We start from the raw sequence: 277623 nt of genomic DNA, 5'->3' as shown, positions 1-277623 counted from the left end.
ACATTGCCAGAATATGTTAATGTAACCCTCACAAGTTTACAGCAGTGTAATCCTCTACTCTGCTAGAGGGTGGCATATACACCCCTAGGAATCTTGTAGGAGCACTCACTTTTCCTTTCTTCCAGTGGAGACATTGCCAGAGAGCAACAAGGACTGGTATGGAAATATTCTCTGAAGGATAGAAATTCATAAAACTTCATAACAAGTATTGAAATATTGTCTGGCGAGCCGCACAAATTTGCAAGCTCCTCAAGATAGCTCCGGTAAGGATGCTAATACTAACCCGAGTGTCATGCTAACTGTGCTCCATTATGCATGGATGTATAATATGAACTGGATAGAGCACCTCCCCCTTTGCCTTGAAGATAATTTTTACATGGTGGCCGCTGTGGGTACTGCAACAAAAAATCCCATAGGGCCCAAAAAGCAATTTTCCCATTGACCACAATAGTAAAAGAGACGCCTATAAAACTGTCCACAGGACACCTTGAGACATGGAGACGGGCTTTTATAGATCTTTATATTCTAGATTTTTTATTCATGGAGTTTCATATTTTACTTCAAGCGGTAACCCAAATTCTTGAACTAAAGTAAGCTAATTGTCTTTATTTATCGATTAATCAATTACTGAATTTATCATAAATAATTCTCATAATCAATTAGTCTTTTTTTTTTTTTTTTATATATATATAATTAAAACAAGCTCTGGGATTTTTAGTTTTTTAAGTGAATAGTTTTGGTTTGTGGACAAAACAAGGCATTATTTTCTCAATGTGATCAACATTTTCTCGACCAAACAATAATCGAGAAAATAAATAATTTGGTGAAATATAGTTTGAATCAATTAGGAAACGTAACTTGGAATGATTATCCCTGATAGGCCAAAAAACTTGGGGCAAACTCCTCTGTTGCCCACATTTTTATGGGATGGGCCGATATACTCCGTATCAGTATTGGTCCGACACTGGTCGAAATCAATGGATTGGATATGGGAAAGATAAAATTACAAAATCCGATGCAATTTACAGATCCTGATTTATAAATCCTGTCTTATATCAATGTATTATTATACACAGTAGTATGAAATTGGAAATAAGGATCTGCAACAGCTTTTGATAATGGTATCTGTAGATACTTTAGTTTGTGATATCAGTATCGGACACAAATTATATGGTGCCATCCATAGCATGTACAAATAAATTGCATACATGCATCTGTGTGCTATGTTCCTGTGGATCTTGTTTTTAAGGTCAAGGTAAATGTATTGATTCTTGTGGGAATTTCCTCCTCTCCTTTTCACCCACCCTCTACTCTGAGGACGAAACAATGAATACGCTAACTATAGAGTTAAATTTGTTCCATTGATATTTGAAAATGTACAAATTGTGATCCACACGTATTTCTTGATTTGTATGCATGTTTTGAGATCCATAAATAAAAGAATCAAATGTGTAACTTGTATATTGATTTTTACAAATAAAGATGTCATTTGTCAATAATGCAACATTTGTAAAACTGAAATTTGGATCTGTGAATAGTGATTTCACATTTGTGGATCGCCAGAACACACATTCCTCACTTTCCACAGTTACGGATTTTTGAGACATTCTTTGCATGAAAGTCGCACAGATGCACACGAATGTGCAGCTTGTGAACCACGCGTATTTCTTGATTTGTATGTGTGTTTTGACATCCACGAATAAAAAAATCTAATTTGTAACTTGTTTGTTGATTTTTACAAATAAAGTGTGCATTGTAAATAGCGTGACATTTGTAAAACTGAAATTTGCATTTGTGGATTGCCAGAACATGCATTTCTCGCTTTTGCGAATCCCAAAAACACACATTGGAATGCATGGTATATTTGTCTCAGTAATGTCTCCCTTCATCAGCAGGTGGCAGTGTTTTCCAAGTAGAATCTAGCTTCAACCCGTGAACAAGACGCTCATTAGTTTTTCAAAATAAAACCAGGAAAAAACAACTTGTTTTCTCCGGTTATCGTTTACAAAATCAAAATGAAAAAACAGTGCGTGTTCTGGCAATTCACGAATGCAAATTTCAGTTTTACAAGTGTTATTTACAAATGCACACTTTATTTGTAAAAATCGACATACAAGTTAAAAATTAGATTTTTTTATTTGTGGATCTTAAAAAACACATACAAATCAAGAAATACGCATGGATCACAAGCTGCTGCACATTTGTGTGGATCTGTGTGACTTTCATGCAAAGAATCTCAAAAATCCATAACTGTGGAAAGCGAGGAATGCGTGTTCTCGCGATCCACAAATGCGAAATCACAATTCACAGATGCAAATTTCTGTTTTACAAATGTCACATTATTTACAAATGACATCTTTATTTGTAAAAATCCATATACAAGTTACAAATTAGATTTTTTTATTTATGGATCTCAAAACATGCATACAAATCAAGAAATACGTGTGGATCACAATTTGTACATTTGTACATTATGCGCCTACAAAACAAAGAATAATGTAATTTTTGAATATTAGCTTTTGATAATTTTTTCTGCTGAATGAAAAAAGCCAGCCCATGAAAACCCATGAAACACTGCAGGTATACAGTGTTGGCTTTACTAGTTTTTCATGATGATTGTACAACGTGATATATTCAATCATCAATTAGCAAAAATGGCGAACACTGTTTACATTCTGGGAAGGAGGTCCCGTCCCCCTATGGGTGGTTCTAAGAAGGGGCATAATTAGCGATTCAAGCCTCGGAGGATTGGATTTGTAAATAATATACAGGGTTCCCACAGTTAATACATTCCTGAAATAGTTTTTAAATTAGAAAAATTGTATCCCAGGCCTGGAAATGGTTTGGGATTCAGTGAATGTTTTTGGAAAAATGTTTAATTAAGGATGGCTTGATCTGATGTCACATGTAGGATGTCTGGGAGACAGTAGCTCAGTGGTAGACCATGTTGTCTTTCAACTTTAAGGTTGTGGGTTCAATTCCCAGCAGTGTGTGAATGGGTATGAAAGATGAGTGATAGAATGCGCTTCACATAGATGTGCAGTGTGAATAGCAACTGTAGTGTAAAGCTTTGAGTGGTTATCAAGACTAGAAAAGTGCTATATAAATACAGGCCACTTGTATAAGACTCAGAGTTGTACGAATGTCCCTCACTTATGTGACATGAGACACGTGTCAGGTGATACATGTAGTGTGCATTATGTTCACTTCTGAGTGAAAGTAACGAGCTCTAACAGGAGTTTAATAATGTGTAGCTTTGGAAAGACAAATATAAGACATGGTGCAAAAAAATTAAAGAGCCCACTGCTACATTATTGCTACACAGCCTGCTATAGGGCTATCACATCGAAGTAAGAGCTAATTTTCAAGTAAGAGTGTATTATAGTAACTATAAGGGCCAACCTTTGTTGAACTACTTCAATAGAGACATGGAAGTTGGATAAAATATGTCTGGGAACCCTGAATATACAAATAATGGTCAAAATTACCACTGTGTTCAATCAAGTAGTTATAGAATTACAGTAGTTGAGTGCTAAGCTGCTCGAGTTGAAATAATTGCAATTTTTTGAAAGCATTCCTATGCTGTAATTCCTTGCCTTTCAGTGTTACGATTATTTCAGTGTCCGCACATTGTCCTCAAAAGGACTGGACAGTTTTGTATGTGCACTCAGACTAAGCTTTTCAGTGTTATTGTGCCAAAACTGAGCTTGTATAATGGATTACCTGGTAAGATCTGAAAATTAATGTTGCATTAACTTGAGGTGACAAGGTTCTGTTTTCTCACAGTACTTGCGCATACCAGGTGGGCTGGCACCAATGAAATAAACCCCAGCAGTTTATTTTTAACAAGATGGAGTGCAGTTCCGGCAGATAAATGGCGCTGTGAGGTTTTGGAGGTATGGTTCAGCAATAGGGACCCAGACAGGAGCTACTTGTGAAATCTAACTCCTCATCTTTCAGCCACCCTTGTGTCTCGCTGTAAGCCTCCAAGACATCCTCCAGGGCCACTGGGAGGACTGGCAGTATATGGCAGCTTACGTGTGAATCCCCCAGCAGTTCCCAAGCCTTTCAGGAAAACAAGTCTCAGTCTTAACAGTCAAGTTAGGGCATTTGGACATCACATAAATTATGTTTAACTCCCAACCAAGTTGCAGTAATCAAATACGGATATATGATGAGGATTTGACATGACATGATCACCTTTATACCAATGTTTTTCTAAGAGCGGTCTCAGCTCCAAAGCCCCAATATCCTTTTTCAGACATGAACAATTTTAGCAACATTTGTGGACGTCAGTGCAGCTCTGAAATCAGCTTATGAAAGGGTGGCTCTTTAATTTGTCTGTGGAGGTGGGTGTGACTGGAAGTGGTTAAGGCCTTAAAGTCCTCCACTTGGGGCACATGGTGCCCACGATCACCTGGTCACCTGCAGGAAGCCCATAAGGTGCCAACAGCACCTCGTTTTATATGCGACACAAACACACAAACTAGCAAAGCAGATTTTTTCAGTGTGTTGAATCATTAGAATCAGTTCATTAAATATAAATATTTGTTCACCAAATTGCTCAGTATTTCCTGCAGACCACAGTTCGCAGGCCACGGATGTTCGCACTGCAGTGTCTTATGCAAGACGCTTGACTGCAGATTCAAGGGAAAAAGTTATTCTGCTGCCCGCTTAAGATGCTAAAATGTTCAGTTTTCTTTTTTTGGCGGATGGACAGATGTGCGTGTGTGATTCTAAGACAGAAAGAGAGAGACGTTTACCCTACTATCTACTAAATGACACGTAAATTAAACTTGTACGCTTTACAAAGACATCAAAGAAGAATAAAATTCATCCATCCATCCATTCACAACTGATTATACAAGATTGGGTCACAGGGGTCCCAGTCGGACATGCCAGTAGCACCTTTCTAGGGAGGTGCCTTGGTGGCATCCTTACCAGATGCCCCAAACCACCTCAACTGGCTCCTTTCCAACAAAGAATTCTATCTATACTCCAAACTCCCTTTTCGTCACAACTGTCAACTGCCACCCTGGACAGTTCACCAGTCCATCACAGGGCCACATATAGAGACAAACAACCATTCACTCTCACTAGTAAATATTGTGATAATCATAAATGAATGTGTATGCAATTGCGTGTACAGTCTTCATAGTGTAAATGGTAAAATACAAATACGTTAATATGGCAGCCCTACATATTCTTCTCTACCACTCAGGTAGCTCCAGGTAGTCTGAAAAAGAACAGAATAAATTATGATGAGAAAACATTGAAGCTAAAACAAAGAATATATTCAATCAATCAATCTTTATTAGCCCACAGTTTAAGGGTAAGGAAGAACTACCAGGGAAAAAACCATTGTAACAGGGAAAAAGGGTAGAAACCTTAGGGAGAACCACAGGTGAGGGATCCACTCCCTGGACGGACAGACGTGCAATAGATGTTACCCAAAACATACAATTCACAATTCTATGTGATTCATTCAAAATCCTCCATCTCAAAATGAAGCTAAATCCTGTTTAATCTGTCCCAAAACATGACTTTTGTGCTCAAACTTATGTGGGATCAGATCATGGAGGCAGCATCCTTTAAGCAGGGATTTCCAGACATCCCTCTCAAAGGCTCACTCTACAGCTTCTACTGGAGGATCCCAAGGAATTCCCAACCCAGATGTGAAATATAATCCCTTTAACAGGAACCCAGGTTTGAGGCTCTTGTTCAGAAGACCTTCCAAAGTAGTCAGGAAGCATTCTGACCAGATGCCTGGACCACCTCAGCTCGACCTGGACAAAAACAGAGAAACAGAATCACAAACCTTTACTATGTGTTATAGTGTTCAGACTCTCTGAAATGTATTGATCTCTCACATTGATCTGCTTTGATGTGCAGTTCTCTGCCCTCCCCTAGAGAATTTATCCATACTGTCAGGCAACATCCCGCTCTCGTAAATGTTGTCATTCCTCACAGTGGCTGGGATACAGCAGCTAAGTAACCTGACATGACACTGTGACCTGTGCACCTCTAACACAGTGTCCTCTTTTGCTCTGACAGCTGTTCTCCAAACTCTAGAAGATCAATGTCACTGCTGCTGAGATGGGATGACTCAGCTTGCAGTGGGAGCTTGGGGTTCCCAGAGTGAAACACTGCTCGATCTGTCTTTATTTAGTTACGTATCTTTCTCATTTGGCACCAAACACAGACAACAGGAGGAGGCTGGCAGCCATTATATCTACATTCACTCATATAAGTGTGAATGCCTCAGACACAGTAATTGCCCATCACCACAGAGGGACACAGAATGAGGAAATATTTCAGGCAGAATGAAAATTTTCCATTTGATCCTAGCATGTCATTACTTGAGGGCAATGAAACATCCGGTTTAATCAAAAAATGCTGCGTTCCATTGATTTATTGATTGATGTGGCAGAGGTGGAGGGGTCGCAGCCATATTTGACTGTATACTTTCGCTTACCGCTCGACCCACGGGTAATTATGAATCATTTGAGCACCTAACTCTAAGTCTGTTAGACTCAAGTATTAAACAGAATAACAGACTCCAGTTTATTGTTGTATACCGACCACCGAACTCCTACTCTGACTTTTAAAGTGATTTTGCAGATTTTTTATCTGATTTAGTTCTCTGTTCAGATAAAATCATCATAGTAGGTGATTTTAATATTCATGTAGATGTAGCCAATAATAGTCTTGGCTCATCTTTTAAAGTTTTTCTTGAATCAATTGGCTTCAAGCAGCAGGTTTACAAACCAACACATCGTCATAGACACACACTTGACCTTATCTTGACATATGGTATTGACATACATAACTTGGTAGTATTTGATGAGAATCCTTTGATATCGGACCACTCTCTGATCTCATTTGAAGTTGTACTTACTAATGCTACTGATCCTAAACAGCAGCATTACTACAGTCGCTGTTTATCTGACAGTTCAGTTGAAAAATTCACTGAACAGCTCTCGTCTGCCCTCCAGCCATGTTTCATCACAGAGGCAGACTATAGAAACATCTCTCCCACGGAACTTAATGGAATAGTGGACAACACAAATTTAACCTTGCAAACAGTTCTAAACACTGTTGCTCCTCTTAAGAGAAAGGTTATCACCCGGGACAAGTCTGCCCCGTGGTACACAGCCCAAATCTGTAAAGCTCAGTACACGGAAGTTAGAAAGAACGTGGCGTTCCACACATAATGACAGTCACTATGTCTTGTGGAAGAACAGTTTTGATATCTATAAAAAAGCTCTGAGACGTGCAAGAACTTCTTATTACTCAGAGTAAATTGAGAAAAATAAGAGCAACCCCAGGTTCCTTTTCAGCACTGTAGCCAGGCTGACGGAGAGCCACGATGCAACAAATCCATCGATCCCTCGATCGCTGAGTAGTAATGACTTTATAAATTTTTTTAACGTTAAGATAGAAACGATCAGAGATAGAATTAACAACCAGTTTAGTACAGCGAGCCTAGACTTAATTGCGGCTCCAGCTTTACACGTATTGAATCATTTTATTCCTATAAGCCTCCCGGAGCTGACCTCACTGGTCTCCTCCTCTAGACTTACTACATGTCAGTTGGACCCTATACCAGCTAGACTCCTTAGAGAAGCTCTACCACAAGTTGGTAATATTTTACTAGATCAAATAAATATGTCTTTACTGAGCGGCTCAGTCCCAAAGGCCTTTAAGATGGCAGTAATTAAGCCATTACTTAACAAGCCTTCTCCCGACAGTAGCATGTTGAGTAACTATAGACCGATCTCGAACCTCCCTTTTATTTCAAAGATTTTAGAAAAAGCTTTAGCCACCCAGTTGTGTGATCACCTGTGTAGCAATAATGTATTTGAAAAGTTCCAGTATGGGTTTAGAACCCACAATAGCACAGAGACTGCACTACTTAGAGTAAAAGATGACATTCTTATGGCCCCTGAAATAGGACTGGCTTCTATACTGGTCCTGCTGGATCTCAGTGCAGCATTTGATACGATAGATCATGAGATCCTGCTACATAGACTAGAACAAGATGTTGGGATTAAAGGATTGGCACTTGTCTGGTTCAAGTCCTATTTATCGGACAGATTTCAGTTTGTTAGTGTAAACGAGGAATTTGTGCCCTCAGGGTTCTGTGCTTGGACCTATTCTTTTTACCCTGTACATGCTGCCATTAGGCAACATTATCAGGAAACACAACATAGATTTTCATTGTTATGCAGACGACACCCAGCTATATGTATCTGTACGACCGGACGACCCAAACCCATCTATTAAACTCCAGGATTGTCTCATAGACATACAGACGTGGATGACTCGGAACTTTCTGATGCTTAACACAGAAAAAACTGAGGTCATGGTCCTTGGGCCAAAAGATATAAGAGCAGCACTTTCAAGTGGAGCTCTAAACCTAGGCAGTAACACTTCAGTCCCTTGCACTACAGTAAGGAACCTAGGAGTCCTGTTTGACCAGGATTTATCACTGGATGAACACATTAAGCATGTAGAACAGCCTTCTTTCACCTTCGCAACATCAAGACAATTAGAAATATTATATCACGACAAGACTCTGAGAAACTTATCCATGCCTTGAAACCTCTAGGCTGGATTACTGTAACTCCTTACTGTCTGGATGTCCTAGTAAGTTCTTGAGAAGCCTTCAACTTGTCCAGAACGCAGCAGCACGGATACTGACTGGAACCAGACGACGTGATCATATAACTCCTGTCTTGGCTTCTCTTCACTGGCTCCCAGTGAAAAGTAGAATCGATTTTAAAATACTTCTACTTACATACAAGGCCCTGAATAATCAGGCACCTTCTTACATTTGTGACTTAATCACTTTATATCAACCGAATAGACCGCTGCGCTCCCTGAACTCAGGTCTTCTGGTTATTCCTAAAATAACTAGAAGTAGAATCGGTGGTAGAACATTTAGCTACCAGGCTCCTCTCCTGTGGAACCAACTTCCGCTTTCAGTCAGACAGTCTGACTCGGTCTCCGCCTTTAAGGTGAGACTGAAAACCTACCTTTTTAACATAGCCTATAGTCGAAGCTAGATCAGGTATGTCCTTATTAGAATAGTCTATCTTATGCTGCCATAGGCTTAGACTGCTGAGGGAATTTCCCATCATGCACTTAGAATGAGCACACAGACTTTGCACGAGCCGCACTTTCTCTACCCCGTCCTCGATTTTTCATCCCTCACCACTTACCCGATGTACCCTCATGAGATGTAGCACATAAATCCACATGTAGCACATCTCTAACTGATGTTTAATCTCTACAGTTCTGCTGACACCAGTGAACGACATGAGGTCAGTACAGGAAAGAGGACTCCGTCATCCCCAAGTCTCTGACCACAACAGTCTTCACTACAGGCTGTGACAAACCCAGTCATCCAGATGGACCCTGGGATTTAAAGACTTTTTCACTTTTTATTCTTTGTCATTGTGTATTGTATGTTCTTGGGTAACATCTACTGCACGTCTGTCCGTCCAGGGAGTGGATCCCTCACCTGTGGTTCTCCCTAAGGTTTCTACCCTTTTCCCTGTTATAAGGGTTTTTTCCCTGGTAGTTTTTCCTTACCCTGGTCGAATGTCTAAGGACAGAGGATGTTACCAACCCTGTGAAGTCCCATGAGACAAACTATGTTTTGTAAACTGTGGGCTATACAAATAAAGATTGATTGATTGATTGATTTAATTAATTAATTAAAATTTCACGTGTTAAAAAGAAAAACAACAGTAATGAGAGAATAAAAACAAAGAAATATATAACACCAGGAGTTATAGACAAGACACAACATGAAAAAATAAATAAAAAATATATGTACAGTTGCAATCAGATTTTAAGGATTTATCAATTAAATTTTTTTCAAACTACAGACTTTTTGGAAACTGTTCCGTGGATTGATGAAACCAAATTGGAACTGTTTGGACATGCGAAAGGCCAGGCTTATGACCAGAAGAATACCCTCCCCCTGGTCAAACAGGGAGGTGGGTCATTGATGATGTGAGGCTTTTTTTCTGTGGCAGGAACTGGCAATCTGGATCGTGTACCTGGCAGAAATATCAGGCCATTTTAAAGAGGAACATGATGCCTTCTGTTAACAAATTGAACCTAAGTGATCATTGGACTTTCCAACAAGATAATGATCACAAGGACACCTCCAAGTCAACCAAAGCTTGGTTGAGTAAAAGATCCTGGAACGTCCTGGAACGAAAAGACTCAGTCACCTGATTTAAGTAAATTGAAAATATTTGGTGAAGGCAGTTGCAGCAAGGAAGTTGTCAATAGGGTTCCCACTTGTCCCGTAAAATACGGAATTGTCCTTTATTTGGCAATTAAATGTTGCATTCCGTATTGAACCAATATGGGATTTGTTTTCCGTATTTTCTTAAGTATCCAATCCACATGTCTGTCACACACACACATCAGCACTAAAGATAAAGATGAAAATAAAACACAGGGAATACTAAGGCCAGCGAAATTGTCATGGCGGGATGGCTCCGGTCCTCTGTGCGTGTGCTGCTGTCACGGTTGCCTAGCGACAGACACCACACATCGGTGCTGCTCGCAGTTAACTAAAGACATCAGCTCATGTGATTAATCTGTTATTCCCTTAATTACAGCTAAACTAAAGCATCTACTACAAAAAGATTAAGACCATGGAGTGAAAAATGTGCTGTTAACACTAAGATCTACTCGGATCCCCTTCACTTCATCGCAACTGTAATTGATCCTCGTCATAAAGGTTATTATTGTATGTAAAGATAAAACTGTGTGTAGAGAAATGATCCAGTCTGTGCTGTCCACTCCCAGATGGAGAAGCGCGGAGCCCAGCAAATAAGGCCTGTCTGCACCAGGTGAGGGGGCAAACTCTATAATATAATATATTATATGTCACGATCTCACCTGCACCTTCCTCACATTTTTATTATTTTGTTTTATTATTGTCTTTGTGTACTGCTGCTGCGTGCCTTTCCTCCTTCTCTCTCTGCAGGGGGCGTGGTTGACCTACTTTCCCTCAAGACGCCGGTGATTGACTACACCTGCGCGGCTCCGCCTCACCTGCTCCTGATCTGCAATCAGGAGGACTCATAAGCGGAGCCATTCCTCGTCACCGGCGTCAGATCGTTGTTCACACTCAGTTGGTAAACGTCATGCAGTTCTTCTGTCGCTTTACTTACCTCCTGTTTGGATACTCACTCGTCTCTCCTCACTCCAGGTCGCCACGTCTCCTGCACCTCCGAGAAGTCACTGGTCGATGTTCTGGTTTTCCCTATTCTCCTGGGAATCTCCTCTGCTGACTCCTGAAACCAGTGAGTTTGTTCCGTGCTGGAACGTGGCCATTCCGCCACGCTGATCCTGCTGCAGCTGCACTCTCCTTTCTCTCTCTCTCTGTCATTCACATGTTTACTTCCCTTAGTTTTGGAAGTCGCTTTCTGTTTATCTTTATTTGTAAATAAATATTACTTTTGTTTTGAAACTTACCTACCGTCTCCGTCTGCTTCCGGGTCCACCTTAATACGAATCATAACACTATAATTGCAATGCCTTGACTTTCGTGAGGTAAGTACACATAGTCGCTGCCATAACAACAAAATTAGAAAAAAAACAAAAAACAATGGTACAGAATTGGCATAATAGGCGCAGTTATCGGCAGACACAACACATTGCCATTTGATGTAGCAGCGTCTGTTAGAGACCTGTCAGCTAACCTCGCTTCTCTGCTTCGTTCACCTCCATCCACTATTCCCTCAGCTAGCGTCACTCCCAAGGGTATTTGACCATTCGTCCCAGAACAATGATGTCGCTAGTCGTCTCCTCAATTTGAAACAAGCTAACTCTTCGGTTGCCGATTATTCTGTTGATTTCCGCATTCATGCCGCCGAAAGCGATTGGAATGACCCTGCATTATGAGCACTATTTTTTCGCAACTTGAATAACGACTTGAAGGACGAACTGGCAACTCGGGAGGAATCGGCGACTAGGGACGAATCGCCAAATCTCGACTCGCTCATAGAGCTAGCTATCTGAATAGATTATAGACTTCGGGAAAGGTGGCGCGAGAGAAAATGCCCCTCACCTCCGCTCCCGGTTTCCTCCCACCGTGTACAAGCTAGCAATCAACCCACACCCTCACTTCCCATTTCTTCCGTTGCTGATCCTGAACACCACACCTGGTCTGTTGGCATCAAAGCTGTGACAGAATAGAAGCACACAACAGGATATTTAAAACATGGCTCACTGTTCACATGGAACACTATCATGTCCATTCGTGATTTTTTTATTCATAAAATGCAGAATTTTGAATATAAATACCTAAAGTTCTGATAACTCTTGATCTGTGGGAGCTTTTGAAAGTAGGGACTCAGATGTGTCTGCCAGTCGATGGTCTTTACTATCACTGCCATCTGCCGTTCCAACAAGCTGCGGAATATTGAGGCGACTTTCAGGAGAGCTGTGTTCCACTACCTGTTGACAGCAAGAACCACAATGAAAATAATTATTTAACTTTTCCCCCAAAAAATTACATTTTACACATTACATATTGCAGTATATATAAGCATTTAGCTATTGTATAGAAATCAATTTATACACATACCAAGAGCCTTAGCCGACCTCATGTATTGACGCCACACTGAGGCCTTGGACACATGGGTTGGCAGCAACTTAACATGCCAATCCTTATGCCCAGGATTCTGAAAAAAAAATAAAAAAATACTTGTTTCAGATCATGGTTCATGTTAACAGGCACTTTATCACTGAATCAGTATAGATTGATCATTAGTATTGCTTGAATTATGTGTGAATGCCACACCTTTATGTGCATGAATTGCACGTGTAATTAACACGTTCATCACACATTGTGTTAATCATGTGTGATTCATGCATGCAAAGGTGTGGCATTCACACATCATTCAATGCAATGTTAGGTTTCGAACACGGGAGTTTTGTCTCAAAGCATTTGAATTATCAAACTGAACCTGCGGGTGTACAAAATCTCAAAGAGGGCCGTGAAATGCTCCTCTTACGACTTATAATACGCTCATCTGACCGAACAAAAGTTTCGATGTGCGCATCATTCTCATTGTAATAATACAGTACTGAGCTAGCGAGCTAATAACAATGTAGCCAAACAGCGTTATGAAACGCACAGTGGATTATTAAATACAGCGTCCCTATGTGCGTCTGTATGTGACTTTGAATGAACACTAACATAACATAGATTAACAACGTTAATGAAAACTCACCCAATAAGAAACTGAAAGGTATTCCGGCAGACTTCAGTGCCTCCGATCAGATAAGAGGTCCGGGCGTGCTTCCTTTTTGTCGCAGTTTTACATCTGTTCGCCTCCAAAAGTCCAATTAGATAGGAGATAGAGCGGTGCTGGCGTCATGTCATCATCTCAGACAACTACCGTGTGTGTCCTGCTCTCTTTCAGCCACGGAATAATCCATCTGTTTGTTGTTTTTGTGACGATGAAGTCTGCTAACACGTTAGCATAAAGGTCGCTAGCTTAAAATGCTAACAGTCCACTCGCTGTCATTGTGAAGAAGCTGCTCAGCCACAGCTGACTTATTGTCCTGTTCTGTTTGTCTTCCTTTGTCAAACAAAGCTTTGATGATGACTGCTTTGATGATAATCACGCTTTAATTTCGCACTGCACACATATACACTGCGCGCACACACACACACACACAGCACACATACGCTGGAAAGTTCCAGACACTCTCTCTCCCCTCCTCGCTCTCTCTGAGTGAGAGCTGTATTTTAATTAGCCATGTGTATTCTCCGTGATCGTCAGCTGATTGGCTGAAAAAGCAACAAAGGCTCTGGAATGTGAGATCGCCACACCCAAACTAGGAGCGATTCAAAGTGATAAAACAACCTTAATTCAAACACAAAGTTTATGGTTTTAAGACCCACAATACTGTGATTTGAAGCATGTAGTGGCTTCTTCAAAACTTCAACTTGTGTAATTTTGAAAAAAACGGAAATCCCTAATTTTGAAAAAAAAAAAAGTTTTCCTGTTTTTCTCGTTTTGCGCTCGGCCGACTTGTTCCCGCTTGGTCTGTGGCGGGTCACATATGTGCAACAGGACCACTCCATGTGAGCTTTAAATAATTATTGCACACTTTCTGTAAATCATATAAACTGCATTTCACTTCTCAAATATCACTGTGTTTGTCTCCTATATGATATATTTAACCGACATTTCTTATCCAAACAACCAATGATTTATTAAGGAAAATCCTGAACATTTACAGGGGTGCTGTCACAAGGAGGCAGATCTGTTAGTGTTTTTTTTGATTAGTCGGTGTTTTAGTTTATGTCTTAAGTCACGTTATAGTTCATGTCATGTTTTGGTGTTGGTTTAGTTTCACTTCTCCTTTTGTTTTGGTAAAAACTCACTCTTCCTGTCGCGCTGGCACTGCATCCACCTTGACACACCTCCCCTTAATTCCCTCATGCACTGCACCTGGTGATCCTCAGTAATCACACACACCTGCTCTTGATTTCCTCTCCCCTTTATAATGTCCCCACTTCCCTCAGTCAGTAGCCGTGTCCCATAAGCGAGACTGCGGCCGACGTCGGCCATGGCCGCTGTGGACCGCAGCCGCCGGAGGACCCAGAAGTGAAACGCTGCGAAATGAGACGGTCTAGCCTACCTCTTCTTCTTCTACTTCTTCTTTACGGCAGGCGGTAGACGACGCTTGCCGGTTAGCGTGCCGTCGCTAATCGGCAAGCCGTCACCAATTCTTCCCGATTCCCGAAGCTAGGGCTACTCTTTTTTTTTTTTAAACTTTATTTTTCAATCAACATAACAGAAACAAAGCACAAATACAGGGGGGGAAACACTACTATCTTGCATAAAGGTGCCACTTTGTCCATCTTGCAGTGTATGAATCTGTCTTAGTTCGTAGGCTATAGGTCATTTGTTCCATTGATCGTATTTCTTCCACAATGTCCAGCCAATGGCTCAGTCCAGGGGGCTCAGTTTTCAGCCAACTTCTTGTAATGGCTTTTTTAGCTGCAAGGGATAGGATCTTGAACAGGTAAACATCTTTTTTAACTATTACATCATCTAGAATCAGTCCCAGATACATATACCTGGGGTCATCAGGGATATTATATCCAAAAATGTCCCCCATGGTTCTACGAACCCCGTCCCAAAATTATCGTATTTTCATACATGACCAGAATATATGAGAGTGGTTGGCATTCGATTGCCCACATTGTCTCCAATAAAATTGTTGTTGGCCCAATTGTTTATTTTTAATTTGTGGTGTAATAAAAAAACATATTCAATTTTTCCAACCAAACTCCTTCCATCTTTTAGAGCTAGTGGATGTGTGTTGGGTCTTATTAATGGAATGCCAATTACTCTCAGACAACTCGATTCTTCTTTTTCCCATTTCACTTTTACATACAGTCTATTCCTCCCTTGTTGCTTCATTAAACCTCTGTACAATTTTGAGACAATTTTTGATGGAGTATGCTTGTATGCACCTGTCAACACCTCAATCACATCGTTCCCTTCCAATGAGATTTCCTTCTTAATTTCCGTCTCATAAAAGTGTCTTAATTGAAGAAATCTATAGAAATCACAATTTTCTAATCCAAACTCGTTTTTAAGTTTACTAAATTATTTAAAATGTTGCTTATCTATAAGTGTACATGTAGCTGTTATTCCTTTGGCCCTCCATTTTTCAAAGGTTTTGTCCAACACACATGGTCTGAACTTAGAAGTGTGAGAAGGCCAGACCAACAGCTTACAGTCTCCTGTTAATTTGTATTTTTTAACAACGTCATGCCATATTTCGAATGTTACTCTCATTATTGAGTTTTCACCCATAAGATCTGTGTACTCCTTTCCACCTAGCATTGCCTGTGGGGGGCCCCGACCCAGGCTCATCTCAATGTCCTTCCACCTGGCTTGATAACACGGAGAGCACCAGTAGACAATGTATCTTAACTGTGCAGCATAGTAATATTCTCTGAGACTCGACAATGCCAAACCCCCATTTTCTTTGTCTAGTTGGAGGGTCTTGAATCTTATCCTAGGCCTGGTTCCCGCCCAAATGAATCTGGATACCAGCTTATCCCATGCTGAGAATTGTGAATCTGGTACTTTAACTGGGAGCGATAAAAAAAGGTACAACAGTCTGGGCAAGAGATTCATCTTGATCACATCGATTCTTGAGCTGAAATCCAATATTAACATTGACCACTTTGCTACGTCTCTTTGAATTTTATCATTGATTAGTTTGTAATTTGTCTCGTAAATTCTGTCATTTTCCTGAGTTATCGTCACTCCTAGGTATTTGATTGACTTGGCATTCCAGTTTAAATGATATCTCTTCCTAATTTCTTTATTTGGCTTGTAATTAAAGGATAAAACCTGGGTTTTGGACATATTCAATTTGTAACCCGACATTGATCCATATTCTTCCATTGTCTTTACTAATTTGGTAAACGTTGTGTTGGGATCTTGAAGAAATGTAATTATATCATCAGCAAATAGTCCTATTTTGTGATCATCTCTTGCAATTGTGATTCCGGTCAACTCAACTTCTTGTCTAATCATTTGAGCAAGTGGCTCTATGAATATTGCGAACAGGGCGGGACTAGCACAACAACCTTGTCGTGTCCCTCTGTGCAGTTTAAAGGTAAGCTAGGGCTACTTTATTAGTATTAGTGTTCGTAAATAGTCTACTTAATCTGCCACTAACTATCTTAAAGAACGATTCCTTATTTCAAAATAATTCATTATTATATCATTACAATTATTATTTAGTTGTACGTTAGTAGTAGTAGTAGTAGTAGTAGTAGTAGTAGTAGTAGTAGTAGTATAGTTTTTAGTCATCAACACAAAAAAACTGGGCCTAACTTACCCTGTAGCGAGACGTCATTACTAGATTTACTATAGTCCAAATCCCCAAAAATCCCCATAAAGACCCCCCAGTCACAGCCCGCATTATGTGTGGCCCATTTGAATCAGTAGATGTTCCTCTCTCCAGCAACAGTAAAACCATTCTCCAAAGCCACTGCCCAGGGCAGATAATGCGCCTTGAAAATGACTAAAATTCATAGGGATGAAAATTCTGCTTTCATTGGTTCCGGTAACCCCCTAGCACACCCTCTTAACTTCAACGCTTCCTCTTCAACTTTTGGTCTGTAAAACAATGAAACCTATGCTATGTGGAAATATAAAACTTATATCCATATCTTTATCAGAATTCTAACAGTAGCCATCGAAACTTAAGTAATTTTCAGCCATAAATTACCTGATGTCGGAGGGTCTTGGAGGGGGTCCCAGATCTCCATAACGAAAAATAGCTGGAGGGTTTTAATGATATGGCTGTTCATAGTTCCACATACCTATATCACATACAAAGTATGAGCCGATTTGGCCGACCCCCATCTTCCCACCTCTGCCTGGTTTTTTCATGCAATGACTCTTAAGTACTTAAATCTAAGCCCAAACTAAAATATACAGCAGTAAATTAAACAGTAATCTTAATCCAAGCTAATCAGATATAATACAATGGACATGTCACTGTACCAGGAGTCATTTTCCCTTATAGAGCTTGTCATGTAGTTTGCCTACTTCACAACAGAAAGTAAACATAACCTTGTATATATATATCTATATATACAGATGTATATATAGACATATATATGTATGCGCATACACATGTGTATACACACATATGTTACCCGCCACGGACCAAGTGGGAGTCGGCAAAGCGCAAAACGAGAAAAAAAAACAGGAAAAAGGTATTTTTTTCAAAATTAGGGATTTCTGTTTTTTTCAAAATGACACAAGTTGAAGTTTTGAAGAAGCCACTACATGCTTCAAATCACAGTATTGTGGGTCTTAAAACCATCAACTTTGTGCTTGAATTAAGGTTGTTTTATCGCTGTGAATCGCTCCTAGTTTGGGTTTATTTTGCAAACTGAAAAATAATGCATTCTGATGGCAGATGTAGCATCCAACAACTAACCCAAATTAATAAGTCACCCAGGAGAAACATACCAAAAATAAAAATGCTGTTTTAATCCCTTCTATTCCTGTGTGTGTGTGTGTGTGTGTGTGTGTGTGTGTGTGTGTGTGTGTGTGTGTGTGTGTGTGTGTGTGTGTGTGTGTGTGTGTGTGTGTGTGTGTGTGTGTGTGTGTGTGTGTGTGTGTGTGTGTGTGTGTGTGTGTGTGCGCACGCCTGCGTGTCTGTCTGTGTGACTCTATTGAACGGAATCAATAATTAGACCACAACTGGCTAACGTAGCGTTTATCTTTGGTTTACTACGGCGACTGCTTGATAAACGAACATTTCAGGAGGGGTCGAAGCAAAATATTAATGTCGACAAATTTTTGAAGGCGACCCAAATCTAGACGCAACACCCCCAGTCGTCATTGACGAACCCATGCAGCTTGGCAGCACTAGGCTCTCCCTCCCCGAGCAACAACGTCGGTGTCAGTAGGGCAGATGTTTTTACTGCGGAGAGCCGGGACATCAAAGAGTTTCATATCCGGTACGCACACTTCGACTCACACACACTCCAGACTTTCTGTTAGGCTGCCATAAGCTATCAAACTGCCTACCCCTATACAACCCCATGCACACTCACACAGATAAGTCTGTCATGAGGGAAGATATGCCAAAGTTTGGGAGCTCTTATTGACTCTGGTGCCGATTAAAATTTAATAGACTCAGCACTCACCCAGGCCATGAATATTGAGACTTTTCCCCTACCTTCACCTGTAACCACTAAGGCCTCTCATTTAAAAAAAGTAACTATCTCTCCGACTCCATCCGAGTCAAGCGGCGTGGGCCCTCCTCCACCCAAATTAGACCTACATAATGTCCCCACGTTATCACCATCTGGAGGAGGTTTTTAGTAAAGAGAGAGAGAGCGACTTCACTACCATCCCACAGACCCCATGATTGCCCGATCAATCTCGTACCAGGTACCACGATCCCCAAGGGAAAGAACGCTTACCATCTCGTCAGAATCAGAGAAGGAGACGAATGGAAAACCGGCTTCAACACCCTCACCAGCCATTACAAGTAGCTCGTAATGCCATTCGGCCTAGCCAATGCCCCCGCCGTTTTCCAACGCATGGTAAATGATGTATTACGTGAGTTCTTGAACCAATTAGTTTTTGTCTATCTGGATGATATCCTGATTTTTTTCAACTTTATCAACTCTCACATTAAACGTTTTTTTTTTCTTTTTTTTTTTTACCTGTCCTGCCCAGTACCTGGGACATGTAGTATGGTTGACTACGTGCCCTGTGGTGTTAAGCAGATTTGCTGTGCGCAGGGCAAGTCTCCGATACTTGGCCTGCAGTGTTTTTATTCTTATTTATTTGTTTTATGATCGTGGTAACCGGACCGGACAGGGGGACGGGGAGTGGACAGACGGGGGAAGGGAAAAGGTGGGGGGGTGGGGGTGGAGGAAGAGAGAGAGAGAGAGAGAGATGCGCAGACAACATTAACAGTGACAGTGTAGTACAGTGCAGACAGAACATACTTCACAGAACATAAACAGCACTAAACAATTAAGGTTATACAACACAGACAGAACATACTTCACAAAACATAAGCAACATTAAACAATGAAGGTAATACAAAGCAGAACATACTTTACAGAACAAAGCATAAACAACACTAAACAATTAAGGTACTACAAAATAGACAGAACATGCTTCACAAGACAGAACATAAACAACAACAAATTAATACTGAACATACTTCACAGAACATAACATTTGATTGACATTCATTTGTATAACAGGTATGGTTTCTAGTAATCGTTAACGACCATATCAAGAGAGGTTATCCAGGTTTGCAACAGCTATATCAGTTCAGTTTCATCTTATAGTGTAGTGGGGTGCGTGTGTGTGTGTGAGAAAGCATAAGCGCGTACGTGTGTAAATGCGAAGGTGTTGTCATTAGATCTGGAGTGGGGGGACCGAGTCATTGTCCGACCAACCCCCAGCAGCGAGCCAGTAAGGACCCCGATGCCCGGGACCCCCAGTGGACGTGCAGGGCAGGAGGAGCCCGTGGCCACCGTCCCCCAGGATAGCCGCGCATCAGCTCTACGTCAAGGCAGAGAAGTGCGAATTCCCCTCAACATCAGTAACCTTCCTCGGCTTTGTGGTTTTGCCAGGAAAAATTGAAATGGACTGGCCAACTCCAACAACCCGAAAGCCCAAGAGTGCAGCAGTTCCTTGGCTTTGCAAACTTTTAAAGAAAGTTTATCCAGAACTTTAGCTCCGTCGCAGCCCCTCTTCACGCCTTGACCTCCGGCAAGACCTTGTTCAACTGGACTCCACAGGCGGAGGCGGCCTTTCCCTCCGCTCCCATCCTCACCATTCCTGACCCACAGAGACATTTTGTGGTGGAGCTGGATGCCTCTAATGGGGGGATCGGAGGTATCTTTTCTCAGCGCTCGGCCCAGGACAACAGACTTCATCCCTGTGCTTTCATGTCCCGAAAGCTAAACCCGGCTGAGCACAACTACGATGTGGGAGACAAAGAGTTGCTGGCTGTGAAGGAAGGTCTGACCGAGTGGAGGCAGTGGTTAGAGGGGGCTCCTGTTTCGTTTCTGGTGTGGACGGACTACAAAAACCCTGAGTATATCCGCAGAGAGAGTCGGGCTCGGTGGTAATTTTTAACCGCTTTGACTTTGTCTTGTCCTACAGGCCCGGGTCCAAGAATGGGAAGCCAGGGCTCTATCCCGCCTCCACGACCCCGAGCCTTTGGCCACAGATCCAGCACCAATCCTACCACCTGACCATGTGGTAGGAGGCGTTTCCTGGCCTATAGAAGAATTGGTCAAGTGCGAAAGTGGGGAGTGCCTAGCGATTGTCCACCAAGATGGCTCTTTGTCCCAGAGACCTTGCAGTCTTGGGTCATTGACTGGGCACACACCTCGCTGCTGACTTGTCATCCTGGGGCCAAGCGAACCAGCTACTTTGCCCGCCAGGTTCTGGTGGCCGTTACTGGACCGCGATGTGAAGGAATATGTGGCGGCCTGCCCGGTCTGTGCCCGCAAGAAGACGTTAATGAGGCACCAGCAGGGACTCCTTCAACCTCTTCCTGTGCCCAGCCGACTATGGAGTGACATCTCGTTGGACTTCGTCACTGGTCTGCCCTCCTCCAGGGGCAACACCACGGTTCTCACGCTCGTTGATCGATTCTCGAAAATGGTCCACTTTGTTCCCTTGGTGGGTCTGCAGTCTGCCAAGGAGACAGCTAGGTTGGTGCTGGAGCACGTTGTCCGGCTGCATGGGATTCCTAGGGATGTGGTTTCTGATTGGGAGCCTCAATTCACATCCAAGTTCTGGAAGGAGTTCTGCGACCTGCTGGGGGCTACCGTCAGCCTTATGTCTGGATACCATGCCCAGTCCAACGGGCAGACAGAAAGGATGAATCAGGACCTCAAGACCACACTACGGTGCCTGGTGTTACAGAACCCTACGACCTGGAGTGAGCCCCAACCTCTGCTTCTGGTCTGTCTCCTTTTCAGTGCGCTTACGGTTACCAACCACGATGTTCCCCGAGTCTAAGAAGGAGGTTACGGTGCCGTCCGCCCACAGCGTGGTGAGACTCTGCCGCCGGGTCTGTAACGAGGAGGCAGATTTGTTAGTTTTTTGTTGATTAGTCAGTGTTTTAGTTCATGTCATGTTTTGACACTCAGTCTTCCTGTCGCGCTGGCACTGCATCCACCTTGACACACCAGGTGTGCCCAAAAAGGTGCCCAAACTTTTGCATACCACTATATTTGTAGTTGTCGTGTTAAGTACTTTCTGTGAGTGGGTTAAAATTGTATTTATTTGCATTGGATAGCACTAAACTTTATATTTATATTTAATGTGTGTGGTTTTATGTTAGCTGTTTAATGTGATCTGATAGTGCACTATTGTTTCATTAAAGTTTGTGCTGTGATTATATCTGTGCTTTTAAAGCTCCCATAGAGTGGTCCTATCGCACATATATGCGAGTTATGGAGGTCTACTTACATACATTAACTTGTTTTTATGGTCAAAAACCTCCTAGTTGCTGTAAATGAGCCGATACAAATCTCTCCTCACTGAAGCTCTCGTCAGTCGTTTCAGACTGAAATCTCACCCCCAGAAGACTGTGTTGTGATTGGCAAGCCAGCGTAGAGCCTTCCCAACTGCCTTGTGATTCTGCCTTGTGATTGGCCAATACCTGGAAGTGACGTAATTAGCACACCAGCTCTCACAAGTGCAGCTCCCTCTGGAACGGTGGATGCACTGCTACTCAAAAAAACACCCTAATGACAGGGTGTGTGGTTGACGACCAGAGGAAGGGCAGCAGTGTATTTTAGTCGACACCACAAGGTCACGTGTGTGTGTGTGTGTGTGTGTGTGTGTGTGTGTGTGTGTGTGTGTGTATGTATGTGGTGGTTGCCAATCAAAACAACTCCACTCCCTGTCAGTTCATTTCCCGTTTACAGTACCGAGGACACAATATTTTAAACATAACAGCACCAGTGTTATAGAGACTTGCTCTAGTTCAGGTGAAGCAGAACAGTATGGTTGTGGTCAGTTGTGCCGAAACCAGTACGTTGCTGGGATACGTCAACATCACTGCCATAAATCAGTCATCAATCACTTCATATATGTGTCCAGCCATGGCAAAAGCGTTCACAAGTCTACTTCGGGACTTTTGGAGTTATTTACAGATTCTGAAAGTGTGATTTCTAAGCTTTTTAACAATGTCAAACACATGTAAATCTGATAATTTTTGAAGAAGATGTGGCCATTGGAATGTAGGCACTCCTCAAACTGCTTTAGGCAGAAATTCAGCCTGAAAGATTTCGACCTTCTTGAGGAGCCAGGCCAATAGCTGCTCATTTGCATCACATTAACATGGTCACAACCCCCCACCCAGTCTAGCTGTCAGTGACATCTGATGTCTGTTAGCCCACAGGACAGAAACAGTGTAGCAGTTTGAAAACAAAGGAATGAATGTAGTTCATGTCAATGTGGTGTTATTTGCCTTAAGTACTTCAGTGGACTGATAAGAATCAGAATTTACTTTATTGATCCCCAGAGGGAAATTCTTCTGTTACAAAAAGCACTTGAATAAAAATGAGAAACAGGAAAGGTGAAAGATATATACATACTTCAAATATCAAATAAATCTAAGTGTGTGAAGGAGAGAATATTTTCCAGACCATGGACTATATTATCATCTTCAGTACCAGTTCCTCCCCCACAATGTGGCTGTACCCACTCTGTTAATCCCAGTTGATATGTGGGCTAAATGTACGGGACGGGAAGACTGTCAACAGGGGGCAGAACTCCTGGGTTGCGCAGTAGCTGAAACTTGATAGGCTCTGCATCACTGTGAGTTTGAGCAAGCACCACACCTGGGGCCTCATGTATAAACCGTGCGTAAGCACAATAAGACGGCGTACGCTTGCTCTCACGCACACGATGGCATTTATAAAAATGTACTTGGCGTGGATCCTTGTGGACTGCATCGCAAACTCTCGAGCTGCCTTAAGAATTTGCGGAGCGCTCCGCAAACTCTTGTCAGGTGGAGACGCTGCAATATTAAGCTCTGAAACTTATCACAGTGTTTCAAAATAATATTATTAATGTGTACATTGACAAACATTAATTATTTTGTGACAAACAACAATAATACACCACGTACGTTTAAACATGTGTGGATAAGATCAGAGGACACTGAAGACGAAACTGATCCCGCGCGCAAACACACATACTTCAAACGTGTGTGCGCGCGCGCTCGTGTGTGTCACACTTTTCTCTAATAATAATAATAATAATAATAATAATAATATTAGTCTTACGTTGAGCAAATAACTGAAATTGATTTAACACAAATTAATATTTTCTTTATGTAAATAGACACAGCTGCTGACGTGAACGCATGGACACACGCCAGTGTAACCAGTCTAACATGTTTTAAACGCTCCAAAATAAAGTTACAATCTCATTTGTTGTAAGAAAATGGGACTTGAGAAACATAAAAAACATTGTTCAAACAGGTAAGACCTCGGTATAATCTCATGGGATTACCTCATTTTGATCATGTTTTACATAAAGTAAATATGAAGTGGCTGTTTGACTGTACAGTTGTTTTATCCCCAACATAATGATGTTTTCACACACATAAATGACTTCTCATTCTTTATATCACGTTCAAGTGCTCTGCATATGTAACAGGGTCAGTTACTACAGCATATTTGTAACATACTGCAATTCATTACACCTGATATTTATTTTATATTTCCTTTTCATGTTATAATTACACAAAACGTGTGTATAGTTTTATTTTGTATATATTATCCTGACACGGTAGGTTAAGTTCGCATGTGGAACCTTTGTCACTTTTCTGTTCCCCACGTTCACTTTTTCCAGTGCCCATCAGGTATTTATGTGCGTGTCTAGCCCTTACCTCTCCCCTTTTGCCGCTGCACACTGTGGGAGAGGTACGTAATGTGCGTTTATGTGACTTCCATATTGTTTAGCATTGTCATTATGCACGTATGGAGATTGTCATGCTAAACTTGACATGCTGTATCTGTTTATTTTATAGAGGGCACATTTTCGCTGTGGTTCACATGCTGATGGAAGTTTCTTTTATTTACCCTGTGTCAGGTATGTCGCTATGTGTTTTCTTTTAGTAACACCCCTTTTGCCGCTGCACACTGTGGGAGAGAGGGCACATTTTCGCTGTGGTTCACATGCTGATGGAAGTTTCTTTTATTTACCCTGTGTCAGAAATAAACGGAGACTGCTCCAAACGATATCCATCGAGTGACAAATTCTTCACAACGCAGACAAAACTACACCGGTTACACTTGGTGCCGTTCGACCCGTCGTTCCGTGGATCAGACTGCTGCGGACGCTGCTCCGCCATCACTCTGCCCCCGCTGCTGTGAGCTGCTGCCGCTGCTGCCGCTGCTGCCGCTGCTGCCGCTGCGTGCACCCAAGACTTCGCCCTGCACGCTGACTGACAGGTGTTACGCCGCTGATAAACGTTTATGATGGGGTTTAATGCAATCACTCTGCTAGTGTAATTTGATGACTACGTGCACTGTTATGTAGTATTCTAATTTTTTTTTTTTTTTTGGAACAATTTGATTTATTGGAATATTTACCGTCATTGGGTTGTGGTTTTGCTGGGATTAATTGAGCTTTAATGGTCAAGTTTTGAATGTTTTGATTTTTTTTGGTGTTCTGGAATATAGCTGCAGACAAGTTTTCCTTTTATTGTTTGTTTTGGAACATTGCTTTGTGGAACATGTCTGGTTTAAACGGTGCAGCAGCTAATGTCAATTTTGGTGTGGGGAGAGGTAATATGATTGCTTCACTGTGTGCTGGGAGGGGCAGGCCAGTGGCCCCATTTGGTGATAGCACAGATGATCATTCAGTTATTCACCAGCCGTTTGTCCCTGCAGCTAGTTCCACACCTGTACAGGCACAACATCAGCCTGCACAAGTCATTTCTACTGAAGCATTAAGTGGTATCATTACTGATTTAGCGAAGCAGATAGGTGAGAGTATTTCAACCAATCTAGCTACCATGCTTCAGCCCCAGCAGCATCCCTTAGAGGACCAGCATACCACCCGCCTTGATCCGACCCAGGTTAAAGTAGTGGTTCAGTCAGATGCCAAAGCTCCACCTTACTTCAGAGGTGACCACACAGATGCATTCCCTATTCGTGAATGGGAGGACATGATGAGATGTTATATGTCAAGAATTAATTGTGACTCCCCTGAAGCCAAGTTCGACTTGGTCTTGTCTAGACTGACAGGGAAGGCAAGAGATGTGGTGAAGGTGTCGCTTCGCTGCCGTCATGGGCTCAGTGGCGAAGAGAAAGTCATAGCAGCGTTTGACATATTGAAACGCAACTTCAGTGAATTAACGTATTCCAGCCTACCAATGAAGGAGTTTTACAGCACTGTACCACGGGCTGGTGAGGATGCTATGGCATTCTGGATCAGGCTGAATAAATCCATCGATGCTGTTGATGAGTGCCTTCGGAGGAGGGGGAAGATGGTGGAAGACCCCAGTGCAGAGGTTGTGATGATGTTCATTAACCATTGTCCTGATCCCAGTCTTGCCATGATGTTTCAGCTCAAAGCTCCAGAAGAGTGGACCGCTGCCGAAGTCCAGGACCGTCTAGATAGCCGAGTGAGGAGGACTAAGCTGGATATGCATTCACAGCAGGCAGTATGTAGCCCCACTTTTGAAAGAAGTGCTGCTGATGTCATAACCGCAACACAAGTGGCGACAACGCATGAGTCATCACCACAACCTGGTCACCTGTGCCCCATTGCCAGTCAGTCACCTGTTGGCTGCATGGCTCCACAACCTGCATTGTTCCACTTGCCTCAGGTGCAACCTCCACTCCAAGCATGTGGTCAGCCTGTGCCGGTGTCAGATACTAGTGGTCAACAGGTTGTGTCAATGTTCGAGAAAGTGTTGTCCTTATGCACAGCTTCTCTCGTTAAAGGGCAGGGACAACAAAACCAGCGGAACCACTTTCGTGGCGGTCAAGGCCCCCAGCAATCTTCCTGCCGAGTTTGTGGCTCAAGAGATCACACAACACATTCACACTGCTGGCTGTACAGGTTATGCCTCAACTGTTTTAACCCTGGCCACATGAAGCGTGAGTGTTCACAGCCCCGAAGTGATGCTAATGTGCAAGTACCACTCTCCTCCCCCGATGCTAATTTAAACTAGCCAGCCCATGCAAGGAGAGGGATCGCATGGGCAGCGTTGAAGAAGCCCTCAGCTGTACACCAGATCTTCAGAATGTTTATGTGAACTGCTGTAACAACATCCCTGATAAGAAAGTGATATTTGTTGGGTCACAGACAGTTGAAGGAGCAAGTGAATTGTTTTATGCTCCAGTGTCTGTCAGTGGCTGTTCTTCCCTGAAGGGGATGCTTGATTCTGGGAGCATGTCATGCACGTTGAGCGAGGAAGCAGAAGCTAAGCTGAAGATGGCAGGTGTCAGTATGGTTCCTCAACCTGTGCCCAGTGGGGTGGTGCTTGTCGGCTGTGGAGGTCTTCTTACACAGCCTAAATGTATCTATGTTTTGGACATTGAGATCTATGGTTCGAGGTACGAAGTTCCGACATTTGTAATATCTGGTCAGAGGGACGAGCTCATTATTGGAAGCAATGTGATTCGGCCCATATTACAGAGGATGAAGTCTGACAGGGGGTACTGGGAGTTGGTTTCCAGCAATAACTCTGATCCAGATTGTGAGCAGTTCCTCCAGTTGCTCAGCTGCATTTCCCGTTGGTCAGGCCCAGAAGTTCCAGACAAGATTGGGACGGTGAAATTGCGGCAAGCTGTCACTTTGTTGCCTCAGCAGGAATATGTGGTTTGGGGAAAGCTACCACCATCTGCACCTATGTCTCCAGGGAGCACTGTCATTGTTGAGCCCTCAACTGCCCGGTCTGCGCCTAGGAACATCATGGTTGGACGAGTCGTGACTCCAATGTGGGGTGATCGCTGGGTCCCGATGAAAGTGCTGAACCCCACCCAGGACCCCATAACACTGTGTCGCAACGTCAAACTTGCTGATGTTTTCCCCTGTGTAGCTGCTGAAGATTTACCCATCACCCAGGGGATGTGCGAGATCCAGGCCAGTCAGCCCGGCAACGTTAGCGTGACAGAAGGTGCTGTGGGGGATCCAATGCAACTCCTCCGTGCCTGTGGGTTAGATGAGGTAGGCATTGCGGATTGTGAGGTATCAGATGAATGGAAAAGGAAGTTGGCAGAACTTGTGCTGGCCTATCAAGATGTATTTTCAAGGGACAAGCTGGATTGTGGTGAAGCTACAGGTTTTGTCCATCGTATACACCTGACTGATGAACGTCCATTCAGACTTCCTTTCCGACGTGTCCCTCCTGCTGATTACCAGAAGTTGAGAGAAGTTCTGTCGGATATGGAGATGAAAGGGGTAATTCGCAAGTCCATCAGCGACTATGCATCGCCTTTAGTGATGGTATGGAAGAAGTCTGGTGATTTGAGGATCTGCACCGACTTTCGCTTACTTAATGCCAAGACTGTCAAGGATGCTCACCCGTTACCTCATCAGGCAGACTGTCTTGCAGCCCTCGGTGGTAATGCCCTCTTCAGCACCATGGATCTTACATCAGGGTTTTACAACATTCCCCTCCATGAGTCTGACAGGCGCTACACGGCCTTTACAACACCACTGGGCTTGTATGAATACAACAGACTTCCACAGGGCCTCTGCAACAGTCCTGCATCCTTTATGAGAATGATGCTCAGCATCTTCGGCGACATGAACTTCACCAGCCTTCTTTGTTATCTGGACGATCTGCTGGTGTTTGCACCATCGGAAGGGGAAGCATTAGAACGACTTGAAATGGTGTTCTCCAGGCTGAGGGCCAACAATCTTAAGGTTGCACAGAAAAAGTGCCATTTTCTCAAAAGGTCGGTGAAGTTTCTGGGACACGTGGTGGACGCTGGTGGAGTGTCAGTGGATGAGGAGAAGGTGAAGGTGATCACTGGGTTCCAAAAGGAAGATCTGATGGACAGTGATGGCTGCACCCCATGTCAACGTAAAGTGAAATCATTCCTTGGGATGGTTCTGTTCTACCAACACTTTATACCAGGATGTTCCCGCAATGCCAAACCACTGTACTCACTGACTGCTGGTCAGAAGAGGAGACCTGGTGGCTGCAGATTGAAGGGGAGGCCTGGGACCTTCTGGAGACTGACTCCGAGTGACTGGACTCCAGCTTGTGAAACGGCATTTGATCAACTTAAAAGCGCACTACTTAACAGTGTGATGCTGGCACACCCAGACTTCGAGAGACCATTCATTTTATCCACTGATGCTTCATTGGATGGTCTGGGTGCGGTCTTGTCTCAGGTACCAGAAGGCGAGGAAAGAGCAAGGCCTATAGCTTTTTCCAGCAAGTCTCTCACTCGCAGCCAAGTGAATTACCCAGCACACAGACTTGAATTTCTGGCTCTAAAGTGGGCTGTATGTGATAAATTTAGCCATTGGCTGAAGGGTCATAAATTTGTAGTCTGGACTGACAATAACCCCCTTACATATATCTTGACCAAGCCGAAGCTGGACGCCTGCGAGCAACAATGGGTCTCCAAGCTGGCCCCATACTCCTTTGAGATCAAGTATGTTCCAGGCAGACTTAATGTGGTGGCGGACGCTCTGAGCAGGGACCCATTTGTGAAGCCTGTGGCTCAGCGCCTCCTGTCGGAGCCATACACCAGGTTGCTGGAGCAGGTCTCTGATGTGGATGAGGTTGGGGTTCAAGGTGCTTTCCGCTTGACATGCCAGCCGCAAGTGCTGGACAACACATCACTCTCCAATGTTGCTAATGTCTCCATGTCAGACGATGATGTGTCTTCCATCCTTTCATCGTGTACTGACTGGGATCTTGCTCCTAGACAGCGTGCAGTTTCCCTAGCTGACCACTTGGGTGTTCTGACTGCACCGGGATGTGGTACTCTGCCGTCGCTGTCCAGAGCCGACCTGTTGTCTCACCAGAGGGAGGACGAATGTATATCAAGGGTTGTGCATTATGTGGAACGGAGGCGTAGACCTTCCAGGCGTGAGCGTTTTCGTGAGAGTCATCAAGCATTAAGGGTCCTAAAGCAATGGGAGAGGCTGACATTTCTTGACGGCATTCTTTACAGGGTAACGAAAGACCCGCTGACCAAACACAAAAGGTTTCAGTTTGTCGTTCCAGAATCCCTTAAGTCTGCAGTCTTGGCTGGAGTCCATGACAGTGCTGGTCATCAGGGCCAACCTCGTACACTCTCCCTTGCACGACAACGCTTCTTTTGGTATGACATGGAGAAGGATGTGCGCAACCATGTGCGCTCCTGCCAGAGATGTATTCTCAGTAAGACACCTGAACCCGCTTCTAGAGCTCCCTTGGAGAACATAAGGACCAGCGCTCCTCTGGAGCTTGTGTGCACAGATTTCTGGTCAGCTGAGGACTGTAACAACAAGTCCGTGGATGTCCTTGTAGTAACCGACCATTTCACGAAGTTGGCGCACGCATTTCCATGTCAAGACCAGACAGCGAGGAGAGTAGCTAAGAAGTTGTGGGATGGTTTTTTCTGTGTGTACGGCTTTCCTCAGCGCCTTCATTCGGACCAAGGGGCGAACTTTGAGAGCGAGCTGATTGCTGAACTGATGAAGCTGTCAGGGGTTGAAAAGTCACACACCTCGCCATATCATCCTATGGGGAATGGTGGTACGGAGAGGTTCAATCGCACTCTGGGCAATATGTTGAGATCTCTGCCCCCTCGCTCCAAACTGAAATGGCCTCAGATGATCCAGACCATGACCTTTGTATATAACTGCACAGTACACGAGACCACCGGGTTCGCGCCCTTTTATTTGATGTTTGGCAGGGTGCCGAGGCTTCCAGTTGACCTCCTCTTTAAAAATGTTCTCCATGATGCCACTGTGTGTGACTACAATGATTATGTGAGGTCGTTGTTGGAAGACTTGCACTGTGCCATGACACTGGCCCAAAAGAACTGTACGGCTGAGCAGAAACATCAGTGCGATCAGTATAATAAACGGGTCAAAGGTCAACCTCTTTCTATTGGGGATCAGGTCTTGGTGGCAAACAAAGGTGCTCGAGGGAAATGCAAACTTTCTGACAAGTGGGAGCCCACTGTCTACACTGTGGTGTCCTCAAAGCCTGCTTTACATATCTACCGCATCAGGAGTCAAGGTGGACGTGACCGTGTTGTTCATCGGACCCTTCTGCTCCAAGTCAACTTCTTTCCCCTTGCTGTGGCCTTGGATGATGGTATGGCCCATGCATCCATGCCCATCCCAGGTGCAGCCAGTGGCCCTCCTCCATCTGACTGGCATGGAACAGAGCCGTCAGTGGTGGGATCTGATGTTGGTGTGGCTGGACCGTCCCTTGCTGGTTCCCTCTCTGGTGTTGGTGACTTGGAGGATGACCGTACTGCCTCATGGGTCCATGAGCAGGCTTCTGTGGATGTGGATCCTGGGTCAGATGGCCCCTCGCCTTCCCCTGTTGCCTTGCCCGCTGCTGCGGGAAGTTTTGTTCTCGGCCCTCCAGCTGCCTCCCCTGTTCCCCTGCCACGTCTTTCGCCTGTTTCTTCCGATCTGTCTCAGGCATCGGGTATGGAGGGTCAACTTACCTCACGTTTTGGCAGGGTCATTAGACCAGTGTGTCGTTTGATCGAGTCTATGACTCAACTTGAGTCCCTCCTAGGGGGCGGGCCTCGTTCTGCATTTGTTGCTCGTGTGTGAGGTGTGTACCTGATTTTTATTTTATTTTTTTGTTGTTTGTTTTGTTTTTTTCTTTTGTGTGAGTGCGGTGTACTCCTGGATTGCTTTTCCTGTTGTTTTCATAATATGCTATTGTATGGGGTGTTCCTTTTTGGTCCACATTGTCAGCCATGGTGTGTGGTGTAAATGGCACCACGCTTTATCTATGGAGTGTTATGAGTTCTCGCTGGGCGCCGAGCGGGTCTCTAATTTTCTTATCCTTTCAGTAGGAAGCGGATGTTGCTGAATGATATGAACATGTGTTTGTGTTTCTGTCGTGGCTGGTTTTGCGTATGTGGTTTGTAATGGGACCCAGGATTTTGTGTAATTCTAGGGGGGAGAGTGTAACAGGGTCAGTTACTACAGCATATTTGTAACATACTGCAATTCATTACACCTGATATTTATTTTATATTTCCTTTTCATGTTATAATTACACAAAACGTGTGTATAGTTTTATTTTGTATATATTATCCTGACACGGTAGGTTAAGTTCGCATGTGGAACCTTTGTCACTTTTCTGTTCCCCACGTTCACTTTTTCCAGTGCCCATCAGGTATTTATGTGCAAAATGTGTAAATTTGTAAGTAAAACATTTTTTTTTTTTAAACCGCAGCGCAACACACAATGTCTGCTGGGATGTGAGAGCATGACTCCGGTTGTTAATGTTGAAATGTAAGGACGGATTAGGTTGTGTATGTAAATGATGAACTGTGACGTTAAACAGTACCGCTCAAAAAGAAAAGTGTCTGGAAATGTAAGAATATCTATGCGCGGTATGATAATAATCTCCTGATGAATATTTAATTATCTGCGCAGTAATGCTGCGCCTTCATCCACAGGATCACTGTCAAAAGCACATGGTTGTGAAAATGGTCGCCACCTATATAACTTCTAATTTAGACGCATAACTATACTACGCCAAAACTCGCCTGCTGACTGAATGAATGAGGAAATCAAATACCGTGTGTGACTGAAAGAGGGCAGAGACAGAGAGAAACTCAAGGTTTGTGGAGAAAAACCTGGTCCTGACCAGGTTATTTTCAAAAAGCATGTTACCATGATAACTGACCGAGAGCTTAAGTTACCTCTCTCTGTGAAACAGGCTAGAGTTACTCCTCTTTCTCTGGTTTGATTTACCTCCCTTTGTGAAACGGAAAACTCAGTTTCCCTCATTTCAGGGTTAACAGACTCAGAGTTTTCACTAAACCTGCTGTGTGAAACGAACCCCTGATGTGTGTAACTTGTGTGTGTGTGAGGAGCTGTGTATGTGTGTGTGCTGTAGGAGGTACAAGACGTTTGCGTGTGACGTCAGAGAGGTATGTAGGTGAAGCAGGAAGTAATATGTTCCATGTGTTTATATTAGTGAGCCACAGGTGAATATCTCCGTTACTCTGCATATTTTGAGTTCTTCCTCTCACTGTGAGAGTCGCACAATAATAAGACAGGCTGTGTATCAGCCCACAGTTCTGTGAATAAAGAGCCGCTCTTTAACGGTCGTTTAATGTGTTGTTGCCGTAACGATCTAATCTGAAGGTGCTGAAGGAGCTAACAGAGAAGCGCACAGTGCTCGCCAACCGCTCAAAATGGAACGTTCACTCTTACTTATGCAAGCCGACTAATCTTTGGCCGGGTGAAAATGGGTTCACGTTTACACGCTAATTAACGCGTTTAACTGACAGCACTAGTTTGTATAAATTAGTTGTATTGCCACTGTATGTTACAGGCGTTTTTACAAACTACACACTCTATTGTTTCATTTGTGACTTCAAAATAAAGCCACACAGCCCTCCTCTGTCTCGTGTCCACCATTCCTCCGCTCCGTCTCTAATCATCTGTGTGAGTAGTTGCCACTGGCCAGAAGCACTTCCTTGTTTACCTGGGTCACATGACAATATATCACAAGAGGATGGAGGAGGAGCAGAGTGTGCGTGCCTGGCTGTGCCCCGCGCTGTGACAGCAGCAGCGGCACTCAAAGTATCGACACTTACACAGAAACAGACAGACAGGTCGCCTCCGCAGCAGCGCGGACAGGACAGGAACTGAAACTGAAGAGGATCGGCTCGTTTACAGCAACTAATTCATTGGTTTGTGTGTGTCATTTGAAAACAAATTACCATTTTGAGAAGAAATAACATTGTTTTGAATGTAAGGTTTCATTTTGCAGGAGAATTGAGGGTTTTTGCCTATTGTGTGTGTGTTTGTGGATTTGTGTGTAGAGTTCTGAGAGCATGAGGCATGCTTTCAGAAAATGTGTGTAAACAATCGCGAAAAGAAAAAGAAGGAAAGTGCATGATCAACACATAAATTTATGATGTATAAATTAGAAGAACATTTTTTTTATTTTGTTTGTTTTTGGAATTAGAGATAAACACGAACTAAATGTCATGGTGACCGCAGCTGCTCTCATATCAATCTTGATGCTTAAAAAACATTGATAGTTGATCCTGTGTGTGTTGTTTGTCTGATGTAACATATTTGTTGAGACATGACTAATCCATGTGACCTAAATATAGAAAAGTCGGCAAAGTGAAGAATGACTGCATAAACATTTGTCGAAGATACACACATTATAGTCTAAAAAAAAAAAAGATAGAAAAAGTTCATATTTTGCGACCACCATACTCACACAGTTCCTCTCTTTGTCCACAGATCACTGCACTGAAACTGACCTGACCTCCACTCCTGCCCGCCATCGAGACACCAACCACCAGGACTCAAAGACCCTCCCAACGTTCAGACAGCTCCACCCAGAAGGGAGATTGAAGTGTCAGATTCCTCCTCCCCTGACTCCACCCTCATAGCCCCAATGTCTACATCATCACGAGAAATGGGCGTCACAGGGGATGGGCAACGACTACACACATGCTGAAGAAGAAATGGTGTGTAAGGCCAGACAGGAGGAGAGGGTGAGACTGTGATAACACTTCAAAGCCTCTACAACAAATCCACTGTGTCATATGATGATGATGATGATGATGATGGTGATGATGATGATAATAATTAAGGTGACCATGATGCAGAACACACCTTGCCTATGGTCAAAGTGGCCATTCTTGAGCACTCAACACTGGTGTTTTAGGCCCCGACTGCTGCTGACATCACTGCAGCTACTCAAACATCCTTCAAACTTTTGAGTGTGACCTCAAGTTTGGTGAGCAAATGATGATTTTCTGCTCTGATACTCTGCAAGAACTATGCAGACATGCTAATCACACCCAAGATCAACTTCAATGGAAGAAGAAAGACTGAGATGAAAAGATGCAAAAGAACTTGCTACTAGGTCAACTCCTGTCGGGTATAATGTACATGAACGAAACTTGGTACACACGTTCATTAGGTTGTGCCATGAGTAAAAGTCAATCACAAGTTTTTTGTGAATCCTACAGGAAGGCCGCCATTTTGGATTGAAGGCGAAAACGGAGGCGTTTTTGGCGAATTTATACCAGCGCTTGTCGTATATTCCAAATCCTACAGTTTTTGAGCAATCACCTTCAAACTTGGCGAGGTCTCTGTGGACCAGTTGAGGTACGGAATAATCTGGAAGGTTTTTGAAATATTGCATGGCGCACGAGATAGGGGGCGACAAAGTTGGTGAAAATTCAGAATTTTCCCAACACGCAACGAAACGCTTATAACTTTGCGATGGAAGGTCAAGTCAGAGCCAAACTTGCCATGATTGATGATGGGTAGTTGCTGAAGACACCTATGCAAAAATGATCACGTTTGAAACCATCGCCTCCTGGTGGTGGAAGAAAATATACAAAAAAAAGTTTATTCACGATTTCGGTAATAACTTTTACAGAGATTGTTGTATCCAACTCAAAATGACACTGAAACATTGAAAACACATGGTAGATGATGCTTGTTGAATGCGCATTGTTAAACGGTGTTGCCACGCGCGCGGTGCAAAGTCGGATTTTTGCGACAAAAAAACAAACTGTTATAACTTTGCGAGACCTGGTCCAATCTGAACCAAAATTCCTTGGATTGATGTTCCTCGACGTTTATATGAAAATATAAAATTTCGAAAACAGCGCCCCCTGGTGACAATAGAAAGAATTTTATTTTACATTTGAACAAACTTTTCCTAGAGCTTTTGTGCTATCACCTTCAAACTTGGCGAGGTCAATGTGGACGAGTTGAGGATCAAAAGTTATTGAAAGTTTTTTAAAATGTCCAATGGCGTATGAGATAGGGGGCGCCAAAGTTGGCGATCATTCTGATGTTGAACAAATCTATAATATCTTTGCGATGGAAGGTCAGATCCGAACCAAACTTGCCGTGGTTCATGATCGATATTTCCTAAAGACGACTATGAAAAAAGCGATCATGTTCGAAAACAGCGCCTCCTGGTGGTGAGAGAATTTTAAACAAAACAGTACATTTATGATGATAACTTTGTGAATCCTGTTCCGATTTGAACCAAACTTTCTTGGATTGATGACAGTCCGACCCTGAAAAAGTCTATATGTTAATATTCACTTTAGAAAACAGCGCCCCCTGGTGAAAGCAGATATAACTACATTTTACATTTGAACAAACTTGTCCTAGAGCTTTTGTGCTGTCACCTTCAAACTTGGTGAGGTCAATATGGACAAGTTGAGGATCAAAAGTTATTGAAGGTTTTTTTAAATGTCGTATGGCGTACGAGATAGGGGGCCCCAAAGTTGGCAAACATTCTGATTTGTAAAAACAGACAACAAAACCCTTATAAATTTGGGATGGAGGATCCAATGTCCTTCCCTGGATTGATGCTCTGGAGAAGTCTTAATGACAATATTCAATGTCTAAAACAGCGCCCCCTGGTGATGGCAGATTATGCCATTCACTATGCAACAAAACAAACTGTTATATCTTTGCAAATCCTGTTCCAATCTGAACCAAACTTCCTTGGACTGATCACAGTCCGACCCTGAAGAAGTCTATATGAAAATATTCAATTTAAACAGCAGCCCCCCCGGTTGCTGGAGATAACATTACATTTCACACTTCTTTATGCTACAGGGATTGTTGTATCCTCCTCATACGTGATATGTGGGACCACAAAACCGCTCTGACCATGTCAGCAAAAGATGACATCCTGACAGGAAGTAGAACCACCGAAACAGGAAGTAGAATATAATTGTAACGTACATTGACCGATCTGCACGGAACTTGATGTGTTAGTCAAGGGAACTTCCCTGAACATGTTAATGGACACGCCTTTGACCCAACAGGAAGTCAGCCATTTTAAACAGGAAGTGCCCTCTAACTTTACCGTACATTGATTGATCTGCACGGAACTTGACATGTGAGACCAGGAACCTATCCTTGACATGCAAACGATGTCCTCCCTACAGAAAGTGTAATGCACTTAACAGGAAGTAAAATATGACTTTTTCTCCACAGCCCAACATCCGCATGGACGCCGCTGATAATAACTACAACAGCAAACAGTGAATGAACGAGAGACAAGCTCAGGTCGCAAGTGTCGAGGTGGGCGCACATGGACTCGCACGCTTCAAGCTCGAACCAGTTAATACCGCTTGCGGTCCTAGTGATTTTAAATTACATTACAAAGTTTTATAAATTTTACGTTGACGGATGCTTCATCTGTATGGTGTTTCTCTGAGTTAAAGGGGGACTGATTAGATGGATAGTGTGGGAAATAAATTGTTTTCCTGTTTTGTGTTGACCTGAGCTGACCTGAGCTCAGTCTGCAGAGCTTGTGTGAAGAGGAAATGTTGATTGTTATAGTGGATGCATTGGTAAACAGTATGTGTCTTAGTGCTCATTCTGGTTGGCAGATATTCCATGAAGAATATTTGGAAAAAAGAGAGGGAATGTCTCTATAAAAAAAAAAAAAAAAAAGATAGACTATGTCTAGAGCAGTGGTTTATTCAATGTTTGATCTGCTGCAGGCAGATATGTTCAAAAAAAAAGGGCAGAGAGGAGAAGTGTGAAGTTGTGTGAAGTTATAGGAGAAAAGGAGATGTTAGTTTGTTTTGGATTGAGGATGGTAATCAAGTGCTTTGGGGGTTTTTGGATGTTGAAAAGACTGGTATAAAATGATAGAAGTTGATGGTGTTGGAGTAAAATGGTGAATGAAGCCTGTAAGGACAAACGCGAGAGAACAAATCAAGCGTTGATTTACTTGTAGCGGAAGTCCCGCCTCCACTCTCTCCGCTTCGTCTGCTATGGCCGCGGTAGCTCGCCCTCTCCCTCGCCTCACGAACCTCATCTGCTGACACGGAGAAAGACAACGAGGACGACATTTGACCAGCTGCGGATACCGTAGTGCTCATGGAAGGGAGGGGGTGAGCAGAGCAGCAGTTTTTTGTTGTAAATTTCAGCCTCTCCTCTAGATGGCACTATGAACTACTTACTTCACCTTTAAGACTAGAAAAGCGCTATATAAATACAAACCGTTTACAGTTTACTCAGGGACAAATATGTAAATTCTGGTTTATCTCAACAAAGAGATGCAGATTTTCCACAAATGCTGCTTTTACTGTGGCATTTAAGTGGTTTACTAAGAGGGTGCAAGAAAACAAATGACACACTCTCTGTCTCTCACCCTCTGTGTCCAGTGCAAGAGACGAGTCAGGTGTTTTGTTTTTCTCTCTCCTGTATAATGCCTCTTGCTTAAAATTGCAAACATTAGCCACATTACAGTATATGATTGATAATCTGATTCTGTCATATGGACAGTGAAATACTGATACAGCTTATTGTCATGTTCCAGATGGGTAAAAGCGAGTCAGCCCATTATACTTGCACCGAGTGTGGATTGTTCATGCTGTCGCAGCTATTTTTGGCCCCAAATGATTGACGAGAGGAAATAAAATCACCCACAAACTTCTGATCTTGTCAGACATAGAAGGACAAAGGTACTGGCTAAAATATACCACCCTATTGAAATTAAAGTGCTGTAATGCACTAATCATCTAATGGCATCAGAGGTGACTTGTGAAGGGAAAAAACTCTTTAACAACACTTAAAATGTTCATGAGCCAAGAGAAAACAAAACATAAAGTTATTTTTTCAGTTTAATGAACATAGCAAATTAAATAACCGATTGTAATTGCTGCTTGCAGCAATGCTTCAGTACAAACAAAACTAAGCATGTAGACAAAAAGGATCATCTTAATTTAAAGAAATAAATGTTTGGTCATCAGAACAGTTGCAGTCCTGGATATGGTGGCTTGGGAGCAGCTGGGCAGGGTAAGAGTAGTTTTAGATCCAGCACATTTAACACTTTTATGACCATACTGACTTCTTTCAACTCAGCAGTGGACTCACAGTGGGTGCCACCCAATCTTGCATGTACCTTTCTAACCACATCCTGTAGCTCAAAGCGTCAAGGATCTTTACACGCAATAAATCATAAGCACTTCCATACTTTACAGTTGCAGCAGGCGTCCTCTGTGTGCAACACAAGAGGTTCTTGCCATCATCACAATGACAGAGACGTAGGACAGAAGTCGTTCGGTTGGAACTGATGGTTGAAAAACATGCCATCATAACATACAGTAAGTTGTGGAGGTCTCAAGAAATAAGTTAATAGCCATCCATTATGAGGCCTCCTTGAGGTGGTGCTGAGCCAGTTTCTCTCTGATGAATGAATCTAATGAGGGAAAGGAAGACGGGTGCTGGCCAAGCAGCAAGGGACATGAACTGTCTTTTACAATTTGACGGAGTGACTCTATTGATCAGGAAAGGGGGAGACAAGCTTAGCTCCCACGATGCATTGGGGTCAGGGCACGTGCAAGGCCGCTGTTCACTTTGCAGAATCTGAAGCAGCCTAATTTGTCAGCAGTTTATTTAAATATGTCAGGAACTTCATCTGAAGAGCCCCTCTTCAAGTGTGTCCTATGAGGATGAGTTCCCCTTTTAAAACCTCTTGAAGACCTGCTTCACCCACTCACTTAAGTCTCTGCATGCGTCCAACATTCTAACTCCGATCAGTGCTCTCTTTATTACCCAGAGTTGACTGGACTTATGCCCAGACTAGCACTGTTATTTTTCTTCTTTCAGTATTTGTTTTATTGTTCATTTCAGACACCACACCTGCAAGGTACGATAAAAATTTTGAAATCTGGTTTTCTCCCCAAATAAATTCTGCCCATCACTCACTTTGTTGCCTGTCTTTGAACAAGACAACCAATCTCAGAGTACCAGCTCTGTCCTCTGTTAGTCCAGCCGCAGGTAGCTGGGTGTGGAGTAGTTGAACATGAGGAAGTCCAACTTGTAAAGCTGATAGAGTTGGATCTGCTGTTGAGAGCTGATATTGCTGAAGAACTGGGCAGTCATGGCATCTGTGGTACGAGTGGACTTGGCATAGCTTGGGAAGTGCAGGGAGTCATCAACTCCCACCAAGCGCAAAACATAGTTTGCATCTTCCTCCAGTGTCTCGTACTTGCCCACCAGGTCATAGTGAATGTGACATGGGTGGCAAAGCTGGTAAACAGTCTGCCAGTGTTCGTTGAGAGGGCCATCTCGCTGAGTGGCTGGGTCCACCAAGTACTCCGCAAATTCTTTAAATTTAACATCATCACCATTGATCAAGGCATCGTGTGTGGCATTCTTTCGGTAACGTCGGACTATACGGGTGCCAAAGCGCTTGTGGAAGGACGAGTTGTACTTGAGCGTGAACTTGTTGCGATATGCAGACACCAGCCTCTCAAAGGGCTCGCGGACAAAAAGGAACTTGAGGTAGTGCTTGAGGCGGTGGTTGATCTCTGCAATGCTGTACTGGTTCAGTGTCTTCAGGTTAGATGGAACATGGGCTTCATTTGAGGGGATTTCCATGGGGTCACTGTAAGAAAAAGCACATGATTCTGTGAGGAACAAAATAAAAAAAATAAAATACAGGTCTATCATCTCTATTTCCTATATTGTCCATGAAGCATCCTTAGTGGAATGGTCTCTATCATAACAGATCTCTATATCGCTTAGTGGTTTTTAAAAAGAGGGAAAAATGTTGTCATTGGTTCCCTGTATTTTATCAGCACATACAGTTGATTAAAATACATTGAACCATGAACACTCCCTTTTTGGATTGATATTTTAACCACCAGCAGAACCAAGTCATGCCCTAAGACCCAATTTTTGCTTGACCCAGAAAATAGCTATAGCCAACCTACAACTGATCATCTAACTAATCCTCTATGGTGTGACATAAATCATACCAGATAGCAGACTTCTGGACCTAGATCAATCAATTAAATTCAAAAAACTTTATTCACATGTGGAGAAACAGCAGTGAAAGCGAATGACAGGCCCTGCCTTTTAATAATCCCCAAAGCTAGAACACAAACTTAAGGTCAGGCATATTTTCAGTACTATGGCTCCCGTCTGTGGAATAGCCTGCCAGAAGACCTGAGGGCCGCCGAGAATGTTAAGATTTTTAAAAGCAGGCTCAAGGCGCACTTATTTAATTTGGCTTTTAACTAATATCTTATCTTCTTAGTCACTTTTTTATATTTTAGCCCCCTGTATATCTCTTTAAATTTATATATTCTTAATTTACTTTTATGAGAGTTAATTTGATCTATTTTTATTAATGGTATTTTATCTTTATCAATTTTATTAGTAGCCTGGGGGCTGTGATTGCCGCTGGCTGGGATGTTTCAGAGTCATGTTTCATGGTAGCCAATTAGAGCCAGTGTTTTTACACACATGCTAGCACACATGCCACACATGCCACACACACACACACACACACACACACACACACACACACACACTAAACAGCTAAACGGAGATTTGATGAAGGAGCAATCCCATGTAAAGTTCGCATTTTCAAGGTGGAGATATCAGCGCTACTTCAAATTCATTGTGGTCAAAGGCAAGAACGTGCATGTAATGTGTACATTATGTCCAGGAGCGAAGACTGTCGACATCCGTTGTAAGTAACTCTTATTTAATGAAGCCTCTCACAAAGACCCACGCATCTACAAGCTTGTGGCTAAAAACAGCGATACCTGATGATTCATTCCGAGCCATTATTGCTAAAATACCTAAGAAAGCAGGGGCCTGTACTCCATGCTCAAAGACTTTTGCTAAATACCTTAATGCTGAGTACGCCAAAATGAACACAGAGCTTAAAAAGAAGAATTTTGAAGAATTTGGCTTTTTATCTACAACTGCAGATATTTGGAGCTGTGTACAGAAGTGCCATCTCCAAATACACAGCTCTGTGGAACAAGGCCAGCCGTTCCACAGTGGCTGCAGAGATTGTGGATGTCCTTGAAGTCCTTGAAAAGAAGCTCCTTGCCCCATGTACGACCCAAATACTGCACAGTGAAGAAGCCACTAACAGTGGCCTTTGACATTCTTCAGGGCGAAGACAACTGTTTCTATGGCAACCTGCTACCCATCCTGGAGACATTGATCTCCAAGACCCTGGACTTGAAGACTGGCCTCCAAATCCTCAAGGTCCATCCATCCATCCATTATCTACCGCTTCATCCTCCACCAGAGGATCGCGGGGGGTGCTGTGCCTATCTCAGCAGACATTGGGCGATAGGCGGGGTACACCCTGGACAGTTCGCCAGTCCATCGCAGGGCCACATATAGAGACAAACAACCATTAACTCACACCTACAGTCAATTTAGAGTGACTAATTCACCTAATCCCTATATCGCATGTTTTTGGACTGTGGGAGGAAGCCGGAGAACCCGGAGAAAACCCACGCACACACGGGGAGAACATGCAAACTCCTTGCAGAAAGGACCTTGTTCCGAAGTTGTTCCAAACGAGGCTTGAACCCAGGAACCCGGGTCTTCTTGCTGCAAAGGCAAGATTGCTAACCACTACACCAACCGTGGGCTGTTGTCAAGGTTAGAGCTAGTATTTCTTCAAATACATTGACTACATATGAGGCGCCGATTGTAAAGTTGCGCATGCTAAAATAAACAGCAACTTTTTGCCACATTTAGCAAAAAAACATGTATAAAAAACGTTTTTAATGTTAGTTTTGACCAGATTTACAGCAATATTTGTGATTTTTTTGATATTTACTTCTCTTGTAAAAATATAATTTCAATGTTTAATCTGAATAAAAAATCTAAATCTAAATGTTAAATGTGAAATATTTAATATAAATGTTAAATATAAATATAAATATAAATATAAATGCTGAATCTAAATTTTAAATCTGTCTGATCACCTCTGTCAACTTCGCTGCCAAACTATAAATGCGTCTTATCTTAATACACAAAACACGTGTTTGGATTCCAAATAACTAATTTCTCGCGTCAAATGATTTTAAAACTGCATACTAAATGTATGCAAAATGGGCAGAGCGAAAACACTTCTGAACATGTTTAATTGTTATTTTAGGTAGTTATTATCACAGTATGTTCAAGTTGATGGTGGTTTTCATTCGTTATTTGATTGTATAAACACAGCCTGACCTCCTCGAGCTTTTATTTTGGTACATCCGGTAACCGGCAGTGTGAATTTGCATATTAGCTAAATATTTAGTTTCAAACGAAACATTTAGATTTAACATTTAGATTTAGCATTTAGATATAACATTTATATTTTGCATTTAGATTGAACATTTTTATTTAATATTTAACATTTAGATTTTTTAATTCAGATTAAACATTGAAATTATATTTTCACAAGAAAATAAATATAACAAAATTCACAAATATTGCTATAAATCTGGTCAAAACCATCATTAAAAAAATGCACATTTTTTATACTTTTTTTTTGCTATATGTGGCAAAAAGTTGCTGTTTATTTTTGGCTGCGGACACAGGAAAGGAAGGACAACTCCTTTCAACAGGTTCAACTCATTTCAACTGAACTCATTATTTTATTTATTTTTTTAACAGTAACGCAAATAGTTATTTCCCTGGTAACACTGGCCATGAGTGACCCCCCAGTGCAGACGGCTTCCTGTGATGGTGTTTCCTGACCTGGCTCCTCTGTATCCAGCAACACGTTCATAGATCTTGTTTGTGTGTGTGTGCATGTGTGTTCATGTGTATGCATTTGTGTGTGCATAATGTGCTGAGGTGGGTGTCTGGGTGGGATGGGCTGTTTTTAAATATGTAAAGCACTCTGTGACATGATCCCACTCATACGCCACACCTTCCAGCATTATTTATTATTATTATTATTATTATTATTATTATTATTATTATTATTAGTTTCACTGCTGCTCCGTGTTCTCTCTCCCTCTCTCTCTGCAGGAGGCGTGGCTGACCTACTTTCTGTGAAGACGCTGGTGATCAGCTCCACCTGTGTGGCTCCGCCTCAGCTGCTCCTGATGAGCAATCAGCAGCCTTCTTAAGCTAGAGCCGTCTGCTCACCAGTGTCAGATCGTTGTTCTACACTCGTTGGTAAAGCCACAAGTCTTGACTCTCCTGAAAGAAGAAACCTTTGCTACTTGTATATACTGAAATTCCCATCCCTAGTTACGCCATATGAACGCACTTCAAAACGGGTTGTGTGTGTATATTTCTTTATTTATTATTATTATTATTATTATTGACTGTCTAACAGTCCACAGATGTCGAAAAACTAAGTATATGTGTATATGTGTGTATGTGTGTATATGTGTGTATATGTGTGTATATGTGTGTGTGTATATATGTATGTGTATATATATGTGTGTGTGTGTGTATATATGTATGTGTATATATATGTGTATGTGTGTATATATGTGTATGTATATGTGTATGTATATGTATATATGTATATATATGTATATAAATGTATATATGTATATATGTGTATATATGTGTATATGTATATGTATATATGTATATATGTGTATATATGTATATGTATATGTATATATGTATATATGTGTATGTATGTATGTATATGTGTGTATGTATGTATGTATATATGTGTGTATATGTGTATGTATATATGTGTGTATATGTGTATATATGTATGTATATATGTGTATATATGTATGTATATATGTGTGTATATGTGTATATATGTATGTATATATGTGTGTATATATGTGTGTATATGTGTATATATGTATGTATATATATGTGTATGTATATATATGTGTATGTATATATGTGTATATATGTATATGTGTATGTATATATATGTGTATGTGTATATATGTGTATATATGTGTATGTGTATATATGTGTGTATATATGTGTATATATATGTATGTATATATATGTATATATATGTATGTGTATATATGTATGTGTATATGTGTATATGTTTGTATATATATGTGTATGTATATATATGTATATATGTGTATATATGTATATATGTGTATATGTGTATATATGTATATGTGTGTATATGTGTGTATATATGTGTATATATGTATGTGTATATATGTATATATATGTGTATATATGTGTATATATGTGTGTATATATATGTATATATGTGTATATATGTGTGTATATATATGTATATGTATATATGTGTGTATATATATGTATATGTATATATGTGTATATGTGTATGTATATGTATATATGTGTATATATGTATATATGTATGTATATTTACACCAGGGTTCCTTGTCAGCACTTTATGTTCAGATGTTTGTAAGTTCCAAATATACTATTGTGATTGAAGTAGTTAAATAAAAATATCAATCATCAATTCATGCATCACCTCATGTCATCATAACAGAGGTCTGTCTTCCAGGAAAGAACAGTTTATTTTTAATGTAATATAGTATTGGCCATACTTATGATGTATTGCTTGTCTTTGTTTAATAATACAGAAGATAAAGACCTTAAAAAATAATCGCATCGCAATCGCAATATTGGCACGAAAAATCGCAATTAGATTATTTTCCATAATCGTTCAGCCCTAATAATGGGTCAAGTTTATTCAACAAAGTTCAAACCAGGAAGTCAGTCCGCGTGGAAAACAAATCAGGCAAGGAGACGACAGGCAGCTGACTCTCTTTGACAGGTTTTATCTAGGAGACATGGAACATGGAGCTGGGGTGTATCCTCATGGATCGAGAGAGGCGGAGACGGACTGCAGCAGGGTTGATAATCTTGTTGATGGGGAATGGCCCCACAGATTTAGGAGCCAGCTTTTTTGACTCCACCTGGAGGGGAAGATCCCGCGTGGACAACCACACCTTTTGTCCAGGTGTGTAATGGGGTGCAGGAGTCTGGCGTTGGTTGTCATTTCTTTGGTATTGGTTGGATGCTCGTAGGAGAGCAGAGTGGGCCTGTTTACAGGTTACACCTGGTGTCGCCGCCAGTGTCTCTCCAGTCGTGGACTGAACACTGGCTTCTTTCTCCTGCTCTGGAAACAGTGGGGGTTGGTATCCTAGCTAGCATTGGAAGGGTGAGGGACCCGTAGTGCAGCTTAAGAGGGTGTTGTGGGAATATTCAACCCATAGAAGATGTTTGGACTGGGAGGACGGGTTATGTGAGGTATTGCAGTGTAGTGCAGTCTCCATCTCTTGATTCATCCTTTCAGTTTGGCCATTAGATTGGGGATGATATCCAGAGGACAGGCTGACTTTGGCCCCCAACAACTAGCAAAACTCTGTCCAAAAATGAGATGTGAATTACGGCCCCCTGTCTGAGACTATGTTGCAGGGGAGGCTGTGCAGGCGGAAAACATGATACAACATCAGTTCTGCAGTCTCTTTCACTGAAGGTAATTTTCATATTAAGACAAAATGTGCTGTTTTGGAAAATCTGTCCACAATGGTGACTATGATTGTGTTACCTTCAGAAGGAGGCAGACCAGTGACAAAGTCCAGAGAGACGTGGGACCAGGGACGATGAGGGATGGGCAAAGGATGCAGCAAACCAGATGGAGCATGGCAAAAAGACTTGTTCAAGGAGCTGACAGGACAGGCGGCAACAAACTCCTTCTAGAGCCTCTTCCATTGAGGACCACCAGAAACGTTGCTTAAGCAATGCTAACATGCATTGCACACCAGGGTGACAGGCGAGTTGAAGAGTGCTACGGAGGTTAGCAGGGACATACAGGCGCTTATCAGGACATGCACTGGGAGATGGTTGTTTTACCTGGGATTGTTTGACTTTCTCTACGATGTCCCAGGTAAAGGCGCCGATGACCATGTTGGAGGGAATGATCTCCTCGGGTGAAGGGGAACTGCTGTTGGACTGGAACTGGCGGGAGAGGGTGTCCGGCTTGATATTTCTGGAAACGGGGCGATACGACGGCGTAAACTCAAAGCGGTTGAAGAACAGTGCCCATCTGGCTTGTCTGGAGCTCAGTCGTTTTGCAGATCAGATGTATTCCAGGTTTTTGTGTTCAGTCCATACCACAAATGGTTGTTTAGCCCCTTCCAGCCAGTGCTTCCACTCCTTGAGTGCCAGTTTCACAGCCAGTAGCTCCCAATTCCTAACGTCGTAATTCCTCTCCGCAGGTGATAGTTTTCGGTAGAAGAAACCGCAGGGGTGAACCTTTTGGTCTTGTGGCGAACGCTGTGACAAGACTGCTCCCACCCCAGAGTCTGATGCATCGACCTCCCCGAAATGGTACTCGGGTTCTGGAATTGTAAGTATGGGAGCGGCAGAAAATCGTGACTTTATTTCATGAAATACCTTTTCTGCCGCAGGTGACCACGGGAAGACAGTCTTCTGTGAGGTGAGGACTGTCAATGGAGCTGCCACAGGGCTATAGTTCCGTATGAACCGCCGGTAGAAGTTAGCATATCCCAGAAATCGATGTAGCTTCTTGCAAGTGGTGGGGACTGGCCACTCCTCCCAAGCTTTCACCTTGGCTGGGTCCAGATGCATTCTCTGCTGTTGGTTATCTAATAGTCTCTGGAGGACGCTACGTACGTGTAGCACATGTTCTTGTTTGGAGCGTGAAAAAATCAGAATATCGTCAAGATAAACAAACACAAATACATTCAGGAAGTCTCTAAGAACGTCGTTCACCAAAGCCTGGAACACTGCAGGAGGATTATTGAGTCCGAAAGGCATGACTAGGTACTCGTAGTGACCCCTAGGGGTGTTAAACGCCGTCTTCCACTTGTCCCCTTCCCTTATGCGAACAAGATGGTAAACGTTTCTGAGATCTAATTTGGTGTACATAGAAGCTTCTTGCAGTAACTCAAACGCCGAAGAAGGGGAAGGGGGTACCTGTTCTTGATGGTAATGTCATTCAGTCTGCGGTAGTCAATGCATGGGCAGAGGGAACCGTCCTTCTTGCGCACAAAGAAGAAACCTGCTCCAGCAGGAGACGAAGAAGGGCGTATTATTCCTGCTGCCAGTGAATATTTTATATAATCCTCCATAACCTTCGTCTCTGGTGCAGACAGGGAGAACAATCTCCCTCTAGGAGGTGATGAGCCAGGAAGCGCAGTCATAAGGACGGTGTGGTGGAAGCGAAGTGGCCCGAACCTTATTAAACACTTGTTTCAAGTCGCAGTAGTCATGTGGAATGCCAGATAAATCCGGGAACTGGTCGGGAACAGACATGTTACAGGTAGGAAGTACAGCTGATTTCAGACACACAGCTTGACAATGTTCACTCCACTACAGAATAGCCCCGTTTCCCACTCTATGTGCGGGTTATGTCTCTTTAGCCATGGGAAATCAAGTACAATGGGTTGCTGAGGGGCATCAATCAGGTGAAAATGAATGTGTTCTGTATGATTACCTATGATTACCTATGCCCAGATGAAGTGAGTAATTATTCATTAAGTGTAAAGGAGAGTGCAGAATTGGATCTTTAGATATGTTGCTAAATGCATCTTACACTACTCTCTTACACGAAACAGTCAGATTGTCTGATTTGCGTGAAGTTTAACCTGCAGTTAAACCCTGAGCCGTACAAACATCAACAATGTTAGCAAACAAGCTAACGAACGTAGCTTCAAATGACTGCTGTCCACTGCTACAAGCCATAAACAGCTAACACGTATGAAAGCGTGAACTCCGTGGCACTGGTAAAACTGCTGAGAGCCCTGCGAGCGGAGAGGCGGACAACTTATCGAGAGACGTGATGTGTAGAGAAGAGAAGATATCCCCTCCTCTCTTTGCTCAATTTACATATGAAGCAAGCTCGTTAGTGCATGCACATAAATCGTCATTAGAAATGCATTGGAGGGTATGTTTTTCGAAAAAACCTTTTTTAACATGAGAGTCAAGGGGAGAATTTTCGGGCGTTTCTCCACGTCAATCAAATCTCCCCAGAAGAGGCGGAACCATAAAACTTGACTTGTATCTGACGATTCTGATTGGACAATGACAGATAATATGTGTAGAACACTGATAATAACTACCTTTGCTGGTAGAGACGGCTGAAAGGACTAAAGATCTTTGGAATTGCTCAGGCAGCTGGCAAAATACAAAACCTCGGCAGTCATCATGAAGCGGAATTATGCATCAGGAAGCCAGAAAAGAAAGAAGAGAAAGGAAGAGGAGGATAAGCGTAAAAAGAAAAGACAGTCTCTATATGAAGGTACAGAGCAAACTCAGTCGACTCCAGACAAGACTTTCAGAAGAATAAGTAAATAAACTAATGGTCGAGACCGCAGACCTCTCTCCCTCGCCCGCCCCAGCTGCTCTTTGCACACTGGTTTAAATAAACAACAAACAAATGCTGAGTGCTGATCAAGAGTTTTGTGCAAACTATTGAACGTCCCAACTCTTGTCCCAAATATGACAGGCTTCATTCGGTGATTGAAACAAATATATTAACATTAATAAAATGTTTACCTGCAGTGCGCGTACTCGCAAAGCAGCGCCGCGGGTGCGCAGATGTGTTTTTCCACATTCAAATATTAATTTTCACCTCCGAATATCTGTTTTTAAAACCTATTCGAATATATATTCGAATATAGAAAATTCGTTGACAGTCCTACTACACAACCTGCACTCTTATATAGGTTGTTTGTGAACAATGCATCATTTTTCTGCATAAGATGGCAGTGTTTTATTTTCTCACTTTGTGATAACTGAAAAATGTTAATGTGTGTGTGTGTGTGTGTGTGTGTGTTCAAGTATGTTGGATTTAGTACTGTATGGATATGCAGTGGTTCCTGTAGGCTTTGCTTGTGTGTGTGTGTGTGTGTGTGTGGGGGGGGGTGTCCATTTTGCTTGGGGCCCCCAAATTCCTTCAAACGTCCCTCATTGGCCAGTGTCACAGGTAGCAGACTCACCTGTATTTGCCTTGACCTGTGAGCACCATCATGACACGTTTCCAGTTGGTACATGCCACCTTGGGCACATAACAGTAAATGAGCTCATGGTCCTCGTCCACCACAAGATGTTTGAGGTCTCCAGGCGTCAGGACTCGACGCTTGTGCCTGGACGCACTGTACATGCTGCAGGAATCCACTACCTGATCCCTCCTGGCCTGGTGAAGTACTGCCCCTCCTGACAACTCCATCTGGTCAGGAAGGAGCAAAGATGGAGGGAGATGGAGAGAGGAAGAGACAGTGCTGTGAAATTCACATTAAATCTTTTGGAGGGCATTCACCCTCATCTGCAGCTTGTCTGTTTGTATCGTGATGTACGATTAACTAGAACTGCTACTTTTGTCTTTTAATATATTGTGTGCATTAGTGAGCTGTAAAAAAAGACAAATCATACTGTATAAAGCTGAAGCAGAACACACTTTATTGGCAACACATCAGAGGTGGTGGCAGGCAGGTGTGGATTCAGTGTCCTGAATCCACACCTGCCTATTATAGGTGAAATTCCACTGCTTCCCTTTTGAGTAAAAATTCCCAAAAAAGCACAAAATACCAATCTATGGGCCTGATTTACTATGATTCCAAATAGCGAGCGCTAAATTGCTTGCGCGAGCAGAAAGACTGCGCCTGTTACTGGTTTATGTTTTGCGGGTGAACTACTAAGATTGCGGCCGCAATTGACTACAGGCGCAGAAGTGGTTAAGACCGCCCTATTTAAATGAGGATTTTGCGCGAGTCAAGAGTTGTCCACATGGAGAAAGAGCAGACTCAACGGAAGCGCAGAATTAAATTTGAAGCCACTGAACAGAAAGTGACGTTCAGCTATGAGCTGATAACTGAGATCGAGGGATATGACGTCCTTGTTCCCCATAGGACCTTTTTATATTATTATTATTTTAATCCTGCGTCGGTATTTTGGACAGCTCCATCATTACCTGACGTATCAAACAAAGAAAACTATGGACAATGGATGTTGCTGTAAAAAAAAGAAAAAGAAGAAGGTGCTGCGCTCTCCTCCTGACTCACCTGCAGCTCACTGACAGCTGCCAGGGAGCGAGTTCTGCTGTTTCTATCAAGATTACACATAGGTCTAATTTCAATGGATGAATATAGTGGATCATCAAAACGGCTTTTTAGTCCCAGTCCGTCCCTGGTTTCATCTGTGTTCATTCTGTCAGGCTGAGTTTCCATTACGCGTGCCAACAGCCTTTGATCTGACGTCAGAGGTGACGGAACAATCGATATAGATGATATATCTATAGCTGATTCAGATAGATACATTAAATAGTGATTGTTGTGATTATTTATTGCATTTAAATGTGTCTGGAACTGGAAGGGTTAGAGTTAGGGTAACCTGCCTGTGAGGTTTTGGTGACGTGTGCGCACTGTGCCACCTGCGCTTCGCCGTGCACCGAGAGTAGACCAGGTTAGAGCTGGACCCGTTATGGTAAAGCGGGGTTCCCCGTTCCTCCGGTCTTAACCGGGGAACATAGGTACGACCCCTCCTTGAACCTCAAACTGCAGACCAGGGTAAGCCCATACCAGTACAAACACGCATTTATCCTGCTATGGATATCTATATTTAATTTATTCAGATATACCAAATAAGAAATAAATGTGCGTCATCTGTGAACGCGTAGTTGAACATGCTCTGGAAAAGCGTAATTTCCTGATTTACAAATATAACTATAAATAACCGCAGCCATGTGCGCGCATTGCTGTGCCAGTTAAGACCTGCCTTTCAAACGTGCTAAATATAGACGCAAAAATAAACACCGCAATCAGTTTCAGGTTTGATAAATCACTTTGCGCATGCTAAAATAACATATTTACATTTTCTCCTCCCATCACACGCAAAATAGCATGTAAACGCCCCATATTGCATATGCATTAAGGCAAGAACGCTAAATGGGTTGCGAGTGCTATTTTGCCCGTCTGAGGGACGCACTCCTCGTTGCGCCCTGTTAGTAGATCAGCATCAACGCTAATCTGCGTGTGCAATCCAGTTTGCACACGTTTTTGCACGCGCAAAGCTTTAGTAAATCAGGCCCTGAGTCTGCTAAAGGTAATAGGCAAAGTGTGAAAAAAGATGACTCAGTCATGTTTTTGTGGTCTGTTGTTGTCTCGCGGTTGTCTTCCGTCATCAGAAAAATGCTGGAGAGGTGCATTATAGCCATAGTTAGTTTTAATGTAACATAGTCACGTTTATTATCTTGTAAGAAATGATTATTGTATCAGGGTAGGACATTAGTAAGGGCTCAAGGCAAAATGCCCTTGAAATATCTGAAATTGAAGCTGGAAAACACTTGATGGAGGCATTTATTGCCCAATAAAATAGATAGTTAACTTTTGCAAAGCCTGTGTTGAAAATGGCCAACTAGGCATCTGTGGAACACACAAACTACCAGCCCTGCACTCCTACAAAAGTATTATGAGGTATGAGTATTAAGTATAGATTATTTTAATATTATTAACCTTTGTGTGGTGTTTGGATTTGGTGCAAGACCAATTTTTAGTGTTTGCTAAAAGCAAAAGGCAGTACCTTCAAAGAAGAAACAAGGTATACCCCAACACTTGGTAAATTTGCCCTCATCTAAAATGCCCTCATTCAGTCATTCATTCATTGTCTGATGCTTCATCCTCCACATGAGGGTCACCGGGTTGCTGGAGCTATTCCCAGCTGACACAGGGTGAAAGGCAGGGTCATACCCTAGACAGGTCGTCAGTCCATCATACAGAGATGAACAATCATTCACTGTCACATTCACACCGCTGGTCAATTAAGAGTGTCAAGTTAACTTCTGTATGTTTTTAGACTGTGGGAAGAAACTGACAACCTGGAGAAAACATGCAAAAACCACACAGAAAGGCCAAAACCAGGATGCAAAATGGCAACCTTCTCTCTGCAAGGTAACAATGCTAGCAATGCATTCCACTATAAATTCCCTATCCTGATGTATATGCCTATTCTGTATCCCAATAATTCATATTGCACATATTTATTGATATTAACCCTGTAAAGCCCAAACCATTAAATAATTGACTGGAAAATCAAATTCTTTGAAACTGGAGCCTTTATTGGTCCTTCTGAACAAACAACAACAAAATTCAAATATCAATTTCCATATAGGAGTTTTAATTTGTATCATATTTGATACAGCGGGTCAAAGATTTTTTTTTCTTGAACAAAAAATACACAAACAAATCCAACAAAAACAATGCAGCATTGGAACTGGCGGAGTCAGTTCTTTTTACTCATTTTGCGGTTCACAACCTTTTTATTTTGAGTGATTGTAGGCTTGAAAACAGTTATTTGACAAAGATGCACTCTGCATTTCTCACAGTACACATGGGTAAAGTGGCCTACGCAGTGCTTACATCTCTGTCGGGTTTCCCATCATTTTATACATCGGGTTTTTCAGGGAGAAAATGTCACACTGCTCATGTGCAGGGCTCAAAAACTCATGTATCACATATGATACGTTTGGCGTTATAGGGTTAAAATTATTTGTACACTATAAATTGAAACACCATGATCTCTGCTCAAGGAGAAGGCCCGATCTCAAACCCACCCACTGTGTGGTCTCTTCATCTCCCTATTCATGCAAAAACCATCAAGCCTGTTATGGTGTATCAGCGGCAAGAAAATAGCAGCTCTTTGTTGATAAAACTCTTTTTTTATCTGCTAACCAGAGACAAATCTGACAAAAAGTCATAAAAGCATGTGTATTTGGCAGCTTCACATTAAAAGGGTCAGTTTGGTTTGACCTTTTCTTTTTTTTGTAAACCTGTCCTGTTTAGTACCTACCTAGCACGCACGCACGCACGCACACACACACACACACGCACGCACGCACGCACGCACGCACGCACACACACACACAGAGAGCAGTCTGTCTCTGCACCTCACTGCCTACAGACTGGCATTCATAGAGCAGGCAGGCATAAAGCTGCCACTGTACCAAACTCTCTCTCTCTTTCCCATACACATAAACACACACATGTGGACCCACAAACAGACACATCATTGCCTCACCTGTGTCTCTGTAAAAAGCAACAAGGCCCTCTAATAAAACATGCTTGACAGTTGATTCATCCTTTACAGTGAGGCTGTGGCATGTTAACTTTACATAATGCTATTAATTGGACCTGAGGTCAGTAGTGGGAGAGCAAAGGTGCCCAAAGGTTACACAAAAAACATTTCTTTATCTGTACTGATCATTGCAGCTGCACACAGTCAGACCTGCGTCAAACCACAGGAATGTATTTCCCGTGAAGAAGGAGCTGGAGGGTAAAAGTTTCAGTCATGATGCTTTCACTAACTTATCATTCATTCAAATTAAGATAAATTGTGCAGCGCTTTATGAAGCCTGTTATATAAGGCAGTGAACGAACACTGTGTGTATATGCCAGAAGTGAAAGCTGCTACCCCTCCCTGCTGGAGCCAGAGGCCTAGAAAATGTGATGGAATTCCATCCTTCCTTTTCCTTGTAAACACAAACCTAGTGCTAACATTAACATCATCTATTTATTTTTTTTGCTGATTCTAAAACTGGAGTAAATAAATACACCAAATGTCCATTACACCCCTTCAGGCAGGTCTCGAACCGGTTGATTTGTTGCACACCAAAGGACCAAGATTACATTCACATCTACGCAAACAAACCGAACCACATTGTAGGTGTGAAAGAACACTTCTACTGCCCTGCATAAAATATGCAGTGCTGTGGTGGCTCTGCATCCCGTCAAAGAGAGGAGCTACTGAGCTGCCCCCCGACCATCTGAAGGTGAACTCAGTTTCCCCACAAACACACCAATTTAACTTAAAGGTGAAGTAAGTAGTTTATAGTGCCATCTAGAGGAGAGGCTGAAATTTACAACAAAGAACTGCTCCTCTGCTCACCCCCTCCCTTCCCTGAGCGCTCCCAGCCGGTCCTTTCTCCGTGTCAGCAGATGAGGTTCGTGAGGCGAGGGAGAGGGCGAGCTACCGCTGCCGTAGCAGATGAAGTGGAGAGAGTGGAGGCGAGACTTCCGCTACAAGTAAAGCGACGCTTGATTTGTTCTCTCGCGTTTGTCTATACAGGCTCCCGTAGAAACATGGCATCGTGGCAATGCAGTAGCGGCCCGCAACCATGTTATTTTACTTTTTGAAACACTACGAAAATTAAACAAAGAATATTATACAGCGACTAGACAATGCAGGAGCACATAATATGTATAAAAAGTGGATTTTGGGTCATATAAACCCATAAATACTACACAGTGTCCCTTTAAAGTTACATTTATATGAATGTGTATGTATTATGAATGTAATTTAAGGTTATTCAGCGTCTGCGATAATAGCGCGGCCGTTAATTAAATGTGTAATCACTCGCTCATGATTTGTAAGAGCGTTTTGCTCTTTGATTAGTTTTGATTTTGATAATAGCTTCATACAATATATTAAAACCTGTCATGTTTTAATCCATACCAGTGGCCGCTCCTGAAAAAATTTACATGAATCTAATGTATGATGTAAAATAGCTTAACAGGACACAAGATGTGTCCAGCAACCACATAAAGACAGGGGCAGCATATTAAGTCAAGTATTTATTAACTGACCAAGGATCAAGAGCTTTCACAACCTTTACCAGATACATACAACAAACATATGACAAGATAGTGCAGTCAAATTATCAATTAAGTGTAAAGGAAAGTGCAGAATTTGATCTTTAGTTGTGTTGCTAAAGGCATCTTAGAATAATACTTTCTTACACAAAACAGTCCGATTGTCTGATTTGCGTGAAGTTTAACCTGCAGTTAAACCCTGAGCCATACAAACATCAACAATGTGAGCAAACACGCTAACGAACGTAGCTTCAGATGACTGCTGTCCGCTGCTACGAGCCATAAACAGCTAATGCGCATGAAAGCGCGAACTCCATGGCACTGGTAAAACTATGTGTACTTATCAGTTCGTGCTGGGACCGATTAAATGAGCACAATCCTCCGTGTATTTTTAAAACGGTGAGCTTCGCTATCGAGAGACGTGAAGTGAAGAGAAGTTATCCCCTATTAGAAATATGTATCTATCTTTGATCCTACTCTATATATATAAATATACTATAAGTATATATAGTATATTTTGTTATTATGAAACAACAAAAACAGATGATTGAAATACAGTGGTATGCAAAAGACTGGAATGGCCATGTCAGTCCCCAGACCTGAATATTATTGAAAATTTGTGGTGTGATTTAAAGCGGGCTGTCCATGCTCGGAAACCATTAATTCTGACAGAACTGGAGATGTTTTGTAAAGATGAATGGTCCAAAATACCTTCCGCTAGAATCCAGACTCTAATTGGAAGCTATAGGAAGTGTTTAGAGGCTGTTATTTCTGCAAAAGGAGGATACACAAGCCTTGGCTAGTGCAAATACTGACATAAAGTCTTCTAGATCCAAAGACCTTGGCACAGTGCGCTTGATTGAAATCAGAGCCAGTCCTAAAAGTCTTTCCTGAGACATGGTGAACCTGAGATTTATACATCCCATCAAACGTGAAACTGAGCGGAGGTGAATGAGTAACACACCACGCCCTCGTTCCACCCACAAATGAATATACAAATGACTCTAAAACACACTCTCTGACGCCTCCTTCCTGAAGAACAATGACAAATGCGGCAGCGAAGGAGGAAAATAAAATAAAAGATGGAAAGTGTGCGATCGATGCATGCATCGATTTATGATGTATACATTTGAATAAGGCGAAAGCTGTGTCTAGTCTGTCAACTCCAAAAAGAAGAACACATTTACGTCAAGATTATTTATTTATTATTTTATTTCAGTCAAGTTATTAGGTTGTCAGTTAGTTATAAGATGATACTCATACAAATACCACAACCACGGACATATTCAGCTGACAGTTACCGCACACCACGGCTTATTGAAGGGTAAACGATAGCAAACGATCGTGTGTGCACACCGCAGTGGCGTAGGCAGAAATAATATTTTGGGTGGGCCAGTGCAAAAGTGGGTGGGCCATCTTTGCCCAAAAAAGGAATTAGAACTTAAAAATGACCATAGACAAACTGGAAAAACAATGACTATTTTACTTTGTAATATTATGCATTACAAAGGCAATGGCGGAAAAATACTGCCTATAACACAAGCTCTACCATCAGAGCTATATAAAGGCTTGTATACAATACAACAGTGTAGACAAAAAAAATAATTTGGTATCGGCGCTATTGCACGACACAATTAATCATTATATTTCACAAAGTGCCAGTAAACCCAAACAGCAGAAAAGTTGTTAACATACAGTTTGAGATAGGCCTACATCAGACAGAATTCAGTTTGGCACCATTAGCATTATGGCACACACACACACACACACATTCTTAGTAATGTGAATGAGTTTGGAACAACCAACCAATGGTTACCAACAGACTTTGAAGCTGCTCATCATTGTCCGTTGTTAAGTCCAATGGGTAAATGCTGCAAAATTATAAATAGACATTAATATTTCTCAGGCATTGTAGGTGCAATTTTATTTGAAAAAAGAAAAAGAATGATTTATAACATTGTAAAACATTCATATAACATGAATGTGCTGCCTGTTGCTGTTGTTACTCCAAATTGGAATGTACCATTTCTTTAAGAGATCGGTAATTGCGCTCCTGGAAGTTATTGGTCCGTGTAAGTTTTGATCGTTTGTTTTTTCATTGAAACCAATGAACGAGAAACGGATATACCGCGGTTGTTTAGTTTTTTCGTTTTGAACCAAAAACAAAAAAACATGTTTTTATCTACGTTTTCTCGTTTTTTGGTTCAAAATGAAAAAACGAAAAACGAAAAAATCAAATTCAAATAAACGGCCCGATTTTGTTTTTTGCAAATTCCTTTTTTCGTTTTTCGTTTCTTAATTATCAATATCACGGCGCTGATACCGGAAGCAGAAGTGAGGCGTAAAAACCTCAAAATAAAAGCGCGCTAACTTATTTTCATACATTTTATACCGTTCTCGTTATACACCGGTATGTAGTACATTTCTTTTTGGTTAGTGAAGCTATAACAGCTGGTTGTTTGGAAGAAGGAGACGTAGGCTATAATTATTTATTTATTTATTTATTATTTATAAAAATCACATTTATTTAACAAATTAAACATTAAACTAATGAAAATTCACTCATAAGACACAAAAATACTGTAATTGAAATAAATACAAATAAATTATATAAAAATGTAAAGAAATAACTTCAAATAACCAAAAAAAAAGTATAAATACATAACTTAAATTAACCAAAAAATATACACTACACCAAAAATAAACCACCCAAAACATATACACTTTGCCAAGAAAACCCCCCCCAAAAAATATACACTAACAAACAACCCCCAAGTACAAGCCCCCCATTTACAACAGAACACAAAACGAAAGTTACGAATGTAACTACGGTTCTATGAATCCTGGATGACCGCCAGAGGCGGTGCTTAAAGCACTGGATATCTCCACCTCGCGCATGCGCATTTCGAGTACCTAATATCAACATAGTCACTTGTGACCCTCCCCGTGACACCGGGAAGGCTATAACTTCCGGTGTCATCGGAGGCTCAGTTCCCAGAATCTTCTCGCGAGAACACAAGGATTCTGAGTGACTGGACGCTCTGGCGGTCATCCAGGATTCATAGAACCGTAGTTACATTCGTAACTTTCGTTCTATTTCATCCTTACTGACCGCCAGAGGCGGTGCTTAAAGCACTGGATGACTCATACCAACAAGGTCACAAAGAATCCGACACCCACCTCACTCATCAGAGACAGTAGAGCTCAGACGCAGGATCACATCCATCGGATGGGGAGCAGCGACGTTGACACGATAAAACCGTGCAAATGTGCCAGGCGACGTCCATGATGCCGCAGCACAGATTGACTCCAAGGGCACCCCTCTCAGCGCCGCCCATGATGTAGAGACACTTCTGGTGGAGTGGCACCTCACCCCGGATGGCGGGGGGCAGCCACTGGCCTTATAGGCTTGCATGATGGCATCGACAACCCAGTGGGACAGCCTCTGTTTGGAAAGTGCACAACCTCTGTTAGGGCCACTATGACACACAAACAGCTGCTCCGACCGCCGTATACCGGCCGTAGCAGCAACATAAGCTTCTAGTGCCCGGACCGGGCATAGCAGCTCCGACCTACCCTCCTCAGACAGGGAGCCAAAGCGTGCGAGCTGAATAGGCTGGTTGAGATGCGTACGTGAAAGCACCTTGGGCAGGAACGCCACATTCGGCCACAGGACCACACCTGAACCATCAGGGTTCCATCGCAGGCAGGTATCAGCCACTGACAGGGCATGTAACTCCCCGACCCTCTTCGCGGAGGTAATGGCGAGCAGAAAAGCAGCCTTCATAGAAAGCCATTTCAGCTCCACTTGGGTCAGAGGCTCAAAGGGAGGTGACCGCATGGCCTCCAGCACCAGGGGCAAGTCCCATGCTGGAGCCCTCAGGGTCCTTGGAGGACGCAGCCTCAGTGTCCCTTTAAGGAAGAGGGACACCAGTCTGTGGCACCCTACTGTAGAACCCTCGACCATTTCATGTCTGGAAGAAATAGCAGCTGTATAGACTCTCAAAGTGGAATGAGAACGACCACGATCCAGCAGAGACTGCAGAAACTCAAGAACAGTCGCCACAGAGCAACGCACTGGGTCTTCTGTCTTATCCCTGCACCAGTCAGAGAACAGCTTCCACCTGTTCTCATACTGAACCCGGGTAGATGGGGCCCTGGCGTTCAGAATAGTACCCCTGACTCCCACAGTACATTCCCTCAGTAGAGGGTCGGGCCCTGAAGCGGCCAAACCCAGAGCTGGAGGCGACCGGGATCCGGATGCCAAATCTGACCCCGCCGCTGCGAAAGGAGGTCCTTCCTGCAGGGGAGGCGCCATGGGGAGCTGCAGCAGAGGCTGCGCAGCAGTGGAAACCAGAGTCTCCCTGGCCAAAAGGGGGCCACCAGAAGGAGTCTGTGGCCCTGCAAAAGCACCCGCTGGAGCGTAGGAAGAATCAGGGGCAGTGGCGGGAAAGCATACAGTGGTCTCTGCGGCCAATCGTGAGCCAAAGCGTCCTGGCCGAGGGGGCTGGTCACCTCCATCCAGGAGAACCAGAGGGGGCAATGTGCCGACTCCGCCGAGGCAAGGGGTCCACTTCCGCCCTGCCAAAAAGACCCCATGGGGACAGAGATAGGAGGCACCGCCGAGACACCCTGACCTTCCGGTAACCGTGCCACTTGGGGTCCAAGTGGAGGTTGTTCAGCCACATTTGAAGAGGGCGCAGAGACAGCAAGCCCAAGGGAACGACAGACGAAGCAGCGGTCAGCTTTCCCAAGAGCCGGAGGAACTGAATAAACGGCACCATCCTGCCAACCCTGAAGAGGGGAAGGTGGAGGAGGATATCGTCCACACGCCGAGGTGCCAGAGAGGCCATCATGGCTACCGAGTCCAGAACCATCCCCAAGTATATGACCCGTTGGGATGGGTCCAGGCCGCTTTTTTGAAAATTCACGTTCAGGCCCAGCCGGCCCACGTGCATAATTAGCCGGGCTGTATCCTGAGCCACCTGGGGTCGGGACGGTGCGCATACCAGCCAGTCGTCCAAATACGGCAGGACCTTCATGCCCTGCTTCTGCAGGGGTGCCAGAGCTGCTGCTACAACCCTGGTGAAAACTCTCGGGGAAAGGGAGAGACCAAAGGGAAGTACCCTGAACTGAAAATGCTGTCCGCGGAAGGCAAACCTGAGGAAGTGCCGGTGGTGCAATGCAATTGGGACATGGAAGTATGCGTCCCTCAGGTCGACAGTGGTGAACCACTCTCCCCTGGCAACCACACGAAGCGTGTCTGACACAGTCAGCATATGAAAAGGCAGAACCTTCAGGAACCTGTTGAGTCCCCTCAGGTCGAGAATGGGACGGAATCCGCCATCTTTCTTCGCCACAAGAAAGTACCTTGAGTAGAGCCCCCCGGGACGTAGCAGAGGGTCCACTGGTTTGATTGCGCCCTTGGCCAGGAGGGCAGACAACTCCTGACTTAGAGCTAAGGCCTTCGCCGGGTCGCTGACGACAGTCATATTGGATGGGCCATCAAGAAGGCAGCCGAAGCAGCGTTGCTGGGAATGGGAGCGAACACACTGCCTAGCAACAACTCTGAACAGATATAAGGAAGCCTGCGTTGTTTTTTTAAACAACGGCAAGAGGCAATCGGAGGAGACACGCAAACGCTGTCGCCAACAGAATATAACCAGGTTATAGCGTTACCGGGAGCGGGAACGAAAACACTACCGTCACCGGTATGGTCAAATAAATAAATAACGCGGTAGCCTAGCACGGCTAACGCAAATCAATATCTGCAACGAGTACTGGGAGCGGGAGCGAACACACTGCCTTCACCAGCAATCGGAGGTGACAAGTACAGTAAACAGGCGGAGCGCACACGCTGCCGCAAACAGAAATGACAGATTATAGCGTTACCGGGAGCGGGAGCGAAAACACTACTATCACCGGTAAGGTACAGAACAAATAAATAATCAAAGCGGTAGTCTTAAACCGCTAATCTTCTGCAAAATCAATAACGCCACAAGCGCTGGGAGCGGGAGCGAACACACTGCCCTCACCAGCAATCGGAGGTGACAAAGTATAGAAACAGGCGGAGCGCAAACGCTGCCGCCAGCAGAAATAACAAATTATAGCGTTACCGGGAGCGGGAGCGAAAACACTACTATCACCGGTAAGGTAAAGACCAATTAAATAATTGAAGCGGTAGTATTAAACCGCTAACGCAAAATCATAATGCTATGAGCGCTGGGAGTGGGCGAGCGAATACACCGCCGTCACCAATAACTACGGCGATAAAGCATATCAATCAGGCCGAGCGTGAGCGCTGCTGCCAATAGAAACAATAAATGATAGCGTTACTGGAGGCGGGAGCGAGAACACTACCGTCCCAGTAAGATACACAGAGCGGTGTTTTAGAACCGAGCAAGCTAACGGCTAACACACCAACTCGATAACCCAAACATTGAGAGCAATGAGGACAGCGAACGCTGGGAGAGGGCGCGAACACGCTACCTTCACCAACAAACACCGACACAGACCTGCTACTCTCTTCTGTCGTCAGGTTTCAGATGATCAGCTGGCCACAGCCTCTGGAGGACGGGTTCCCCGCGGCTCCGACTGTCGTCGCGAAGCTGCACGCGGCCAGCTGTAAACGAAGTTTTTCCTTTTTTTTTTTCTCTCAGCACAAAGTGCAAGACTAAAGAAGATTAAAGGAACTGAGCCTCCGATGACACCGGAAGTTATAGCCTTCCCGGTGTCACGGGGAGGGTCACAAGTGACTATGTTGATATTAGGTACTCGAAATGCGCATGCGCGAGGTGGAGATATCCAGTGCTTTAAGCACTGCCTCTGGCGGTCAGTAAGGATGAAATAGAACCTCATTCACACACCACCACATATCTCTGAACTTGTCCACATCATTCATTGCCTTGTAGAAATTAAAATATTCAGTCTTGCTTTAATCATTATTTTCATTATGTTTTCTGCAATTAAATCTGAAGATGCTTCTATTTTGTTTTTTCTACTGATGTACACTGCCATTTTTGTCTGACCCAGAAGGAAGTTTAAAATACGCCATTTCTTTTTTTGATTTTTCCTGTGTTTAAAACCAGTGATATACGCTTGTTTGTTAAAAACCAGTCCAAAGGAGATAAAAACTCTCTCTAAAAACCGGAACAGATTTTTGATCGGGTCTGACACACAGTCTTTAAAAGCAGGAGACAATCTCCTAGGGGAAGGGGCCGGTGACATCTGATTTTAAAAGACCTGTACAATAAAAACAAATGTGAGTCCATTCCTGAGGGGTGAGTACACTGTAAAAAAAAATGTAATTTTACAGGAAATATTCTGTAATTTTTAACAGATTTTTACTGTTTTCCAATAAAACAATGAAATGTTAGTAGATTTACAGATATGTTCATTTTAGGTTTTATGTTTAAAATTACAGTTAATTTACCATAATGTAAGAATACGTTAATATCATGTTTTTTAATGACAATTTATTGTATTTGTATATATTTAACTGTAATTTTACATACAATTGTCTGTATTTTTTACAGGTTTATTACCATTTTCCATGAGAAAATGTAATAACTGTAAATTAACGGATACAAGCAGTATTTTAAAGATTTACCTTTAGAATTGCAAGTAATTAACCATAATACGATATTACATTATTATTATGTTTTTTAAAGGTAAATTAACATATTTATTTCACATTCAAATGAAAATTTACATAAAATGTGATGTAATTTTACAGGAAGAATTCAGTATTCTTACAGATATTTTCCTTTTTTTAAACATAAAATGCATGTAGATTTGGAGATTTATTTTTTCATTTATACGGTATCGTATAAGTATACATTCCACTGTAATTTTGTATAAAATGTTTAGGGTTTTTTGTATATATGTGGGTGTACATTTATATATATATATATACATATATATATATATATATAATACAATTATTGAAAAAAAGACAGTTTCACACAAATTTTATGTTTGAATTTTAAATGCTGTCTCTTTGGCTGCTATGCGGCGACCTTTGACCCCAGGGCCCCCAGATTCGGAACGGAGGATCCTCCGGAGCCACTAAACAATAATCCAGGGAAAAAAAGCCCAAAGTCCTGTAGAATTTTTGTTGTCCTGTTACAAAAACTGAGAATCAGGTCCTGGCAGACTCTATACTGTTCCAGACCCTTTGGTCAGAGTGGAGGTTATGGAGGAAATCTATTTCTAAAAGTCGCAGGAGTCAGAATTTCTTATATGTTGTTTGGGGTCCCGAGACAAGCGGAGAGACGTCAGTCCTGTGCCTCTAGGACGTGTACTTGTCCATGGGCGGGGCTATGAAAAGTCACCTTTTCCTGCTTTTGATTGCCACAAAAATCAACTGAACTGCATGAAACTTGGCCTACGGACCTTACCTAAGACCCTTATCAATATTCCAGAGTCCCAACTCTGTAGACCCTCAGCAAAGCTAACTAGCTCTGTGTTATATTCTGTCATATTGCAAAGATACCAAACAATCCTAGCAGAAGCCTAGTAGTAGTCAAAAATCAAACCCCTGTCTCAATGCCTTTATGAATTATTACAAAAAACGGAAGGTTAAGGCCGAATATCACAGATCGCCCCCAAACCGCTGACCTTTGACCTTCTGAAATTCAGCACTGTGGTCACCTGTACTGTCTAAATGCACATACTGAAATTTTAGCCCCCTATCTAAATGCCTTTTGGAATTATTAGAAACTAAACATCTGTGGCCTTCTGGACCTCAGCTCAACCCCCCCCCCCCCTCTCAGAGCACAGACTGTGTCTTTCTAATTTTTAATTTGAAATTCTGGTATGAGGTCTCCTGCTCCTATTTCTATTTAGAGTACAGATGTCAGGGTTGTCTTAAAAGCTCCTGTGCATAATCTTAAAGCCCGATATTGTAGTGTCAAGTTTTCTGAGATGTGTGCTTGCTGCAGATCCACATACCATACAACCATAATCTAACACTGATCTCAGTAATACATTATATATAGCCCATTTCCTACCAACTAAATTAATTTGTAAATATCATCTTCTTTGTCTTATTAACTGAAAATGTTACTTCATTTACTTCGTCCAATCAGACGAGGCAGATTCACATTTCAAAATTGGCGCCTATTTCCAGTCAGTTTGCTTCGTCCCGCCCATAACGACAAACAAGCTGAGGTTGGGCCAATTAGGTTCGTCATGAGCATGTCACGACTCATGAACGTGAAAGACGTGCCCTCATGGAAGCGCGATCTTCAAGGATGCACTGAAGCTGCCCTCGTCTTGGTTATAGTCATAGCGGACATGTCAGCCAAACACCGTTTGAGGTAAGTGTCCCAGATAACGCATGTTAATTATATTTTCAACATGTCATCCTCGACAGCCTTGAAGCTAACGTTAGCACCCCTCTTGCTGCAACCGCATTAGCTATTGTTAGCAGATAGCTATCGTTTTGTATGTTTTTGTGACTAAGTGACCGACGGCAGTCTGGTCATTTTATTTATTAATTGTTGACACGCGCTTTCGGTCAAAGCGTTTTCTAGCATGGCCAGAGGTTAGTGTAATTGTGTTGCTCTCTGCTGATACATGTTCATAAATGTTGTTATTCGTGATTTGAATGTGGTCAAACTGCTGTATGCTGCTCTGTGTCATGTCCTACTCTTCCTGTGTGAGTCCCGCAGTGACTTGAGATCTTCATTTAAGTTTTTAATTAATTTCGTTCTAGCATTAGCATGCTAAGTTAGCCTGCTCACTGCTGTCTTCCCTCGCTCAAGTCTGGTCCTTTTTTCCACCAGGAGAGCTAAGTCAGTCACAGCTCATGGTGTCTGTGATTATTAACCTTTAACTGACCAGAGTGTCTGTGTTTTTTTCTTTTCTTCGTCGTTATAAAACACGCGCACACACACGCTGTTTCAGCTGCACATCGCCACAGCCACTGTGCTCTGGCGAGTCTGATCGGTGCTCAGATGGAGGTTTTATATAGCTTTTATAAAGCCTGAGCATCCTTGTTGTTTGTAATGTACAAGTTGTTGCTGCTAAATGATAGATATATGTTAATTAGTCCATTTGGTTTGAAATGTTAACCTGTACTCCATTTACAAAAAAGAAAAAAAGCAGAATTAGAGTTTGTTTTTGTGTTTCCCGTTGAACTTTAAATACTGAACCTTTGAAATCACAAACTAACCTGTTTAAAGGGCCAATGTGTGTTATTTTTTTGTAATTTAATTTTACTGTGCAATTTTTTTATTTTATTTTAATATTTCACAAGTTAAAAAGCCTTCTAGCTCACACACAGCTCACTTCTGTGTGTTTCTGTCCGTCGCCACAGTTGCCAAGTAAAGATCCAGAGATCCAGTCCTGACTCCTGCATCTGCTTTTCAACTTGGGACACAACAAAGACATGAAATGGAGATGGGTAACATATTTAATATATGATAGAGGATGACTCCAGTGATAATTACTATGTCATTGCCACCAGATATGGAGCAAGACTATGATGACTGTATAGATAAATTACATTTTGGGAGTAAAGAATATTTGGTACATATTAATTTGTGAGCTTATATTAGCTTTGGACAGAGCCAGGCTGACTGTTTTTCTCCTGTTTCCCCATATATGTGCTGCTTGTCATGCCTGTAAAAAAGGAGACTTCGAACTGGATAAGGTAAGACCGATATTGATTTTTATGTAAAACACAGTATATAACTGCATGAATCTATTTTGGAAAGAGAAGCGTTATCAGGATCTGTGATTGACATGTTGTTAATGTTTTCACTTGAGCAAATCTTTCTTTTAAGAACATATGTTGACAGGATTGGAGTAATGTGACTGTAATCTCTAAAAGGAAAAATTATGACTCTTTATTTCTACTCTTCTGTCTCTCTTAGTTTGTAAGAAAAGTGGCACATTGTTGGCTTTGCTAGCAATGCTCAGTGGCTTGTGGATCAGAAGGCAGATGTGTACTGCTGTAATTGTACCAACCTGAAGTGAGTGATGATTAATGTGAAATATACTTTCAAATCAAAAAAATCCTGATGAACCCTGTACTGAAAATAATGACATGGTTCTCTCTTCATTAGCACTGATGGTACCTGCTGTAGAACAAGTCATCTGGCTAAGAAAACGGACACCCCTCTACGCTTCACCTTGCACAGTCAAAGTGAAAAAACAAATCATAGTCGTTTTCCACTTACATCAGGTAAGGGGTAATAATACACTATGATATGGTTTGGTTGTGCTGTAAATGAGGTTGGTGCGTGGTATTGGTGTAATATTTATCCATGTGCCCCTTTTTAACACGTTGACGCGATGTGTCTGCACGGCCCTGGTTAGCTTGTAAAATAAATGCAATGGGTTCAGAAAATATTCAGACCCCTTCAATTTTTTCACATTGTTGCAGCCTTTTTCTAAAATCATTCGCAATTCATTTTTAATTTCATCAATCTACACTCCATACCCCAAAATGACAAAGTTAAAAGAGAATTTTAGAAAAATTAGAAAATTTATTACAATTTACAAATTAAAAACTTAAATATAACATTGTACTAAGTTTTCAGACCCCTTATTATGACACTTGACATATAGCTCAGGTTAGGGCTGGGCGATATGGCCTCAAATCATTATCACGATATATTGAGCAGCTCGCCTCGATAACGATAAATGAACGATAAGTTCGTGATTTATTTTGTGTGAGACTGAGTGAAGAAACATTTACACCGCTCTGACTCACTGCCTGAGCCCTTGAGCAAGCATTTGTGTTTTTTCTCCCTCGCCGTGTTCGCGTGGTATGTTATAGCACGTCGTATTGTGTGAAATTGTAAAAACCTGCAGCCGTGAACGCATCATTAAAAAAACAGGAAGCGTATCGTCATTAGCAACGTGCGGATCTCAGCGGCTCTGTTATTGTTGTAAATCAGACTGTGGCACCAGGTACTGCAAGCTCCCGCTGTGGGGTGGACGTACGTGTACATTTACTGCTCACGTAATAAAAAATTGTCGGGTTTAAATCGAGCTGGGCTCAGACAGCACCTGCTGCTTGTTGAGAGGGATACTTGCTTTCACTTGAGTGTTTCCAAACACCACAAAAGTCTCCAATAACACCAAAAGGAGGAGTCAGAAAGTCACCAGATTTAGCGACGAAGTCGGCAAGTAGGTAAAACTGATACCGCACACACCGCAGTTGCCGCTCCGTCTTTCCTCACTGTCTCTTTTGCTTGTTACAGAGGGCGTGGAGTCACGTGACTTAACACGCTGTACACAGACGAGTGTCTTAAAGGGACATGAACACACTGTAGCCTGCCTACATACACACACAGCCAAAAACCACTTTTCTTTTCTTTTTTTTATTATTAGCCCTAGCTCAGGTTGCTTCCATTTATGTTGGTTATCTTTGAGATGTTTCTGCTCATTGATTAGGTAAATTCAGTGGATTTGACATGATTTGGAAAGGCATAACACCTGTCTATATAAGGTCTCACAGCTGACAATGCATATTAGAGCTTACAGAGCTCAGAAGCAGTTTTGTATCTAGTCACAAAATATTATGCTATGATAAGAAAAAAGCAACTCAAAGTAGAAATGATAATTTCATTTTCTCATGAAAGTTTTTCTGTAAAACGCCAGAAGATTTACATGGATTGTCTAAACAAATGCCTGTTTTCTCCATAGATGGACAACCGGAGGTATTTAGGAGGCCCTAGCAGCCAAGCAAGTGAACTGACAGTTTGAAATCATCTGACAACAGTTTCTCACGCACAGTATGTATTGCCCACATGGAATGTATACTAACATAATTTTTACATTTGTTTCATTTGCTAGAAGTAGTTACAAAGTATAATGGCCATGATGGTGTGTGTCTTAAGCTGATTTAAGTCCAAATATTGTTGATTGTCTTCATAAGCTGCTCATGTGCTTCACAATTGTGGAACAGAGTCCAGCTCCCAATACACATTCATTGCATTGAGTAAAAGGCCTCAAAATTACTCTTATTGCACATAACAGGCAATAAGTAACTACTATTATTGATCATGACTGAAAACATGTTATTCGAGACCAGGGTTAAAAATATTGTAATATTTCTGTCTTTTTTTTCTTTTCATATAAAAAATAGTCAGCCATAGCTGTTTTGATGTGTAATGACTTACTAACTATAAGGTTCACACATTTTCTTTAAAAATATATCTGTACATGTATTTTGACATGTTACATTATTATTGTCCTATTATCTACAATAACTTATACTGTAAATGTGCAGAAATTCCTATTTGATTAAAGGTACATATTTTCTTTATACATTGTGTCATTACTTTTTTATTTGGGGAAACTACAATAATACGGCAAATCAGTGTAGATGGACAAGACAGTTTCATGAAATGACTACTAAATAACCTTTATTTACAGGGATTGGCCTTAAATGTAGCTGTTTTTGATGTGTTTTTAATGTACTCTACATTTTTAAATCTTCTAATTCTTTAAAATTGCAGATTAATACTGTAAATGGGCTGACATTTATCAGTGGTTTATTGCATTTATAGAATTTTTGTACATTGTACATGAAAGAACACTATTTAAACAGGAAATTACTGTAGATGGATGAGGCCATTCAATGAAAAAAACTACTACATATCTTTAATTTACAGAGATTGGCCTTAAATGTAGCTATTTTTGATGTATTTGTAGAGTATTTAGCTTGTTTTTCCACTGTCCAAAAGCTGTTTTTTTAATGTACTAATTCTCTAAAATGAAAGATTAATACCGTCAATTTGCAGACATTTAGATTATTGTACATGGGGAAAAATTGTATTTTAACATGAAATTACTGTAGATAGAGTTGGCTGTTTCCTAAAATAAATAATTTATACTGTGAAATTACAGAGATTAACCTGAAAGGTATCTGATCTTAATGTGTTTTGACATAATATACATGTTATTTTACAGTATAATTGACATTCATTAACTATAATATACTGTATTTTAATTAATTTTTACTGTAAAATCTAGTCCTGTATTTTTACAGTTATTGTATGTAGTTCTGCGATACGATTATTTACTGTAATTTTACGGTATCCGTTTGGAAACTTTGCTGCCAGTGCTTTTACCGTTTTTTTTTACCGTTTTTTTTTTTACAGTGTAGATTCCCCCAGCGTTTCAGCAGAGACTCACAGTCTCACTGACGTTACTCCTACGGCTGAGGACAGTGCAGCAGCATTGTCCAGGTTCGGACCGCAAATGTTGATGATGTGTCCCAGTGTGGAGATTTTTGCTTCCATGAACTTGTTTTCCACAAAGGGTCCAGCAGCATCGCTCACATTAAAACGTGTTCCTTTAATAACAGGTTCTTTTAAAATCCCGTAAAATCCAGGTGAGTTAAAATCCTTTGGTCTTTCCTTTGTTAAAAAACCCCAGATCTTAAAAACACTCTGGTAAAAACGTGGAAGGTCGGTCAGTCTGTCACTCCTTAGATCCATTAAAAACAAAGACTGGTCCAATCCCAATCCCCAGCACTGGGACAGAACAGCCTTGGTCATGGGCCTCCAAACCAGGTCTGCAGGGCCAGTCAGGAACCTCTGGATGAACTGCAGCCTGAATGCAGCTCCTCTGCTGGCCAGGTGTATAAGCCCCTGTCCTCCTTCTTCTTTCGGCAGAAAGAGGACACTCTGAGGAACCCAGTGACGACAGTTCCAGAAGAAATTCACCAGTACTGCCTGGATCTTTGGCAGTAAGGTTGGGGGTGGGTCCACACAGGACAATCGGTGCCACAACATTGACTCAACCAGATTGTTGATGATTAAAACACGACCTCTAAAAGACAACTTGGTTAAAATCCACTTCCATTTCTTCAGCGGTCCTTCCACTTTTTCTAAAATATTATACCAGTTTTTGTCCATTGTGTTCTGGTCTCCCAGATACACCCCAAGATATTTAAAACCATGCTCTTTCCATGTAAGGTTGCCTGGGAGTCGGATCCCTTCCAACCCTCCTCCCACCATAATGGCTTCACTTTTATTCCAATTTACTTTGGCGGAGGAGATCTCGCCAAAGCATTGCACAGTTTTGGTTAAAAAGTCCACGTCTTTTGAGTTTTTTTTCAGCAACAATTACATCATCAGCATATGCAGACAATTTAAAACCCTATTCGGAACTGGGAACAATAAAACCAGAGAGACCTGCTCTGAGCTGTTTTAAAAGCGGCTCTATGGCCAGAGAGTAGAGCATGCCCGAAAGGGGGCAGCCCTGCCTCACACCTCTCTGGACTTTAAAAGGAGCACTTAAACCACCATTAACTTTGAGTACACTCTCAATGTCTCCATACAAGGTCTGAATCTTGGCAATAAAACCTGAGCTGAACCCAAACCTTTTTAAAGTGCACCACAAGTAAGAGTGTTCCACCCGGTCAAAAGCCTTTTCTTGGTCCATAGAAATAAAACCAAGTTCTGTATCTAATGAACTAGAGAGTTCGAAAACATTCAGAATTAAATTAACATTATCTGTGATTAGCCTGCCCGGTACACAGTAAGTCTGGTCCACATGTATAACCTGCTCCATCACTTTCCTTAATCTATTGGCCAATACCTTGGAGAGGAGTTTGTAATCCGTGCAGATGTATGTCATTATGTCCAGCAAGTCTCCCTTCTTGGGCAGGAGCGTGAGGACCGCCCGCCTACAACTCAGGGGCATCCGACCTTTAGTCAGACTGTCCCTGAGCACTGCCAGCAGGTCCTCACCCATCACTGCCCAGAATTCCTTGTAGAATTTGGCTGGAATACTGTCTTTTCCGAGAGACTTGCCAGGCTTCAAGTTCTGCAGAGCTTCAGAGAGCTCCTGCAGGGTAACATCAGCTTCTAGCTGTTTGTTGCCAGTTTCTGGCAGACCGGAGAGAAAAGATCGTAAGACATCAGGTTTCTCAGCATATTCACATTAAAACAATTCCTCATAGAAACCTGCTGCGTATCCACGGATTGCAGTGCTGTCTTGCAACACCGTACCCTCCGTTGACCGCAGAGAGTGTATCAACCTCCTCTGCCCATTTTTCCTCTCTAGACCAAAAAAAAAGTGAGAGGGGGCATCCATCAGAGTAACATTATTGAACTTACTGCGTACCATAGCGCCCCTAGCGGGTATGCCCAGCAACTCGGCTAAATCACTTTTTTGGCTTTGAGGGCTGTATTGTGCCCTCTTATTCCTGTGGACTCAGCTAAACTTTGTAACTCTGTCATGTCCTTCTCTAGATCTCTGATAGATCTGATCAAGTCACCGGAGACATTGCGAGTGTACTGTAGGCACAGATTTTTTAAAAGTATTCCAGAAAGCGATAAAAGCGGTTTTAAAACATTCGTCAGATAAAAGTGCAGTATTAAAATGCACAAAAAGCACTCCATGATTTTATTTTATTAATAAAAACACAACACTGAACCAAAGCATGATCTTTAAAACCAACAGGTAAAATGGAACATCTTTTAAAAACATTTAAATGGTGGGTAAAACAATAAAATCTGTCGAGTCTAGCCATTGATAAAAAATTCTCTCTGCATCTGAAGTATACTGTCGCTGTGTGCCATTAAAATTCCTCCAAACATCGGTCAATTAGTTTGATTCTATTAGTTCCTTTACTTTTGATTTTGATGCAGCATGAGGTTCTTGGTGGTTTCTATCTAAAATTGGATTTCTGTACAGTTAAAATCCCCCCCAACAAACAGATATTCATTTCTGCTGCATCTCAGGATCTCTTCATTTAAAATATTTAAAAAGCCATTCTCTCTGTGCCTACAGTTGGAGCATAAAAATTTGTAAAAACCATCTTTTTATTTTCAAAATCTGCTCTTATTTTTAAAATATACCCTTGTATGATCTCTTCTATAAAAACAGAGCATGGTTTAAAAGCAGATGAAAATAATATCCCCACTCCACTACTGGTGCTGCTTTTATGACTAAAATACATGTCTCCGTTCCATTCTCTTTTCCAATCAATTTCATTGTCTTTGGTACTGTGTGTTTCCTGGACAAATAAAACATCTAATTTCTCTACATTCATCAAACTAAAAACAGAGGCTCTTTTTTCTGCATTCCTAGCTCCATTTATGTTCAGTGTGCCAAGCTGGATGTTACACATGAAAAAAATGGAGTTAAAAACAAACAAGATTTTAAAACACAGGTTTAAAAAAATGGGCGTGGATAAAAACGTGTACATTTTAGAGCTGTTTTTTAACCTTCTCCATAAGCTTTTTCAGTCTAAAAACCTCTTTTTCAGTAAAAAGAGGTTAGGGAAGAAGTTCCCCACATCCACTCTCTATCCTTTGGTATCATTTAAAAAATTCTTATTTTTGTAAACTCATATTTTGCATCTTCTGTATCGTTTTGTTTGTTTTTATTTTCGCTGTCACTTTCACTGTCAGAGCTGCTGGTGTAGATTTTCTTTTCATTTGCAACTTTTTTAGCTTTTTTATTTTTAGGTTCTGTGTTCTTCCGTTTTGCAGCCATTTTCATTAATTCTTCATCTATTTCTCTATATTCCTCCTCCTCCTCCTCCTCCTCCTCCTCCTCCTCCTCCAGCACAGACTCTGCCACCCTGGCAACAGTCTCTCTGGTCCCCTCTATCTCCATAGATTCACCCTGTGTGCGGAATCATTTTTATCTGAGTCAGCAGCTGTCCGTGACGAGACAGCTCATTTTCCAAAACTTTGTTGCTAATAAACGGTGGTACGTTCGAAATGATCACCTTTTTAGCCGGGTTTACCAGGGTGAGAACGGGGGTGAAGGTGTTCTGAATCACCACACTGCTCTCCACCACCTGGTTCACCTTTTCAATGCTGTCCAGGAAGATCACCACCGCGTTGTTCATTCGGGAGGCTGACTTTACGCTGCCATATCCGATCTTCTCTCCCACCGCTAAACCACACTCCTCCACTGAGCAGCTAACCGTCGGTGCCAACTTGATGGCATGCCGGCGTGTTAGCTGCTCAAGCCCCGAGCCAACAGACATGTGGCTCCGCTGAGCGGCCCTATACCCCCCTAAAACCCACTTACTAATAAGTGTATCTGTGATTAAACTGTTTTAACTTGATAAGTGAAAAAACATGCAAAAGAAAACAAGAAAAAAGGTGAAAAAAAGCACAATTGCTCTGTTCCCTCTCACGTCACTCTCTCACACTCTCTCCCAGCATGCACCACGAGAAAGATAGATAGATAGATAGATAGATAGATAGATAGATAGATAGATAGATAGATAGATAGATAGATAGATAGATAGATAGATAGATAGATAGATAGATAGATAGATGGTTTATTTGCAACTTTTTATGGTTTTTTTACACCATGTGTTTTATCTGAATATTTTTATTATTTCTGAACCACCCATACCTCAATGAAGGGAAGAGGATGTGTTGATGTGTAGCAATAAATAAGGACTATTGAAAAAGTAAAGAGGCATTTGGTCTTCTTAACAAACACCCTTCAGTAGACCTGGCTTCACTTACCACACATTCACTGTACCACCAGTGCTCGTTTTTGAACATCACTGTATCATCATCATCATCATCATTTGATCTCAGCTCAGACTTAAACCTGCATGTTCTTCTGGCCTAACTCTGCTGTCATCTTCTAAGCATCTTTTACAGCTCAGATCAGATAGGTTTATCTAATGTAACATCAGCTATTGAGTCAACACTGTTTCACAAGATATTTCTCCATCTTCCCCCTCACTCCAGTGTATTATAAGACCAAAGAAAGCATGATGTTATACAATGTGTATAGTTTCAGAGGTAAAATAAAAATGGGGAATATACTCAGCTCGTTTATAAGCACATTTTGACTAAAACTACAAGTCTTGAACCCCGGCCCATAAGTTACGAGACTATTGCCCACTCACCCACCATGACTCCTTGTAAGTACTCACACCCAGGTGTAAATAGACACGTCTTTAGTTTTGAAGATTAAAGAAAGTATTCATTGTCAGTCAGTGATTCAACTAGGATTTCATATCAAGTCTATCTATATCAGTCTGTAATAATACATAAGCTGAATACACACCAGTATGTTTTTAAGTTTGAGTCAATAAAATATGTTCAACACCTCATGACAACCTGAAATGTAAATATGATTCACTGTAGTCACTATACAGTGTGGCTGCTCACTGTATTGTCTCAGCTCACAATATATTTGGAGACTTAGATTTCACTTCCATTGTTTTTAATTTGCAGTGCTCAGATGTAAGAATGCTGTTGCACCGTGACAGAACATATTACATGTGAGCTCGAAGGCCTGATTGACATTGTTAGATATTTTCATTATTTGAAGCCTGTTTACTTTATTTTAGGCCTTCAAAATCAGTGTTCTGCAGCCATAGCTTCATTTATGTTTATGTTGATTTCATTTGTGTGAGGCTATGATTATGTTAACATTACAAAACGGATTCATGCCACTGAAAGTATACACATTGTATAACATCTCATGTTTTGTTTTGTGTTATAATACATTGGCGTGTAAAGAATAGAGAAATATCTTGTGAGTAGCTGAGCGCTCCACGTTTCAGGCTGATAAAATGCCATAGTTCTCTCCTAAAACAGTGTTGACTCAGTTTATAGCACAGTGTGATTTGTTTGACTGAATAGTTTAGGTTACATTAGATATACCTATCTGAGCTGTCAAAGACACTTAGAAGACGACAGCAGAGTTAGGCCAGAAGAACTCTGTCTAAAAATCTATCTATCTATCTTTCTTTCTTTTAAGCCGTGTCAGTCTTGACTGTGGGTGATGGGGACCTCTGCTGGTGCTCTTTATTTAGGCAGGTTAAAAGTTTTCAACAATATGCATTCACATACTTAGTTAAAATAATTATAGCCTACTTCTCCTTCTTCCAAACAACCAGCTGTTATAGCTTCACTAACCAAAAATAAATGTACTACATATCGGTGTATAACGAGAACGGTATAAAATGTATGAAAATAAGTTAGCGCGATTTTATTTTGAAGTTTTTACGTCTCACTTCTGCTTCCGGTATCAGCGCCGTGATATTGATAATTAAGAAACGAAAAACGAAAAAGGAATTTGCAAAAAACAAAATCGGGCCGTTTATTTGAATTTGGTTTTTCGTTTTTTTGTTTTGAACCAAAAAATAAAAAAACGGCGAGAAAAACGTGTTTTTTGGTTTTTGGTTCAAAACGAAAAAAATGAAACAACCGCGGTATATCCGTTTCTCGTTCATTGGTTTCAATGAAAAAAGAAACGATCAAAACGTACACGGACTGTGATTGTCGCTGATGTTGATAATTTTATCTGCGGTAAGTTATATTTTGTCTTACTTTCAACTCACTATCTTTGTTAATGTCTACAGCTTAAGAGTTATAAAGCATACCGACTGTATGTGATAATATCTAAGTCCTTTTATTTACATATTATTATATATTGTTATATTATCAATATCTGAGCTACCTAGCCTTATCTGTTAATAAGCAAGCTAATTACCTAATGCTATAACAGCTATATCACTAGTTAGGTAGCTTAAAGGAACACGCCACCTTATTTTGAGAAATTGCTTGTTTGTAGTCTACCCCTAGTTAGACAGGAAAATACATAGCATTCTCCTCTATGTGTTTGCAATGCCTAGTTTGACAGAGTAGGCTAATGTCATATTAATGAAAGTCTATGGTACCAAATAAAACATCATCAAATTTACTTATAAAGCACTTAATAATGTACCTACAATTGACCAAAATGTTAAATTGGTATTTAATTCCCTCAGAGGAGAATAGTGGAGAGAAGTGGAGTGGAGTGGATTGGAGAGGAGACAGTATAGAGTACAGGATGGAGCCTGCGTTCTCAACCAAGCAGCTGAAGAGAAAGCTGCTCAGTACCAACTATACGGCTTGCATAATATGTCAGAAAACAGACAGTTACGCTGGTTCTCTTCAGAAACTGACAAATGAAGGCTACCCTTCCCTCCTATATGCTGTAACCAACAGATATGATGATGTCTCATACAGACTAAACAATGAGCTGCAACCACAATATGACTATCTGGGGAAGAATCCTTTGTGGCACACACGATGTTGTGCGAAGTACACAAATCGTAAAACTGTTGACCAGAAGAGGAAAAAAGTTGAAAAGTCAGAAGGCACTTCATTTGACGCAGGACTTAATCCTGAGCCAGACAACAGCAGGCCTACTAAAAGAACGAGGATGTCAGTGTCACAGCCCATCAAACACAAGGTAGAGTGCTTCATTTGTGGAAGAGCACGCACAACCAGGGGGAATAGATCCCTCATTTTAATTGCAACTTATGACAGACAAAATGCAGTATGGGCAAAGGCAACTGAACTTGACGATGAAGAGATGCTACTAAAGATTTGTGGTTCTGATGGAAACAAGTGTACTGATATGATTGCTGAGGATTTCAGGTACCACAAGGAATGCATGACCAACTACCTGACAAAGCGTTTCATTCACAGGGAAAGTGAATCTCGGATAGATGAGCCCCTTTTCAAAGACAATGCCATGTTCTTCGTTACAGCTTTGAGGGATGAATTTCATAAATACTTGGAAAGCCATGGAGTTCACAATGTTACCTCATACAGATCACAGTCTTTGATTGCCCGCCTTAGAAGGCACTATGAAGTAGGTGGTAATTGTAAAATAATGGTTGTGCCACAGAAAGGATGTTCTAGCCTGATTTGCTCAGCAGAAATGAATGTTGGCTGCATGCTCTCGGAGTTGAAGGAACTTAAGGAGAAAACTGAAGAGGCAGAGTATGAAGAAGAAAGTGATGATGAGTTGACACCAGGTGACACCATAGTCTCTTCCTACAACACTGCAAAGAGAATACGGAAGGAGCTCCAGGACCAACTTAAGCAGGCCTTGAAGGATGCAAGAGAAGCCAGAACAGCTCAAGTCAGTGGAAGTCACCAGATGCCTGGAACTATGACTGAAGACCAGTCACTTCAGCTAGATATATCATACCTGGAAGCATCCCGAAGAGTGAGCTCTAACCTGTATAACCACCTTGCATGGATGATAACAGATGCATCTCCAGAGTTAGGTGAGGATGGCTGGGTAAAAGTCAGTCCTAAGAAGCAAGAACAAGTTCTCAACCTTGCCCAGGATGTCTGCCAAGCAGTTGCCAAGATCCCAACACCGAAACACATTGGGACAGCTTTGCACATCCTTAAGGAAACCAGAAGCAAGTCGACTGTGTCACTCCTAAATAGATTTGGGAACATCATCAGCTACAAAGAAGCACAGAGATATATTACATCAATGGAAATGGCAGTTGAAGAGCAGACAACTAGGGATGGTGCCTTCATACCAACGAACCTGAAGGTTGGACGATTCACACACTTTGCATTCAATAACCTTGACTTCCAAGAGTACACAAAGGATGGACGAACACTGCATGGCACAACACATGTCATATTCCAGTACAATAATCCAAATGAAGACCCGACACCAACGGTTAGTTTACCTCTTCTGAAAACCCGCAAAACAGCCCTGGAATCTTCTCAGCCTTTTCAAACCAAGGAAAGCCACCTCAGTCTAAAAGATCGTCAAAGGAGTTGCTCGCTGGTTGGAGTTGAAACAGAACCTAAGCTTCCGGTGTGTCTAGCAGAACCTCTTGACCACCTAAGCATCCTCTGGCATTTGGTGCATAGCTGCCCTACTGTACTATTGGAGGACTTGAAACCAAGTTGCCCTGCTCCAACATGGAATTCATTCCAAGCATTTCTCATCTCAGATACCACCCCTGCAACTGTGATCAGCTATGGTCCCTTCTTCCCCAAGTCACCAACAAACCCAGATGTGGTTGAACAGTCTGTTCAGTACTGCATGGATGTGTCAAGAAAACATGTTCAAGAGTATACCATCATCACATGTGACCAAGCAATCTATGAGGTGGTTCTGAGTCTGCAAAAGAAGAACAAAGAGAAGTATGCCAAACTTATCTTACGCATGGGTGGCTTCCATATTGCTCAGAATTTCCTTGGAGCCATTGGGCATTTGATGCAGTTCACTGGAATCAAAGACATCATGGTTGAAGCAGATGTCTGTCTCCATGGAACAGCAAACAAAATCATCGGTGGGAAAGACTACTATGCAATGCTGCACACGGTTAGTTAAGGTTTGTCCCCGAGCTGTATCTGCAGTGTGCCACTGCAATAAAATAATGAAAGCCATTTTGCTGTATTATATGCCTTGTGTCACATATTTCTATTGGGAGAACAGGGTTATGTTGAAATTAAAAACACGCCTAGGCCATGATGTTTAATAATATGGACATTAACAACCATATTAAATATCCAGCATGTCTTTCGGAATTTTAAGAATGGCCTAAAATTCTGAGGTTCTGGGCCTGTTGATCGCCAACTAATAGTGAAATCACCACAGATCCATTGATTTAGGTTGGATTTTTATAATTTTTTCTGTGGAATGAGTATACTGTGTGGTGAAAAGAATGGCATATTGACTCATGTCATAACTTGGGAGAATAGTTACCTACCAATGAAGTAAAGATGAAAATATTGAAAAAAGTGAGAAAAACGCCTAATTTTTTGGCATTATATTGAGCCAAAATCATATAGAAATGTGTTTTAAGAGTTATTTTTTCAGTGGATGTTGTCAGAACATGTGGTCTCTGTATCTGGAATGCATGTATAGACAGCCTACCCAACCCACTGAGGATTTGAGGAAAAAAGAAGAGCAGACCCTCCAATTATTGCTTCTTAGGGTCAAAGTTAACAGAAAAAACACAAATAAATGTATGGCAGACCATGTCAGGTCCAACCCATTTTTGAGAATTTGGCTCCCCGACTACTTGTATTTCTCTTTCAATCTACCTGATTTTGCTTCCATTAGTTTCTTTGTAACCCTTCTGTGTGTTTCAATGGCTTGCCATGTTTCATTAGTTATCCACTCCTTCCTATCCTTCCGTTTAGTCCTTATCCTTTCCAAACACTGGTTTCCACATAAGCAGTTTTTGCCTCTTCCCATTTGTTCTTTTCTCGCCATTCTACTTCCAGCTTTCTTTAGTTTCACTTTCAGTGTTGCCACAACAAGATGGTGGTCACTAGAAACATCTGCACCTCCCATAACCTTGACATCAAACAATGAGGGTCTCCAGGTCCCATTGATCATCAGGTGATATATCTGGTTCATATCGCTACCATTCGGTGAATACCAGGTCAATTCATGTATATCCATATGTGGAAATAGGGTACCACCTATAACAAGGTCATGGCTAGCACAGAAATCCACAAGTCTTTCTCCGTTTTCATTCATAACTCCACAACCTTGCTTTGCTTTGGCCCTATCATATCCGAAATGATCATTTCCAACTTTTGCATTCATATCTCCCATCACTATCTTCATGTCGTGACCTGGTGTACTCTAAAGCTCAGCTTTTAACTGTTCATAAAATGCATCTTTACTTTCTTCGTCACTATCATTTGTCGGCGCATAACATTGTATAATATTAGTGTTGATCTGTTTCCCTTTCAGCCTGATCTTAATGAGCCTGCTGTTGACTGGTTTCCATTCTATCAGACTTTTCTCTACTCCCTTCTGTAGAATAACGGCTACTCTTCGTAGTGGCGGCCATCGTCTCTGCCTGAGTACAGAACTGTTTCACCTGTGCTTGTTCTGAGTCGACCTGATCCTGTCCATCTGCTTTCACTGACTCCTAAAATATGCAAATGCTGTAGAGGGGAATGCTGTAGAGGGGGGTAATGCTGTAGTATCGCGAGATTCCGTGAGATCAGTGCGAAAATCCAACATGGATCCTCTGCACATCGCCAACTAATCCGAGGCCAAATAGCAATAACAGTCTAAATAAAAAACAGTGAGACAAAACAGAAGACTGGATAACCTAGAGGAATACATCGACGAGTGTTTTCACCGACTGGAAATGGATAAAACACCGAAAACACCCTCGTCTAAAAGAAGCCGCCAGAAGGACTCACCCGAAGCAGCTTCTTCTCCCGGAACAACTCCCGCGTCGGACCATGACTTTTTGGGGATCCTAAACTCAATTAACGGGAAGCTGTCGAGTTTTGATGCTCGACTCTCGTTGATGGAGTTACTCCACAAAGAGTTCCAGGCGCTACGGGAGTCACTGGCGTTCAGCCAGCAACAGGTGGCCGAACTTGCGGCGGAGAATGTTTATTTAAAAAGCTCAGTGGCGTCGCTCACGGAACAAACCAGTCGTCTCTCAAATGAAAATAAAAACATAAAAGAAACGATCATTGATCTCCAAGCGAGGAGTATGAGAGACAACCTGGTTTTCTCTGGGATTCCGGAAAAAACTGAAGAGGACCCAGAAGTGACGGTGAGAGACTTTTTACAAAAACAACTCAAGGTCCCGGCTGACACCGTCAGGAACATCACCTTCCACCGGGCACACCGCATAGGAGGGAGGCGGCAGGACGGCCAGCGCCCGCGTCCCATCGTCGTAAAATTCGAACACTTCAAACAGAAGGAGCTGGTGAAGAGCCGGGGAAGAGCGCTCAGAGGAACGGACTTAAGCGTCAATGATCAGTTTCCCAAGGAAATCCTGGAGCGACGCAAGAGGCTGTTTCCACTGAGAAAGAAGCTCATGGCAGAAGGATCCCGGGCAGTTGTTGCAGTGGATAAACTGTACGTCAACGGGCAGCTATACCGGGATAAAGAGGTAACCCCCTGGCTCTTCTAAACAGGTCTGTATGTATGGGTATAATATGCATAATATAAATTCGAATTATTACCCTCATTTATCCAGAGATTAATAATAATCGGCCAATCTTATAGTCGCACACCTCAGCATCCCCCCCCACCACCACCGTTGTTAAAATGCCTTACTTTCTGTATTACTTATTTCTGTTCGTTTGTGTATTTTGTTTGTTGTGTCTCCCCGTCCCTGAATGTATATTTGTATTTTATTCATATTGTATTGTTACACACTTGTTTACTATTGAGACGCATAACTTAGCTATCACTGCTATTCATGATATGTTGATTGTACTTAGCAACCACATCACGATTAGGACCTTGCATATACCGGCACAAATACATGCACACACACGAACGCGCACACATACACACACACACATACGTGCACACATACGCGCGCACACATACGCACACACACATACGCGCACGCACATACGCGCACACACACACTCAGATAGTCAGCTGCTACACATACACTCACAGACACTCACGCACACACTCCTATACCTACAACCACTCATAAGTACACACATACACCCCTATACATACACCCGCATGAACCCACGCACATACAGATACATACACACACACACCACTACGTATGCATTCACATTTACTCATACATACATGCACACCCAGATTTACACCTACACCCATATACAGGATTATAATATTGATTACACAGATACACACACACATACACACACACACACACACACACACACACACCAACAGACAATACACACAACTACATTACACAATTAGATAAGCCAGGATGACCACACTGAAGCTTGTCACTTGGAATGTACGAGGAATCGGCTCTAAAAATAAAAGACTTAAAGTCCTTAATCATCTTAATAAGTTGGAAGCAGACATTGTCTTATTACAAGAGACTCACATGCCTAAGTCAGACTGCCAGTTAACTTCACTACAATTCCCTCACATGTACCTAGCAAACTATAACTCTAGACAGAGAGGAGTAGCTATTCTGATCAATAAGAAGTTACATTTCACACATAAAAACACTATTACAGATCCAGAAGGCAGGTTTATAATAATTACCCTACTAATCAATAGTACAGACTTCTGCATTGCCAACATATATGGACCAAATGTTGATGACCCTTCCTTCTTTCACTCCTTCTTCTCCTCACTATCCACTCACCTGGACACAACAGTCATATTGGGAGGGGACTTCAACATGACACTCAACCCAGAATTAGACAGGCTTAGTATGACAGAAACAACACAAAACTGGCAGTCGACGGGGATTCTTAAAAAAATATATGGAGGATTGTGGTCTCTGTGATGCTTGGCGCTCCCGGAACCCAGCTACGAAAGAATACACCTTCTTCTCACCGGTACACAACTCATACTCACGACTTGACTTCTTCCTGACCAGCAGCTCAATTTTAGCAAATATTGCAGACACTTATATCCACCCTATAACTATCAGTGACCATGCACCGGTCTCACTAAACATAACTATAAAGGCAGTTACCCCACCAAACAGAAACTGGAGACTTAATACATCCTTGCTAAATGACCCAAACTTCATCAAATACATCGAGGATGAGTGGGCAACCTTTCTGGAGTTCAATAACCTACCAGGAACTTCGCAATGTGTTCTCTGGGAAACGGCTAAAGCAGTAATGAGGGGTAGAATAATCTCCTTCTCCTCATTTAAAAAGAAGAAAGACAATTTACTAGAAATAGAATTAGAACAGAAAATTAAAACACTGGAGACTGCTTACACCGCCTCACAAGACGAACACCTTTTGAACAATATACGACAATTAAAACTTGAATTAAATAAAATAATTTAAAGGAAAACACAGTTCCAACTGGAAAGGCTACGCTTAGAAAGCTTCGAACATAGTAACAAATCCAGCAGTTTTTTAGCTAACCAACTTAAAATAAAAAAGGAAAAAACAACTATCCATTCCATAAAAGGTCCTGACGGGAACTTAACCCACACACCGGAGGTAAAAAAATAACGTCTTTAGAGACTTCTACAAAAACGTATATTCTTCCAATAATACCTCATCTAGTACAGAGAAAAACACATTTTTAAACTCTATAAATCTGCCAACACTTAACAACGAACAGATCAGCACCATAGAATCTCCCATCTCAATGGTAGAACTCTATGATGCCCTTCACCACATGCCAAACAGAAAAGCCCCAGGACCAGACGGATTCCCAGCGAAATTCTACAAGACGTTTTGGCCCATACTGGCACCCATATTTCATAAAATGGTAATGGAAATTAACGAAAGTGGCACTCTCCCCCCACACATAAACACAGCACATATCTGTCTCCACCTTAAACCAGATAAAGACCCCTCACTCCCATCCAGCTACAGGCCAATCTCACTCATAAATGCAGATCTTAAAATCATCTGCAAAGCCTTAGCGAGGAGACTGGAAAAAATCACCCCCTTCATAATTCACCCAGACCAGACAGGATTTATTAAGGGCAGACACTCAACAAATAATACGCGCAGGCTAATTAATATAGTAGACTATTGCACAATCAATAAACTTGAATCAGCAATTATGTCACTAGATGTTGAAAAAGCATTTGATAGAGTAAACTGGAAATTCCTCCTTGCGACAATGGATAAATTTGGATTCAAACAAAACTTTGTCTCCTGGATCAAAATTCTTTATAATTCACCCAGTGCTTCGGTCAGGACAAACGCTCAAACATCTCCAAGCTTCAAGCTCCAGAGGGGCACCAGACAAGGTTGTCCACTCACCCCTTCACTGTTTGCCATATTTATAGAACCGCTTGCAGCCGCAATTCGAGAAAATGGAAATATCAAAGGTATTCAAACAGAAAATCTGCACCACAAGATAAGCCTATATGCAGATGATGTATTACTCTTCCTTCAAAACTCACAAAACACTCTCTCTGGTACTATCTCACTCATCAATAAATTCTCAGCAGTTTCAGATTACTCAATTAATTGGACAAAATCAACTATTCTACCAATCAACTCTGACTTCAAAACATCTTAACCGACTCCCTTGAAATCAGGCAATATTAAATACCTGGGAATTAGTTTATCCTCTATGATCTCAGACCTGACTCAACTAAATTATACACCTCTACTTAAAACAATTGAAAATGACCTCCAACGATGGACCTCTCTACCCATATCACTTATGGGTAGAGTCGCCACTATAAAAATGATGATCTTACCAAAAATTAATTACCTCTTCTCTATGATCCACACCAAATCCTCACCAACCTGGTTTAAATCATTAGATTCAGCTACCACAAAATTCCTGTGGAAAAATAAACCTAAAAACCCTTCAAAAAGTAAAAACCTGTGGAGGATTAGAACTTCCAAACTTTCATAATTACTTCCTGCCTAATAAACTACAGTATGTCCAAAAATGGATAAAACCTGACCCACTGGACAATCAATGGTTAGACATAGAAAAAACATTCTGCAAAGATATCAGAATCTGTGATCTACCTTTCATCAGTACAACCATTAAACAGCACCAATGTTTTAAAAGCATAACTATAAGTACCTACCTCTCAGCCTGGTGGGAATTTATTAAAATCACTAGGTCCTCACATATACCCTGTAAACTTACCCCAATCTGGAACAATCCTGACATCCTGCAAAATAAAGTAGGCTGCGGTGGGTAGTTGGGTAGGCTGTCGGTCTGTCGGGGGTAGCCCCGGGGGACCTGGCTGTGGCTTGCCATGACTCCTGCGAAGGGTTATGGTGGGCGGCGAGCTGGTCGCTCGGCGGGGCTGACTTTGGGCGCCCTGCCCTGGGTGGACGGTGGGTCCCTATGCCGGGTGGGCGTGGGGTCCGCCGTGGCAGATCTTTCGGCCTCTGACCCATACCTGTGCGGGGGGGCTTGCCCGGGGCGGATCCGGGACCCTGCTGTCTCCTGTTCCTTGGGGACCCCCGGCTGGGATCCCTACGTGAGCCTCTGCCTGCTCCCCTCTGGGGGGGAAGTCGTGTGGTTGGTTCCGGGGTAGGCGTCGGGGATAGCTGTGGCGGGCTCCAACCTGCCTCCTGGGGTGCGGTCTGGAGGAGGCTCTGCTGTCGATGGTGGTGGGCTGGGCTGCCCTGGGGGCCTGGGTGTGCCCCGGGTGTGGGGCCCTGGGGCCTCAGTGCCTGCCTCGGCGTGTGGTGGGCTAGTCTGTGCCCGTGGTGCTGTCGCCTCCTGCCCCCTCAGGGCGGGCTCTGGGCGGGGGGGGCTCTGGCTCTGTGGCTCCCTGCCCTGGTCTTGTGTGGGGTGGACTTGCAGCTGGCCCTGGGTCGGGCAGCTGCGGGTCTCTCCTGGCCCAGGGGGCCGGTGGACACTCCATGTGCCTGGGTAACTGCCGATCTTCTTCCGGGGGGCAGCGACGCGGTTTTCACCACGGATTCCCGACCACACCAAGTGACAACCTCCGCACATACATATACATGGATGCGCGAATGCACAGACATACAGATACACACACAGACAAACTCTGGTTCATGATAGAACCAATATAAACTGATACAGCCGTTATAAACAAGATCACCTTTTCTATATGTGTCCAGCCATGGCAAAAGGGTTCACAAGTCTACTTTGGGACATTTGGAGTTATTTACAGATTCCGAAAGTGTGATTTCTATGCTTTCCAACAATGTCAAACACATGTCCATCTGATCATTTTTGAAGAAGATGTGGCCATTTGAATGTAGGCACTCCTCAAACTGCTTTAGGGAGAAATTCAGCCTGAAAGATATCGACCTTCTTGAGGAGCCAGGTCTGCTCATTTGCATCACATTAACATGGTCACAACCCCCCACCCAGTCTAGCTGTCAGTGACATCTGATGTCTGTTAGCCCACAGGACAGAAACAGTGTAGCAGTTTGAAAACAAAGGAATGAATGTAGTTCATGTCAATGTAGTGTTATTTGCTGTAAGTACTTCAGTGGACTGATAAGAATCAGAATTTACTTTATTGATCCCCAGAGGGAAATTCTTCTGTTACAAAAAGCACTTGAATAAAAATGAGAAACAAGAAAGGTGAAAGATAGATACATACTTCAAATATCAAATAAAATATATCTAAGTGTGTGAAGGAGAGTTCAATATTTTCCAGACCATGGACTATATTATCATCTTCAATACCAGTTCCTCCCCCACAATGTGGCTGTACCCACTCTGTCCATCACAGTTGATATGCGGCTAAATGGTGACATCACAAGCGCACCCTCTTCTGCTTCCTCTTCTGTGCTGTTACCTTTGGTCCTGGGCATGTGAAGTCTTTTGCCTCATCAGAACAGAAAGGCCTGATTTTTTCAAAAAGATACGTCTGCCTGTCCATGGTCAGTCCAGGTGGGGCCAGGACGGGAAGACTGTCAACAGGGGGCAGAATTCCTGGATTGCGCAGTAGCTGAAACTCGATAGGCTCTGCATCACTGTGAGTTTGAGCAAGCACCACACCTGGTTTGTTGGCATCAAAGCTGTGACAGAATAGAAGCACACAACAGGATATTTAAAACATGGCTCACTGTTCACATGGAACACTATCATGTCCATTCGTGATTTTTTTTATTCATAAAATGCAGAATTTTGAATATAAATACCTAAAGTTCTGATAACTCTTGATCTGTGGGAGCTTATGAAAGTAGGGACTCAGATGTGTCTGCCAGTCGATGGTCTTTACTATCACTCTGCCATCTGCCGTTCCAACAAGCTGCGGAATGTTGAGGCGACTTTCAGGAGAGCTGTGTTCCACTACCTGTTGACAGCAAGAACCACAATGAAAATAATTATTTAACTTTTCCCCCCAAAAAAAGACATTTTACACATTACATATTGCAGTCTATATAAGCATTTGGCTATTGTATAGAAATCAATTTATACACATACCAAGAGCCTTAGCCGACCTCATGTATTGACGCCACACTGAGGCCTTGGACACATGAGTTGGCAGCAACTTCACATGCCAATCCTTATGCCCAGGATTCTGAAAAAAAATAAAAAATACTTGTTTCAGATCATGGTTCATGTTAACAGGCATTTTAATCACTGAATCAGTATAGATTGATCATTAGTATTGCTTGAATGATGTGTGAATGCCACACCTTTATGTGCATGAATCGCACGTGTAATTAACACGTTCATCACACATTGTGTTAATCACATGTGTGATTCATGCATGCAAAGATGTGGCATTCACACATCATTCAATGCAATGTTAGGTTTCGAACACGGGAGTTTCGTCTCAAAGCATTTGAATTATCAAACTGAACCTGCGGGTGTACAAAATCTCAAAGAGGGCCATGAAATGCTCCTCTTACGACTTATAATACGCTCATCTGACCGAACAAAAGTTTCGATGTGCGCATCATTCTCATTGTAATAATACAGTACTGAGCTAGCGAGCTAATAACAATGTAGCCAAACGGCGTTATGAAACGCACAGTTAAAAATAAAGACAGCGTCCCTATGTGCGTCTGTATGTGACTTTGAATGAACACTAACATAACATAGATTAACAACGTTAATGAAAACTCACCCAATAAGAAACTGAAAGGTATTCCGGCAGACTTCAGTGCCTCCGATCAGATAAGAGGTCCGGGCGTGCTTCCTTTTTGTCGCAGTTTTACGTCTGTTCGCCTCCAAAAGTCCAATTAGATAGGAGATAGAGCGGTGCTGGCATCATGTCATCATCTCAGACAACTACCGTGTGTGTCCTGCTCTCTTTCAGCCGTGGAATAATCCATCTGTTTGTTGTTTTTGTGACGATGAAGTCTGCTAACACGTTAGCATAAAGATCGCTAGCTTAAAATGCTCCACACAGTCCACACACAGCCGTCTCTGTGCTTTCGCTGTCCTTGTGAAGAAGCTGCTCAGCCACAGCTGACTCATTGTCCTGTTCTCTTTGCCTTCCTTTGTCAAACAAAGCTTTGATGATGACTGCTTTGATGATAATCATGCTTTAATTTCGCACTGCACACATACACACTGCACACACACACACACACACACACTGCACACATACGCTGGAAAGTTCCAGACACTATCTCTCCCCTCCTTGCTCTCTCTGAGTGAGAGCTGTATATTAATTAGCCATGTGTATTCTCCGTGATCGTCAGCTGATTGGCTGAAAAAGCAACAAAGGCTCTGGAATGTGAGATCGCCACACCCAAACTAGGAGCGATTCACAGTGATAAAACAACCTTAATTCAAACACAAAGTTTATGGTTTTAAGACCCACAATACTGTGATTTGAAGCATGTAGTGGCTTCTTCAAAACTTCAACTTGTGTAATTTTGAAAAAAACGGAAATCTCTAATTTTGGAAAAAAAAAAAAGTTTTCTTGTTTTTCTCGTTTTGCGCTCGGCCGACTTGTTCCCGCTTGGTCCGTGGCGGGTCACATGTGGTTGTTAACAATGGTACTGTACTTATACAAATGCATATCAGTGTTATTAATGTTGTAATGTTATCATTATTTCCTTAGTGTGTTATGCTACTAGTTTCTATCTAGTGTCTCTCTCTCCCTCTCTCCCTCTCTCCCTCCCTCTCTCTTTCTCTCCCCCTTTCTCCCCATCTCTCTCACACCTCCCTTGTCTGTCTACCCACCCTCACCCCCACCCCCCTGTCCGGCCCGGTCCTCTCACACAATCTAATAAATATATAAATCAATAAAAAAAATACATCAATAGCAGGACGGGCATTACAGCTCCGTAATTACTCGCCCTGCAAACAGCAAAATCTGTTCAACACCAACAGACATGCAGTCAACAATAGTGCATGCCCAAGGTACTGGACAGGACAGGTTAAAAAAAAAAATATGCTACTTGTATCTTTTCATTTCAGCTGTTACTTGTGCAAGCTTTCTTGTTTCATACATGGAACGCACATTCCATAAAACATTTTGCCCACAGTCGAATAATTTCTTTTTGAGTCCATGTAAATGATGGAATTTTAAATTCCAATCAGAACTAATCTTTTGCACATGGAAACATAGCTACTGATTATGTGTTGTGTCTCCTACAACCATAATTTAGGAAAACCCCTGAACTATCGCATTAACCTGCCTCAGACCACAAAAGCAGGAACAAACAGTCCGACTCTGATCCAGATTTGGAAACAGTACACGACGAAATGGCCTCACTGATGCAGCTGCACCCTGCATATGTTTCTGCTGGAACGTGTGCATGGACTATACTTGTTAGTGTGTGAGTGTGTGTGTGTGTGTGTGTGTGTGTGTGTGTGTGTGTGTACGTGCGTGCGTGCGTGTGTGCGTGTGTGTGCGTGCGTGCGTGTGTGTGCGTCAGTATATCTCAGAGACAGTGGGAGTATAATTACAGCAGCACAGACAAGATAATAACAGACTGCTGTGACTTTCCCTCAGAACCTTTTGTGACTTTTCCTGCTCCTCTCAGGAAAACTTTAGACTTTTTCTCTGTGGTCCTCCCTCAGCAAGCGTGAGCCAGGGAGGACGATCTTTACAGGAGAGAGGAAAAGGAATGTATCACTTTGTTTCTTTCAATTTGAGATCCTGAATCTAGGACGTTCACAGATTGCTGCCCTCAAACTGCGAGACAACAGAAAAAATAAATATCTACATGTTGCACTTGTGTTTTGGGGTGGAGCACTGATGACAGGGCAGATGAGTAAAAATGTATGGAGAAAGACAGATTTGTTTATAGTCCTAGAGAGAAAGTATATCATAATTTGTGTTTTAAATTCAGCTTCTTCTTCTAATTATTTTGGCATGCTATACATTGAGAGCTGTAATGCTCCACATTTCGAAGTTCTTCACCACACTTCTTCTCCTTTTATGATAATTAAAGATGTTTATCCTTGTTGTGTAAGGGGCAATCCAGGTGAAAATGAGTCTCTGTGAATATTTTTTTTCATTGTGGCGGCATTTTATCCCCAAATTATTGGCATTTCGGGAGAACTAAAACCGCCACCCCGAATATGCTACTAAAGAAAAAGGTTGTTTATGTTTCATTTGGTGTCCACATGGATAGCGCCATACAACGATACACTCTTGTCTCTCAACACACTTTATCTCATTATCCCACTGCACTGGTCTGATGGTTTACAGCAATCACACACGCACGCAGCCGGGTGGAGGGATGTCCTGCGAGCACATGACGTCACTCGGGATTCCGGTGTTTGTCCAGTCTCGTTTCATTGTTGAATGAAACCAGGATTACATGAGAACCACGTTAGATATGAAAAAAGAGAAGGGAAAAAAAAAACACATTTTACGAGCACAGCTACTTCCACAGACGCTGCCCACAGGAGCGGACAGGGCGTAACCAGGTGTGTTGCTGGTCGACGTAGTGCTGTCCATGGGGCTGAATGATCATTTGAGGAGACTCTCCCGTCTCGTCCGTAAAATATTTCCTGAACTTGTCCTATTTTCCTGTATTGCAGAGGTAGTAGATCATAAGTGAATACCACGTCATCAATCTTGAAAGGGCTAGTCAAGGTGGTTGAATTTGAAGCATAAGCAGATCTTAAAGACAATACTCATCTCTCCAAATCTTAATTCTGACACCATTCTTTTTTTTCAGGACAGTGTGCACGTACAATAATCATTTAAATAAAATGAAAAGTTGGGTGTCTACATTGAGACGAGCGTGCTCATAGGCGTCCGCTGCATTCGCACGTGGCATGACACTTATCACCCGTCACCCTTCATTATTTGATGCAGCTGTAACACACAGGCATAGGCATTTTAGTATAGTGTGCTGGCATAAAATGCCCCTCATGACACACAGCACACAGAAATATATCAATGGGACTTCACAGGGGAGAGGGAGAACGCGTGGCAAATTAAACTGCATTGAATTATTGCAGCCCTGGTCTAATCTTAGCTGCACAGAAATAGTAAAAAGAAAAAACCTCAAAGCACCATGGAGACTTTTAAAAGGTGCACGGTGATAAATGGCCAATAAAGGAAAAGGTACAGACTGAGGAAGAGGGAGAGAGAGAGAAAATGTGAGGAAGAGAGGAGGAAAGCTTGACACAGTAAAGTGTGGAAGACGCACAACATGAGGAAATAAAGCACAGTTGGAAGAACCCATTCTCCATTGTTAATTTCTGCAAACCACAGATAGACGTGAGCTCACGATTTTGCAGAAAAATGATAATTGCTGTGTTTTAGATAATTGTGGTTTTAATTTGGCTCAGTCTTATGTCTACAAGTTGACTACTGAGTTTTTAATGAAGCAGTGCTGTCTGTGACCATGGGGGCAGGAAGTGGGGTGCTGAGGGTGCCGCAACATCCTACTGACCAGGGTGTAACACACAGCGTGTAAAAAAAGAAATATATTTTTATTTATTTATTTGTAATCTGTGAACAGCTTCTCCGATAATATATTGAAACATGTTTAAAGTATGGTGAATTATTACTTATTATTACTTACTATCGATGGGACAACAGTAGTCGTCTTTCAACTCGAAGGTTGTGGGTTCGATACACAGCTCCGCTAGTCTACATTCCGATGTGTCCTTGGGTAAGACACTTAACCCCATGTTGCTCCTGATGGCTGTCATGCTGGAAAGATGACTGATATATGTGCTGCACATAGGTGCACTGTATGAAAGTGTGAGTGAATGGGTGTGAATGGATGAATGGCAAAACTGTGGTGTAAAGCAGCTTTGAGCGGTCATCAAGACTATAAAAGCTATATAAATACAGACTATTACCATTACTATCTGATGACATCAGCACATTCAAGTCAAAGTGTAAAAGTCAGCGCCCCTAAAAACATAGGGAAAACAGTCACAGAAAAGAATTCCTAAATTCCCATAAACAACCAAAGCACAGAGTGAGGATGCAGTCAATGCGTTATAGTACGTATCAAATAATGTTATAAGTGTGTCGAGTTCCACTGGAGACGTTCAGGAGCCTGAGCATCATCCCTCATTAGCCCAAGAGGAAACGTTGCAGGATGTGAGTAAAATTGTTTAGGAAAAATGACAGAAATAACGTGACCTTTTAAAAAAAATGCTGTCAATGTTATTGCCTGTATTGTTACTGCTGAGTGCTGGCACTACATTAAATATGTTCAATATATAACCTTCAAATTGATTTAATTGAGTTTAACATTAAAATGTGTTGCTGGTTACTCTAACATCGTTCATATCATAATTTAAAGGATGTCTCTCATGGCAATTGAAAATGGTCTTATAGCTCTTGATGTGCATTGAAGGAAGGACAGGGTGTTGGAGCATGCACGTACATGCGTATACTATACAGCAAAATGATGTGTCTGTGTGCATGACTGTGCCTCTGTGTTCCTTCTCCCTCGTCTTTTCTCTGATGAACAGGTGTTGTATTCCTGTTTGTACATATTACAGGTGGATTGTCAAATACAGTCATATCAAATTTTCAGCATGATGAAAATGAGATGTAGCATGAAGGAGCTTCCATGTGGTCACATCTTTGATAATTTCACACTTAGTAGCTGCTGATTAAAGAATATTGGCTGCAAGTTGCAAATGTTTTTAACTATAACTCTAACTATATTATTGGGCTGAAAATCTATGTAGCGTAGGCTACACAACAGAAAAGCAGATGATCGTAACCATTTCCTGGTAATGAATATGTTGAGGTTTAAAAAAAATGCACTGACTTTTATACATGACACATACAAACTACTGATTGTAATGCAGTTGTTTTAGGTGTACTGAATCATTAGAATCAGTTCATTAAAAATATTTGTTCACAGAATCGTTCAGTACTTCCTGCATGACCAGAGCACAGTCACTGAACTGAACTGAACTTTTATTTGATATTATTAAGATATTTTTTGATTCAAATATGATAGAAAAAGATGTGAGGCCACCAGACCAGACAGGGAGAGAGGGCATGGGAGCAAACACACAAAAGTGACAGATGATAGAGAGACAAAAGTGGACAACATTATTTTAAAAGACTGTAAAGAAACAACAAAATCCAACGTCCAAAAACCTCTAATACTTGAGAAATATGTCAATATATGTCAATATGTCAAGCGTTGATATGACACATGACATTGCCAAATTGTCACATTCAAACATTGTTTGTAAGAAAGTACAAATATACATATATATAACATTTTCCATATTGTAGAAAAGTGATACGTGGATAGTGAGGATTGGGGTGAACTGGTGTTTTTCCTAACAGACATTGTCATTGTGCTTGAATTTACAATATAAGTTATTAGTGTGATAGACAGGGTGCCCACAAAGTTTTCAAGGACTTTCCAGGATTTCCAGGACGGATAAACAACAACAACTCTTAGCCTGGTGGAAGTAAACCCTGGCGGCCCACCAGGCTTATAATGCACTGGGGGAAACCCTGTAATAATAATAATAACTGTTGTAAAACTTTCCAGCAGGTGAAACTATATAATAATAATAATAATAATAATAATGCATTATATTTAATGCGCCTTTCAAGACACTCAAGGTCGCCGTACAACAACAAAAATAAAAATAACAAAAGGTAAGAGCAACGGGTAGAGAGTTAGAGAGTTAGAGGGAGTAGGCCTGTTTAAAAAGGTGGGTTTTCAGATGGGATTTGAAGATGGCGAATGAGACAATGTTCCTGATGCAGGGGGGGAGGGAGTTCCAGAGGCGGGGGGCAGATCGGCTGAAGGCTCTGGCCCCCATGGTGGTCAGACGGGCAGGAGGCGCAATGAGGCTGATAGATGAGCCAGATCTTAGTGTCCGGGAAGGGGTGTTGGTGTGAAGGAGGTCAGAGAGGTATGGGGGAGAGAGGTTATGGATGGCCTTGAAGGTGAGAAGCAGAATTTTGAAATCGATGCGGATGAAGCCAGTGAAGCTGTTGCAGAACAGGTGTGATGTGATTGATAAAGGGATCCTGGTGATGATCCGGGCAGCAGAGTTCTGAACCAATTGGAGTTTATAAATGGACTTGTGGGGAAGACCAATAAGAAGGGAGTTACAATAGTCCAGGCGGGATGTGACCAGGGAGTGGACCAGGGAGTGGACCAGGATAGCAGTGGAGTTGGGAGTAAGGGATGGGCGGAGACGGTTGATGCTGCGTAGGTGGTAATAGGCTGACTGAGTGGTGTTATTGATGTAGGTTTGGAATGAGAGAGTGCCGTCAAGGACGACACCCAGACTCTTAACCTGTAGGGAGGGGGAAACAGAGGAGTTATCGATGGGGATGATGAAACTTGGAGTGTTGGCGAGAGTGGATTTGGAACCTATGAGGAGAACCTCGGTTTTGTCACTGTTGAGTTTCAGGAAATTGGAAGAGAACCAGGTTTTGATTTCTTGTAGACAATTACAGAGGGAGGAGGGCGGGAAGGTGGAGGTGGGTTTGGAAGAAAGGTAGAGCTGGGTGTCCTCCGCATAACAGTGGAAGTGGATATTGAATTTGCGGAAGATCTGACCAAGGGGGAGGAGATAGATAATGAACAGGATGGGGCCAAGTACAGAGCCTTGGGGAACACCAGAGGAGAAGGGAGATGGTTGGGATGTGAAGGTTTTCAACTGGATGAACTGGGTGTGGCCAGAGAGATAAGATTTAAACCACTCCAGGGGCGTGTCGGAGATGCCGATAGATGCTAGTCTGTCGAGGAGGGTGGTATGGTAGATTGTGTCAAAGGCTGCTCTCAGATCAAGGAGGATAAGGATGGATAATAGGCCGGAGTCAGCTGCCAAAAGTAGGTCATCAGTAATTTTAAGGAGGGCTGTTTCTGTGTTGTGACGTGGTCGGAATCCAGACTGGAACTGTTCATAAAGGTTATTGCTATGGAGATGTGCATGTATCTGTGAAGCAGCTGCTTTCTCCAGAATCTTGGAGAGAAATGGTAGGTTGGAGATCGGTCGCAGGTTATTAAAGTCACTGGGGTCTAAACCGGGTTTCTTAAGTATAGGTGTAACAGCAGCAGATTTAAGAGTGGACGGTACAGAACCAGAGGTGAGGGATGGAGTGAATAATGGCAGTTATCAGAGGTAGCAAGAAGGGTAGACAGGAAGTGACTAAGGAGGTAGGGAGGGGGACAAGTTGACAGGTAGATGTTTTAGATTTCATGATGAGATCCGAAATGTCAGCAGCAGAGGGCAGTTGGAAGCTAGAGAATGCTTGGGATTCTCTAGCTTCCGGAGGAGAAGGAATGCAGGGGATTTGAGGGGTGTATTTTTTCATTGAAAAATTACATTAGGGAGTTGCAGTGATCTGAGGAGTAGAACTGTGGAGGTAGTGAGGTCGGAGGGCGTAGTGTGTTGTTGAGGACTGAGAACAGGGTTCGAGTATTCCCATTACCAGCACTGATTAAACCTGCATAGTATTGAGATTTGACTGAGGAGATGGTGTCTTTGTAGAGAAGGATGTGGGTGTGATACATTTCTTTGTGAACGGAGAGTCCGGTTTTCTTAAAGAGCCTCTCTAGTTGACGTCCCTTGGCTTTGAGTTGTCGTAGATGCGGTGTGAACCAGGGAGCGGAGTTGGTAAATGACACAGTCCTAGTTTTAACAGGAGCAAGTGAATTCAGCAGGGAATGGAGGCCATAATTATAGTGGGTAACCAGTTGATCAGGAGTGGATGAAGAACTGAGGCTGGGGAGGCTGTTAATGCCTGTGGTGAGATCAGCTAAATTAATATTTTTGATGTTTCGAAAAGAAATAAGCCGAGACTGCTTAACTTTCGTTCGTGTTAAGGTAGCGTTAAAAGATATTAACAAGTGATCAGAAATGGTAAGGTCATCCGCAGAACAGTTAAAGGGAGTGATGCCAGAGCAGCAGACGAGATCTAGGATATGGCCTTTAGAGTGGGTGGGGAAATCAACATACTGTTTAAAATCAAAACTACCCAGGCAGGATGTAAAATCCTTAGAGAGGGTTTCGTTGGGTTTATCCATATGGATGTTAAAATCACAAAGCAGAATTATATTGGGACAGAGTGAGGTAAGGTGGGTGAAAAGAGCAGAAAAGTCATCAATAAAATCCTTATTTGGCTTAGGTGGACAATAGACTGACTAAAATAGTGGGAGTTGGACCATTCAGTTGAAGAGCCATGGCTTCAAAAGATGAGTATGTCGTCAGTTTGACAGACGAGATCTTCCAGGTCTCGCGACCTCCTCCTCTTCCGGTGAGACGGGGCTGACTGGAGTAAACAAACCCAGGTGGTGTAGCTTAATTGAGCTGAGAGAAATCATTAAGTTGTTGCCACGTCTCAGTTAGACATAAAAAGTCATACTTGCGGACGAGGAGCAGGTCATGCAGCAGACGTCCTTTGCTTGTGAGGGACCGGATGTTAATTAAACCTACTTTGATGTCGCAACGGTCGTTGGATAAGCTCGTTAGCCGCCGCTCTGGGTATGCGAGCTAACACACTGTGGTCCACTTTGCGGGCAGAGATTCTCGGTCAAAAGGGTTTCGTAGACCAAAACACTGTGGTCCACTTTGCGGGCAGAGATTCTCGGTCAAAAGGGTTTCGTAGACCAAATTGAGTTTATGGCAGTGAAGTCATCAATGTGGAAGTTTCGTCTGGAACCACGGTGAATGTATTTCCGATATGGCAGGTGAGCGATGTCCGGATAGGAGCGCAGCATCGGCGGGGAAACCGTTGGATGAAACCGAAGCTGGAGGAGCTCAGCAGCTGTGTATTGGAGTAGGGCTGAAGATGGATTTAATAAGATGGACATAATAGTCCAGAGGAGAACAAGCCTCACAGGCAGGTAAATCAGCATGATGAGCGAGTGAGAGGCACCAGGAGATAACGGTCGGGAGGAGTAAGAGCGCCACGATCAGGTAAAAGACGTCCATAAAGATAAACACAAATGCTGCTAACAGCAGATCGTTTGCAGAAGAACCAGTGTAGACTATAAAACCAACATTTTTGTCTGAGTCAGGACGAGAAAAATTCAGATAACAGTTAAGATCAGAAAGGGGGGCCGGAGAGCAGCGGCAGCCAACCGCGCCAGCGTACGCTCAACCGGAAGTCTGATGTGCTAGATGTTATGACTAAGTAATCAAAGCACAGTTGTCAGCTGGATCATTGTTAATACTTAACCTGTGTCATGCTAATTTTGATAGTGATAGTGGCATCTAAAATGTACAAATTATCATGCAAAATGATTTAAAGTGTGTAATATCTTTCCATTCAAAACTAATAAACATTCTAGAAGTGTCATGGATAACCTTAGAGCTTTGAATAGCATTATATAGTGACATTCCTTGCAGTTGTGCCACCTGATCAACAGTTGTGCCACCTGACAATTGCAACTAAGCTCAAATTAAACAGCTTCTGTTTGGATGCAAGCATTATTTTCTACCCTTGTCATGATGTTCACACAGAACACTTTTTTTAACAAACAAAGTTTTATGATAAAATCATTTTTTTCTAGTTTTACATTGGTTGTACCACACTGAATGGAAAGTATTTGACAGAGATCTACAAACCGTTTTGCTTAGTCCCAAGGTTCTCTGCTGATGCAACATTCAATTTACAGCTATTGTCTCTTGACTTTAAAATAAAGTCCAATGTTTATGGTTGCACCACCCTGTAAATTTCTGGACAAAAGTTTTGCAGTTATTTTAGCAGCTTTAAAACTATTGATAGTAGGGAAAAAACTTATTCAAAAGACTTCAAACATAAAATTATGCCCGAGTATTTTATTTTGAGTTTATCATTATTAAAATAACATTTTTAATAGTTTTCTTAGTCTGCTCACTTGCTCGGACAGCTGCATCACCTGATAGCTTAGGGGTTTGAGAAGTCAAAACATAAAAATAATATAATTTTTTTAATTTACGGAAAAATGTATGAAAATTAATAGGTTTTATAGAATAAAGTGATAGATGTCATGTAAAGATTACATTTTTTTTTTTTAGATAGTGGACTTGGACACAAAAATATGCACGTCATGTCATTGACCCTTATGCACACTGACCACACTTTGGAACTGCAGAATAATAACGTGGATTTTAACAATGTTCTTCACCTAAAACAGGATATGGCTCACATTTCACACATATATAGCCAAACTACCGTTATATGGAGGGGGTTGTCATCAGAGAACTGCCTATCAGAATTCCATTTGACTTATGCTGCTTTGCCACTCCTTGATATTGCTCCTCCTGCACACTTACTGATTGGGACTCATGGTGTGTATCACTGGCGAGACTAGGCCTACTAGTGGAAACACAAGTTATTATCTATGAATGATGTTGTTAATTGTACTACAAACTAAGCAGGACTTAGATTTAGATATTGTATCCTCATCCTCAATGAACATTAAAATAAAAGCTTTTATACTAATAGCTTAGCTTATAATAATTAATAATATTCTTCCAAAGTTTCTGACAACATCTGTTTTCCTTGTCTATGTTTCCTTCTCTCTCTAACATATGAATCTATTGATAGGAATAGTGCAAAATATTATTATTATTATTTTAAGGGCCATTTTTATTGAGTTGCATAATATAGGCTATCCTACATTTCTGTGTCAGAATAATACTTACCATTTTGTGACACATTAATGTAGGTGTTATTGGAAATATGTATTATGAAGGAATGTTAAAGTTACATGGGGCATGACATTTATTAAATAGGCTAGACTACCTGGTGCTGCTGTGCACAACCCATGTTTAATTATTTGGTACTGTAGGTCTTTTCACTACTGTTGGTTGAGTAAAGACAGAGATTTAGTAGACAATTCTATAATTTGGTTAACTATCTGAAGCATTATTTTGCTGTTTGAAAGCTATACTTACCTTTCTTGCATTTTTACACTTTTCTTTTGTAATCTTAAATTGCTCCTAATAAGCGTATGGCACTCTAAAACGTAAGATAAACCCACCAGGTTTTGAAACTCATCATTATTTAATTTTCATATATTATGATAAAAGTATTACCAATTAAAAAATTCGGACCGAATAAAATTATTCGCCGAGCTAACTGTCTGTCTTCTGTTGTGCGCCAAGTCTCTGTCATCTGTCGCGTGCTTCGCGACCGCTGTCATGGCTTGCGAGACGCATGCATCTCTGACAGAGAAGTGTTGCCAATATGGCGACTTTGTCGATAAATCTGCCGACTTTTTGTGGTGTTTGGAGACTCTCACGTCAAAGCACATATCACTCAGTGTTCTAAACAAGCAGCGTGTGTTGCTGGGATCACTTCCCAAAGCACAGTAATCTCTGCAGTCCCAGCCTACACTCAGAGTAGAGCGGAGAATCCTCAGCACTACGGCTCCAGGCTGCTAATGAATCACGCATGCTCATAGCTGCTGCCGTTCCGCCCTGGAGGGTGGGACTTTGAGGGAGGCAGAGGTGTTCATGTTCAAATTTTTTCTAAGTGCTGTGAAACATACAAGAAAGGTAAGTATAACTTGAGGTGATGATAACTCCCATCCACCGGCTCCCCAGGTTGTGGATAGGGGAACGGCCTCCAGATATTGAGGTTAACTGTGAATAACCAATGCAGTGCTGGACAAAATCCCGGGTTGCCCTTTGGCAAGGCATGCTACCCGGTAGCCACCCTTTCCCGGGTTACGGTAGAAAGTATCGGCAGCAGGGTGCTGGTTTTAGTCAATTGCACAATCAGATAGACATGATTGCTGGAATTGTTCTACTTGGGTGTTTGCATATGATCTTACAGACAATAGAGAATGCCCTACATTCCGAGTTTAGTCGGAAACTGCGACTGCAGGAGAAGTTGCGACCCCTGTCTGTTAATAGCAATTGAAAAACCAATCATGAAAGCACTCTACAGCACTAGGGTTAGAGCCCCTACTACTCAGAGGAAACTGAATTCCCCACCGGAATGTATGGCGCTTCACCCTCAAAGTCTCCGCTGCAAGAACGGCAAGAACAGCGAGAAAGAGGTGAAGTTGATGGTAGCAACCAAAAAGACAGACTGCTTGACTGCAAGGACACCTTAAATGTGGCAGCTATGAATTTGAGGTCGATTAGAGCTGATAGTAAGCGACATGAACTGGTAAACCTATGCAACACTTTTGCTATCTGCATACTCGGGCTGGTCGATCATAAAATAGTACACAAGGATGATGAAGAACAAGTATTATTCGAAACTTATGAAAATTTCACATTGATCACCACCTCAGCATGGAGGAATATGAACAATGCAGCCGTTGGAGGTGTGGGTTTATTACTAGACAGGGAAGCAGAAAACACTCTCTCTGAGGTCCAGCCATGGAACGGAAGAACTGTTGTGGCTAATTTCCTCTGCAAAAACTACCTAACACTTACTATTATAGTCCACTACTCGCCTGCCTAGGGTAGTGTAGGAGCTGAAGATCACTACAACAATCTAAGAGATGCAATAGAAGAAATCCCCAAACATAATGTGTTACTGGTAATTGGGGAAAGAATTGGCGCCATTTTCATACCACCTGAGCACAAACAGTAATGGGAAATTAGTTGGTATTCTAGTGAATGAAGTTGGTCTTATTGTTGCCAACACCAAGTTCCAAAAGAAACCTGGTAAACTGTGGACCTACATCTCTGATATGAGTGGAGCCAAAACTCAAGTTGACTTCATCATGGTGAACAAAAAGTGGACAAACTCTGTGAAGAACTGTGAAGCGTATAGCACATTCAGTAGCATAGGCTCAGATCACAGAGTTGTTACTGCCAGGTTAAAACTGAACTTGCGAACAACAACAACAACTCCCCCAAGGGTAATATATGACTGGAATGTCCTGAGAGATGAACATATCCAGCTGCAGTATACATTGGAAGTAAAAAACAGATTTGCTGTGCTGCAAACAGCTAGTGACACAACAACTGAGTCATACGAGCACTTCATACAGGCAACCAATGAAGCTGCAAGGTCCTCTATACATCGAAAAAAGAGGTCGAAGAAGAAACGCTCTTCTGAAGACGCCGGGGTGATGAGAGCCAGGAAAAATGTCCAGTGCATGTTCGACAAATACCAGAGACTTCCAAACAATAGAAACTCTGAAAATCTACAAAAAGCCAAAGTCAACCTCGAAAAAGCATATAAAGACGTCGATGAGGAGGAACTAACAGAAATGATACAACAAGTCGAGGAAGCTGAATCAACATGCAGACACAGTGTAATCTGGAACTGATAAATAACATCACAGGAAGGAAAAGTGTCAAAAAGAGTGTTCTTAAGGGAACTGGTAAAGAAGACAGGCTAAAGAAATGGCAACAACACTTTAGTCAACTTCTTGGTTTTGAACCAGATGTTGATGGCTTGCCCGATGAAGCGATCCCTAAAATATTTCAAAACCTTAATATTCGAGACGATCCATTCACATTGGATGAATACATTGCTGCTAAGAGCAGGCTAAAACTTGGGAAGTCTGGAGGACCCGTCGGCATTTCCCCAGAAGCCATAAAGTTATGTGACCTTGATGACATTATCCTGTCCTTCTCCAACAAACTGTTTGAAGGCGATAGACCTGAACAGTGGGCAACTGGAAACCTTGTCCCTGTTCCAAAATCTGGAGACTTAAGTTAATACACAAACTACAGGGGCATTATGCTTACCTCAGTTGCGGCAAAGATGACCAACAAAATACTGAACAGAATACAGCTGGAAATTGATAAGCTTCTCAGGCCCAACCAAAATGGCTTGCAGTGTGATCCACCCTGAGCGCAGGGACATGAGCGAAGCTCAATTTGACAGGCTGAAGCGTACCGAAATACCATTGTTATCGTTGTTGTTGCGTATTGAACCAAACAGGGTGTACTGAACGGTTCAGTAAAATACAGAATATCTTTGCATCCTTAGTACATACTAACATTACATGTTAATGCCTGACACTTCTTCTTGTCAGTCTGTACAAGTAAAGTTCTATGGCTTTTTATTTGCAGCTAATTGATGCATTTAAACAATAACAAAAAAAGAAAATAACAAACAGGTATAAAGGTAAGTAATTAGACACTAGTGATGGGATCGGCAGTTCATTTGAGTGTACTGAAACCCTAGAAACCATTAAAATGGTTCGTTCAAATGATTTGTTCACCGAATCGTTAAGTGCTTAGCTGAGCTGTAATGAACTAAGAAACGAACAAATCACTTCATGAAGCGATCCCAGTCAGTTCATTCACTCAAAAGATCACTTTTTTCGAACGAATCGTTCATGACCGACACAACATTATTAGACACATAAGTATCTTGGCCGAGGTAGTATCTTCAGGTAAAACAAAGACTTGTTTGTTGCTGCTGTTGGTGAGTTCCCAATCCTGTAGTTTATTCAAATGTGTTAAATATATCCATATACAAAGTTGAGGATTGGGTTCAGTACATTTTCAAAAACCAGTGTTGGTGCTGCTACTCTCAAAATCTGTAAGAGATATTTATCATTGAATTGAGAGAATAGTTTCCGAATGCTCCAAGGGAAGTGTGCATCGAAAAAATCACATGCTTTACTCAAACTGGATCTGTATTGGACGAGACTTAAACATTCAGACAACCTCCTGCTGCACTCTTTATGTGTGAGTGGTAAACTGTGGTTATCTTTGCTTACTTAATACAAAAAAACAACAACAACAAACAGATGGATTATTCAGCGGCCGAAAGAGAACAGGACAGACACAGTAGTTGTCTGAGATGATGATGTGATGCCAGAACCGCTCTATCTCCTTATGGGTGAGTTTTCATTAACGTTGTTAATCTACGAAACATTAGTGTTCAGTCACATACAGGGACATTTTTTCTCATGATAATCCACAGTGCGTTTCAGAATGTTATGTGGCTGCATAGTTATTAACCAGCTGCATTGTTATTAACCAGCTCCACATGTGCTGATGTGCTTGAATCATGAGTAAATGACACAGCTTTGTGTATGAAGTACTGACTTTGATGCTAAGGATTTAGCAACAAGCTGAGAATCAGCACATCATCAACTCATCCAGGAACAGACTGATCCATCCACACTACACCAGACAGCCACTTCAATGTATTTCATTAGTGCCTGGAGTGGCAAGGCAGTTTGATTTCTTCTCTCTTAAGTATATATAGTATATTTTGTTTTCATGAAACAACAAAAACAGATGATGGAAATACAGTGGTATGCAAAAGTTTGGCCACCCCTGTAAATTTTCATGATTTTCCTTTATAAATCTTTGGTTGTTTGGATAAGAAATTTCAGTTAAATGTATCATATAGGAGACAAACCGTGTATTTGAGAAGTGAAATAAAGTTTGATTTACAGAAAGTCTACAATATCAGCAGATTCTGGAGAACAATGTCTAGGAATCACTGACAAAACTGAAGTTGTGCCGGGGCTGGATCTTTCAACAAGACAACGACGAACACAGCTCAAAATTTACTAAGGCATTCGTGCACAGAAACAAATACAACGTTCTGGAATGGCCATCTCAGTCCCCAGACCTGAATATTATTGAACATTTGTGGTGTGATTTACAGCAGGCTGTCCATGCTCAAAAACCATCAAACCTGACAGAATTGAAGATGTTTTGTAAAGAAGAATGATCCAAAATACCTTCTGCCAGAATCCAGACTCTAATTGGAAGCTATAGGAAGCGTTTAGAGGCTGTTATTTCTGCAAAAGAAAGATGCACAACATTTTTCTTTTGTGGTGCCTAAACTTATGCACATGCCTAATTGTGTTTAAATAATCCTTCCACACTTTCTGTAAATCATATAAACTTTATTTCATTTCTCAAATATCACTGTGTTTGTCTCCTATATGATATATTTAACTGAAATTTCTTATCCAAACAACCAATGATTTATAAAGGAAAATCATGAACATTTACAGGGGTGCCCAAACTTTTCTATACCACTGTATGACTAAACAAGTATAAGGACAATAAATTATAGCAGAATAAGCCACCCCCCCTTCCTATATTTTTAAGTTATTTAATTTCAAATCTTAAGAGGCTATTATGTCCAGTTTTGTATGTATTGTATATGTATTGTTCTGTGTAGCAGTGTAGTTCACAACACTAGTATCTCTGCTTAGAGAGGCGTGGTTTCACTGACAGCTTAGACCAGGAGGGGGTTGTGCTATGTAAATGTGATGATTCTGTGTCTTGTCTCCCAGAAGGTGTAAATCTTTGAGGCTAAAAATCCCCCTTAAAGCAGTTTGAGGAGTGCCTACATTCAAATGGCGACATCTTCTTCAAATATTATCTGATTAACATGTGCTGGACATTGTTGGAAAGCTTAGAAATCACACTTCCAGAATCTGCAATTAACTCAAAATGTCCCTCGGTAGACTTGTGACCGGTTTTGCCATGGCTGGCCACATATCACTTCCTTAGAAAATGTTTATTTTGAAATCCACATCCCATCTCATTTCAGGTGTGTTTTCTTTGATTACCTACACCTGAACTATGTGTCACACTTTTGTGAGTTTTGTAAACCTCTGATAATGATTTTATACCTCTGCCTGATATTTTGTCGATATTTTGATTACCTACCTGGTTTTTCATTGATTTTCCCTTGTACCTCTGTGTCAAAACCTGAACCTTTAGTTCAAAATAATATGATGCCAAAAATGCAGGAAAGGCTAAGACCAGCTGGGGGGTGAGTGAGTTTGGTGAGGTTGAGGATCAAGAGTGAGGCAAACATAAAGCTATGTCCCAATCCATGGGCTGAATCTTCTGCCGATTGCATCCTTCGGAGGAGATGGAAGTGAGGCGCTCTGAATTAAGAGGGTCTAGCCCATAGAGTGCTTCCTGTTTACATCACCAATTCTTCTGCTGGCATGCAATCCATTTGAAGGTGTGGTCGGCTGTATTTCAAATCCAATTGAAATGGGACAGTCTACGTTGCTGCACTGTGATGCATTTTGACACTGAATGCACACTCCGGAGGATCCAGCCCATGAATTAGGACACAACTACAGAGAAAAAGAGCAGAGAGTAAAACGAGTATGTCAGCCTTCTACCTGTGAGGGGTTGTAGAGCTCCTGCAGGGCACTGCGGGACCCTTTCCTACAGCAGCTGTCCACCATGAAGGGGTTCCTCCGCATGACTGCAAATCAGATGAGACATCAGTCAGAACAAAATACTTTTTGCTGTGTTTCCATGATGGTATGGTTTGGTTTGCTACAGTACGATACACTTCAGAATGGTAAACAGATCAGGAATATCATACATGGAACAGACTGAACCGGATCCTCATTTTACACATCTGACACAACTCTCTAAAGAAACAGAACACAAAAATGATGGAGAAGATTTTTTAACCACAAATGTATATTTATTATCTGTATCCAAAGGCAGAGACAGAGTAAGTCCTCGCATCATTCCCTCACTCATGTCAGTTCTTGTGACTGATAGCAGAGTGAAATCTGGCTTCTCTCTATTTAGCTGTGGACTGGACACCTTGTCAAGGACGCCACTTTGGGAACCATCACTTTAAATAAATTTGAACTGCTGCAAGAAGGAGGCTGAAAGCTAAAGGGATGAATAATGTGACTATATGCCAAGGGCGCAGTCAGTGTTCAGTGTCTGTTTGCCTGGATCTCAGCTCTTTACACAGCTCAATACAGAGCAGTAGCTGCTGGCAGTGTCTCAGTGCAAGCAGTCAGCCCAACACTCTGCCCCTGTCGGCACACTCCGTCTCTCCAATGACTCTGCATGGAAAATTGCTGAAGGACGGCAGTGCATCGACAGGACGGAGAGTCTTACTTCATCTGCATCACACCTGTTTATCAACATGCAGTAAGGAGTTTGAAGGCAATAAAGCAAATGTGCCGAGTGTACTAATCAAAGGGAAATTGTAATGACATAGGATTAACTTTCTGTGAGAAACATACTGTCAAGACTGATTTGACTCATCTTTCTTGAACATTGTTGTTCTTGTTCTGTCAAGCCACAGTAATCCATATAAAAGTCACAAAGAGACACAAAACCACCACAAACAAACCCTCCATATTTATTCTACATGTTTGCTTATACACTTTGCACTACAAAAACAGGATGCAAAGATGAAATAAGGTGTTTAAATTTAGAATCTAGTCTTGTCTTTCACTTAAAGCCAAAAAGAACATTGTTGCTGACACTTTCACATCTTTGCTGGATTATGACACAAATGAATCCGTCACAGTACCAAATGTGGGCAGGGCGCCATTATTATGATGGCAACCCCCAATAGGAATGGATAGTTTTCTGTGTCAGTCTCAGCTGCTCCAACAGTAGTGATGACAAAATACACAAGTATTCCCTTCATGAGTGAAGGTGTCTGTGTAGAGATTGTGTAGAGATTCAGAAAAACCAACATATCTGCCTTTCTTTAATTCATTTATCAGCTCTGTATTATCAATTTACCCTCTTCATATGTATGTTATCAAGTTAGTAAATTACAGTCACTCTCTCTATGTTGCTATGAAACGCTAAACAGTTCACCGTAAAAATAGGCCAGAGCTGTAATCCCAAGAAAACCAGCGTGGTTTGCTCTGTGTGGCTGCTGTAATCATGGGTCCAGATCCAAAATCAAACAAAGATTTTCAGCAATGCAGATTCACTTGTATTCAAAGACACTTCAAATCTGATTAGCTGAGTGTTAATATGCACGTGGTAATCTACACTACATGTAATTAGTCTGCATTTCCTAGACCTCCAGTGCTGTAAGGGCTGGAAAAGCTATGCCAGTTGTAATACTAATGTTCTGTAAAACAGTACTCAAAGGCTTATGGCAAGAGGTCTTGGTCAAGATAGAATGACGTGTGTGTCTGGTTTCAGACCTTGGGTTGACCAGGCACTTTCAAACTTTGCATTTGAAATTTTTATAAAGTTTTTCAAATGCAACCAAAGTGTTCCCAACTAAAATGCAGTATGTGTATCAGTATGTTGTCTGCTATCAGGAGATGGAAAGTCTTTCTGGATTTACAGAATTGCAAAATATTTTTGTGGCAATTTACAATTATTCTGTAAAGTTTGCTAGTTCAGTGCACTGCTATCATTTCAGTACATATGCAGTTCATCTTGGTCATGACGGGGTTTGGACCTTGGACGTGACTTGGACATGGTCTTCGTACACTATAGTCTTGGTCAGTAGGATCAATCTAATGATTGATCGTCACATCCACACTCTGTCACTTCAATATATACAACTAAAACATTAAGGCCAAAATCAATCACACATAAGGAGTTGAAGAAACATTATCTCATAAGTTTGCAAATGACCAAAGGTAGACTGAAAGATGAATAAAACATTAATGACTTCTATGAAATAGATAGTAATTCTTTAAAGGTCTTGATCTTTTCTTGATCTTGGTCTTGGTCTTGGTCATGACTTGGTCTCAGTTATTGTGGTTATGATTACAACACTGTGTCGTGTCTGCAGTCTTAAACCAGATCCACTGACACTGCCAGACCCTCAGGGAGCGAGCTGAGTGCTTGTAATGTAATGAGTCCCAACAGACAGCCATGACATTCAAATGCCATGGGGATCAAACTTTGATTGATAACTTTGTTGCTATAGCTGCGCTTTATTCATGCAGTTCACCACTGTATTCTTCTGCGGAAGATGTATTCAGACATTTACTGGTGTCTCGGACGAAAACTCTCAGTGCAATGTTACACCCTGTGGAATATTTGCCTTTACAGCTGGCTCATGCCAAACACACATGCAGACTCTTGCAGGCTGAATCAGCAGAGCTGTGGTGATTAGAGAAGACAGGCTACGGTAATGAGGACACCGTGCTGGTGTTTGGGACTGCACCACATGGCACACAGCTGTGATGTGTCGGTATCTGCAAGCAGCACAAGAGAGTTTTCCACTAATGATGACAGACACCAAAATAATCCCTAAATCACCACACTTCACTCTCAATCTCAAACTGCTGTGGTAACACAACAAATCCACTCATCCCACAAGTTCACCCTGAAAATGTGACTGTTTATGACTCATAATGTGATATTTCACGAATGTATGGAGGGAATCATTTTAAACTTAGCATGAACATAGACTTGGACTTGATGGACTGATTTGATTTCAAATCCTTAGGTGATGTCACAAAAAAATCTGGAGGGAATCCTTTCAGATTTGCAACAAATGTTCAGTGAAGGATTAACATCTTACATTCAAGTCAATCAAGGCCATGGTGGCCTCTTCATCTTTAAATGCAGTGAACACCTGCATCTTGCATGAGTTTGGGAAAAAGTTGCATGAATTGAAAATGAAACTGTTGGTCAGTTTAGCAGTAATTATTTTCACTTTTTAACTTGTCTTAGATAAGGGATTTTATTTACCTTCTACCACATTTGCTTCTTCCCAGATTTTCTAATGCCACTGGCAGAAAGTCACAAACACAACATATGTATCCTATAAATTATGAACGTGTTTATGATAGTGCTCAGTGGTCACCCTCATGGGGCTAAAATGGGCAAAACAAAAATCCTGCAGAAAAAAGACATTACTTACAGCAGGCTAAACATGGAAAAGGCTTAGCTTTAAAAAAGTAGAAAACTAGTAAAACCAGTACTGCTCTCAGCAGACCACATGCACCACATCTCATTTTAATAATATAACTGAAATACACCATGCAATATCAGTGCAATATCTGCAATATGTGACTTTGCAATGTCTACTGTAACATGTACTTGACTGACTCTAACCTTAAACTAGAAGTAAACCATATATGTCCCTCATAAGTTAAGGGTGTGAACAGGTTAATAGGCAAATCATGACACATCACCAACAACACCACTGCTGCAGCACATCGGGCCTAAAGTGTGCTTTTTGTGCACCCTGCCACACGTTTTCCCAGCAGTTTTATTAAGTCAAAATATTATCAATATATCACTGCCTCATTTGGTCCAGGCAGCCAATCAAATCAAGCACGTGCGGGGCTTTACAATCCAAAACCTTCATTTTTTATGGACGTTTTCTCTTCTGCATCAGAAATAGAGCTCAGTGTATTCTCAGTGTATCTACAGACGCACAGGCTGCACCATTTGTTTCCCAGCTCGCTCTTCAAGGTGTTTTTGAAGCAGCTCTGTGACTGTTGTGATGCATCTCTGTCTGTAAAAAAAGTGGGCTGCACATTTCTTTGTTATTGGAGCAGAGTACTTGCTATATGAAGCATTATATTTTTGAAATTATTTGACGTTAAATGGTAAATTGGAACTGACTGCATTTTAGACACACTTTTTAAACACCAGTGAAGAAAACACAAACTTCACTCAAGAGCAGTGGGCAGCCCGGGGAGCAATGTGGGGATGGGTACCTTGCTCAGGGGCACCCAATCTCTTGACCTGTCCCAGGATTTAAACCATGACCCTACGGTTTCAAGCCCAATTTCCTTCCACTAAAGGGCTGAACCTATTCTTCAGAAAGACAGTGTGATGTTTCAAAGATATGAACAAGTAACAAGAAAAAGAAATACAAAAAAGTGGTATTAAAAAAGCTTTTGCTTCTGGCTGTTGCTAAGAGCGTATCCATGTCGGACCAACAGTAATCCAGTCATTTTTAATACAGAAGGAAAGATCTACTCTTTGAGCTGCACAAACATCAAAACACAGTACAGAGAACAGTAAACGGTGTTCTCTGTCTTCAACTTTTTCTTAGCAAGTATACTATTTATTCCTCCTGCACACTACCATCATCCATGCAGCAGAAAATGCACCCAAAACACTGCCATCACTAGTTTACTAGTCCTTTTAAGAGCAAGTGGGGACAAAGCTGGCACACTTCCAGCTTAATACAACATGCAGGCCCCTCTGTCTTCCACAGAGATCCATGGGGAACGCCATGGAGGGAGACTCACCTACTCACGAGAGACTCTGCTGGACCTGCGGCCTGCTTCCGTGGTTCTACAAACTACACCTTCTTCCTTGAATGGGATTCCTCAGCAGCATCCACAGAGGAATCATTACATCAAGCGCATTCGCATAGAATGTGGAAAAGAAATAGGAGGCTGCCACTACCTGCAATAACTCTCTCCAATGTGCGCTCATTACGCAACAAAATAACTGAACTTTCCGCACTCATCAAACTTGACTTGGACTACCGTCAAACCAGCCTATTTTTCTTCACTGAGACATGGTTGTCAGAAGAAACATCCAATATCAGCCTAGATGGATTTAAGATCATCCGTTTTGACAGAGACTCTAGAATGACGCAGAAGTCGATTGGGGGCGGGCTCTGCATGGCTGTCAACACAAAGTGGGCTGTCAACTTCACTGTCAGAGAGACTGAATCCAGCAAACACCATGAAATCATAACAGTGTAGTTCAGGCCTCACTACCTTCCCCGTGAATTTACACAGATCACAGTTGTGCTAGCGTATGTCGCTGGACCTGATAACGCATTTGCATCAGAGCGCATTGCTGACTGTTACAACAGAGCTGTCAATCAGAGCAGCGACCAGCCTGTCTTCTTGCTCTGGGATTTTAATAGATGCGATGTCACCACACTGCTTCCAAATTTGGAGCAGTATTTTACTACACCTACCAGACTTGACAGAACGCTGTATCTGTATTTCAGTAACATACCAGGAGCCTATGTCTCAAACCCCGCCCACCACTCGGTCGCTCTGACCATAATGTCATTCTGCTGCTTCCAAAATACAGACAAAAACTAAAAACAGAAGATTTACAAACAAGTCTGAAACAAAGACTGTTGATGCATTAATCCTCAGGAATCCCTTAAAAAAGTCCCTAAAGTGTTCTTCGTGGCAGAAAACCGCCCCTTGCCAAAAACTGCTGTAAAATGATTATATGTTAATATTTTTTCCACTTTAAATGAGTCAATCTTTTAAAGCTAATTCAGCCTGAAATAAACATATCAAATATTAATAATATTTTTGAAATTTTAACCCTTTAAAGGCCAGTTTGTTTTCACAACTCCACTGTTTTCTTATTGAAAAAAACAAAAAACAACAATAACTTCCATAAAATACATTTCAAGAGGAATTTAATTATACTCACTATTGGGCCTTGAGATGGGTCAATGATTGGCAGAAACATTTATTTTGAAGCACTGTTATTTTTTTTGCAGTGTCAGATTTTCCCCAAAAATCCCTAAAGTGTTCTTCGTGGCAGAAAACAGCCCCTTCCCAAAAGCTGCTATAAAACATTGTCTATTAATATTTTTTTCCACTTTTAATTGTCAGTCTTTTAAAGCTACTTCAGCCTGACATATACATGTGAAATATTAATAACATTTTTGAAATTTTAACCCTTTACAGGTCACTTTGTTTTCACAACTCCACTGTTTTTTTTGAAAAACAACAATAACTTCCGTAAAATACATTTCAAGGAGAATTTGATAATAATTATTATTAGGCCCTGGGATGGGTCATTGATTACCAGAAACATTTATTTTGAAGCACTGTTATTTTTTTTGCAGTGTCAGATTTTCCCCAAAAATCCCTAAAGTGTTCTTCGTGGCAGAAAACAGCCCCTTCCCAAAAGCTGCTATAAAACATTGTCTATTAATATTTGTTTTCCACTTTAAATTGTCAGTCTTTTAAAGCTAATTCAGCCTGACATATACATGTCAAATATTAATAATATTTTGGAAATTTTAACCCTTTACAGGTCACTTTGTTTTCACAACTCCACTGTTTTTATTGAAGAACAACAAAAAACAACAATAACTTCCGTAAAATACATTTCAAGGAGAATTTGATAATAATAATTATTAGGCCCTGGGATGGGTCATTGATTACCAGAAACATTTATTTTGAAGCATTGTTATTTTTTTTGCAGTGTCAGAATTTTCCCAAAAATCCCTAAAGTGTTCTTCGTGGCAGAAAACAGCCCCTTCCCAAAAGCTGCTATAAAACATTGTCTATTAATATTTTTAATAGACAACACAACAACCTTGCATAGCGACCCCTACTGATCGGGTGGGAAATTTCAGTGCACCCGTTGGGGAACTATGGAGGCTCGAGGGGTCTCCATGGTTACGCAGTCAGATAACACATTACGCAGTCAGAGAAGTATAATGTGGCCTTAAATCATCCTCAGAACCAGTGGCGTGCACAGACATTTTGGGGGGCAGGAGCTCAGTGAAAAATAAGGGCACTTTATGCGGCATGTAGAACTGACGGCTGCCATATTATAGCAGTGTGAGATTTAAAAAATAAATAAACATTACAGGCACATGTTGAACGTAATTACATATTTATTTATTGTGAGCGTGACCACTCTCTAAAGCAGCATCCTCCTCCACAGGTCTGATGACCTCACTGTGATTTATTATTTTTATACTTTTCTTCAGTGAGGAAAAGGCGACAACTAAAACAGTGGATTGAATAAGGAGTGGGAGAATATTCCAGCCATACATTTCCAGAAAGCCATTGTTTCTGGAATGACCGTCCTCTGCATTTTTTGGGTAAGGCATGTCTGGTTGACATGGGCCAATGCTGCAGCACATTGAAATGAAGCTGTCATCACACTTGATATTAAATGTTTCAACATGTGAAGGATCTGTTGGATATTGCATAGCTGCTATCTTTTTAATTGTGTCATCTCTTTCACATACAGCTGCTAAATCATGCCTTTCTTGTTCTCCCTCATTTTGGTCATCAGACAGCACTTCTGATTCTGTAACTGTGCATAGACTTGGTGCTGCTAAGGACTCTGCTTCATCTGTAGCTGAATCAGGAGATTCATCTATCTCAACTTCTTTGCTGGTAGATGGCCTACTGCTTCCATGCTGTAGCTTCCTAGAATAGAATAATAATAGTTTTAGTAATAGCCTATTTTTTTAAGGTTGAATATAGCCTATTAAGGCAAATACAAGATAACTGCAAGTCTTGTAACATAGAAATAACTTGTTGGTACAAAATAATATAATTAGCTAAAAAAAATAGCTTAATGCCTAATTTAGTACAGCCAAACCACTTTTTGTAGTTAAAATAAAATGTGGACAGCTTTTAAGATATTTCAGTAAAATTAGAGGAACAGTTCCTTTAAAATCTGAGCTTTAAAATGCCCTAAACAGTGAACATGACTCTTGACTCTGACCTTTCATCTTCATCTTCCTCCTTGGGTGGATGTTTTTACCCAGGAGAACAGAGAGCTGCTCCCCTGGGCTGCCTGCTGTAACTCTCTTTGTTTTTCCTTTCTTACCCTCTCCTTTCTAGGCATTATGCTGCAATTGAAAATAGACCAACAATATAATACTCTTTATATTATATTTCAACAAAGCACAGGGCTACTGTTTCTGTTTGTCATTTAGCAAATACATTTATAATAATAATAATTATAAGTGTAAATTATGTAGCCTAATGTAAACCTATACAATAGCCTACTAAATATTCATCTTAAGTAAGTATACTGATAGATTCACATGCTGTAGGATACCAATGACAAACTCTAGCGGTGGTCATCATCACGTCATATCTATTATTGATTTTGGGTAGCGTCTAGCTTGTTAAGCAGGTGAGCAGTCGACTAATTTATGCCCAGCTGTGTGGCTTTGAGAGAGGCTCTTCACAGCAGAAACAAATAAATGCAAGTTATAGCTTGGCAACTGAGGCTTAGGGGGCAAACAACACACTCGACTCGATTCATTTATGTGTTACCTGGCTGGTGGGCAGGTGTGCGTGGGCTGCAGGCTGTGCACTGTCGCAGCCTCCGTTTGTGTCCGCTCTGCGCGTTCACGTTGACAGAAGTGTGTGCGGGTGTGGAGGGAATATTAATTGGGGCATTATTATCACACGCTTTTAATCGACGAGCACTTATAGATGATCATGTTAGCATGGACCACAAAAAAACAACAAAAAAAAAAAACTTTCAAAAGGGCACTTGCTTGGTCCTGAGGGCAAAGGGCAGGTGCTTTAGCACCACCTAGTGTCTACCTGTGCAAGCCACTGCTCAGAACTCACTAGGCAGTTTTCATAATGACTTTTATTACACTATCACAGATATAATTCCCATAAAAGCTTCACAGCAGTTCGTGAAAAGACATGAGGCCAGTATCAAGTGGACTTATCTGCAAGCACCACAAACCACATAATCCTCCTCTCCTTCAGAATGTTACGGTGGAGAACGAAACCTCACAGACTCATGTTTCCAGGGTGAACAAACTGTGTGGAAAGCTCGTGTCCTCCTGTGTATGATGTCACCTCCTCACTCACATCTGCCTTTTCCCACAGTCTCAGTAACTCTGAGTCAGAGCTGCCCTCTCACTGCCTGACTCAACATTCCCCATCACTAAAAAGGAAAGAAATGGTTGCCCAGTGGCTTTAAGAGAGGAACTGAGACCTTAGATGGTCACTTAACTCTTTTTGGCTGTTTCATTACCCACAACAACACACATGATTCATCGCAAAGATGAGTATCAGCATGGAAACTGTTGGCAAAACATGAATCACACAGATGGTGAAAATACATACATGATTAAAGTCTGAGGGAGTTTTTCATGTCAGTCTACAGAAGTGTGTAAAGGAGATCTTTCAAACCAGATTGAATCACAGCCGTCAGGAGCAACCTGGGATTAAAGGGATATTTCACCGTTGAGAAGATGAATGTCTATTAAAACTAGATCATCTATGTAGTATAAATGTGAAGTAATATTTGAAGCAAGTGCCGTCTTGGCTGAGAAAGGCAGAAAAATGCATTTATCGCTCATGTACACGAATGACAACAACTCCCAGAATGCACAGTGCTCGCTTCCTGCAAGATTTCACACTACTGCCATTGTAGCTCTGACTCCGAGAGAAACAGACGCGTCCATGAGCAGACAGCGTGATACACAGACACAAATCCCCAAGGGGAAAAGCCATAGTTGGCGGATACATTACGGACCTGCAGGTTACACAGGATTGTTCTCTATTGTGCTAAATTATACCGGGACGTGCAGTAAAAACAAGGAAAGGACAATTACACACACATTATATACACGTAATCTGTTAGCAAAGTAAAGTCATCTTGCTTTCGTTGGGGAACAATGTCAGTGTTATTCAAATGTTTTATTCTTATTCATGTTTGTTCAAGACGCCTATATAGACAACATTATAATGTTCACAGCTCACCCAGTTGGTATATTTTGCTGAAAGGTTTGTTTTCCTGAAAAAGAAAATTCATATTTTATGTGTAAAATGTACACATAAAATATGAATTTTCTGTAAAGGACAAGGAATACATTTAATGTATTCCTTGTCCTTTACAGTTGAAGCATGGTTTAATCAAGTCTTGGAGAAACTCTTCACAGCATCCAGCTCTGCTCCTCTTCACCACTGTGACTCCAGCTGTCCCACATCAGATTCTGACACCGCTCTACATGTTTCATTATTTATTTTTTGTTTGCATATTGTGAGACATGCTTTTAGATTTGGATCCTTGTTGATTTTAATTTGTACTCTTGAATATGATGGTAAAACATTTTCCTTTGTGAATAATAAAGTTATTTTTTCACCTTCACACCCTGCATGCATTTGTACACTTGTGTAAAGTAAAGACTTGTGGAAGGAAGCTGAATAGTTACTGCTTTTGTTATATTACTATACTAGACAAGTTAGAGTTACACAATAAAAATGATGCAGTTGTCATCAGTAAACAAAGTAGCTCTAATTCTGAAGTGTTTATCAACCCTTTTCCTCCAAACTAGCCTACGCTGTCGGGGGCCGACAGCAAGGGGTATATCTGTGAACTTGTCCAATCCTCAACTTTCCAATATACCCAAAGTATATGCACTCGCACCTGCCACTAACTGTTTTAATTAATTATTAATAAATTCAACAAAATAACTGTTAAATATTATGATATAATGCTGACTACACTGTATACATGTTCAAAGTATCCATATAAACTCGATATTGAACACAGAATACCTGAACTCATAAATTTCTCTCTAGTTTTTAATAAAACTAGTTAACCTATTATACCTTGTTAAATATTATGAATATTAAAATGCTAACCACACCTGCCATATCTTCAAAGTGTCCAAATGTCATGAAAAAGCATACACTATGTTTATTAAATTTCATGAAAAAGCATACAATATGTTCAAACTTTCCATTCAATGCATTGATAAAGAAATGGAGGCTTAACTATTTTATATATGATAATTAATACATTTATATTATAATGTAATAAATATTATGAATAAGTGCTAAATAAACCCATGATATCCTCAATGTGTCCAAATGAGCTCAATAATAAAGAAAAAATGCCTTAACTATTTTTTCTGTGTTCACTAATAAGTTAACCAGTTAACTTATTATGTAACTATTACCAATCATAGCCAAAGTAATAATGATTGTACTTGTAGATAGATAGATAAAGATAAAGCCGTTTTTAGCATAATAAATTAATTAATCTGCTAATTAATAATAAAGCTACAAAGATATGGATAATTCTCAGGTGGTATGTGATGCCCATGCAAAATTTGAAGCCAATACCTGCAATACTTTGGAAGATACAGGAAAAAATATGGTTTTTATATCATTAATTAATTAATTAATTAATTAATTAACTAGTTAATAATAATGGTAGACAGCTCAAAATCAATAGGGATCATCTACATGTGGTATGTGATGCCCATGTAAAATTTGAAGCCAATACCTGCAATACTTTGGAAGATAAAGGCGAAAATATGTTTTTTATATCATTCATTCATTAATTAACTAATTAATAATAATGGTAGACAGCTCAAAATCAATAGGGATCATCTACAGGGGGTATGTGACCCATAAAAAAAATAAGAAAATTTAATCTCAAACGCCTTTCCAGTTATCGCGTTAACGGCCAGAGCCGGTCGTAGCTGTTAGCAAAGATGGCGGACACCGTGTTTACATTGTGGGAATGAAATCTCGTCCAATGGACAAGAAAGTCTCGTCCCCCTATGGGTGAGCCTAAAAAGTGCAGAAATGGCAGTTGTAGTTTCAAACACTGAAAGAAGCTATCCCATCAGTGACATCAAATGACGCGAATTGCGTCATTTGATGCTACTGATGGGATAACTTGTAAAAGGGAAAACAGATTTTTTAACAACTGAGTGGAAAATAGAGGGAGGGAAGCACTTTTTAAAAAAAATACTATTGCTATACTAGCAATACAAAGCCACATGAAAATCGGTGAAGTATCTCTTTAACTCTGTCATGCATAGAGGTCACTACAGGGGACAGCTATTCAATAACTATTTTCTTGCATGAGGGTGTTGATGGTAGAATTGCACACTCGCAACCACATTGGATCTTTGTGCACCCCCCATACACTGCCACCCACTGGTCAGGTAGTGCAAGTGCAACCAATAAATGATGTAAACCAAGATGGCCGACAGAGGAAGAGAAAAGCCAAGTACCTCAGGAATATCGTGCCAATCCTTCTATAATAGAAGACCCTTGCAGGTAATTTTGTTGCATTGTTCAAGGAACGGACATTTAAAAGACAGAAGTTAACGGGAAGATGGGGAGTTGCTGGCGGAAGACCAGGGAGTTTTCAGGGGGATCCAAATGAGATTTTATTGTGTCAATGGTGGGAAATGACGATGGCCTGAGATATTTTGTGTTTATGGTGGAGTCTTTGGCTAATGATGGTGGGTATGAGGAGAATTTCTGTAGACTGGAAGGGTGGAGATGAGGATGGATGTTCTGGGGAGGAGGGGGTGTGTGGAGTAAACAGTCATGCAAATGCATTTAATTGAACAGCTTGGTGAATGTTTGCAGTTGGCATGCTGCTACCAATCCAGTTTGGGTGAATGCTGTCAGGTTTAAAAAAGGAGGAGTGGTCACAGAATAGTTTAAAATTGCCAATAAAACCAATTGCTCAGGCGAGGAGGTGTGGGGGGCTCGCCCCGGACCACCACCTCAGACCAGGTGGGCGATCTGTTGGGAGTGGAGCAGGAAAATGGCCGAGGACAGGTGGAGGGGTCCCAGACACCCGTGGAGTTGTTTGCTGCAATCCATAAATCTGGACAGCATGACTTCTTTACTCCTGATTTACTCTGATATCCTCCTTCAGGTCAGATATTTTTTTATTTGCATGGAAAAGTCGTAAGTAAGCATCAGAAGGCATGGTGATTGGAGTTTTGGATGCCAGTGCTGCCTGAGGTAAAGCTTGTACTAGCACTAGCACTAGCACTTCAGCTAGCAGCCGGCAGCTAACACGCCCAGCTCAATGGCACGACAAGTGTCCTAGATTTGACTCAGAGTGGGTCTTCTTGATATAAGCTTTAGTGCTTAAAAATTGGATGTTAAAACTGAATGTGAAAAACGCAGTGACAAAACGAAAACACTTTAAAATACTATCTAAATGAAGAACATATCAGAGAGTAGACACGCATTGATTAAGCCTATAGTCCGTGAGCCAGAGGGGTTGGTCGTTACCGAAAAGGTGGCAAAGGCTACCATACCTTTTCTGAAAGCTTAGAATCTCAGCTTTTCACTGATGTATGATGGCCATCTGACAAGAGTAGCTGTTTTCAGTTATCACACATAATGTAAACTAAGGTTGAGAAAATAAAGCGCATAAATCAACAGAACACTGACATAGCTGAAAATGTATATGGGACATATTGGAATATTTTATTTTGTTATGTTTGGTATCATTTTAAAGGGGAGACTCTGGGCTTTCATTTAAATCCCTTTGTGAACATTTAAATCCCTTTGGATAAGTACAGCCAACCCTGGAGCTCTTCAAACCTTTAATCACACACATTTTTCTGCCATTTCCACCTGAGTCATCTTTTGTCTTTTAATCCTGTGGCACCAGGGAGCATCAGAGAAACAAAATCTAAACACTGGAATACTGGCATGACCCTAATGATTCAGAACATTTATAATTTACCCATATTATCTTGCTTGGAGGGGGTGATTTTCAGTCTCAAATCAGACATGGCGTTTGAGAAAATAATGTGTATAAATTAAGCAGAACACTGACATAGCTGAAAGTCTAAAAACGGTATAACAAATAACAAATGAGACATGGTTTCCTGTGTTTTAAGGTGTGTTAAATCCAATTATGACATTGCCATTACTGTAAAAGGTCAAGGTCATGACCTTTAGGCATGGTTGATGACATTTTATGACATTTTCGCACAGATTGGATCATTCAAGGCCACGACACTAATCAAACTCCTCGTCAGAGTCCTCATCAGAGGAATAGGATTGTTCCTCATCAGCAAAGTCATCCTTCTTGTTTTTGCACTGTCTTGCATGGCATAGGTCAGTGCAGGCTAAGTTGTTGGCAACACACTGACACGATGGAGTGACACAGTCCCTCTTGCATGAGCAGGACAGAAACTCAAGTACTGCTTGACTTACTGCTGGACTTGGAGCTGTACATTTGACATATGAACTCCTGTAAGGCTGCATACAACTCAGGTGTCATTGTCCAGTCTGCCCCAACCTTCTGAAAGGTCTCACAGAAGTTTCGTCTTTATATTCGACATAGTCAGCATCATTGACATGTACTTGTCTTAATGTAGGCCTATGTGATAAACTGGGTAAGTTTTGTGGTGATAGGCCTATATAAAAGTGGGGACCTGATATAAATTATATGCATTGGGTATGTATTAAGGACCCTTTATTATATATTTACCTCAGACTTTCAACTTGACATATCAATAAATTAGCCTAGCGGTAATAGCACTGTTTCTGTCTTTGAAAAAACGCCATGTCTGATATAAGACTGAAAATCACCCCTTCCAAATCAGATAATATGGGTAAATAATACATTTTCTGAATCCTTAGGGTTATGCCAGTATTTCAGTGTTAAAATTTTGTCTCTCTGATACTCCCTGGTGCCACAGGATTAAAAGACAAAAGATGACTTAGGCGAAAATGGCAGGAAAATGTGTGTGATTAAAGGTTTGAAGAGCTCCTGGGTTGGCTGTACTTATCCAAAATGTTCACAAAAGGATTTAAATGAAAGCCCAGAGTGCAAGACAGTGCAAAAACAAGAAGGATGACTTTGCTGATGAGGAACAATCCTATTCCTCTGATGAGGACTCTGACGAGGAGTTTGATTAGTGTCGTGGCCTTGAATGATCCAATCTGTGCGAAAATGTCATAAAATGTCATCAACCATGCCTAAAGGTCATGACCTTGACCTTTTACAGTAATGGCAATGTCATAATTGGATTTAACACACCTTAAAACATAGGAAACCATGTCTCATTTGTTATTTGTTATACCGTTTTTAGACTTTCAGCTATGTCAGTGATCTGCTTAATTTATACACATTATTTTCTCAAACGCCATGTCTGATTTGAGACTGAAAATCACCCCCTCCAAGCAAGATAATATGGGTAAATTATACATTTTCTGAATCATTAGGGTCATGCCAGTATTCCAGTGTTTAGATTTTGTTTCTCTGATGCTCCCTGGTGCCACAGGATTAAAAGACAAAAGATGACTCAGGTGGAAATGGCAGAAAAATGTGTGTGATTAAAGGTTTGAAGAGCTCCAGGGTTGGCTGTACTTATCCAAAGGGATTTAAATGTTCACAAAGGGATTTAAATGAAAGCCCAGAGTCTCCCCTTTAAAATGATACCAAACATAACAAAATAAAATATTCCAATATGTCCAATATAGATGTTCAGCTATGTCAGTGTTCTATTGATTTGTACGCATTATTTTCTCAACCTTAGTTTACATTATATGTGATAACTCAAAACAGCTACTCTTGTCAGATGGCCATCATACATCAGTGAAAAGCTGAGATTCCAGGCTTTCTGAAAAGCCTGGAATCTACTGGAGCATGAGGGAGGAGTCCAGGCCAGCGACGATCCCTGCCAGCCGTCCCACTCCAGCCCCGAGGAGGAGGTTCCCAGCAGCATCGGCTCCTGCACCACACCCACACACACACACACAGCCGGAGCATGCATCGCTCCAGTCCACTAACCACCCTCTGCCGTCTTTTCCACAGGGCCCAGCCTACGTGTCTGATCACCTGGCACTCCGGGGGGCTCCTCAGACGCCAGGGCAGGTGTGCTGGCGGTGTGGGCAGCCCGGCCACATCAGGGCGGAGTGCCCTCTCATGGAGGTGGGGCAAGTGGTTCGGGTTGCTGGGCCACCGGCCCCCTCCCCCGGTTCGGAAGGGACGTACCGTATACCGGTATGTATACAAGGGGGTACACACCAAGCTCTGCTGGATTCTGGTTGTGAACAGACCATGATCCATCAGCGATTGGTTCGACCGGGGGCATTGTTGGAGGCATCGTGGGTGAGGGTGAGGTGTGTGCATGGGGATATTCACGATTATCCGGTGGTGGCTCTGGAAATTTATTTTAAAGGGAAAAAACATAGAGTAAAGGCTGGAGTTAGTACTCGCCTCACGCACCCTCTAATTTTGGGAACAAATTGGCCGGGGTTTACGAGCTTAGCGGGGGAAACCATGAGGGTGCGGTCACGTAAGTCAGGGAAATGTGAGTTATGTGCTGTCCTTTGTGGTGAGGCGGAGGTGCCGCATCCCGACGCTGCTGGGGGGGGGGGGCACAGATGGCTCCCATGGAAGATTTTCCACTCGCACAGTCTCGGGATGAGACCCTCCGCCACGCCTTTGACCAAGTGATGGAAATTGATGGTTGTCCGGTTCACCCTAACGCAGCACTCACTCACCCCTACTTTGTGGTCGTTAAAGACCGATTATACAGAGTGAGTCGTGACACTCAAACAGGGGAAGAGCTCTCCCAGTTGTTAGTCCCAAAAATATCACCTTGGATATGATAAGACACTGAACCGGATCATGGCCCGATTTTACTGGCCGGGCATTCGGGCAGATGTAAGTCGGTGGTGTGCATCCTGCCGCGAATGTCAATTAGTCAACCCTCCAGCCACCCCAAAAGCGCCCTTGCGCCCATTACCGTTAATGGAGGTCCCTTTTGATAGACTTGCCATGGACCTCATCAGGCCATTAGACCGGAGCGCACGGGGATATCGCTTTGTATTAGTTCTAGTGGACTATGCAACACGCTATCCCGAGGCAGTGCCCCTGCGCAGCATCTCTGCGAAGAGTGTTGCACAGGCACTGTTTCAGGTCATGTCCCGAGTTGGGATCCCGAAAGAGATCCTGACTGACCAGGGCACATCGTTTATGTCAGGTACACTACGTGAACTATACGAATTACTGGGCGTCCGCTCAATTCGGACTAGTGTGTACCATCCCCAGACTGAAGGCCTGGTGGAGCGGTTTAACAAAACACTAAAGAACATGATTCGTAAGTTTGTGCACGAGGATAATCGTAATAGGGATAAATGGTTGGACCCTCTGTTGTTTGCAGTGAGGGAGGTGCCCCAGGCCTCCACGGGTTTTTTGCCCTTTGAACTCTTGTTTGGCAGAAAACCTCAGGTTGTCTTGCACCTGGTTAAGGAAAACTGGGAGGCAGGTCCAAGCACCAGTAAAAACGAGGTACAGCACGTCCTGGACCTGCGAGCAAAGCTCCATTCACTGGGTCAGTTATCACGGGAGAATTTGCTCCAGGCCCAGGAACGTCAACAGCGGCTGTACAACAGAGGGGCTAAACTTAGACAGTTTTCACCGGGAGATAAAGTGCTTCTATTGCTACCATCGTCGAGCTCCAAATTACTTGCCAAGTGGCAAGGGCCCTTTGTGGTCACACGGCGAGTGGGGGATGTCGACTATGAAGTTGTGCGTTCTGACAGGGGCGGAGCAACACAAATTTACCACCTTATAACCTCCTCAAAGCCTGGAGGGAGGTGGCGTCTGTTTCTCTGGCCACCACGGTGATTGAGAGAGATGAACTGGGACCGGAGGTGACTAAATCAAACAGGTCGGCGCCGGTCCCCGTTGACGATCCTCTCTCGCCGGGCCAGAGAGCAGACGTGGCCTCGTTGCAGCGGCAGTTTGCCGAAGTGTTCTCTCCCCTGCGCACAAACCTCATACACCACCACATAGAAACTTCCCCGGGTGTGACAGTGCGTTCACGACCCTATCGGCTGCCAGAACACGAGGAAAACGGTTCAGGCAGAACTTTAGGCCATGTTAGAGATAGGGGTAATAGAAGAGTCCAACAGTGACTGGTGTTGCCCCATTGTACTGGTTCGCAAGTCCGATGGGTCAATACGGTTCTGTGTGGACTACCGTAGAGTCAACGAGGTGTCCAAATTCGATGCCTATCCAATGCCCCGAGGAGGGCGGGGCTCACGGCCAATCCAGGGAAGTGTGCAGTTGGACGGAGGGAGGTACGGTATTTGGGGTACCACTTGGGGGGAGGGCAGGTGCGACCACAGATGCAAAAGACCGCAGCAGTTGCAGCCTGCCCAAGACCCAAGACCAAAAAAGAGGTTAGGAGGTTTCTGGGGCTGGCCGGTTACTATAGGAGGTTCATTCCGGCCTTCTCGGAGCTGACCAGGCCCCTAACCGACCTGACCCGAAAAGGTGCCTCAGATCCGGTCCAGTGGACGGAGCCGTGTCAGCTGGCGTTTGAGAGGGTAAAGCAAGCCCTCTGTGGGGAGCCACTTTTATATACACCTAACTTTTCTCTCCCTTTCATCCTGCAGACCGACGCCTCGAACAGCGGGCTGGGGGCCGTTTTGTCGTTTTGGAGGTGGAGGGGGTCGACCGCCCCGTACTGTACATCAGCCGGAAGCTAGCTCAGCGGGAGGTGAGCTACAGTACGGTGGAAAAAGAGTGCCTCGCCATACGGTAGGCGGTCGGTGCCCTCCACTACTACCTCCTGGGGCGCCCATTCACCTTCTGGTCGGACCATGCCCCGCTCCAATGGCTCCACCGCATGAAAGATGCCAACGCGCGGATCACTCGCTGGTATCTGGCATTACAGCCTTTCCGGTTCAAGGTGATCCATAGGCCGGGGAACCCCATGACCGTGGCCGACTTTCTCTCCCGCTCTGCGGAGGGGGGGGGGGGGGAGTGGGCTTGCGGCCGGCGGGATCCCGGCCTAAGTCGGGCGGTGGGGGTATGTGGCAGTGGGGCTTGGTTAGAGCGACGGCTGCTGGAGGGAAGGGAGGAGTGGCTCAGCCGGTGATCAGACAGCTGGACAGAATCAGGTAATCAGTAAGCTATATAAGCACGTTTGTAACCTGGTTCTGGTCTCTTGCAGTAGGCTGGGTCCTTGCATACGCACGCAGAGAGAGATATAGAGAGAGAGAGACGGAGGAAGAGAGTCGGAGAGAGAGCAGCGGAGCGCTGACACAGCAGCAACAGCTGTCTCCTTTTGTTCGTTTCATTGTTTTGCTTTCAATAAACCGGACTATTCACTCACTCAACGACGCCTTCTCATCCTTCCTGAACCCCCGTGAGTGGGAAAGCTCACACCTAATTTTGTTTAAATAATTCTTGCACACTTTCTGTAAATCATATAAACTTTATTTCACATCTCAAATATCACTGTGTTTGTCTCCTATATCAGCGGTCCCCAACCACCGGGCCGCTGACCGGTACCGGTCCGTGTGTCGTTTGGTACCGGGCCGCACAGAAAGAATAAATAACTTGAATAAAATAACATTATTTCCGTTTTATTTATTATCGGGGTCTGAACAATGTTTTATTTTGAAAAATGACCGGATTCCCACCGTTACATCTGTCTATGACTCACTCTTGACGCATCTTCAGGGAGATCGCGTGTGAGTGTTTGCAGCGATCACCACCACTGGCAGCAAATTTCAGTGACAAGGAGTGAGTTGCAAAACTCGCTTACTTGTGCAACGTATTCAGCCTACACTCCTACACAAACATAAGTAAATGAACTAATGGCCAAGACCGCAGACCTCACTCACTCGCACTCGCTACTCTCTCTCTCCCGCCCGCCCGCTCGCGCTGTCGCGCATACTGATTTTGATGAACAACAAACAAATGCTGAGTGCTGATCAATAGTTTTGTGCAAGCAATTTGAGTTCCTGACTCTTGTTCCAAATATGACAGGCATCATTCAGCGATCGAAACAAATATATCAACATTAATGAAACTTTTACAGCTGTTTTGTGTATCTTATTTTGAAGGCACGTTTAAGTGTTACCATAGCGACCAGAGAGCGTTAGGGGGCCGGTCCGTGAAAATATTTCCTGACATTAAACCGATCCCTGGAGCAAAAAAGGTTGGGGACCGCTGTCCTATATGATATATTTAACTGAAATGTCTTATTCAAAAAACAATGATCATGTTAACTGGGGAAGATGGGGAAATCTTCCTGAATCATGAATCATGAGGATTTACAGGGGTGCCCAAACTTTTTCACATCACTGTATGACTACACGAGTGTAAGGACAATAAATGATAACAGAAAATGATCAGTTGACCTCAGCGGGTGTGATGGCCGGGAGTGGAACTGCCGCGTTCTGTAAATCACTCGTGAAGTCGTTTGCCTGCGCCGTCACTCCCTCGCGAATCTTCGCCAAACAACGCCCACCAACATGCGCCGCTACTTAGGGAGTGACTAGTAAGACAAACTGTGTCCGCCGTGGTGCTTTGATTCGTTCGCGCTTTCACTGACTGACTCACTCATGATTCGCAAACGAACTGGAGAACTGTGGCTGTGGACGTGAATCTTGTTCGCATCGTGAACGAACTGACACACAGAGAATTACAGAGAAATACAATTTTGAAAGGTTTTAAAAATCTATTAATGTTAGGGCTGGAAGATTAATCGAATTTTAAACGATTTTGTCTTCTCACGATCATAAAAAGATTATAATTGAAGAAAAACGATTAATGTGCCGCGCGGCGTGTTTGTAAATTCCTATGCTAGAAAAAGACATTGAATGCACCAGTGTTACGTGCGGCTGCAGCTAGCGAGTGACGTGTGTGGATCAATAATAAGAGCGAATGTTTGAAAAGGCAGAAAGGTAACAAAGGTAGGAAAATATCAGTTAACTGGAAACATTTTGGCTTCAATTTGACATCGACCAAAAGTAAATTGTTTGCAAAGTTTCTCGTGCTGTCGTGTCTATGACCAGGCTCGTCAGTCAGCGCCAACACAGTCCTCTATTAAGGACACTCTTTACAATGCCGTTCCATATCCACCACATCCCGCAGACGTCAAGAGATAGCGGAGGCTGTGACGTTAATTCAAAAATATGGTAGTGAAGGACGCATCAGTACCATAAGCAAACCCTGGATTCTAGACGCATGTTAAGACTTTGGACAAGCGTCACGTGTTGCCGTCACGTAAATATTTCCAGTCCTGTATGATAGATGTTGTGTTGAAGTTGCAGAGTATTTTGTTTTGATTTTGCCTGTGTTATTAGTGATGTCAGTGCATGTTGTAATTTTTGCAAGTTATGCAGCAGTTATTTTTATTTGTGTCTTTATTACTATCATTATTTTAATTTACTGTTATTATTTTTTTACTTGTTTATGTGTTACAAATTTATTTCTGGCTGTTCTTTTAAGTTATATTTAAAGTAGGGCTGTCAAAATATTAAAATTTTTGATCATATTAATCACAGGGTAGCTGTGGATTAATCACGATTAATCACGATTAATTACCATTCGTAAATATGCCAGAAAAATTCTAATTTTCTCCTTATATTGTTGTAGGAACGGAGAGATAATTAAAGCATTTGAAAATATAAATGTAAAGAACAATAAAATACTGTAAATAACTTGTAAAAATCTATACAAACTTAGTAAAAAATAAACATTACATTGTCAAGAACCCACATTATAAGACAATATAAATACATAGAAAAAATACAATACTATAAATAACTTTGAAAAACCTTTTTTTTTTAAACTACACATTGCACTGTAAATAACTCACATTATAAACAAAATATAAAGTATAGAAGTTAAATCGTTTTCTTGGGGGAACTAACCACAGCAGGAGAAGCACTGCTTCTACTAGTTAGCGTTAGCGTCAGCTAGCATTCTGACGCTAATTTTAGCTGCTGTTTGTGTCCCCGTTAGTTAGACAATGACTGTTAATGTTATGATTATATCATTATCTGCGCCAAAAGCGCCACTTACACTTGTGTGTCTTTCTTTCATTTTTCTTCATCCTCTTTTTTCTTCCTCTTCTAACTTCCTGATTGATAACTCCTCTTCATTTTCCTTTAGCTTCGTTTAAAACTTGCAGAACGATAACTTCACACAGGTTAATGTGAGGTGACGTGGGGCCCCGTTAGGGGGGTTTCCGACTGCGATGTCATTGTTGTTTAAGGGGGACGGGGATGCGGCTGCTCACTGGGGAATTTAGGCTCCGAGTGTCGGCTGCCCCCCTATCGGCTCGGGGCCCCATGCAGTTGCCCGCCGCCTTGCCTGTTCATAAACTGCACGTCTACCGTAGCGCGATGAAAGTGAGAAAGTGCGTTAATGCGTTAAAATGTAAAGTTGAGTTTTGGCGGTTCAATAAATACTCAAGTTTTGAAATCAATGAATAATTGTGTTTATTAATCATGATTATTATTTTTGCTATAATCGTCCAGCCCTAATTAATGTTACTTTTATTAAAAACATGCATAAACTTCAGTCTCGCTTTGGAATATTTCTATTTTTGAGGATGCGATAACATGGCTACAACACAGAACTAAAGTAGGCCACCTGTGCTGCCCGGTGAGAATTTATCAAGCACCAGGAGGGGAGCTAGTGTGCTGTGCGCACGCCGCGGTGTGCTTAGCATAGCAGCGGAGAAAACTTAATGAAAACCCAAGTTTTCATTACCACAAATAGCCACAAATTGGCTCCAATTTTCCTTCATGTCTTTTGTACATTTTTGCCAGTACGGATTTGAAATGGGTCTTAAATTGTATTCATTATGGTCTTAAAAAAGTCTTAAAAAGTCTTAAATTTGACTTTTTGAAACCTGCAGAGACCCTGTGTCACTCACTCACTCACTCACTGACCCGCGCACGTACTGACACACACTGAACTGTGGCTGAGGACATGAATCTTGCGACGCAAACTGACACACAGAGAACTGGGAAACTGTGGCTGAGGACATGAATCCCGTGACGCGCTGTCACTCACTCAATGACCCTCTGCGCGAACGTACTGCACTCAGGGAGGACGTGAGTCACGTAGCAGGGCACTGGGCTCCTGCTAAGCACAGAACGATTCGGTGAACAAATCTTTTGAACTAATCATTTTAATGAACGGATTCTAGCGATTCAGTACACTCAAACGAACTGCCAATCCCCCTGCTCACTACCTAGCAGGGCTCCGTATAATTCCCACGAGAGACTAAAATGGTTTTAGTCACTCCTGCTCCTTGCTGCCTGCACTCCAAGGTCTTATGCATGAAACATCTAGAGTTGGAGAAACACTTTTGAGTAATTCATGAGGGTTTTAGGCCATGAGATTTCTTCAAGGAAGGGGAGATTACGAGGCAGCACTGATGATGACCTGAGGGGACTGGCTGTGTTCAAATTGAATCTTCCCCTCAGGGCAAAACTCAAAATTACAACCAGCCAAGGTTAAGCAGTGGGATAATGTAATCAGATTACACAGATATAATCAGACACATATACATCAAAAAGACTGTTGACATTAGATGTCAAAAGAAGTCAAAGATGTCTTCAACAAACATATAACCAATGCTATTAAGTAATAGAATTTGTGGCTGAAAAACTGATTTGGGCCCGTGTATGATTTGTGTTTTCATTTAAGCCAATGAATGAGAAACGGGATTAAATCCATTTATCATTTGTTCATTCAATTATCAAATTTAAACCAGAAATAAAAAAAATAAAAATCAACTTGTTTTCTCAATATTCGTTTTCAAAATGAAAATGAAAAAACGGATAACACAAACTGCAATGTCAGAAAGCTTTCATTCCTGAAAATAAATGATCCTTGAAGTGATCTCAATTTAAACTGGACATAAGGTCCAGTTTAAATAAGGCAGCTGAATCTCTGTTCGTGGTAGATTAAGCTCAGAAAAAGAGAAGGAGAAGGAATGGGGCCTGGGTGAAACAGCAAGGAAAGGATGGCTACATTCACATTTAAATCCAGGTTAAGGGAAGGATCCCAGAATAACTCATCTGGAAGTCTGAGGATGTAGGTCCCACAGACGCCTGGCACACTGGAGACCACACCACTAACACACTCTCACTGATGGATAATCAATGTGTGCAGGGCAGGCAAAGAAGGCAACTTTCCTGAAAAAAGGGGCCCCTGGAAACTCTGAAATCCTTTGAGTACCATAAGCTATTTTTTTTATATGTCCAGGGGAGCTGAATGTGAGAATACAAACTTATGCGGGAATGCTCCTGCCAGCTCTCTTGTCAAACTTCTGTATTTCAGCCCACACAAGCTCATTCTGTGTTCCTCATGAGGATGGCACAATACTACTTTTTCGTGTCCAATTCTGATACCGATATCACAGACTTTAGTACAGTATCTACCGATGCCAATGTATCAATCCAATACAGTAATTTTAGATCCTCACACAATAAATGTGTGCTAGCTATTTCAAGCTATTTCAAAGACATAATTCTCTGACTAACAAATATTCTTCTTCTGTAGGAATAAACCAAACTGGGTCTTCACCAATCTAAACTAAACTTTCAACGTTGGCTGTATTCCATTTGTCGGGGGTGACATCACTCCTAACTTTCGGTGAAAATGGAACATAGCATAACAGCTAAACTGTCTAATTACCGTAATTTAATTTTCAACTGTGTAGTGTAGATTGATTAATAAATGATGCAGGAATCTTGAATAATGCTGTTTACTTAAACATTAATAATACAAATTGGGAAAGTTGAACAGCAGTGTAGCATAATAAGACATTCATTCTTTTACCGTCTTCTACACTCTTCCACAGGTCTGTATACTAAAATGGGTCCTGTCTGTTTTATAACAGTGCCACCTAGTGGTATGAAGTAGTAGCATAACAACCTGCGTAATGCCCAGTTCTCCAAGAGTGGAAAAACAAAAATACACCAATAAATCCCCACCACAGTCTGTTAGATATTTTAGTGACAGGTAGAGAAACTGAGATAGAGAAGAGTTAGGATTGGCTGAGTGATTCAAAGCACTATTCACACTGCTGTATATTATATGAGATTTGTACCATTTAAAAAAAGTGTTAATTTCATGTCTGTCCATTCATCCATCATCCTCCACCATAGGGTCGCGGAGAGTGCTGTGCCTATCTCAGCTGACATAGGGCGATAGGTGGAGTACACCCTGGACAGTTTGCCAGTCCATTGCAACTGGATTTGGGAAAAAGATGGCGCCGGTGTGTCTGGCAGGCCGTCTAACGCTGGCAATTTTTATGTTTGTTCTGTCATTGGCGTCTGTCCTGAGGACCATCAACTCTTTGCTGGTTTATGATCGCCAGGAGCTATTAAAAATCAAAACCTCTGCAAGCTTTCTGGCGAATTATGGTCGGGGTGAACAGAAAACTTTCATTCCGCCGTTCCGGGCGGATTTCCCCGCACACCTGCTTCGTGCTGGAGCTCAACTTCCCCGGAAGCGTAGACGCAGAGGAACGTGTAGTGCCCGGTTAGTCAGGATTAAAGCCTGGCTGGCCTCTTCCTCCGGAACGGCTAGGTTTCCCTGGAGCTACTTACAGGAACATGGAGCCCGTCTTCGCCAGTTTGTCTCCCGACGCGCCCTTGTTCAAGTCAGCACCTGGCTGGTACCTGTTGTTGGCCCGTTTGAGGAGCTTCATGCCGTGCGCCCCCGCTTACTTCGCCTCCGTCGCCCTGGTGGAGTGAACCAGCGCAATCTCAAGCCGCTGAGCCGGACAGCTCACTCGCCCGACATCCCGGCATTTCCCCCGGCTTCGACTAGATGTGGGCTGGTAAACGCAAGATCGGTGATGAACAAGACTTTTATTCTCCAAGACTTTTTCACCTCGCACGCTTTGGATGTACTCTTTCTGACTGAGACCTGGATAAATGCAGGTGAGTCGGCCGCCTTCACAGAGCTTCTGCCTCCTGATTGTACTTTTATTAATTCGCTGAGGGCATCGGGCTGTGAAGGAGGAATAGCGACTGTTTTAAAAAACTGCCTCTATTGCAAGCCTTTACCGCTTATGTCGTTTTCCTCCTTTGAACTGAGCCTGTTTGAACTGGGTCAGCCGGACCCAGTATTATGTGCGGTTTTTTACCCACCTAAATATAACAGAGACTTCATAAAAGATCTCTCTGAATTTTTGGCTGGTGTTATGACTAACTTTGACAGGATCTTATGTGTTGGTGATTTTAACGTGCATGTCTGCTGCGCTTCTAAGCCTTTGGCTAAAGACTTTTTAGGCAGCTGTGGCCTAATGGTTAGGGCTATGCTCCCCGAGCGCCGCTCACTGGCATGGCAGCTCACTGCGCTGGGTTAGCATGTTCTCCACCTCGCTGTGTGTGTTCACTAACTCACTGCAGAAATAAATTTCCCCTTGCGGGACTTAAAGGGTTCTTAATCTTAATCTAGACTTGGCTGATGCTTTTAATCTTGTACAATATGTCTTTGGTCCTACACAAGAACAAGGACACACGTTAGACCTTGTTTTATCTGCCTATTTTTAATGTTCAGGTACATGATGCAGTGTTTTCTGACCACATGCCTGTTTTATTTGATTTTAATTTGCCCTGTCATAGTTTAAAACCGCGCACTCCTGTGCGCCACTGCCGCATGCTAAAACCGTTAACTGCTGCTCAGTTTTCTTCTGTGTTTTTCACTGAAAATCAACTTGACACAATACCCTCTGTCCTCCTTGACACTGAGCAACAGACTTCAACCTTTCTTTCCACCTGTGCCAGCACTCTTGACACTGTAGCTCCTCTAAAGATTATGCGCCCGAGACCCAAATCTGAGCCATGGCAAAATGATACCGCCCGTGCAGCTAGGCGCAAGTGCAGGAGAGCTGAGCGCAGGTGGAAAAAAGATAAGCTTCATGTGTCCTATGATATTCTTAAAGAAAGCTGGATAAAATATCAACAAACTGTCAAGGCAGAAAAAACTTTATATTTTTCTGACATAATTTCCCAAAATCTTAATAATTCATGTGATCTTTTTAAAACTATTGATTCAATTTTAAATGCCCCCCATTTTATTGATAAGGTTGCTACCATCAGAACTCATATTTCACTCCCCTCCTTGACCCTTCCATACCCGTGCTCAACTGTCTTAAATCAGTTTGAGCCTGTGTCACTTTCAACTCTCACAAAAATTGTCACTCAACTTAAACCCTCCTCCTGTCCCACAGACATTGTTCCTCCTCGCCTCTTTAAAGAGGTCTGGGAGACTATTGGACTTAATGTCAGAAAAATCATAAATAGCAGTCCTGCTTCAGGTGTGGTCCCAGCATATTTTAAAGAAGCAGCTGTGGAACCCCTATTAAAGAAACCAAATCTAGACAGTTCAGTCCTTTCTAATTATAGACCTATTTCAAAGCTTCCATTTATCTCTAAAGTTTTAGAGAAAACGGTACTTGTACAACTACAGGCCTTTTTAGAAGAACATGGCATTCTTGAGATTTTTCATTCTGGTTTTAAAGCTTTACATAGCACTGAGTCTGCACTTTTAAAGGTTTTTAATGATCTTTTATTAATTACTGACTCTGGTGGTTCTGCCATTCTTATGCTTTTAGATTACTGCGGCTTTTGACACAGTTGACCACAAAATTCTCATTTCCCATCTCAAGCACTGTGTGGGTATTAGAGATACTGCCTTGGAGTGGTTCCGATCATATTTGTCTGAGAGATGCTTTTCAGTAAGGCTTGGTGACTCTGCATCTGCTTCTGCCTCCCTGTCTTGCAGAGTTCCCCAAGGCACTATTCTTGGGCCCATCCTCTTCTCCCTATACATGATCCCCCTTGGTTTAATTTTTAAAAAACATGGCATCTCCTACCATTTTTATGCGGACGACTCCCAAATCAATCTGCCGCTTAAAAGAAATGATAAGAGCTCCCTGATACCCTTACTAAAGTGCTTAAAAGATGTTAAGGCATGGATGGCTTTTAATTTTTTAAACTTAAATGAAGAAAAAACTGAGGTCATGGTGTTTGGTCCCAGTCGAGTCTGCAATGTCTCTTCTATAGACCTGGGCTCTCTGCAGTCTTACGTAAAACCCATAGTCACAAACCTTGGTGTCAAAATGGACAGTGATTTTAAACTTGATAAACAGATAAACTCAATAGTTAAAAGTAGTTTTTATCATTTGAGGCTTTTATCTAAAATTAAATCTGTTGTATCTTTTAATGATTTTGAGTGCTTGATTCATGCTTTTATCTCGACCCGTTTGGACTACTGTAATGCACTTTACACTGGCATTAACCAGGCCTCTCTCGCTCGCTTGCAGTAAATCCAAAACGCGGCTGCTCGTCTTTTAACAGGAACTTGTAAGCATGACCACATTACCCCCATTCTCGCCTCCCTCCACTGGCTCCCTGTTCATTTTAGAATACATTTTAAAATGTTATTGTTTGTTTTTAAGTCACTTAATGATTTGGCACCCCAGTATATCACTGATCTTATACATGTCTATACCCCCTCGAGAGCATTGAGATCTGCTGATCAGCTGCGCCTTGTTGTGCCAAAAAGCAGGCAAAAAACCATGCTTTTTCAGTGGTAGCTCCTAGGTTATGGAATGAGCTATCCACCCATGTCAAAATGGCCCCCACCCTGTATACTTTTAAATCTCGCCTAAAAACTAATTTTTACTCCTTGGCTTTTAATACAGCGTGAGAGTTGTTGGGTCTCTGTCTGTCTTTTACTGTATTTTTATATTTCTTAGTGTTTTATCTGATCTTATGATTATGGTTTTTGCCTTTTATATGCTTTTAATTTATTGTATTTTAACTTTTAACTTTCTTTATTTTACCATTTGGTATCTGTTGTGCAGCACTTTGGTAACTTTGTTGTTTATAAAATGTGCTATACAAATAAATTGTATTGGATTGGATTGGATTGCAGGGCCACAACCATTCACTCTCACCTTCACACCTACGGTCAATTTGGAGTGACCAATTTACCTAATGTTTTGGACTATGGGAGGAACCTTGAGAACCCAGTATAAACCCACACACAAAGGGGGAGAACATGCAAACTACATGCAGAAAGGCCCTTGTTCCAACCGGGACTCGAACCCTAGTCTTCTTGCTGCAAAGGCAAGAGCGCTAACCATTACTACTACTTTTGTGTCATATGTTTCAAATGAAGCACATTTATGGCCCAGGATATTAGCTGAGGAGGTGTGTCTAAATCCCACCTTCGCCTTAAAAGCTGTTAAAAGCTATCGCTCGTCTTTCATTTCGGGTCCAACTTCTTTCTATCTTTATACCAGATCATAACATAACGATCTCACCAAAAATGGACCCAGCAGACGGAGTGAGTTTTTGCCAGGTGCTAGCTTAGCAAGGGTCACATTGGGTCGACACAACAAGGTCTTCTCGGATGTGGTTAACTCACCCTGAGAGTTGTCAAATGTAGCATCTGCGTGAAATCTGCATCTGCGCCAACCCCAGTAACTTCAGCTTCTAATGCTGATAACTCACCACCACCATTAATTTCTGTTCCCTCGCTCGCACCACAAGAAACATACGTGCCCATTCACGAACGTTACTCCACACAGTGGGCAAGGTTCAACTTCTCCTCCTTCTCCCTTCTCCTTTCACCCCGGTACCCGCAACATTAAGCCTGATGCACTGTCCCACCAATTCTCCCCTGACCCACCCAGTTCCAAGCCTGAACCTATACTAACCCCCACCTGCGTAATCATAGCAGCCTCCTGGCTTGTAGAGTAGAAGGTCTGGGAGGCTCAACAGGCAGAACCAGATCTTCGTACCTGACTCCGCCCACTCCGAAGTACTGCAATGGGGACACTCCTCCAAATTCGCTTGCCACCCCGGTAACCGCTCGCACTATTCAATTCATCAGACAGCATTTCTGCCTGCCCCACATGTGCCCCCGCCTCCCCCCGCCAGCCTTCTAAAATCCCCTCTCCATTCCCCAGTGCCCCTGATCCCGGGACAAGTCCTCCAAATGCTCCAAAAAGTCTGGCACTCCTCAAAGAAGAAGAAGAAGTTCTCGTCCAGGTTGACTCCCATAAATTGGCCCCACACTTCATTGTGTCACTGCTGTCATTATCAAGCTCCCCCCGGCTCTCAACATCCATCCCACCTTCCACGTATCATTACTCCCGTCACCAAATCTGACCTGAAAAAACTCTGACTCCTCGGATACTTACGTGTTGCTTGCTCTGCTTCTGGAGCTTCCCCAGTGTCCCCCCATCTTCATCGTGAGTTGGTTCCAGATCTGTTTGGACTTCCCCGGCTTGCTACCCCCTCTCTGGACTCACTCTGCGTCCCTGACTCAGCTGCATCGGATGACTCCTCTCCTCCAGCTCTCACTCACTGCACCTAGATTTTGTTGTGTGTGTTGCGATCAATCTTAAAAATATTTTTGCCACAATATGGTGAGCAGTTCACAACCCTCAATTTCAAATCAATTGAATTGTATTTGTATAGCACATCACAACGTACATTATATCAAGTCACTGTACATGGATAATATTATTGAGATCAGAGAAACCCAACAATCTCACACAATGAGCAAGCACTAGAAATTAGTGGAGAGAAAAAACTCCCAATTGCCGTCATGTTTTCTATATTTGCACTTCTATTGTATGCTGGTTCTGGAGGACAGGGTGCCAGCAGTGACAAATATGTGTCAGTAGTTCAACACTTCAAAAAACCTGAGCTGTCAAATTTACAAATATTACACCAATATAAACATATGACAGTATAAAGTCTGCAGTAAAACAGTAGTAGAAACTGGAATGAAAACATGCTTCAGTGCAGTGTCCTGAGACTGTCAGACAGAGATAAGTTATTTTACCATACAGATCAGCAGCATTCATTTGGAGCTTCATTTCTGGTGAATTTGTAGTTTGATCTGTCATAGTGTTCCTTAAAACAACTAGTGTGACTGCAATTAAATTTGTGAAAGATATTGATTGTCCTTATGTGTCCATATGCTACCAAATCTGCTGAGCAGAATGACCAACTCATGTTTCCAAGGAGAGGAATTCTTAACATTCTTCAGCTTTTACTATTCTCAGTTGCATGACTATATTTACATTTTACAGTAACCATAGCCACAAGTGGAGGTTTATTTCTTCAGTTGGCTAACTTAATGTGCTACTTCACAGCAGTCAGAATGCACCACACGCACACACACATACACATTGTGAATTTAGTTCACTTTCTTAGGCCGCAAAGTGAACCTCGAAAAGTCCTTTAGAAAAGGATTCCTGCTCCACAGGCGTGGAACTACATAATCTTAAATTCCTAAAAGAGAACGAGTCATTCTTATCCACCAAGACAAAGTTATTTGCTAAATTTCCAGGCGATTCTTCCAGCGATGTCACATGATCGTTCTACACCAATTGGGTGGCTGCATTTTGTCAACAGAACTGAAACATGGCGGCCGCTATGGTTACCGATATCGGACCAAATGGATTCTAAACAGTGCTGTATGCTTGTTTATGTCATGTTTGTCATAAGTATTTAATACCTCACTACGTCTGATGCAGTGGCGTGACCACCGGGGTGGCTGGGGGTGGCACCGGTTACCCCTGGAATATGATTGGCCATCCTGCCTGCCCCCCCACCAGGGCTGCCAATCAAGTTTTCTGATCGACATTCAAAAAATACAGTATACGGAATGCACTACTCTTTGCACTTCAACTCTCTGGACAGAATCCAGAAAGTTGCTGGAAAGAATCAGGTAATCGGTCAGCTATATAAGCATGTTTGTAACCTGGTACTGGTCTCTTGCAGTAGGCTGGGTCCGGAGACAGAGAGAGACAGAGACTGAGATAGTGAGAGAGACACGGAGAGTGAGAGAGAGACGAAGAGTGAGAGGGAAAAGCAGAGCGGAGCACAGACACTGCAAACGTGTGACTTGCTGTGAACTTTTCCCCGTGAATAAAAACTATTTTCCACAAAGCACACCGTCTACCCGTCCTTCCAAACCAGTCGTGGGCGGGGATCGCCGCAAAGTCGTTAGCACAGTGTGCTAGCTTAGCATAATGAACTGAAGTCTATGGGAAACATTAGCCTGCACTGGCAAAGGTGGAAAAAAAAACTTCACAGCAACCCCAAGATAGACTAATGGACTTTAAAGACACACGTATGTGTGCACATGCTGTGTATGTGTGTGTGTATCTATTGCCTTTCAAACAAAAGTTACAAGCTACTTCATAAAACACGAGTGGAGGACAGCCATTTAACATTAGCTTGTTTTAAGTCTTCAAAAATATTTATTTCATACACGTGTCAAAATATTGAGACCTTTTTCACAATAAAGAAAAAAATGCTGCAGATAACGGTGATCAAGTTATCAGTCACTGCATCCGCAATCAGTCACACTCAGACTTACATACCACATCTGCCACAATTGGGCTGGTCTGTTAATTTGTTCTGGGCAGAGTTAGGTTATGTTTCTGTGTTTAACTTTTCTTTGTGTTGAACGTGTTGGACAGCACCCACACGCTCGCATTTGTGTGATCGTCATAACCACATGTTTCTTTGTTTACGTTTTGTGTTCATTATTGTGGTTTTACTGTTGAATGCGGAGCACACCGCAGCATCGCTAGTTCTCTCCCCGCTGTGAGAGGGCAGGCAGATCACGTGGTGTGATAATGGCTGTTTAAAGGTCACGACTCACTGACTGGCCTGGCTTCGCCTGCGTAAAGTCTGTGTGGTTTACACTGCGGTCTGGGAGACTATTGGACTTAATGTCCAAAAAATCATAAATAGCAGTCCTGCTTCAGGTGTGGTCCCAGCATATTTTAAAGAAGCAGCTGTGGAAGCTGTAAGGTTTACAACTTACGTTACACGTGTTTCATTCATAGAACACACTGGGTTGAAAACACTAATTCACTCTCTGTCTGCAAGCAAATCAGTCATGTACTCCGCTTTCTCTCTCGTTCGTTCACTTTCTCTCTCTCTTTCATTCATGAATGAAAGGTCTCACAGGCGCAGTCTTGACTCTGGCGCGGTCTAAGATCTGCAGCCTGATGTTAATGTGTTTTGGCTCCATCTTCGTTTGAGGCGTGCATTACAGTCACAGCTACTGCACATGCTCCTCCCACCAATTTGGTCCCTAAAGGGGAGTGACCATCAACCGCGTCACTCCCTTCTCTTATCTTATCTCTTCCTGTTCACTAACACACACACACACACACACACACACACACACACACACACACTGGTGTTTATGTTGCATATGTGACCCGCCACAGACCAAGCAGGAACAAGTCGGCAAAGCGCATAACGAGAAAAAAACAGGAAAAAGGTTTTTTTTCCCAAAATTACGGATTTTCGTTTTTTTCTAAATTACACAAGTTGAAGTTTTGAAGAAGCCACTACATGCTTCAAATCACAGTATTGTGGGTCTTAAAACCATAAACTTTGTGTTTGAATTAAGGTTGTTTTATCGCAGTGAATCACTCCTAGTTTGGGTTAGGGGTGTCACGGTATGAAAATTGAACCTCACGGTTATTGTGACCAAAATTATCGCGGTTTTCGGTATTATCGCGGTATTTTTTAAAAAGTGTGTGAATATGTTCAGAAAGCATTGATATGCTGGCGGTGGGCGCTGCAGCTGTACTATCATGTTAACATTATTGACACAGTATTGTGGGTCTTAAAACCATAAACTTTGTGTTTGAATAAAGGTTGTTTTATCAACCTTAATTCAAGTTCTATAGTGCATAGAACTTTCCTGTGCTTATGTGTGTGTGTGTGTGTGTGTGTGTGTGTGTGTGTGTGTGTGTGTGCGAAATTAAAGTGTGATTGTCATCAAAGCAGTCATCAACAAAAGCTTTGTTTGACAAAGGAAGGCAAGGAGAACACGACACTAATTGTCTGTGGCTGAACATCTTCACAATGACAGCGAAAGCACAGAGACTGCTGGTGTGTGGACTGTTAGCATTTTAAGCTAGCGATCTTTATGCTAACGTGTTAGCAGACTTCATCGTCACAAAAACAACAAACAGATGGATTATTCAGCGGCTGAAAGAGAGCAGGACACACACGGTAGTTGTCTGAGATGATGACGTGACGCCAGCACCGCGCTATAATGTTATGGGTGAGTTTTCATATACGTATATGTCCTGAGGGCTGTCGTCTCCTCCTTCGGCCATGATTCCAGCTTCGATAAAGTTTGAACATCAGGTTGTAGGCTACAGAGTGCGCCTGCGCGGCAACTTTAGCAGACGGAGACGCTGGAAAGGCTCACGGTGCCTACACCGCGGGTGCGGTTATTCAACGAGATAATAATTTTTTTTGAAATGAAGACGGTAATTATTATCGTCAAAAATGTTATCGCGGTTTACGGTTACACCGTTAACCGTGACATCCCTAGTTTGGGTGTGGCGATCTCACATTCCAGAGAACAGGACAATATCTGAACTGTGGCTGAACGTCTTCACAAGGACAGAGAAAGCACAGAGACTGCTGGTGTGTGGACTGTTAGCATTTTAAGCTAGCGATCTTTATGCTAGCGTGTTAGCAGACTTCATCGTCACAAAAACAACAAACAGATGGATTATTCAGCGGCTGAAAGAGAGCAGGACAGACACAGTAGTTGTGTGAGATGATGACGTGATGATAGTTTTATGGGTGAGTTTTTATATACGTAATATACGTTAGTGTTCAGACACATACAGGGACGTTTTTTCTTGTTATTGTTTCACTAGCTCCAGCACAAACATGTGCTGAAGTGCTTGAATCATGTGTGAATGACACAGCTTTGTGTGTGAAGTATTGACTGTGATGCTAATGATTTGAGTTGTGAGTTAGGACATTATCAGCTCATTCAGTAACAGACCACACTTCACCACAGAGCCACTTCAATGTATTTCATTAGTGTCTGATTTGATATTAGAAATATGTGTCTGTCTTTGATCCTTCTCTCTTAAGTATATATAGTATATATAGTATATTTTGTTTTCATGTAACAACAAAAACAGATGATGGAAATCCAGTGGTATGCGTGGTATGGTAGTGGCACCCCTGTAAATGTTCATGATTTTCCTTTATAAATCATACATTTTGTTTGAATAATTCTTGCACACTTTCTGTAAATCATATAAACTTTATTTCACGTCTCAATTATCACTGTTTGTCTCCTATATGATATATTTAACCGAAATGTCTTTTTCAAACAACCAATGATTTATAAAGGAAAATCATGAAGATTTACAGGGTTTTGCATACCACTGTATGACTACACAAATGATAACAGAATAAGCCACCCACTCGCCCCATTTTTTTTTAGGTTATTTCATTTCAAATCTTAAGAGGATATTATGTCCAGTTTTTTCATGTATTGTGTATATATATTGTTCTGTGTAGCAGTGTAGCTCACAACAATAGTATCTGTGCTCATACAGAGCAGGGTGTGGTTTCACTGACAGCTTAGACCAGGAGGGGGTTGTGCTATGTAAATGTGATGATTCTGTCACTTGGCTCTCAGAAGGTGTAAATCTTTGAGGCTAAAATTCTCCCTGAAGCAGTTTGAGGAGTGCCTACATTCAAATGGCCACATCTTCTTCAAAAATGATCAAATGGACTTGTGTCTGACATTGTTGGGAAGCTTAGAAATCACGCTTTCGGAATCTGTAAATAACTTCAAATGTCCTGAAGTAGACTTGTGAACGCTTTTGCCATGGCTGGACACATTTAGGGATGCACCGACAATTTGGCGGTCGAAACACAGTTAGAACACTGTGGAACAGCACCTATTAAATGCTGGAATTATGAACTCCCTGCGACATTCCCTTCACACCAGAGAACATTCTCTCTCTTTGAGCAGTTAACTAATGAGATCAACTCATCTGTTATTCCCTTAATTGCAGCGCTAAATCGTCTTCTTCACAAATATTGAGACCACGGAGTAAAAACAATGTAAAGTGCACTCTGCTCTTCAGAGTCTGTTACCACGTTTTACACAGATCTACTTGGATCACCTGCACTTTATCGTGACTGTACTCCATCCTCATCATAAAGATCATTATTTTTATGTGGAGATAAAACACGTAGAGAAATGATCCAGTCTGCTTTGGATACGAAGAGACCACTTGGAGATGCAGAAGCGCATCGCGACGAACAGCGCAGGAGAGGGAGAAGAGAACAGTGCAGGGGCGGTGCGCAGAAATAAAAGGGCCTGTCTGCACCAGATGAGGCAGATGAGGGAGCACTACCACTTTTTATTCATTTATGTTGATTTATTTTACTTTTAAATGTGACCTTTGCATGGCTTGTTTTAAGATTCACTTAATTGGTATTTAACGTAAGTGAAAAAAATTATATTATTTATTTAATTTCAAGAGTGTGTCTTTTAGTAAGACTCTATAGTTGGTGTAAAAGTATTTTTTAATAAATGTCTTACAATAACACATAATATTCTTTTTTTTTTTTTTTTTTTTTTTTTACAAAAACGCCGTAGGCCGCCAGTGGGCTGCCCGAGAGGTCCTACCACCAGGCTTGACAGGTTTTCTGGGGGAAACCCTTTCTACTCCACTACATTTCTACAAAAAGTTTCGTTACATTTTCTGATAAGTTCTGGACCCCGGACCCGCTCTTTCTCCATCCTCGCACAGCGCCCCGCCGTCAAGCCCATCGGCCCTGGGAGTGGGTACGACGAGACGATGAGCTGCGCACGGGCGGAGATGGGCCCGGGGCAGCAACAGGCCTCCAGGTGCAGACGTAGTGGCCCAGACGAGAGTCAGGTGGGGGAGCGAGTGCAGTGCGGAGGAGACCCACGAGGAGCCTCCTCTTCCATCTACCTCCGCATTTGTTTGACTCTTCTGTCAGAGAGCACCAAGACAGTCACATAGCTTTACATTCATGGAAGGAGATTGCTTCCAAGTTACAAAAAGACAACGTTTTTTGCCGTAGGACGTGGAAAAACGTCCTTGCTTTGTGAAGGGCAAAAGACGACCCCATGTAAAGAGTGGTGACTCAGGGGGAAAAGCCCTTCCCGTGATTCTGGTGGATTATATATATATATATAATATAATGGATCCCATTATATTTGTGACTTAATCACTTTATATCAACCGAATATACTGCTGCACTCCCTGAACTCAGGTCTACTGGTTATTCCGAAAATAACTAGAAGTAGAATCGGTGGTAGAACATTTAGCTACCAGGCTCCTCTACTGTGGAACCAACTTCCGCTTTCAGTCAGACAGTCTGACTCTGAGACTGAAAACCTACCTTTTTAACATAGCCTATAGTCGAAGCTAGATCAGGTATGTCCTGATTAGAATAGCTTATCTTATGCTGCCATAGGCTTAGACACAAAATCGCCACCGGCCTCATTATCTTCCCCACTCATGTCACTTTTCTTTCTTTTTTTTGATTTTCCCACTGTATGTCGTGTGTGTGAGTGTGCGTCTCAGTCTCCGTCTCCCTCCCGCCCTCCTATGTTTGTCATTGGTTTGCTTCAGCTGTCGATCCACAGCAAGCATGAAATAAGGTTTGTGATTGGCTGGCCGTAGTGGTGCATTCAAGGGCAATCGTAAAAAAGACGCTTATTGTGACTGCCGGAGCTGTACATGCAGGGCGAGCGCGGGGGAAAATCTATATCGTTTATATCATCGCTTTTTCGATATTAATATCTTGAATGTTCATATCTCGATATTGATACGATAACGATATATCGTTCAGCCCTACACCAAACATCCCCAGAACACAGCAGGGCACAACAACACTCAGAACATGAACATCAAACATCAAACTGAAACGCATCACAACAACAACAGTTTTATCAACACACAATAACCCACTCCCATGAGTCTCAGCGCTCACCATCCGCAAACAGTACTGCTCCAGTCACTACAATACGACAGTGCACCATGCAATCTGAGAATATCAAGATTGTAGTACTTCACTATAACAGAAACTTAAACAATTATCCCATAGCAGTCTGTACTACTACACTCTTAAGACAAACGGCAGTGTGGACGGGGCTCCTGCTAAATTGCTGGACACAAAACAGTGAGAGGGCATGCAGCACAAACATAGTACAGCGTGGCGATCTGCCTTTTGACATACATTTTAACTATACGGGAAACTGACTGCGCATGCGCAAACAGTCACATACTGTACACACCGATGAGGCAGAAAAGCACTAAATGCCGACTCATTCAAACCTGTAGTAAAGGTTTTTTCTAAAGGTTTTTTCTTTTGAAAAAAAAAAAAATCAAACCTTGCATTAACTCAACCTCAAATTTTCCCTGACAGCCTACCATGCCTACCCTGCCTACACGTAACTGGTTATGCGGCTAATTGCTTTTCTCTTGGCTATGGGCTGCCCTTGTCTTGTGTTACCACCCATGCCGATGAGAGACAAAGCCAATAAAAACTCAGCCAAAAAAAAGACTCATGACTGAATGCCGATTAAATACATTCCTTTTAATGCGGTTTAAATGGGTTTGTTTAAAAGAGACTGTAGAATAAATTAAAGAAATTGGTAAAAGTACGTATTCTTGTTTTTAAGGAAGACTCGTTGAAAGAATATCAAAATGCAGTAAAATAAGCTTTTCCAACCTGATTGTAGAAAACCGATACAACCCTTAAGTTATTTTTAAGGTTTTAGATTTAGTCACCCCCCCCCCCCCCATTTATTTGCAGGAAACTCACTTAAAGAGCTTAGAGGGGGCCACATTGAGGAGGGGCTGGGTGGGGCAGGTTTATCTTTCTTGTTTTTCAAGCCGAGCTAAGGGAGTAGCAATAATTCTGCAAACATCTATTCCTTTTATTCATTTTAAAACCATAACAGATCCATCAGGCAGATACTTGATTATTATAGGTCAGATTTTTGATAATAAATATAAATATATATATAATTTTTCAGACATTTTTTCTCATTATTACCAGACCTTAATTCATTCAACTTGATATTAGGAGGAGACTTTAATTGCTGGATTAACCCTCACCTTGATAGATCATCCTCTGCTCCGAACACACTCTCAAAATCAGCCAAAGTTATCAAGCATTTTATGGAAGAATTTGGAATGATCGATCCCTGGCGCACCTTCAACCCTTTAAAAAAACAGAAATACTCCTTTTTTTCACCAGTCCATCATACATATACTCGTATAGACTTCTTTTTAGTACCCAAGTGACTCTTAAATTTGATCTCTGCATGCAAGTATGACCTTATCATAGTATCTGACCATGCTTCCATTTCTTTTGGAAAAAATGCTGAAACCACGTACATCCTGGCGTTAAAATTCTCAATTGCTTTTGGAAGAAGGATTTGTTAAAGTTATGCGCTAATGCATAGATTTCTTCCAGGAAACTATATAGGACCTAGGGCTGGGCGATATATCTAAAATTGTGTACAGCGTGTGTAGTCACGTGACGTAACCAACTTGCCAACATGCGCTAAATCTGGTGACTTTCTGACTCCTCCTAACAACTTTTTTTGTCAAAGGCGACTTGTGACAAATCTCCCGACTTTTGGTGTTATTGGAGACTTTTGTGGTGTTTGGAAACTCTCACGTGAACGCACGTATCCCTCTCAACAAACAGCGGATGCTGTCTGAGCCCGAGCTCGATTTAAACCCAACACTTTTTTAATACGTGAGCCTTAAATGTAGACGTACGTCCTCCCCACAGCGGGAGCTTGTTGTACCTCCTGCCACAGTCTAATTTACAACAATAACAGAGCCGCTGAGATCCGCATGTTCCTAATGGTGATACGCTTCCTGGTTTTTAAATGATGCGTTCACGGCCGCAGGTTTTTACAACTTCACACAATACGACGTGCTATAACATACCACGCAAACACGACGAGGGAGAAAAAACACAAATGCTTGCTCAAGGGCTCAGGCAGTGAGTCAGAGCGTTGTAAATGTTTCTGCACTCAGTCTCACACAAAATAAATCACTGCATTTGATACATATCAGACACAAACACACACACAAACATACATGGTCAATTATGCAAATTATGTCATTTAGCGTCTTCGAACTTATTGTTCATTTATCGTTATCGAGGCGAGCGTTTCATAACGCCGTTTGGCTACATTGTTATTAGCTATGCTTGCTTAGCTCGCTAGCAACTGTATTATTACAATGAGAATGATGCGCACATCGAAACTTTTGTTCGGTCAGATGAGTGTATTATAAGTCGTAAGGGGAGTATGTCACGGCCCTCTTTGAGATTTTGTACACCCGCAGGTTCAGTTTGATAATTCAAATGCTTTGAGACGAAACTCCCGTGTTCGAAACCTAACATTGCATTGAATGATGTGTGAATGCCACACCTTTGCATGCATGAATCACACATGATTAACACAATGTGTGATGAACGTGTTAATTACACATGCAATTCATGCAAATAAAGGTGTGGCATTCACACATAATTCAAGCAATACTACTGATCAATCTATACTGATTCAGTGATAAAGTGCCTGTTAACATGAACCATGATCTGAAACAAGTATTTTTTTATTTTTTTTCAGAATCCTGGGCATAAGGATTGGCATGTGAAGTTGCTGCCAACCCATGTATCCAAGGCCTCAGTGTGGCATCAATACATGAGGTCGGCTAAGGCTCTTGGTATGTGTATAAATTACACATAGACGTATCTTTCTGAAAAAATCAGGCCTTTCTGTTCTGATGAGGCAAAATACTTCACATGCCCAGCACCAAAGGTTACAGCACAGAAGAGGAAGCAGAAGAGGGTGCGTTTGTGATGTCATCATTTAGCCGCATATCAACTCTGATGGACAGAGTGGGTACAGCCACATTGTTGGGGAGGAACTGGTATTGAAGATGATAATATAGTCCATGGTCTGGAAAATATTGAACTCTCCTTCACACACTTAGATATATTTTATTTGATATTTGAAGTATGTATCTAATGTTCACCTTTCTTTTTTCTCATTTTTATTCAAGTGCTTTTTGTAACAGAAGAATTTCCCTCTGGGGATCAATAAAGTAAATTCTGATTCTTATCAGTCAACTGAAGTACTTACAGCAAATAACACTACATTGACATGAACTACATTCATTCCTTTGTTTTCAAACTGCTACACTGTTTCTGTCCTGTGGGCTAACAGACATCAGATGTCACTGACAGCTAGACTGGGTGGGGGGTTGTGACCATGTTAATGTGATGCAAATGAGCAGCTATTGGCCTGGCTCCTCAAGAAGGTCGAAATCTTTCAGGCTGAATTTCTCCCTAAAGCAGTTTGAGGAGTGCCTACATTCAAATGGCTACATCTTCTTCAAAAAGGATCAGATGGACATGTGTTTGACATTGTTGGAAAGCTTAGAAATCACACTTTCGGAATCTGTAAATAACTCCAAATGTCCCAAAGTAGACTTGTGAACCCTTTTGCCATGGCTGGACACATATCGCCCAGGACTAACGCCCGGACTGTAATGTACTGAAAATAATAAGAAATTAGACGCCCTACTTTAAGGCAGGACGCCCTATAGACGCCCTATTTTTTCTTCCCGTTTTCCCCCGGTAACCACCGAAACGATGTTGTGATGACGCACGCAAAAACTGCGGCCAGCACCTATTAAATACTGGAAAGTCTCTTTGCGCAAAAGCGAAACTTGGCTGCAGCACAGCACAGATTATGAACTCCCCGTACAGAACTCTCTTCTCTCTCTCTCTTTGAGCAGTTAACTAAAGAGATCAGCTCATCTGATGCATCTGTTATTCCATAATTACAGAGCTAAAGGTCTTCTAGATTGAGACTGGAGTGAAAACAATGAAAAGTGCGCTCTTGAGATTCTGTCAACGTGTTTTACTAAGATCAACTTAGATCCCCTGTATTTCATCGCGACTGTACTCCATCCTCGTCATAAAGATCATGTCATTTATGGATGTGTGGATATAACTGCGCATAGAGAAATTATCCATTCTGCGTTGGATATGCAGAGCCCCCTTGTAGCTGCGCACAATGCAGGAGAGAGAGAAGAGCAGAGTCAGCAGGGGCGGTGTGAAAAAAAAAAAGGGCCCGCACCAGATGAGGGGCACCTTCTATAATTGCAATGCCTTGACTTTAGTGATGTCAGTACACACAGTCCCAACCATGACAAAAAAAATTAGATTAAAATACAATGTTACAGAATTGGCATAACAATAATTTTTTTTTTTCATTTTGAGTTACTTACCCTCACTTCATGAGTCACCATGATAGTCTTACAAAAAGCCTCAGAATGGGGGGGGGGGGGGTTGATGTGGCCCGCCCCCAGGCAAATTGAGTTTGAGACCCCTGCCGTAAACAAACCGAGTCAAGTAAACAAACTAACATAAAGTCAAACTTAACAGTGGGATACAGCTAGCTGAGCTTTTGGCTACAGTGAGCAATGACGTCCGAGAGAGAAAGACTGTTGTTGATGTTGAAACAGTGGCCGTTTCGCACTTTTCTGTGTCACGGAAAGCAGGTTCAAGATAATTTGAGGCGTGAAATTGGCCATTTAGAGTCTAAACATGTGCTGTGTGTATTAAAGGTCCCCTATTATGCAAAATCAACTTTTTAATCTTTAAGTACCTATATTTGGGACTCAGTGGGCCATACCTCTCCCCAAAATGTGAAAAAACAAGACTCAGTCATGTTTTAGTGGTTCCACTTTGTATAAGTATAGGCGATAAAACACACGATGTTTTAACCTCCCTCAGAATGACAACATAGCGACACATTTCACCGTGAATGTTGGCACCCCGCCAGGCAGAGTAGTTCACAGCTCTACCGTAGCTCCCCCTTGTCCCTGTGAAATATGAGAGTGCAGGCGAGGGAGGAAGAGTGGCTGCACAGCGAAGCACAGTGTTTTACACAAACTTCCAGCCTCAGAGGATTTTTGTGTCCAGTGGATATATTTTATTTATGAAAAAAATGTTCACAAGCTTCACAAGCCCTTTGTTGTTGATCGTGTATGTAAATTCCTATGCTAGAAAAACACCTTGAACGCACCAGTTACGTGCCTGCAGTTAGCGAGTGACATGTGTGGATCGATAATATGAAGAGCACGCGTTTGAAAGCACTGCAGAAAGATTTAGATGTTGTCCTACATTTCTTCTCAACCAAAGGCTGCCTTTCTGTCATGTTTCCACGTTCTCTCCTCATATTATTGATCCACACACGTCAGTTGGAGTCGCAGTAACACTGGTTTGTCAGGGTCTTTTTCTAGCATGGGAATTTACATACACGCCGTGTGGCGCATTAATCGTTTTTCTTCGAACTTAATGTTTTTATGATCGCGAGAAGCCAAAACCGTGGTCACTCTATGCATTACGGTGAAACGCAGTAACAACGGGTAAACGGACATTACTATGGGGTATATGGAGCGGGGGTTGTGACGACGGTGCATGACAATAGGTGATAAGTGGCGACAGTATGGCTGTGGATAGTAAGTTAGATCGACACTCCCCTGGAAGCAGTGGATGTGTGTTTACCTGGGTCTCATTCAAATGTAAATGACCAGGCACAAAACCGAGCGTTCCGAAAAAGGCTGTTTTGGCAGAGTTATTGAACTGCTATTGTGCTTCATCCTTATGATATTTTGACTAAAGCATGACACAGACATTGTTCATTAGGGCACCAGGACCTAGTTTAACTTGGGTTAATAGCGTATAATATGGGCTCTTTAAGATATAACGTATTTATAGTTTGGCAGTGACGTTGTCGGCGGTGATCAGCTCTGCCTCTGTGGACACTCTGTGCGCACTGTGGCCTGCACAGAGCAGCGTGAGCTCGGCCTGGCCTAAGAACTAATCGCAGACCTTGCTGTCTCTGTTGTCCCTTGACGTAGTGATAGACAAAAAATATTACGTGCTGTCGGAGGTGACGCAGAGGCTCTCCGACAGGCTCTCTGTCGACACAGAGGGCTCTGCGTAACCTATGTAGAGCACTTTACGCAGGAGTATAAATTGGGCTTTAGTGTGCTGTTGACACAGTGCCTTGATCTACAGCACCACATGTTGTGCAGTATGTCTTTCAACTGGATGACAGAGGAAGAGAGAGCCAGAGTCAGCAAAAAGCTTGGTGCAAAACAAGTGATGATATTATGAGAAAGCACAAATTATGTGTGCATGTGTGTGAGAGAATGGTGAGCCAACAGTATTTGTCACTGTCAGAGGCTAATGTCGCCCCAAGGTCAGTGAGGGGAAGTCTGATGCATAATCTCTCACACTGCAGTGCTCTTTTCTCCATACATCAGTAAAGTATGAGGTTCATCTATCTGACATGCTCCTGGGAAAGCTGAGCAAACACAATCAGTGTGAGTGTGTGTGTTCTTGTTTTATCCTTGTGAGAGGCCAGTTGTACTGATCTTCACATCTACACAAAGAGAGATTATTATATTTCCACCAAGTTTCCCAGATTGTATGCTGCTATTAAAACTTGTTCTTCTGAAAAAAAAATTGCGATATCAACAGATTCCAAGTTTTAAGTGCTTGTGGTGCTTCTGAAGAAATAAGGGTAAATAATTGTCTGGGCTGGCTGATGCCAGACCATAATCTCAATCTAATTTGAGATTGATTATGAGACTTGAAAGTGTGTAGTCACCTCCGACTTCCAAGAGGTGTGACTAATAAACAGATCAAATAAAACAGATCAGATAAATAGATCACAAAGCCTCAGTATACAGTTGGATAGACCTGCGTACAGATCAATGATACAGATGACATTTGCAGAGTGACAGAAAACGGAACGCAGTTTCAAGATCATTTCAGGCAAGAAATTGGCCATTTAGAGTAAACATGTGCTGTGTGTATTAAGATATTATGTATTTATAGTTTGGCAGCGACATTGTCGGCTGTGATCAGCTCCGCCTCTGTGGACGGCACAGAGCAGCTAAGGCTTGGCTTGTCCTGAGGACCAATCGCAGCCCTTGCCGTCTTCGTTGTCCCTTGACGGAGTGACGGACACTTAAAAAATATTTTGTGCAGTCGGAGAGGACGCAGATGCTCTCCAGCCCCAGGCTACTGAGGGCTTGTACCAATCTGAGCCTCCAACAGGGGATGGTCCCAGTACTGTGGAAGACATCATGCCTGGTTCCTGTCCCCAAGTCAAAGACATCATCATTATCATGTGTCATAAAAAAAATGTCTCACCAATGGGCTTGTTGTCATTTTCTTGGATTGATGGTTTCTAGTAATGTCATCTAAAATGAAGCAACAGTCAAATCAAAAGACAGCTGCTCTGTGGTTGCCGCCATATTGGATGTATACAAAAGTTGCGTTGCATTGTGTTAACCCTGCTCCAAGGGAAAAACAAATGTTTGTGACTGGTGCCTTAGATATTTTTGAAGATTTGAGGACCATTTCCTGGTTATGAATGTAGTTTGATTTAGGAACAAATATGTTTTTGTGACCATGGTTTTTATTCTTGTTGCATCAACAACCTCAAAAAGTCACTCTGGACTTTTTTCCGAAACTTCTCCTGCCAGGTCTCTACTGAAATGTATGAACTTTTGTGAGAACACAGCAGGAGAAGTTCTGTATAATTTGTGATTCGCATCACTAGACCTTCAGTATGCTAATGCTAGGGATGCATACACAGCTACTGACCTTCTCCCCCTCAGCATGTCTGATCACAACCTGGTCCAGCTGACTACAAGGTTTGTTAGTGAAGAGGCTTCCTGTTGCTACCCTCTCAGTGAGGAGTACACAGAAGGCTGACATGGTTCTGCAGGACTGCTTTGAGTCTACAGATTGGAATGCACTCTGCATGCCACATGGGGAGGACATCGACTCCATGACAAACTGCATCACAAAATATATCAGGTTCTGTGAACACATGGTTCTCCCTGCCCGGACTGTCCACTGCTACCCCAATAACAAACCTTGGGGTTCTGTGGACGGCACAGATCTGAAGACCCTCCTCAACAAAAAGAAAGAGGCCTTCATACATGGGGACTGGGAGGAAATGAACAGTGGCCGTTTCTCACTTTTCTGTGTAACGGAACGCAGTTTCAAGATCATTTCAGGCAAGAAATTGGCCATTTAGAGTAAACATGTGCTGTGTGTATTAAGATATTATGTATTTATAGTTTGGCAACCAAATGTCGGCTGTGATCAGCTCCGCCTCTGTGGACGGCACAGAGCAGCGAAGGCTTGGCTTGTCCTGAGGACCAATCGCAGCCCTTGCCGTCTCCGTTGTCCCTTGACGGAGTGACGGACACTTAAAAAATATTTTGTGCAGTCGGAGAGGACGCAGATGCTCTCCAGCCCCAGGCTACTGAGGGCTTGTACCAATCTGAGCCTCCAACAGGGGATGGTCCCAGTACTGTGGAAGACATCATGCCTGGTTCCTGTCCCCAAGTCAAAGACATCATCATTATCATGTGTCATAACAATAATTGTCCAGTCTCTTCACTTGTCCTGTTAAATCTTAGAGCTACATTTGACACCATTGATCATCATATTCTATTGCAGAGACTGGAGCAGACCCTTGGGATCACAGTTACTGCCCTCTGCTGGTTTAAATCATACGTATCTGATAGATTCCAATTCGAAAGAAAAGTTAATCGTAGCGTTCCACAGGGCTCAGTGCTCGGGCCTATACTTGGGTAATCTGTACATGCTTTGGGTGTTTGAAAAGTGCTATAGAAATGTAATGAACAATAATAATAATAACATTATGAAAATGAGAAACATTCTGTCCTTAAAGGAAAGTTCATGCTTTTGTTACATCTAGATTAGATTACTGTACCTCCTTATTATCAGGATGTTCCAACAAGTCTGTTAAAATACTTCAAAATAGGGAAGACAGGAACTAGAAAGAGAGACCTTATAACTCCAGTGCTAGCTTCTCTACACTGGTTCCCCGTACAGTTTTGAATCCAATTTAAAATCCTCCTCCTCTCATTTGATAAAGCTTGTTGTTGGCTCAGGGAAACCTGGACCATCTCATAGTTATCTTGCGATCCTGCAGCACCTCTTCAACCTGAGCCTCCAACAGGGGATGGTCCCAGCACTGTGGAAGACATCATGCCTGGTTCCTGTCCCCAAGTCAAAGTCATCATCATTATCATGTGAACCCAAAGATTACCGTCCATTGGCCTCGACGTCCCATGTGATGAAGGTGCTGGAGAGGCTGGTCTTGGTTCACCTCAGACCGCAGGTAAAGTCCTCACGGGACTCGCTTCAATTTGCTTATCAGCCCAATCTTGGGGTGGATGACGCCATCATCTATCTGCTGCATCGAGCTCAGTCTCACATGAATGGTGCTGGAGGCACTGTGAGAATCACTTTCTTTCGCCAGTGCTTTCAACACCATTCAGCCACCGTTACTGGGGGAGAAGTTGCGGGTGGTGGGGGTGGACATGCCGACCATCTCCTGGATTACCTGACATGCAGACCAAAGTTTGTCCGACTGGGTCGTGGTTTGTCTGATGTAGTGGTTAGTGGTGTAGGAGCCCCACAAGGAACTGTGCTGTCCCCCTCCCTGTTCACAATATACACCTCAGACTTTCAATATGACTCTGTGTCATGCCTCTGTGAAATTCTCCGATGACTGCGGTGGTGGGGTGTATAAGGGATGGACAGGAGGAGGAGTACAGGACAGTGGTAGCTAACTTTGTGAAGTGGGCTAGTGAGAACCACCTGCTTCTGAATGTGACCAAGACCAAGGAGATGGTGGTGGACTTCAGGGGGAAGAGGACAGCTCCACAACCGCTGAGGGTGCTGGGGGAGCACATAGAGATGGTGGAGGATTACAAATTCCTCGGTGTGAGGTTAAACAACAGACTGGACTGGAAGGCTTACACTAGTGCTGTGTACAGGAAGGGGATGAGTATGCTCTTCTTTCTGTGGAAGCTGCAATCATTTGATCACACAGCTCCATCATTGGCTGCAAGCAGGACACCGTGGAAACGGTGGTGGAGAGGAGGATGCTGAACAAACTGCTTTCCATCATGGATAACTCTGATCATAATCTCCACCACATCGTCCAGGCTCAGGAGAGCGATAATAAAAATGAGGGGCAAAAAAAAAAAAGTGAAGCGGAGAGAAAAAAATGTTCCCCCTTTTTTCACTGGTGTGTTGCCAGACGGCTTAGGTTTTTGAACCTACACATGTTGTGTCCACGAGAATGCAGGATCTTGACTGGATGAGATGCTGTCTTTAATCGTGCAGACTGTAGACGGCTTATTGTTGTGTCCCCCACCCCTGTCCTAAACATTGGCGCAAGCTCGTTCGCACTGCATGTAAGCACACACACACACACACACACACACACAGACACACAAACACACACACACACACACACACACACACACACAAACACACGCTTGGACACGCACAGCTACTGCAGAGAACAGCTGTTGTCATCATGTAGGCTAACGTTACAGGTGACTGGCCACACTCATCCTACAAACCAGCCTTTGAGCACCACGGACAGCGGCCGAAGCTCCATGGTTACCTTACCGACCCGCCCTCACCTATTCCATTCACAAATACGGGCCGGTGACTCGTCCTCCGCAATGCGCGCACCATCATGTGAGAGCGCAGGGAGCCTGGACAGCAGACTCACCTTTTCGTGCACAGCTTCTTTAACCTCTTTTGTCATTTTACAACACAGATTTGACGAGCGAAAGCTTCTATGAGCTCATTCCTAAACCCAACCACTCTCTCTGTGGTGAAATGTTGTGTTTTCAGTGAGTCTGATTTGCACTTCTGCATCACCTCGATGGCTACAGCAAGGTCTGAGTTGAATGACGTGTTAGATGGAAACTATAGCAGTAGATTTGGTAATGCTTTATTTACAGTCCCCTAATTACCAGATATTTACCTGGTAAATTCACGGTAATACAAAATTGTTACTGTAATTACCAATGGTAATAAGAAAGTAAATACAATGAAACTATGGCCAAAATACTGGGCATTTAAGTATATAGCAAATTATAGTGTGTTATTGGGTAATTACTGCTGGTAATAAGAAGGTAAGCACACTGAAACTATTGCCAAAAATGTTGGGTATTTATCTGGTAACCATATGGTAAATTTTAGTGTATTATTGGATTATAAGCAGATAATAAGCACGTAGCTACAGTCTCCTGATTACTAGCTATTTACCCAGTACATATAAGGTATTACCCTGTAATAATAAGGTATGAACAATGAAACCATGGTCAAAATACTGGGTAATTACCCAGTAAATTATAAAGTGTTATTGGTAATAACTACTGATGATAGGTGGGTAAATACAGCAAATCTACAGTGGAAATACTAGCTATTGATCTGGTAAATGATATTGTGAGTTACATGTATGGTAAATTAAGATGTAGATATCTTCCCTTTTTCACAAACTTGTACCATGTAGGTTCTTATATATTACTATGTAATACATGGCAATTTACACAGTAAGAAAAGTAAAACTTTACTGTAAAAAGAAGCTTTACTTATTTCCATGCAATTACTATGTTCTTATTAAATCCTTTGTAATAGAGCATGCCCTTCTCTTTGCAAAGAACACAAACTTGAACCTTAAAAGTTCCAAAACATGTCAAATTAAGATTTAAGATTCCCTTAGTAGTCCCGCAGTAGGGAAATTTCCAATCTCTGCATTTTAACACATCCGTGAGTTAGTGAACACACACAGCACACAGTGAGGTGAAGTACATGCTAACAGCATGAGCAGTGAGGGGGTCAGGTGCCTTTCTCAAGGGCACTTCAGCTGCGGACAGGTCAGGGTTCGAACCGGCTACCCTCCGGTCAGAAGTAGTATCAAGTGAGTAAGATACAACTGTGCCACACAAAAAGGAATGTTTAATACCAAGGTATGACAAGATACCAAAGGTACATGAACATTATTCAGTAATGTTACCTCCCGATACCGATACTTGTGCCGTGGGTATTGGCCGATACCGAGTACCGATACCAATGTTATAATTTTCATTATTTTTTTTAAAATCATACTTCACCTGCATGACTGTGGTATGATTATCATTGTGGTGAGGCCTGGCTCATAACCTTTTTAAAACATGAATGAATACAGCAAATGCAAATTTTACATTATTTTCAAATTGAACAGTATAAAACTAAATAAATCTAGAAATAAATTCCTTTGAAAAAACTAAAGGGCTGCTGCTAAAGTAGACATATAGCCTAATTCTCCAAGTTAACCTAGTTCCCTGGTGTCCTAATGAGCATGTCTGTGTCAAAATACCTTAAGGATGACACATCACAGCAGTTCAATCACCCTCCCAAAACAGCCCTGTTCAGAACACTCACTTTTTGAGTGCCTGTCTCTTTAAATGCAAATGAGACACAGGGAATTACGTCAGCGTCACTGAGGCTGCAGTTGGTCCTTCTTTTCCTGTGTGTTCTTTAGCATGACATGGCTTCAAATGTTTAATTAAGTTGCTGGTGTTAAAATTTGCAACACTTGTGCCACCCCTTGAAATTGCTTCTTTGCATATGTTGCATGTCGCAGTCTTACTGGTGGGAGTATCCAGTGTGAAATACTGCCGACATGATGTGCTAACATTAGCTCCTTAGCTAACGTCAGCTGATCAATTCTTCTTCTTCATGCCTCTAAAACTGCAGCTGCCGGTGGCAGCACAGCGCAACTGTTTTAAGAGAGACAAAGAAGAACTGTGTCAGAGCTAACGGGGCTAACCAGTAAACAGATTCCTATTTCTAATAAATTACGTGGTATCGGATCGTGCCTGGACTCCAGGACTCGCCGACTCCGACATCGGCATTTTCGGCAGTATCGGAAGCCTTTCCGATACTAGTATCGGAATCGAAACAACTCTACTTATTACATGGGGTTGTGGGAATGTGGGGTTCAAAGAGGGTAAACCTTTGGCTACGTTCTGGCCTTTCCAGGTTGAACTGGCCCTTCCAGATGTCATTGTGGTGCTACGCAATGCATGGTGGTTACACAGGCATGAGCTTTTTCCCACGGGGGGTTTCACCAGTGACCGATATAATCATCACGCGATTCCCATGCCCCCCACTTACTGATTCCGTTGAGGGTGGAGGAACTCCAAGACTAATTACTGCAGAATGTCCCTTAGTACATCCAAGGAGTACAAGAGAGCTCTCCAGCTCACTCGGGCTCCCACGGGGAAGCTCATCACTCTGTGTGTCCTCTGCGACTTCTTATTGCATGGTTACGTCAAGGATAAGAGCCGTTCCGTCATTCGTGCACACCAGGTTAGGGATCCTGATGCTGCCCTCAGGAGTAGTCACTCGGAACTAGGGATGCACTGATTGCTCGGCCAGTGACCGGAACCGGACGATTTTCACATGATCGGCCCCAATCGGCGATGCACCCGCATCGCGCAGCATCAGCAACACATGCACGCGGCTACACGCACATGTAGTAGAGTGTAGGGCTGGGCGGTATACCGGTTCACACCGGATACTGGTTTTTTTTCTCGTTATGATATGAATTTTTAATATACCGCCATACCTGTGTATTTGATTACACAACATCCGCGCAGCCACGGCGCTGCTGTCTGCTTTGAGAGTGAGCTCGCTCTGCATGTAAACATTTCATTAATGTGTATATATTTGTTTCAATCTCTGAACGAAGCCTGTCATATTTGAGACAAGAGTCAGGACCTTAAATCACTTGCACAAAACTTTTGATCAGCACTCAGCATTTGTTTGTTTGTCATTTAAACCAGTATGAGCAGAGAGCGCGAGGCATTGTTGGCACGGGGCGGGAGAGAGAGAGAGCGAGTGTGAGAGAGTGAGGTCTGCGCTCTTGGTCATTAGTTAATTTACTTATTTTTGTGTGGGTAATATGTTGTGAAATATGTTTAACGTTAAATAAACGACATATACAGGTAGTTATGTCTCATTGGATTAGTTTGTCCTGTTATTGACGTCATGCTGTCATCACCTGACAGTCTGGCTGATTGAAAGCCCCCAGATGCAGCAGATGCAACGCACCCCAGGTGCGCGATGCAAATACTATGAGAATATATTCGAATATCTGTGTTTTTTGAGAGGGAATATTGAAATATCATTTTTGAGCAATTAAAAAATTTTTTTAATTGGAATCGGCTAAAATCTGTATCGGCAGGTCAAACTTCTTGAAAAATCGGTGCATCCCTACTCGGAACTCACTGGCTGGCTGCCTTCCAGCCGGCCCATTCCGCCTTGACGGCGAGGAGATCGCATATCCTGTGGTGCCAGGACAAACAGCTACCCTTAACATAGGGACATTGTCCCCATATATGCAAACAGGATTCAATACAGGCTGAACATCTGTCCAGGCTGCTCCTTCCTTTTTCCGGGCCCCAAGAAAGGAACTCCCTGGTGAGGTATATAATAATAATAATAATAATAATGCATTATATTTAAGGCGCCTTTCAAGACACTCAAGGTCGCCGTACAACAACAAAATAAAAAATAACAAAAGGTAAGAGCAACGGGTAGAGAGTTAGAGGGAGTAGGCCTGTTTAAAAAGTTGAGTTTTAAGATGGGATTTGAAGATGGCGAATGAGACAATGTTCCTGATGCCGGAGGGAGTTCCAGAGGCGGGGGGCAGATCGGCTTAAGGCTCTGGCCCCCATGGTGGTCAGATAGGCAGGAGGCGCAATGAGGCTGATAGATGAGCCAGATCTTAGTGTCCGGGAAGGGGTGTTGGTGTGAAGGAGGTCAGAGAGGTATGGGGGAGAGAGGTTATGGATGGCCTTGAAGGTGAAAAGCAGAATTTTGAAATTGATGCGGAATTTAACCGGAAGCCAGTGAAGCTGTTGCAGAACAGGTGTGATGTGATTGATAGAAGGGATCCTGGTGATGATCAGGTGTGGGTCTTGAATGAGAGAGTGCCGTCAAGGACGACACCCAGACTCTTAACCTGTAGGGAGGGGGAAACAGAGGAGTTATCGATGGGGATGGTGAAACTTGGAGTGTTGGCGAGAGTGGATTTGGAACCTATGAGGAGAACCTTGGTTTTGTCACTGTTGAGTTTCAGGAAATTGGAAGAAAACCAGGTTTTGATTTCTTGTAGACAGTTACAGAGGGAGGTGGGCGGGAAGGTGGAGGTGGGTTTGGAAGAAAGGTAGAGCTGGGTGTCCTCCGCATAACAGTGGAAGTGGATATTGAATTTGCGGAAGATCTGACCAAGGGGGAGGAGATAGATAATGAACAGGATGGGGCCAAGTACAGAGCCTTGGGGAACACCAGAGGAGAGGGGAGATGGTAGGGATGTGAAGGTTTTCAACTGGATGAACTGGGTGCGGCCAGAGAGATAAGATTTAAACAACTCCAGGGGCGTGTCGGAGATGCCAATAGATGCTAGTCTGTCGAGGAGGGTGGTATGGGAAATTGTGTCGAAGGCTGCACTCAGATCAAGGAGGATAAGGATGGATAATATGCCAGAGTCAGCTGCCAACAGTAGGTCATTAGTAATTTTAAGGAGGGCTGTTTCTGTGCTGTGACGAGGGCGGAATCCAGACTGGAACTGTTCATAAAGGTTATTGCTATGGAGATGTGGATGTATCTGTGAAGCCACTGCTTTCTCCAGAATCTTGGAGAGAAATGGTAGGTTGGAGATCGGTCGCAGGATATTAAAGTCACTGGGGTCTAAACCGGGTTTCTTAAGTATAGGTGTAACAGCAGCAGATTTAAGAGTGGACGGTACAGAACCAGAGGTGAGGGAGGAGTGAATAATGGCAGTTATCAGAAGTAGCAAGAAGGGTAGACAGGAAGTGACTAAGGAGGTAGGGAGGGGGTCAAGTTGACAGGTAGATGTTTTAGATTTCAGGATGATATCCAAAATGTCAGTAGCAGAGGGCAGTTGGAAGCTAGAGAATGCTTGGGATTCTCTAGCTTCCGGAGGAGAAGGAATGCAGGGGATTTGAGGGGTCAGTAGCTGGTGGATCCTGTGTATTTTTTCATTGAAAAATAACAATAGGGAGTTGCAGTGATCTGAGGAGTAGAACTGTGGAGGAAGTGAGGTCTGACGGCTTAGTGTGTTGTTGAGGACTGAGAACAGGGCTCGAGTATTCCCATTACCAGCACTGATTAAACCTGCATAGTATTGAGATTTGACCGAGGAGATAGTGTCTTTGTAGAGAAGGATGTGGGTGTGATACATTTCTTTGTGAACGGAGAGTCTGGTTTTCTTGAAGAGCCTCTCTAGTTGACGTCCCTTGGCTTTGAGTTGTCGTAGATGCGGTGTGAACCAGGGAGCAGAGTTGGTAAATGACACAGTCCTAGTTTTAACAGGAGCAAGTGAATTCAGCAGGGAATGGAGGCCATGATTATAGTGGGTAACCAGTTGATCAGGAGTGGATGAAGAACTGAGGCTGGGGAGGCTGTTAATGCCTGTGGTGAGATCAGCTAAATTAATATTTTTGATGTTTCGAAAAGAAATAAGCCAAGACTGCTTAACTTTCGTTAGTGTTAAGGTAGTGTTAAAAGATATTAACAAGTGATCAGAAATGGTAAGGTCATCGGCAGAACAGTTAAAGGGAGTGATGCCAGAGCAGCAGACGAGATCTAGGATATGGCCTTTAGAGTGGGTGGGGAAATCAACATACTGTTTAAAATCAAAACAATCCAGGCAGGATGTAAAATCCTTGTAGAGGGTTTCGTTGGGTTTGTCCAGATGGATGTTAAAATCTCCAAGCAGAATTATATTGGGAGAGTGAGGTAAGGTGGGTGAAAAGAACAGAAAAGTCATCAATAAAATCCTTATTTGGCTTAGGTGGAGGATAGACAGTGACTAAAATAGTGGGAGTTGGACCATTCAGTTGAAGAGCCATGGCTTCAAAAGATGAGTATGTCGACAGACGAGATCTTCCAGGTCTCGCAATAAATTATCACGAGACCTCCTCCTCTTCCGGTGAGACGGGGCTGACTGGAGTAAACAGCACACAGGTAGCTTCATTGAGCTGAGAGAAATCATTAAGTTGTTGCCACGTCTCAGTTAGACATAAAAAGTCATACTTGCAGTCGAGGAGCAGGTCATGCAGCAGACGTCCTTTGCTTGTGAGGGACCGGATGTTATTTAAACCTACTTTGATGTCGCAACGGTCGTTGGATAAGCTAACGTTAGCCGCCGCTCTGGGTATGCGAGCTAACACACTGTGGTCCACTTTGCGGGCAGAGATTCTCGGTCGACACAGATTTTCTGAGGGTTTTAGCATGAGATATGTCCCTGAGTGTGAGCTATGTAAATTTCCCGCTATGTTAATTGTAAACACACATGCCTGGATTCAAAGCGTAACCAAGGGTATTTCTTTGACAGCAATTCTCCAGATTTCCAGAGAGATAAATAAAAAAAAACTGTGTGAATGTATCCTATTCGAGAAAGCAGGTCCAAAATGATCTTACAACTACCTGCGGGCAGCATTGTATTTTTTTTATATATCACGACAAAAAGGATTACCTTAGGGTCGGGTAATGTATGGAACTAATCTTGTTTGTAACGATGCTATGGTTTGTCGATTTGTGAATACAATCAAACCCAATGTATCTAAAGATTATGATTTTACATGTCAATCAGCATTTTGAAAAATAAGAACATCAAAAGACATTTATTGTATTCAAGTAACGTTTCATTTCACAATGGAGTCATATAAGACCACAATAAAAATATACCTATACAAGAAAAACTATAGTGAAAATCAAGCAAGGGTTCATGCACCACAACATCAACAAAACATTTGAAAAATACCCTTACAAGAAAAACAAAAATCAAACAAAGGTTTCACCCAAGCAACAACAAACATTGTAAAAATATACTTACAAGAAAAACTAAAATCAAACAATGTTTCATACACCAACAATAAACATTTGAAAAAAAACATACAAGAAAACTATAATGAAAATCAAACAAGGTTTCATACACTAACAACAAAACATTTGTAAAAAAAATACAAGAAAAACTATAATATCAATGAATATCAAAAATGTAACCACATGTGATCATCCAAAGCGGGAGACCTAAGACATTTGGAACGGTGTGTTTTTTTATAAGGTGTGCTAAACCGTGGCGAGTCAATTAAAAATTATTTCTTTTTTATAGCGTCAGATTCTACAGGCTTCAACATACTTTTCTCACTGTCTGTACCAATACCTTCTTTTTGCTCGGCAATGGCACGATGCACATGTGTGTTAGGAACAGCAGACAAAGGCACATTTAGACTAACCAATATTTAAAAAAAACAAAAAAAAAACATTCCAACCTGTGGGTCTTGACGATTCTGAAACATTATGTAGGCTGGTGACCCCCTTCACTAAATCATACAAGTGTGAGCCTTTAACAATGCGATTGTTAATAATAATAATCTCACCATGATCATTCCATGATATTACATTTTTCTGTTTAGGGCCCCCAAAATGGATTCAGCATTTCATTTACTTCTTTCAGACAAGTGTCTTAATGTTACCTATTAACACATTAAGAGATATTTCACACAGAGCACTAATAAAGTCGGTGTGAGCATTACACACAATAACTCCACGTATGCTTGGCTTGGCTTTATATAACAACTACAGCAGAGCCAGATTTCTCTGCATTTGTATTGACATGTTTAAGCCCTTTGATGTTTTTTAGGAAAAACAAAACCGGTTGATCCGATAGTAAATTTGTTCTGAGTCTCAAATCATTGGGTGTTGTAGCTTTATAATCCATAAAAAGATATCCGTAGACATTAGGGGTGGGAATCTCTTGGCACCTCACGATTCGATTCGATTACGATTCACAGGTCAACGATTCGATTCTAAACCGATTATCGATGCATCTCAATGCAACAATTGTTTACTTTAATACTTTGCTACTCATTTAAAAGTAAGATAAAGCAACATAAATATAAAAGTGGTAGTGGCCCCTCATCTGGCTCATCTGGTGCAGACAGCCCTTTTATTTCTGCGCACCGCCCCTGCGCTGTTCTCTTCTCCCTCTCCTGCGCCGTTCATCGCTCCTGCGTTTCCTATCGCTCATTAGATTTTGATTTGATCTAAAGCAGACTGGATCATTTCTCTACGTGTTTTATCCCCACATAAGAATAATGATCTTTATGACGAGGATGGAGTACAGTCGTGATGAAGTGCAGGTGATCTGAGTGAAACATGGTGACAGACTCTGAAGAGCAGAGCGCACTTTTCATCGTTTTCACTCCGTGGTCTTAATCTTTGTGAAAGAAGACGCTTTAACGCTGTAATTAAGGGAATAACCGATACATCAGATGAGCTGATGTCTTTAGTTAACTGCTCAAAGAGAGAGAATGTTCTCTGCTGTGAAGTGAATGTCGCGGGGAGTTCATAATCTGTGCCGCACGCAGCCAAGTTTCACTTTTGCGCAGAGACTTTCCAGCGTTTAACAGGTGCTGTTCCACAGTGAACTCGCTGTGTTTCGACCGCCGAATTATCGGTGCATCCCTAAATATAATATCTTTATTGACAAGAACGATGTAACCGTAATAATGACGCACTTGATAGTGTGCCTTGGGTTTCAATCTGCACCTGGACAAGCGTGCGCTGCACGGATTACATGGGGGAATGTGCGCTCTTGTTCCCCAGTATAGAAAAAGCTGAGGTGTATAAAAAATCTATTTTAAATAAATAAACAAGCAACGCAAAGCCTGGCGGCCCGCTAGGCTTATAATACACTGGGGGAAACCCTGGCTCTGCACAGGCGAAGCAAACAGAATGTTGCAGCAGGCGAAGTAATTTTTTATTTTTCTATTCCGATTATTAACTTATCCGCATCGATTCGAAATCGTTCTAGAGAGAATCGCGATGCATCGAATAATCGATTATTTTTCCCACCCCAAGTAGACATGGTTGGTGGCGTTATTAAAAGCCTCTAAAAACTATTTAGTGTTACCCCGAAACATTTGTCTACCCAGTAAAGTAATCTGGTATTTATCTCTAGGATTTTTAAACAATACAAGATAATTGGTGTTTAAACTCAACTCAACTCAACTCAACTTTATTTATAGAGCGCTTTAGGCAGCTAAAGCTGGTACAAAGTGCTTAACAGTACAATAAATAAAACATGGCACATAAAACATAGGAGACAAAATAAAAACAATAAAACTATAAAACAGTAACAATGTTTAAATAATAAAAAAACAATAAAACTATAAAACAATAAAAATGTTTAAACAATAAAACACTAAAACAAGAGCAGAGTCTCATGCTGAGTTGAACGCAGAAGAATAAAAATGTGTTTTAAGATGAGTTTTAAAAATGGACAGTGAGGGGGCCTGTCTAATATGAAGCGGGAGGGCGTTCCAAAGTTACTAAACTAATAGTGCGACTAGCTTTTCCTTGGATAAAGAGATTTTGTACTGAATATATACAACTCAGATTTCTATGGTGAACATTTGGTAAAATATTTTGTACTTCAATATCGTTACTTGCATAATTCATTAAATCGTCGATAATTAAGAGGTTGTTTTTGTCAGGGGGTAGCAATGCATCATCACACAAAGATTCTGGTAATCCATTTACAAAATAAATATGACATGTTTTAAGGAGTTGGTTATACAAAGGTTGCCAGCAGGAGTAAATGTACACCATATTGTCAATAGGTTGTGAAATAAGTCTCAATGCGTTTTCAATAACATCTTTGACAAAATAAGTTTGACCACAATTTGAGGGGCCACTAACCACCATGCTAAAAGGATGCTGTAGGTGGCCATCAAAAGTGGTATAATCAGAAAACACCCTACGCTTTCTGTACACCACCATGACCTTCTTAATAACAGTGGCGTTTTTAAGATGGAACTGCTTTTTATCACGTTTGATGGTTTCAGCTTCAGTCATCAAGTGTGCACTGGTGTTTTGATCAGCAACAAAGGCCTGAACAAGACCCTTTAGGGCAGTAGTCTCAGACACAATGTAAGTGCGATAACGAAGAGCAACGAGGGAGAGAAAAAAATCTGCAGACTGTAGCAGCTGCTGATTCAAAACAGCAGTTACACACAAGCACATATATATATATATATATATATATATATATATATATATCACAACGTCTCAGCTGTTGTCAAGTTACTATAGCAGCCTATATGTGATTCTGTTTTCGCTTAAACGTGCATCTGTGCATTAGGGATGTCACGGTTAACGGTGTAACGGTAAACCGCGATAACATTCTTGACGATAATAATTACCGTCTTCATTTCAAAAAAATATATTATCTCGGTGAATAACCGCGTCCGCGGTGTAGGCACCGTGAGCCTTTCCATCGTCTCTGTCTGCTGAAGTTGCCACGCATGTGCACTCTGTAGCCTACAACCTGATGTTCAAACTTTTTCGAAGCTGGAATCATGGCTGAAGTAGGAGACGACAGCCCTCAGGACATAATATTCGTATATGAAAACTCACCCATAACAGTATAGCGCGGTGCTGGCGTCACGTCATCATCTCAGACAACTACCGTGTGTGTCCTGCTCTCTTTCAGCACCTGAATAATTCACCTGTTTGTTGTTTTTGTGACGATGAAGTCTGCTAACACGTTAGCATAAAGATCGCTAGCTTAAAATGCTAACAGTCCACACAACAGCAGTCTCTGTGCTTTCGCTGTCATTGTGAAGATGTTCAGCCACAGACAATTAGTGTCATGTTCAGCTTGCCTTCATTTGTCAAACAAAGCTTTTGTTGATGACTGCTTTGATGACAATCACGCTTTAATTTCGCACTGCACACACACACTGCACACATAAGCACAGGAAAGTTCCAGGCACTATCTCTCCCCTCCTCGCGCTCTCTGCATGCATATTAATTAGCCATGTGTATTCTCCGTGATCGTCAGCTGATTGGCTGAAAAAGCAACAAAAGCTCTGGAATGTGAGATCGCCACACCCAAACTAGGAGTGATTCACAGCGATAAAACAACCTTAATTCAAACACAAAGTTTATGGTTTTAAGACCCACAATACTGTGTCAATAATGTTAACATGAACGTAAAGCTGCAGCGCCCACCGCCAGCATATTAAAAATGCATACTGCAATGCATGCTTTGAGGACTATCAATGCTTTCTGAACATATTCACACACTTTTTAAAAAACACCGCGATAATACCGAAAACCGCGATAATTTTGGTCACAATAACCGTGTGGTTCAATTTTCATACCGTGACACCCCTACTGTGCATCCTCAGCGGCTGCGCTGGCCCACCACACCCGTAGAGCTGCAGTCTATTCACCCGCAGGTGCCGCAGTCTATTCACCCGCAGGTGCCAGGGAGAAGATATCAGTCAACACTCGCTGCAAACAGGATATAACCGCGGTGTTCAACAGAATCAATGGCCCGTTAGTGGGAAGTTCGAGGATAAGACTGACTGTGGGATTGCTGTAATGTGACAGGAGCCAAGCGCAGGCTTTTAGCCAGCAGGGCATCTGTACCGTCCTGAAAATAAAAATAAATTAGACGCCCTACTTTTAGGCAGGACGACCAAAGACGCCCTATTTTTTCCTCCCGTTTCCCCCGGTAACCACCAAAATGGTGTTGTGATATCGCACGCAAAAGCTGCGGCCAGCACCTGACTAAACTTGAGTCTGTCCAAGTTCAGTTTGGAACGCCAATAAAACGATTCCAACATGATGTGAGTACACGGTGGAACAGCACTTACTAAATGCTGGAAAGTCTCTTTGCGCAAAAGCAAAACTTGGCTGCAAACAGCGCAGATTATGAACTCCCCACGACAAAACTCTCTTCTTTCTCTTTGAGCAGTTAACTAAAGATATCAGCTCATCTGATGCATCTGTTATTCCCTTAATTACAGCACTAAAGCGTCTTCTAGATTGAGACCGGAGTGAAAACAATGAAAAGTGCCCTCTTGAGAATCTGTCAACACGTTTTACTAAAATCTAATCAGATCCCCTGTATTTCATCGCGACTGTACTCGATCCTCATCATAAAAATCATTATGTATGTGTCATATATGGATGTGGGGATTTAACTTCGCATAGAGAAATGATTCATTCAGAGTTGGATACGTAGAGCGCGCTTGGAGCGGCGCACAATGCAGGAGAGAGGAGCAGAGTCAGCAGGGGCGGTGCGGAGAAAAAAAAGGCCCACACCAGATGAGGAGCACCATCTATAATTGCAATGCCTTGACTTTAGTTTTGTAAGTACACACAGTCCCAGCCATAACAACACAATTAGATTCAAAAACAATGTTACAGAATTGGCATAATAATTAATAAATTTTTTCTGTTTATTTCCATTTTGAGTTACTTGCCCTTCACCATAAGTCACTATAATGGTCTTCAAAAATCCCCATTTTAACCTCACATTTTCAAAAGTGCCGCTTCCCCCTGCAATTTACTTACAACTCATGCGGCCCCCAGGCAAATTGAGTTTGAGACCCCTGCTTTAGGGAATTGTGTGTAACAGCTAATGAATTTTTGGCATTTAGTGTGACACCTTTGCATTTGTCGTGTGCAATAGGCATAGCACTTTGGTCCCCCTGATACAAACTCTAATGTAATCTTCTTCAGGCAGACCGCACACATCACCATCATTAATCTCATCATTTAAGTCGCCTAAGTATGAACCTAAAGGAGGGATCCAGTCACCAGGCTGTGAAGTAAAGACGAAGCTGTCTGTGTCACAGTACAACACACGTTCTTGCAATTTGTCTAACAAGTCATACAGCATGAGTCTAGCATGGGCAGTTGTCATGGCGCCTATAAAGACATTAACATCTCTTTATCGCGATGCTGTGCCATTCGCATGGCGCCACTGAACCATAGCCACTGAACCATAGCCACATCATCGGAGAGAAAGCAGAATCGCCGTACATCATAATGATCGCTAAACATCAGCTGAGTAAAACGCTCTGGTTCTGTGATCAGTTCGCATGAAGGCATGTTCGTTCTCATGCTAAATCTACCCCACAAAGAGTTCAGCATCAGTTTGTTACAACTTCTTACTACCTTGTTGACACAAACACAAAGGGGTCTAACCTGATACCCTCCTTGTGGTAATAGTCATCAATGCATTTTTGCTGTTGTTCGGGTTTTTTGACATGACCTGCGTAACCGGATGCCTCTTGCTTGCACTATAGAAATGTTTTAACATAGTTATTAAACAATGTGTCTGTAGGCCTGTCACGATAACAAATTTTGCTGGACGATAAATTGTCTCAGAAATTATTGCGATAATCGATAATATTGTTGTTCTGAGATCATTTTCATCTCCTACAATGATAATGGTGTAATAATGCAGGTACACCTTTTCAAAGAGAAATAAACTTTTATTTTTAAAGAATATTTAACACTAGAACACATTAAATTAACAAACAAGCAAAAGCAATAAATAAAATGGGTTAGCTGCACTCTGCTGTGGTAGGCTACACCAGGAGTCCCGCCTCCCCACACACCATGCGACTGACAAGTGACTGACATGAGGGTTCACTCATCGTTACTCTGGCTTTACACGGCAACGCTCCCGGGTGAAACCGACACAATATTTTATCAGATGTGCCTTTCGTTTAGACGGCGACGGCGTTTTTGGGGCTTAAAAACGCAAAAAAATGAACCCACCCTCCAGAGTGGAAATCTTAAAAACGCTCCGATGTCAACCCTTTAGACGGGAACGCGACAACGCTGACACGACGCTAAAGTTGGCACCACATTTGCCCCAGGTTCAGCGTCGTGTCAGCGTGAGCAGCGCTGTCGCGTTCCCGTATAAAGGGTTGACAGCGGAGCGTTTTTAAGATTTCCACTCTGGAGGGTGGGTGATACCGATCCAGGAGTCATTTCAGCAATTACGCCGAGTTAATGTTTTGGTTTTCGTCTGTGGGCGACTCAGCGCTACTAGAAAGAAGTAGAAGGAAGTTTCAGCGCATGCGCGCGCTCCTGGTGTTGTTGTATGGCAGTGCTTCACAGCGCCACCTAGCCACCTGGCATGCATACTACATCAAATTTCACACACTTTAGGACCCGAGAGAGAGAGGGAGAGAGACGGGGGAAAACAAAAAAGCATGCAAATGGCATTTATCGCGGCCAGAAAAATTATCGAGCTAATTTTAATTATCGTGCGATTAATTGATTTATTGAATATCGCGACAGGCCTATGTGTCTGACTTGTTGGGAAAATGCCACACCTCATCAATAGCAAGCTGAAGCTCAAACCAAACCCACACACCTGACAACTGTCTTTCTCTGTCACTGTGCTGTCACTCGTTTGGTTCAACTCTTCAGTGCATACGCTGCAAAGCGGGAACACTAGCTTATCATGGCACCTGTAGGGCAGGACAGGGTGATATAAGCCTCTTGGTGGTAGCACGCTGCATTTGATGAACCCGAAATAATAATCAATGAAATCAATATCCTAGGCTATATGGCCTAAAAATAAAATCCCCGATTTATTTAATAAAAAATCGATTTTCGATTTAAAACTTTTTTCTTTTTTTTTAAGCTACTAAAGACAAATACGATATATATGAATATATATATTCATGTGATGTACTATGTGTAAATGCATGACGTTTTACACACACACATACTCAGTGTTTCAGTCCCAGTTAATTAAAATATATAAAATATAATATATAAATACATCCTCCATGCCCGTAGCACAGACTCTGACTGATCTCTGAAATCCGTTTCATGCTGGTCACATTTAAAAGTAAAATAATTAACATAAATAAAAAAGTGGTAGTGCCCCCTCATCTGGTGCAGACAGATCTCTGCGCACCACCCCTGCGCTGTACTGTTCTCCCTCTCCTGCGCCATGCGCTTCTCCATATCCGACTGTATCGTTTCTCTACACGCAATTTTACCCCTACAATGCTGCAATTAAGGGAATAACAGATGCATCAGATGAGCCGATGTCTTTAGTTAACTGCTCAAAGAGAGAGAATGTTCTCTGGTGTGAAGTGAATGTCGCGGGGAATTTTTAAGTTTAACTTTTGCGCAAAGAGACTTTCCAGCATTTAATAGGTGCGGTTCCACAGTGTACTCGCTGTGTTTTGGCCGCTGAATTATCGGTGCATTCCTAAATATAACATCTTTATTGACAATAACAATATAACCGTAATAATGGCGTATTTGATAGTGTGACTTGAGGTTCAATCGGCAACTGGACAAGAGGGCGCTCGCCGGTTACGATTACGCAGCGTGCTTTCTTATTTTATATTAAGATTTTTCTAATCCGCGGTGTATAAAAAAAGTGTATATAAAGTAAATAAACAAGCAATATGCACTGGGGGAAACCCTGTCCGGGTGAGTGTTTGTGAGGAGATGCACGCGTGGTGCTACGAATGAGCGTTCCCCGGAACATTTCCCCAGTGCGAACATTAAAAAAGTGTGCTGTAGTAAGAGGAGAAAATAAAATATATTTTTATTTTTAAAATCGTCAAAACAAAAAAATCAATTAATCGATAAAATCGATATATCGCCCAGGCCTACCTGATAGATAATTTCGGTGTGCCCTACGGGGTAGTGTTTTTCCGATTGAACAGTAGGGTATTAACTGGTAAAATCATAATACCTGATTTTTTCACCTGGTTTAACCTCGTGGTACAATTTCAATGCCGTTTTGTACCTCTATATTTGGGTTTTCTGTATCGTTTTACAAATGTGTCGACGCATTTTAATGTGCTAAAACCAAACTTGTTTCCCTCCATGTCCATTGCGCACACATAATTTGCCTCATGTTTGCCGTTATGATACCTGAGGCCCATTCCACAAAAGTAGGATATGGGATTAAGACGGGCTATGTTGTTTATCCTGGCTTAATTTATCCGTGATCCGGTTCCTCAAAAGCAGGATAGGGGAAAGCAGGATATGTTATGAAATAAGTTACATGGAGATTTATCCTGTGGCCTTAGCCTGGTCTGGAGCAGGCTAACTTCCAGGATTTATAAAATATCATCCCTCATCTCAGCCAGCAGTCACCACAAATGGAAACTAATAGTTATTCCACTGTCTACTACACTATGTTTTCACATTCAACTATACCCACGGTCATTATCTAAACATTTGCAATCATTGATTACAATAATTCAAAAATAATTAATAATAATTTTATATTTATACACACGATAGAAATTTAAAAACACATCAAAGAGTAACACGATGCTGCTTTATTGAATAAGGATAAATCAAAGCAAGCAAATCAGCTCCTTTCAAAACTGAACTCTGTCTCTGCAAAGACATAAAGCACCAATTCAAAGCCTATTATAGAACATAAGAATATTATAGAACTAGGGCTGTCAAAATTAACGCGTTAACGCAGGATGATTAAGGGGGGGGGCTCCCGACACTCGGACCTTAATGCATCAGTGAGAAGCCGCATCCCCGTCCCCCTTAAACAACAATGGTTGATTTGCAATGACATCTCAGTAGGAAACCTCCCTAAAGGGGCCCCACGTCACCTCAAGCGAACCTGTGTGAAGCTGAAGGAAAATGAAGAGGAGTTATCAATCAGGTCGTTAGAAGAGGAAGAAAAAAAGAGGATGAAGAAAAAAGAAACAAAGACACACAGTTGTAAGTGGCGCTATTGGCGCAGATAATGATATAATCATAACATTAACAGTCACTGTCTAACTAACGGGGACACAGACAGCAGCTAACATTAGCGTCAGAATGTTAGCTGCTGTGGGATTAGTACCCCCAAGAAAACTATATAACTTCTATACTTTATATTTTGTTTATAATGTGAGTTATTTACAGTGCAATGTGTAGTTTTTTTAAAAGTTTTTTCAAAGTTATTTACAGTATTTTATTTTTTCTATTCATTTATATTGTCTTATAATGTGGGTTCTTTACAATGTAAGTTTGTATAGGTTTTTACAAGTTATTTACAGTATTTTATTGTTCTTTACATTTATATTTTCACATACTTTATTTATCGCTCCGTTCCTACAACAATATAAAGAGAAAATTAGAATTTTTCTGGCATATTTACGAATGGTAATTAATCATGATTAATCGTGATTAATCCACAGCTACCCTGTGATTAATCTGATTAAACAATTTAATCTTTTGACAGCCCTATATAGAATATAAGAATGAATGCACATTCAAAGGTCTGTATATAATACACGCACACACATAATAAAATGGAAATGTACTTTTTATCTCATAAATATGCGACTATTATCCCGTATATTTGACATTTTTAATGTTGTGAATCTGCAACTCCGAGCTGTCACTCAAAACTCAGCAGAGAGCTTCCTAAGGCCTGCCCACTCAAGCCTTGTTTTCTTATCGATCGATTCGCTCGGCGTGCACAAGTTACAAATCCTTTTGCACCACTTATACCACCTAGCGAAGGAGAAACAGTATCTGAAACTCGTAGAAGCAGATTCGAGCACTTGTATCAATTGACTTGTAGTTGTGTACCTGTAACAAGGATTTGTGTACCTGTAATACGGATTTGTATACCTGTAATAAGGATTTGTGTACCTGTAACAAGGATTTGTGTTAAGAAGGTATAAAAAAAAATGTACAACTTCAACTTTGCGGTTACACATTTGTGGCTTTCATGTACAACTTCAACTTTACGGTTACACATTTGTGACTTTAGTTTGCGCATGTAAAATCTGCAGTAACATGTGCTTGTGACTTTTGCACCAAATATAAACACGTTAATAAACCAACGAGAAAAAGCGATCGCCTGAATGCGTAAGTAGTGCGGAAATACATGTTAATTCCTCCGCCAAAACCATCACATTTACAATCCAAAAGTTATTTAACATCTCCGAAAACGTAGTTGCACTCTGATAATGGGTTGAAAGTGTGAGTGAAAATGTGTAAATGTCACTTCCTTTACATTGTAAAATACACTTTGAGTGCATGCGCGCGCGTGTGCGTGTGTGTGTGTGTGTGTGTGTGAGCGAGCGTGTGCGTGTGCGTGTGCGTGTGCGTGCGTGTGTGCGAGCGAGCATGTGTGTGCATGTAGATTAAAGATGACTGGGCCAAAGCAGACATGCAGTATAAATCAACTTAAATACAAGAACATCCTGCAGAATGATATTCTGGGTGTGATATTGACATCCTGCAGTGATATTTCTTTCTTCTTCTTTTTTTAATTGTACTTAATGTGGACATCACGACTACACTGGACAAAGCAGATGCATTTGAGTGTTGTAGCACATTTCACAAGTGCCCTGACTAATACTTAACAATGCACAATCATACATGATTTTACCTACAGGATGCCTACAAACATTAACTGTGCTGTCCTTCAGTGTGTCCTGCCTGAGGGAGAGGGATTCCAGAGTGCCATCACACATGGACTGCGACAATCCTGCCATCTATTTCAGTTAATATGCACTATGCATTATTATTTGTCCTCTTATGATGTTTGTGTTGTATACTGTATTAATACAAGCTTGCTGGGAGGCATCCATTCATTTGTCTTTTCATTTGTGTATGGATTTGTCCTGCATTCATTTCAATGTGCAGACATGTGGGCTCTGTATTATACCGCAAACTCCATACATAAAGGCTCAAACCCGGGTCTTCTTGCTGCAAAGGCAAGAGCGCTAACCACTACCCCAACCGCGTGGCCCTAAACTTAACCAGTTCCTCAGAAATTAGGCTTTTGTCCGGATTAGGACTTCTGGTTCTGACAAGGTCTGTGTTTATGCCAGAGAAGGTCCTAAAAAAAAGGTAACACATTTAAGTACACACACAATCACATAGAGAGAGCCTGACATTTAGGCTAAAATGAGGTGACATGCTTGTCATATTTCAGCAACCTGCATCGCTCAACCTGTTTCTCTCTGAATGAGTGTGAGTTCAGGGTAAATGGATGTCTGTGACAGTGGCAGTCACAGCCTCATCTAGCCAAGTCTGTGCTGCTGCTGACCAGTGCAGCTGTTGACATCAGCGCAGCAAATAAGGCAGTTACCTCTGTGGGCTGCTGCTTTGGTTTCTTCGTGAACTGCCTCTGGGATATTTTGGGAGTCAGTCAGTGTATGTATGTGTGTGTGTGTTTGTGTGTAGTGTGCCTTTTTCCAGCCTCTGTGTGGTAACCTGCTTGTACACAAGGCCTTAAAGTCACAAACTCACATGTCATGTCTCCGTCAAAGCCATTGAGTCTCTGGTACAGTCAGCTGCATGCAGACACTGATCTGAATTACCTAATTTAAAAGCCCAGCATTATATATTTTTTATTTTCTTACTGTGTTTGTGTCTGTGTGTGAGGGAGAACAACCGTCATCAAATGGTTTGAAGCAAGGAAGGGAAAAGTCTGGAGAAAGAATAACATATTCCTGCTTGGAATGTCTGTGGGAAACTCAAAATTCCACACCTTCATAGATGTGTCAGTGTCAGCTGTGCAGGGACAGAGAGAGAGAAAGGAAAGGAGAGAGCTGTCTTGCTGGGTTCACTGTTCTCAAACCCTGTAATTGGAGAAATGGATTTCAATACTAGCGGTGAGCAGTACTGTAGTCAGTATTGTATTGATCCTACTGGTCAAAATCACTGGGTTATAGGGCTGTAACCATATGCGTATCGAAAAATCGCGATACTCAGAGCCACGAACCTGTCCCTGAGTAAACAGAATCGCGAAACGCCCTTTCTAACTGCCAGTTATTTTTCCAGTCAGCCACATGATATGAGCTGTTAGTGCTACCATACTTATTTGTATTAGGGGTGTCAAATGATTGTGTTAATTGTGATTAATTAATTACAGTCATCATTAACGCGTTATGTTTTTTAATCGCGTCAATCTCTTCTTTACTGATGTCCCCGCTCCCGGGGGCAGCGGCAGACGCAGCCACAAAAGCGTCATAAAACCATATCTAACTAACACACACAGACCTGCTGCATACCCACAGAAAGGTCAGAAACTCAGCTAAAAGCTCATATATCATCACCATTCGCATGTTCACGAAACGGGTAAAACACCGATGGATCAAACCCACAGGAAAAAACCCGTTCCAGCGCACACATTGAAAATGCGGCACCGGAGCGTCAGCGTGATTATGTAAACAGCGGAGAATTCACAGATTCTAACGGTACCATTGTTATCACTCTATTAACAAGATAGTCACAAAATAAGAGCAAAACAACAACTGACTTTCAAGAAATACAAGCAGAAATATTGTCTTACCTTTGCTGTTTATCAAAACAGGTAACATATTTTGATGCGGCTGCCCTGTTACATTGTGACTAATTGTCACATTATCACCGACAAGAGTAATGTGTTATCAAGTTAATGTGTATCACTGTCTATAGCTGAAACAGCTGAACCTGCTGAAGATAAATGAAACTTAAAGGAGTGTTCGTAAGAAATTAGGGGAGTTAACTCATATTCTGTTCATATTTTTATGAGGAGACCCAAAACGGGATTACCACCTCACCAAGGATTTAGTCTTTTTCTTTGGTTTGTGGTTGGATCAGCACTTAGTGCATGTTGCCCAGAGGGAATTAAAAGTCACAACCCTCTGCCTGCATTACAACAGGGGCTGGACACATTTCTGGACTCAGCTGGACTTTTGGAAGTCACATGTGTTTATTGTATTTGTTCTGTTCTGTGTGTTAGGAGTTCCTATATCCTTGACATGTTGTTTAAGTTCACACAAGTGTTTTTTGTAAATATTAGAGCAAGGTCAATTACTTTATGCAAAGGTGAATCTGGGGAAAGTAAAATGATAACAAGAAATGTCGATGTATGTCTGATTTAGGGGTTGTCAGTTATAATGTGAAAGGAATAAATAATAGATAATAATAATAATTCTTGTAGAACACAAGAAATTGAGAAGAGACTGGGTCACAGATATTCTATGCTTGATCCTAACTTCTTTAAAGAAGTGGCATCTGTAATGGCAAGGGAAGCCAGAGGTACCATCATTTTAGGGGGTGACTTTAATTGTGTTTTAACTATGAAAATGGATGAATTACCTTCTGATTATGGACCCCCTAGCAGGACATCCAAAGCAGCAAAACACATGCTGGAAGAATTAGGGCTTGTGGATGTTTGGAGAGCCAAGAATCCAACAACAAAAGATTTCACCTTTCTGTCATGGGTCATATTCTAGATTTGAGGTGAATTCAAATTCCTTGCTTAACCCTCAATCTTAACCCTCAATCTAAAAAATGCGCACTCCCGCTAGTGCAAGTGCTGTCCCGATTCTCAGAAAAATTAAGTTGAGGGGCAAGTTTAAGGGCTGTATCGCCCTCAATATTGAGATTTTTTCTGAGACCACCCTTGGGAGCAAGGGCTACCCAGAATGCATTGCGTGTTTTCTAGAAATATATTAAAAGTTGATGTGTTATTGTAAAACATTTATTAACAATACTTTTACACCAACTATAGAGTCTGGCAAAAAGACACACTATTGAAATTAGGGATGCACAGATTGCCATTTTTGGAGCCGATTCCTGATTTTTCAAGAAGTTTTTACCTGCCGATACCGATTTAAGCCGATTCTGATTTAAATTTTTTAAACCACTTTACAGCATACAGAAAGATATATATTTTTGCATATTTTCTTTAATAGAACATTTTATCATAGAAATACAATCAGTTCACATCCAATATCCAACTAAAAATACAAAAACGAATCACTACCTGTATGTGTAGTTTATTTAAGTTTAAACATATTTCACAAGATAGTACCTACACACAAATAAGTAAATGAACTAATGACCAAGAGCTCAGATCTCACGCTCTCTCTCTCTCTCTCGCTCGCTCTCTCTCTCTCTCTCCCGCCCCGTGCCTCGCGCTCTCTGCGCACACAGGTTTAAATGACAAACAAACAAATGCGAGTGATTCAGTGATTGAAACAAATATATAAACAGTAATCAAACGTTTACATGCAGAGCGTGCCCACTCGTAAAGCAGACAGCAGCGCCACGGCTGCGTGGATGTTGTGTAATCAAATACACCGGTATGGCGGAATATTAAAAATTCATATCATAACGAAATAAAAACAATATTCGGTGTGAAATGGTATACCGCCCAGCCCTACACTCTACTACATGTTCGTGTAGGCGCGTGCACGTGTGTTGCTGATGCTGCGCGATGCGGGTGCATTTGATCGGCTTAAATCGGAATATTTCTGTCTGACCGGCCGTGAAAATCGGCTCCGGTCACTGGCCGATTAATGGTGCATCCCTAACTTGTAGGTCACGAGCCGTCTGTGGAGCCCCGCGCCAAGCGACCTACAAACATGTATGGAGACGTTTATGCTTAGCGCATTTTTTGTTGCAGAATTTGCCACAAAGGCAGGGGGCGTACAACCAAAATATTCAACTTGTGCTGCTGGATAAACATCGGCTGCCTAGCAACAGTAGTGAAGAACAACTTTCAACATATCGTTTAAATTGGTCTCAAAATTACTCTTCGTCTCTCTGTGTTTCACGTATTCGGACAAACATCCCAGCTCAGCCCAGAATCACCGACGCATCTGGGCACACTACGGCGACTATAAACCTAGCTTGATGCATGCTTTCACGTGAGAGTCTCCAAACACCACAAAAGTCTCCAATATCACCAGAAAAAGTTGCTCGATTTGTCGCTCGTCGCTTTTGACGAAAAAAAAAAGTCGCTCAGCGGATTTGGAAAGTCGACAGATTTAGCGACAAAGTCACCAAGTTGGTAACACTCGATCCAGAAGACTATAAAGAACATTTTAAAAAATCCTGATTTGTTGTCACTCAAATATACACATCTGAACATGTTAATTAGACTGAACCATGTGAATGTATAATTTGTAATCCGGAAGGATCCAAATGAAACTTAGTGAGAGAGATACATTTTTTAAGTTTTGTCCATCTCAAAAAAAAATCTGATTCATCCAGTTTGGAAATGTATCGAAACCCTTGCATTAAGAACCACTTGATGGTTCATCAAAGTATCTACTTTGCCAAAGCACAGTACCGACTAATTTTGTAGTGACAAAACTATGGGCTGAAATATGTGCCACCAGAAACTGAATTTGAATCCTTTATATTTGAAATTGAATCGCTAAACTTGAAAAATTGCATTAAAAAACTGAATTTGAATCACATAATTTGAATTTGTATTGTTTAATTTGAATTATTGCATTGAAAAACTGAATCTGAATAGTATAATTTGAAATTGAATTATTCAAATTCAACACTCCATATCTCTTCGTATTCGGTTCTCACGATTCAGATTCAGTTCTCAAAATTCAGATTCAAATTACTGCGACATACATCCGGTTAGTTCAAGGATGAAGGAAGAGCAATCGAGCGCAGATACAGGATCTGCCGGCTTGACGTTGTTAACAGCTGCCACGAACGGCTTCCTTAACCACTGACTGTAGCTCTATCCTACCGGTAAGTTTCACTTTACGTTAGTTTGTTTACTTGACTGGGTTTGTTTATGTGCTACTGGTTAGCAGATGAGAGGCTGACAAACTCTCATCTCATCTCTCATTGCTAAGTTAACATTAGCCTACATTTACGTTACCTTAGCTGAAGCAGCCGGATATATCTGAGTTTGTCAGCCTCTCATCTGCTAACCAGTAGCACCTAAACAACTCCAGTCAAGTCAAAAAACTAACGTAAAGTGAAACTTACCGCTAGGATAGAGCTACAGCCAGTGGTTAATGAAGCTGCGTGGCAGCTCTTGTAGTTTGAAATCAAGACGAACACATTATTAATTCATTCGTCTGTTAACCTTTCCTGCTTTATCTCCTGATGGCACACACATGACACATGACAGGCCGTTTTTGCTGAAGAGAATTCGGCTTTATTAGCTGATTGCACAGTAACACTTAACACTCTCACTATCTGCTCCGGTCGGCGTTACTATTCATTCACCGGCACACATGTAAACACTTCCGCTCACGGGCGAGCGAGCTCGCGCGCATGCACTCACTCACGCACTCGCCGTGTCCCAAAGCTGTCTGGGTTACACATTAGTGTTAAGGCACATCCCACAACACGTCTCTTCAATTGGAACAGCAGTGTAACTTCAGTGTTGTACTGTTTGAATGGCGGGTGGCTGTGCTAAGCTTCATTAAGGGTCGCGGGGGGGCTGTGCCAATCTCAGCTGACATCCATCCATCCATCCATCCATCCATTATCTACCGCTTATCCTCCACCGGAGCGTCGCGGGGGTGCTGTGCCTATCTCAGCTGACATACAAGGTTAAAATAAATAAAACATTCATACTATAGAGACTTTCAAACTATCAGTTCAAAACGTTTGCATTAGAAAAGAAAGTAACGCGTCAACAACAAATCTATCGATCACACCAAATATCTAATGACGGAGCCGTCTGAGCCAGCGGATCGTTTCAAAAGGACAGGCCGAGATAAGGCTGCTCTGTGCCGGGCACTGCACGCACCGAGCGTCCGCTGAGGCGGAGCCGATCACCTCCTACAAAGTCGCTGCCAAACTATAAATACATCACATCTTAATACACAAACCACATTTTTGAATTCCAATTCACTAATTTCTCGCCTCAAATGATCTTAAAACCGCGTTCTGGGACACAGAAAAATATTTATTTCAGGTTTGTTTTCTCTGCTGCTGTGTTCTGGCGAAATCCAAAGCGATTATCCTGTATCTGCGCTCGATTGCTCTTCCTTCATCCTTGAACTAACCGGATGTATGTCGCAGTAATTTGAATCTGAATTTTGAGAACTGAATCTGAATTGTGAGAACCGAATACGAAGAGATATGGAGTGTTGAATTTGAATAATTCAATTTCAAATTATACTATTCAGATTCAGTTTTTCAATGCAATAATTCAAATTAAACAATTCAAATTCAAATTATGTGATTCAAATTCAGTTTTTTAATGCTATTATTCAAGTTTAGCAATTCAAATTCAAATTATGTGATTCAAATTCAGTTTTTTAATGCAATTAATCAAGTTTAGCAATTCAATTTCAAATATAAATGATTCAAATTCAGTTCTTTAATGCAATTATTCAAGTTTAGCGATTCAAATTCAAATATAAACGATTCAAATTCAGTTTCTGGTGGCACATATTTCAGCCTATATAAAACAGACATTTGCATCTTCATATCGCTTGTCAGCTGAGAGACAGCAAGCGAAGCCACGTCTAATAACAGCCAAACTGACACACCTCCACAATTTTATACCAATCTTAACTTGTTGTTCTTTGTGGTCCTTGTTCCTTCTAGTTGAACGTTTGTTATGTTGTATTTATATTCATGTATGTTCATTTTACGTTTAATGTACAGACTGTGCTAAGATGTGTGTATGTGTTCACGTACTTGGCCAATATAGCTGATTCTGATTCAAAGTAAGAGGCGTTCAAAGCCAGACAAAAGCCCAACAAGAACATACATGTGCCAAAATTAAAGACATAAGATAATGTACATGTACATCAAATGTTGCAGGATTCACGCCTCCATCATTGACATGTTGCGTTATTGTACACACTGGACACAAAATAATATATGATTATGCCAGGAGGTGCCAGACACACGGGCGCGCACACACAAGTACACGAGACAGAGAGAGACCGCCTACCTGGTTGGAACATACTTTGGAAATAAAAGATGACCAGAATAAAGGATCCCAAACATGTGGCAAATATCATCCGGCATATCCTGCTCATCCTCATCACTTCAGCCAGAGTCTGTTTCATGGCAATCGGACACGTTGGAGGCTGCTCCTCGCTTTGTGTGTGGATAAAGGCGTCGGTGTGGTGAGTGAGCGAGTGAAGCCGTCAGTCTCCCCCCCTCTCGCTCTCTCTACCCCCAGTACTGACGAGGTTTGTCCGCTGTTCAAAGAGCTGAACACTTCCAAGACGGAGCGTACCACTGCTGAGTTGCAGGGAGGGGTGGTGATGGTGATGGTGGTGACAGGCGGCAACCCCCGCTCTTCGGTGATGAATGCGTCCACACGTGTGTTCGAAAGCAGTGTGTGAATGTGTGGAAAAATTACGTACCAGAACTCCCCTTATTTTAATAATGTATTATTAAACACTAAATTGTCAAAATTGCTAAAAAACAAACAAACATATGATTTATGTTTTTACCGTCTTGCATGTTTTGATTATGGTTAACATTTCCAACAATGATTTAAACTTCAAGCACTCACTCCATTTTATGTGGTGCCCTCTTGTTGTGCTATCCTCCAGGACACAAATGTGCCGAGAAGTCAGTAAACATTTTAAAATCATACATTGTTGAACAATACAAATATTAATCTAGACTCTAGAAACAAACACTAGACTCTCATGGGAATGGGTGAATGTCAGACATGTCACGCACCATGGGAAATAACTATGCTGGGTCAATCATGAATTGGAACTAAACCTTTCTAAAAAGTGCCAGTACTCAAAATAGTAAAATTAAGAAGTTCAAGTACTGCATAACAGACCAGCCCACTTCAAGCACTATTATAAAGGATGTTATTATATTATTGATATTATTACTGGCGACCTTGAGTGTCTTTAAAGGTGCCTTAAATATAATGCATTATTATCATTATTATTATTATTATTATTACGCCACATTCTCAAAAATCTTCACTGTCAGTAAAACAAGTCTTCATAACCAAATAGTGGATCACATGTTCACTCTTTCTGCACAAAATGCATTCAATTACCTTGTTTTCTGAAACCCATTAGCTCTCTTCTCATTTATACTTTATACCACCTGCACAACACTGTATGTTCATGGCAAAGTTTTCAAAACCAGACCATGGCCAGTTTCATGCACTTCTATAGTTACCACCTTGGAAAATATATAAATTATTAGCGGAGTATTCATGATTATTCATCATGCAGTTACAGTTGAAAGTATTCTCAATACCAATCAGACATAATTGGACAGCTTCAGAGTGATGGTGGGAAAAGAAGAACCCATATCACATTATTAAACAGCTGCTTCAACAGTATGAACATTTTCATACTGAGAGGCTCCGGAAAGCAAGTTAGCTCAGAGAGTCGACAGACAGAGAAGTGGGGATTTACACACGACAGCTTTATTGTAGTATTCACATCGACCATACAAAGCCAGGTCTCAATGGCACCACGTTCCCTGACAATATATGAGCAGTAAGACGTAGACAGAACAACCACCACCAACTCGTTACTGAGAGTCCTTAAGTTAGTCTTGAAGAATTTATCTGTTAACCTGTTCCATTTATTTTAACAGACATTACATGAGTGAAATGTTGGTTGTGTTTCTATGTTAGAATTTTATATTAAAGAAAATATAGAAAATAAATCTCTCTGTGCTGTGTAAAATGGTTTGAAAAAAGAAATCTGAATCGACTGAAATCGGTATAGGCAGGTCAAACTACATCGGTAACCGAAAACCAGAATCGGCCCAAAAATCGTTTGCTTCCCTAACTTTTACTTCTCCCTCCACTGAGTAGTAACCATAATGATGGTGGTAGTTTCTCTGACAAAGGTTATCTTTAAATAGGACTGTGCACATGAAAAAAATATATCACATATTTATATCAATACTGCAGTCATTGCCTCAAGTCTACCTCTCTCCTCCTTTGCTTATTCCACATACAACTCTAGTGTCATCTAGTGGTCAAAAGCACACACTACATGAAACCTCATAGAAACGTCTGAGCGAGCCAAGACAGGCAGTGATAGATGGATCTCTACACTACATGACCTTGCAGTGAATCCAATACAAAGTCACAGCAGCTGTTTTGCTTTGATAAAATTGCTCTAATCGAATCTTTGAGTACACAATGACAGTCCAATTTATTTTATTTATTTTCTATCAAGTATATCTGTCTTACACAAATAGATGTGACAAAAATATAAACAGATGTCTGTCTGGAGAACAACCTCAAAAAATATGCATGTGATTACACAAAGTACAGGGCACAGTGAGGCAGGCATTAACATGGAGGAGATGGGAACTTCTGTACTCATGACAAATAGCAACTCACCACAAGAATTAAAATGATGCCCTTGTTGAACATACACTCACTGCCAACAGAGGAACAGAAACAGAGAAAACTGAAAACAGAAATAGATTAGTAACACGTAAAATAAAATAAAAATAATATTAATAATAGTAAATTAAAATAATGATTTACAACATGCAAAACACACTAATAACACAGGTAAAATCAAAAGAAAATACTCTTCTTTTTCAAAAAACAACAACAGTGCTATACTCCCTCAGCCCTCAGTCTGAACAAGTGTCTTGAATCCTGGTTTGCTTACGGTGCTGATGCTTACATATCCTTCGCTACCATAATGTCACAGCCTCAGCTATCTCCTGATGTTTGCGGGACGTGATGGGATATGGGACAGCATTGTAAAGAGTGTCCTTAATAGAGGACTGTTTTGTGGTGGCGCTGGCTGACGAGCTTGTGCTTTTTTGCTCCTTTATCGCCTGGTCATAAACCACTTTATTGAACTTGTGATTGAATAAGTTGGTCGTGTTGCCTTGAGGAGCAGACACGACAGCGCGAGAAACTTTGAAAACAGTTTCATTTTGCTCGATGTCCATCAAATTGAAGCCAAAATGTTGTCCCACCTTTCTTCTTAAAGCTCACATAGAGTGGTCCTGTTGCACATATATGTTAGTTATGGAGGTCAACTTACATACATTAACTTGTTTTTATGGTCAAAAACCTCCTAGTTGCTGTAAACGAGTCAATAGAAATCTATCCTTACTGACACTCTCATCAGCCGCGGTGTTTCAGACTGAAATCTCACACCCAGAAGCTGTGATTGGCCAGCCAGCGTAGAGCCTTCCCAACTGTCTTGTGATTGGCCAATACCCCGAAGTGACATACACCGTGTTCCAAATTATTACGCAAATGACATTTTTCTCAGAGTTTCCTAAACAGTGCAGCAAATGACAGTCAGTATAATTGTCAAGTCATCAACCTTGAGAGTATAATTCGAATTTTATTGAACAAACCTCCCAACAAAACAGTATCTTTTTTAAAAATAAAAATCTCAAAATGCACTTTTCCAAATGATTATGCTCAACAGAGTTTCAAGACATTTTATTGTAAATAACTGAAAATGGTCATTTGTTGCCAAGTTACAGGTTAACATAGGACCCAACACAAGCATTGTGAAGGTTATATATTTATATAACCTTCACAATGCTTGTGTTGGGCCCAGCATGACTGTGAGGCCTCACTGTCCTCTTTGGGAAAACTTGAATGCAGATGAGACTTAAAATGGCGGTCTGAAAGACCCCAGGAGCCACATGGGAAGAACAAAGAGAAGGAATCTTTTCCTCCAAGGCGTCCAGCTGTGATGCACTCATCCCCCACAACCCACTGCGGCAGATGAAGTCCACGGCAGTCAGCCGTTCACCCATTGGTGGACACCACAGGATGCCCTGCCCCCGAGGCAAAGTTAACAAAACTATGCGAACTCCCAGAGTTCGATCTCTTCACCATATTTTCCTAGCGAGAGCGGATGTATGTGTTTAAGAAGAGGAAAACATCAAAGAACTCCATTCTCGCTGGCCAAGCTGTGAAGGTTCTTTCTTCGTCCATTCCTACCCCATTTTTGGTTTTTCCCTTGTTGTTTTTCTTTTTATTCAACGAGACGCCCGCTCCCGTTCTCTGATACCGGTATACTGACCGAAGAACAGATCGAACCACGGATTGAACCACGCGTAACACAGCTCTAGAGGCGCCTCTCATCTTTCCCATTCCGGCAGACGCACGGAGCAGAATCGCGCAACGCGATCCACGGACCCCTTCCTTACTCGTTGTAAGGCAACTCATAGTAAGCGATTGTGTCTGGGCAAATTAGCTATTCAGAGCTTATTTTAAACACGGGAGTGCACCCCGGAGTTTCATTGTGTTCTTATTGTTGATGTACTTTGTATTTTCTTTCATTGCCACCGTGTGTGTCTCACACACGGCTGTAACTTGTGTAGAATAATACCTGTGAGCTAAGCTAGCGGACCGTTTAGCGGAACCACCGCGGCGCCGTCCGACCAGCTGATCGTTGGTATTATTTATTTATTTATGCCTCTCGCTCTGCGCGCAGCGTCAGCAGCGATCGTAATAGAAGCTTAATTTGACCGGTAAGAAGACAGGCTCACGAGATAAACTCTCGCTAATCTGTGTGGTCGAATTGTGTTTCTATTTCTCCTCACGAGTCTCCCCCTTTGTACTGTGATTTGTCCCCATGTATCGCGATCCTGTGTCCTCAACACAGCCCGCGATCACTCATTGAGAGGAAACTTCCGTGATCTGTAAGAACCACAGTTTAAGTCGGACAAGCCGAATAAACTGTGTGATTACAGAAGTTTCTGATCAGACTCACTCCTTTGTCTATTTCACTTCTTGCCGCCATTACTTTTAAATTTTCCACGTCACTGCTGACTTCACTTCCTCCTTCAACTCTCCTCTTTTACTCAGCGCTTCCGCTGGTGAAAGACGGAAGAGCGGAGCGAAGAAATCAGAGCACTCCTCATGCTAAGAGGAGTGGTGCCCTGTTTTTATGAAATTAATAACAAAATTAATTATTAAAAATAATTAATCATTTGTATTAATATTTTCCCACCAATTACTAAGTTGAATCACAACACTTGCATCCATTGAACTTGTGAGTTTTTGGAGAGTTTCTGCTTTAATGCCTTTGCAAGATGTCAGAATAGCCTCCCAGAGCTGCTGCTTGGACCCAAACTGCCTTCCCACACTCATAGATCTTTTACTTGATGATGCTCCAAAGATTCTCAATAGGTTTTAGGTCAGAGGAAGCTGGGGGGTCATACCATGAGTTTCTTTCCTTTTATGCCCATAGCAGCCAATGACCCAAAAGTATTCTTTGCAGCATGAGATGGTGCATTGTCATACATAAAGATGATTTTTCTACCGAAGGCACGGTTATTCTTTTTGTACCACGGAAGAAAGTGGTCAGTCAGAAACTCGACATACTTTGCAGAGTAACCTGAAGGGGCCAACTAGCTCTTTCCCCATGATTCCAGCCCAAAACATTACTCCGCCACCTCCTTGCTTATGTCTCAGCCTTGTTTGGACATGGTGGCCATTAAATCAACCATCGAGTACTCCATCCATATGGACCATCTCTGGTTGCACGGCACTCATCCATAAATAAAACTGAAAATGAGTCTTCATGTATTCCTGAGCTCACTGCAACCATTTCTGCTTGTGAGCATTGTTTAGGGGTGGCTCGATACTTCTTGAGGATCTTACACCTTGAGGTTCGTGGGACTCCAGAGGCACCAGCGGCTTCATATACGCGTTTGCTGCTTTGCAATGGCATTTTAGCACCTACTCTCTATGGATTTGTCTGTCAGAAATCATCCTTATTATGTCTGCATGAACCCGCCTGTACTCTGAATCAACGACAAATTTATTCACAGTATGATGATCACACATACGTTTTCTGGAAATATTCAATGTTTTCGTACCTTGTCCAGGGTAGTGCACAATCTCATGCTTTTCAGCAGCAGAGAGATCATTTTTCTTTCCCATATTACTTGAAACCTGTGGCAAGCTTAATAATGTGGAACATCCTTCTTAAAGGTCACATAGAGTAGTCCTGTTGCACATATATGTTAGTTATGGAGGTCTACTTGTTTGTCTACTAACTTGTTTTTATGGTCAAAAACCTCCTAGTTGCTGTAAATGAGCCGATTGAAAGCCTCTTTTCTCTTGTCAGCCGCAATGTTTCAGAGTGAACTTTCACCCCCAGAAGACAGAGTCTTGTGATTGGCCAGTACTATTCAGCACATCCGCTCTCAGAAGCGCAGCTCCTCATTATCAAAACATTGTTTTAACAGTGTTTAAAAATAGCTTCGTCACGACTCCCCGATGCAGTCCCTTTTATGACTTTGACCCGGAGTCAGACCCAGAGTCAGAAGACACTGTCGCTCGTGAAACAACCCCACAATGGACGTTATTCTTCTTCTGCGGTTCAATGTACGCAACCGGATGTGCCCGGACTAGTGCCCAGAGCAGGACGATCTGCTGTTCAGGAGAACCGCTGTTTACTTAACTATTACGGGATTTTCAGAGATCTCGCTGAGCCCCGAGATTACAATAAACACAGCGTTCTCAGCAATGGCTGAACTGTTTGTTTCGAAACTTCAGGGCTTCATAAACAAGGTAATGACGCAGATACACACCAAAAAACAGCGTTAATAGGAACTTCTGGCCTAGTTCCGCTTTAAGTAGTTTTCCTTTGATTGAGCTTACCTGGCAAACTAATTATCACAGGTATCTATGGCAAGCCAAGTCATTTATTCGATATCCTTGATATCAGACTTAAGGTCCATGTACTAGTAAACTTTTTGTCTTCACTAGTAAGACAGTTTGGCACACTAGTAGAACTACTACGGTGCACTAGTACAATGACTGTGTCTTACATGTAACGCTTTTTCCACTACTAGTGCTACTTTTGGCCTACTAGTGCGCAATCAAACCTTACTAGTAAACTACTGTGCTGCACTAGTAGCACTACAAGGCCCTACTAGTAGGCATGTGTCACGCACAAGTAGCCTCCTGCAGCCTACGAGTACCGCCAAAATGCCCACTAGTAGCACTAGTAAGGCATTTTTGACCTCACTAGTACTACTAGTGAGGCTCAAAATATCTACTAGTAATACTAGTGAACACTTGGACCCTTACTAGTGCTACTAGTAGGCCAAAAACACCTTACTAGTCCTACTAATGGACACTATACCCCTTACTAGTACTACTAGTAAAGGCCAAATTGTCTACTAGTATTACTAGTATGACTCAGAGCAACCACTAGTAGCACTAGTTGGGTTATTTTGGACCTTACTAGTACTACTAGTAAAGGCCAAATGGTGACTAGTTCAACTAGTAGAAGCCCAAGTGCTTACTAGTAACACTTGTAAGGGTTCAAATGTTCACTAGTAGAAATAGTGAAATAAAATGCTAATGAGGAGGTGGGGACAGCACATACATTGAGGTTTCCTATTGGTTCTTCTGAAAGAATTCCACCCAACAAAAATTTAACCCCATAAAGCCTGATGAGTTTTTGTGGGTAATAAGAACAACAGTAATGATAACTAATAATGATATACATACACAGAGTATACAGTATATAATATAATATATGTTAGAGAGGAAACAGCATGATTAATGATACATGAAATAACTAATTTTATAGCCATCTCTTTTTCATCATGAGGAAATTTTAAGTTATAGCAAGTATCCTGAGCTAGCACTGATTAAGCAAGCATTGTGCCTGGTTGTCTCACCTTTTTACATAAGCTACTATGGTTGTGGTATCATCATCATTAAGAATTGATTTCCTGTAACTCCTTTGTTAAAAGTTTGTGTTTTTTATTTCACTTATGTTCCCATTCTGTCCAGTAATGTAACAATCATATCCAAAATATGTCACAGCGTATATAATCATTACTCAGTTAGATAAATATTTTAATGTAATACCTGTTTTGTCCATGTGGGATCCTCAGTGTGTTTGTTTGCCAGTCACATGTCTACCTTAATCAGTGATTAATTATGCCTGATCATTTGTTTTTTTGCTCAGTCTTGATTTGACACAAGGCCATTAGTGATGGGATCGGCAGTTCATTTGAGTGTACTGAACCACTTGAATCAGTTCATTAAAATGATTCGTTCAAAAGATTCGTTCACCGAATCGTTCAGTTCTAAGCAGGAGCCCAGTGCCCCGCTACGTGACTCACCTCCTCCCTGACTGCAGTACGTGCGCGCCGCGGGTCATAGAGTGAGTGAGTGACAGCGCGGACGAGATTCATGTCCTCAGCGACAGTTCACCAGTTCTCTGTGTGTCAGTTCGTCTCTCAGCGTCAGTTCACCTCCTCTCTGTGGGTCAGTTTGTCTCTCAGTGTCAGTTCACCACCTCTCTGTGGGTCAGTTCGTCTCTCAGCGTCAGTTCACCTCCTCTCTGTGTGTCAGTTCGTGTCTCAGCGTCAGTTCACCTCCTCTCTGTGTGTCAGTTCGTCTCTCAGCGTCAGTTCACCTCCTCCCTGTGTGTCAGTTCGTCTCTCAGCATCAGTTCACCTCCTCCCTGTGTGTCAGTTCGTCTCTCAGCGTCAGAGTCGTCAATCTTCGGCAAAAGACGCCAGCCAACGTGCGCCGAGCGAGGAGGGAGTGACTCGTAAGAAGAACTGTGTCTGCCGTGCTGCTGTGATTCGTTCACACTGTCAGTTCACTGACTCACTCATGATTAGCGTGTACGAACGAACTTAGACACAGAGACAGAGAGCTGCAGGATGTATTAGCACCTCTGTGACGTCTGAGGCATCTCCTCCTCTCTGACGGACAACAGTCAGGGCATTTTGTTTCACTGCAACCTCCCTCAGAGGTGCAGACTTCCAGACGTCCTGTACAGAGGGGTTGTCTTTAAGGAGCTTAGCTGCATCCGTTGGATTCTAGCAGAGGTATCCTCGAGGTCCCTTTCAAAACGCAACTTTGACCCTCCCAGGAAAAAAGCAGGTTTTCTCTGACATGCTGGTCTGTGACATAAAGCAGGAGGGACAGAAACAGTAATGGATATATTACACATTTGCTGCACTTACTAGAAACACTTTACCCTTGATGAAAAACTTCTTACATTATGGTAATGAGGTGAGAGCCCATTGAACCCTTTGAAACACTAAGACCTAACACTTGACTGTCTGAGAACCACCTTTACCTTTGACAAAGAACTTTTTAAAATTATTTTTGATTTATACATCTTTAAAACAGTTAAAGCACCATAAATGACATTCATTTAGCCTACAATTTGATTATTTTCCAAGAAATACACACACACACACACAGTTATATATACAGTATACACTCACACAGACTAGTTAATGAAATGCAAACTTGTGAATACGTTGATAATAATATAATATAATATGTATTTGAAGCAGAATTAACATGAATTACTTATTTACCCTTGCACCACCTGTTTTTGTTTATAGCACAATTTACCTACATAATAAACAGAACTGGACGTAGTATTACTGGATATAACACCATTTGGGATTACATTTTTATTAAACATACATTTCCAAGTCATTTTAAACAAGAAAACACGTATAACGATGTGAAAATACTGTAAACATGCATCACGGGTGCCGCAGAAATACACATTTGCAGCATTCTGAAGGATATAACCTTAGTCTTTTATAGAAAAGTCTCTTACCTTTGTTGTTTTGAACAAATAAATTGTTTAATCGAAGGTAAAATCACTCGTGACGCTGAATGAATGACAGGAGTCTCCAGCTAACCGCCTGTAACTTTTCAGCGAGAGAGAGGCGGAGTTTCAGCGTTACAGCACCACAATCCTCAGTGGCCGAGCTGCGCATTACGTTTGTAGTGGTTCAGCACTATCATAGAGAATGAATGGGATTTGGTTTAGGGCCATTTAGCTAAACAATTCTCGCTCGCCGCGGAGACCCGGGATCGACTCCCTGGCAGACCATTACTTATTCTGGTTGCCACTATATTAAGTGAAACATGTAGCACTGGTGGACCTCTGGCAAGCCGTTTGAGCATTAATTCAAAATGTAGAACTAGTGGACCACTGGCAAGCCATTTGAGCATTAATTCAACATGTAGAACTAGTGGACCACTGGCAAGCCGTTTGAGCATTAATTCAACATGTAGAACTAGTGGACCTTAAGGTTTGATATTACGGATATCAACATGTAACGCGCAACATGTAGTACTAGTGGACCTTAAGGTTTGATATCACGGATATCAACATGTAACGCGCAACATGTAGTACTAGTGGACCTTAAGGTTGATATCACGGATATCAACATGTAACGCGCAACATGTAGTACTAGCGGACGTTAAGGTTTGATATCACGGATATCAACATGTAGCGCGCAACATGTAGTACTAGTAAACCTTAAGGTTTGATATCACGGATATCAACATGTAACGCACAACATATAGTACTAGTGGACGTTAAGGTTGATATCACGGATATCAACATGTAACGCACAACATGTAGTACTCGTGGACGTTAAGGTTTGATATCATGGATAACAACATGTAGAGCGCAACATGTAGTACTAGTGGACGTTCAGGCTTGATATCACGGAGCTCAACATGTAACGCTCAACATGTAGTACTAGTGGACGTTAAGGTTTGATATCACGGATATCAACATGTAACGCACAGCATGTAGTACTAGTGTACGTTAGGTTTGATATATTAAATTATGATTTAAGTGTCATAATAATTTGTTTTTTTGTTTTTCAATTAAACTCATGGATGGTAATGTGTCTCAGGGCTCTTTTGATCATTGAAATCAGATACCTATGGCAAGCCGTTTGAGCATTACTTCGATACCCTTGATATCAGACTTTCAGTCCATGTACTAGTAAGCTTTATGTCTTCACTAGTAAGACAGTTTGGCTCAGGTTCCTCCTCACAAAGTTAGCTAGTAGCTCTGGATCCCTGGTTGATCCTTAGACTCTGGTGTCACTGTCTCTGATGGGAGGAAACAGTCTGCTACGAGCAGGCCTGCTTGGAGATCAGCAGAAAGTGTTCTTTTGCTGCTGGAGGTCAATCAGATCCGGCAGAGGTACAAAAACTTGAGGCAAAAAGGCAAGGTTCAAGAGAGGACTGGTCTTGACAGGCTTCACATGGCTGACGTGGAAGGTGGGGTGGACCCGCATTGACCTTGGTAGTTTGAGCTGGACAGTGGCAGGGTTGATCACCTTGGTGATGGGAAATGGGCTGACAAACCTGGGAGCGAGCTTCTTAGGCTCCACCTGGAGAGGCAGGTAACCATACTCTTTGGCCGCTGCGATAGTGTGGAGCAGGGGTCCTCTTGTGATCAGTGGCTGCCTTGTAGGACTTGGACTGCCGACTTCTCCTACAGCATCTCACCAAGGCCAATGCGGAGTGCACAGAGGACTCAGAGCCTTTGGATCTCCCCCCTTGGCCGACCCTTGGAGCTGTTGAGCCTTCCTTGCCTTAGCTTGAGCAAAGTTCTGGCGGCTTCTCTGCCTGGGGCGGTGTGCTGAAAAATCTGCTCGAGAGCCTGTGTGAACCTGATGAGGGAAGAGCAGGCTGTCGGACGACGGCTCCACTCGACGGTTGCTCAAGCCTCTGCTCATCCCATGAGGTGGGAGATAATGAACGCCACCTTGGACTGGAAAACAGGAACCTGAAACAGAGACAGGGGTAAGTGATCATAAAATAAAACAGGAAGACAAGACATGGAACATGAAGGGGGAAAAAGCAAGACACTTAACTGACATGAAAAATCATGACAACATGTCGCAAAGTGAGTACTGAGGTGGGTTTCATACTGGTATGTGAAAGATCTTTATAGACAGAGTTGTATGACCCTCTTTGTCTTTGAACAGAGGGCCATGTGGTCTCCATCCAAGATGCATGTGACTCCATCTTGAATGAGCTGATCCCCAACAACCTGTTAGGGCCTGTCTCAGGGCAGCTGGTGGATATGGCGGTTATGTTTTCTGACCCTAGGCAGGTTATTAAGTTACAGAAAGGTTGCCCACTCATCCTCGATGTATTTGATGAAGTGGGTCATTTAGTAGTGATGTATTAAATCTCCAGTTTCTGGTTGGTGGAGTAACTGCCTTTTTAGTTATGTTTAGTGAGACTGGTGCATGATCACTGATAGTGATAGGGTGAATATACGTTTCTGCAATATTTGCTAGAATAGAGCTACTGGTCAGGAAGAAGTCAAGTCGTAAATTGTAGTTGTGTACCGGTGAGAAGAAGGTGTATACTTTTGCAGCTGGGTTCCAGGAGCGGCAAGCATCACAAAGACAATGTATTTTTTAAGAGTCCCCATCGACTGCCATGTCGTTTCTGTCATACTCAGCCTATTTAGTTCTGGGTCGAGTGTCATATTGAAGTCCCATCATACTATGACTGTTGTGTCTAAGTGAATGGATAGTGAGGAGAAGAAGGAGTGGAAGGAGGGATCATCTACATTTGGGCCATATATGGGCGATTTGATTGACGTGGAGAACTAACGTTACGTACAGGGTTTCCCCCAGAAAACATGCTAAGCCCGGTGGTAGGACCTCTCAGGCAGCCCACTGCGTTTTTGTAAAAAAAAAATTAAAGTTCACAGGAAATTTTTAATTTTGACTATTATGTGTTATTGTAAGACATTTATTAACAATACTTTTACACCAACTATAGAGTCTAACAAAAAGACACACTCTTGAAATTAAATAAATAATATCTTTTTTTTTTCACTTAAGTTAAATACTAATTAAATAATTGGCCAGTGAATCTTAAAACAAGCCATGCAATGGTCACATTTCCACAAGTAAAATAAATCAACATAAATTAAAAAGTGGTAGTGCCCCCTCATCTGCCTCATCGGGTGCAGACAAACTGCCCTTCTATTTTTACGTCATGTCACGTCATGTTGCGTGCGTACATGCGTGGGCACTCGCTCACCGAGCCGCCGCCACCACTCTGCCAGCGCAGGCAGGGCAGTATTGCAGCACGCAGCGCCCGCAGACATACCTGGAGCACCCGCGGCACACGGTGTGCGTTTTGCTGTCCTTTTTCAAGGGGCAGATCTGACACCTCTTCCTCTTGATGGCTGCCGCTGATTCCTGCACCCGGGGGAGGGCTCGGCACAGGGGAGGCAACGCATCTTCCACCACTGTCTCCGCTTCCGCCTCTGCGGCGGGCTTCCCGGTGTAAACCTGCAACTTCCAGGCGTAGCTGGACTTTGTACTGGACTGATACAGAGTCGGCAAAGGTCTATATGCATGCCATGATATTCAGCCACATAAACTACTGTTATACAACTTGATCTCATACCTCAGAGAATATCCTGAAGCCATTAACCCATTGACTCCGGGAAAGCATTGCCGCACTTCTACCATTGACGCCGGCAGAGCAGCTGCACGACAGCATGGCTGTAGGAGCGCCGTGTTCGACTCAAGATGGCGCCTGTGAGACCTTTCATTCATGAATGAAAGAGAGAGAGAGAGTGTATGAGCGAGAGAGAAAGCGGGAGTACACGAATGATTTGAGTGCAGACAGAGAGTGAAAGAGTGTTTTCAACCCAGCGTGTTCTATGGATAAAAAAACAGGATCGCTTGAGACGTAAGTTAATGGCAGTGTAAACCACACAGACTTGACGCAGGCGAAGCCAGGCCAGTCTGTGAGTCGTGACGTTTAAACAGCCATTATCTCACCACGTGATCTGCCTGCTCACTCACAGCGGGGAAGATACCTGTGGAGCGCGGCGCTGCAGCAGCGGTCTCTTCCCACTAGGTTATGGTAGAGACAATTGGGGACCAGAGAATTTTAAATTCTTCAGATTTATTCTTTGAGACAGCTGATATCCTCTCTAAGCTAATATGATCTAATAAAAGACTCCTGAACTGGGTACGAGTAAGTTTTTTCCTTGATTTCCAGTTCATGAGGATAGTTTTCGTAGCGATTCAGAGTATAGTGAGAAGTAAATTTTATATTTTTGCACCCATGTCAGCGAAATTTAGGACACCAAGCACACACAGTCCGAAAGGTCCTCACATATCCCATGCCAGAACCTATTGACAGGTGGGCAGTTCCACATAGCGTGCATGTAGCTGTCGGGAATATTTTCAGTGCAGTGTTTACAGATGTCAGAATCTCTCAGACCCATTTTGAACATTCTTTGTCCTGTGTAATGAACTAGAATTTTGTATTGTACAAGTTGAATATTTGGATTTTTTGTCATTTTAAATGTGTTTACACATACATTCGTCCAAAAGTCTTGGTCTGGTCTGATGGATAAATCCATCTCCCATTTCAAATATGGTAGTGATAGAGATATATCTATGCTGGATAGTATGAGATTAATTTTTGATATTATTTTCAGATCCGATAAGCTTAAAAATGTTTTAGTTATTGGAGAAAGTTCTAGGCTGGTTTTATTATTCCTAAACCTCTTATTAATTATAGATTTTATCTGCTGGTGCTCCAGAAAGTTATTTGTACTGATTCCAAATTTCTCTTTTATGTCTTGAAATGGGATATACGTACCGTCTTGCAAAATATGTTCAAATTTAGTGATTCCTTTAGATTTCCAAGTGGAGAATTGTATAATTTTTTTGTTCTGCGGGATGTCAGGATTCTTCCATATGGGTGTGAGTTTGCATGGGATGAGTGAGGACCTTGTTATGTTTAGGAATTCCCACCAGGCTGTCAGAGTAGTGCTTATACTGATGCTTTTAAAGCAATCATGTTTTTTTAATAAGGCGCTAATGAATGGTAAATCAGATATGTTAATGTCTTTACAAACCGTCTGTTCTATATCCATCCATGAGTTGCTCTCATGGTTGGAGTTAATCCATTTTAAAATATACTGTATTCTGTTAGCGAGAAAATAATGATACAGATTTGGTAGTGCAGAGACCTCCCAAATTGTTCCTCTTTTGCAGAGTTTTAAGACTAATTCTTGATGGTTTATTTTTCCATAGAAACTTAGAGATGCTTGAGACTAGTGATTTAGTAGGTATCATTGAGAATAAGCAGTGGTGGAAGAAGTACTGAATCTCAGTACTTAAGTAAAAGTACAAATAACCAAAGAAATATTTACTTTAGTAAAAGTAGAAGTACCAAAATGACAACCCTACTTAAAGGGACACCGTGTAGTATTTATGGGTTTATCTGACCCAAAATCCACTTTTTCATACATATTATGTGCTCCTGCATTGTCTAGTAGCTGTATAATAGTTTTTGTTTCATTTTCGTAGTGTTTCAAAAAGTCATGTAAAATAACATGGTCACGGGCCGCGGTTGCATTGCCACTGTTAGCAGCGAGACGCCATGTTTCTACCGGAGCCTGTAAGGACAAACGCAAGAGAACAAATCAAGCGTCACTTTACTTGTAGCGAAAGTCCCGCCTCCACTCTCTCCGCTTCGTCTGCTACGGCCACGGTAGCTCGCCCTCTCCCTCGCCTCACGAACCTCATCTGCTGACACCATGGATGTATAATATGAACTGGATAGAGCTCCGCCCCCTCTGCCTTGAAGACAATTTTTGCATGGTGGCCACTGTGGGTACTGCAACAAAAAATCCCATGGAGCCCAAAAAGCAATTTTCCCATTGACCACAATAGTAAAAGAGACACATGTAAAAGTGTCCACAGGACACCTCTGTTGCGGAGATTTGATTATTAGGTGAGTCGACCAAGGATGGAGTATTCCGGAGTCAGAGATGAGTTAAGTTGAATAAGGCTTTATTGGAAGCAGCTCAGATCTGAGGAGAACTGAGACAATGCCGAACATAAACAAGTATGTTAACAGTTGGGCATCCTCTGTCAGTCTGCCTGTGAGTCCCAGAGTTAGGATACTTAAAGGTGCTTCTTCTGCTGATACATGGAGCTGACCTTGGGGAGGACTGCGCAGTAGCGTCAGTCCTCTGCCCCATTCTGGTCAGGCTCAGCGAAAACATGAAGAGACGAATTCTGTAGACAACAGTGCTGTACCGAGGTCAATGTGACAACAACAGTTTCAGCAGGCACTGTCCTGTATTGTTTTGGCTTGTGCTTAGGAATGGGAGCTGATAACCTTAGAGAAGGCCGAATAATATTTTTCACTTACAACCTCGAGACATGGACACAGGCTTTTATAAATCTTTATATTATATATTTTTTATTCATGGAGTTTCATGTTTGAAAAACATTCCTAAAGGCCATAAAAAGCCCAGACAAATCTTATTTCTCAGAGTGACGTCACAGCTGTGTACGAGCACAGCCAAGCGCGGTCATGTGGCGTCTCGGGAACAGCGCTGCTGTCAGTGAACCGAACGACATGAAAACTTTATGAGAAATGTGAATAAATGAAGACAATGAGGGGGTTTCGTTTACATTTTTAAAATATTATGACAAAGCAGGTTTTAGTTGTTTATTTGGTGCTCATTAACATTTGTTTTCAAACGTATTATCGATGTATTAACAAGCTGCTGTGTGGATTCATTGAGGAGAGGAGACTGACATGCTGCACTTTATCACTGTGTTCAGTCCCGGACATCGTGACACTGATGACGGTGTGGACTACGGAACTGTGACCGTGTGATACACTGAGACCTGCGGTCACTTCAACACTGATTCCCGGGGAGGCTGTTTGTCTTATCGTCACTATCGGTTCATGAAGTTACTGTTAAATGTGATGAACATGTGAATTATAGTTGAATATAAACGTGTTGAGTGAAAGAATCGGGAGTTATAAACCTACTTTAACATGTTGGTATTGTTCGTAAGAATATATAAAAATAATTATATAAGGGAAATCAGACAAAAACAACATGATTCCTGTAACACATATAAACTAATAGTCACGGTCCTAACCTAAATAAACCATTTTTATTGATCGTTTTAATCTTTAACTACGTCATTGTACTTTTCAGCTTACTATATTCACTTCACTATCGTTGGTTTTGCATTTATTTACGTCATTAGCGTACTCCCATCATGCCTTTCGCTGTTCATGTACGCGCCGAGCAAGTCGATAACGCGGCCGGCTCGTTCACATAGAGAGGAATTATGGTAGTGACACTACTGCGCATGCTCTTTGGGCCCCATAACCCGGAAATAAACGCGGAAGTCAAAAACTTTTTTGGCATATGCGCTGGGTGAGCAGCTTCATAGGAATGAACGGAAGCGAAGGGGTGCTGCTCTATCCAGTTCATATTATACATCCATGGCTGACACGGAGAAAGACGACGAGGATACATTTGACCGACTGCGGATACCGTAGCGCTCAGGGAAGGGAGGGGGTGAGCAGAGGAGTAGTTCTTTGTTGTAAATTTCAGCCTCTCCTCTAGATGGCACTATAAACTACTTACTTCACCTTTAAGTAAAAGTAAAAAGTACCTGATTTTAAACATACTTTAAGTATTAAAAGTAAAAGTACTTGCATAATCATTAATTCTCGTAATGTCTATATTCTAAAAAATAAAAACAGACTGTGGCATTTTAGTTAGGTTTTAGGTTAATGTAATGTGCTTAATGTGTTAATCAACAATGGCAAAACCAACAAAGAAGTCTGGTTATACATCTTTAAAAGATTTATTTAACTGCAACACAAATATTTAATGTCAGTTACAATATATTAACTATTTTAACATTGTAACAACAACACTGTTAATTACCATGTTAAAGGCTGTAAACATTTTTGATTCAGTGCATGAGTTTTAATCTGACAGGAACGGGCGCGGGTTCTAAGCTCGCGTTGAACCTTGTTTATACTCGTGCGTGTGATCTGGCGCGGTGCTCCGCAGACAGTGCGTGCCCTACGCGCACACACGGAGACGTTTTATACTCACCATGTTGTTCGTTGCACTATTCACCGCAACGGCAGGGGGCGTACAACCAAAAATATTCAACTTGTGCTGCCAGATAAACTTTCCGCATATTGCTTACATTGGTCTCAAAATGACTGTCCGTCTCTGTCCGGTGTTTCACGTATTGGGACAAACATCCCATAATCCACCAGAATCTTTTCTTTTTTTTCATGTCCTATGGTAAAAATCATCGTCTTTCTGTAACGTGGTAACAATCTCCTCCCGTGAATAAAAAGCTATGTGACTGTCTCGGACAGAAGAGTCATACATATGCGGAGGTGGGTGGAAGAGGATGCTCCTTGCGAGTCTCCTCCGCACTCCCGCTTCCCATCGCTCTGGCGGCGCTCTCTCCCCTGACTCTCGTCTGGGCCACTACATCCGCACACAGAGGCTTATGGCGCTTTTCCACTAGCTCAACGCGACACGGCACTGAGCGACACATAGTGCTTCCCCGGGCCCCTCTCCGCCCCGTCCGCAGCTCAGTGTCCACGTCGTACCCTCTCCCAGGGCTGATGGACACGACTGCGGGGCGCTGTGTGAGGGTGGAGAAAGAACGGGTCCGGGGTCCAGAACTTATCAGAAAATGTAACGAAACGTATTGTGAAAATGTAGCGGAGTAGAAGTATAGATAATTGCTGCAAAATGTAACGAAGTAAAAGTAAAAAGTATGCACTATTTATTCTACTTAAGTAAAGTACAGATACGTGAAAAATATACTTAAGTACAGTAACGAAGTATTTGTACTTTGTTACATTCTCCCCATTAGTGATAAAGGCAGGTTTCTCCAGTGAATAAGGTCCTCCTCTATGATTCTAAGTGGAGTGAAATTCAGCTTTGATAATTCCGACAGCCTGGAGGAAATATTGAGCCCAAGATATTTAATGTTTCCTGATTGATGCAGTATTAATGGTATAGGTTGGAATCTATAGTTGATTGGTAAAATTAAAGATTTGGACCAGTTAATTGAGTAATCCGAGAGTATTCGTTGAAGAGGGACACTACCTTAGAAAGTGAGGCCTGTGAGTTCTGAAGGAAAAGTAATACATCATCTGCATAGAGACTTATCTTGTGGTTTATATTTTTCATCTGGATTCCTTCTATATCTCTATTTTGTCAGATATATGCTGCTAATGGTTCTATGGAAATTGCAAAGAGTGAGGGGGAGAGTGTGCACCCTTGACGAGAGCCCCTGTGGAGATGAAATCTTAATGAGATTTGGTAATTTGTTCTCACTGATGCACATGGGGAGCTGTATAGTAATCTGATCCAGTCTATGAAGGAGTTCCCAAATCCAAATTTGCAGAGGACAGCAAAGAGAAATTTCCAATTCACTCTGTCAAATGCTAAAGATACAATAGTGGTTTCCACATTGTTAAGAACAGAATAGTCAATCAAATCGATAAGCCTCCGAGTGTTGTTGGCCGAGTCCCGACCTTTAATGAATCCTGTTTGGACAGGATGTATTATATAAGGAGTCACTGATTCTAATCTCTTTGCTAGGGTTTTACAGATAATTTTGAGATCTACATTTATAAGAGATATGGGACGATAGCTAGATGGCAGTGTTGGGTCTTTACCCGGTTTAAGGGGAAGGTTAATATTTGCTGAGTTTATATGTACTGGGCCCAATATGGTCCAGAATTCTTTGTAAAACTCAGCTGGAAAACCATCTGGACCTGGGGCTTTATTATTTGGCATATGTTGAAGAGCCTCATGGAGTTCAGCCACTGAGATTGGTAAGTCCAGGGCCACTACCTGTTCCTTATTTTGCTTTGGTGTCACAATTTTTCCCAGAAATTATTCAATGCTTGAGTCTGATGGCTCCGTCTCTGATGAATATAAGTTCTGAAAAAAAGTCTCTGAAAGTTTCATTTATTTCATCAGGATTGTGGGTAATGTTTCCTGCTGATACAGCAATAGCTGAGATTGATGATTTTTTTTTATTGATTTTTAACTGATTAGCCAAAAAGCCTCCTGATTTGTTTGAATGTTCATAATTATTCCAGCGGAGTCTTTGTATCTGAAATTGGGTCTGTTTGTGGAGGATGCTATTTAATTCAAGATTTAACTTTCTCAGATCTCTCATTATGTGTTCTTGTGTGGAAGCAGCATAGGCATCTTCTAGACTTTTCATTTCATGTTCCAATTTTGATATTACTATTTTTTCTCGTTTCTTTTTGTGTGATGAGTAGGAGATTATTTTACCTCTCATTACTGTTTTTGCTGTTTCCCAAAGAACACATGATGAGATTTCAGGTGATTCATTTATTTCCAGGAATGTGTCCCATTCACTTATAAAGTAGTTAATAAAGTCTTGATCTTGAAGCAATGAAGTATTAAATCTCCAGTTTGTAGGTGATGGTGCAGTTCTCTTATTGCCCAAGTTGATTGTGACTGGCGCGTGATCGCTAATAGTGATGGGGTGAATCAGAGTGTGAGTAGTTTCTTTCAGAAGTGAGCTGCTAACCAAGAAAAAGTCTAGACAGGAGTGTGATTGGTGAACTGGTGAGAAGAACGTATATTCCTTCCGTGTTGGGCGAAGAGAGCGCCAAGCATCGCAAAGACCAAAATCACTCATGTACTGTTTAAGAATATCCACTGACTGCCAGCTACGTTGTGTCCCTGCTGTACTGAGCCTGTCCAAACCTGGGTTGCAAACTAGGTTGAAGTCCCCTCCTATTATAAGTGCTGTATTACAGTGTGCATAAAGTGCAGTGAAAAGACCATGAAAGAAGAAAGGATCATCAACATTTGGACCATTAATGCTGGCAATGCATAGGTTAGTACCTTGAACTGATATATTAGATTACATATCTGCCCTCTGGGTCTATAATCATGTTGTTTAGAGAGAAATTTACTTTCCTATTTATCATAATGGCAACACCTCTCTGTTCGGAGTTATAGCAGGCTAAGTATGTATGGGGAAACTGCGATGAAGTGAGCACATTATCCCTGGCCTTAACTATGTGATTTTCGTGTAGAAGGGCAATATCTGTGCTTAGGTGATTTAGGTGATGAATAACTTTTGATCTCTTTCCCTGTGAGCCAATTCCACGTACATTCCAAGTGACAAGATTTAATGTCATAGCCATGCCTAAAGTATGCCTAGCAATGTGAGCTCAGTGATGTGTGTGTGTGTGTGTGTGTGTGTGTATGTTTGTATGTGTATTTTTTGCGTGCGTGTATGTTTGTGTATATGCTTGGGTATGCTTGCATGTGTGTGCATGTGTGCGTGTAGTTCTATTAAATCTAACCTGTAATGTGTATTGTGTGTATATGCCTGCGTGTGCCTGAACTTGTATGCTCATACTACTACTGAGGGTGATGACATTAAACGGTTGTGCCGATGATAATCTTAACATTCTGCAAAGTACATAGAGGGGAGAACACGAAGGGGGAAGACAAACATCACCAATGTAAGGGAAAAACATTATTCGGCCTTCTCTAAAGTTATCAGCTCCCAGTCCTAAGCACAAGCCTAAACAATTCAGGACGGCGCCTGCTGAAACTGTTGTTGTCACAGCGACCTCGGTATAGCACTGTTGTCTACAGAAATTCTTCTCTTCATGTTTTCGCTGAGCCTGACCGGAATGGGGCAAATGGCTGACGCTACTGCGCAGTCCTCCCCAAGGTCAGCTCCATGTATCAGCAGAGGAAGCACCTTTAAGTATCCTAACTCTGGGACTCACAGGGAGACTGACAGAGGATGCCCAACTGTTAACATACTTGTTTTATGTTCGGCATTGTCTCAGTTCTCCTCAGATCTGAGCTGCTTCCAATAAAGCTTTTCAACTTAACTCATCTCTGACTCCAGGAAACTCCATCTTTGGTCGACTCACTTAATAATCAAATCCCAGCAACAACCAACATTAATAAACTAACTAACTTACATAAAATAATTTCCCTCGGGATAAATAAAGCATCTTGAATCTAAAACAAACACTTCCTTACTCATTCTTGTTTATTTGAGACGTGCGTTATGTATAATATCCATAAAGAGAAAAAGAAAAACATTTCTGCATAGAGCTTGGGGTATTATCGTTCACCTGTTTTAAGGATTCAGAAGAGCCAGGGGGTAGACTCCCGATCGCGGAACAGCTGAACATTGACATAGAGTCTGTCCACCGATATGACTGCCCGGGATCCTTCCTCAATGAACTTCTTCCTGATCGGGAATAGAATCCTACGACGCTGAAGAATCTCTCCGGGGAACTGGTCGTTCATGCTGAAGTTGGTGCCCTTCAGCTCCCTGCCTCGGCTTTTAATGAGCTCCTTCTTTTTTTTTATTTATTTTTTTATTAATGTTTTAGTCATACAAATAAAAAAAAGTACACCATTACAGTTACATGAATCCAAATATATTTCAAAAATAAATAGATAAATTGTCTTTTATCAGTATTCGCACAGTCTGTTTTTCTTACTTTTTTTCTTCTTCACAAACATAAATTTAAAAAACTGCAGTCAGGCAACAACATACACATCAAGCCAGACCAACATCACAAAACAAAAACACACAACAAAAAACAAAACAAAAACACCCTAGGAAATCAAGTAGCACACACATTCTGTACCTGGACCAATTAACAAAATAATAATAGATCAATTATACAGAGGTGGGTAGCGTCAACCTTTCATATCCAACAATTGAGCTAGGAATGGGCCCCATACCTCATTAAATAGATCTTCCCTCCCGGCAACTCTGTATGTGACCCGCTTATAGCTTGCCATTGAGCTCAATACCTCGATCCATTCCTTAAAAGTGGAGCGAGAAGCGGATTTCCAGTGGCGCAAAGTTATCCTGCACCCTGTTATCATAGCTAAACGACACCACGATTTTCGGCGTTTTGACAATTGAATATTATCTGGTAGTAATCCCAAGAGACACAATGAGGGGTTTTTGACCAAGTGTGTACCTAACATCTTATTCAAAAACAAAATGATTGCATTCCACATGTCGTTAGAGTTCCCACCTTCCTATCACATCTCCAACATAAATCACTGTTTCTGAGTTTCAGTCTTACCAATTTGGAAGGAGTCCAGTAGGATCTATTTAATATCTTATAATAAATAAATTGTGTCTGTGAGTCCCGTGAGTAACAGAACCAAGATGCACATAGTTCCTTCCAAACATTCTCTGGAATCTCCTGTGCCAGGTCCCTATCCCAGCATACCTTTAGACCAGCCAATTGTGGCACTTGCGCACATCTAATAAGATCATAGAATTTTGACGCTCCTCTGTTTTTTTCTCCTATCTTACGAGAAATTTCCTGAATTACAGTTACGCCGTGCTGGATATGTTCTTTCTTTGAGAGAATGCAATGTCTAATTTGAAGAAATCTCCAAAATTCTGTATTACACAGATTATATTTATTTTTAATCTCGTCAAAGGATCTAAATCCAACATCTCCCATCACATCCTCAAGAATGTGAATACCAGATCTAATCCATTTATCCCAACAGAAAGTCTTCTTATCTATTAACAGCTTCTTGTTATACCATATGGAGGATTTGCATGATAAATAAGGGTCAGATTTTGTTAATTGATGTGCAATTTTCCATGACTCCCTGGCAAAAGCAAGTACTGGGTTTTGGGAGGGAACCGGTCTATCCGCCTGTGAGAGGAAGACCTCCACAGAAAAAGGATAGACCAGCTGCTCCTCTATCCTGGCCCACAAAGGCACCCTCGTAAGGGGTAGGTGTATTTTAGATAGCTGAGCTAAAGAAAATGACAACTGATACCAGTCTATTCGTGATAGTGCCAGTCCCCCTTTGTCTTTTGCGGCATATAACTTAGCACGATTAAACATGGGTTTCTTCCCTGCCCATACAAAATCCTCTATCAACTTGTTATATGTTTTAAGTAGTGAGGAAGGAAGATGTAGCGGTAACATGGAAGTGATGTAATTGATCTTGGGAGTTAAAATCATTTTAACTAAATTGAGTCTGCCTAACAGGGAAATACACAGTTTATCCCAATTTTGTAACAAAGTTTGGGTTTTTTGAATGACTGGAACTATGTTGGCTTCCATTATTTTTTTCAGACCAGGTGTTAATTTAATGCCCAAATACGTTAATCCTTCTGGCATCCATCTGGATTTCCAATTCTTTCTGATATCTGGGTGACACGTTTTGGATAGCGGCATAGCTTCTGATTTCGACCAGTTCACAGTGTATCCAGATATCTCTGAAAACAGGTTTATAACTGAGCAAATTTCTGGGACCGAAGATTCAGGGTTGCTGGATACCAATAAAACATCATCTGCGTAGAGAAGGAGCTTGTGTTCCATCTGACCTGCCTGCACACCCCGTATCTTTGAGTTAGCCCATAAGGCTATGGCCAGGGGCTCAAGAAATAAGGCAAAGATTAGGGGTGACAGAGGAGAACCTTGTCGAACGCCCCGATTCAGCCTGATTTGCGATGACATAATCCCATTAGTTAAAACTGTGGCTGATGGATCAGTATACATTAATTCCACCCACTTCCTAAATATTGGTCCAAATCCAAATTTTTCTAACGTGTGAAACAAAAAAGGGAACTCCACTTTATCAAAAGCCTTTTCAGCGTCTAATGAAAAAGCAACCGTCGTATCATCATTTCTTGTCATCCACATAATGTGTAACAGTCTTCGAAGGTTGTCTGCAGAGCTCCTGCCCCGCATAAACCCCACCTGATCCTGATGAATAAGAAGGGACCACGTCCTCCAATCTATTCGTTAATATTTTGGCGAGAATTTTTTCATCCACGTTAATTAAAGATATAGGGTGGTAATTAGCACACTGCTGTGGATCTCTTCCCTTTTTATGCAGTAACGTAATAACCGATGTCCTCATGCTTTCAGGTAGTCTACCTCTTTGTAACGCATCTTGATAAACAACCAGTAACCTAGGAGCAAGATCCTCTATGAATTTCTGATAAAAATCTGCTGAAAACCCATCATTTCCGGGGGACTTTCCTATGAGGCCTCTGATTGCTTGTTTAATTTCGTCTATGGAAATCTCGTCTTCCAGGATTGCTCTCCTATCCCGTGTCAGAGCTGGGATTTCAATTGAGGAAAATAAGCTTTCAAATTTGTTTTTGTCTATCCCACCCTTAAAACGCCATCTCACGCTTTTGTCAACCTTGTCTAGGAGATAGAGGACCATATCCACAGGAGCGTGGTCTGATAGTACTATGTTCCCAATTGTAGAATTCAGAACCTGACTGACCAACTCACGGGATATCAGAAAGAAATCTATTCTAGAATAACTCGAGTGAGGATGTGAAAAAAAAGTAAAGTCCTTTTCGTTTGGATGCAATACTCTCCAAATATCAACAAGACCCAACTCTTCTGACAACACATCAATTGCCATAATACCAGAAGTGTTAGCTTGAGTGGGTTGATAGGATTTGTCCATAGTAACATCCCTGACTTGATTAAAATCCCCCCTAGAATTACGTTACTGTTACCCATACTTCTAATTACGTTACATACTGCATGAAAAAATTCGGTATTAGGGGCATAAATATTAGCAATAGTCATCCTTTGACCCTCTAAAGTTACATCCAATATAACCCACCTACCTTCCTTGTGTGAAATATGTTTATGTACCTGACAATCTATGTTTTTCCTTATTAGAATACTCACTCCTCTTTTTCTCGAGGAAAATGTACTATGATATTCCTGCGCAACCCATTCTCTTTTGAGTTTTGCTGCTTCCTCATCATTGAGATGGGTTTCTTGAATGAGGGCTATATCAGCCTTTTTTTGTTTCAGATATGTGAGTATTTTTTTCCTTTTGACTACATTATTACATCCTGATATATTCCAAGTTACAATTTTAAACAGCTCCATATTGCTCTACTGAGATATTATTATACTACCATCCCAATAAAGTATCCCACCGTCACGGTTACCCCTCATCTGATTAGACGTTTTCAGAAAACCAGGTTTACAAGTATTAAAGCAAAATCTACATGAGACACCTAGGGTTACACACAGAAACACATACAAACTTAGAAAGACGCTGCAACAGCAGCATACAAACAAGAAACTTTCCAACATCAAACCTTCTGCTGCGTACACGTTTCCCTCAGCTGCACCCACAAGGCCAGCAACCCCTCCATCTCCCCTGGATTATTACGCATAATTTTTTCCCATTGCAATACGCTATAAGTCCATTATTAAGGTTTGGCTGAACCATCGAGCTTTATCATAATCCAAATAAGTTTTCAAAATGACTGTAAGTGGTCTTAAAATTAAAAGAATATTATTCAGTGGTAATTGTGTGAGAGACAAGGAGCATAGATAACGAAAGAAAAAAAAGAAAAGAAAAAGGCGTTTCGGCCGACACGTACGCACACACACAATCATATGAGTGTGCGCGGCGAACCATTATATTAAGAACGAATAAATAAATAAAGAGATTATACATCTTACCAAAAATTCTGACCTCATGCTATACAATATGTCTAATGATGACACTTTGCTGTTCAGAGAACAGGAATATTACCAGCCTTTCATCCAGAGATAGTAGCTCCGCTCCCGTTGACAGCTCGAAGATCAGAGAATTGTCGGTCCAGAAAGTAAAATCACTGCTCACGTTAGCAGGCCGAAAGTCCACATCCTTCCAGAAAATAAAGTCACTGATCACGTTAGCTGGCCAAAAAACCACAATCGTTCAAAAAATAAAATTACTGCACGCATAAACAGCCAGAAAATAAAGCTTATGTCCACATCGGCAGGAGCTCCGTGCTCCGTTCAGGAGCCTCATCACGGGATCAGTTTTATCCCTTAAACTAAACAAAGTATCTGACCACATCCATGTAATGACCGCTCATATTCAGTTCAAACTCTTCAGCATTTAGCGTTGTTCCATGGCATATTTTCATGCGTTGTCGGGGTCACACACGTTGTCGGTGTCACTGGTCCCCGCCGTCCCCTCATCTTCATGGCGGGTTAGAAATGCTTTGGCAGCCGCCGCAGACGCAAACTCGTGCCGCCGGTTGCCCAATGAAAAAGTCATTATTGCTGGATATCGCAAGGCGTAATCCACAATACGCTTACGGAGAATTCGTCTCACCTCCTCGTATTTTTTGCGTTTCTCTTGTATCTCCTGAGCATAATCTTGAAAGAAAAAAATCCTTGCACCGTTCCAGGTAACTTGCTTCTTTTTTCTCGCCGCCGATAACACGGCAGCCTTGGCTTTGTCACGTAGGAAACCGGACAATGATGTGCCTTGGCCTGGCGGAGTCTCCAGGTCGGGGGCCGACCCGGTGTACTCTGTCCACTTCATACCAGTCGTCGACATTAATATCCAAAGCCTCCGATAACAGCGTTTTCATAAAGCCATCCCAGTCGCGACCTTCCATTCCTTCTTTCACCCCCGCAATACGTATGTTTTGTCGCCGGGAAAAGCCTTCCAATGTCGTTATTTTCTCTTTCAGAATGTGATTCTGTCTGGCTAGGTCATTCACAATCGGGACAATTGATACCCTGAAGTTCAGACATCACGGTTGCAGCGTCTTGTGAAGCTGATTCCGCCATCTTGGATGCAGCCGCATTCTCCGGAGTGTTCTTGCCACGTTGGCCCTGAGGGGGGTTACGGGTAAAATAGTGACTCTTTACCGACATATTCCTTTGCAGTTGCTGTTCCGCCAGTTGTATATGTACTTATGCAATTTAAAATTCTATAAAAAGGGGGAAATCGCGAAGCTCACGTGGCCAACTTCTCCTAAGCAGCCATCTTGGGCACCTCCCACAGCAGAGTCCATCTTAATGAGCTCCTTCTGTTTAAAATGTTTGAATTTCGCGACGATGGGCCTCGGTCTGCGGTCATCCTGTAATAGTTCATAAAAGTTTATATAGAGTGTAATAAGATCAACCTGAGAAATGTATAGGTTTAGACAGGAAGTGAGTGAGTGGAAAATGTATGTTTTTGGGTTTGAACGAAAACAACGGAGACGCATCGCCGCGAGTGTGAACATTGTCAAACGCAGAAGTGTTAAGTGTGTAGTTTTTCCGTGCCCGATTGTCAGCTCGGCATTCGAAACCCGGACATTGGAGCTACTGCTGTTTTTTAAAGTTTCGTGGAGTTTCAGCGCGGAACTTTCAGCGCGGAACTTTCAGCGAAGCTGTGTAGTTCAGCTTAGCTCAGCTACTAAGCTAACCGAGTGTGGTATTATTAGCATTCGCTAGAAAAGTGAACGCACTTAGCCGCGAGGAGCTAAACCAGCTCCTAATATTGGCTGTGCCTTGTGGTCTCATCGCGGGAGCAAGAGGATTCGGTTCCGCTGCTGGTGTGTGTGACTCGCCGTCGTTGGACATCGCCCCGGGCTGCGCGGGAAGCGCCATCATCCACTCACCGGGTTGTTTCCAGTCTACCTGCAGAGTCGCCTTCTGGACACGGGTTGGTAAAACGATCGTCGTGGTGGAGTTAATACTTTTCCCTTTCTGTTCCTGGATCATTGGAGTACGTTGGATTTCCCCGCACTCAAAATCATCATATCAGGCCTGCAACGTTTTTGTTTTGCCAGCTGTGTGTGTATGTGTATGTGTGTGTGTGTGAGTGGGCCCACTGAGTAGTGTTTTGGTTAGTACTGAACATAGCTGAAATCTTAACATTCAGGGATTGGAATTGTATGTATATTTGCTACGAATAATTTACTTTAAAAATATTTTGAGTTAAAGTGTATTGCTGTTTGTTTGAATATGTTTAATATTCAAGTAAATCTTTGATGTGTTTATTTTTCTAAACAAAGTGTTTTTGTGATATTTTCATTGTGATAGTCAAATGTGAGCATAGTGACTATCTGTGGTTTAGTGTACTATAACTGAAGTCCAAATTACTTTTCGGGAGAAAACTTAAGATTAGGGTTAAAATAGAATAAAGGAACCCAATAGCCTGCCCTTAGTATGAGGTATATTGAGGGGAGTGCTACATAAAATGGACGCACCGCTGGGATAAAATAAATTAGGTTTGGATTTCTAACATAATTGAAACAAAATAACAAAACAATATACAGTAAGTGTAGCAGCTTAAGTACATAAAAAGGTGTCACAATGTACCGGAACAAGCTGAAGAACTGGTGTCGAGGTGAGAACTTGGAAGAGAGCAAAGCCTTGCTGACCGTTGTCCCTGAGAATACAGAAATAACAGAAATCGAAGTGACATTACAAACTGTAAAATGTTTGGGACGTGTACGAGTGAGAGGAAGAATGCTCAGTGAAACTGGAAAGGAAGTACTTGTGCTTTGTGAGTGCAGAGAAAAAATAACCAATGCAGATGTCCCATCTGAAGTGTTGAGTTTGGATGAAGAAAGAGAATGGCCAATTTTCACTGTTGCTGAACATGCAGTTTCTGATGGAGATTTTAACCTTAAACTTTATGCCCTATTACAGGCAGAAGGAAAGTCTATGGAAGATGTGCAAGCGTTACTGACTCCACAGCCAGTTTCTCCAACTGAAGCCATTCTTCGTGCCGTTTGCGACCTGTTTGATAAATCTGCGAAACCAGCAATGGAAAGTACTGTACCTACTCCGGCTGGAGAGGAACAATTCGTCCACTGGTTGGAGCAAGCTTACCTGATGGTAGAAGAGAGTGAAGGCTCTGCAAAGGACAAGAGGAGGAGGATAATGGAAAGTTTAAAGGGGCCAGCCTTAGAGGTGATAAAGGCAGTGCGCCTGTCAGATGCTGATGTTTCCCCCGACAAGTGCTTAGAAGCCCTTGAAAATGCCTTTGGACTAGCAGAGTCAGGAGACGACTTGTATTTTGCATTCCGAATGCAACAACAGCAAGCTGGTGAGAAATTATCTGATTTCTTGAGGAGATTGGAGCGTTGCCTGTCCAAAGTCATACAAAGAGGTGGTCTCCCTCCCAGGGCCATGGATGGTGCACGGCTTGAGCAACTTCTTAAAAGGTGCAGTTAATGCTGACTTGATGTTAATTCAGCTCCGGCTGAGAGAGAGGAGGGCCAACCCCCCGACTTTTCTCGAGCTCTTGAAAGAAATTAGAACAGAAGAAGAGTATGAAGCTTCCAGAGCAAAGCTAAATCACTCAGTATATTCAGTCCGTACCAAACTTCAAGAAGAAAGCAAACACTCAGAGATACAGAGTTTGAGAGCTGAAATTAAAGAAGTGAAATCAATGTTTGCAGCACTTTCTACACAAGACGTACTGACACAACATGAAAACCAGCAGACTCATTTGGAACAAGTTCCAGAGACTAATGTGGATCCAGAGGTGGTAGCTCTGAGGAAACAAGTAAAACACTTACAGCAAAAAGTGAACTCAAGACTGCCTCATCCATCTACAGCTTCACCTACTGTTATGACTGTAAACACACCACACAGACAAAGGGCTGAAGCAGAAGAACGCTTCTGCTACCGCTGTGGTGAAAGTGGACACATGGCAGCAAAGTGCCAAAACTCCAACACAAAAGTGATCCAGAAGCTCATTCAAGCTCTCAAAAAGGCCAAGACCAACAGCCCCCCACCTACTGGTGGTGCCACCTCACAAGAAACTCATTGCACTGTGAGAAAGAGTGCAGTGGACAGGCTTGATCCAGCAGGCATACCAGAGGGTTTAATAGGGCCACCGTCTTTGGAGCCTCTGAAGGTGAATGGACATTTGTGTAATGCGTTACTTGACAGCGGTTCTCGAGTGAGCATCATCTTTGAATCTTGGTACCGGAAATATCTAGCTGATACCGCTATTCACCCAGTGAGTAAACTCAATATTTGGGGTTTAAGTGACACTAATTACCCCTACCTTGGCTATGTGGTGGTGGACATTGAGTTCCCAAAGAAAGTAGCAGAAACACCCACTGCTCTATCTGTCCTGGCCCTCGTTTGTCCTGATCCACCTGGTCCCGATCAGACGCCTGTGATACTAGGGACCAATACCAAAGCTAATCTGTCCAAGAGGCTAGCTCAGCTACGTAAAGACGAGGTTGGAGTGACTGTAGCCCACACCTTTGGCATACAGAACACTTGCTCTGCAAGAGGCAAAGAAAAAATTATGGACTGGTCAAAAGAAGAAGATGATGAAGTAGGTTCTGTACAGTTGGAGGGTCCAAGCTCACTTACACTGGCTGCAGGCAGCAGTGGTAAAATAGTTTGTAAAGTCGGCTTGGAAAGTCACTACCAAATGATATCCTGATGGTTGAAGCTTTCAATACAGCTACAATCCCATCCGGTATCTTGTTGCAACCTATGGCGATACCAAGTAATGCTGTTGACATTAATCGACTTACCGTTCTGGTGCAAAATGAGTCGTAGAAGGAATTGACAATTCCAGTAGGCGCTGTCTTGGGTCATCTGTGTGTCACTGATGTAGTTACCACAATGTCAAAACAAGAGTCAGCAACTGAGGAATTTGATGCCAGTATGATCAACTTTGGTGAGTCGCCTGTCCCGGAAGAATGAAAAGCAAGGCTCCGACAAAAGCTGTTGGAAAGAGTCAATGTATTCTCACTTCATGATCTGGATGTGGGACTCGCCAAGGAAGTGGAGCATACAATCCGCCTGTCTGACTTACGAGCTTTTCGCGAACGTTCCAGGCGCATTGCTCCAGCAGATATCGACGATGTGGGGCGTCATATCCAGAAGCTATTGGCAGCAGGGATCATCAAAGAGTCCAGAAGTCCATACGCGTCGCCCATAGTTAGAAAAAAGAATGGGGATGCAAGGATGTGCATCGACTACCGTACGCTCAATGGCCGTACGGTTCCAGATCAATACACCACCCCACGTATTGATGAGGCTCTTGACTGCCTCTCAGGTAGCCAATGGTTTTCTGTCCTGGACTTGAGGAGTGGCTACTATCAAATAGCCATGAAAGAAGAGGACAAGGAAAAGACTGCTTTCATTTGCCCTCTGGGGTAATACCAGTTTGAAAGGATGCCTCAGGGCATAACAGGAGCACCTGCGACCAGAGGCTTATGGAGAGAGCTGTCGGGGATATGAACATGCTCCAAGTATTAGTCTACCTTGATGTCTTGATTATTTTTGGAAAGACCCTGGCAGAACACGAGGAGAGACTTGTGAAAGTTATCGACAGACTCAGAGAAGTAGGGCTCAAGATTTCGCTTGACAAATGTCAGTTCTGTCAAACAAAGGTTAAGTATGTGGGCCATATAGTGAAGGAGTTGCTGCTGACCCTGCAAAGGTTGAGGCTGTGACCACTTGGCCCAAGCCTTCCAACCTCAAGACCCTACGGTCCTTTCTGGGGTTTTGTGGGTATTATCGTCGATTCATCCACAACTACTCCTCCATCGTCCGCCCCTTGACCGACCTAACCAAAGGTTATGGCCCTACACAACGTGGGAAAAGCTGATGAAAAGGGAAAGTAATGTCTATCTGGATGAGAGGGAACCATTTGGATACAGGTGGGATGAGTCATGCAGTGAAGCCTTTGAGAAGATAAAAGACTGCTTGACAAATGCTCCAGTTTTAGCCTTTGCTGATCCTAGCAAACCATATACACTGCACGTGGATGCTAGCCTCTCAGGGCTTGGAGCTGTTTTGTATCAAGAACAACCGAAAGGGCTGAGGCCAGTCGCATTCGCGAGCAGAAAGCTGAGCTCTTCAGAAAAGAATTATGCCATACATCAGTTAGAGTTCCTGTCGCTCAAATGGGCAGTGGCCGAAAAATTGCATGATTACCTTTATGGAGCCCGTTTTACAGTGCGTACTGACAACAACCCTCTAACTTATGTTCTTTCGTCAGCGAAGCACAATGCTACAGGGCATCGGTGGTTGTCAGATTTGTCAGTATATGATTTTGACATAAGCTATAGACCTGGCAACAATAACATTGATGCTGATTTGTTGTCCCGCATGGAGCCAAGGGAAGAAGAAATGGAGTGGCAGAGCATCTCTCAGGCTGGAGTAAAGTCCATTTGCCAGCGAATCGGTGTGCTTGGCCCATCTGCAGATTCACCTAAGTATGCTGAGCAGCTTGGAGCTCCACTTGATTGCGTCCCTGATGTGTATGCATTTCCCACACATCTTCAGCTGAACTCGCTGGAACAAATGTCCAGACAGGACTTAATGGCACCCCAAGCTCGAGATCCTTTGATAGAACCTACTATACAAGCTTTAAAGTGTGGAAAGTGGCCAGACAACCCTGAGTTGTTGCCTATGAAAAGAGAGATGGGGAAACTCATGGGTTACTCCATCGCCTGAGCACAAGTCACACAGGAGAAAAGACGCATCAGCTAGTGCTACCTGCTGAGTTCAAAGCTGTGGTACTGAAGTCAATGCATGATGAACTAGGCCATTTAGGAGTCATAGAGAGTCACTGATATGATCAGGAGCCGGTTCTTCTGGCCAAAGATGTCAACTGATGTTGAGCGATATGTGAAGAACTGTGGAGAGTGTGTTCTCAGGAAAACTCCGTGTCACAGGGCTGCACCTTTACATCAAATTGTAAGTGCTGGGCCTATGGACCTCGTCTGTATTGATTTCCTGTCAATGGAACCTGACTCTAGAGGAGTGAGCAACGTGCTTGTCATAACTGACCATTTTACAAGATATGCCCAGGCGTTCCCCACACAAAACCAAAAAGCCCACACAGTTGCAAAGGTCTTGGTGGAAAAGTTTTTTGTGCATTATGGTTTGCCGTCCCGGCTACATTCCGATCAAGGCAGAGACTTTGAGTCTCGAATCATTAAAGAGCTGCTGAAGATACTGGGCATACACAAGTCACGGACCACTCCGTATCACCCACAGGGTGATCCCCAACCCGAACGCTTCAATCTGACACTGCTGTCCATGTTGGCCACGCTCAACCAGGAGAAGAAATGGCAACGGAGTCAGCAGGTGGTACATCTGGTACATGCGTATAACCGCACTAAGTCCGATGCCACAATGCTGCCACAAAGACCCAATGCTGATGGATCAGAGCACTTGGAAGTCATCTGTCCTTCAGATGGAAGTCACTCCAGTAGAAGTAACTCACCTGTAGATCATGGTCCAGATGTTGCTCTTGAGATGGATTCTAATCTCTTACAGTTCTGCTGACACCAGTGAACGACATGAGGTCAGGACAGGAAAGAAGACTCCGTCATCCCCAAGTCTCTGACCACAACAGTCCTCACTACAGGCTGTGATAAACCCAGTGATCCAGATGATCCTGGCATTTAAAGACTTTTTTCACTTTTTATTCTTGTCATTGTGTATTGTATGTTTTGGGTAACATCTACTGCACGTCTGTCCGTCCAGGGAGTGGATCCCTCACCTGTGGTTCTCCCTAAGGTTTCTACCCTTTTTCCCTTTTACAAGGGTTTTTTTTTCCCCCTGGTAGTTTTTCCTTACCCTGGTCGAAGGTCTAAGGACAGAGGATGTTACCAACCCTGTGAAGTCCCGTGAGACAAACTATGTTTTGTAAACTGTGGGCTATATAAATAAAGATTGATTGATTGATTGATTCTGAGCCAGAGCCCATCTCCAGTGAAGATGAACAACCTCCGTCGAGTTGTTCTAATGTACATGTGACACCCAGGGCAACTAGGCCAAAAAGAGCAGTAAAACCTAACCTAACTTGCCGGCACACATGATGTTACTTTTAAAATGCCTTGTTTAAGTGAGTTTATTCTCAGCAGTAGTTAAACGTTGCTCTCAGGCTGAAAAAAACACTTACCATTGGCGTGTGCAGAGTTTTTTGAGTTGCTGTGTAAGCCGTGAGCGGACATCGACTCCTGCTCGTTACCGGCGGCTCCGTCCAGCTCGCTGTATGTTGTCGTCTCTGACACAGGACAGTCTGGACCTCGTTGTTGGACCATGGAATGTTCTGACGCAGAGTTGCCATGTCGAAGTATTTGCGCGCTACTATTTTTTGAATAATTGTAGATTTGATTCCTGCATCCTGTGTCGCGCTCATGACGCACCCAGTGATGACACTTCTGGCCAATCCATGGCCAGCAGTTTTGACCAATCAGCACACAGTACCTGCGCCACTGACTTGGAACCTCGACACTGACTTGGTTCCAGATTCTATGCTAGTGGAAACACTCGCTAAAACCGTGTCGTGTAGCGCAGTGCCGTTGAGAGTCGGGCCGGTGGAAAAGCGCCAATAGAAATAGATCAAACAGATCCAAACAATGAAATAATTGCAAAATTTTACACTGAATGTCCAGAAGTAACATTGTATAGATGTTATGTTCATTTAATAAGGTTTATATCATGTGGCAGGAGAAAAAAATGGAAAACCTGAAAATGACCTTATCTCATTAAAATGTACACATAAATCCACAATTAGAAAAATAATTATTGATTCTGAGAGCGGAATATGATAAACACTCTGCTTCTAGAGCTGCATCAAGCCTTTTGCGCCTTAAACAATCATTTTACGAGCAAGGAGATAAAGCTGGCAAGCTGTTGGCATGGCAAATAAAGCAGTTGGAATCTAAAATACCTATCACATCTATTATATCAGATAATCAGGTTTTGTTGGACCCAGAGGAGATTAATACGGCTTTTAAAAACTACTATGAAGAGTTGTATAAGGCACAAACAACTATACGATCACAGGATATAACTATATTTTTAAATAAATTGGATATACCTAAGATTTCAAAGGAAGGTGAAAATGATCTAAACATGGAAATCACTATAAAAGAAATAGAACAAGCCATTGATTAGATGAAATCTGGGAAAAGAGCCGGTCCAGATGGTCTTCCGATTGATCTATACAAAAAATTTAAAGGTAAATTACTGACCCCCCTGCTGGAAATGATTAAAGAAGTGTTTCAGTCAAACGACCTCCCTCCCACAATGAATACAGCAATGATTGCCCTTTTGCCAAAACCAGGTAAACCCCCCAACAAGTGTGAAAATCTTAGACCTATCAGTCTATTAAATTCTGATTTAAAAATAATCACTAAAGTTTTAGCCCAGCGATTACAAAACATTTTACCAGATATAATTAATCAGGATCAAAACGGATTCATGAGGGGCAGGCAGGGTTTTCATAATGTAAGGCGAGTGTTAAATATAATTCATTATAACAATGATGCACCAGACACTGCTCTTCTATCAATAGATGCCGAAAAGGCGTTTGATAGAGTAGAGTGGATGTACCTTTTCCAGTTTTTAGGAAAATTTGGCTGCGGAACTACATTTTTAAAATGGGTTAAGATATTGTATAAGAATCCGACTGCTGAAATTATGACAAATAGGAATATTTCAAAACCAATTATGAGAGAGCGAATCCAACGCGAGATGTATTACAATTTAATGTAGTTTCGCAGTTTGAATACTTGGGGATTCAAATTTTACCAGATCTAAAACAACTAGTGGAACAAAATTATAATCTCATAAATACAGAACTAAATAAGTCGATTGAAAGATGGATGCCGCTACCAATTTCGATGATTGGGAGAATAAATATATTGAAAATGAATGTGCTGCCAAAAATACTCTATATATTTCAAAATATACCCCTATCACCTCCTCCAAGCTTCTTTTCTCAAATTAAAAGTATGTTTATACGGTTTATATGGAACAATAGGAGATCACGACTTCGTCTGACTTTGCTATACCTCCACGAGGTTCAGGCCTCGTGGAGGCCTGAAATGCCCAAATCTACAAATGTATTATTGGGCTGTACAATTGAGATCTTTGATGTTTTATTACACAAACCATTCCCCACATTGGGTAGATATGGAAAGCCAAGGGTTAAATTTAGAACTCCCTACATACATGTATTCAAATACGATTACGAAATTGTTGAGACAGACAAAAAATCCTATACTTAAAAATATGATTAGAGTATGGAGGGATGTAAAAAAATATTTAAAAGAACCAGAGTGTTTATCTCAATTTAGTCCAATATGGGGAAACCAATTGTTTGTACCTGGGAGAATTGATGCAATATTTCATGTATGGAGAATCAAAGGACTGAGAAGGATTCAGGATTTATATTTGCCCAAGTCAGACACATTAATGTGCTTTCAGGAGTTGCAAGACAGATTCTATATAGCTAAAAAACATTTTTTTAAATTTCTCCAACTAAGAAGTTTCATACAGAAAAACCAGAACAATGTACTGACAAAACCAACTCAATCGATTCTAGAGGAAATGATGACAAAAGATAGTCAAGGAAAAGGTATAATATCACATATCTACAATGTTATGATGTCCAAAATGTCAGAAGATTCATACAGTAAACTTAGAGCTTGGAATGAAGATTTGTCGTTAGAATTATCAGAGGATGATTGGAGTGATGTATGCAAATTGGCACATACCAGATCTATTAACATACGCCTCAGATTAATTCAGTTCAAATGGTTAATGCGAATTTATGTGACACCAGTAGATCTCAATAGGTATAATGCTGATGTTCCTGATATGTGTCAAAAATGCACTGAATATAGAGGAACATTGGTTCATTGCATGTGGTACTGTAGGAACATTATACGGTTCTGGGAAGGAATAAGAGGTGAAATTGAAAAAATTATTTCTAAAACATTTTTACTAGACCGAAAACTGTTCCTGTTTGGCTTGTATCCAGAGGGGCCCACATATACAAAGAGTGAAAAAGTGTTTATAGATTTAAGCCTACTGAATGCGAAGAGGTGTATTTCGATGTGTTGGAAGAATGTACATGGACCTGGTGTGGGTCAGTGGAGGCAACAGATGTTGTCTACCCTCCCACTGGAAAGGATCACCTATGTATTGAAGGGCAGACACAATTTCTTTGAGAGTGTATGGGGGCCATTTATGTCATATGTAAAAGATCATGAGATGTAAGAAATTTTGCAGGGGGTTGCTTTGTTCCTGTATTTTTTTAATTTATTAAAATGGGCACTGTTTTGTTTTGTTGATAGTCATGTTGTATACTGTTGTATTCAAAAGAAATGAATGAAAATATTTTTGGAAAAAAAAAGAAATGTACACAAACATAGAAATAGTTAAAACAGATCCAAACAATGAAATCATTGCAACATTTTACACTGACTGTCCAGAAGTAACATTTTATAGATGTTATGATCATTTATAAGGTTTATATCATGTGGTTGAATAAAAAAAGTGAAAATATGAAAATGACCTTATTTTGGAGGAAAACGTTTTCAAAGGTTAAGCATACAAGTGAAAATAACTGAGAAAATCAACTTAAAGTTATACATGACAAAAGGAAACAATTGAGTAAAGAAAACTGTTTAATTACAGCCCTAACTGTGAGACTGTGAAGTGTGTTGTGGGAATTAAATTGTTTTCCTGTTCCCGTGGATGGTTTTAGTGTAAGGCTTTCTGTATGTTGTTTAAGATAACAATTAACCAACAGTCAAGCTGTGAACAAATGATGGGATTGTAAAAGCAGGGGTCGGCATGAGGTGCACAGGATATCTGTGGGTCATAAACAAAGTGTGTTGTCTTGTTGTAACTTCGATGTTTTATGGTGTTTGTAAGATGCTTTGATGTTACTGTATATAAGTTTGAGCTCTCTGAAGGAAAGTCAGAGAACATTTAGACCATCTTGGTGACAGAGTCTCTCCTTCATGCATGCAGTAAAGACTTGATTTAACCAACACCGATGACTCCAATGAAATTTCTTTCACAGTGTGTAAACTAGGAGAGGAAAAGGAAAAAACAAAGTAAAAGGAAGTAAAAGAAAACACCTGTTGAGACAATTACTCCAGTGAGGAGCTGTGTTACTCATCACACAGATAAGTGTGACTTGTTATGAGATGTGCCAGAAAAGCCCCTGTATAATCAACATGTACTTTTAATCTTAAAACAATGTCATCCACTGTGAGAATGAATTGTGCATGGTAAGATACTGTTGGGCCCAGCATGACTGTGAGGCCTCACTGTCCTCTGGGAAAACCTGAATGCAGCTGAGACCTAAAATGGTGGTCTGAAAGACCCCAGGAGCCACATGGGGAGAACAAAGGAAAGGAATCGATTCCCGCAAGGCGTCCAGCTGTGAGGTACTCATCCCCCACAACCCACTGCGGCAGATGATGTCCACGGCAGTCAGCCGTTCACCCATTGGTGGACACCACAGGATGCCCCGCCCCCGAGGCAAAGGTATCAAAACTATGCGAACCCCCAGAGTTCGATCTCTTCACCATATTTTCCTAGCGAGAGCGGATGTATGTGTTTAGGAAGAAAATCTACATCCTTGCTGGCCAAGCTTTGAAGATTCTTCTTCGTCCATTCCTACCCCATTTTTGGTTTTTCCCTTTTTGTTTTTGTTTTTGATCCAAGGACCCGTGAATAACCCCCTTTCGAGTTATTCCCGTTATTCCTGCAAAATAGGAGACCGTGCTCCTAAATCCCTGTCGACCAGCTGTCCCTGTCGTGAGTGGTGAACCACGTATTACACAGCACCAGAGCCGCGCAACGAGACGCCCGCTCCCGTTCTCTGATACCGGTATACTGACCGAAGAACAGATTGAACCACGGATTGAACCACGTGAAGCACCAGGACTCCTCCTTACTCGTTGGAAGGCAACTCATAGTAAGCGATTGTGTCTGGGCAAAATAGCTATCCAGAGCTTATTATAAACACGGGAGTGCACCCCGTAGTTTAATTTTGTTGTTTATTGTTTTTGTACTTTGTTTTCGTCATCGCCGCCGTGCGCATCACACACACGGCTGTACTGTTAGAATAGTGTTGATGTATTAAGTAAACTGTAGCTAACTCATTGATGTTAAGTCGCGGAGCTACCCGCACAACTGTTGAGTGTTTACTGTTCTCTGTGTCTTTCGCTCCGCACGCAGCACCAGCGGCGATCGTAATAGAAGCTTAATTTGACCGGTAAGAAGACAGGCTCACGAGATAAACTCTCGCTAATCTGTGTGGTCGAATTCGGTTTCTATTTCTCCTCACTTGTCTCCGCTTTTGTACTGTGATTTGTCCTCGTGTATCGCGATCCTGTGTCCTCAACACAGCCCGCGATCACTCATTGAGAGGAAACTTCCGTGATCTGTAATAACCACCGTTTAAGTCGGACAAGCCGAATAAACTGTGTGATTACAGAAGTTTTCTGATCAGACTCGTTCCTTTGTCTATTTCGCTTCCTACTGCCATTCCCTTTAAATTTTCCACGTCACTGCTGACTTTATTTCCTCCTTCAACTCTCCTCTTTTACTCAGCGCTTCTGCTGGTGAAAGACGGAAGAGCGGAGTGAAGAAATCAGAGCACGAGCGCCATCTCGCGTCGCCTCACGGTAACATCGAGTGACGCCATTTTCACGTGACGTACCTTCTGGTAACCCGGAAGTGGGAGGCGCGTCGCCGTGACAACCGTCACGCCAGAGACCCCTCCTTCTTTTACCTTTTGGCTTTGTTTGTTGCTTCCTGTTTTACTTTGGCTTTGTTTTGTTCACTTCCTGTTACCTGCTGCCAAAGTGACACGCCCCCTTTTCACACACACACACACACATTCCTGCACTCAGATCCATACCCCCTTTTTATTTTATTGTACTTTCTTTCTTTTATATTGAAACGTTTTTACCAGCAGTTATTTTAGATTAAGGGATTGATGTTTGTTGCTGTTATTGATTAATTTTAATGCTTTAATAAATGTTGAACCTTTACTTCAAAAGTACCGTTTCTGTCTTTTGTGCTTGCTTGTTTGAAACAAAGGGTAATTGAAAGAAGCCAGTGTACGATCTCACACCTTCTTTGTTATTTATTAATTAATATTAATATACTTATTAGTAATTAGTTATAACTGATAGTCAAGAGACACTTGAAGGTTGTAAAGTGACAGTTTCTCTGTCATTCTCCTCACGCTAAGATGAGTGGTGCCCCGTTTTTATGAAATGAATAACAAAATTAATTATTAAAAATAATTAATCATTTGTGTTAATATTTTCCCACCAATTACCTAAGTTGAATCACAACAATACCCTATTATCAGTAAGTGTGCCCCCTTGAGGGAAGATCCTGCCTGTGTTTTATGTCATCCTGGAGCTCGGCCAGTGAGTCCAGGTTGGGAAGAGCATGGTGTGACACTTGGCTGAACCTGTTGCTGGGAGCAAGCCAATGGAGCGGACGGACCGGAGGACAGACGAGACCTTGGGCCCATCACCAAAAATAAAAGATGAGAAAAAATGTCAATTTTGAAATATGGGTTGAGTCTGTCCTGCCGAGTCATCGTACAGGTACTGACAAAACCATCTATAAAGAATCCTGTCTATTTGATTAATTACCAAACTTTAAAAAGTTGCTAAACGTTGTCTTCATTCCAAAAATATATGTATGTATTTGTCTGATTTATGTGTAAATGCTATACTGTATTCTGACGCATGAAATAATGAATGGTGCAAGCAAGTTGATGAAATGGATGTGAGGAGTTGATTTTCAATATAATAATATTTTTGTGGAGCGGAATGTGTTTAACCCTTATGGGAGGATTAGTTTGGATTTTTGTGAATGTACGTTCGACTCTGTGGGAGAGTCTCATTATTAATGATTCATTGGTAGGAGAGCTTAACAGTACAGAACCTTGGTGAGAGATTGGAGCGATAGGATACAGTAAAGCTAAAAACGTCTTTGTGCATTGTGTGAAACTAAGTGTTTTTGTCTCGTTACTCGTATGTTAGTCTGTTGATGATAAATTATTAGGATGAGCGTAAGTTAAAAAGTGTATGATTTAAGACCTATACCATGAAATAGGGGTATGAGGTTGAACAGACGTCTATGCGGTGTCCTGTCTAATGGGGGCAGGAAGACCAAGATGATTAGTACGGTCACACAGGTTGGGCCCGAAGCACCTAACTGGCCGGTGAGCCAGGTCACCAGAGTGTGGTGATTTTTTGTACGGATCCAAGACGGTATGAGACCGTGTGCAGCTTGATGGTCAAACTGCGAGAGCTCTAAAAAAAGAATAATAGATAAGATTAGAATACGGCCCTGTAAAAATGTACAAAATAAAATGTAGCGAGTAGACTAGGACGTATAAAATAGTAAATGTTGAATAATTAGATGCAGCTGTAAAATACGCTAAAACGTTGTAAATAGATGATTGTACGGAAAGACGAGATAAGTGACTTGGCTGAGATTAAAGGCACAGTCAAGATCAACAGCGAGAGAAGAAAGAAGAGGACTCTCCTCACCAGCACACACACACACACACGAGCGAGCTGATACGCTCACACGAGCTGACACGCGCGTACACGCGAGTGAGTTGATACGCCCACAAGAGAAAGTTGATACTTGCACACGAACGATCTGACACACACACACGTGTGTGACACTCCCACTCACATAGACACACACCCACCTACATACATCCCCACATACGCACACACACACACCACACTCCCACCCTCACACGCACTCACACACACCCACCCCCACACACACACATACACTCATACACTCACACACACACACACACACTACACACGCACACCCACCCACACATGCATTCACTCACACACACACTCTCTCTCTCACACACACACATACACACGCACACCCACCCACACATACATTCACTCACTCTCTCTCACACACACACACACACACACACACACAATCTGAATCTTTGAAAAAAAAGCAAGATTTCCCGTCACTATGGAGATGGTGACGTGTTGTCAGGGCTGAGTTAGTTCAGCTGTGGAGCATTAATGTGTTCCTGTGTTTTATATAGTGCATGAACTGGTTAATGAGAGGAGGATTGTTTATGGTGAAGTTTCCTTGATCAAGACACTGCGTCCTTAGCAGCTCCTGACAATTGTTGTGTGTTGTATGTGAATGGATGGATGAAAAATGAACGGTCTTAACTAGGCTGTTTTCTGTCTATAGCATTTCAAAGTAAAAGTCTCTGAACTAAATATATTATTTACTTAAAGTGACTTCTGGCAATCTCTTATGACCAGAATAATATGTTTTCTTCACTAAAAATGAATAACGTACATTTTTTGAAGTTGTGAACTGATTTTGTTTCATTAAAAATGACTTTGTCTCATTACAGGAAAAGAGGAATATGCTGTGTGGATGTTGCTGATGTTATGAGGAAAAAGATTGATGTGGTTAAAAACTAACACATAAGTCGTAGTATAAAATTACATTCTCATCATTATTGGGCTGAAGTAATCGATGTTCTCGAGAGACTTCTCTGAAATGTATTTGACCTTATGAAGCAATATATGGACACGTAGTCGACAAGTAGACAATTGGGCTAAGGAGATATCAGGGGTCATTTGGAGAGACATGGGACGCCTTGTCTCTCCAGGTATCCCTGTAGGCAGAGAGAGGAAACGGGGGACGCCTTGTCTCCTCTCCAGCCTTACGAAAACTCAAGCACGCCCAAAATAAATATCCTCTGATAACTTCTTATACTAGAATAGAACAAATTACATACATTTAGTATAGGTACTGACTCAAATGCGCTAATTTAGAAATGGTGTTCTGCGTCAAGGTGTTTATGATGGTGTAAACAGCTATTATTTTTATTTGTGAAAATGAAGATACATAAAATGGTAATTCACAGATGATTAGCCTAAATAAAAATAACAGTGTATCACGGTTTAGTGACTTTTATGTGATTTTAGGGAGGAACAATGGTATAAATAGCAACTGGGAAATTAATGTGCAGCGACAATTGCTGTTTTGGGAAGTGGCCTGGAGCTGTGTTCTCTTCAGTGTTTGAGACAGAAATTAAACTGGAGAACTCTGTGTGAAGTAGGAAGGGCTATCCATGTCATCTTTTTCTGTGACATTTAACACCACCCCCTGTGTGAGGCCTCAGTCTCCACTCAAAAAGCTTTGAGAAGGGAACAACTAGATTAAAGCCACTATATGTAAGCTGTACACATAATTCAAAAGTGGAGAGTTACTAATACGATTTCGGTAAGGACATTTGATTTTAATTATGAAATAAATGATTGTTTCAAGTCTAGAAGAGATGCAACATAATACTTGATTCCAATGTTAAAAAGCTAAATGCATAAATTAGATAGATTAGTTTAAATTGCTATGCAGCACCAGATGAAACTCAACAGGGAAAACTCAACAAGCTGCAGAAAACTAATGCTGCTGATCTGAAATACAGACCCAACATACACCCACCAGAAAGACTTCCTCTTTGTTGATTGCTACTTTACCAAGGGTACTCAGAGTCTTCATGGACCATACACTTGACCTTGTGAGGCTGATAACCAGACTGCCGGACATTCATGAAGGGGAGTGGATGAGAGCATATGAATAAAAAACAGGAACATAAAGAAAATGTTGACACTTGTAAAGAAAATAAAGCTGTGTGGACTTGTGGTCTTGGAAACAGCAGTAGTGGAGAACCTACTACACTCCAAAGGGAAAGGCTGGACTGGGATTCCCCATGGCTGAGGTGGTCCTTATTTTTTGGGTTTTAATTTTTCATCCTCTGACCCTCTTAACTTGTTCCGTTTAGAGAGAGAAAAAAAAAACACAACATACCAAAACGTTGCACTGTGTGCATGCCATTTACTGGTGGCTTAGGGGCCTCAAAATATGAGGAATTTTCAAACCAATATGATAATTTTATTCGATATTTATCTCATCAATGCAAATCAATGCAATTCTCATGGCGTATCCCATCTGGAATGCAGCCTTCTATTAGACCCCATGTGTTGCCTGGCTGTATTACCTGGCCAGTGTGATAAAAAGGGATGGAAATACTAATCAATCAAATTAATGCATATCTCATTAACTCAAAGTACACATATACTTTTTACACATTTTAGGTATAGCCATGAGTATAGCCAGTGATCTATTCTTCTGCCTCAATCTCCAGTCAAATCGCAGGACAAACGGTATTGTTTTGACTGGCTGCTAGCAGATATCCATGGTTTGCTGAGTCATTGTTCAATGTGCACTGATTTGTGCTGTGACAATTTGATGGTAAATAGTTTAGTGATCAGTTGAAGGAAACCACTGTTAACATTTTGTTATGGCTTCCATATTTGTTGTGCTCGAAGACAATATTATGGTTCCAAATTCCCATCCAAAGGACAAGTGTTGAGCTATTTTTTTTTTTTGTTTGCCACTTGGGACTAAAACAGACAATAAGAGTTGCTTCTACAGTATGGAGTAAGACAGCTGTCAAAAAGACGTATCCATAATTCTAAACATTCGTATTCGTAATGATAAACATTTGTATGTAAATAAAAAAGTTGTACCCAAAATTCTGCTCTCATTCACATGAGTCTGAGAAATTGTTCGGTTAGGATTGTTTTTATGTGAGTATGAATCTAAAAGCTGTGAGTGCAAAGTCTTGTGAGTACAACTCTAATTTCTACGACTACGAAATCTTCTCAGTAAAGACGAATTCAAGTTTACGGGTACGAGTCGAAAAGTGCTGAAATGACGTCACATAGGTCACAGGCAGGTCACAGAGGAAAGTAATCGAACGCCGATTGCACCAAACGTGCACGCTCCAAAGCCGGCTGACGAGTGCAACAATGGACACAGCGAGGAAAGCGTCGCAGCTAAAGTCAATAACACATCCAATATTTGTTTATTTTATAAGTTATTTATTTCAGGAAATTGTACTGTTTTAAATGGGGCCGTACCTATGTTCCCCGGGTCCTATGTTTCCTGCTTTGTGTGTGACCAGGGAACATCAAACCTTTTTTTTGTGAACAAACCGGGGAAACTCTCTCTCTCTGCTGACAGTGACAGTTTTCCTCTCGTCTCTGAACAATCTGATTATATAAATGTTGAATTGAAATGTTTATTATTATTAGTAGTATTATTATTATTACTATTAATAATAATAATAATAATAATACTAATAATAATCGATATTAATAAAAATATTGTTCATGTTTTCTAATTTTTACCTGTAACCGCCATGTTCATTTGTGGACGACCAGAGAATTCACAGATTTGCGCCGACATTATTTGGCTTGCTGCGCTCTTAACTAGTCTGTCCAGTCTGGCTACTTCCCACACCAAGGCACGGCGCAGAAATTATTTTCCAGACTGGTAAAAATAATGTGGAAGAGGTGTAGCTACATGTAGGGGAAACATATCAACAATATATTTTTCAGTTTTTAGGAGCAAACTAGTGACTAGACCAGGGGTCAGCAACCTTTACTCTCCCCCAATTCATCTGGAGCTGCAAAACCTATTTGACCCTTAAAATGAAGATAACACAGTGTATAGTTTTATATATAGTTATACTATATTCAGAGGGATTTGAATCTATCCAAAAGGTTATTTCTTGTATGTTTGACAGAAGTTTTTTAATACAAAAGGGGGTCATACAAGATACTTATTACATTTTTGTTTCCAAGGTTTTTTTTGTCATCCACTGTAAGCAAACTATAGTTTGTTGCATTTATGAAATTATAGAACAAAATGAAAACTGTTGACATTTTATTGTTGTTTCAAAAAAGGCATGCCTGACATCTGTTCAATTTAACATGAGACAGGGGTCCCAAACACTTTTATTGAAAACTTTCCCATGAAAGTCATCAGTATTAAATTTGTGACTTTTCAACTTTTCCCAGCAAGTTCCAATAAGCGAGTAGCCTCTGGTCCCTGCAAACATCAAAATGCAGGTTTGATGCATTAAATGCCACTGTTAACATAGTCATTTATGAAGATACAGTACTCTATCAATTCCATATAGGCTGGACAGACATCCAAAATAATGTTGTATTTTTAGCTATATAATATGTATGCCAATCATTAGCATGCAAGTTAATACAACAAATATCTATGATTATATTATTTATTATTCAGGGTTCGTACACTTTTTAGCAATAGTTTTCCATGACTTTTCAATGACTTCTCCATAACCTTTCATTGACTTTCCAAGACCGAAAATCGGTGCCATCACACAGTCTTACATGAAAGTCCATTTGTTTTGACTGCAAATCTTTGTCCGTGGTCTGCATCTTTCAGTAGCCAAAGTTTAAAGCTCTCCTTAAAAAGCCACTCTGTTGTAACTTTCTTTCATACTTATTGATTTTAATTATTATTTGAGTAATGCCTTTTAAGTAATGGTTAAAAGAGAGGAAGGGGTTGTATTCTGTAAGGGCTTTTTTGTTGTTCATGTTTTGGTTCACGCCTAGGTTTTACGCATCCAAAATATTATCCATGCAATATTTCCATGACTTTTCCAAAACTTTACAGGACCTAGAAAATGCATTTACAATTTCCAAAACTTTTCCAGGTTTTTCATGACCGTACGAACCCTGATTATTATTATTATTATAATTATTATTATTACTACAGTCTGGACCCATGCAAACCACACTTGTGCGCCTGATCTCAAGCAAATGACTGCAGGCAAATAATAATTCTTATAGGGCTTTATTGAGTGTTATCAATGTTGGTGTCATCAATTGTTTACCTTGATTAAACCGCTTCAGAGTAATAGTGCTGGTTAAATAAACGACCCAGCTCTCGTCTCTGCAGCACCGCAACACAAATGCGCCCCGTAACCTCTTGTTTATGACAGATAAGACTACACATATATACACATGGTGATGTTTATGCTTCGTTTTGTTCATATTTTGCAGGTCAGTGCTAATTAACTAGCACTTAAACCAACTTCTAATGCTAGTAATGCAACCACTAACTGAGTGTCACCGGCATGTCGTTAGCTTGCAAGCTAAAGCAGTATGTCTGTACGTCCTTAAACTGTATATTATTTAAAACAGTACAATTTCATGAAATAAATAAATAACTTAATAAAAAAAAACAAATATTGAAGGTGTCATTGACTTTACCTGCGATGCTTCCCTCGCGGTGTCCATTGTTGCACTCGTCAGCCGGCTTTGGAGCATGCAAATTTGGTGCAATCGGCGTTCGATTACTTTCCTCTGTGACCTGCCTGTGACCTATGTGACGTCATTTCAACACTTTTCAACTCGTACCCGTAAACTTGAATTCGTCTTCACAGAGAAGATTTCGTAGTCGTAGAAATTAGAGTTGTATTCACAAGACTTTGCACTCACAGATTTTAGATTCATACTCACATAAAAACAATCCTAACCGAACAATTTCTCAGACTCATGTGTATGAGAGCAGAATTTTGGGTACAACTTTTTTATTTACATACAAATGTTTATCATTACGAATACGAATGTTGGAAGAATTATGGATACGTCTTTTTGACAGTTGTCTTACTCCATACTACAGCCACTTTGGACAAAGTAGAAAAATGTTGAATCATGCATGAATTCCAATTAAACACAAAGAGGTTTGATGAATGGCGATCACTAAAGAAAACACTAATCATCAGATCACAGAAACGTTTGATCCGAAGGTTCCACTGACAGTTCACTGGATGGAAAGTCATTGCCAGATTTAACACACGATTTGAGAAGATTGATCAAATTCCAGTGCTTGTCCCAGGACAGGGAATTTCACAGTTGTAGGCTATTCCAAACATTTAATCTGGATCTGGGGAAGAACAAACACGGGTTGTGGCTGACGCACTACAGCAGTGGGGCATTGCCGGCCAGAGGAGAGGTTTTACGTTTTGACACGACAACGTAAATGGGTCCTGGGTCATCTCAGGGGACCATGTGTCCATGTGTTGGAGCAAGCATTGGGGAGGAACCTTCTGCACTTGGCTTGTTGCCATCATATGGAGCAGATGACTGGAGCCGTTTTCTGGAGACCTATGGGGACCTATTCCAGTCCTGAAAGTCAACTCTTCGAAAGGTTCAAACTTCACTGGAATCTCATATTGGCATCATTGATCAATGATGCCAATATAAGTGATGTCAAGGAAAGTGTCCTAAATTTCATCACAGGTGAACTTCAGACAAGACAAGCACGAGATGTCACATGGTGTGAGGTTCATGATATCTGAAGAAATGCACCAAGCCAGATGGATGAGAAAAGTCACCTCTACATTTAAAATCTGGATGTTCAGGCGAGGGTTCCGACAAGCAGCTTCGCAGGAAAATCACTGCATGGTATTTGTTCTTTACCAGAGTGTATCTGAGAGCTTGGTTCAATGCTCCGATGTCGACAACTGTTCCACGGAGTTACCTCTGCCTTTTGTAAGAGTTGCGAATTATGTGCACATCAACAAGCCCACTGCTGCTCGTAACTGCCGGTCAGAAGTTGGCAGGACACCAGTGTAATCACTCTAAGGTCCTCGTTGGATTGACCTTCTTCGATATTAATATAAAATTAATATATTTAGTCGCCTGCAACGAAGTCTATAATGGTTCATGCCATGGAAACAAACACATACAAACAAACATAAGTGTGGAAGAACCACTCGTAAGAGTTCCTGTTGACTTGAGAACTGCTGGTCAGATTTTGGGATGTCAAACACAGCCACAACTATTCATGTATTCATGTAAGTCTTCCAATTGACTTCCTCCGCACATCACCCTCCACAAGACAGGAGCGACAAGACTTCATGGATACAAGACAGGAAATCACGTCTTTATCTGTCAGCAATGACAACGATGAGAGAGTTGTCGCTCTCATTCAAGAGTTCAAAAGGCCTCTCACACATGACGAGGAACAACTCCAATTATTTCTCACCATATTAATCACCATAAGAATGTCCCAGATGCATTTTGAAGTTACCATATATCAACAAAAGTTTACGATATTTCCAAAACTTAAAGGTAATAAATGGCAATTTTTCAGCAAACATAGTGAAAATGTCACCTAAATGATTGCTGACCTAGGATTCTATTCAGGGTGTTTACCTTGGAAAAACAAAAAACAAAAGAACACTCAATTGAAAGGAATGTTTTGCATTATTCATCAATTGCTGATTTTTGTGGCGCTTGAGCTACCACTAGGCATCAATTAAATTTCACAAAAAGTGCCATGTGCCATCAATTTTAGGAAGTGGGGCATGGTGGAGGGTCAGAGCAATGAAAATTTGAACTTATTTTTGGTTCCCAATGGGGACCGCCGTAAGAGATAAGACTTTTTTATTCGTCCCACAGTGGGAAAATTTGCAAATTCACAACCGCCTTACCCATGGCAAATGTGACCAAGTTCAGTGCTTATCAAAAGGTAATGTGGAGTATATTAAGATGTGAGTCTCCCACTAAAATGAACCCAGAGGTGCTGAAAAGTGAACTTATGCTTGAGATGTGGAATGAAGCCGTGCAAAGAAAGCTGGCACAGTTAAAGCTTGCAGAAGTAAAAATAAATGCAAGGACAGTGATGTTGACAGTGTCACGTACAGCAATGAACAATGAGTAAATGATACTGCCACATCTGATGTACTGTACTACTATGAGTTCACTGACTCATAAGCTGACCCTGATTGGGTGGAAAGTGGTTGTGGAGCTCAGCCTGATCGAGGTGAAGGTCCAGTAAAATGTGTGGGGAGAATATTTCTATAAGTGGGAACTTTTGAAGATGTGACGACCAAAATGCCAAATTTGGCTTCTGTCCAAAGTTATTATACATTTTTTGGTTAATCAATTGGGAGGAAATTTGTTGTGAAACAGTACAAGATTCTATTTGTTCTACTGGGGATGTATGTTGGTGGTTCATGATTGGATTTTAAATTATAATTATTAACCTATTATACAGTCAAATGTGGAGATTTATTGGCTAAGGAAAGTGATGAGGTAGTGCTGAAAACTATTAATCACTGGAGGAGTTTATTTGATCCAAAATGTTAAGAGCAATTGAAGAGGTGTCGATTCCTATTACAAGATATATTTTGTTCCCCTGCGCTACATTATGTTTAAAGTAAGGTATATAGTGATAAATAAGTTGGGTTTAAGGTGAATGTATCTTGTCATTTAATGTATCTTCATTTAGGATTTGCACAGTTAAAATCTGTGCGAGGGGGGGAATAATGGGGATACATTTTAGAATAATATTTATTTTGTTTGATCTTTATTCAATCAGATACAAGACCCATTGAGATTAAGATCTCTGTCAGATGGGTGACCTGGCCAAGAAAAGGAACAGCACACATCATGGTTAATAAGACACAGGGAAATAACACTTGATGTATAAAAGTGCAACTAGATAGACAAATAAAGTGTAGAAGTTATGATTGCAATAATGAGAAGTTATGCATTTAAAAATATGAAATAAAAGGGAGATTAATTGTAATTGAAATATTATGCATGAAATGACACAATACATTTAGAAATGTGTCATATTTGTCAGTAAAGTAGTTTAACACTCCACAGAGAATCTTATTCCCAGACTGACAGTTAAAATATTTAGTTTATTATTTAAAACAATGAAGGCATTAGAATCAATACAGCAATACCTGCTGATAGAGATGAACCATTTGTGTCATTGGATTGAAGCAGAACAAAGTTGATGGAAAATGTTTTTGGAATTCTGAAAAATGATTTGAATCAAATATTATTTAAACTAGGTTCAGTCTCTGAGTCAGTATTTGTGTTGATAAGTATAACTATAGCTGTAGTTCACATATAAGTAAGATCAACATGTAAATAACGAGCTGATGCTGTATTATATTAATTGCATTGTCTTTATTTATTATTTATTAGGTGACTGTCCTCCATAGGCTTGAGTTTTAACAGATGAAGGAGGTGAAGAAGCAGGCCCCTCTGGTCTGCAAGACCTTGACCAATTGCCAACGCCTGGAGGTGACGGAGAAGTGGAAGTCAACGCTGACTTCGACTAACCTTTTGGTTTTTCAGGTTTAGCAAGGTGGAGGTTCTGATAACGAATCCTGCTTTCTCTGCAATTGCTACCAAATACCACCACATACCCACACACATTATTAGAAGGTGCAATGAAAATGAGCACTCTAGCCACTAATAAGAAGTAATGTAGGAGAATACCCAGATGTTTTGAAATGTCCTTCCACCTGTGCAGTATATTTATATAGCAGTAGGAAATCCAAGATGTAGTGCCCTGGAGAATATAGAGTGCAGGAAGAATATGGATATGATGTAAATGCCATATTGCCACCAGTAGTCCGTAAGCCTGGTTAATTGACGATTGAAGGATAAACTTTAGTGATAAGTCCCATCAAAACCCATCAAGATCAAATTGGAACACACAATTAAAAGGATTGTGATTGGTGGAACAAAATGGGGTAGAAAAAGTTGTTGGAAAAATTATGACATCATCGATCCAGGACCCTGACAGCAAATACGTCTGCATGGATGGAACTGTTAGGGAGAAGGAGTAGGGACAGGAGGTCACCATCCACTCCCTGCAATACATGTAGGCAGGCACGGCGTTATGGGTGGGCCTCAACAGGCCAGGAGCATCATTTACCAGACAACACCAATCTAGAGAAATAGGACATCCTACAGAACAGTGAGATACGATTCCACAGTCACATCTATAGAGCACAACATTTAGCACTACAACAGATGGGACTAACCACATATGCACCCACAACACTTAGAATGTACCATAGTAAGTAGAACGACCAGTGCAGGATAAGCGACACTTTTTGCCCCTTCAGATTGCAGCTGAAGGTCCCCAATAACCTCAAGCTAGCCCAGAGGATGAGATACCCACATCCACCAGAGCCGTAGTGGATGATGCAGCCCCCAGCGTCTCTGCCAGAAGTACAGAGAACTCCAGCTCCACCAGCCTTCATACCACTGCCACACACTCCTGGGGGAGACCACAACAGCTAATGTCCAGAAGGAGCCAAGCCTGAGCCGTGATAATCCAGATGATGTCAGGGATGAGAACAACGAGAGCCTAGGACAGCTATCGACAGAGATGACCAGAACCAGCCAGCTAATCTATCTTCAACCAAGAACCTGATGGCATAGCTCTGCTGAATCAGGCACTGTCATAACTGCTGAGCCAGTACACCAATCAACGCACGATACCAACGAATGAGAAGACAGCTTTGGTATTGGAGCAGAACCCAGCAGGGTGTGGTCAGAGCCATTCAGGCACCAGCAACAGACAACAACTGAGCATCAGCAGCAAAGACTGTAAACATGTCAAAAGGCTGCTGACGGAGGACACTTAAATCTTTATATGCACAAACCATGAAATGTCAGTTTACTCATGGGTATGATCATGGGCAAAGGAGTTGATTCATTGTCTGATACTTTGAAGGCATGATTAGAAAAAAGATGTGTCTCACTGGGTTTGCCCTAATGCCATAGGTTCCTATTGCAAGTTAATATTGTACCATCTTCTGCATGTTTTTCACTTATTCACTTTTCATTTTCTACAATGTATGTAACTCATGTGCTATACTAGAAGTAGTACTATGAACTTAGTGGAAGGTGGGAACGCCATAAAATTGTGCCAAAAGGATGTCACTTTTTTGAGCAACGTCAAGTGCTCTGGCAACCAATGCTGAGAAAGTTTGTTCCTTTGCTACATATTACTACATATTACGACATCTTATGTCTTATTTTTTTACTATTTTCTATTTTTTTATTATTATTATCATGACTCATGTATTGAAACTCATTGCTATTAATCCTAATAATTATGGTCCTTGTCAGGACCAAAGGGGAGAATGTGGAGGAAAAGGTTGTCAAAGGTTAAGCATACAAATGAAAATAACTGAGAAAATCAAGTTAAAGTTATACATGACAAAAGGAAACAATTGAGTAAAGAAAACTGTTTAATTACAGCCCTAACTGTGAGACTGTGAAGTGTGTGTAAACTAGGAGAGGAAAATGAAAAAAACAAAGTAAAAGGAAGTAAAAGAAAACACCTGTTGAGACAATTACTCCAGTGAGGAGCTGTGTTACTCATCACAAAGATAAGTGTGACTTGTTATGAGATGTGCCAGAAAAGCCCCTGTATAATCAACATGTACTTTTATTCTTAAAAGAATGTCATCCACTGTGAGAATGAATTGTGCATGGTAAGATACCCTGTTATCAGTAAGTGTGCCCCCTAGAGGGAAGATCCTGCCTGTGTTTTATGTCATCCTGGAGCTCGGCCAGTGAGTCCAGGTTGGGAAGAGCATGGTGTGACACTTGGCTGAACCTGTTGCTGGGAGCAAGCCAATGGAGCTTGCCAACAGTGCAGAGCGCTGAGAGAAAGCACCTAGCTCTGGGGGGGCAACAATTATCACCCACCTACCCCTCCCTACGGAGTAGGGTGTTAACCACGCCTTAAGACCAGAAAAATGCTGGCTGTGACTTTTCTAAGAGTTTCGAGTTACCATGGCGACACAAATCGCAAAAAGCGACAAAAAATTTGCCTTTTCAGTTTCATATACACACAAATGGGAAAATGACACAAACCAAGCCCTCTTTGGAGCCTCACAGTGTCGTCATACTTTGACGTAGAAACGTCATTGAAACTTTAAACGGGTCACAACACTTGGGACTTTTCTCACCTAAGTCGACGTTTCCATACATATCACGGTTTTTCCACAATCGCAATTTACGTTTTGCCCATTTTCAGAGCTCTGAAATTGTGTGGCCATTGTCTTCTCTCACTCTAAGAAAAGTATTAAGTACAATATCCAAACAAACTTCTCTCCTGCCCACAATTTCCAACTTATACAAACATTTTTTACATCAAAACGTTGCTATGGTTGCGGCTAACTCTTAAAATTTTCTTAAAATCACCTAATTGCGCGGAGAGTTCTAGTCAGCGCTCTCATCCACGCCCATGTTAAAAACTGTGATTTGGAGTTTGGAAATTTCACGACGACAAAGATTTTAAAACTGTCATTAATCACTCAATTCACACACGTTTCTCACGAAATTCGACGATAACGACAGGTGTGTGTGTGCGTGTGTAAGAGAAGGAGGAGGGGGAGGGGGGGCTTGTCAATCATTCTCTCTATGTAAATGTACTTCTCCACCAAATACTGACACTCAACTCCTCCCAGTTTTCAGAAAACCCCCACACATCCTTTATCAAAACGTGCGATTCGATCGGGAATAGCCGGTTATGACTTTTCTAAGCGTTTCGAGTGACTGTAGCGTCAAAAATCAGCTAAAACTGTTAACGAGTTTCACATACACATGAATGGGGAAACGGTCGAAAACAGAACGCAGCCCACTTTAGAACATCACATTGTCTTCATACTTTAACGTAGAGACCTGGAACTTGATATGTGAGTCCAGGGACCTGTCCTTAACATGCCTGCAAGACATAACCTGCACACAGGAAGTAGGTCACCTGAAACCGGAAGTAACCTATAAATCACCTAAATACAATTTTTAATCAAATTAAAAATGAAATTCCTTATCCCATTGTCATGCTCTTCACAACATTACACATTTTGACTTAAACACACTGGAACTTCCCACCTTTACACATTTACACCCTTAACCCAAACATCTAGCAGGCTGTATTACACCCACACAAACCTGATTCACATCCTGTTAACCAAGGTCACCAGCTGCACAGACAACACTTAGAGCACCACACACACCAACTATAAACTATACAAACTTTCTCATGCTCCTCAGAGCCATCTTGGACTTGCTTCCGAGCTGTTGTCTCCTGTTGACTCTCTCTTTGCAAAGAAATAAACCAATGCTTCAGCAATCAACTTTTGTTGGAACTTTATTTCTTCATCAGACACCTTGCGACAATGTTTGCCACAACACCCATCTTAATCCATACGATAACGAAATAACTGCAAAAAAGTTCTTCCGCCACCACTCTGCACCTTTCATCAGAAGAAACAGGTGATGCAGGTGTGCGCTCTTCAGCTGCTGGAGACACCGGCACACCTGAGACATCGGCACACTGGCATCTCCTTCCTCCTTCTTCCTCCCTCCCCAGCTTCCACAACACAATCAGTGACAGTAATGAAAGTTACATGGAGTAACTCAGTGAGCTGTCTGCTTATTCTGTGTGTAATGTGTGTAACAGGATGATGACGTGTGACACTGACACATTTTTAGAATGTTGAAATGATCTGTAAATTCAGATCACATGGATAAGTCATGTCTCAACAAACATGTTACATCAGAGAAACAACACCCACACGATCAACTATCAATGCACAGCCAGTTATTTTAAACATCAACATTAATTTGAGAGCAGCCGCTGTGACCCTGACATTTAGTTACTTCCTGTTTATCTCTAATTCCAAAACACACAAACAAACAAAATAATTATTTTTTTCTATTAAAATTGATACATTGATGCGTTCATCACACACGTTACTTCCTTTTCTTTTAGTTTCCTCCTTTGCTGGTGCATTCCTTCTTCATGAAGAAGGCGTCAGAGAGGGCGTTTTAGAGTCATTTGTATATTAATGTGTGGGTGGAACGAGGGCGTGGTGTGTTATTCATTCACCTCCACTCAGTTTCACGTTTGATGGGATGTATAAAGAGAAGGTGCGCAGGACTCTGCGTACGCAAGGTTTTATAAATCTGAGAATGTCTTTGCGTATGTACTTTTAACATTTTGTGAGCACGCCCTCTTTCAGTATGTAAGCTGCACACTCTTTTATACGAGGCCCCTGGAATGCCTCAGCATTGAATGATCAGATGTACAAGACCTGTGAGAAATCAGACAGGAACAGGGACAAAACACCAACAGAGACCAAAAACAAACACAGCCATAACACCTAAAAAAAAACGTGCTACATTACAAGTGTAATAGTCTCAGCAGATATTAAGAATAAACACTGAGGTGAATCAATAGAAGCCTATCCACAAAACAAGTACTCACAAAACTATGACCGAATTGCTATGGCTTTCATGTAAAATCAATCAGCAGGGCACCGCAGGGAATTGAACCCCGTCCTGGTAAACCAGGAGTCCAACACCAGTGCCTTTTGCTTTTTGACACTACACAGAAGGAAAAGCAAAACCTGCCTTAACAACAGCATATTATGACAAACTTGTCATATGATGTCTCTGATGTAACTATCTCTGTTACAGTGCCACAAACTCCATTAACAAGACCATCCATCAAGTCAATGTTTTTAATCAACATGACACGCGCATTCATGCCGAGCAACAACGTCTCAGCCAAACACGTGTGAGATGTTTTGATATGATGGCGCCCCTTCAGCTCAAGCTTTCTTGTTTTCTTACTGTTGACATAATCTTGAGCAGCTATCTCCACATAATCGGGACAGGTCTCCTTTAGCTGCTGAGTGTTGTGCCCATTTACTTGCAAATTTGTCGGGTAAATGTGTAAAGCTGGGCTGACCGGAGGCAGCTGGAAAAAATCTCCCACGGCAATCACGCTGACATTCGCAAATGGGGAATAGTCACCAGTCTGTTTAATTTGTCTCAATCTGCCGTGAATATAAGACAAGAGGTTATGGTCCACCATTGATATTTCATCAATTATCACTAATTGCAAATCAATATATTTAGCCCGCAAAGCATTGAGCTTCTCTTCACCCAAAGGGGTGTACGGCAAGCTCACATCCTTTCCGATGCTAAAAGTGGTGTGAATAGTAGACGCATGCAAATTGAATGCTGCGATCCCAGTGGGAGCAGTTAACAAGACACAAATGTTGTCTGGTTGACGACACACTGGCGACAATAACCTAGTTGCCTCGTACTGAATGGCCTTGATCAAGTGACTCTTCCCTGTCCCGGCACCACCTGTGACAAACAAATGGAACGGATCAGGGTTTTGCCCGTTGATCTTGGCCAAACACCATTGACGAATCTGATAGAAAACAGACAGCTGGGTTTCATTCAAAGACCTAATCAAAGCCAATCCGTCACTTCTGCACAGGATGTTGGATTTCTTTTCCAAATGTGCAACCTGCTCACTAGTGACCGCCAAATCTGGTATGTTTTCCGTTTCGTTTTCTTCCACATCCTGTCTGCTCTCCATCCGTTCCTGATTGGTCTCAGCTCGCTCGATCTCTTGCTCTGGGCACAATTGCGCCCAGGCATCTTCGAATTCATCGCCGAGGTCTACGTTTTCCTGAATATTTGTCAATACTGCCGAGTCGATCTTTTCAAAGCTGCCTCTGCTTTGGTCAACCACTGATTTGACAGACTGCAACGACCCATCACTCAACCCGACGTGACCATCCTTGTAAAACTGCTGAAAGGAATCGAAAGCTGAAGGCTTCAACTGTACGTCGAGACGATAAGGCATAAACAACTGCAAAATAGTCCTGTGAAATAATTCAGGATTTTTGGTCTCAGAAACGCGCATGTAACGAACAACTGCTGGTTGTGTTCGTGTCCTTTTAGCGATAAAACCGCAATTGTTGGTCGATCTAATTGTGACCCGCCACGGACCAAAAGGCAACAAGTCGGCCGAGCGCAAAACGAGAAAAACAGGAAAACGTTTTTTTTTCCAAAATTAGGGATTTTCGTTTTTTTCAAAATTACACAAGTTGAAGTTTTGAAGAAGCCACTACATGCTTCAAATCACAGTATTGTGGGTCTTAAAACCATAAACTTTGTGTTTGAATTAAGGTTGTTTTATCGCTGTGAATCGCTCCTAGTCTGGGTGTGGCGATCTCACATTCCAGAGCTTTTGTTGTTTTTTCAGCCAATCAGATCACAGAGAATACACATGGCTAATTATACGGAGAGAGAGAGAGAGGGAGAGGGAGAGGGAGAGAGAGTGTGTCGAATGTCCAGCGTATGTGTGCAGTGTGTGTGTGTGTGTGTGCAGTGCGAAATTAAAGCGTGATTATCATCAAAGCAGTCATCATCAAAGCTTTGTTTGACAAAGGAAGACAAATAGAACAGGACAATAAGTCAGCTGTGTCTGAGCAGCTTCTTCACAGGGACAGAGAAAGCACAGAGACGGCTGTGTGTGGACTGTTAGCATTTTAAGCTAGCGATCTTTATGCTAACGTGTTAGCAGACTTCATCGTCACAAAAACAACAAACAGATGATTATTCCGCGGCTGAAAGAGAGCAGGACACACACGGTAGTTGTCTGAGATGATGACATGACGCCAGCACCGCTCTATCTCCTATCTAATTGGACTTTTGGAGGCTAACAGACGTAAAACTGCAACGAAAAGGAAGCAAGCCTGCACCTCTTATCTGATCGGAGGCACTGAAGTTCTTATGGGGTGAGTTTTCATTAACGTTGTTAATCGATGTTATGTTAGTGTTCATTCAAAGTCACATACAGACGCACATAGGGATGCTGTCTTTTAATAATCCACTGTGCGTTTCATAACGCCGTTTGGCTACATTGTTGTTAGCTGTGCTTGCTTAGCTCCCTAGCTCGGTACTGTATTATTACAATGAGAATGATGCACACATCGAAACTTTTGTTCGGTCAGATGAGCGTATTATAAGTCGTAAGAGGAGCATGTCACGGCCGTCTTTGAGATTTTGTACACCCGCAGGTTCAGTTTGATAATTCAAATGCTTTGAGACGAAACTCCCGTGTTCAAAACCTAACATTGCATTGAATGATGTGTGAATGCCACACCTTTGCATGCATGAATCACACATGATTAACACAATGTGTGATGAACGTGTTAATTACACGTGCAATTCATGCACATAAAGGTGTGGCATTCACACATAATTCAAGCAATACTACTGATCAATCTATACTGATTCAGTGATTAAATGCCTTTTAACATGAACCATGATCTGAAACAAGTATTTTTTATTTTTTTTCAGAATCCTGGGCATAAGGATTGGCATCGAGTTTCAACTACTGCGCAACCCAGGAGTTCTGCCCCCTGTTGACAGTCTTCCCGTCCTGGCCCCACCTGGACTGACCATGGACAGGCAGACGTATCTTTTTGAAAAAATCCGGCCTTTCTGTTCTGATGAGGCAAAATACTTCACATGCCCAGCACCAGAGGTTACAGCACAGAAGAGGAAGCAGAAGATGGTGCGTTTTTGATGTCATCATTTAGTCCGCATATCAACTATGATGGACAGAGTGGGTACAGCCACATTGTGGGGGAGGAACTGGTATTGAAGATGATAATATAGTCCATGGTCTAGAAAATATTCCTTCACACACTTAGATATATTTTATTTCTTTATTTTAGTTCTATGCACCACATATCTGGAACAAACTCCCAGAAAACTGTAGGTCTGCTGAAACTCTCACCTCTTTTAAATCAAGAGTGAAGACTTTTCTGTTTGCCGCTGCATTTCAGTAATTTCCAATACTGCACTGTAACCTCTATTCCTTATATATACTCTTGATTTTATTTTTTATCTTTTTATTTTATTTGTATCTATTTTATTTTTTAATCTTAATCTTAATCTTTAAATTTTACCTGCTTGTTTTTATTTTGATGTTATATCTGATTTTATAAATGTCTCTTTTCCATGCTTTTTAATGCTTTATGTAAAGCACTTTGAATTACCTTGTTGTTGAAATGTGCTATACAAATAAACTTGCCTTGACATGAACTACATTCATTCCTTTTTTTTTTCAAACTGCTACACTGTTACTGTCCTGTGGGCTAACAGACATCAGATGTCACTGACAGCTAGACTGGGTGGGGGGTTGTGACCATGTTAATGTCATGCAAATGAGCAGCTATTGGCCTGGCTCCTCAAGAGGGTCGAAATCTTTCAGGCTGAATTTCTCCCTAAAGCAGTTTGAGGAGTGCCTACATTCAAATGACCACATCTTCTTCAAAAATGATCAGATGGACATGGGTTTGACATTGTTGGAAAGCTTAGATATCACACTTTCGGAATCTGTAAAGAACTCCAAATGTCCCGAAGTAGACATGTGAACCCTTTTGCCATGGCTGGACACAATTGGGTTCTTCGATTTTTGATTTTTGCTCAGAATCCGATATTCTGAAGCAAACCTTGCTATGCACATGTTGTTAAATGTGCTGTCGTTTGGACGATTCTTGTAGCGCTCAACCAAACTAGTCATCCACATGTTTGAAGTGGTAAGTTCATTTGCAGTTGCCTTTTCCTTCAACCGACTTATAGGCAGGCTCATTTTCACAACATTTTCCCCTGTCGGAACAAACACGACATTCCTAGAGTTTTCCCTGAGATGCATGTTTGTCAGTCTATAAACTGCTTCCTGAGCACACACATCTCTGTTGTGAAGATAAACACTGCCTAACTTTTTCAGCGTGTCTTTCGCACTAACGTTACCTTTCGCAGCCTCTTTCTGCGCGTTGGCCAACAACAATCCCATCTACCGCTCTGCCTTGGAAATGTAAGAAATGATGAACACAATGCAGGCATATGCGTCGACAACATACTGGATGTCCAAATTTGCATTCCAGCATTTTAGCAGTGGCTGACTATACTGATTAATCCAAACTGATTGAGGCTGCCTTTTCAACACAATGTGCGTTTTCTTGGCACAGCGTTTGTATGCAGCCTCAAAAAGGGCTTGACTGATACCCAAGATTCTAACAAATGTTCTGTGCTATCAAAGGTAAGGTCCTCATTTGACACCGCCGTCTTGATAGCCGTCAAAATTTCACAGGCAAGCTCCCTAGGCATCCTCTGAGGCTTGTCCTCACCCCGTTTCCCACAGGTGCATCTTACCTCATTTGTGTTGACATCAACATCCTTACAATGGCACGCGTTTTTGTTTGCCTCATCGTCAGCGTTGCGGCAAACAAATGTCCGTGAGGAGACCGGTCTGGGAAAGTTGAACCGACAAACCGTTTTCTTCTTCTTGCAAGTTTTGGAATGCCTCTTGGAATGCTGCTGCACAGATGTCACGATGTCCAGTAACCCTTCGTCTCGTGAAGGCAATTCACAAGTTACGTACCTGTCGATGAATTGAACTACCTCTTCGTCTGTGTTTTCGTCAATCAATTTTCGATCCAAAACAAGCAATGAACGTGAGGCGAACCCCGCTGCTGAAATTCCACTCGGTAAAAAAAGTCGATAATTTTACCGATCGGATGCGATGGAGACTTGAGAACCTCGTTAAGAAAAACGTGCCAGCGGAAATCAAACATCCTGGCTGCAGTGACAGGATTACGTCGGAGCAGGTCACATCTGTCTGCCCACTCCAAACTTTCCAATGTCTGAGTTCTCCCTTCCTGCTTCAAAATAGTTTTCAGAAGATTAGTCCACCGTGGATCAGCAGAAGAAAACGAGCAGAACCATGTCGGAATACCCAGCTGACGAACACAAGCAATCAAGTCGCGCTGTACTCCTTGCCAAAAAGCCGGGGTACCTCTGATCGGCTTCAGAAAACGATAACCTTCGTCAAACTGCAAAAGCTTCTTCAAAGATTCTGGATCTTTCAACAAGCTTTTGCTCACCCTTTGTGTCGCACCGCCTCCTTTCCCTTTTCGCAAGGCAATCGACACACTGGATACAACCTGCTGGATCTCAGACATATACTGGCCAAAAAAGATGTATTCTACATTCTACGCAAACCTGCCATCAGCATGTAGAATCCTGTTATTGAGATATCGTGACATTGTCAAACGATATGGCCTAGTCTCATGATAGGTGTTACGTCCGAGGGGAAACAACACTGGGTAGAATTTGGCTTCATTTGCGAGATCCGACAGCATTCTCACAGGATTGTTCCCTTCTCCTGGACCCAGATTCAGTATGGCGTCTAAGTAGTGATCCAAGACTTCCTGTCCCACATTAACAGGCAGGAGACAGGTGTCCTGGAACATACAGTGCCGCTGGCGATCATGTAAGAGCTCATCCTCAGCATCTGCTTCACCACCATCCACTGTGTCACCTCCTCTTTCCTCCTGGCTTAGCACATCATCGAAATAGCGATCCAAGGATTCCTCTCCAACATCAACAGGGATGTCCTGTAGCACACAGTCCTGCTGTCCATCACGCAAATGCTGATCTTGAACATCTGCAGATGCTTCACCAGACCCTACTCTGGCATCAACAACCATGGAACAAGTGTCCTGTAACATACAGTCCTGCTGTTCATCATGCGAAAGTTGATCTTGAACATCTGCAGATGCTTCACCAGACCCTACTCTGGCATCACCATCTACTTCCACAGCCTCTTCATCCGGTTGTCTCTGTAACTCATTGAGCCACTCCTCATTGAACTCAATGTCTTTATAATGCACATTAGCCTGTTTTAAGTAGCGCAAGGCTTCTCTAATGCGCATCGTATCAACATACTGATACCTGTAATGCCCTTTGTAAGTTAGCTTACGTTTGAGCTTTACAGGTAGCAAAGACCCTTCCATAGTGGAACGGGGCAGCACATTGCTAGTCTGAACAATGTTGGCTGGAACACACGTAACAGGACCGTGTACTCCGTTTTGCCCGCCCTTTGGCAACGCCAACATTTTCATAAAGGGAATATGCAATGCAATCAAGTGCTGCTCTAAACTATTTAAACACGCCAACTCGGGTGGAACAGGATGAAGCTCTAACCTATTTATGGCACATTCAGGTGGCATGTCACCCCTCTTAACCTTACGATGACATGTGTAACAAATCTAAATCTTCCCTCTAGCTGTATCCACCCACTGACACGGCATCACACATTCATCCCTACAAAATCTTCTGTTATGCATTTTTCAGCAATAGCAGCAGATTTTTTACTCTCTCTGTAGTCATCTATGGAACAAACCCGAACCTGATGTTTAAAAAATGATCTACGGCAGGAACAACACGCAAACTCTGGACCGTTTGACTTTTTCCGAAAAATTCTGCTGTACGACATCAAAATGCTCCGATTTGTCTTTAATTTGTTGCATCCTACACTTGGTACGTGCAGCAACATTTCTCTTATGCTCAGGATCTCCATGATACTTTTGTTTACTAATGGCTTTTAGATTCTGCCTGTGCTTTACATCTTTAGAGTATTTGCGTTTGCTCAGGGATTTTACATTCTGCCTGTGCTTCACATCTTTACAGTATTTGAGTTTGCTCAGGGATTTTACATTCTGCCTGTGCTTTTCATCTACACTATATTTGTGTCGACTCATGGCTTTAACAGTCTGCCTATAACATTCATTTCCCCGATATTTCCTTTTTATCGTGTCAGTTGCCTTCACCCTATGTAAAACATTTTCATGATATTGGATTGTCTTTTCAGTGATATACAGTGGCAAGAAAAAGTATGTGAACCCTTTGGAATTTCATGCTTTTCTGAATAAATTAGTCATAAAATGTGATCTGATCTTCATCTTAGTAAAGGGTATTGACAAACATAATGTGTCTAATATAATAACACAAAAAATTCAGATCTTTCATGTCTTTATTGAGAACAACCAACAAAAACCTCATAGTATTTGTGGAAAAAGTATGTGAACCCTTGGAATTAATAACTGGTTGACCCCCCCTTGGCAGCAATAACTTCAACCAGGCGCTTCCCTGTAGCTGTGGATCAGACCCTCACATCATTAAGGGGGATTTTTAGCCCATTATTCCTGGCAGAACTGCTTTAGCTCTGTCATATTCTTTGGACGTCTCATGTTTATGGCCCTCTTCAAGTCAATCCATAGCATCTCTATTGGGTTGAGGTCTGGGCTCTGACTTGGCCACTCCAAAAGGCAGTTTTTGTTTTTCTGAAGCCATTCTGTTGTGGACTTGCTCCGGTGTTTTGGGTCGTTGTCCTGTTGCATCACTCACCTTCTACACAGTTTCAGCTGACGTACAGACATTCTCACATTATCCTAAAGAATTGTCTGATATACTTGGGAATTCATCTTCCCCTCAATGATTACAAGTTGGCCAGGCCCCGATGCAGCAAAGCAGGCCCAAATCATGATGTTTCCTCCACCATACTTTACGGTTGGGATGATGTTTTCATGATGATATGCCATGCCCTTTCTGCGCCAGATGTAGTGCTGTGTGTTTTTCCCAAACAGTTCAATCTTAGTTTCATCAGTCCACAAAACATTTTGCCAGTACCGCTGTGGAGTGTCAATGTGCTCTTTTGCAAACTTCAGGTGTGCAGCAATGTTCTTTTTAGTAAGCAGTGGCTTCCTTCGTGGTGTCCTGCCGTGGATACCCTGCTTGTTCAATGTTTTACTTATTGTAGACTCATGAACAGAGATATTAGCCAGTTCCAATGAAGACTTCAAATCTTTGGCTGTCATTCGGGGTTGTATTATTACCTCATTGGTCTTCGCTGTGCTCTTGGTGTCATTTTGACTGGGCGCCCACTTCTTTGTAGAGTAGCAACAGTCCCAAAGTGTCTCCATTTGTAGATTGTTTGCCTAACTGTGAATTTCTAAAGTCTTTGAAATAACTTTGAAACCCTTGCCAGCTTTATGTAAATCAACAATTTTTGATCGTAGATCCTCTGAAAGCTCTTTTTGGTGAGCCATGGCTCACATTAACGCACTCTTCTTGTAAGGAGCAAACTCCAAAAGTTTGAGGGGTTTTTATCAGTCAAAGTAGCTGTAGTCCACACCTCCAACCTTTATATCTTAACGAGACTCCAGGTTTGCTAAAATCTGACTCCAACTAGCTTTTTTGAGGTCATTAACTCAAGGGTTCACATACTTTTCCACAAGTACTATGAGGTTTTTGTTGGTTGTTCTCAATAAAGACATGAAAGATGAGAATTTTTTTGTGTTATTATATTAGACACATTATGTTTGTCAATACCCTTTACAAAGATGAAGATCAAATCACATTTTATGACAAATTTATTCAGAAAACCTTGAAATTCCAAAAGGTTCACATACTTTTTCTTGCAACTGTATTTCCTGCTAATGTGCTTTGAAATGCGACGTCTAATATTTTCAACACTTTCTGTCTCCACCTGACATGAAAATGTCTTGGTACTCTGTCTGAGGTTGTACACCTCAGAAAAAGACACAGTGTCTTTGCAGAGACCATAGCAACCATCCTGTTGAGGCACACAAACACAAACAACAAGGTCATAATGATTGCCGGCTTTGTTGTCCAAGTAGATGCCCTGTGTGGAACTGCACCTACTGCAAGTAATATTCAAGACACCGGCCATTATAATATGTGAAAATATTCGCACCTAAACGATCTGCCGTGGCTTGAATCTCAACCTCAGTAGCCCAGCTTCCAACATACTGCATCCTACTGGCTTGAATGTACTGAGAGACTGAAGAATACTCATCTCTTAAGATTTTCTCATATTTTCAAGAATCCGATTGCAGCTGCTTCACAGCAGCATTTCGGATCTTCTTGTGGCTTTTCTGTGAACCACTCACAGCTTGGGACACTGCTCTGAAGAAACAGTTCCCGTCAGCCACAATGCTCTCAGTCCTGCACGGCCTTCCCAATGAACCAACTGATGTAGACACTGGTGCAAAGGGTTTCACATACACCACATTCAGCTGTCTACATACAGCCTGAGCAAGGTCTTTGCCAATTGGGTTGAACTCCAGCTGCCTTGGATTCACATCACCAACACATTCAACATCTGAATCATCCACAGTGACACACCTATCACTGCTTCTGACTGGGGCTGTGTGACTGACCGTAACACTGGTGATCTCAAATGCACTGCTGCTTCCCCCTAGGGCTGCAGCCAAAGCACAGATGTGATCCTGAACACCTTTGACACTGCTGAAATATGACAACGCCTTGTCCATAACCAGAAATATCAGGCATTCCACCAGCATCACGCGAATGGGAATCGACAAACGCAAAGTGGCCATTCTGACAAATAATTGCATACGTACCGCCACACACCGTCAGAAGACATGTGTGATACGTAGCAAACACCTTTTCCAGTCCCTTTTCGAGAGTGTGACAATGACCACCCTCGATCAGGGACACAGCACCTAAAGCTCCACTGACCACTTCAGGATACTCAAAGTAACAGAGCTGGCCATCAATCACCGACTGTTTGGGCAGCTCTGAAACACACAAAATCTCAAACCCCTCAGTGATCACGTTGCCTTCTCGCAATGATGTGTACAACTCGTCACCTAAAAGGATAACAGTGTCCACATCTTGGGTTTGCCAGGAAAACACACTGTCGTCTGTGTGTTTGGCGAGGCTTATTAAAGCCACAGCCATACACTGGACTCCAGCATATTTAAATAGCGAACCGTCCCCCTGATGAAATGATCCTCGCACCGTACGACCATCCACCCTGGGAGGACCTAGATCCTCTGGCTCAGTTGCACCATCATGGTCAACCTGAGCCTCAACCTGAACCCCGAGAGACGTACTGGCCTCAAGTCTACATCCTCGACCGCTACGGAAGGGTAAGAAAGAGTAACATCACCTTTGCTGGATCTAGGTGCGTGATGACTCTCCTCCTCCACCCCATCCATGGCAGGAAATGGCTCCACAGACACCTCGTCCACATGCGGTGCTGCCTCCACCTAGGAAAAAACAATTGAAAAGCAGTGTTTTTAATAATATATATATATATATATATATATAAAGACCCATGTCTTTACTTTAGTAGTAATAAAATGCTCTTCTACTCATGACAAGTAATTTTGATTAACTCTAATGTTGGACGTCGACAATAAAATTACAAACCTTCTGCCTGCGGGAGGCAGTCGCTCTCCTGCGTCGCTCCACCACCTTCTAATGACAGAAAAACAAAAAAAGTTAAAAAAAAATTCTGCAGTCTTCGTTCTTAATTAATGCCATCTAAATAAATAGAGAAATATGTATTTAGCAAATAACTTAATCATGGACAGAAATGACTGATATAATAAATATATTTATCAGCTAAATATATCAAGTTCTAACCTGATATTTACAAAAAAAAAAATACACTATGAAATTACGTTTTAAAACAATTTCCTTACCACCACAGCCCTGGTTGGTAATGGCCACTCCTCCTCCAGGTCCACCTTGGAAAAACAAAAAATAAACAAATCAAGAAGCTGTATGAGGTGTATGTTTTTCCACACTTAATTCCCTTCGACACCTTTAAAACGTACATGTTGAATATGGAATACAAAGTTTGAGGTCATAGCAACAAACACTGCACATTGTTCACACCCACGTAGGCACACACACAAAATTTTCCAATTAAAAATAACACAGCAACAAAGTGGATTACATATACAAAAAAAAACAAAAAACTGGAAAACATACTTAAGTAATACCTTAGTGGTGTATTTACTTAATGGCACATTTATGCATTACATTCCAATTGATCTGAATTCTTTATTAATATATGATATGATTATTTGTTCCAGACACTCCACGCAAAGTAGGTAAGAAATACAGCATGAGGAAACGAGCTAAATATACAGATAGAAATAAAACAGTCAAATGGGCAATACAATAAAATCAAATTAAATATACAATTCAATAATACGATAAAGTGGACAATCAGGAAACATACACAATATACAGTTAACGTTGGTGTTAAAAAGAAATGAAATGAGAACGAGTTATCGTTTATTTTGTATAAAGAGTCTGATCAGACTGATCAGAGGGAGGAGTTGTACAGGTTAATGGACACAGGCAGGAATGACTTCCTGTGGCGCATTTGCGAGCAATTAGGTCTCTGGCTGAAGGTGCTCCTCTGTTTGACCAGAGCGTTGTGGAGAGAGTGAGAGCCAGAGCCATACTGCAGTATCGCCCGCACCATCGACAGCATCCTCCTGTCTGACACTGCTGTCCAGGTTCACCCCCACAACGTCACTGGCCTTTCTGAGCAGTCGAGTCGGTTGGCACCTGCTACTCTCAGTCTGCTGCCCCAGCACACAACAGCAAACACAATAGCACTGGCCACCACAGACTTGTATCCATTTCTGCTACAGTGTTACAACTGTGCTGTGATAATGGCACATTTATGCATTTAATTGTAACTTTTATGAATTAATGACACAGAAGAAATCACTTAATGGTGTTTTTTAAATAATGAACAACACATGTATGCATTTCATTAATTACTATAATATACATGACCATAGCAGATACTCCACCTTGTGGCCAAAAACAGAAACCACACATCTGTATGTGCTTGCCGGAACTAGAGCACAGATACCATTTTGTGGGCTACACTGCTTCACAGAACATAACATTATAATTATAATCGTCATTTCATGGTGCAATGCATGTTTCATGGTGTTTTTCCCACATATATATATATTTTTATTACATTTTCTGACAAAAGCACAGACAACAAAACAAGGCCACAAACAACAGATTACCCAGTATGTGATATACACAGTACAATGTATGTACACATATATACACAATTTTGTTTTTCATTCCAATTTGAATGATGAATGATTGACACATTCAAGCAATTATTTAATAGTGCTTTTCTTGTTGTCATTTTGGCACTTTCATTTCTCCGTAAAAGAATAGGGGATTTGTGAATGCACACGTGTGTGTGTGTGTGTGTGCGAGCGTGCTGGAAACGTACCATCGGTGCATCGTCCTGCGTCATGGTGGATTTTGCCGACATCGTCTGAATTTTCACCATCTGATAGTACACAGCAGCAAGTTTAAATAATCTTAAAGTGACACAGTGATCTTGGTAAGCAGGAGGTGGGAAAACGTACCTTTGCAGGTGGAGACTGTGTGGGGCTGGGTCCAAAAGTCCTGGTGCTCCTGGTGTGCGACGGTTTTCTAGGCTGCTGTTAACACATGATGTTAGATATCAGTAAAATGAAGCTCACCACCTAGTGTTTTGTTTTAATACGTTATGTTTTGTTCAAAGGTAAATGTGTGGAGTATGCTGCAAGTGTTTTAAATGACTAAACTGTCAGAAGGAACATACTTGCTCAACAAGTGAGTGTGAGCACGACGCTGCCGTTGCTCTGGTCACTCTGGTCGGTGCAGCTGTCCGGGTCACCTACAAACGCAACAAATCAAAAGGCATTTAGTGACACAATATACTCAGTTGATATTAAACAAACAGATAACTGTAAGCTAATTTAAATAGGCAAGAAAAAAAAGTAAAGAAATGTAATCTAATGTAAACACCTTGCTTCGCGTCCTCTTGCTTGGGGTTTTCTGCAGACACAACAACAGAGACAGAGACAAAACCTTTAAGTTTACCTTCAACTTACAACAGTGATGCATTTTGACTCTCACAATATTGGAAAGTCTGTACAACAATGAATACAACTATGACTTCCTAAATAACTGTTAAGACACAAATCAGATCAAACAGATCCAAACAATGAAATTATTGCAAAATTTTACACTGACTGTCCAGAAGTAACATTGTATAGATGTTATTATCATTTTTAAGGTTTATATCATGTGGCAGGAGAAAAAAATGGAAAATCTGAAAATTAGCTTAACTCACTCTAATGCGCACAGAAACATAGAAATAGATCAAACAGATCCAAACAATGAAATAGTTGCATCATTTTACACTGACTGTCCAGAAGTAACATTGTAAAGATGTTATGATCATTTTTAAGGTTTATATCATATGGCAGGAGAAAAAAATGGAAAATGTGAAAATGAGCTCACTCTAATGCGCACAGAAACATAGAAATTGATCAAACAGATCCAAACAATGAAATCATTGCAACATTTTACACTGACTGTCCAGAAGTAACATTGTAAAGATGTAATGATCATTTTTAAGGTTTATATCATGTGGCAGGAGAAAAAAATGGAAAATGTGAAAATGAGCTCACCCGAATGTGCACAGAAACATAGAAATAGATCAAACAGATCCAAACTATGAAATCATTTGAAAATCTTACACCGAGTGGCCAGAAGTTAGTCTAAATTGATGTTATGTTCATTTTTGAAGTTTATATCATGTGGCAGGAGAAAAAAATGGAAAATCTGAAAATGAGCTTAACTCACTCTAATGCGCACATAAACATAGAAATAGATCAAACAGATCCAAACAATGAAATAATTGCAAAATTTTACACTGAGTATCCAGAAGTAAGTTTAAATTGATGTTCCGTTCATTTTTGAAGTTTATATCATGTTGCAGAAAAAAAAATGGAAAATCTGAAAATGAGCTTAATTCACTCTAATGCGCACATAAACATAGAAATAGATCAAACAGATCCAAACAATGAAATAATTGCAAAATTTTACACTGACTGTCCAGAAGTAACATTGTATAGATGTTATTATCATTTTTAAGGTTTATATCATGTGGCAGGAGAAAAAAATGGAAAATCTGAAAATTAGCTTAACTCACTCTAATGCGCACAGAAACATAGAAATAGATCAAACAGATCCAAACAATGAAATAATTGCATCATTTTACACTGACTGTCCAGAAGTAACATTGTAAAGATGTTATGATCATTTTTAAGGTTTATATCATATGGCAGGAGAAAAAAATGGAAAATGTGAAAATGAGCTCACTCTAATGCGCACAGAAACATAGAAATTGATCAAACAGATCCAAACAACGAAATCATTGCAACATTTTACACTGACTGTCCAGAAGTAACATTGTAAAGATGTAATGATCATTTTTAAGGTTTATATCATGTGGCAGGAGAAAAAATTGGAAAACGTGAAAATGAGCTCACCCTAATGCGCACAGAAACATAGAAATAGATCAAACAGATCCAAACTATGAAATCATTTGAAAATCTTACACCGAGTGGCCAGAAGTTAGTCTAAATTGATGTTACGTTCATTTTTGAAGTTTATATCATGTGGCAGGAGAAAAAAATGGAAAATCTGAAAATGAGCTTAACTCACTCTAATGCGCACAGAAACATAGAAATAGATCAAACAGATCCAAACAATGAAATAATTGCAAAATTTTACACTGACTGTCCAGAAGTAACATTGTATAGATGTTATGATCATTTTTAAGGTTTATATCATGTGGCAGGAGAAAAAAATGGAAAATCTGAAAATGAGCTCACTCTAATGTGCACAGAAACATAGAAATAGATCAAACAGATCCAAACAATGAAATCATTGCAACATTTTACACTGACTGTCCAGAAGTAACATTGTATAGATGTTATGATCATTTTTTAAGGTTTATATCATGTGGCAGGAGAAAAAAATGGAACATTTGAAAATGAGCTTAACTCACTCTAATGCGCACAGAAACATAGATATAGATCAAACAGATCCAAACAATGAAATCATTTGAAAATCTTACACAGAGTGGCCAAAAGTAAGTTTAAATTGATGTTACATTCATTTTTGAAGTTTATATCATGTGGCAGGAGAAAAAAATGGAAAATCTGAAAATGAGCTTAACTCACCCTAATGCGCAAAGAAACATAGAAATAGATCAAACAGATCCAAACAATGAAATAATTGCATCATTTTACACTGACTGTCCAGAAGTAACATTGTATAGATGTTATGATAATTTTTAAGGTTTATATTATGTGGCAGGAGAAAAAAATGGAAAATGTGAAAATGAGCTCACTCTAATGCGCACAGAAACATAGAAATAGATCAAACAGATCCAAACAATGAAATCATTGCAACATTTTACACTGACTGTCCAGAAGTAACATTGTATAGATGTTATGATCATTTTTTAAGGTTTATATCATGTGGCAGGAGAAAAAAATGGAAAATCTGAAAATTAGCTTAACTCACTCTAATGCGCACAGAAACATAGAAATAGATCAAACAGATCCAAACAATGAAATAATTGCAACATTTTACACTGAGTGTCCAAAAGTAACATTGTATAGATGTTATGATCATTTTTAAGGTTTATATCATGTGGCAGGAGAAAAAAATGGAAAATGTGAAAATGAGCTCACTCTAATGCGCACAGAAACATAGAAATAGATCAAACAGATCCAAACAATGAAATCATTGCAACATTTTACACTGACTGTCCAGAAGTAACATTGTATAGATGTTATGATCATTTTTTAAGGTTTATATCATGTGGCAGGAGAAAAAAATGGAAAATCTGAAAATGAGCTTAACTCACTCTAATGCGCACAGAAACATAGATATAGATCAAACAGATCCAAACAATGAAATCATTTGAAAATCTTACACAGAGTGGCCAGAAGTAAGTTTAAATTGATGTTACATTCATTTTTGAAGTTTATATCATGTGGCAGGAGAAAAAAATGGAAAATGTGAAAATGAGCTCACTCTAATGCGCACAGAAACATAGAAATAGATCAAACAGATCCAAACAATGAAATCATTGCAACATTTTACACTGACTGTCTAGAAGTAACATTGTATAGATGTTATGATCATTTGTAAGGTTTATATCATGTGGCAGGAGAAAAAAATGGAAAATCTGAAAATGAGCTTGATTCACTCTAATGCGCACAGAAACATAGTGTTGGGCCCAGCCATTGTCATCTGTTGAGGCCTACTGGAAGTCATAAAGCCTGGTGAAAAGTTTGGGGTCATAAAAGGCCTCATGGTTGAGAACAAAGGAACAGACCACCCCACCAGGGGTCCAGTCTGTGAGGGACCCCCTCCCCACTAGCCAGGGCGGCAGATGACGTCCACGGCAGGCAGCTGTTCACCCATTGGTGGACACCACAGGATGCCCCGCCCCCGAGGCAAAGGTATCAAAACGGAACGAACCCCCAGAGTTCGACCTCTTCACCATATTTTCCGAGCAAGAGCGGATGTATGTGTTTTAGAAGAGGAAAACATCAAGAAAATCTACATCCTTGCTGGCCAAGCTTTGAAGATTCTTCTTCGTCCATTCCTACCCCATTTTTGTTTTTTCCCTTTTTGCTTTCTTTATTTTGATCAGAGACTAAGCGAATAACTCCCTGCGAGTTATTCCTTATCATTCCTGCAGAAGAGGAGATCGTGGTTGCTATACACACTCCTAACCCACCGTCGACCCGCTGTTTCCTACCGTGAGTCGGTTGACCACGCGTAACACAGCTCTAGAGGCGCCCTCTCATCTCTCCCATTCCGGCAGAACCAGCCGACGCACGGAGCAGAATCGCACACCAAGGCGCTCTCTCATCTCTCCCATTCCGGCAGAACCAGCCGACGCATGGAGCAGAATCGCGCACCAAGGCGCCCTCTTATCTCTCCCATTCCGGCAGAACCAGCCGACGCACTGAGCAGAATCACGCAACGCGATCCCAGGACCCCTTCCTTACTCGTTGGAAGGCAACTCATAGTAAGCGATTGTGTCTGGGCAAAATAGCTATTCAGAGCTTATTATAAACATGGGAGTGCACCCCGTAGTTTCATTTAGTTGTTTATTGTTTTTGTACTTTGTTTTCGTCATCGCCGCCGTGCGCATCACAAACACGGCTGTACTGTTAGAATAGTGTTGATGTATTAAGTAAACTGTAGCTAACTCATTGATGTTAAGTAGCGGAGCTATCCGCACAACTGTTGAGTGTTTACTGTTCTCTGTGTCTTGCGCTCCGCGCGCAGCGCCAGCGGCGATCGTAATAGAGTTTAATTTGACCGGTAAGAAGACAGGCTCACGAGATAAACTCTCGCTAATCTGTGTGGTCGAATTCGGTTTCTATTTCTCCTCACGTGTCTCCCCTTTTGTACTGTGATTTGTCCCCGTGTATCGCGATCCTGTGTCCTCAACACAGCCCGCGATCACTCATTGAGAGGAAACTTCCCTGATCTGTAAGAACCACAGTTTAAGTCGGACAAGCCGAATAAACTGTGTGATTACAGAAGTTTTCTGATCAGACTCGTTCCTTTGTCTATCCCACTTCCTGCCGCCATTCCCTTTAAATTTTCCACGTCACTGCTGACTTAATTTCCTCCTTCAACTCTCCTCTTTTACTCAGCGCTTCTGCTGATGAAAGACGGAAGAGTGGAGCGAAGAAATCAGAGCACGAGCGCCATCTCGCGTCGCCTCACGGTAACAGCGAGTGACGGCATTTTCACGTGACGTACCTTTTGGTAACCCAGAAGTGGGAGGCGCTTCGCCGTGACAACCGTCACGTCAGAGACCCCTTCTTCTTTACCTTTTGGCTTTGCTTGTTGCTTCCTGTTTTACTTTGGCTTTGTTTTGTTCACTTCCTGTTACCTGCTGCCAAAGTGACACGCCCCCTTTTTACACACACACACACACACACACACACACACACACACACACACACACACACACTTTTTATTTTATTTTACTTTCTTTCTTTTATATTGAAAAGTTTTTATCAGCAGTTATTTTAGATTAAGCGATTGATGTTTGTTGCTGCTATTGATTAATTTTAATGCTTTAATAAATGTTAAACCTTTACTTTAAAAGTACTGTTTCTGTCTTTTGTGCTTGCTTGTTTGTAACAAAGGGTAATTGAAAGAAGCCAGTGTACGATCTCACACCTTCTTTGTTATTTATTAATTAATATTAATTTACTTATTATTAATTAGTTATAACTGTGAGGGAAACATATTATTCGGCCTTCTCTAAAGTTATCAGCTCCCATTCCTAAGCACAAGCCTAAACAATTCAGGACAGCGCCTGCCGAAACTGTTGTGTCACAGCGACCTCGGTATAGCACTGTTGTCTACAGAATTCGTCTCTTCATGTTTTCGCTGAGCCTGACCGGAATGGGGCAAATGACGCTACTGCGCAGTCCTCCCCAAGGTCAGCTCCATGTATCAGCAGAAGAAGCACCTTTAAGTATCCTAACTCTGGGACTCACAGGCAGACTGACAGAGGATGCCCAACTGTTAACATACTTGTTTATGTTCGGCATTGTCTCAGTTCTCCTCAGATCTGAGCTACTTCCAATAAAGCCTTATTCAACTTAACTCATCTCTGACTCCAGAATACTCCATCCTTGGTCAACTCACCTAATAATCAAATCTCAGCAACAGGATTTCAACAGAACTACAGACTGGTAAGTGCAACATTCTTAGTTTGCCTTACCATGTCTGAGTTTGACGAAATCCAAAGAACTGTGTAGTTAAAGGGGATTGATTATCGACTGATTTACAATTAATTGTGAAAAATTAAAAGTGTGAACAATTCTTGTAAATATTCAAATAATAATAGAGTGATTTTGTTCAAAAGTAGAACACAAGTGTTTCTTTGGGGAGGAGTGTGGGGGTATGTAGTATAAGATTATTGTCACATTATATGAGTGACGTTTTGGTTTCCGGTTCAGCATCAAGCTGTGTCAGGCACAGGGGGCCTCGTGAGAACCAAATCATCGGAAATTAAGTTTTTGGGGGGATGAAAAAAGCCGCCTCGTTTGGTGTCAAGACCGAGAATCTGCCCTGTGTCCTGGGGGAAACGGGGTACGCCCAAATTCCATGTGCACATGGTGTAGAAATAATCACTCATAACCCACACAGGTCCCAGAAACAAAAGAAAATTAAAAGGAGTGAGGAGTCTCTGATGCTGTTGAAAAGCTAACGCCTTGTTTTTTAAGTGTCTATATAGGAATTGGTCAGTTTTGAGTGAATAATAAATAGGATAATTAAAATAACAATCTAAACTGTGACTCTTTTCCAGAGAACGACTGCACAGACAACCTTGATACACTGTTCTGTCTGCTCCTCTTGCAGAAAGATACTAAAATTCACAAAACAGCTACTGTTTTATAACCTTATCTATCCACTCACTAATGTCTGTACACTGATGATGGTCTTATTAAGAATTTGCCATGACAATTTGTTGTCAGAAGGGGGGATCGAGTAGAGTGGTGGTCTGAGGCTCCATGGACAGCGAATGGCCAACCTGGAGACAAAATCTCTCCAGCCTCCACCCTCCATTTGTGTAGAGATGGGAGGGCTGATGTGAGGTCTCAGATCGTCACCACTGAATCTTAACAAACTCAGTTCATCTTAACATCCAAACATTTCCTGAGTGGTGTAGATAAGGAGAAAAATTAAATAACAAAAGTATAGAAAAGTAGGCAAAGTGAAGAATGATTGCATAAACATTTGTCGAGGAGATACACATATTACAGACTAAAAAGAAAAAAGAAAAAGAAAAAGTTCATATTTTTTGCGACCACCATACTCGCACAGTTCCTCTCTCTGTTCACAGATCACTGCACTGAAACTGACCTGACCTCCACTCCTGCCCGCCATCGAGACACCAACCACCAGGACTCAAAGACCCTCCCACCTTTCAGACAGCTCCACCCAGAAGGGAGATTGAAGTGTCAGATTCCTCCTCCCCTGACTCCTCCTTTAACCCCCCATAGGCCCAATGTCTACATCATCATGAGAAATGGGCGTCACAGGGGACGGGCAACGACTACACACATGCTGAAGAAGAAATGGTGTGTAAGGCCAGACAGGAGGAGAGGGTGAGACTGTGATAACACTTCAAAGCCTCTACAACAAATCCACTGTGTCATATGATGATGATGATGATGATGATGATAATTAAGGTGACCATGGTGCAGAACACACCTTGCCTATGGTCAAAGTGGCCATTCTTGAGCACTCAACACTGGTGTTCAGGTCCCGACTGCTGCTGACATCACTGCAGCTACTTAAACATCTGTCAAACTTTTGAGTGTGACCTCAAGTTTGGTGAGCAAATGATGATTTTCTGCTCTGATACTCTGCAAGAACTATCCACACCCAAGGTCAACTTCAATGGAAGAAGAAAGACTAAAATTAAAAGATCTAAAAGAACTTTACATGGTGCCAATAATGATGAACATTCTTTGACATGACGAGCTACAAACCAGTCAACAAGCTCGAGAAGGGGGCAGGAGGAAGGAGAGGTGACTCAGTGAACGTGTCTGACTGTGATACAAAAGGAGGGAGGTAACACACACACACACACACACACACCACTGCAAAGAAGAAATGCTTGCTAATGCAGAAAACAATACAGATTCACACAATCTTATTGCACAATCCAGTATGTGCATTACTTAGAAAATACACCCCCATGCACACATACATGATCAGCGTACATGCTGAGTACATTTTGTCTACATACATTTCTTGTAGACAGTAGAATTAAAGCAGAATTTACTGAAACCCCAAACTGAGTGGACATTATGTGCACTACAAAGGTTCCTCTGGTCAAAAAGATCAATGAATGAGTAACTGTTACTCAAAGGCGAAGGCTTTTAAACATGCTTTTCTGTTTTGTCACATGTAGATTTGTTAGGGAACGGCCTTGATGGTCAGACTAGGAATGTCTTTCTGTTTCCACACCTGATGGTGGCAGAAAATGCATGCATTCTAAGCTAAACACACGCACACACAAGTTCATGTCAGTGCCACACAGTTGTAATATGCAAGTGAATAGAAGTTTCAGTTTCCACTGTTTCTGTTAACATTTTGATAGAAGCACAATCTGATGTTTCTCTGTAGTAGACTGATTTTATGTCAATTGATGAGTTGCACTGCACTGAACTTGTGTATGTCTGTCCTGATGAAGCCTATAACAGTTGGTTTAAAAATAATAATAATGATACATACACACATGTTCTGGTCAGCACATAGGTGACATGGGTGTGCATTGGCTATATCACTTATTTCTGCACAGTTGAACTTTATGATGTCATCAGTGCCTCACTAGATAAACAAAAAAAAAAAAAAAAAAAAAACATTGTGATGATGCATAGGTCTTTTTGTTGAAAGACACATGCAAGCTTGCAAGTGACAGAGAACACATCATTAATCTGGTTTGATTTCTCCAACAGGTGTGCACTCCCAGACTGGACCTCTGTTAAATGCTGATGCATTTTTGTTTGTTGATGTTTCTGTTTTGTTACTAACACAGTCTGTGGTTATGTTGTATCTATGCTGTTTGTTCTTAATCATGCTGTTCTGTCCTCAGGTTCTGCTCCTGTCCACTACTCAGTTCTAGACACTGAGCTTGTGGCTCTTTATGAAGCCTTTAGATTAGCAGCTGGTTAAACAGGTTTAACAGTGTACAAATCTACACTGATTCATGTTATGGTTGTTACAACTCGAACTGTTAAATTACTAAGTGATTATTGTCATAAATCTTAACATAAGTCACTGCAGAACTGATAATAGTTTATGTTCAGTGGGGAAGGAGATGACAATATTTAGTTCTGGCCCAAATAATCAGTTAAAATTCATCCCATGTTTTGGTATTTATATGCTATGGTGAGCATGGCATTAAAGTAACTGGGTTTGTTTGATTATTTTGATATAAGTCGGTGCAGTTAAATTTTTTAGACAAAAGATTTTATGTTTCCAAAATTGTACTCCATCGACTGCACAGGATTAGGTTGGTTTTTCATTTCCTTTTGAAAAGTTTTCAAAAGAAGAGATTATGTTCGATTGTTGCAAAATTATAAAAAAAACACTTTGAGTGTGCAAAATCTCTTGACTAAAAAGAGTTAAAAAAATAAGTAAATAGTAAAATGTATATTTTATACAATTTAATATTTATTTTACACTTTGTAAAAAATGCACAATTCAACAATTCAGTTATTGAACATATAAGGGAGTTAGTAAGTAGAAAAGTGGGTTTAATCATTTTCTGTGCCAAGTTAAAATTCAAAGTCACTTGTGATGAAGATGATAATTTTTTTTGTTGCTTTTAATAATAGGAATTTCATGTTTCTTTGAGGAGATAGTGAGAAAAATATCTTATTGTCATAATCTGGTCACAAGTTTAAGAGTAAATACAAAGTACTAATGGTAATTATATTGACATGTCACTGATAAAGGTGCACATGTCATTGATTGTGTAATTTACTTACTGTATGTAAAGATATTTCCTTGTGGATATTTTCACATGGTAACATGAACGCCTCTTAAGTGTTAATGAAAATGATTTGCATCCATTGAACCACATTGTCTCCAGCATGTCCAACTCCTATTCTTGTAGTCTTAAAATATCTTAAACATTTTTCAAGCAATGTTCTCTCCAATTCATGTAATTAGTTGAGGGCCATTGGAAGATGCAACCCCCCCCCCCAAGTTTCATCAGAAAGCCTTATTCCTGCTTCTTGTTTCCCACTTGTCTTTAATATAATATATTAAAGACAAGTAAAATAAGGAGTTTTCAGTTTTAGCAGAAAAGAAGGCATTATACAATTTAGAAATGGACTTTAAGATAATGTCGTACCTGGAGTTATCTGAAATAGTCACTTTGTACTAGGCCATGTTTGTCCTGCAAAGACTGAAAACTCTGTATCTTACTGTTGTATGTGGATGAGAGATAGACAGGTTATAAGTCCTTTCCTTGCCCAAGTTTCTTTTCTCCGTTCTCTTGGGGATGAATTCTGAATCAAGATCACAGCATCTTAAAAGTCTAATTAATACAGATATATATTGATTTATTGTATGGAAGACATGATTTAACACAGTTGATCATTCATTACTCATGTGATAAATCATTGGTTAAGAAGCTACTTAAAGTTTAGGTTACAATATGTAAAAGTGTAATAACATTAAAATCCCTCCATGTAGGTAAATATCCAAAAGCATTGTGACTTGGTACAAAACATGTGATCTGTTTAAAACAAGATAATGTTTGCATGTACTGAACTGTTCACATGTACTGTCATAAATGTCGTATTGTTTGTGGGAAATACCTACAAAACAAATAGAGCACAGAGCACCACAGGAAGGCATTCCTAACTGTGGTCATTGGACTCAACAACTCCTCCCTCTCTTGATGTTTGACATCTATGTTGGGATCTGTGCATATTATTTAAATTACCGGTACAATAACATATTTATGTGCCATCACTCAAATTACAACCATCTCTAGATTATTCAGTCATTACTGTATTTACATCTCTCTTGTATAAATTTTATATATTGACATTTTACATAGGAGTGTATATGTTTACTTATCTTTACGTTCAATCTCATTCTATTTAGTTTGTATTATTATTCCTATACATTGTATGTATATCCTTTCATGAATTTCCCCAGTGGGATCAATAAGTATTCTGATTCTAGATACATATTACCTTATAGATAACCCTAACCCTTACCCTAGAATCATCAATAAGACTTGTCACCATGTTTTTCATAATGTCTCTCTAGTAAGTTTCAAAATAATGTGTCTCTGAGAATGTAGACATATTATTAGAGTTGTGAACAGAAGCCTATCTACCTGTATGCAAAGTATATTTAGAATTAAAATATTCAAAATTCTGAATATATTTGTGCTGAAAGAAGATATAAAAAATTATCACAATACTTGTGAATTTTGAGAAGGTGAAAGCACTTAATCTCAGACCTTCCACGAAAAGAAGAACAGAAATAAGTAAATACGTTATTAATGATAACAAGAATAATGTATAATTGGACATTTCAGGTTTATTTTATTTTTACAAGAGCTAGTGTTCTAGAAGATATAAGAATTTAAATATCCTGATTTCTAATGTAATACAATGGTTAGTATTTGTTTGAAGTATTTGTTTGGGATGGAGTTGCTAGATAGTTCAAGAGATATGTCTAGAACTATTAAATGCACTCTATGTCATGGTTAACAGATCTTAATCTACAAATCTATCTTCCATTGTCCTTACTCCATGACACGTACTTCTCCGACTGCGTATGCGTTATCCGACTGCGTCACCACGGAGACGACTCGAGCCTTCATACTTCTGCGTCGTGTTGACGGATACGCGCTGCAATTTCCCGCCCGATCAGTAGGGGTCGCTGCGCAAGGTTGTTGTGCTTCTGGCTACAGTGAGCAATGGCATCGAGAGAGAAAGAGAGAGAAAGACTGTTGTTGTTGAAAGAGTGGCCGTTTCTCACTTTTCTGTGTGACGGAACGCAGTTTTAAGATAATTTGAGGCGAGAAATTGGCCATTTAGAGTCTAAACATCTGCTGTGTGTGATAAGATATGAAGTATTTATAGTTTGGCAGCGACGTTCTCGGTGGTGATCAGCTCCGCCCTCTGTGGACGCTGGGTGCGCACAGGCAATGTTCTCAACCATTGGTTGGCTTAAAACTCAACCAATTTCCATGCAAAACATCACAAGATTATCCAAACCGAGTATAACCTGTGCCGGCACAGAGCAGCGCTATCTCGGCCTGTCCTGAGGACCAATCGCAGCTCTTGCCGTCTCCGTTGTCCCTCAAAATATTTTGTGCAGTCGGAGACGACGCAGAGCACTTTACGCAGAAGTATAAATTGGGCTTGTTCCGGAAACGATTGAAAGATGAAGTCACTTTGTTGACAATGGTAAACTGAAGGATTGTTAGGGATTGTTATTACAGGCCATTTGTCGTGGGCCTGCGAATTCTACTGTGTTTGAGTAGAAACAGTAACATGAGTTAACAGAGATTTCTTGTCATTCATTCAGGTTACAGGGTTCCATGGGTAAATTAACCGTCCAAAATAGTAACTAAAGTAACATTAGTAAACTAACTGAAATGTGTATTTTGAATTTTGACTTAGACTGAAGTTAAAGAATATTTTGAATCAGATCCTCTTTCACATAGGATCAATTCACTAAACTTTAACTTTCATATCTGCTGGGTTAATAATTTTAAATTACATTCCGAAGTTATATTAATTTTAAGTTGACGGATGCTTTATCTGTTTGGTGTTTCTCTGAGTTAAAGGGGGACTGATTAGATGGATGGGAAGAACAGGTAAAAAAGCACTCGTCGAGTCTTGGAGACTCATGGGACCAGCTCCAGAGTCTTGGAGACTGAGCTGAGTTGGAGTGTAAGCCCTGTGACTTATTTCATTTTCACATCCCGGACTAATAAGGGAGCGCAAACACGGGACAGATGAAATTGTCTGCTTGATTTTAAACTGTTTGTTTTCTGTAAAGAACTATAAATTGCCAGTTCATAGTGATTCACTATGAATGCTAATTAGAGTGATAGATGATTGTTTGTATCGAAGTGGTCAGTAGGTTACCATGAAGTTCAGAAAATGTACCAATAACCTAATTTTGAGGTTATATTTCTTGTTGTGCTAATGATTGAGAAATGTTATTTACATTCCTAGACAATTAACAATGTGTGTTGATTAGATCACTAATCTTTGGGTCTTTAACCTTATGCTTTCATATTGTGCTTTCAATCATTTCAGAGTAATGATCAGATCAATACAATACTGTTTTGATAATTTTTCATTGCCATGGTTAATTTAGTTTATTGTTTTTTAACAGTTCAGTTTATGTTTCCACCTTCCTCCCATTATGCAATGGGGAAATGTTTGGAAATGGAAATGTTTTTATAAAGCAACAAAATGTAAAAAAAAAAAAGATTTATGGTTTTAAATGGGTTGAACACTACTCTGTAAAATGTTTCATAAAGAAGATGACGACGTTGGATTCCATGCCGCCATACATCGTATGTGCTAGTAACCTCTCCATGGCTGGTGACTCTCTACTGCCGAGACAGTGCATGAGTTGAAGTGAATACGATTATGTGAAATACATTTACAGTAATGTGTTTGTGTGATTAGTATGATATTGTGCATGTGTTTTCCATTCCCTGCATCACATTTTCATGCTGATTTATGATTATTGATGTTTAAATTTCTTCAGTTATCTGAAATGTAATGTATGACGATCATTGTATTTCTACATCACCCACCACAGTGTGTAACATCTGACAGATAGAGAAGTTTTCTGTAGGTCTTTTTCCTCAATAACATTGAGGTTTGACCATTATAGATCAGAATAGTCAGCGCAGGTGTCTTTTTAACCCTTCTTCTGCATTCTGAGGAAGGTTTTTGGCTCCTGTGTCATGTGATCTGTGACCTCTGCTGTGAGCGCCTGTGATGCTCTGGTGTCATAGGGGTTCTTCTTTCCATGAGGAGACAATTTTGTCTAAAATGTGTCCTTGTTGACCTGGAAGGCGGAATTCATAAGTCATATGGTAGAGAAGAGATGGCTAAAGAGGGGTGATGTTATGATTTCTTGATGTCTTGATTACAATGTTTAAATTCTTGTATCAGTCATGACTATGTTTATGATTGATTGTGTATTTTTCAGAAGGGCATTTTTTCCATGCATGCCAAGTGAAGTCCCTGAAGGGTATTTGATACATGTATTTTAGTGATTTAATGGTTAGATGTAATTGATTGGGTTATTGAGGCTCTGTGCTTTCCAGTTTATTGATTGTACAAATCAATAAAAGGGGGCATTGTGAGGGAAAAATATTATTTGGCCTTCTCTAAAGTTATCAGCTCCCATTCCTAAGCACAAGCCTAAACAATTCAGGACAGCGCCTGCCGAAACTGTTGTGTCACAGCGACCTCGGTATAGCACTGTTTTCTACAGAATTCGTCTCTTCATGTTTTCGCTGAGCCTGACTGGAATGGGGCAAATGACGCTACTGCGCAGTCCTCCCCAAGGTCAGCTCCATGTATCAGCAGAAGAAGCACCTTTAAGTATCCTAACTCTGGGACTCACAGGCAGACTGACAGAGGATGCCCAACTGTTAACATACTTGTTTATGTTCGGCATTGTCTCAGTTCTCCTCAGATCTGAGCTGCTTCCAATAAAGCCTTATTCAACTTAACTCATCTCTGACTCCAGAATACTCCATCCTTGGTCGACTCACCTAATAATCAAATCTCCGCAACAATAACTGATAGTCAAGAGACACTTGAAGGTTGTAAAGTGACAGTTTCTCTGTCATTCTCCTCATGCTAAGAAGAGTGGTGACCCGTTTTAAGAAATTAATAACAAAATTAATTATTAAAAATAATGAATCATTTGTGTTAATATTTTCCCACCAATTACCTAAGTTGAATCAGAACAATAGAAATAGTTCAAACAGATTGAAACAATGAAATCATTTGAAAATCTTACACTGACTGTCCAGAAGTAACATTGTATAGATGTTATGATCATTTTTAAGGTTTATATCATGTGGCAGGAGAAAAAAATTTAAATCTGAAAATGAGCTTAACTCACTCTAATGCGCACATAAACATAGAAATAGAGCAAACAGATCCAAACAATGAAATAATTGCAACATTTTACACTGACTGTCCAGAAAAATGGAAAATCTGAAAATGAGCTTAACTCACTCTAATGCGCACATAAACATAGAAATGTATCAAACAGATCCAAACAATGAAATAATTGCAAAATTTAACACTGACTGTCCAGAAGTAACATTGTATAGATGTAATGATCATTTTTAAGGTTTATATCATGTGGCAAGAGAAAAAAATGGAACATCAGAAAATGAGCTTAACAAACAATGAAATAATTGCAAAATTTTACACTGACTGTCCAGAAGTAACATTGTAAAGATGTTATTATCATTTTTAAGATTTATATCATGTGACAGGAGAAAAAAATGGAAAATGTGAAAATGAGCTGAACTCAAACTAATGCGCACAGAAACATAGAAATAAATCAAACAGATCCAAACAATTAAATAATTGCAACATTTTACACTGACTGTCCAGAAGTAATATTGTATAGATGTTATGATCATTTTTAAGGTTTATATCATGTGGCAGGAGAAAAAAATGGAAAATGTGAAAACGAGCTTACCGTAAATCCTCTAATAGTGGCCTGTATTCCATTAGCGGCCTGGTCTCTAACATTGGCCGGTCTTGCAGTCGGCGGGGGTAAATAATGGCCGGTCTCTAATAGAGGCCGGGGCTATTATTAGAACCAACGTTTTTAAATGTCTAATTGAACGCACAAATATACAGATGAGACTGTTTAGCTCATTAGAAAGCCACCAGAGCACTTAAAATATCGCTATGACGTTACGAATCAAAATGCAAGAGACCTGCAGTCCTCCAGTCATTCTTGTAGCCATACATTATCCTGCACACCCCTGTACAGCTAATACCGCTTTTAACGTTACATCAATGGTAGCCTAATCAAAAATCTAAAAGCAAAGACCATTAGATTTCTTTGCTATAACATTAAATAATCTCTGCTAAAAGTATGATACAGTTGCTTACCGTGTTATGGTGAAATACTTAAATGACAGCTGGAATGCTCCTCATCTGAACAATTATAATCCACAACTAACGCGAGTCCTTATCAGCGTGAACAAGCATGCTCTGGGCAGGCCTCAACATTATGCTTGTGATAGTAACATGCAAGTACCACAGGGGGGGCAATGTTTGCCCCCTTGACTGATGCCCGCCTGCGCGAGGAAGAGAACGGACGCGCAGCGGAACATGAGGAGGACGAAGAGGAACTGTATAATGATGCACTTGTTGTAGAGGCTGGCGCGAGTGATGAGGAGATTACAGGGAGAGATGAAGAGGAGGAGGATTTTTATGGTTTTTAACTTCAAAGTGTTTACAATGCACTACCGGTATGTTTGCTACCTTTTTGTTAATTTAGCCTGAATTAACGGTATTTGTTGTTGATGTTCTGTATGCATACCATATGTTATAGTAACTCTACTTTTTCAATAAATGAACCTAGTATTTTATAGGTTCAAATAGACACAAAATCTCTTTTTTATTCATTCTACTGGTAGTCCGTTTTGCTCAAATAGAAATAGAGGCCTGCCTCTAATTCTGGCCTCCTTCCAATAAAGGCCAGGGCCGCGAAGAGCTCGAGTAAAATAAAGGCCCGGGCCTATATTAGAGGATTTACGGTAATTCACTCTAATGCGCACAGAAACATAGAAATAGATCAAACAGATCCAAACAATGAAATCATTTGAAAATCTTACACCGAGTGGCCAAAAGTAGGTTTGAATTGATGTTACATTCATTATTTAAGTTTATATCATGTGGCAGGAGAAAAAATGGAAAATCTGAAAATGAGCTTAACTCACTCTAATGCGCACAGAAACATAGAAATGTATCAAACAGATCCGAACAATGAAATAATTGCATCATTTTACACTGACTGTCCAGAAGTAACATTGTAAAGATGTTATGTTCACTTTTTAAGGTTAATATCATGTGGCAGGAGAAAAAAATGGAAAATCTGAAAATGAGCTTAACTCACTCCAATGCGCAAGTTAACGTAGAAAAACAGAAAACAAGTCCAAACAATGAAATAATTGCAAAGTTTTACACTGAGTGTCCAGAAGTAACGTTGTAAAGATGTTATGTTCACTTTTAAGGTTTATATCATGTGGCAGGAGAAAAAAATGGAAAATCTCCAAATGAGCTTAACTCACTCTAATGAACTCATAAACAAAGAAAAAGAGAAAACAAGCCCAAACAATATAATAATTGCGAAATTTTACACTGAGTGTCCAGAAGTAACATTGTAAAGATGTTATGTTCACTTTTTGAGGTTTATATCATGTGGCAGGAGAAAAAAATGGAAAATCTCCAAATGAGCTTAACTCACTCTAATGTACACATAAACATAGAAAAACAGAAAACAAGTGAAAACAAGTCCAAACAATGAAATAATTGCAAAATTTTACACTGAGTGTCCAGAAGTAACATTGTAAAGATGTTATGTTCACTTTTTAATGTTTATATCATGTGGCAGGAGAAAAAAATGGAAAATCTCCAAATGAGATAAACTCACTCTAATGTACACATAAAAATAGAAAAACAGAAAACAAGTCCAAACAATGAAATAATTGCAAAGTTTTACACTGAGTGACCAGAAGTAACATTGTAAAGATGTTATATTCACTTTTTTAAGTTTATATCATGTGGCAGGAGAAAAAAATGGAAAATCTCCAAATGAGCTTAACTCACTCTAATGTACACATAAACATAGAAAAACAGGAAACAAGTCCAAACAATGATATAATTGCAAAATTTTACACTGAGTGTCCAGAAGTTACATTGTAAAGATGTTATGTTCAGTTTTTAAGGTTTATATCATGTGGCAGGAGAAAAAAATAGAAAATCTCCAAATGAGCTTAACTCACTCTAATGTACACATAAACATAGAAAAACAGAAAATAAGTCCAAACAATGAAATAATTGCAAAATTTTACACTGAGTGTCCAGAAGTAACATTGTAAAGATGTTATGTTCACTTTTTAAGGTTTATATCACGTGGCAGGAGAAAAAAATAGAACATCTCCAAATGAGCTTAACTCACTCCAATGTGCAAGTTAACATAGAAAAACAGAAAACAAGTTCAAACAATGAAATAATTGCAAAATTTTACACTGAGTGTCCAGAAGTAACATTGTAAAGATGTTATGTTCACTTTTTAAGGTTTATATCATGTGGCAGGAGAAAAAAATAGAAAATCTCCAAATGAGCTTAACTCACTCCAATGCGCAAGTAAACATAGAAAAAGAGAAAACATGTCCAAACAATGAAATAATTGCAAAGTTTTGACTGAGTGTCCAGAAGTAACATTGTAAAGATGTTATGTTAACTTTTTAAGGTTTATATCCTGTGGCAGGAGAACAAAATGGAAAATCTCCAAATGAGCTTAACTCACTCTAATGTACTTAAGTTTTAAATCATGTGGCAGGAGAAAAAAATAGAAAATCTCCAAATGAGCTTAACTCACTCTAATATAGAATAACAGAAAACAAGTCCAAACAATGAAATAATTGCAAAATTTTACACTGAGTGTCCAGAAGTAACATTGTTAAGATGTTTTGTTCACTTTTTAAGGTTTGTATCATGTGGCAGAGAAAAAAATGGAAAATCTCCAAATGAGCTTAACTCACTCTAATGTACACATAAACAAAGAAAAACAGAAAACAAGTCCAAACAATGAAATAATTGCTAAATTTTTCACTGAGTGTCCAGAAGTAATATTGTAAAGATGTTATGTTCACTTTTTAAGGTTTATATCATGTGGCAGGAGAAAAAAACAAATTTCTCCTGCCCGCATTAGAGTGAGATAAGCTCATTTGGAGATTTTCTATTTAATAGAAAATCTCCAAATGAGCTTAACTCACTCCAATGCGCAAGTAAACATAGAAAAACAGAAAACAAGTCCAAACAATGAAATAATTGCAACATTTCTCCTGCCACATGATATAAACCTTAAACAGTGAACATAACATCTTTACAATGTTACTTCTGTACACTCAGTGTAAAATTTTGCCATAATTTCATTGTTTGGACTTGTTTTCTGTTTTTCTATGTTTATGTGTACATTAGAGTGAGTTAAGCTCATTTGGAGATTTTCCATTTTTTTCTCCTGCCACATGATATAAACCTTAAAAAGTGAACATAACATCTTTACAATGTTACTTCTGGACACTCAGTGTAAAATTGTGCAATTATTTCATTGTTTGGACTTGTTTTCTGTTTTTCTATGTTTACTTGCGCATTGGAGTGAGTTAAGCTCATTTGGAGATTTTCTACTTTTTTTCTCTTGCCACATGATATAAACCTTAAAAAGTGAACATAACATCTTTACAATGTTACTTCTGGACACTCATGTAAAATTTTACAATTATTTCATTGTTTGGACTTGTTTTCTGTTTTTCTATGTTTACTTGCGCATTGGAGTGAGTTAAGCTCATTTGGAGATTTTCCATTTTTTTCTCCTGCCACATGATATAAACCTTAAAAAGTGAACATAACATCTTAACAATGTTACTTCTGGACACTCAGTGTAAAATTGTGCAATTATTTCATTGTTTGGACTTGTTTTCTGTTTTTCTATGTTTACTTGAGCATTGAAGTGAGTTAAGCTCATTTGGAGATTTTCTATTTTTTTCTCTTGCCACATGATATAAACCTTAAAAAGTGAACATGACATCTTTACAATGTTACTTTTGGACACTCACGTAAAATTTTACAATTATTTCATTGTTTGGACTTGTTTTCTGTTTTTCTATGTTTACTTGCGCATTGGAGTGAGTTAAGCTCATTTGGAGATTTTCTATTTTTTTCTCTTGCCACATGATATAAACCTTAAAAAGTGAACATGACATCTTTACAATGTTAATTCTGGACACTCAGTGTAAAATTTAGCAATTATTTCATTGTTTGGACTTGTTTTCTGTTTTTCTATGTTTATGTGTACATTAGAGTGAGTTAAGCTCATTTGGAGATTTTCCATTTTGTTCTCCTGCCACATGATATAAACCTTAAAAAGTGAACATAACATCTTTACAATGTTACTTCTGGACACTCAGTGTAAAATTTAGCAATTATTTCATTGTTTGGACTTGTTTTCTGTTTTTCTATGTTTATGTGTACATTAGAGTGAGATAAGCTCTTTTAGAGATTTTCTATTTTTTTCTCCTGCCACATGATATAAAACTTAAAAAGTGAACATAACATCTTTACAATGTTACTTCTGGACACTCAGCGTAAAATTTAGCAATTATTTCATTGTTTGGACTTGTTTTCTGTTTTTCTATGTTTATGTGTACATTAGAGTGAGTTAAGCTCATTTGGAGATTTTCCATTTTGTTCTCCTGCCACATGATATAAACCTTAAAAAGTGAACATAACATCTTTACAATGTTACTTCTGGACACTCAGTGTAAAATTTAGCAATTATTTCATTGTTTGGACTTGTTTTCTGTTTTTCTATGTTTATGTGTACATTAGAGTGAGTTAAGCTCATTTGGAGATTTTCCATTTTGTTCTCCTGCCACATGATATAAACCTTAAAAAGTGAACATAACATCTTTACAATGTAACTTCTGGACACAGTAAAATTTTGCAATTATTTCATTGTTTGGAATTGTTTTCTGTTTTTCTATGTTTATGTGTACATTAGAGTGAGATAAGCTCATTTGGAGATTTTCCATTTTTTTCTCCTGCCACATGATATAAACCTTAAAAAGTGAACATAACATCTTTACAATGTTACTTCTGGACACAGTGTAAAATTTTGCAATTATTTCATTGTTTGGAATTGTTTTCTGTTTTTCTATGTTTATGTGTACATTAGAGTGAGATAAGCTCATTTGGAGATTTTCCATTTTTTTCTCCTGCCACATGATATAAACCTTAAAAAGTGAACATAACATCTTTACAATGTTACTTCTGGACACTCAGTGCAAAATTGTGCAATTATTTCATTGTTTGGACTTGTTTTCTGTTTTTCTATGTTTACTTGCGCATTGGAGTGAGTTAAGCTCATTTGGAGATTTTCTATTTTTTTCTCCTGCCACATCATATAAACCTTAAAAAGTGAACATAACATCTTTACAATGTTACTTCTGGACACTCAGTGTAAAATTTAGCAATTATTTCATTGTTTGGACTTGTTTTCTGTTTTTCTGTATTAGAGTGAGTTAAGCTCATTTGGAAATTTTCTATTTTTTTCTCCTGCCACATGATATAAAACTTAAAAAGTGAACATAACATCTTTACAATGTTACTTCTGGACACTCAGTGTAAAATTGTGCAATTATTTCATTGTTTGGACTTGTTTTCTGTTTTTCTATGTTTATGTGTACATCAGAGTGAGTTAAGCTCATTTGGAGATTTTCCATTTTTTTCTCCTGCCACATGATATAAACCTTAAAAAGTGAACATAACATCTTTACAATGTTACTTCTGGACACTCAGTGTAAAATTTAGCAATTATTTCATTGTTTGGACTTGTTTTCTGTTTTTCTATATTAGAGTGAGTTAAGCTCATATGGAGATTTTCTATTTTTTTCTCCTGCCATATGATATAAAACTTAAAAAGTGAACATAACATCTTTACAATGTTACTTCTGGACACTCAGTGTAAAATTGTGCAATTATTCCATTGTTTGGACTTGTTTTCTGTTTTTCTATGTTTATGTGTACATTAGAGTGAGATAAGCTCATTTGGAGATTTTCTATTTTTTTCTCCTGCCACATGATATAAACCTTAAAAAGTAAACATAACATCTTTACAATGTTACTTCTGGTCACTCAGTGTAAAATTGTGCAATTATTTCATTGTTTGGACTTGTTTTCTGTTTTTCTATGTTTATGTGTACATTAGAGTGAGATAAGCTCATTTGGAGATTTTCTATTTTTTTCTCCTGCCACATGATATAAACCTTAAAAAGTGAACAAAACATCTTTACAATGTTACTTCTGGACACTCAGTGTAAAATTTAGCAATTATTTCATTGTTTGGACTTGTTTTCTGTTTTTCTATGTTTATGTGTACATTAGAGTGAGATAAGCTCATTTGGAGATTTTCTATTTTTTTCTCCTGCCACATGATAAAAACCTTAAAAAGTGAACAAAACATCTTTACAATTTTACTTCTGGACACTCAGTGTAAAATTTAGCAATTATTTCATTGTTTGGACTTGTTTTCTGTTTTTCTATATTAGAGTGAGTTAAGCTCATTTGGAGATTTTCTATTTTTTTCTCCTGCCACATGATATAAAACTTAAAAAGTGAACATAACATCTTTACAATGTTACTTCTGGACACTCAGTGTAAAATTGTGCAATTATTTCATTGTTTGGACTTGTTTTCTGTTTTTCTATGTTTATGTGTACATCAGAGTGAGTTAAGCTCATTTGGAGATTTTCCATTTTTTTCTCCTGCCACATGATATAAACCTTAAAAAGTGAACATAACATCTTTACAATGTTACTTCTGGACACTCAGTGTAAATTTTAGCAATTATTTCATTGTTTGGACTTGTTTTCTGTTTTTCTATATTAGAGTGAGTTAAGCTCATTTGGAGATTTTCTATTTTTTTCTCCTGCCACATGATATAAAACTTAAAAAGTGAACATAACATCTTTACAATGTTACTTCTGGACACTCAGTGTAAAATTGTGCAATTATTTCATTGTTTGAACTTGTTTTCTGTTTTTCTATGTTTATGTGTACATTAGAGTGAGATAAGCTCATTTGGAGATTTTCCATTTTTTTCTCCTGCCACATGATATAAACCTTAGAAAGTGAACATAACATCTTTACAATGTTACTTCTGGACACTCAGTGCAAAATTGTGCAATTATTTCATTGTTTGGACTTGTTTTCTGTTTTTCTATGTTTACTTGCGCATTGGAGTGAGTTAAGCTCATTTGGAGATTTTCTATTTTTTTCTCCTGCCACATGATATAAACCTTAAAAAGTGAACATAACATCTTTACAATGTTACTTCTGGACACTCAGTGTAAAATTTAGCAATTATTTCATTGTTTGGACTTGTTTTCTGTTTTTCTATATTAGAGTGAGTTAAGCTCATTTGGAAATTTTCTATTTTTTTCTCCTGCCACATGATATAAAACTTAAAAAGTGAACATAACATCTTTACAATGTTACTTCTGGACACTCAGTGTAAAATTGTGCAATTATTTCATTGTTTGGACTTGTTTTCTGTTTTTCTATGTTTATGTGTACATCAGAGTGAGTTAAGCTCATTTGGAGATTTTCCATTTTTTTCTCCTGCCACATGATATAAACCTTAAAAAGTGAATATAACATCTTTACAATGTTACTTCTGGACACTCAGTGTAAAATTGTGCAATTATTTCATTGTTTGGACTTGTTTTCTGTTTTTCTATGTTTATGTGTACATTAGAGCGAGATAAGCTCATTTGGAGATTTTCTATTTTTTTCTCCTGCCACATGATATAAACCTTAAAAAGTGAACAAAACATCTTTACAATGTTACTTCTGGACACTCAGTGTAAAATTTAGCAATTATTTCATTGTTTGGACTTGTTTTCTGTTTTTCTATGTTTATGTGTACATTAGAGTGAGATAAGCTCATTTGGAGATTTTCTATTTTTTTCTCCTGCCACATGATAAAAACCTTAAAAAGTGAACTTAACATCTTTACAATGTTACTTCTGGACTCTCAGTGTAAAATTGTGCAATTATTTCATTGTTTGGACTTGTTTTCTGTTTTTCTATGTTTATGTGTACATCAGAGTGAGTTAAGCTCATATGGAGATTTTCTATTTTTTTCTCCTGCCACATGATATAAACCTTAAAAAGTGAACATAACATCTTTACAATGTTACTTCTGGACACTCAGTGTAAAATTGTGCAATTATTTCATTGTTTGGACTTGTTTTCTGTTTTTCTATGTTTATGTGTACATTAGAGCGAGATAAGCTCATTTGGAGATTTTCTATTTTTTTCTCCTGCCACATGATATAAACCTTAAAAAGTGAACAAAACATCTTTACAATGTTACTTCTGGACACTCAGTGTAAAATTTAGCAATTATTTCATTGTTTGTACTTGTTTTCTGTTTTTCTATGTTTATGTGTACATTAGAGTGAGATAAGCTCATTTGGAGATTTTCTATTTTTTTCTCCTGCCACATGATAAAAACCTTAAAAAGTGAACAAAACATCTTTACAATTTTACTTCTGGACACTCAGTGTTAAATGTTGCAATTATTTCATTGTTTGGACTTGTTTTCTGTTTTTCTATGTTTACTTGCGCATTGGAGTGAGTTAAGCTCATTTGGATATTTTCCATTTTTTTCCTCCTGCCACATGATATAAACCTTAAAAAGTGAACATAACATCTTGACAATGATACTTCTGGACACTCAGTGTAAAATGTTGCAATTATTTCATTGTTTGGACTTGTTTTCTGTTTTTCTATTTTTACTTGCGCATTGGAGCGAGTTAAGCTCATTTGGAGATTTTCCATTTTTTTCTCCTGCCACATGATATAAACCTTAACAAGTGAACATAACATCTTTACAATGTTACTTCTGGACACTCAGTGTAAAATGTTGCAATTATTTCATTGTTTGGACTTGTTTTCTGTTTTTCTATATTAGAGTGAGTTAAGCTCATTTGGAGATTTTCTATTTTTTTCTCCTGCCACATGATATAAAACTTAAAAAGTGAACATAACATCTTTACAATGTTACTTCTGGACACTCAGTGTAAAATTGTGCAATTATTTCATTGTTTGAACTTGTTTTCTGTTTTTCTATGTTTATGTGTACATTAGAGTGAGATAAGCTCATTTGGAGATTTTCCATTTTTTTCTCCTGCCACATGATATAAACCTTAGAAAGTGAACATAACATCTTTACAATGTTACTTCTGGACACTCAGTGCAAAATTGTGCAATTATTTCATTGTTTGGACTTGTTTTCTGTTTTTCTATGTTTACTTGCGCATTGGAGTGAGTTAAGCTCATTTGGAGATTTTCTATTTTTTTCTCCTGCCACATGATATAAACCTTAAAAAGTGAACATAACATCTTTACAATGTTACTTCTGGACACTCAGTGTAAAATTTAGCAATTATTTCATTGTTTGGACTTGTTTTCTGTTTTTCTTTATTAGAGTGAGTTAAGCTCATTTGGAAATTTTCTATTTTTTTCTCCTGCCACATGATATAAAACTTAAAAAGTGAACATAACATCTTTACAATGTTACTTCTGGACACTCAGTGTAAAATTGTGCAATTATTTCATTGTTTGGACTTGTTTTCTGTTTTTCTATGTTTATGTGTACATCAGAGTGAGTTAAGCTCATTTGGAGATTTTCCATTTTTTTCTCCTGCCACATGATATAAACCTTAAAAAGTGAATATAACATCTTTACAATGTTACTTCTGGACACTCAGTGTAAAATTGTGCAATTATTTCATTGTTTGGACTTGTTTTCTGTTTTTCTATGTTTATGTGTACATTAGAGCGAGATAAGCTCATTTGGAGATTTTCTATTTTTTTCTCCTGCCACATGATATAAACCTTAAAAAGTGAACAAAACATCTTTACAATGTTACTTCTGGACACTCAGTGTAAAATTTAGCAATTATTTCATTGTTTGGACTTGTTTTCTGTTTTTCTATGTTTATGTGTACATTAGAGTGAGATAAGCTCATTTGGAGATTTTCTATTTTTTTCTCCTGCCACATGATAAAAACCTTAAAAAGTGAACTTAACATCTTTACAATGTTACTTCTGGACTCTCAGTGTAAAATTGTGCAATTATTTCATTGTTTGGACTTGTTTTCTGTTTTTCTATGTTTATGTGTACATCAGAGTGAGTTAAGCTCATATGGAGATTTTCTATTTTTTTCTCCTGCCACATGATATAAACCTTAAAAAGTGAACATAACATCTTTACAATGTTACTTCTGGACACTCAGTGTAAAATTGTGCAATTATTTCATTGTTTGGACTTGTTTTCTGTTTTTCTATGTTTATGTGTACATTAGAGCGAGATAAGCTCATTTGGAGATTTTCTATTTTTTTCTCCTGCCACATGATATAAACCTTAAAAAGTGAACAAAACATCTTTACAATGTTACTTCTGGACACTCAGTGTAAAATTTAGCAATTATTTCATTGTTTGTACTTGTTTTCTGTTTTTCTATGTTTATGTGTACATTAGAGTGAGATAAGCTCATTTGGAGATTTTCTATTTTTTTCTCCTGCCACATGATAAAAACCCTAAAAAGTGAACAAAACATCTTTACAATTTTACTTCTGGACACTCAGTGTAAAATTTAGCAATTATTTCATTGTTTGGACTTGTTTTCTGTTTTTCTATATAAGAGTGAGTTAAGCTCATTTGGAAATTTTCTATTTTTTTCTCCTGCCACATGATGTAAAACTTAAAAAGTGAACATAACATCTTTACAATGTTACTTCTGGACACTCAGTGTAAAATTGTGCAATTATTTCATTGTTTGGACTTGTTTTCTGTTTTTCTATGTTTATGTGTACATCAGAGTGAAAAGCTCATTTGGAGATTTTCCATTTTTTTCTCCTGCCACATGATATAAACCTTAAAAAGTGAACATAACATCTTTACAATGTTACTTCTGGACACTCAGTGTAAAATTTAGCAATTATTTCATTGTTTGGACTTGTTTTCTGTTTTTCTATGTTTATGTGTACATTAGAGTGAGATAAGCTCATTTGGAGATTTTCTATTTTTTTCTCCTGCCACATGATATAAACCTTAAAAAGTGAACACAACATCTTTACAATGTTACTTCTGGACTCTCAGTGTAAAATTGTGCAATTATTTCATTGTTTGGACTTGTTTTCTGTTTTTCTATGTTTATGTGTACATCAGAGTGAGTTAAGCTCATATGGAGATTTTCTATTTTTTTCTCCTGCCACATGATATAAACCTTAAAAAGTGAACAAAACATCTTTACAATGTTACTTCTGGACACTCAGTGTAAAATTGTGCAATTATTTCATTGTTTGGACTTGTTTTCTGTTTTTCTATGTTTATGTGTACATTAGAGTGAGATAAGCTAATTTGGAGATTTTCTATTTTTTTCTCCTGCCACATGATATAAACGTTAAAAAGTGAACAAAACATCTTTACAATGTTACTTCTGGACATTCAGTGTAAAATGTAGCAATTATTTCATTGTTTGGACTTGTTTTCTGTTTTTCTATGTTTATGTGTACATCAGAGTGAGTTCAGCTCATTTGGAGATTTTCTATTTTGTTCTCCTGCCACATGATATAAACCTTAAAAAGTGAACATAACATCTTTACAATGTTACTTCTGGACTCTCAGTGTAAATTTTTGCAATTATTTCATTGTTTGGACTTGTTTTCTGTTTTTCTATGTTTATGTGTACATTAGAGTGAGATAAGCTCATTTGGAGATGTTCTATTTTTTTCTCCTGCCACATGATATAAACCTTAAAAAGTGAACAAAACATCTTTACAATGTTACTTCTGGACACTCAGTGTAAAATTGTGCAATTATTTCATTGTTTGGACTTGTTTTCTGTTTTTCTATGTTTATGTGTACATTAGAGTGAGATAAGCTCATTTGGAGATTTTCTATTTTTTTCTCCTGCCACATGATATAAACCTTAAAAAGTGAACTTTACATCTTTACAATGTTACTTCTGGACACTCAGTGTAAAATTGTGCAATTATTTCATTGTTTGGACTTGTTTTCTGTTTTTCTATGTTTATGTGTACATCAGAGTGAGTTCAGCTCATTTGGAGATTTTCTATTTTTTTCTCCTGCCACATGATATAAACCTTAAAAAGTGAACTTAACATATTTACAATGTTACTTCTGGACTCTCAGTGTAAAATTGTGCAATTATTTCATTGTTTGGACTTGTTTTCTGTTTTTCTATGTTTATGTGTACATCAGAGTGAGATAAGCTCATTTGGAGATTTTCTATTTTTTTCTCCTGCCACATGATAAAAACCTTAAAAAGTGAACAAAACATCTTTACAATTTTACTTCTGGACACTCAGTGTAAAATTTAGCAATTATTTCATTGTTTGGACTTGTTTTCTGTTTTTCTATATTAGAGTGAGTTAAGCTCATTTGGAGATTTTCTATTTTTTTCTCCTGCCACATGATATAAAACTTAAAAAGTGAACATAACATCTTTACAATGTTACTTCTGGACACTCAGTGTAAAATTGTGCAATTATTTCATTGTTTGAACTTGTTTTCTGTTTTTCTATGTTTATGTGTACATTAGAGTGAGATAAGCTCATTTGGAGATTTTCTAATTTTTTCTCCTGCCACATGATAAAAACCTTAAAAAGTGAACAAAACATCTTTACAATTTTACTTCTGGACACTCAGTGTAAAATTTAGCAATTATTTCATTGTTTGGACTTGTTTTCTGTTTTTCTATGTTTATGTGTACATCAGAGTGAGTTAAGCTCATTTGGAGATTTTCCATTTTTTTCTCCTGCCACATGATATAAACCTTAAAAAGTGAACTCAACATCTTCACAATGTTACTTTTGGACACTCAGTGTAAAATGTAGCAATTATTTCATTGTTTGGACTTGTTTTCTGTTTTTCTATGTTTATGTGTACATCAGAGTGAGATAAGCTCATTTGGAGATTTTCTATTTTTTTCTCCTGCCACATGATATAAACCTTAAAAAGTGAACTTAACATCTTTACAATGTTACTTCTGGACACTCAGTGTAAAATTTAGCAATTATTTCATTGTTTGGACTTGTTTTCTGTTTTTCTATGTTTATGTGTACATTAGAGTGAGATAAGCTCATTTGGAGATTTTCTATTTTTTTCTCCTGCCACATGATATAAACCTTAAAAAGTGAACTTAACATCTGTACAATGTTACTTCTGGAGTCTCAGTGTAAAATTGTGCAATTATTTCATTGTTTGGACTTGTTTTCTGTTTTTCTATGTTTATGTGTACATTAGAGTGAGATAAGCTCATTTGGAGATTTTCTATTTTTTTCTCCTGCCACATGATATAAACCTTAAAAAGTGAACTTAACATCTTTACAATGCTACTTCTGGACACTCAGTGTAAAATGTAGCAATTTTTTCATTGTTTGGACTTGTTTTCTGTTTTTCTATGTTTATGTGTACATCAGAGTGAGTTAAGCTCATTTGAAGATTTTATATTTTTTTCTCCTGCCACATGATATAAACCTTAAAAAGTAAACATAACATCTTTACAATGTTACTTCTGGACACTCAGTGTAAAATTGTGCAATTATTTCATTGTTTGGACTTGTTTTCTGTTTTTCTATGTTTATGTGTACATCAGAGTGAGTTAAGCTCATTTGGAGATTTTCCATTTTTTTCTCTTGCCACATGCTATAAAACTTAAAAAGTTAACTTAACATCTTTACAATGTTACTTTAGGACACTCAGTGTAAAATGTAGCAATTATTTCATTGTTTGGACTTGTTTTCTGTTTTTCTATGTTTACTTGAGCATTGGAGTGAGATAAGCTCATTTGGAGATTTTCTATTTTTTTCTCCTGCCACATGATATAAACCTTAAAAAGTGAACATAACATCTTTACAATGTTACTTCTGGAGTCTCAGTGTAAAATTGTGCAATTATTTCATTGTTTGGACTTGT

At 41.0% G+C, this 277623-nt stretch overlaps 1 protein-coding gene across 1 annotated transcript; it reads right to left on the bottom strand.

The window, feature by feature from the left end:
• Nucleotides 1-39542: 39542 nt before the first annotated feature.
• chst11 (carbohydrate (chondroitin 4) sulfotransferase 11) lies at nucleotides 39543-178988 on the bottom strand (the record flags this gene model as incomplete). Its single annotated transcript, XM_083906919.1, has 4 exons — nucleotides 39543-40167; nucleotides 49475-49704; nucleotides 104650-104735; nucleotides 178871-178988. 4 exons carry the CDS (start codon nucleotides 178986-178988, stop codon nucleotides 39543-39545), a joined length of 1059 nt encoding a protein of 352 aa, XP_083763045.1.
• Between the last annotated feature and the right edge of the window lie 98635 nt (nucleotides 178989-277623).

Source organism: Microchirus variegatus, assembly GCF_963457635.1.
Source record: "Microchirus variegatus genome assembly, chromosome: 20".
In the NCBI taxonomy this organism is placed as follows: Eukaryota; Metazoa; Chordata; class Actinopteri; order Pleuronectiformes; family Soleidae; genus Microchirus; species Microchirus variegatus.
Note: the sequence above shows the minus strand (reverse complement) of the source record. Positions and strands in the feature narration are given on the sequence as shown.